The 285,496-nt window shown below is 52.1% G+C and overlaps 1 protein-coding gene across 4 annotated transcripts; it reads left to right on the top strand.

Annotated features, from left to right (window-relative positions):
* The first annotated feature begins 23,464 nt into the window (after positions 1–23,464).
* On the top strand, positions 23,465–191,150 carry ESRRB (estrogen related receptor beta). 4 transcript variants are annotated; one of them, XM_045823474.1, is made up of 8 exons: positions 23,465–23,520; positions 32,295–32,484; positions 139,504–139,913; positions 154,556–154,672; positions 173,721–173,831; positions 174,261–174,422; positions 182,570–182,839; positions 187,842–191,150. In XM_045823474.1, coding segments are annotated over exons 2-8 (1,317 nt in total). In that variant the 5' UTR covers positions 23,465–23,520; positions 32,295–32,482; the 3' UTR covers positions 188,087–191,150. The 4 variants fall into 4 exon arrangements, with proteins under 4 accessions (XP_045679430.1, XP_045679431.1, XP_045679429.1 ...); XM_045823475.1 differs by having other exon boundaries at positions 23,469–23,520; positions 32,336–32,484; XM_045823473.1 differs by lacking the exons at positions 23,465–23,520; positions 32,295–32,484 and adding an exon at positions 86,780–87,094.
* The last annotated feature ends 94,346 nt before the right edge of the window (positions 191,151–285,496 follow it).

Below are 285,496 nucleotides of genomic sequence, written 5' to 3' on the forward strand. Positions count from 1 at the left end.
TTGTGATTCATATAAGGTAGGTATAGTCATACTGGGAGATGTACATTATCCCACATTCAGAAAGTACTCAGGAAATGGTAGCTATTATAATACAATATATATTATATATAATGCATTATATATTATATATACACATTATGTGTTAGATATAAATTATATAATATATATACACATTATATAATGTACACTATATTATATACATTGTATATCATATAATATATACACTATATATTATATATACATTACATGTTATATATATAATGTATTGGGTAGGATTCTTGGTTGCAGGCAACAGAAATCGGCCCTCGCTGTCTTATGGATAAAAGGGAACTTGCTGATGGGACAGTGAGGCCTCCCGAATGTGTCAGGAGGCAGGAGAGCCAGGTTTGGGAATGTTAGGAACCAAGGCCAAGGGGCTGTTTTGAGGACAAAACAGCAGGAACTTGAGCCAAAGACCCTGGGGCAGGCACTGGCTGTCCTGTGCCCGGCAGCGGCTGCTGAGACGGACACGGCCTCCAACTGTCCCACATCCTCATCTCACTCGCTCCAGGGAGAGAGTGTCTGATTGGCCAACTCGGACTCAGGCTCTCCCTCACTGTGGGTGCACAGGCCAGAAGGCTCAGGACTGACTTCTGGCTTCCTGATGATGGGCAGGACCGCCTTACCCCCAAGATGTCACCCTGTGCGAGATTCCCCATGCGATAGGCAGGTGCCCTCTTTCCCAAGATTCCCCATAATGATGAGCACGTACTCTCTACCTCCAAGAGGACACCCAGTGTGGATTTCCCCTATTGGAATAGTAACAGGAAGGGGGGTTACATGCCAGACAGCCAACAGAGTGGCCCATCCACTACTCAGGTCAGTTTTGAGGAATGGAAGATGTTTTATTGCTGGAAGTCCGCTTCACTTGATAAGCCAATCCTTACACCTGCAGGAGCCCAGTAAGCCCATTGCTCTCTGAAGCTGACGAGGAAGCAGAGACCCTCACACAGGGCAGGGCACGATGCCTCAGCCCTTTCCTCTTTGGTCTTTGCAGCAATACCCATTCATTGCTATGAAACAGTGCAGAATCACCTGAAGACATACCGCTGGTGCTCCGGGAGAGCTGCCTGCTGTCTTCTAGAAGACTTGCTCTTCACATTAGCGACTGTTAGCACAGTAGAGCGAGATGGGCCAGAGAAGCCGTGAGAATAGTGATGATCATGGCGGTGACTGCGCATGCTTTGGGGAGAGCTGAAGTTTCGATTTACAGCTCCTGCATCACAGAGTCACAGGCGTCGCTGTCGGGAGCCACGCCGGCCCGATACTGACCATGGAGGCAGATGGGGTTCCGAGAGGATGCAAGATGACTGAGTTTTCGGAGGGGTACAGATGCCAGGGAGAACACATTTTATGTTCTATGGTGGGGTGACAATGGGGAGGGGTGGGGGGGTAGGGGTCGAGCAAGTGTCAAGGTCGCAGTTCCTGGAGAAAGGAGGTCAGCCTCGTGGAACAAGGGAAGGAGAGGAGCTAACGCTAGCTGGGATTTGTTGTGCCTGTGACCTATGTCAACTCATTCAACCCCCACAACAGCTGGTGTAGTGGTATTGTTCCCGTGACACACAGGAACAGACTGAGACTCCAAGAGGCCATATAAATTGCAACATGGTCTTACTCAAATGGAGTGGTAGGCGGATAGACATCCTAAAGGAATTCTCAGGACACTGCCACACGCTTCAGATCTGGAATCAGTGGGAAGAAAGGAGACTCTAAACTGCCACATTAGCCAAAAGGTAAGAAACCCTCATCATGCCTGTGTTTTGATGACTCTTCATGATCATGGACATGACCCAGCGGCCATCAGCTGGCAGGTTCTCAAAGCAGATCTTCTCTGCTGGCAGGAGAGGGCACAGAACCACTGCCCCCCCCCCGACCACCCACGCTGATGGCCGCTCCTACACATGGTCCAGGAGCCGCTGCTTGTCAAGGAGGGAGGGAGGAAAGGGGAGAGCTGGTAGGTGCTCAAACCACGGAGCGCCCTTTCTGTAACAAAAACAGCCCAGCAGAGCTGCAGAGAGACCTGGATTTCGGTCGTGCCCCAGGCTGCACTCCTGTCTTTGCCTTAGGGGCTGTGAACAGAAGTGACTGATGCGCCCACATCACGCTTCCCACATTTTGTGTGTTCCGAGAGACACCCCATCCCGAAGCTAGGATTCCCCAACTAACTGCAGAGTGACTGTGGTTATCTGGTTAGTAACCACTTCCTCTGTCGAACCTCCTCACACTTGCCTCTGTTGAGGTCATCCAAAGCATCATCACTGGTTCCCTCACCCACTCCGTCGTCCCAGCACCTCCTGCGTGCTGGGTGCTGTGTGGCCCCCCAGGGGAGGCGAGCCATTCTTGTCCTCAAGAAGCTTCCAGTCTGGTGGGGAGGACAAGCTTTTCTCTTCTTTCAACAGCCCTGCTGCTCTGTCTCACACACTCAAGTGCACACAGCCCTTGGGTCCTCCCTTCGGGGCCAGATGCCTCGATGACAAATGCTTTGATGGGCAGACAATGGACTCCTGAATCAGTAAATCCTAGTGATGCCACTGACTGGCTGGCAGACCTGGGGCAGGTTACTTAACTACTGAGGACCCCCCTCTGTAAAACAGGGGTAATGGGCCCTGCTTCCCAGACTCACTGTAAACATTGGGGCCTGATTCGTCGTGAGCACTCAATAAATGATAGCAATTACTGCTATTTATCTCTCTCTCTCTCTTTCTCTCTCTCCCTTCCTTTCCTTTCCTTTCCTTTCCTTTCCTTTCCTTTCCTTTCCTTTCCTTTCCTTTCCTTTCCTTTTTCTTTCCTTTTTAATAGAAGCAACTTGATTATTTTAAAAAGAGAGATACCAAGAATCATGGGTAGGAATGAAAGTATGGGGTTTGGTGGCTTTTGAGATATCCCTTCCTCTCCTTGTACCATGTAGATTTTTTTTTTGGTGGTCTGCCTGCCTTCGTATTCATCCCTGACTGCCTCTCTGAATATCAAGGAGTCCAGTTAAAAAAAAAACAAAACACCTCACGCCAGGCAGAAGCATCTTGGAGGTACAGGTTGTGTGTAGGTATTGAAGAGCAAGGGAAGTGAATTATGCTGAAGGGAAAGAGAGGGAAATCGCTGAGGTCCAAACAGTGTCCAATATCTTTAGTTTCTTTCTTCCTACTCCAGCTCTCCATGTTTATTTATGGACCCGGCAATTTCTCTGGAGTTTAGAATGAGACACAGGTGGCCTGAAAGGTCTTTCTATGAGTCAAGACCCTTCCTATTGCACGTATGAAAACACAGCCCAGACCAGCGAAGGCAAAAAAGGAAACGGCCCCCAAATCTAGACACAGAATGGGCCTCAGGTTTGTCTAAATCCAGGAGCTCAAATGAGGTGGATTCTGTCCCCTCCATCTCTTGTCTCTGCTCTCCTCTAGGTTAGATTCATTTCCAGGGAGCTGTTCCCCTCAAGGTAACAGCAGGGTTTGCAGCAAAACCAAGCTCATGTTCATTCAGCTTAACAATCCCAGGGGAAATAACATTTCTTTCCCCCCCGTAGTTGCTGCAAAGTCCCCAGGTTTATGCCCTCAAGGGTACCTAGATCTCATGCTTGCCCTGATCTGATCACCATGGCCTAGAAAACACAGCATGCTGATTGGCCAGACTGGGTCACATGTTATGAGTGGGCGAGACCAGCCCTACCTAACCCACACTGATGGGAAGAGAAGGAGGAGAGGTCCCGCTGAGGAGAACACCCTCCCTCCCAGGGAAAGAGGGAATAACAGATGAGCAGACAAAACACAGATGCCTACTGAGCCCATCTGTCCTGGGGCCCCACAGTCCTGGTGCCGCTCTCGGAGGAATTCTAGAACTGTCTGATGGATTCCCTTAGCCTGCTGGTTTCTAGAGAACTCGGAGCTGGCCTAGTGAGGCATGAGTACTGGTTAGCAATTTGACTTCCAGAAGAGGGTGTTAATCCCGCCTCCCATCTGGCTCCTTTGCAAAGCTTATATGTCAACACTCAACTGGGAACGCAGTGTCTGCGTGACACATCCTTGATATGGCATATAACCTCAATGATCAAACTGCCCAGCTCTTAGGAAATTTTGTATTTCAAAAACTCATGATCATGGAGATCTGCCCGGAGCATCTGTAGCCTGGCTGTGTCTCCTGTTGTTCCACCCGCTGTTCCTGGGCCCAGCAGAACCATGGGAGAGCTGTGTACTTAGACTGGATGGCTTTGGCCCCCTGTGCAAACATCTCTTGGGAATATGTGCTCTTGGCTTTTACTGAAGTGTGCTATAAAAAGCAGCTGTATTAGTCAGGATACTCCAGGCCATGATGCAACAACAAATAAACCCTGAGTTCTCAGGGGTTTAACACCATGAAGGTTGACACTGTGTGCACCTCACGGCCTGGTGTGGGTCAGGTGGTCTTTCCCCCAGAAGAGGCTCCAGCATCCAGGCTGCTCCCACCTGGCTCCTCAGCGATCTCTAACTTCTTTTCTTTCATTCATGAGGATGAAGGGGTTCGGGGGGAGGGAACAAGAGAGCAAAATTCACTGACACGTTTTCGGCCCAGTGGTATCTTAGCATACCTCCTCCCACGGGTGGTCAGGCATGGAGGAAGCATGGCGTGGAAGGGCAGCTTTTGGAAGTGTGTGCCTCTTCCCGGAGGGGCCCCCTCCTGCACTGAATCTAAATAAGGGAGAGACAGAGGAATAAGCTCTTTCTCGTAGTTCTCAGGTATCTCTCGGAAGAGGCTTTACTCTGGATTGATGCCCCGAGGTGCCTGAGGAACCCTGCAAGGCCACAGTGTTGTGAAAAAAATCGGCAGCCAGCTCCAGGAACTCCAGCGTGGGTCCAGGTACTGCTTCTCTCCAAGGCAGGTCTTTGCTACCACGAGGGATCTCACTGCCCTGACCCCCCTGCCGTCACCCCTTTCTGGCTGGGTGAGGCTGGGGCGTGCAGAACACAGGCGACCTGCCTCTGGAATGTGTGTGCCCAGGTCCAGAGGGGCCTGAAGATGCATCTTACCGCAGAGCAGTGTGAGCAGGGTGGCCCTCGATGCCCATGCGGGCACGCACCTGCTCACGAGTGTGCACACCCCGCAGGGAGGTTAATAGAGATCTACAGCCCTCGTTACCACTGGCTTTCCTAAGTAAGTGTACTAAATAGGTAAACCAAATTTATTTCTGGCAACAGCTTGCTGTGCGCACCTCCCCCTCTTAGTCACGGTTCCCACAGCAACTCTAGCCTCTTCCACCCCACCCCCAGGCGTGCCTTTCTCTCTTAAAATTTTATTTTTAATTTGTTGTGATGAATGAGTGACACCTCTGACAGCCGATTCGCCGAGATTAATAGAAACGACACAATATTTACGTCGGCGCTACGAACAATTATCCTGCCATCCATCTCCGAGATTATCTTCCTGATTGAAAACTACTCATCCGTGTAATCGGAATTATTTGGAATTAGAAGGGAATTTATAGCCCCCCTGGAACCCATTCGCTTCCCTCACATCTCCACCTCGGTCTCCATCACTGTCTGGTCCCTCCTGTGGGCCTTGCACCTTCTCTCCCATCTCGGTGCTGGGCGCCGGGGCGGCGAAAACCCTCCTCTGCTCCGGGAGAGCCGCGGGTCGGGGCAGGGGGCATCTCTGGCGTGGCACAGGGGTGCGTGATACGGGTTGTGCATGTACGGGGCGGTGGGAGGGGCGGTCTCAGTGATTTTCAGAGAATTAGAGGTCAGCAAGGCCAGACCCCTAATGATAAAATAATCCGCAGAGAGAGGTTTAATGGGAGGGTGGAGAAGAAAGGTGACTTTGGAAAGCATGCGGAGTCTGTTCCAACTCTGAGCAACGCGAAGGAGCAGAATGAGGTCGTAATAACAGTGAGAGTTTGCTGTTAAGACAGAGTGGTGTGTGGGGCCGAGGAGGCTGAGCCAGGTGGGTCACAATGGGCCGTATCAGGAGCCACACTAGGGCTAAGGAGGTGAGTGAGGGGAGGCGGGGTCACGACATCCGCGGATCCGGAGAGGCCAGGGAAACTGCCTGTCACACTCGGGAGGCCGGCAGTGGGATTCAGCATGGGACATGATGCAGATGCTGTGAGTGTGTCGCCTGCTCTCTGCCAGCTCCTGCCTGGGAGCCCAGGGGACACTGAATCAGGCGTACCTCGATCTGATTCCACACTCTGCCACGTCAGAGTTGTGCGACCCAGGCAGGTTTTTTAACCCCTCTGAGCTTTAATTTTCAATCTCTAGACCTTCTCTTTACAATCCCGCCCCCCCCCATGACAGTATGTACAACCTGTAAATTGAGGGTAGTGTTAGTAGCGACTTTACAGGGATGCTATGGACATGAAATGAAATAACGCTCGTAGGGGACTTCGCACAGTCCCCAGTACGTACGTACACAGGAAAGGCTCAGATGTGTGGCTGCCACAGATGAGATAGACCTCAACTCCGGGCCCCGGGCCCTTGGGACACAAAGACCCGGGCTCCAGGAATAGCTCAGCTTGCCAGGTTCCTCTCCCACCCTCGGCAGGGCTCACCCACAGCCTTTCCATCCCCTCCCCTCTGAGTGCCGCAATGTCGTCTGCAGCAGCCGCAAGGCAGGCAGGCACCTAGTTTAATGGGTGTGTGTTAGGATCTCAAAGCCACTCTGTTATTTCTCATGTCCTCTAATACTTGTAACTGCCAGCGTTGAACACACACTCTTCCCAGGCAATGCTCTAAGTTCTTTACCTGCATCCATATGTTTAATCCGCACTACACCCCCCAGAGGCTAAGTGTTGGTCATTGTTAAATGCCCACTTTACAGATGAGGAGGCTGAGGCCCTGAGAGGTGGGATGAGTTGCCACACTCAGATGTCTAGTGTGGCGGGCCGCCTCTGAGCTGCCCTCACGGATCTCTGCCTCTGGCGTTTACACCACGTGCACCCAGGCGTGGGGGCTGGACCTAGTGACTTGCGTCTCATGAGCAGAACATCACAGAAGTGATGGGCTGCCACTTCAGAGATTAGATTGCAGAAGACTGTGACATTTGTCTTGCTCACACTCTCTCTTCCTACCTCTGCTCAGGTCACTCGCTCTGATGAAGCAAGCCGCCATACTGTAAGCTGCACTATGGAGGAACCTCAGGGTATGGAGGATGGTCTCTGGTCAACAGCCCAGTAGGAACAGAAACCTGCCAACAGCCAGGGGAGTGACGATGCGGGTGGACCATTCCCCAGTGAGACCTTGAGATGACTGTGACACCTGGTCAGACACCTTGATGGAAACCTGGGGGAGAAGCTGAGTCAGAGGACCCAGCTAGGCAGTGCCCAGACCCGCAGGAACTACGAGGCAATAAGTGTGTTTTAAGTCCCTGAGTTCGGGGATAATTTGTTACGCAGCAATGGATGACTCATGCAATAGCCAAGAGCTGGGCCAGGATTGGGACTGAGGCTGTTGGACTCTGGAGCCCACGCTTGACCGCTCTGCCTCACAGCAGCTGAGGGGCCCTTCGGGACTGAGCCACTCAGGTGGTTAAGGCCTGTCTGAGAGGGGCGAGTGAGCTTGGATGACTTTCTCAGGTTGTCACCTTACACATGGATTGAGACTGAGATTAAAGTAATGTCCTGGTGAAAAGAGATTTGCCATGGACACCTGGAAAGTGTCTCATCTCCCTTAGGATTCATTTAGCCCTGTCCTAGAGAACGGTAAGAAATATACATTACTTAGGTCTGGGGGAGCTTTATTCCTTAGTTATCTGGTAGGCAAGAAAGAGCCCTCCTTTTGTAAGAAAGGGGGTGTCATCAGGGCGGCCTCGGACCCAGAACAGGAGGGAATAATCCCTGACAGTGTCCTCAAGGAACACTTCTAAGCCGAGGAAGCCTCATGCGGTGTGTGATACGGCTCTGCCTCCAGAGCTGGAGGACCTTGTCTACGACCAGGAAACAATCCGGACTTGATCTCACTAACCCTGGGGACAAATGGAACTGATCCGAATTTATGTATTAGTGTGCTCTTTAAATAGTGGAATCCTGCCATTTCTCTCCTGGAAGTAGGGACAAGACAAACTGGTCATTGAGACATTCTTTCCCCTTCTTGTGAATGACTTCCTTCAGCTCTGGAAGAACTGGCAAAGTCTCTCAGAGGGAGACTGGAAACTCCAGAATTTAGCGGAGTCCAGAGCTCATCCTTGAGTGACAAAGAAAACCAATGTGAAGGACAATGTAGTGCATTCATTTTACAGGTGGGACCTGTGTGGAGCAAGAGAGAAGAGAGATGCTACGTACTAATCATAGGAAAGCACTCTCTGAGGCAAAGATGCCTTGGTCACTGAAAAAACATGACCATTTCAAGTTGAGTTTACACTGTGTTATCCCACCAGACTAATGTCTTTTGGGGAGCTGTGTATGTGCCTAGTTTAGTGGGCCAGTTAGATGAAGCAACTGGCCTCTCTGAAGTGTGCACTGACTCAGCTACTGACGGATAGCTCCACCCAGAAGGACCCACATCCACCACGGGGCCCAGAGAACCTTTTCCACCCAGCTTGGGGAGATTCCACGTGGGTGGAGGCAGCTCCATCCTGACCATCTGGTCAACCTGGTCTACAATTGAAGCATAATAGGCTTAGACTAGGAGGGAGACAGGAAGGACGGAGCCACACGGAGCCCCTGCTGCATTAGTGGTGGTTCTCACAGGAGATGGAGAAGTTTCTGAGAAGGAACATGGGAACACAATAAAGAATGCAGAACATTAACCTCTAATCTCCTGTGTTGTAATTTCATTCTAAAATCACGCACCCCCTGAATAAGGAGAATTCCCACAGACCTGATCATAGGAGGGAAGAGGAAGGGAAAGGTTAGACTGGTCGGTGTACCTCATCAGCAGCCCCACTGTAGTCTGGTTGTAAGCGGCAGAGACTGGCCGAGCTAACTTGAACAAAATGGCAGTGCCCTGGAAGGATGGACAAGGCCAAGCCTCAGTGAGTCCAAGGGTCAGGGCACAGGAGCCTGGGGATGCTTGGCCATTTTCAGCCCTTGGGACACCTGGCTCAAGACTCACCATCCACAGAGAAAGCATTTGACTGGCCCAGCTTGGGTCGCGTGATTGACAGTACCACCAAGGCTGCAAGAAATGGGTGTGGGACAGCTCCCCAAAACAAAATTGAATTGAAGGTGCCAGGAAAAGGGTACACTGGGGAAATAAAAACAAAAGGCCATCTACTACTTTACAACTAATTACACACATGCACACACACTCATGAACTCTTCATGTTTGTCTATTAAGTTAGCATTAGGCAAAGACAGCTTTCTCTCCGCTGACCCTGGGCCCGTCCAGCAGAAACGAGACCTGCACCACCTCGTTGTGGATGGCCCTCTTTCCCTTCACAGACTCCCATCAGCACCAAGGCCGCCCTCCCTGCCGCCCTTGTCAAGTGTGTGTACTGGAGACATACTCATAAGCAGGCCCGGGCAGGAACTACGAAAAGCGTGTGAAATAATGTGTACAGTTGCCCCTTTCTGAGGAACCTCTTTGGATGCAAATAGACGATTCTACAGAGGACCAGGGCAGGGCCCAGGGACAGAAGCTGAACCTTATTTAAAAACGACAGTGAGATGTCTGTATTTGTTTGGGAGTGTGGATTGCGGGGGCAGGGGGCACGGCGGTGAGGTGTGGGCCAGTCTGATGGGGACTGGGAGTGGAGCAGACAAGGCCATTAGTGTCTCCTCCACCCCGAGCCGAGGGATGTGCACTCGCCTATCCTTGGGAAGCACCTGGTGCTGGAGGAAAATGAACCCAAAGCCAGTCCTCCGAGAGAGGCTTCTTCACGAGTAGGGCCACAGGGGGCACGCGGGAAAATCATCAGGGTAACCAGCCTTAATAAAGGTAGATGAGATGTGAGAGGGGTGGGTAGGTGCAGGGGGAGTCAGAGGGAAGGAAATGATTGCAGGAGAAACAGATGCAATTGAACAAGACTCATGGAGATGGATTTCCCTGCCTTGGTCCAAACTCAAATCCCTGTGCTCAGATTAATTAGCAAGGAAATATTTTTCTGTCTGCAGAAAAAGGCTGCTGGATTGCCAGTGGGACATGAGGGTGGGCAGTCTATCAAATAACTACTAATTAGGTTACTTCCCACTGCTGTTGACATGCTGGGGACACGTTCCTGGGCCAAAATAAAGGGGGAAGGTGGGGGGAGAGGAACGGAGACAGACACAGGTGCGGGCCAGGATCCTCTCTGCTCGTTTTAGAAAATTACTGGCTGGGATCAGGAAGGAGAACCCGGTCCAAAGCCCAAAGAGGGGATGGCAGGGGGGAAGCAAGGCGCTGATTAGCAGACAGCCCAGAGCTGAGACCTGCACGGGGGCTTGTATTTCACAGCGTTCTGCACAGGCTCTAAGGACATACACAGGACAGCCACTCACTGGTAAGTCCAAGCCCTGGGTGGGGTGGGCACAGATGGGGTAGGAATCCGGACGACAATAAGCACAGTGGGTGCTGACTGTTTACTGCCCGTCAGGTAGTCCTTCATTTGTTCATTCACTGAACAAGTGTGAGGGGTGGGGCGGGGGCAGGAGATTAATGTACACGTCTCATTGGTTCTCACAACTGTGGGACAGGTATTTGAGTCCCTTTTTATAGATGAGGAAATTGGGGCTCAGAGAGGTTTAATAACTTACCCATAGTCACACAGCCAGTAAGAAGTGGTGAAGCTGAGTTTTGAACCCAAGGTTGGCCTGATTCAACCCTTAAGCACTGCTCAAGGGATAATGCACACCTGGCCATATATATTCTTTTCTTCTGTGTTCCTTTGTCTAAGTTCCCCAATTCTGCCCTGAAGTTCTCAAGGCACATTCTTTAGTATGTCACATGCCAGGACCTTTAGTGTACTTCAGGAGGGACCCCCCCCCCCACCCGCCACTGCTGCCAGCTCCATTTTTCCTGAGGTCTGAGACTTGGAGGCCATCACCTAGTTCCATATTTTGGAAACCCCCCAAAAAGGGTTGGACGACACATTCCACTAATGATACCACCAAGCCGTCTACATGTGCGCCACGTGGCATTGGCCTTCTTCCTTATGTCCTGTCTTCACTGGAGACAGGGCAGTGAATCGGCTGCTACTGCCAGTGGCCCTGGGCCCCGTCTCCTGGGCTGGCCCATCCTCCTCCTTTCACCCTTTCCTGGTAAGCAGGGTGGGCCCACGGGGTGCCCCACTGCTCTCTGGGTGAGGAGCCTCACGCCTAACGTGTCTGGCTCTTCACCGCTGTTTCTTCCTTTCTTTCCTCAGAGCTCTCTCTTTCGAGTTCCTTCTGCGGTTCAAGCAGCTGTTTGTAGCCCATGCACCAGCTTGTGAGTTTCTGGAGACCAAGGGCTATGTCTTGTGCGCTTTTGTGTCCCCTTCACTTATTGTTGTACCAGGGACCCCTGACTGTGCCGTGAATGTTTGCTGAATGAAGGAGCAAATGCCAGAACGACTCTATCTGGCTCACATCCGGCCTGCTTCTAAATGTTTCCCTAATTTTCTGTGCTGCAACAGACACCCCTCTGTAGTGGTACTGGGGTGTCTAAGTATTTCCTGCTAAGTATGACAGAAAGATGACAGTGTCCCCAAGACGCCATTTTACCCCACATATATCCAAGTTCCTTCTTAATGTTCAATGAGTGGAGACCTCATGCAGGTGCTGCTACTGTTGCAGACAGAGATTGGCGTTCACGTGCTGCTGCTCCTGGTCTCTAGCCTCTGAGAGCCGGATGCAGCCCTGGGGGCCTGGGTGTGCCAGGGTCCGGGTGGGGAGCCACACAGAGTGGCTGGGAATGAAAGAGTGTCCGGAAAACCTGCTTCCTCGGAGCTAGTCCTGCGTGAGCACATGGAATCCATCCACAGAGGGGCGAGATAGCAGAGCAAGTGGGTTACCTAAAAATAGCAGCGCTGGTTTCCCACATTTAGAGATGGGTCCTCTGCGACTCGTCTTGGCTGGTTTGCACAAGTTTGCTTATTTATTGAGAGTCAGAGAAAAGGATCAAATCATTCCCTCAAAGATGGGATTCTGTCACTCCTACAAGGAGCAACCGGACAGGTGAGTCGAGCGAGGAGCTCTGGAAGCCCCGGAGGTCTAGGGCTGGCTGTGAGGGAGGGGGATAGGCCGAGGAGCCGCCCCTCAGCCGCCCCCCCTGCACAGCATGGTTGGCAGTGGGCTGACCGAACCTCAGCCCAGTCGCTGGGATGCTGGGCGCACGCATCCATTCGTGCCAGTGCAGGGGCCGGTATGTATCCCTCCGAGGGAATAGACGATGTGCAGAAATCACCTCGCTCAGCATGAGGCACACATCCTAGGAGCTCAATCAATGTTAATTAGGGAGTTGATGAGGTGGCCTCTGCAGTCAGGGCAGGAGGGGACAGGGGACAAGGAATCCAATGTAAAACAGCCGGGTGTTTTGAAAAAAGCCAGGAAGCTGTCGGTTCAAATCCTAACTCTGGAGAAGGTATTTTAATATTGTAACTTCAGGCAGGTGACTTTACCTCTCAGAATCTGAGTCCTCATCTATAAATATTAAAAATGGGGGTAATAATACCTGTCTCATTTTGGTTGCTGGGATTATTAAGTGAAATAATATAGGGAGAGTGTCTCTACAAGGCTGAATTCAATAAACTATAGATATTTTTCTCTTTATCATCATTTGTTATGAGTATCATCAGCGGTGAGGATCCTCAGATTGTTAACAGTTAGAATATTACTTTAAAAAAGGACTGAAATTTAAGCTGCCAATTTTCCTGAAAGTGACGTATGGATTTAATGCAATTCCAATCAAAATGCCAGCAGGCTTTTAAAAAGTAGAAACTGACAAATATATTCTAAAATTTATGTGGAACGTCAAAGGCCTCATGATAAACCAAAACAATTTGGAAAAAGAAAAAGTTGCAAAATGTATACTACCAGACTACAAGACGTAACTATAAAGCTACGACAATAAGTGATTGGTATGAGGACCGGCACACTGGTGAGTGGAACAGGAGGGAGAGTTCAAATGTAGACCCAAATAGTCAGACACCCAGGTATGTGGTCAAGTATTATTCTGAGTGTTTCTATGAGGATGTTTGTTGATGAGGTTAACATTTACATCAGCAGATCGAAGAAAGCAGATGGCTCTCCCTAATGTGGGTGGGCCTCATCCAAGCAGTGGACGGGCTGACTAGAACAAAAAGGCTGACACTCCCTTGAGTAAGAGATGATTCCACCTAAGCAGGTGGACTGCCTTTGAACAGGGACGCTACATTTTTTTTGCCTTTGGACTTGAACTTACACATCAGCTATTCCTGGGTCTTAAACCTGACAGATTCCAGGCAGGAACTGTGCCGCTGGCTCCTCTGTACCTCCGGCTCGCCAGCTTGCCCGGCGTATCTTCAGGCTTGTTGGCCTATAACCACATCAGCAAATTCCTTATAAATATCCTATATACATAAAGATCTATCTACTTATCTATCTATTCAACTTCCTACTCATTTACTTATCTATCTATCTATCTATCCATCCATCTACTCTCCTATTGGTTCTGTTTCTCAGGAGAACCCTGACAAATAGAGACGTAAACTTTTGCTCAGTAAAAGACACTGTGGTAGACTGAATGATGGCTTCCCAAGGTGTCCATGCCCCAATCCTGGGATCCGTGACTATGTTCACGTGAACATAGTCAGTTACCATGTGGCTGTGTCTCTGTTACACGGTAACAGAGACTTTGCAGATGTAATTAAATGAAGGATTTGAGACAGGGATGATTTCTTGGATTGTCCACTGGGCCTAATATAATCATAAAGGGTCCCTTTAAAATGAGGCAGGAGTAAGAGAGAAGGTGTGAGGATGGAAGCAGCAGGTGAAATGTAGGCTCTCTCTGCAAACCAGGAAAGCCTGGGAAACTCATTGTCCTCGAGAGCCTCCAGCAGCAGCCCTGCTGCCCGGCCAACACCTGGATTCCAGCTCAGTGAAACTGGCTCCTGCCTGACCTCCAGAACCATCACATAATGAAATTGTATTGTTTTGAGCTGCTCAGTTTGTGACAGTTAGTTATGGCATCAATAGGAAACTAATGCAGACACTACTGAGCAGATGTGTGCACGCACGCACACTCACAGGACTTGTACTAAGAATACATAAAGAAGTCTCACAGCTCACTGATAAGGTAAACGACCCAGTTTAAAAATTGGCAAAAGATTTTCATGGATAAAAAAAGAAAGAAGATATGCAACTGGCCAATAAGTACACGAAAAGATGCATGTTATTATGAGCAAGACACAAATTAAAACTACAACAACATACTATTGCATGCCCATTAGAATGGCTAACATTGAAAAGATTGCCAATACCAAGTACTGATGAGGAATTGGACTGATTGGAATTCTCATACACTGCTGGCCAAATGCGGAATGGTCATCCACTTTGGAAAATTGTTTGCTAGTTTATGATAAAGTTAAACGTACATTTCCTATACAACCCAGGATTCAACTTTGAGTTATTTACCCAAGATAATGAAAACATGTTCATGAAAATACTTTATTTGTAAAACTAAAAACAACCCCACATGTCCATCAATTAGAGAATAAATTATGGTATAATAATATAGTGGAACACTTCTCAGCAATAAAAAGAACTACAGATACACACACCACCATGGATGAATCTCAAAAACCTTCACAATAAATGGACCAAGTCAGATACAGAGAAGTACATACTCTGTGATTCCACTTATACAAAACTCTAGGAAAGGCAAAATGAACTGAAGGTATCAGAAAGCAGATCAATGGTTGTCCAGGGCCAGGGGTGAGGTGGGCAAAAGGCAGGAGAAAGCTTTTGTGGAATGATGGAAATATTTTATATTCCGATTGTGGTTGTTGCTAGAGGTCAGCAGAATTTTTTTCTTATAAAGAGCGTAGATAATAAATATTTTTAGCTGTGAGGACCATATGGTCTCTGTTACAACTACTGGGTTTTGCCACGGCAGCATGAAACCGGACGTAAACAATGTGTAAACAAATGGGTGTGGTTGGATTTAGCTCCCAGGCCCTACCTGCTAACCGCTAGGGTAGACTCATCCAGCTATTACCTTAGAATGAGTGTATATTATTGCATATAAATTCAATCTCAACATGCTTGTTAAAAAAGCACAAATCGAGAATAACGTGTAGCTAATTTTGGAGTTATTTTTGACATCTACATACAGAAAATACACAAATCAATGTGTACAGCTCGATTGTAGCCATTCGGTGCGGAGCGGCATCCGACTGCAGTTAATTGGCGTGTCCTGATAACAGCCGCTGTGGAGCGCATTTCTAAATGCTTGTTGGCCATTTGGACGTTTTCTGGTGAATCTTTACCTATGAAGCCATTTCAGCCTGGAAAGTACAGATTTAAATTTTTTAATATATAAAGAGAACTATTTAGATTTTCTCATTTTTCTTATCAGTTTTCAGTTTATTTTATTTTTTATTTTTTTAAGATTTTATTTATTTATTTTTGGAGAGGGAAGGGAGGGAGAGAGAGAGAAACATCAATGTGTGGCTGCTGGAGGCCATGGCCTGCAACCCAGGCATGTGTCCTGACTGGGAATTGAACCTGCGATGCTTTGGTTCGCAGCCCGTGCTTAATCCACTGAGCTATGCCAGCCAGGGCAGTTTTCAGTTTATTTTTAAAGGAATTTGTCCATGTCATTAAAATTGCTACTGTATCAGTACAAAGTTGTAATATTCTTATCTTTTTAAAGTCAGTAGCATCCACAATGGTGTCCCCTTTTTCCTTTTGTGTCTCTGTGTGAATCTTGTTGAGGGTTTAATAGTTTTTTAGTCTTTTCCAATAACTAATTCTTTGGCTTTGTTGACTTTTCTCTTATATACATTTATTTTCTTTTTAAATAATTTCTGCTCTAATCTCTATTGTTTCCTGTTTTGTTTCTTTCTTAGGACTTAATTCACTGTTGATTTTTAAATTCTTGAGATGAATTCTTAGGTCATTTGCTTTCAGCATTTCTTGTTTTGTTTTATATTTTATATATATGTATATGTATATATATGTATATGTATATATATATGTGTGTGTGTGTATAATTAGGGGTATAAATTTTCCTCTAAACACAGTTTTAAATACCCCTCAAAAATTTTAATATGCCACATTTTTATTATCATTCAATTAGGAATATTTTCTAATTTCCATCACAATTTCTTCTTTTGCTAACTAGTTGTTTAGTAGTATTTCACTTAATTCCTAAACATTTGGGGATCATCTAGTTATCCTTGGGTTAATTATATCTGGCTTAATTACTTTGTGATCAGAAAAATTACTTTGGTTTATTTTGGTCTTTTAGAATTTGCTGAGAGTTGCTTTGTAGCTGAGCATAAGGCCAATTTTGTTGGCCATCACTTATGCACATTTAAAAAATGTATTTTCTAAAGTTGTTGAATGAAGTGCCCAATAGGTATCAATTAGTTCAAGTTCATCAATCATGTTGACAGAGCTTCTATATTCATACTGATTTTTTGTGTCCTTGTTCTATTACAGCTGCTGTTTTTTAATATTTAATACTTTTTAGATTTACCCACAATATATGCCCTTTTCATTTTTCACTCTATTTCCACGTTGACACACGGGGCAGTTTGCCCCTTCCTGGGGAGAACTGCCCTTCGTGGTTGACTGCGGGTCTGACGGCAACAAAATAGTTATTTTTGTTTGCCTGAAAATGTCTTTATTTTGCCTTCACTTTTGAAGGATTTCCACGGAGTACCTTAGGTCTACATGCACTTACTTCAAAGACGTCACTCCTCGTCTTCTAGCTTCCATTGTTCACGTTAGGAAGTCTGCCGTTTGAGTTATCGCCAGTCCTTCGAGTGCAACGTATCTTTTTACTGTGGCTGCTTTTGAGGTTTTCTCTTTGTCTTTAATTTTCAGAACTTTGAGTAGGATGTGCTTGGCTGTAACTTCCTTTGTATTTATTCTGCTTGGGATTTGTAGTGCTTGTTGAACATTTGGTTTGATTTCATTAATCAATTTTGAAAATTCTAGGTCTTTATTTCTTTAGATACTGCTTTCACTAACTGCCTCTCTTCTCAGCCTCTGGGACCACAGATCTACATATTTTAGAACTTTTCACCATACTAATGCCTGTTTGCTCTTCACCCTCCCCTACATTTTTCTCTGTGTTTCAGCCTGATTTTTTCCTACTGACCCATCTTACAGTAAAATAATGCTTTCTTTATTTTTGTCCATTATGCTGTTATTCATATATTGAGTTTTTAAAGTTGATACTGCAGTTTTTTTCAGTGGTAGAATTTCCAATGTTTTCAACACATTCCAATTCTTAGATGAATTCCTCCATTTTGTCAGTTATATATATTTTTGAACATTTCATCACATTTATTTTGAAGTCTATGTCTAATAATGCTAATATCTGGCTCATCTGTAGCCTTGTTTCTTTTAAAAAAGATTTAAAAATTATTTATTTTAAATTGTTTATTTACTTTTAGAGAGAGGGGAGGGGAGGGAGAAAGAGAGAGGGAAAAACATCGATGTGTGAGAGATACACCGAACAGTTGCCTCTCACACACCCCGACTGGGGACCTGGCCCACAATCCAGGCGTGTGCTCAGGCTGGGAATACAACTGGCCACCTTTTGGTTCTCAGGCTGGCACTCCATCCCCTGAACCACACCAACCAGGGCATAGCCTTGTTTCTATTGTTCTGCCCTCTACTTTTGTGTGCCGGGAAATTTTATTCAACCCCAGGTTGGTGTAAGAGCGGTAGTAGAGGCTCTGGATAAAGTCAACTTCCTCCAGAAAGGTTTTACTCTCTCCACTGGAAGGCAGTGAGGGCAGGGCCACTCACCAAATGGAGACTGAGGTGACTCAAAGCTGGGTCTAGACGTGTTAAGTCTTACTCTTCCCCTGACGTTCCTCACTCTCAGGGTATGGCTCTCCAGAGGTTCTGACTGGGAGCTCAGGATGGTTTCAAGTCATCTTATCTCCTTGACATCCCACTGTTTGGAAACTCTCCAATGCCCCCCGACTTTTCTGTTTGTTCTTGGTGGGACTACTGGTGTAATACAGGTGCTCTCCTATACTGAGAAACAGCATTTAGGAAACATTCTTCTTACAGTCCCTAGAACTGTCATTTAGGCTCTGATCTAGGACTAGAATTCATACATTTTCTGAACAATACTTATTGAGTTCCTACTTACAATTTCAAGCACTGTTTCGGTGCTGAAGCCATAGCAATAAACAAAGAGCAAAAGTCCCTGTGTGTGTGGTACTTGTATTTCAATGGGAAAGATGGAAAAGTGGCAAAATAATTAAGTAAAATATATAGTGTGTTAAATAATGGAAAGTGTGAGGGAAAACACATAAAGAAAGAGGAATAGAAATGTTTAGGGGAGTGAGTTATAGTTTTATGTAGGACAGCCAGCTGAGGTCTCACTGGAAATGGGACCTAAACACCTGAAGGAGGAGAGAGAGCAAGTCATGTGGCATCTGGGGGAAGAGCACTCCAGGCAGATGGAGCAGCACCTGCCGGACCACGAGGCAGGGCACACCCAGGGTGTTTAAGGAAGAGGGAGGAGGCCAGTGTGGCTGGCGCAGATGAGTGATGGGAGAGTAGCAGAAGGTGAGGTCCAAGTGGGGGCCACTTATGGAGGACCTTGGAGATCTTCAGAAAGACCTCAGCTTTTACTGTGAATAAGATGGGAAGCCATGGGAGGGTTTAAGCTTAAGAGTGACATGACTGTCTTATGATTTAACAGGTTTACTCTGGTTACAGTGTAGTGAATTCATAGAAGAAGGGCAACAGAGGAAGCAAGAAGACTTGTTAGAAAGCAGTAGTCTAGGGAGGAAAGGTCTCAGATTGGGGTATAAAAGAGAAAGTGCTAGGATGAAATCCAAAGGATCCAATATGGGTTGAGAAAGAGGAGGGTCAAGATGCTCCAAGGATTTTGGCCTCAGCAATTAGAAGAACAGAAAAATCATTTACTATGAGGAGAACATATTTGTAGGGGTAGAGAGGGGGATTGTAGAAACTCAACATTTGACAGGCTAATTGGCGATGCCTACTAGACATTCAAGTGGAATGAGATGTTTGGGCATAAAAGTATGAGATTCAAGGGGGAGGGCTTGGCTGGAAACGTAAATGCAGGAGGCATTGTGAATAGCCAGCATTATGTTGGAAGTTAGGAGACCCGAGGATATCATGAAGAGAGAAGTAGGTAGAGAAGAGGTGAGGCCCAGGACTGATCCCCAGCTACCCCAGCATTTAGAGGTCCAAGACATGAGAAAAAAGCAGCAAAGTAGACGAGGAAGGAATATCCAGAGACATAGCAGGAAAAGGCAAAGTGTGTGATGTCCAGGAGGGAGTGACCAGCTATGTCACGTGTGTCACAGAGAGGTCCAATTAGGTGATGATGGGCAGTTGGCCACCGGATTTAGTGATGTGGAGGCGGTTGGTTACTCTGAGAAGGGTCCTTGGTGTCATGGTAGGAAAGAAAGCCTTTTATATATGGGTTCAAGAGAGACTGGCAGAAGATAAATTTTAGACAGAAAGTATGGATGACTCTTTCAAGGAACTTTGCGATAAAGTTCCCTGACAAAGAGGAAGGGTAGAAGCTATGTTGGGAAGACAAGTCAGAGAGAGTTTTTCCAAACTGGATAAACAGTAGCCTATTTGCAATGATGGATGAATAGTCCAGCAGAGGGCAAATACGGGTGATGCAAGAGAAAGGGCAGAATATCTGGAATCATGTCCTTGAGTGGGTGAGAGGGACTGGGGTCCCGTGCACACGAGGGGGTCGCCTCTGTGAGGAGCACAGACAGTTCAACAACAGCTATGCAGAGCCAGCCAAACTGCTTCAGGCCACAGATGTCCCAGAGGAGCTAAGGTTCTGACCTGTCTGCCCTCAGACTTCTGTATCTTAACTTGTATTTCAATACGGAAGAGCCAACGAAGATTCAGCAAGAGGGGAAAATTAGTACAAGGAAGGGGGCTCCTTTGGGAACAGAGGAAGTGGGTTCCTTCTCTCAGCTCCTGGCCTTTGGTTCAGGCTACTTCCCAGGAGCTGCAGGGTAGCCTGAGGGGAGGCCAAAGTCTACAGGTGTGCCTGGACCTGAAGGTCAGGCCGTCACTCCCCCTCACTACAGGGACGCACACATCTCTGCCTTGTTTCAGGTTCTCATCATTCGCCAGGGCCCCAGGACAGGCTCCCACAACTACGTTACCTCTTCCCCCTTGCTCCTCTCCACTAAGGAGTCAGTTATCAATCTTATAAATTGTTTCAGAAATGTTTCCCCGAAATCCTCATTTCTCTCCCTTCCCTAGTGCTGCCTAAATCTCCACCTGCATTCTCTGTCTCTGGTCTTATCTCAAGACCTTCTTCTGGTCTGCCTGCCTCCCGCTCCCTTCTCCTCCACCGTTCTATGACCACTTGAGTCAGCTTCATAAAAAACCAAGCCGGGTTTGTCACGTGTCTGTTTTAAAGCCTTTCTAGCTTGCACATGGCTAGAAGCAGGAGTTTTGAACCCGGGGGTCTATATGCTCCCTCAAATCACACATATAATTTTGGGTGTATCATTATGTGTGCTTTTTGTGGGGAGAAGGCAGTAGCTCATTCTCAGAGATACCCATGTCCTCCGTAGCTGAAGAATCACGGGCTTGAAGGTGAACATGCAAACTCCCTTTTTTGAAATGCAAGGTTCTCCATTATTTGGCCTCCCCGTGCCTGCCGTCACTCTTCCACACTTAACAGAAGGTTTGTTGAGCATCTACGGAGCGCCAGGCACTGTTGTAAGCTCTGGGGAGACAGAGACAGACAAGACCCTGAGTTTACCTTTCATCAAGGCTGGGGTTGCAGAGAGTATGGACACAGGAAACAAACAACAGGTAAATAAAAAGAATAATATTTTAAAAACACAGTAAGGACCATTTGGGGAATTAAAGTAAGATTACGTGAATGCACATAGGTGACTACTGTAGGTGGTATTGTAAACTGAACTAGCCAATCGGGTCAGTGACATCTTTTAGATTCTTTTTGGACATAATGGGAATGGTTCAAGAAGTTTGAAGAGGATGAGTGTCAGTGACCCCCGCAATTTTACAACTGTGTTAGAGGAGGAGCAATTACAGACCGAATTACACTATCATAAAGACTTTTGTGGACTAAACTTCTACTGGAAGGCAAGCACAAAACCAGTTCATATACTCGTTCTGTGGGCTCAAGGGAATCCTAGCTCTCTGTCCTTCCAGGCACTCCAAAAACCACCAAGACTCCAGAGACAGAACTCTTATTACCCTGGTAGCCCAGCAGCAACCAGAATCTCCCAGAATTCATGGCTAGCTGCTGAGGGAACCACTGGGGATTTGGCTTACAGCATCACCCCAATGGGTAAAAACCTGCAGACTCCACTGGACTCTTATATTCTGTCATGCGAGGGAGGAGAATGCTTCCAAAGCATGTTAGCTAGACCTTGGGCACAGCTGTTTGACTGGGGAGGTGCTTTCAGGAGGTGCCAGTGAGGGACTAGGGAACTAAAGCAGGAACGGAGAGAAGGCAGCAAAGGGTATAATAAGGAGAGAGGCTTGGCTATGAACAGGTGGACCTTAATCCATCTGAGGACCCCCAAGACACCATGCAGAGCGAACGTGGGAATCTTCCCACCAAAGGACTGGGAGACGGGTGTACCTCCTATTGGTTGAGAATTGGACGCGAGCACTAACTCTCCTGGATGGATCTGCTTTCAGCAGAGCAAGCTCCAGTGGTGGTGGAAAATACAGGCAAAAAAGAGAAAAAATACTGGTACTTGCAGTGGGAGGTCGCCGGGACACCAGCTGCCCAGACGCAAGTGAAACCAGATGGGCAGGGCTGGGGCGCCCACAGTACCCTCTCCCAGAGAACTTCAAACTTCCTAGGAGAGCCCATTCCTAATTTACCAGTAAAAACCCCCTTGCTGACACTCACTTATGCTGCTTAGCCAAGAGTGGTTTATTCATCTGGACACAAATACCAGATGCTCCGACCGTGGGCCTCCTGGGTGACCTCCAACCCTCGCCCTGCACTGTGCGTTCCTGGTGGAGACGCTAGCAACCCCGGGATTACAGCTTAACCTAAGTCACACACACCGCGTATCCCACTTCCACGCCAGGGTCTTTTAAGGTAAATTACAGACACTCTGACCGGAGGGTGGCCAGGGAAGTCCTCTCGGAGGAGTGACCATGAAGCTGAGATCTGAATGACAAGAAGGAGCCCACCTGGCAAGACTGAGCGTTTTAGGCACGGGGGCCAGTTCCTGCCCCATCTCCCCTTTTTTCCTCCAGGTGCGCCAGGACCTTCTATGCCTTTTGTTTGTCTGCCTGGAATACAGCACTCGTCTGCCTCTAATTCCTGGCAAGCTCCTCTTCAGGCTGCAAAACCCAGCCCAAATATCTCACTTCTTCATAAACTTTTTCCAACACCTTGAGGCAAGTCCTCTGAGCACTTGGTTCTACTTCTGCCTTAGGATTTAGTCTGTTGTATTATACTTTGTCCTTTCACGTGTTCACCTTCTTAAGAAGGCTTGTTCATCTCCTTGTCCTGGTCCTCAGCCCAGTGCCTGGCCCCAGGCCGGTGCTCAGCAAACACCTATTCGGTGAATGGTATCAGTGGGCTGGGCGGGGAAGGGCAGTTAGTTAGGATAAGGGGCCAGCGTTGGCTCCTCTTCCTAAGCCACTTGCTACCAAGTCCTCCTACGCCCAGCCCAGAGCCTCACGCCCAGCGGTACCTGGAAGGGAAATGCTAATGATGTCCGGAAGGGAGGGGCTTTCTTCTGTGTGAGCACAAAGTTGGGTCTTTAGGGATATGCTGTGGGGCAGGTCCAGCCCTCTCCCATTCCACGGTTTAATGTGTAACTTGTCACCTTTCCTCAATGTCGATGTCCTTTATGTGCCTGTCACACTTTCACCTTGCTCAGTCTCCTTGGTTACCACGTGCAGCCTAGTCCCGCTGCAGACCTGCCACAGGCCCAGCCACCTCTGCTCCAGGATGACTGACTGACAAGGCCCCGGTACCCTTGTCTCCAGCCCTAGGGGCCTGACCCTGGCTGGATTTCTCACACCCACCGGACAGGCCCCAAACCACCCCCACCCTGGGGCCTGCTCCCAGGGACACGGGGTATTCCTGGAGGGTAGGTCCTCGGGGGCAGGGCCTGTCCTGTGCCTCCCCTGGGGCCTTGCACATTGGAGGCGTTCCAGAAGTATCTGTGGAGTTAAACCGAACTGCTGTCCCTTCTCCTGGTATGGTCCCTTCATTGGAAGACTGTTTCTGTCTCTGAAAAGCTGCACCAACCCACAAGCCCTCCCTCCCTCCCTGCTACCTTCTCTCTCTTCCCTCCCTCCTTTCCTATCTTTCTTCGACAAATATTTGTGGAACACCTCGTATAAGTCAGGCACGGAGGGTCCCGTGGTAAGTAAGACATTCCTGCTACCTCTCGTACAGAGATGACCTTACATGGGAGCCGAGTGAACAGGCCCACAAGGTGAGCTCAGACTGTCAGGGAACCGAGCAGAGGCCCCCGGCGGAGAAAGGAGAGGTGTCTGCCTGGAGAGGGTGGTGAGGGGCGGGGCCACTGGAGGAGGCGACGGGACACCTGACGGACAGGGTCAGTGTCTTGATATAAATGCTGTTTCTTAAAAAAAAAAACCCCTGTAGCTAATGACATAAGGTTAACATTTGTTCTTTTGAGTGGCAAGTATTTGGGTATTTATTACCTTTGGCACTTTTCTGTATTAAGAGGATTCCTAGATTTAAAGTGTTTTCTGCATTAAATCGTCTATTTGAAAACTTCTACTTGAACAATTCACCATTTGTGACGCCTGAATGCTGAGTTGCCCACTGGAGCACCACCGCCAGGCCCCTGGTCCACCCTTGCCTTTTCTTTCCTGGCAGACTCTTACTCATCCTTCAGAACCCAGCTCCAACATCCCCTTCCCAGGGAAGCCTTCTTTCACCTCCTCGTAGGGAGAGTCGGTCGTTCCGTGGATTGTGGTCACTCAGCACGTTGCTTACGTATTTCTGATAAATCTTAGCCCAGTGTATCATCGTTCGTTTGCTTGCATGCGTAGATGCTTCCAGGGCAGCCCCTGAACCCCATCCGTCCATCCCTTCACCTTCGGCTGCCTGCGCAGAGTGCGCAGGAGCCCGCTGTGGGCTCTCAGCGCTGGTTCCCCTGCACGCCTGCCGGGCAGACAAGTGCATGTTTAACCTTCAAACAGCAAGTTCTCCAAAGAGCATTAACAGAAGATATCTGTATACAAGGAATATGCTAATTAAAATTAGTTTTATTTATTCATTCACACAAACTCAGCAAGAACTCCATTTGGCTGCTATTAATGTTTGCTGTGATTTACTATAAGTACTCGAAATGTGAAAAATTTGTTTTCTTTTAAAAGGAAAGCCACAGTTCTTTTCAGTTTTCCCTCATCCTTCCCCTCGTTTGTCTGAATTGGTAATTAGTAAGGCTTTACTTTAGCGCGGGGCCTTTCCTGAGGTTTGCAGGCTGGTTGCATGGTGGTTTAATTACTTCTGAACCTACCGAAGGCAAATACCAAGCGATCTACAGGGAAAGATTGTGGAGTTCCAGGTTATTTATTAAGTAAGCCTCATGCAGTCCTCATGGAGGCGACAGGACCCTTCCCCACCCCCACAACCCATGGGTGTCAGCCCTGGGAGGGAAGTCCGGTGAGAAGAAGTCGGATCCTGGAGTTAGCAGCAGGAGGACAGGACGGCAGAGCCCCTGTGAGAGGCTAGCGGAGCTGGCGGGCTGCTCAGCTCCTGCCAGGGCTCTGGGCTTCCTCCTGGAGGCACACGGTTCATAAGCACAGAACCACTTTCTCTTCTTTCCAGAAAGGCTTGTGGAGGGGAGTGTAGGTCTGGGACTGACGTGGTTTGCAACCCAGCTCTGCCTCTTTCAAGGTGGGACTGCCACAGGGCTTCCCCTGCCTCAGTTTCCTTGTCTGTACAATGCGGACGAGAACCGCATCTCCACTTCAGAGGGTTGCTGGGAGGAGCGGAGGAGTTAACCCAGGTAATGTGCTCAGCACAGTGCCTGGCACAGATAGGCGCTCAGGTGCAAAAGGAGCCCTTCTGGAAACTTCTTTCCGTGGCCCGACTGATTTAGAGCCAGACAGTGACCTCATTGCTGCCGCCTGTGCCTTGGCCACTCTCATACCTTGTCCCACCTGCGTGGGGGCTACTGTGATTTAACTAATGGAAAATCATTTTGTGAAGTGCTACCAGGATGTGCAGGGTGTTATTTCTGGCCCAAGACTAATCCTTTGGTGGGGGGTAGTGGATTGAAACTAAGGGGAGACGGTGCCAACTTATCATATTTAAAGTCCGAGAGAAATGGAATCACCAAAAATATGAAACCAAACTCACACCATTAGCATTATTGTACTAATGTTTGCACTTAGGGATTCTTAGCCTGTGAGGGCTCGGGCCTGTTGTACTCATTTACATCCGGTTGACATTAATTGGCTGGCTCCCCAAAGGCACTGCCTTTTTTAGCATGGCCCCGCCCCCCGCCCCGCCCCGCGCATCAGTTAGAATGCTTTGGGATGTAAGTAACAGAAAAATAAGTACTAGTGATCTAAGCAATGAAAACATGCGTCACCTCCTGTCACCAGGGCACGTGCTCCAGGGGTGGTTTGTGTGCTGGGTCCCCGAGGCCACTGAGCCTCAGCCTTTTTCCCGTGCCCGTCATCCTCTGCACACTGACTGGCTTTGCTTCTCCAAGCTTCTTCCTCCAGGGCTGCAAGATGAGTTCCGCAGCTCCTTCCCCGTCTCTCCCTCTCTCTTTTGACCATGGAGGAAAATCTTGCCCAAATGCCCTTCTCCCCCAACAGACTCCCCTTTAAGTCTCGTCTGACGGGGGCACATGACAACCTCTACCTGTAGCGGGGCCTGGGAAAACAGGTGGCACACTGTCCCCCGTCAGAGTTCGTGAGGGGCCCAGCCAGCCAGCCAGCGGGGAGGACCCCAGTCACACGTCTGCAGCCAAACTGGCTCGGCTCCTCTTCCATAGCTATCATCCACGTCCTCTTTTCCCAAAGTCCCTTTCAACTCATATCGATTGGCCGGTTCTTTTTTTCCCCACCGGAAGAGGGTCTCTGCCTTCCTAAGTGTGTTCTGTTTGGGGGCTGCTGCCAGGGTGCGACCTGTGTGATCTGGGAGCTGCAGGTGACGGCGCCCCCTGCAGGTGGGTCGTGTTCAACGCTCTCACCCAGCAGCCCCAGGGATCCTTCATTCCTCACTCACCCCTCCTGATCTCCTGCCTCACTCGTCACTGTCTTACTCTGTATTTCCTAATTCATTCGCTTTCGTTTGTTCATTCAATAAACATTTATTGGTCACTGTAATGCCAGGACCTACGATAGGCATTGAGTGGCGGTGGGATGGAGAATGATATAAACATGAGAAAAGCAAGTCCTTGCCCTCCAGGGGCTATGCTCCAAGGCTGGAGACCGACTCGAGGACACGTGTCGACAACGCCCTGTGCAGAGTGCTGCAGCGTGTTGTGTCACAGGCCCTACAGGGGTGCAGCGAAGGTGTGGCCGAGATGGGGAAAGGCTCCCAGGGGGGCGACCTTGGAGCTGGGTTTGGAAGGCCGAACGGTGTGTTCCCGGCAGAGGAACGCAACGTTGCAGAGGGAAAAGCTCCACGTTGCAGGACATGGTGAGACGTGAGACCAGCACTGCAGGCTGGGGCAGGATTACAGGTTAGAGCCAGGCAAAGCACTTGGGTTTTACCCCCTGGCATGGGCAGAGCCACGTGGGGAGGGGGCTGTAGCAGAGAGGGTCAAACAGCGGTCAGGAGCACCAGCCTTCCAGTGAGGCGGAGGTGGATGCAAACCTTGACTCCACCACGTACCCCCTGTGCGACCTCGGGCAAACCACTGGCACCACTCCTCTGACTGTGTTTCCTGGATGATGATGATAAGTTGGGGGAATCACCCCTGTCTATTAGGGCTGCTGTCAGGACTACATAAGGCAGTGTGGAGCAGGTGTTTTATACAGACCCTGGCACGCAGTAGGTGCTCAGTGCATGGTGACTTATTCCCATTTTACTGCTTTGTTGTGCTGTGAGGCGCATGCACCTGAGAAGACAGCACACGACTCAAGGCAAACTGGGAGGCGGCATCAACAATGGTCAGATGTGTTGTTTGTGGGGTGGGGAGACCAGCAGTCAGGACCCCAGAGGGCACAGAGTGGACAGGTGGGGCATCACATGTGAGCTGGATGGCAAAGAATGAATAGGAACTAAGTAAGAGAGACTGGGAAGGCAGCAGAGCCAGGAATGCACCCAGCAGGGACGGCTTGTTTATGGGATGCAGTGCAGGCTGGTCAGCAGCAGGGGAGGGTCGGTCTCTTGGGGTAAAGAATGGAAAAAACATCGGGCCTGGGGGTCCGGGGGCCTGGAGGCCTTTGATGTGTTGACCTGGTTCTGCCTTAGGTCCCTGTTATTCCCCTATTCTGACACCTCCCCTCACTCTGAAAACAGTACAGGGTCCCCACAGGGCATTGTGGACACGTGTGGAACTGCTGGGCCTGGCAGTTCCCTGGCAAACTGAGTTCCTGGTTCCAAGGTGCTTTGCACCCAGTGCTGGTGGTGGTGGGAGGGGGGGTATTTGCTCCAGTGAGAGCACCTCCTTCCAGGCCTGACCCCCTAGGACGGGGTCAGGCTGCCCCGCCCATCTCCTCCTCCCAAGTAAGGTGCCGTTGGCCTGGCGCCGTGTTACTGCTGCTCCGTCCCTGTGGAATGCCCTCCAGAAGCAGGAGCAGGCAGCGTCCCCGGCTCCTCCACCTGGCCCCTGTGTGTGAAGCCAGCGCTCACAATGGCTGCGCCCTGGTCTCCCGTGTCCTGGTGGAGGATGATTAATGGCCTAGCTGCACCGATGTGTTGTATTTAGGTCTATTCCCAAGCAGATAGATTTTTCTTTCCAGATAACATGAACGCAGGCCCTTCCTGGGCTGCGGGTCCCTGCCCACCCCTCCCGGTGGCAGCCTGTTAGGGAGCTCTGAAAGGTAAATGAGTTGATAAGCTGGTGGGGGCAGGATGACTGTACCTTCAGTGGCCCTTGTAAACAGTGTAAAGTCACCTTGATGTGCTGGGACTAATGACGCTGGAGCAAGCCAAAGGGAGGCCAGTGGCAACGAGCCAGGGCAGGAGCCAGCGTCCAATGGCACGAAGAGGGGCTGTCAAGGTCTCCCCTCCCTGCATCCGTGTCTTTTTCCCGGTGACACGCACTCAGCTCTGTCTCCTACTGAGTGCAAACCTCCTGAACTTTCAGTTGCTTCCTCTGTAAAAAGGGGATGTTATGGGGTGAATGGTGTCCCCCTAAAATGACACTGATACCCCAACCCCCAGGACCTAAGGATGTGACCTTATTTGGAAATAGGGTCTTTGAAAATGATTGACTTAAGAAGAGGTCACGAGGGTGGGTCCGAATCCAGGGGATTTTGGACGCAGGCCAGCATGCACACAGGGGAAACACCAGGTGAGTGTGAAGGCAGAGATCGGGGGTATGCTTCTCTGAGCCAAGGGACCCCAGAGTTTCCTAGCAAATCAGCAGAAGCCAGGAGGAAGGACTGGAAATGATCCTCCCTCACAGCCCTGGGAAGGAGCAGATCCTGCCCACCCCTGGGTCTTGGACGTCTAGCTTCCAGAATCGTGCATGAAGCAATACATGTCTGTTGTCGTAAGCCCCTGTGTGTGGAGTTTGGGAAACTGAACAGTCCTCCCCTTGGGTGGGCAGTGAGGGTGCCACAAGGAAGCCCAGGGGAAACCACACAGTGGGTGGGTGCCCATAAACAGTCATCCAATCTTTAGGCCAGGGGCTCACGCCAAGACACGGGGGCAAGTACAGGGGTGGGCCAGACAGATGGAGAGCCGGTGAGCCTCGGAAAACCAGGGCTGCGAAATGGTCAGGCTCTTTGTTTCTACAGGACAGACACGGGGGGTTGAGAGGGCTGATTCCATCCGTGTGAAGTGTCCGGACTAGGCAGGTCCGCGGAGACAGAAGGCGGATCGGTGCTCTCCAGGGCTGGGGAGCAGGAGAAATAGGAAGTAGCTGCTTAATGGGCACACTTTCTCCTCCGGGGGGGGTGGGGGTGGACACGTTCTGGAACTAAACAGTGGGGATGGTCGTACAACATTGTGAGTATTTTAAATGCCGCTGAATTGTACACTGTAAAATAGTTAAAATGGTGAACTTGATGGTATGAGTATTTTACAATAAAAAGAAACAGTTTATACTGCATGCATGCTAAAAAAAAAAAAAAGAGTTAGTACAGAAAACTCAAGAAGTCCCAGAGTTGAAATCACCTTTGAAGGAGGAGGCAGTGCTCATAATCCAGGGAATAATGGGTTAAATAATTGTGGTCACAGCGACACCTTCCTCACTTTCTTAAAGCCACGTTCTGGGAAGCTGCAGAAGGGTAGGCTCAAGGTGCGGTACTCACGTGTTCTGGAATACTCAGAATACTCGGGGCGGGCAGAGTGTCTCTGTGGGGTATGGAGGGAGGGCTGAGCTTGTTATGAACCTGGCTCTTTGGGCAGCCAGGGGAGAGATTCAGGGTCCTCTAGGCCTTCCTGTCCTGCCCTACTTGCCCCTAAATCCCCACATACTAAATCCCCAAAAGTCTCCACACAGTGTTCTCTTTCTGACCTTTGACCTCTGGCCAAGCTCTGCAGGCCAGAGCACTTCTTAGAGGCAGGGACTTACCCTGCCAGGACTACCTGTAGCTTTCAGGCAGGAACAAAAGCAAGCCCAAGTACCATGGCTAAGATAGGCAGGGGCCACCTCCAGAAGGGGCACAGGTCGCATGCCTGCGGGCTGGTAATACGGCCTGGAGCACCTGGGGGTCATGTCTCAGGTGCCGGGTGCGTCTCCTCGCATTGACTCATTTTGTCATCGTGACAGTCCTAGGAGGCAGATGCTTCTTAGAAGCCAGGGGTTGCAGAGAGGGAAACGGAAGCACAGAGAGCTTAAGGGCTCGCACCCGTTCCCCAGTACCGAGCGGAAGAGGCGAGATTCCCACCCAGGGAGTCCTGATCCAACATCAGAGCTTTAACTGTGAGGGGGGCGTCTGTCGTGCCTCTGCTGGAGGGCTTTAAGGTGAGCAAGTGAAGCTATGAAGAGCCTCCTAAATGCGCAGGGCTGTGGACGCCAAGGCTTGGTTCAGCTGGGAGGGTTGAAGCTGAAACTGTGAATGATTTAGAGGCCCGCCTGGAGGTAAAAAGCCTAAATCAGGGTCCCACAGGGCTTTCTAAGGAGGATGCCTTCTAGGGGGAGTGGCGTGGTTCAACCCATTCACCCAGAGGTCTTCCTGCAGATAAGACACTGTGCTAGTAGAGGCTGGGGTGGCCCTAGGAGGGGCTGCAGCCACGGGGAGGGAAAGACTGGTGCCTGATTTCTGGCCGAAACCAGGGAGGGCTCAGGGAGACTCCCAGTGGGCACAGCTGGAGAATTTTAAAAGAAAGCAAATAATGAAGGGAAGTCCTCGGTTTGCATGAGAAAAGTGTTCCCCTGAGAAGGAGCCTGGTGGTGGACGGTGAATGCGTGCAGAAGGCCTTACAGCCTCAGTCTCCAGCATGGGAAATCGAGAGCCCTCTCGGCGGGGCTGTCTGCCTTCCCGGCAGCAAAACTCACCGAGGACCCTGTGTGTGCTCAGGCCAGAGTAGGGGCAGGGCTCAGTGGCCGCACTGGCCTGCTACCCAGAGCACAGCGGCTCTCAGAGGAAGCTATGGGCAAGTGATGGGTCAGCCAGACTAAATCTGCCTGAAGTCCCACTCCCTATTCTCTCTTTTTCTGTGGGCCACACTCAGGATACACACGGTTCTAGAGAGAATATGACTCCAGAAAGGAATGATTCAAATGGCGCATGCCTTAGGCATTACTCATTCATTCACTCACTCACTCATTCATTTAATCGGTTAGTCAGCCAATCCACATTCAGGAAAGTCTCACTATGTGTCAAGTATCACGGTAGCACTGGGGATGCAATGGTGAATAAGACAAATACAGGGTCTTTCCTCTCCTGGAGGCTGTATCCCAACCTCCACTGCTCGTGGAAACGTTCACTGGTCTTCGTGTTAACTTACGAAGTTAATGTACTAAAAGCACATTGACTTCGATGGCCTGGGTGCCGCCCCATTCTCCCAGTTTCTATTAACCCGGAGAGTGAAGAATTAGATCTAACATGAAGAAGAAATTCAACTTTAGGGGCTGGTCCCACGACCCCTCCAGAAGGGGGAACATCACCGGAAATCCCACCTAAATCTGTGTGCACGTGTACCCAGATCATCAACACAGATGGCCCTTGTGTGATCAAAGCAAATGGGTCTCCAGATGATGGACGGGGGGCCCAGGGGTGATTGGGAGCTCGCCTGGTCAGCTGGGGGCAGCCCATACTTCCGTTGTTTCTCTGCAGCTCTTCCATCTTCTGGAAACCTGGTGCCATGGCTCAGCTCTCAGAGAGCTGGGCCGGCCTGCCCAGGGAAGCGGTCCCACCTTTGCAGAAACCGGGGCAGGCAGCATTTCTTACAGACTCTTCACACCCCAAAGACCGGGGCTCCTTTCCCCAAGAAGACACTTTTTCAGGCAATTTAGTCTCTTAGGTAATCGTTCTGGAAAAAGTGGAGACACCAACGCCCCGAAGGCCTTTCCATCTTGGGCCACTCTTCTGTCACTAATGTCACCCCTGAGCCTTTTAAAACCCCTCTACATGCTGCGATGGGTCCCCCGAGAAGCCTGCCTGGCCCCCCACGCTAGGAAGGCTCTGCCCGCGCCCTCCCTTCCTCCTGATCTGGCAGGAGGAGTGGAAACTTTCGTGGAAAGCACTTGTGCTGACGAAAGCCCCCAAGTCAGGGCTTTGACTCCAGCCTGACGGAGCCACAGGCTCGGGATCTGGGGGCCACTCCTTGGCGGGGTCAGGGCCTCCTGCCCCCGCTCCTCCCCTTGCCCTCTCAGCCCACCATCAGCCATCGGCTCTCTGGTGACCCCGATGACTGGTCCACCACTAGAGAAGTAACCGTCTTCCACTCTTTCCCTCCCTGGTTTTGTCCTCCCCCCAGGCCCTCCTCCCCCTGACTGTGTATTTTGCTGCCCCCTTCCCAGCACCCATCAGTGGCTTTGTCATCTGCATGGGTCTCGGTGGAGTTGAGAGTCTAGAGCTTTTTGCTGTTTCGTTTAAGACCTGGTTATGGTTGTGGGAATTTTCTTTCTTTTTTTTTTTTTTTTTTTTTTGTCAGCTGCCTGTTATATCAATCACGGAGTCGGGATCTATTTATAGGTTGGGAGTACTGTGTCCTTAGTCACAAAGAGACACAGACAGGGGACTGTCAGCTGGTGCCGGAGGAGCCGAGCAGCAGGTCATCAGCAACTGGAAACACCTGAGGGGCAGCCAGTCCACCGGCCCCGTCCTCTCCCGGCCTCAAGCATGTGAGTACCACAACTCTCCCCTTCTCTGCCCAGAACCCGCCCTGCTCCTTCCTGTCCTTTCTCCTACACGCACCCCACCCCTTCTCTCTTTGGCGTGCGTGCTCTCTCTCTCTGTCTGTTTTAAAGGGATAAAAATATCTCCCCATGCCTGCTCTTTCATCCCGGTTTCCGACACTGCACAGCATCTCTGGGTGGCTGAGAGGGAAACGGTGCCTTCTGCAGACTGTCATGGGAAGGTCAGAGGGACGGGGAATGGCTGGTGGGACAGTTTCACAAACTCATTTGGAATCAGTGGGTTCCCTTTTATTTTGTTTGTTTTCGCTGAGAAAAAGTAAGTAAATCAAAAGGGCAACGGAAAGTTTACACGCGGCTCAGCGGGGTGGGTATGTCTCCCAGCGTGAAAACTTTTATTTGCTGGCAGCTCAGGCTCTGGGTGAGCCGGGAAGGTTACAGAGGGACACTCGGTGCACGCATGCAGGACAGGTGATGATGGAGGGCTGCCGGCAGGTCTGGGCTCAGCCTGGGAGCTTCCAGGTTCGGGGGGTTCATGGCAGTCCCTGCAGCCAGCTTTTCTATAGTGCCTCAAAGGAAAATGACGCCCCCCCCCGCTCCCCCCGCCCCCCAGTGAGTTTGCTTTGAGAAGTCCAGACAAGACCGAGGATTTGTCTCACCTTACAGGCTTCCATTGGCTCACTCATTAGGTGTATTTTCTTCACCCTGAAAGGGGGCCTTGGGAGGGGGCTGGGCGGGGGCTGGGGGGAGGAAGAGGCTCTGAAAGCGGGAAGCCAGGTGCCGGAATGTTGCTCGTGCATCTCTGCATCCTTCCTGAGGGAAGAAACTTAATATCGCAATTCTTGTCACAGCCGAGCTTGTTTCAGGGGGTCAGAGTGCAGGCTCCTGTGAGCACATTGGTGGCTCCCAGCAACGGCAGCCCCCAGGCGCTGTCTGGTGGTCACACACCTGACACACCACAAGCCTCCTGTGGGACATCTGGGCTTTTAGTTTCTGGAGAATGCATAGTGTTACAACAACCCTGCACTCGAGGAGGTTTGCTGTGTTATTTACAAAGCAATGGTAGCCCTGAATTTTGAAAAAGAAAATGCGATGATGCCTAACGTATATTATATACAACTTTTAAAATGTACCTCATTCTTTTTACAAGTCTAATAATGGCCTGGGTTTCTGTTCACTAACACGGTGCTTGCCACGTACTATATCATTGCTAAGGACTATGTCTTGATGTTTTTTGGAAAACAATATCCTAACACAGAAGTATTTCAGAAATTTAAAAACATTAAACAAAACAGGTATGTCTGGATTGTTTTTGATTCAAGACAAAATAGCTCAGCAGCAAATCCAGCTCGGTGAAAGCTGAACAGCGGGGGCCCACATGTTTAGAGGCAATGGGATCTCGCTTTAACTCTGACCTTTGTAAATGTCAGCTTTCCTTCCCTTGGTTCTTTGTGTTCACTAGTATTTTATTTAGGGCTGTTGTTGTCTTGGCCCCATTCATTTACTATTTTGGAGGGGAGACTGGGCATCAGGAAGGAGTAAGAAATTAGAAGGTAAACTTCGCATGTTCAGGTAGGAAGTCCACATTCATTGGTGGAGAAATTCAGAATAAGCGTGTTGGAACGTGGAGGGGGCGGGGGATGTCACTATTTAAAACCTAGTATGGTAAGTAACATCCAAGAAACGAAGGGAAAAAGACACAGGCGCTGAGCCTACCATCCACGCAGCGTTCTCATTTCTCTCTTCCAAGGACTCTGTTTTGCTAAACATGCCCTGCTAAGGTTCCCCATAATAATGCTGAAGTGGGATTTGGTGGGTTATTGTTAATTAAAGCTCAAGTGAATCGAGTGATTGAGACATTGCATTCAGAAATCACAGCAGTCAGCTGTTTGCAAAATTAAACTATCCTAGGACTTTCAGATCTCAGTGGCTTTTTAGAGAAGGCGTGGCATTTTTTAACCTTTTAACACCAGAGCAAAGCATTCCCTCCGCTCCTCAGCACGCACCCTGGAGCCTGCTGGCCCACGGTCAAGTGCAGCGGGAGAGGCTCCTTTTTGAGCAAGTTCTATGTTCCCATTAGTGTTAGCAGTTGAGAGAGAAGAATATTTGTGGGAACATTTAGGCAAGGACTGCTCCCTCCTTTGGCTACCTGTGGATGCTTTTCGGTGGGAGGGGGCTTGTTTGACAGTGTGATGGAGGGCCTGGCTTTCCTCCTGGAGTCAGGGATGTGGTTCCCTGCCTCTTTAGGCTTAGTGATAGAGATGCAATTGGGGGAAACTTCAAGACATTTGCATAAGGCGGCCTCTGATTACTTAGTTTCTGCTTCAATAATGATTAATTTTATGTGGACTGAGCTCCCATCAAACTCATCTTTTTTCCCAACTGATTTTTTAAATGCAATTGGTCATGGGGCTGCCTGTGACTTCATGTCTGCAAAATCTAACCCATTCCATCCCTGTGGTTGTTTATTTCTCCGAATGTCAATGCACGGTTGCTTTATGTGTCCCTCCCTCCAGCCCCAGCCCCAGCCCCGGCCTCCTCCCAAACTGGGGACAGTGGGCGCCAGTGAACAGGTGCTTTGGAATGCAGCAGGCTCAGGTGCAGGACCATCAATCTCGAGGAAGAAGGAATCGCAAATACGTGGAAAGTGCTCCTGTAATTCAAACAATTTGGCATAGCTGGGGTCTCTCCAAACACCCCACAAATAAAAGATGGCAGCTGGCAGGGTTTTTAAACCAAAGACCACGCACAGCCCTTTCTCCCTACCACTTCGTTCGGCCCTGTATCTGTCCATCTTTTTCTTATCTCTATTTTTACATTTCATTATCCTCCTGCTCTCGCCCCCCACCCTTCCCTCCCCCCTTCTCGCCTTTCCTGAAAAAACACATTTCTATCTGGCACAGAAAATAAACTCAGATTGTGGGTAGTTATGTTAATCTAATTCAATCCTCAGCGGGTTAAGAGTGAAATTCTAATAGTGGAGCTGTTGAGGGCTTTTTTGTTAATGGCTTGGGGATTACATTGAGTTAAAGGCTCATTTCCTAATCAAACAGAGAGGGAGAGAGTGACTCCGAATATTTATGAGTCTCCCAGTGAGAGTTTAAACATTCAACTCCAAAAGCAGGGTTTCTGCAGGAGGAAAGAGTTAAAACCCCTCAGGGCTGCTGGGGAAAAAAAATTAAACCAGTTAAGCCATCAGCGTTTTCAGGCTGCTGTACAACTTCGGCAAAGGGGAAGGTGGGGCGGGAGGGGAGCCGGTTCACAAAGCGGAGATGGAAACTGTGGGCTGAGGCTTGGAAGCCAGAGTCAGCTGACAGTGCTCAGAAAAGAGTCCCCCGCAGCAGACTGGGGTCCTCGGTTCACCAAGGGCCTGGAGGGGCTGTGTGCCTGTAACTCCCCAGATTAATTCTCCTCCTCCAGTCTGGAGGTGAGAACGCGGAGACAGGAGTATGGCTCAATTTACCAGCAGCTGGAGAGTTCCCCTTGCCGCCTGGTGGAGCTGGGGGTGGGGCTGGGGGGTTAGGATCCACCCCGCTTGGTCCTGCCTGTGAAATGCGGAGGGCCGGCTTCCCCTTGAAGAGCTCATTCGCAAGCCCCCCTCTGCCCCTTTGATCTGTGACTGGCCGGGTCCCTTGGTCCTCTGCTCTCCCTCTGCTTGGGGCTCTGTGCACACGGGGACCTCAAAGCCCCCCTGGTTCACTGTGCTCAGGAGAGAACGGGTCGAGGACTCCCTGATCTCTCACCAGAGAAGGTGAGGAGTGACTTGGCCACCAAGGTCAAGCAAAGTCAAGGCAAAGTGAGGCCAGGAGTCTGAGCTCTCTGCGTGCTGCACTCTGGCTGCTCTCTCGCCTGGTTCTCTGGGGAGCAGTAGAGGGGAGGGGAGTGTGGGAGCCAGATGGCCCACACAACGCGCCCTGGCTCTCCTGGAGTGCTCTTCCCTTCTCCAGCTTGGAAAGGAAGGGCAGGAATCCCTGAGACGGGAGGATTCGGAATGCCCTGTGGACACCTGGCCTTTTCTCTGCCACTCACTGACTGAGCACTTTCTAGGCTTTTCACTCGGGCCCTTTTTTCCGGCTCCACGGGGTCGGCGGAGGCACCAGACAGCCGACTTTCCATCTCTGGGCCTCTGGCTCGTTTCCCCCGTCCCTGGGCATCTTCCTCTTAGAGCTTCACGCTCGGTGGCCTGTGAGTCCTCGTGCATTTGTCCTTTCTCCTGTCCAGGTGGCACTTATGTCTTCAGCAACTTTTCTCTGCAGCCTTTCTCATGTGGCTGGCCTCCCCCTCTTCCTGGAGCCCCTGGCTGGCCCCCCTTCATTATCGCATCATCTCCATGGTGGGATTCCTTCTGTGGGCCTCCAGCCATGGGCCAAGAGTGTGGACAGCACTTCATCCCCCTTGGCCAGCCCAGATCATGGTCGATCATTCCTGCCCTCTCGCCCTAATGGGTGCCTCCCCATTAGGCACCCATTAGGCACCCATTGACAGCACGGAGCTGCGGGTGAGAGTGTGCACACAGGGGCCAGCAGCTGGGGTTCAAATGCCGGCATCCTATTCTCCCAGCTGTGAGCCCTTAATGGTCTCAATGTTCCCATCTGCTTCCTGGGGATAATTCTAGAACCTTCTGTATAGGGTTGTCAGGAAGATAAAATGCATATAAAGTGCCAGCCCTTTGTCCAATGCGTTAGGCTTTTGTTTGCTCAGCACAGAGCAGTTACTCCTCGTGTCACACCACTAACAGTAGGTCCCACCCTGGTTGGCATGGCTCGGGAGGTTGGGCATCTTCCCACAAAGTGAAAGGTTATCCGGTCGATTCCCTGTCGGGGGCACATGCCTGGGTTGCAGGCCAGGTCCCTTAGTTGGGGGCATGCAGAGGTGGCCAACTGATGCTTTTTTTTTTCGCACATCAATGTCCCTCTTTCTCCCTCTCTCCCCCTCCCTCTAAAAATAAAAATATGTGTATGTAAAAAATAAAAATAGATCCCCACACCTCCCACTAAGGGGCTATGTCGTAGTTAGCTCATGCTGCTATGAGAAAATGCCATAGAGTGGGTGGCATAAACAACGGACATTTATTTTCTCACGGCTCTGGCGGCTGGTCCAAGATCAGGGTGCCAGCGTGGCTGGGTGTGGTGAGGCCGCTCTTTGTATGCAGATGACTTCCTTCTGATTGTGTCCTCACTGGGGTCAGAGCTCAGCTCTGCTGTCCTCCTCTTCTTCTAAGGACCCTGATTCCATCGTGGGGGCTCCACCTGCATGACCTCATCTAAGCCTAATTACCTCCCGAGGTTTCACCCCCAAATACCATCAGCCTGGGGATTAGGGCTGCAGCAGATGGACTTGGGGGGAATGCGAACATTCAGTTCACAACAGGCTGTTTTCCCTAAATGTCGAGAAACGAAGTCCAATGTCAGCGAGACCTCCAGCTTCATCCTCTGAGGGGGGCTATTCCATTCAGAAGCCAGAGATCAGGCATATCCGGAAACCCCCAACCTGAAAAGAACTTGGGGCTTTTCAGCCACTGTGGGAAAGCAGAGGATGTGAGCCAGGCTTCCGTCGGCAGTCCTACGTCCGGGGAAGAAGACCTGGCTTATGACCGCTCTGTAGAAGCAGAGTTCTGTCAGCCCCTGTGGCCCTGGCCCACATTGCAATGGACAGTCTTGTGCTTGGGTCTCCGGGTCACCCCTGTGCTCTTCTCCACCCCATGCTCTCATGGGGGGGCGCCAGTTGGGCTCTGCCCACAGAGCAAGCCAGGACAGTCCTGGCTGGGAAGCCACAGGGGTGTTGTCAAGACAGCCGGTGACAGCTCTGTGCTCCTCTCTCTCATTATGGTCCCTTGACAGATTCATCTGAGAGCCGAGTGGGCCTCACTGGAGTTCCTGAAGAGGCGTCCTCTCGTGGGCGGCCCCCTGTCCCTGTGCCCTCGACCCTTCCTGAGCCTCTGTGTAGGGACTCTGTGTTGCAAAGCACTGAACCCTGTCCTTTGCTTTCCCTGCTAAGAAGCCACTTCTTTCCTGGCTGAGGCAGGGGACAGGAGTGAGAGCCACAGGAGCACCGAACATACCAGGTGCCCCACGTTCCCCTCACTCTCCTCTGTGAGTTGGAGGTACCAACAATAAACACCCCCTCTCGTCCCTCCTGCTTCCACATTGCTCCATCCAGAAAAAGGGAAACGAGGTGCGTCCTTATTCAGATGTGCACAAACCTTCCCAGGAACTTTATTCTGTTCGGTGAAGAGCTTTGTCGAAGTCGATGCCAAATTTCATTGCTAAACTGGTGTTTCTCCTGTGACTATTTCCCTCATGTGTCATGCTCTCCCCTCTCCCTTTCCGGGCTGTCCCTGCCTGCCCTGGCTGTTCCTCCGCTTGCTCCAACCACGCTGGTCCCGGGGGGTGCACATAAGAGGGGGACCTGCCTTCTGAAGTGTTCCAGAGTGTCTGTTTGCATTAGCACAGACAAGGCTTTTGAACGGTGGTGAGATAGAAACACTATCTTCGGTACCGGATTCTCCCCAGGGCAGTATTTCTGCTCTTCTGGAAGATGGGGGGAAAATTCAGGATGTCGAGGGTTAAATGATGCAATGAAAAACCTAGGCATCTCTTGGGGACTGGTGGCCGGCTGAGACAATTGATTGGCTTGGCTTTGTGATCCTAGCAATATTCAGGAGTGAAACCATTGCTGATTAGGCTGTGTGTGTGTGTGTGTGTGTGTGTGTGTGTGTGTGTGTGTATGTGTTTGGGTTTATGGCAGTGAGGGGCATAGGACTAGATCTGAGAGAAAAAGGTCGGGTTGTTTGCCCCTGAGTCGGTCCGTCTCAGCACCCATCACCCCGCGTGTATCTGCGGTCACATTAGAGCGCTGTGTGGACAGGTCAGCTGGGAGGGGCAGGATGAAGGGTGCACGGGACCTCCCTGTCCCTTTGCTCTGCGACTCCCTGTGAACTTAGAATGACGTTGAAATAAAAAGTTAAAAGACAAAGTCACCTGAAGGGAGGCCCAATGTTGAGGGCTGTTTCACCTGTGGCTCAGGGGGACCAAGGGGTAGGCACCAGGCGGGTCCAGCCACCTCCAGGTCAGGGGCGAATGAGGTACACATGCTCTTGGCGGTCAGTCCCCCTGATCGTGACATGAGGGCTCGGAAGAAACCTCTTAGGCCCGCTAGTTCTAAGAGTTCCCACTGCAGAACTTGTTCCAGGGGGACCTGGTACACTGCGTTCCTCCCGTAACTGGTAACCACAGGGCAGCTGCCTGTGTCCCTTTAGTTCAAGACCTCGGGCCCAGACATGGCTTTTCTTGGGCTTCATGCCTTTCTCACCACCCATCAGCCTCTGTTATCTATCGTTTTCCTCAGCTTGTTCTCCCTCCTCCCCTCCCCGCCACACGCATACCTGAGCAGGGAGCAGAAAACTGGTCAGAACGACTTGTTCAGAAACAGCTCTGCTTGTTGACGCTGCATTCTTAATTTTGTTTTTAATTTGTAGAGACCGCCATTTCAGGCCCCTGTGGCCCTCTGATTCTCCCCCTCCCCATTTGCCACCCCACGCATCACATTAGGCCTCTACGCGTCTGGGAGGCCCCAGTGCCAGGGGCCTGTCCTCGGGGTTTGCTCAGAGCCCTTTGGCAGCCACTCAGAGAGGAGCACAGGTGAGACTTGGAGAGATGATTTCCCAGCAGGGCGACCCCAGTGAGTCCTTCACCGTTCCGCACCCCTGCTTCTTCACCCACCGCAGGAGACCGAAACCTGCTCTGCGTGTCTCACGAGGTGGGCGTGGGGCTGAGAATCAGAGCATACGCTTTCCTTTAACGACGGAGTGCTTGCCGGTGTTAGACGGACTCCCCTGCACAGTGATTTCCACAGAGTAGCTTGGGTAGTAGGTGGGCGTCAGAGCCACGCTCCTGGACCCATGTCCACCTTGTGCTAGCCGTGACCCCAAGATGAGGAGACCAAGTTCCCCACACTCAGCTTCCTCACCTGTATGATGGCTGTGATGCGAGCACCTTCCTCGTGGGGTTGTCATGGAGACTACAGGAGACACGCTTACAGGCCCTTGAACTATACCTGCTAGAGCTAGACAGTAAACTCTGGGCCCCAGTGCCAGTAACGATGACCACGGTGATGATGCAGCTGTTGTCATCATTTTCTGGGGCCCCGTGCCAGAAAGGCCGAGAGGGAGGAGGCGTGCAGAGCCCCTACCTTCCTCCAATTACGAATGCAGCAGAAGGTGCTGCTCTAGGGGTGCGGTGCAGGCACACCCTGGTCCTCCACAGTTCCCTGCATCTCCACGTCCTGAAACTGAGTGAGCTTCCTCCCAGGGCCCATCTGGGGCTGGCGGGGGCCCGGCCAAGCCTTTCACCCCTGGTGGGAGTCAGCTCTCCACAGCCTAGCACGGAGGGCTGCTGAGGGCCGGAAGCCCAAGTCCGGGTGGGAAGGTCGGAAATGCTTTCATTGGGTTGTCTCATGTGTCCCTAAGTCGTGGAGTCGCTGGAGTGTATTTTCTACAAAGGGCCAGTTCCTGCTCCCTGTGCAGCATCACTAAGGGGGGATTGCTTGTTCTCCACATCCTGGCTGGTGTATCTGTGGGGAGCACTTAGCAAGGGAGGAGGAATGGGAATGAGTAAGGGCGATTTCTAATGCCTGGGGCGGGGAAGGGGTGATTGCCCGTTTCAAGGGACTTGTAGCACCGGCGTCACGCTCCGAGGGGAGAATTCCCAGCCCAGACCTGGGACCAGCCTGTGCATCTGCGCACCCGTGTGTGCGTTAGGGGCATTGTGGTCAGCCATCCATGACTCTCCTTTTTCCCCGTCTTGGGCTGAGAGTAATCTTGAAGGAAAGTGTAATTACTGTTTACTCTAGGGCGCTCACTTGAGAACACCCTTGTGTAATGACTCTTGAGTTAATTCTGCCTTTAGATGCCCATCTGCTGTTGCTCCTTTGGAAGCCAATGGGAACCAAGCACCACTTACAGCCCAAGGGAAAAAGACCGGGAGATGGATATTAGTCCCTGCAAGTTCAGGCTTTACTCTCGGGCGACAGAAACATGGTGGGGGCTTTTTTTCTCACACGAAATCCTTACCCAGTTCTCTGCCCTCAGCGAGAGAAGGTTCAAAGCAAAGCCAGCGAGCGTAATGTAATGAGCTGTCTTGGTGGATCTGGACAGCCAGCAGCACTGACGAGGGAAGTGTGTTCAGAAAAATTCTAGAGACAGGATCTAAAGCGTGCAGCGGATGCCACTCATCGCCCAGGGGTCAGACGTAAGAGGTGCGTGGGAATGAGGAGCAGCCGCTTCGGGAGGGAGTACACGCCTGCTAGGGGACTCTGCCTGCCCGTCTGCCAAGTGCGCGTGTTTGCCCCGGCTTCCTGGGCTCCTCGCTTGCTTCCTTCCCCATTTATTTTTGGTGGTACATTTGCCTCATCGTTGAAAGTGGGGGATGGGGGCAGAAACAAGGCAGGTGGGCGCATTATAATGAAATTTTTGGAGTCTACCTGCTAAAAGTATCAACAATATTACCTTGAAATAGGACCCTCAGCTGATGTAGTTGGACACGGCTTGTGAATGTAAAACTGGTTTTTACAGCAGCACACTGAGCAAGGCTTTGGGCTAACTTCCCAGAGTCCCCCGCTGCGGTGCGAGCTCTGCCACTGCCTGGTGGCTTTGTCCAAGCTGCCTCATCCCCTGCCTCTGTTTCTTTCCCTGTAAAAGAAATAGTGGGCCAGTGGCTTCCACGTCCTCCTCTGAGTCCAGCCATGAACTTTCTCCGAGCCCCACCCAGGCAGCAATCTGCATGGATCACAGCCGTGTGCTCGATGGTCTCTGGCCCCAACCCCCAGAATAAGACTGTGCATAGTGGCTGGACGTGACGGGCACCCAGCACGCTTTTGTATTACTGTATGTATTAATTTGTATGTATTAATGAAGGAAATGACATGGGTAAATGCCAGCCTCCCCAGCCCAGAGTGAGCTTTTCTCTTTCCAGAAATGCCACAGGCCTGGCTGGGTTTTGACCCTCTGTGTCCACCCTCATGGGTTAGGGGTGGTGGTTCAGGCCTCCGCGGTGTGAACTGGAAAACCATTTCACTATAATATGTAAACTGAGTTGCCTAAACAAACCCACTAAGAACACCTTTGAGGAATGACATTATTTTCCAGCTGCCATGCCTACCTCTCTCCATGACCATTGTACTGTCTATTTCTGTTCTTTCTCTCCTCGCCATCATACTCTATTAATTTAAAAAATATTACATTTGGAGACTTGCTAAATAAAGAGACCTCAGAGCACAAAGTATCCCTTATCCATTTTCTGGGTGTCCCTATGTGATTCCTTGTAAAGATTTTTTTTTTGTTATTTTTGACTAAATGGCCTTGATTTTATCGTTAATCATTATGTGGCAATTCTTTTTACTGTGTCTAACTTATTTCTAAAATATTCTCCCCTAAGTCCCTAAGTCTACTTTTCTCGATTCCTGTGCCCCTTTCCTCGTCTGTCTGCCATTTCATAAGACATAGAAAGTGATGTCTTTCCGTGTCGGGCCCTTGATCTCAGGCCTCTCCGAGTCCTCTACCAGAAGGTCCCAGAAGAACCGTTTCCACAATTGGACTTCCGCCGTTCGGGAGGTCTGGGGTCTCTGTCATTTCCATACTGGGCCTGGGGACACGCTTTGTTCTCTCCCTTAAAACCTCCTATTTCCTCTAACCAGCAGTTTTCACACTGCAGACCCGCCGCATTCTGAGTTTAAAGCCTCCGCCGCATTCTGAGTTTAAAGCCTCCACCGCCCTCCGGGCTCCGTCCTGCGCACCACACCGTGGAGGGGCCCGCTGGTCCCCGGACGACAACGCTCTCACCGCGTGTGCTGGCGCCGCACGGCATCGCCTGGAATCCAAGCACGCCCTTTCCTCGGAGTGTTTCTTTCCCGTTTCCTCACAATGTCGCTTAGTGTTTGCCTGGTTCCTTGGCTTTTCCCTGTGTCTGCCCTCTGCATCTGCCCTTCTCAGTGCGGGAGAAGGAAAGGCGTTGATCGAGGACTGGCTCTGTTTGGGAACTTTACACGTTTTTTTATTTTTGATCTTTGCAGTGACGGAAAGACGTAGGTACTATTGTTATCCCCATTTTATGGAAGAGGAGACAGAGGCACTGAGACGGAGGGGAGGGTTCTTGCTTGAGGTTCCCCGGGGGGTAAGGAGCATGGCCGGCTGTCGCCTTTGACGACGTGCCGCAGGGCTGGGCACAAGCAGGCAACCCCCAAACCACACCAGTACCCCGCTGTGTCGTGTATGTAAGCACCGAGCTCAGACCAACATTTTCAAAAATTTAGTGTTTTTACTAATCTTTGAAAAGTGTCAGGTGTGCCTTTGAACAGACCCATCCGAGAAGGGCTGCAGGGCTCAGTTTTTTATTCCCGGTGTCCTTGCTTCCTTGTGACATTATCCCTGCAACGTGGGCGTTCCCATCCAGCGAGCCCTCCCCCCCCACCCCGTGAAACGCTCTGTGCCCTCCTTCTCGAAACTCACGGTCTTGCTTTCCCTAATCGGTTTTTTAAAAATCTCTCCAGAGGAGCCAGAAACCCTGTTGGTAAAATGTAGACCTAGTCTGTGGCTAAAATGGGCAGCTTTTAAAAGCCACCGTGATGTGGGCTCCTCTTTCGGAAAGCGCATTCCCGTTTTCTCCTGCCACATCGAGGCTGCATCTTCCCTGCACCCCCCTCCCCCCGCCTTCCCCACTCCCGTCAATCACAGATGATGGTTTCGTTCCCTTCGTTCCCAGTTTTGTCTTTTCCCCACCACACTCTTTCCACGCGTCATCATCGTGCTTGCCTTTGTCTTCCAAGAGCTTCGTCTACTTTATGAACTTGACACTGATGCTCCCTGACCCGTCTACCACCAGTAGCTTCCCGTCATCTTGCTGGATGTTGCGTGTCCTTCCCTCCTGCGTGGGCTGCGCCGAGCACGACCCACCACATAGTTTTCTTACGGAAGGAGTGAGGCTGGGGGTGAGGGGTCTCTGCTAGTCACATCCCCGAGGAGTTATCTCCTCTCCTTGGGCGGAGTCCAGCATGCGATAACTGTTCTCGACAAAGTATTTGTCATCTCCCTGCAGGGCGTGGTATCTCCAATTTAGAGCCGAAGGAAGGAACCCAGGCTGCTGCATCAGCCTTCCTGAGGGCATTGCAGACCCACGAAGTGGTAAAGATGACGTTTGCACTCAGGCCTGGTTGCCTCTGCAGTTTGTATCTCAAACCAGTAGGGCATGGCACCCAGTTCTGAGAACACTAGGGTACCTGGAGGCATGCTACCCCATGAGTCTGGGTTGCCCCGCTCACCCCAGTCCCCAGGGGCTCACTGCCTCTCCCCGTGCCCAACCCAGTCCCCTCCTCTCATCCACCCCCTTGTAAGGCACATCCATCCTGCTTCCTCCCGCAGCCCTGCACCATCTTTCAGTTACTGTACGTGGCTTCCTCCCCGAAGTTACCCTCGTGACAGAAAGCCCAGGAGTGAAGTACCCCGTCCCCCGTTCTGCATGGCCAGCATCCTTCACAGACTCTCATGAGGTCTCCGTGTACCCAGAGCACACATGTGTTCATATCTGTGCTCACGGATGCACGCGTTCACACTCTGTGTACAAGCTGCTCAGTGCTTCCTTCCATGCCCGCGTCGGATGCCCCTCAAAAGTCCGTCCTCCGCCCTCGCTGTGTGCTCTGCACTGTCAACGTGAAAAAAGACACTGCAGGGCCCAGTGATGTCCCGATGCCAGTGCAGGGGACGGCAGAAGTCCCGACTTGGGAGTAAAGCAAACCTGGGTTCAAAGTGGGGCTCTGCAGCTTCTTTGCTTTCTGGCTTCAGGCAAGTTAATCTGCCTCTTTGTGCTCAGTGTTCTCACACGTGCAAAGGGGACGACCACATCCAGAATCCTGGGGTCGTTGTGAGGGTTGCATGAGATGAGGCAGGGGGAAGCACGAGCTCGGCGTGGGCTCGGGAGCTGTCCTCTCCGCCTGGCTAGGTGGCCGAAGTTCAAGGACGAGGAGTTGGGTTTTCACGGATACAAACCTACTGCCGTGGAGGGTGTGCTGATACTAACGATGTTAGCCTGGTCTAAAGCCTTGCTGACTCAAGAATTTGATTATAGCCCTGGGAGGAGAGTAGACGTGAGGTTTGCTTTGTAAGATGTTTGAGACCCCGGGATGGCCCGCTCGTCCTCCACCTTCGGGCTGTGCTGTCTGCTCCCCTGGCTGCGCCACGCACGGGCTGGGGGAGAAGGCACCTTCCTGGCCAGCGGCTCTTTCCAGTGCCTGGCACGTCCGTTTCCCTGGGTGTAGGTAAGGTTCTGGGGTGCACAGGCCACCATCTGCTGGAGCCGCCATGCCTGGGGCCAGCACCAGCCCAGCCTCCAGGACCCCTCCCCAGCTTTTGGCAGCTGCCTGGGCCGGGGGAGCCAGGCCTGGGCTGGATGACCTCACAGCTGTGCCTGCAGCCCCTGGGGGGCTTGTGTTTCTGTCCCTCTCGGGGGCCCATCCCGGCTGCCGGGCAGAGGGCCCACTGTCCTTCAGCGCCAGAGGCTCATGCTGCCTGGCCTGTGCCAGCACTTGGCAAAGGCTTTCAACCAAGAGGCCTGTGTGTCTGGCATTCACGGCTGCCTGCCTGTCCCACCCGGGGCAAGGACCTGGAGTCGGGGTGAGGCTCTGCCAGCTTTTCCGTGTCTCTCTGACAGGGCTGGAAACTCCTCAGAAGATTTCTATTCTCACACGAGTCAAAGGGGGGAATCGTACAGGTGGCTGTGAACACAGAGACACTTGTTAAATGACAGCAGAAGGACGCTGATGCTAAGTGAGGCACGGGCTTTCTCACCCAACTCCACGGGAAAGAATGCAGGCCATGCTGCCGGGAGGGGTGGGGCGCGGAGAGACAGTCCCGCTGCTGAGTGCACGCTGTGAAGCAGGCCCCGTGCTCGGCACCCTGTGCTCGCTGCTCATACTCAGCCACCCTGGGAAGTAGGTACTGTTAATTCTCCCCATCTACGGACGGGAAAGATCGGGTCCAGAGGAGCTAAATGATTTGTCCTCGGCCATGCAGCTGCAGAGCGGCAGCGCAGGGATTTGAACCAGGTCTCTCTCTAATATCTGTGCTTTTTTTTTTTGCATACTTTTATATACATTTTAACATTTGAATTAGAAGTATATACTATATATATATTCAAAAACACAAAGAATTTTAAAAATTAAATGGTTGACAGTTTGTGTTGCAGTATTTTTTGTTTTGTTTTGTTTGCCAGTTTTTTTAAAAGACTTTATTTATTTATTTTTAGACAGAAGGGAAGGGAGGGAGAAATAGAGGGAGAGAAACATCAATGTGTGGCTGCCTCTTGCATGCCCCCCACTGGGGACCTGGCCTACAACCCAGGCATGTGCCCTGACTGGCAATCGAACCGGCAACCCTTCGGTTTGCAGACTGGTGCTCAATCCACTGAGCCACACCAACCAGGGCAAGGTGTTGTTTTTTTTAAAATTGTGGTAAAACACATATAACATAAACTTTACCATCCTAACCAGTTTTAAGCATCAGCTCAGTCATTTAAGTTCACTCCTCTGTTGTGCAATCCGTCACAACCATCACCCACCTTCAGGTCACTTCTCACCTTGTAAAACTGAAGCTCTGCGGCCACCCAACAATAGGACCCCCTGCCCCCTCTCCCCAGCCCCCGGAAATCATGGTTCTCCTGCCTCCATGAGTCTGACTGCTCTAGGCTCCTCGGAGAGGTGGAGTCACGCAGGGTTTGTCTTCTGAGGTCTGGCTTATTTCACTTAGCATGGTGTCCTCAGGTTCCATCCATGCAGTAGCATGTGTCAGGACTTCCTTCTTGTTCAGGCTGAATAACGCTCCAGTGTGTGTCTGTACAGAGCACACTTTGCTTATTTATCCACCTGCCAGTGGGCGCCTGGGTTGCTTCTACATTTTGGCTGTTGTGAGTAGTGCTGCTCTGAATGTGGGCGCGCCAGTATCTCTGTGAGGTCCTGCTTTCGGTTCTTTCGGATGCGCCCAGGAACGGAGTTGCTGGGTCGTACAGTAATTCCATTTTCAATTTTGTTCAGAAAATGCCATAATGTTTTCCACAGTGGCTGTACCACCGTACATTCCCACCAACAGAGAATCAAGGTTCTAATTTTTCTACATCCTCTCCAAAATGTATATGCTGAGCATTTTTTGGATAGGACCCATCCTCATGGATGTCGAATGGCATCTCGTCGTGGTTTTGATTTGCATCTCCCCCTAATGATCAGCAATGTCGAGTATCTTTTCACGTGCTTGTTGGCCTTCCACGCATCTTCTTTTTTTGAGAAATATCTGTTCGTATAGTTTGCCCATTTTTAAAAATTTTTTTTGTTAAAGATTTTATTTATTTTATTTTTAGAGAGGGAAGGGAGGGAGAAAGAGAGAGAGAGAGAAACATCAATGTGCGGTTGCTGGGGGCCATGGCCTGCAACCCAGGCATGTGCCCTGACTGGGAATCAAACCTGCGACACTTTGGTTCGCAGCCCGCGCTCAATCCACTGAGCTATGCCAGCCAGGTACTGCTCATGTTTTTTAATCAGGTTGTTTGCTGTGTTGTTGCTGTTGAGTTTTAGGAGTTCCCGTGTATTTTGGATATCAATGACTTCTCAGACATATAATTTGCAAATCGTTTCCCCCCTTTCACTCTGCTGATGGTGTCCTTTGGTGCACAAAAGTTTGTAATTTTTATGAAGTCCCATCTGTCTTCTCTCATCGTCTGTACCTTTGGTGTCAAATTCAAGACATCATTGCCAAAATTAATTTCATGAGGCTTTGCCCTCTGTGTTCTTCTAAGAGTTTTATAGTTTTTAGGCGTTACATTTAGGTCTATGATCCATTCTGATTTTTGTATGTAATGTTAGGTGAGGGTCCAACTTCATTCTTTTGCAAGTGGCTATACCCAGTTTTCTTCCAGCACCATTTGTTGAAAAGACTATTCTTTCCCCATTGAATGGTTTGGCACCCTTGTCAAAAGTCATTTGACCACATACACGAAAGTCTATTCCTGGTAACACCTATACCTTTAGCCACTTCTCACACTGCATCTCAACACTGTGCAATGCTTTCTGGGATCATGGGATATCGAAGCTGGAGGAGACCCCAGCCAAGGGAGGGGCACGTCCCCATTCTTTTGGTGGGCAAATGGAGGCCGGCGGTCAGAGCGCGCTCAGTGCAGTGCTCATGCTGACACAGAGCTCTTTGAGGGTCCTCACTTCCTGGCATGAACTCAGTGGGTGCTGGGATACTTTTCGTGCACTTTAGCCAATGCTCCGTTCTGTAGGCAAATGCACTCATGTGTTTTTGAAACCTGGAATGCAGAAGATGAAGGGCAAAGAGGAAGCTGGAGTGAGGTGTGGATGGGAACCCACTTAAATCCCCTGAGTAGGGATCCGGGACCAGTATCTTCCAGGAGACTCTGGGTGGTACCCTCCCTGACTCCGTGCACAAGGGCAGCAGGCAGCCTTAAAAAGTGTGTGGTGTGCAAATGCCGCCCTTCCTCCGTGGCCAGGGACCCACTGGACCCCCAGCACATGTCCTATGCTCTGCACCCCCCACGTCCCTCCCACCCTGCGCTGCCTGTGAGCCCCCTGTGCTGCCTGTGAGCCCCCTGCTCCTGCCAGGCTGAGACACTCCATTTCCTGATCAAGGGCCAGGCTGGGTTAACTCCTGTGTCCTGGCTCACACAGGCACCTTTACAACTCTGCTAGCTCATAGCTCCTGATGTGGAGGTCCTGGCTCCAGCCCTGGTCCACATTTGCTGTGTCCCCTTCTATGGTCACCCTGGAGTTAGAGTCCCGCATCTGTCTTCCCACCGGGGCTGAGACCTCTTGAGCCAGGAACTGTGTGTGAATATTTAAAAGAAAGCCCTAAAGAGCTGTGTGTGTGTGTGTGTGCGCACTCACGTAATGCTCAGCACACACAACAGTTCCTCGGTACACTTGCATGAATCCTGTTCAGACAGAAGCAATGACTGAAACGTCACGTTGTGCAGGGAGCATGGTCTGGGCATGGCAGAGAGGGACGGGGCCCCTTTGCTAGTATTTCATGGCACTGTTTGGGGAAAAGCAATTGGGGATCTCTTTGGCCACCAAGACCCCCAACTCCAGGGTGAAAACTGGCTTTTCATTTCGGGGCATGGACCACCAATGAGCTTTGTCCCCCAGGGCACGGGAAGGAGTGAAGAAAACGGCACAAGAATAAGTAATCAAGTCAATCTCGGGTTTAATTCCCCTTAGACCTCCAGTCCCTGACTGTCCCTGCCACTAGACAGGCCTGGTGCCAGCAGGTCACCTCTGTGTGCCACTTCCCATCCCTGCCCCCCTGCTGGGAACTAGAGGCTCCATGCACCCCAACACTGGCTGGCCCCGCTGCAAACCTCTGGAAACAGCTGTGCGCAGCACAGGCGCCGAACATCAAAAGCCAGGCCCTGACCTATGCAAACACAAGCAGAATTACAGCCACCCATAAACAAATTAGCATCCTTTAAAAGGTGAAAAGCTCCATAAACTGTCTGGGTTTTGTTTACGGCTTCGAGGAGGGGTGACGAGGAGTTGGGTTAAGTCACTGGGGCGAGAGGCTGGTGCCGGCTCTCCTTCCTTCCTGTTGTCTCCCCCTACCCCGGGACACGCAGACCGGAGTGCAGGGGCAGGAGGCACACGCAGCCCTGCCTGCAGGGCCCCTCGGTTGTCCTGCCGTTGTTCCTGCCAGCCCGGGTCCCAGCAGGTGTTCCCTAATTAGCAATCTCTTCATTTCCAATCAAAGCACAAAGCGGCCCCAAAAGCCTGTCTTTATGAGGGAGCCAGCAGCGGCTAGGGATGTGCGGCAGGGATAATTGTCTTCGCCAGTGGCGGCAGTAAGCGGGCTGGCTAATTCATTATTGTAATAACTTTGCTTGTCCTTGGGGAGGTGGGGTTGGGGGAGGGAAGTACAGGAAGGGGGTGGGGGCTGAGTGAGGGCTGAGGGTGGGGCAGGGTTAGGGTCTGGGGCAAAGGGGTGGGAAAATAGAGTGAATGAATGACGCACCTGCGGCTCCCCTTCTGCCATGGGTGGCTCTGCACCCACCTCCCACTGCGGGTGAGTGACACGCCTTCCGTCTCTGCAGCTGCCCCACACCGAGTGGCAGGGAGCCCAGCATTCCCACAGGGCGGGGAGGAGCCTGGGTTCCAGAGGAGACCCTGGTCTCTGGGAAACATGTGCTCCGTTACCTGCCAGGGCCTGAGGCCTGGCGACCAGAAGTCTCAGGGCCCAGGCTGGGGGTGGGGTCCCTGGAGCCAGGCCTCTGACTCCCAAGGTCTCCAGTCCCTGAACTCCTGGACTTGACCGTCCTCCGGCCTGGGCACAGGGCAGAGAGATGCCGGTTAGAATGCCCCAAAGAGCCTCCTCACACTTTGGTTGGCGGGATGCTGGGTGACAACTCAAAGACCCTCCAAGTCTACAGGGACTGTGGAGGCCAAGCGTGTCCCTAAAATGAGGCTGAGGTGGCTGCTGGCCGGGGTTTTGCCCTTGTGTGGTCCTGGTACACGCCCGGCATCCTTTCTCCCAGTGAGCAGAGCATCCTGGGTAAGAGCTTGGAGAGGCCCTCCCTGGCAGCTGTGGGCTGGGACATCAGGGAGCTTTGTGAAGGGTTGGGGACTCCCGCTGAGCCGCCGTCCAAAGTGAAATACAGGTGTAGAGGCGGGAAGGGAGGGTGTCCCCAGTGGGAACAACAGCATGGGCAAAGGCACAGGGTGAATCCTGGGACAGGGGTGGAGGGGGTGGGGGGGAGTGGAAAGAGGCAGGGCTTGTGGGATGGGTTGGGTGGGGGGGTATGCTGAGGACACGGGAGATTCTGGAAATGGAGGGTGAGGCGGCCCATGGAGGGCCTGACTGTCGGGGTCTGTCTTCATCTCCTGTGCTGCCTCCCTGCCAGGGTCCTGCGGATGGCCTTGCCCTGCCCTGGGGGCAGGCCTGGGGGCAAACCTGACCTCCTGTGTCAGCAGTCCTTGCCCGGGCTGGACCAGCATGGGGGCCTACCCGGGGGCCAAAGGGAAAGGGACCCGCCTGTCCCACAGCTGCCATCTCAAATCCCCCCACCCCTCTCCACGCCTTACGAGCGGTGAGACGGTAGAAGTGGATCGCTGACCAGCCCTTGCCTGACCCCTCACAGCCTGTCCCTGAGCCCAGAACATTCCCCGCTGGCCTTGGTGCATGGTGGAGACCACCAGTGGTTAGGATTGTGGGGTCTAGAACCAGGAGACCTGGGATCCCATTCTGGCTCCATCCGCTCACTTGCCAAGTCCTTGTGCGGGCGGGTGCAGCGGGGATGGTGAGTCCCGCCCTCACCCGAGCGGGTGCGTGTGCAGTGCACGGCACAGGGCTGGCCGGGAGCGCGGCTGGCACCCTGCTCCTGAAGACAGTGACTGGGGAGTGGGCATCAGAGCTTCACGGCTCCTTCTTTCACCTGTGTTTTTCCTCACCTGTGAAGTGGGATGGAGGAGGCTGAACATGGGCCCTCCTAGGTTCTCCATTTGAAGGGCGCTGGGAAGGGTGCTGGGCAGGGTGGGGGGGGTGGGGGTGTGGTGCTGTGCAGAAGCCCGTCCTCCTGTCCGGGGGCGCATCGGAGGCACCTACAGGCCCAGCCCTGTCCCTCTCAGCCCTGCTGCTGTCCATGTGGTTCAGGTGGGGCGTCCCTGCGGCTGGTTCCCGGACCCTGCCCCTGGGTGTATATGTATGTACGGGGTCCGGGGTGGGGGGGTCGCATCCTTGCCTGTGCTGACTGGCAGTCCTCCTGGCCCTAGACGAGGTGTGGCCCATGGAGCAGAGTTTGGGAGGCCCTGTGCGCAGTTCCTAGCCCTCCCAAGGTCACTTCCTTGGGGCACTGTGGCTTTGGCCCCTGCCTCTCACCCTAGCTGAAGAGTCAGAAAAGCCAAAAAGCCAGCCTTCCCCTCCCCGTCACCCCTGATGTACAGGTCATTCTACACCAGCCCTGCAACAAATATTTGGGAAGTGCCTATTTTGTGCCTGGGGAGGAGCCAATGCTACACGGGCAAAGGAGAGGGCGATGGAGGTGGCGCTGTGATAAGGCAGTGACCTTGAAGCTTCAGTCCTTCTGAGCGACAGGCGGAGCTCAGTCAGGGTCCATGTGGGCTATGGCAGTGCTGTCCGGGGGGGTGGGGGGGGGGTGGGGGGCGGGAATGTTATGAACCGCAGGTGGGGGCCAGCTAGGCAGTTTTCAGTTCTCTTGTAGCCACAGCTTTAGAAAGTCAAAAGAAACAGCTAAAATTGGTTTTAATAATCCATTTTAGTTAACCCAGTATGTCCAAATACTATCATTTCAACATGCGGTCAATATAAAAATTATTCCTGAGATGTTTTACTTTGTGTCTTGTGCTCAATCTCTGAACTCTGGTGCCCGTTTTGTGCTCACCGCGCTTCTCAGTTCAGAGCCGCCACAGTTCGAGTGCCCTGTGGCCACGCGTGGCCGGTGGCTGCAGGGTTGGACACCACAAATTGTCAAGGTTAAGGGGGCAAACTCTGGAGCCACTTACTAGCTGTGTGACCTTGGGCAAGTTGCTGAACCACTCTGGGCCTCAGCTTCTTTATCCATAAAATGGGGTAGTAATCGAACCTACCCCTTGGAGTTGTTACAAGAATTAAATAAGCTCATAAACGTAAGAGCTAAATAAAACAGTGCCTGGCAGGCAGAAAGTGCTATCTAAATGTTCGCCATTAATGAGGAGAATTAGAAAAACAAGAATGATAAATCTCTGCGGGAAGAGCGGTCCAGGCAGAAAACAGAGTAGGAGGGATGGCAGGGAGCCCAGGCCCGGGCCGAGGAGATGGGGGCAGAGGAGGCCGCGGGGCAGCGGCCATCACGTCCGTCCTGGAAGAGCTCGGGCTCCTTTTCAGCTCCATGAACAGAGCCTCAGACACAGGGAAGATTCTAGGGGCTGAGACTTCGCCTGACACCTGTTCCCGTCTCAAGGGATGGATGGGGTACGACGAGCCCTGGGTGGGGGGCCTGATGTACCCCTTAGTCTTCCCTATCTTGCTTTCACTGCAAAACTGTTGCGTTCCTCCCACTCCCAGCCGCCTGGGAAGCGCCAGGGCATCAGCTGGAGGGGGAATATTAATGATTCAATTTTCAACCGGGTTCCACTCCAGGGCCTCGCCTGCGACATGCATTTTTAATCATAACAAAACAGAATGACAAAGGGAGTCATTTGCAGCAAGGCAGCCCCTGCTGGCTGGCCCCCTTGAAGGATCTGCTTGGGGGGAGGGGGTGCTGGCTTCTCAGCCCACAAGACATCCCAATTCTGATGCTAAGATTGCTCCCCAACTTCAGAGAGGGTCTCGCCCCTGGCTGTGCCGTGCGCTGCCAGTCCTTCCCTTTGGGCGGTGATTCCCTTCCAGAAGGGGGCTGCTGGGTTGGGGGAACCAGACACACTTGGGTGCCATTGGCTAGGACCAAGAGAAGCCGGGGAGTCAAGACTTGACCATCACCCTACTGGCTCCACGGCAGGAATGAAGAACCGTGGGGGTGACCAGGGGCCGTGTGGGTATGAAGTCTGCAGAGGCACCGAGTGGCCCAATCTCCAAGGCCTGGAGTCGTTCTTCTTTCTCAGAGCCTCTGTCAGGCTTGGGCTTGGGCACACCAGAGCTGGCCAGGTGCCTTCTGAGCTGACCTCCCCTGGGTGGTACCTGGTGATTGGCTGGCCCCTTTCTGGTGGAGGCAGCACTTTAGTTCCCTATTAGACCACCCGCAGGCTGCTGGGTCCTGGCCCATTTGGTCTGGCAACCCGCTCTGTGCTAAGTCCATCTGGAATGCTCTCCTTCACTCTTCCTGATATCCCAGAGGCCCCGGCTCAAATCCCAGCTCCTCTGCGAGCCTTTCCTGACTCTCCAGCCAACCGCTCTCCCTGTCTCCTTTCCACCACATTACCCATTGTCTGTGCCACCCGCTTGGCAATTCTGCTACCCTCTGACCATCCTTCTGCCCACCCCCCAACTCTCTGAGCACCCCGCAGTGCCGGGTGCTGTGCCTGCTCGCTCAGCCTGGTGGGAAAGGCCAGTGTTCAGCCCATAAACCTTTCCACTGTGTGGAAAGTGCTATAGTAGGGGGCACAGTAACACGCACGTGCTATTTATTTCCCCACCATGTATGAAGGACCTACTGTGTGCCAGACGCTGTGCTGGGTACTATAGCTACAGTGGCAACAAGACAGACACAATCTCTGCCTTCGGAGTGCACAGTGAGGCGGGGGAGATGCAGCAAACTGGCAGACACGCCAAGCTTCTTTTTATAGCCTCCCTTGTGTCTTGTACCCAGCAGGTGCTCAATAAATGTTTGCCAGCTGGTTGGTTCAGAGTTAGTTGATTCTCTGACTCTGCCCCTTCCCCTCCTGCTTGCTTCATGTTTGTGAGGCTGGTCCCTGGGCTGGGCCCTCCCCTGCTGCCCCCCCCCGGGAAGTCCCTGTCCTGATTCGGCTAGCTCTAACCTCAGGCGTAATAAATTAATAATAGTGACTACCAACATTTAGCAGGTGCTCCGTATGTGTCAGGTGCTAAGCACTTTGCCAATACAGGTAATACAGTCTAATTGGATCTTCCCAACAGCCCCACAGGATAGGTACTGTTACTCAACCCATTTTCCCAAAGAGGCAAATCAGACGCAGATGGGTGAGCTCGCTTGTCCGAGGTGGCACAGAGCCACCTCGGACAGAGCTGGGACATAAAGTTGGGCAGTCTGGCCCCGAGTCTGGATACTATACCACACTGCGTTACCCCGTGGCTGCCTCCTACCATGTAGAAAACGGGTCAGAAAGGCCCATTTCACCCCATTTGCAGAAACTTGCCTTTTAGTTATAGGGTGTCACTGCTGAATATGCACCTGCACCTCCCAGGAACCATGAGACGGCAACACTGGGGGGCCCTCAGAGGTCCTCTCCTGCACCCCTCTCATGTTCCAGCCGAGGAAGCCGAGGCCCAGGGATGGGAAGGGACTGGGCCAAGGTCCCGAGACCAAGCCTTAGCTGAGCAGTTCTTCTGGCTCAGGCTGTCCACAGCCCCGGGCTGACTTCCTGAGCACTGTTTTACCTTGGTTAGTAGCAGTAGGCTGGTCTCAGACGAAAGCGGTGCAAAGGCCCATGAGCAGCTCCTGGCCTCTTGAGCCTGCAGCTGCCTTTCAGCTGTCCTTGAAACTCTACGGACCCTTATTCCCGGACTCTCGGGTCCACTGTTCCCTGCCCTCCTTGCCCTGTGCCACCCTCTTCACAGTTGGCACCTCCCCCTTCCTTTCCATCGTCTTTCCCCTGGGGTGCCAGACACCAGCAGCTTGTGCACCAGCCTGGGCTGCCCTGGGAAGCAGTGGGAGTGGGGAGAGGCTAGCCCCCGTTGGCTTGGTTGGAACTGCAGCTGCCCTAGCTCAGTTCAGCAGGAGCGTGAGTCTGCCCCAAGGGCTCTCCTCCCTCTCCATTCACTCATTCATTCCAGCACCCACGCTGGCACATTCGGGGTGCAGGGGATGCAGTGGTGAACATGGTGGATCTTACCTTTGTGTGCATGTGGGGAGGGCAGGCAATGGCGTGAGGGAGGCAGACAAAAACCAAAAAGAGATAATGGTGCATTGAGTATATCACACAGGTAAATGCCGTGGAGAAATAATAAAACAAGGGAACCACGGAGACCCTCACTACCCCCGAGGGAGGCCAGGGAGAGAACTCTGCAAAAGTCTGGAGAAAAGCATTTCAATGGAGAGAATGCATAGCAAGTGCAAAGGTCCTGTGATAGAAATGGGCCTGGAGGGTTCAAGGCACAGCACAGAGGCCAGATGCTGGCGTGGAGCCAACGAAAAGTGCAGACGGAGGTTCAGTGAGAGAGGGAGTTCCGAAGGGTGGACGCCCTGTCTTGTGGCTGAGCACAGGCATTGGCGAGAGACAGGAATCACTGGCCCTGGCGCAGACGCTGCTGGGGCTCAGGCTTCCCAGTCCAGGCGACAGGAGGGCCGGCTTGGTGTGCAGCTGGGTGGAAGCAGAGGACTTTCCCCATGGGCTCAGTCCCCCTGAGCTGTCCTGCTTTTCTCAAGAATTCCGGACGGTTTGTGGGGACCACTAGCAGGTAGAAAGGAGGCGTAGAGGTCACTATTTCTGTCCTCTCCAACCCCTGCCTCTTGACAAAGGGAATTATAGAAGAAGACCGGTCCACTCACACCCCTGCCCCCTCTCCCCGTCCACACCACAGTGGGTGGAGTCTGTAGAACTTTCCAGGAATGGGTGCTGGGATGGGGGGTTGGGGTGGGGAGCAGGTGCTTGAGCTTTCATCCAGCCTAAGTGCCACAACCTGGAATTTTTCCTGAGGAAAATGACCTTGCTCTTTGCTCCAGAAAAGGCCTTTGCAAAGCCCTGGTTCCCACAGCCGCCCCAGGAGGCAGGCAGGCCTCACGGGTCACTGACTTTTCCAGGAACTTCTGAGGTCCTGGCCGAGGTTCTGAGGGGCCCATCCTGAGAGGGCAGTCAGTGAGCACAGCCTCGTCTGGACCCCAACCCTGCTTCCCCTGCTTGCCGCCTGGGCTGGGAGTCCCTAACGCCGCGACAGGGGCTCCTGGGGACACAGCCGCGAAGCTGAGGCCATTTTGCCCAGCGGAGCCCGAGGCTTCTGCTTTCTGTGCTTCTGTTGTCTCCTCCTTCCTGCCTGCAGCCGCCTCTCTCTGATTTAAGGGCAGGTTTTATTCCCGAGCTGCCTCCGGGCTCCTCTCTCTGATTGTATTAAAGTCTCCGTAATTCTCCCCTCATTAATGATTGGCATATTTTTACCTCTCACTGAAGGAGCTTCAAGGCGACTCCCGGGGGGCCCCCCGCTCTCCGAATGAAACAATTTCATCCTGCTCCAGAAACGCATTAAAAAGGGTTTGTCAGGATCTTATCACCAGTTAGAGAAAGCTAATCAAATTACTTCTATTTATTAGCTGGTATAGCCGTGTGTCTTTCCATCAAGCCCTGGTCCTGGCTCCAGCCGGGGTGGGTGTACACAGAGCACCCTGGCATCCTGGCACCCTGGCAGCCGGGGGAGGGCAGGGCTGGCTGGCCAGCCATTGTTCAGCCCCCAGCGGGCACATTGTACCAGCCCTACCTGAGCCAGGATGGGGTATGGGTCCCCCCAAATCAAAGCCATCATCAGTGATGGCTCCTTCCAGGACCTGGGAGTCCCCATAGCCGGAGGGTGCATCTCAGCCCCTGACGGCCTGTCCTTGGCAGAGCTGGGAAGGAAACCGCCGTGTTTATGAGAACACGCAGCTTCTCCCCTCCTCTGGGAGACAGGAGTATACACTATTTTTCCTTTGGGGAATAGGTTTTTCTTTCTTTTTTTTTTTTAAAAGAAGACAGCATTTTTAAAAAACTACTCCACCATATACTATGTATCTACCACCCAAAATTGACAATTGATAATATGTTCTATCATATATATATGTATACATATATATTCTTAATAACAGAATTAGCATTTTGAGTAAGTAAAAGGCTTATCTGTGCCCATCCCTCAGATACATTATGTCCCAACCCCTCATGAATGTATTATGTATCTTTCTGGGCCCTTAAACATTCTTTTAAGGAGCAGCTGTGTACCCAGGACGGTGTGGTCCGCTGGGGACGGCTGCTCGCCTCCACTGGGTGACTCCGTGGGTATCGGCAGAGGCTTGCACCAGGTTGCAGCCTGCAGCTCTGTGACCTTGGCAAAGCAACCTGGCTTCCCTATGTCCCAGTTTCCCCACCTCTAAAACAGGGGTCATTACATTACCTACCTTACAGGGTTTGTGAGGATAAAATGCAGCCACTAAAGCACTTAGCAAAGTGCTCCCGAATGCGGGGCATCATCGTTACATCCCCTCTCCCTGCATCCCACCTGCACCTCGTGGGGGGCCCTTGTGGCTTCCAGACTGCACCTCAAAAGTACACGTTCGTGCCCACCCACCTTTAGGCCACTTGAGTGTGTGTGGTGTGCACGGTGTCCAGACTGACCTGCTGTGTGCCGCGTGTGTGCTCTGCAGGGAGTCCTGGGACTCTGCAGTCCACTGTTTGCAGAAGGCGGGCCAGTGGGAAACCCAGCCGGTCTGGCTCCTGGGCCAGCATCCCTGACCAGACCCACGCCGCGGCAGCGCAGCGGCCCCCAGCCCGGCCCACCCGAGGCCAGGGGCTCTCCCAGCTGCACGGCGGCCTCCACGGCCCCAGGAACAGTTCAAAAGGCTATGCCTCGTGCCCCATCACGTCGCACAAAAGGACGTATCGATTGGTTTGTAGGAGCATTTCCCGGGGTCCTTTATATCTCTCTCCCGCGCCGTGGTAATGAAGAGGCTGAGAGCCCCGAGGAGGGGAGAGGCCGGCGCGCATCCGTCCGGGTGGGATTTCTTCATCTTATCAATCAGGACTTTAATTAGACACGTCCGAGAGGGCAGTTCCATCTCGGGGCAGGCGGCAATCTTTATCAAGCATGCCACATCTCTAATTACTGTGTACTGACAGATAACAACGGCGGGGCAGGGCGGGGAGCCCAGGGGGCGGGGAAAGGACAGCAGGGCCCAGGCGGTGGCCGTCCACCCAAGGAGAGTGTCCTTCCTAGACAACCTGGAAGGACTCGCTCAGGCCCTGCGGCCCAGATACCAGCCCTCAGAGCGACAGCAGGAGGCGGCCTGGGGCGTGGCTGGGTCAGAAGATGGACAGATGTAAGGGTTCCCTGCCCTCCACCCCACCCCCACCCCCTATACGCCCACCCTGGCTCGGGTCAGGACACACACTTCTTTCTTCTCTTTAGCTCCGAACTTTCATTTCTGCTCTAACTTTTTAATGACGTGGTAGGAAGAACCAGCAAGGTCTAGGTTTGAACCCCATGCCTTGGCTGCTGGGCTCCATGCCAGCCAGTCTGAGAGACTGCGGAGGTGTGGCTTCACCCCTCTGGGCTCGGTGGCCTTCGCTGCTGACTGGGGACAGTCGCCCCTGCCGGCAGAATCGCTGTGGCCGAGAATTGGGATGAGGAGTGAGCAGTTGCGTGCGTGGTCTTCCTCTTTCCCGTCTTTCCCTCCTGCCATCCGTCTGGCGAACGGCTTCGTTTGGGCAGTGGGGCGGTTTAGACCATCACAGGACAAAGACAAAGGCTCCTGGCTTTCCGGGGTGAGTTTTCCGCTCAGCCGCGTGGACAGGTCCTCAGGGGCGATGGATCTGGGGGAGGCAACCACGGCATGGAGCAGCGCGCCGGCAAATTCTGTCTTGGAGGCGGAAGACGCCACGTGAGTTTGCATGCTGGACCGGAGTGGGGCTGTTTGGACTCGCTGTGAACCGATTTCAGTCGCCCATTCTCTCTGAGCTTCAGTTCCCTCACGGGCTGGTTGGGTGTGGCCGTTCCTCCCTCTCAGGGTCGAGAGGGGCCATAGAAGGACCTAGAAGAGGCCCAGGCTGCACCCAAGGTTAATCAAAACGGGGTTGGCCCAGCCACCAGTGTGACCCAGGTGCGGCAGCTCCTGTCGGGGGTCCCCTTCTCCTCGGGGCCTCCAGGGACTGGGCCCCCTGGCCCTCGAGCCCCCTGCCCCCCCACCCACCCCCAGTCCCGAGACTGAGCATTGCTCAGGGGAGAAGCTCACGCAGCACTTACCCCGTCCAGACACCACCCAGCTCTTTGTTCACTGGTTCCCTAGCCCGGGACCGTGTCCTACTGTCCCCTCGGTGGCCCCCACATTCTGGCCTCTCTCAGAAATGCCCCCAAGTTCATACCTCTTTGGCTGAGCCTCCTAAGCAGTTCCCGTGGTCACTCCCTGTGGCCCCCTGTCCCCTGAGGCGTGTGTGGTCCCCTCTGGCCCTCCTGACACCATCCCCTAGGGCCCTCGTTCCCAGACCCTGGGGACCAGTATTTCTGTCTCTCAGGAGAGACTTGGCTTCAAGTGTCGGGCTGTGGAAGCAAAGGGCCCTGGAGTTCCTGGGGCAGTGTGGGGGAAGGGGGCTCCTAGGGCTTTACGGACTATTTAATTTATTAAAATAGCTTTGCTAGATGGAGATCTTAATTTCTGCTCAGACGTAAATAAACCCCATCCATTGTCTCTCAGAGCCAGAATTTGAACCTAGTTCTGGTGGTCAAACTGGTATTTTTTAAACTGCTCAGACAGGGAAGTCAGACATTTAAACCATAGGTTCGGGGGTGTCTGAGAATGTCCTGGGATGAGAAATCTGTGGGACACTTGGACGAACCCTGACTCCCTCTTCTCCAAGCTGACAGCAAAAAAGTCTGTTAGAGACGGTGGTGTGGGAGGCTGGTGCTCCGGGGGCAGAGTCCACGTGTCGCTGAGAACGCCCCACAGAGCCACTGACCTGGTTGAGCCTGGACTTGGTCTGATGGGGGCCCCAGGGCGGAGTGTCAGAATGCCAGGCTGCTGGGGCATGCGAGGACAGGTGGCGGAGGTGGAGGCGAGGGGCACAGATGATGAGACACAATCCCACCTTAGAGACGTCAGGATGGGCGGAGCTCACACAAGCCCCTCCCAGAGAGCGCTGGAGGGCCAGGCTTCCCAGGAGGCCATCTCAGGTGTGAGCTGTCTTCTTCCCTCTGCCTCTCTAGATGACACACCTTTCAGAAGAGGTGACACTCCTTCTAGCAGGGACCAAGGAATACCACCAGCAAAGGCACCAGGCCAGCAGGGAGCTTGGAGAGAGCCCCAAGCAAGCCTACAGGCAGAGCCTGCCGAGCTCCTGGGCCTTCCCAAGGCCTGGGAAATACTGCTGGTCCCAGGAAGGGTATTCCTGCACCTGACACACGGCATGTTACAAATACTGCCACTTGCATTCTTCCCCAGTGGCCAGCCACCCGCTGGGGAAGATGAGAGGCAGGTGGTGAGATCATCTCCATTCATCTCAATGAGCAAACTGAGGCAAAAGAAGAGACGCATGCAGGGCATACTGATGGTTGAGAACATGGCTCTGGAACCAGAGTTCTGGTTCAAGTTCAGTCCACTGGGCTTTGATTGTCTGTCTCATCTGTAGAGTGGGAATAGTAACGCTCATGCCGTGGAGAGATTGGGTGGCCACCATGTAGCATATTTCCTGGCACAGAGTAAGGACTTAGTAAATGGTAACTGCCTGGATTCTTCCTTCCTTCCTTCCTTCCTTCCTTCCTTCCTTCCTTCTTCCTTCCTTCCTTCCTTCCTTCCTTCCTTCCCACATTCACTTATTCATTCATTGAGAAAGTACTTGTAGAATACCTACTTTGTGTCAGGCACAGTGCCAGGTCCTGGGATCACACCAATGAACTAGGCAGCCAAGTTCTTACTCTCAAAAAAAATTAGTTTTAGAGAGAGGGGGAGGGAGGGATAAAGGGAGAGATAAACACTGATTGTTTGCCTCTTACATGTGCCCTGACCGGAGACCAAACCCGCAACCCAGGCACATGCCCTGATGAGGAATAGAACTGGCAACCTTGTGCTTGGAGGGAAGACACCTAGCCAACTGAGCCACACCGGTCAGGGCCTAAGTCCCTAGTCTGGAGGCATTTATGTACTAGTGGGGAGATGGGCAATCAACAATGGATGAGAGCTTTACAAAGTGGGCTACGCGGTGATGACGGAGGTAAACAGAGTGGGGGAGAGACCGTGGCTGGGGGAGACGAGGGGTCTTCCAGGCAGGGTGTTAGGGAAAGCCTCTCAGACATGTCTGACCTCAGGCCTGAAGCATGTGGGGGGCCAACCACCATGCCCCCCACTCCTTCCCACAGCCTAGGCGGCCCCACTCCGCCCACGCACCTCCGCTGGGCTGCTGCCTCTGAGGCCCGCGGTCCACAGGGCTACACCCTGGAGGCGTCTGCCCACCTGCTCCTGCCGGGCTGCCCCAGCCAGGCTGAGCCCAGGCCCTGCAAGGTCTGAGCAGCGTGCCCAGAATCAGCCAGGGTTTTGTAATTGGACTGTTGTTCTTTCCTTTTGCCACGTCGTAGGGTGCAGATTATAGACACCACATGCTATAGATTTCCTGTCAGACCTCATGAATCAAGCCCCACTGTCTTATTTACTGTCGGCCAGCAACTGTGAATAACATTGCCCCAACACATGCTCCCGGGCGCGTGCTGGTGCAAACCCCGCCCGCAGAGCTGGGACCGTGCGTGCGGGATCTCCAGACAATGCTGCTGGGAGGTAGCAGGGAGTGAGGCTCCCCACCCGCCCCTCTGGCCCTGGCCTCTGGGGAATCGGCAAGGGGCTTGGTGGTCCGGGCACCAGCCTCACTCTGCAGGGAAACTGCTCCATTCAGACTTTATTTTTCTTCATCCAATTTGGGGCTTACTCTCTGTGGGCTTCAAGAAGAACCAGACCCCAAACCAGCCTGCTGCCAGTCTGTGCCTGTGTGTGCTGGTGGCGAGAAAGGGTTAATGTGTGCACGGGCTCTGGGGCCAGAGGGATGCAGCTCCAATCCCAGCGAGGTCTCATACTACCTGCAGACTTGGGTTCATTCTGGGGCCCCGAGTTCTAGTTGTCTCTTCTGTAAAGTGAAGTAATGCCAGCATTTGTTTGTGTGTGTGTGTCTGAGAGAGAGAGAATATCATAGATTCTGAGCCAACTCACTAATCTGCCCAGCGACTCTTCCATGTGGGTATGGCTGCATTAAGAACCCAAGGCTCAGAGGAGTTAAGTAATTTGTCCAAACAGCACAACTATTAAATGACAGAGCCAGGGCTCAAATCCAGCTCTGTCCAGCCCTAAGTCCCAGGGCGTCTTCATTAGGCCCCCTTGGAGGTCGAAGGACTCCAAGCATACAATTCAGAAGGAGCCTCTTCTCCCAACAAAGCCACCAACCAATCCAATGGCCAAGGCAGCACCCCTGTCCCTCCTTTCCCCTGACCACACGGGGACTGGGAGGATGGACTTTTACCTTCCTGTGGAGCTGAACCCCTGATCCTACTCAGGGCTGCTGCAGGGGCAGGGGTGGAGCTTACTAGATTTTGTCTTTTGCTGTAGAGTGTCTTTATCACTTACAGTGTGTGCATCAGGCTGTGAGCTTCTGAGGGCATGCATGTCTAGTTCACTGTCCTGTCTGCACCTGATAACTGGACAGGAAGTATCTGAATGGTTGGATGGGTGGGTGGATGGGTGGATGGATATGTCCCTACCAGCTTCATATGAAAAGTATCTGAATGCATTTTAAATAAAATACACATTTCGCATGGAATCTCTCTTGCCCAGTATCCTCAATAACAGCCCCTTCAAGGTGGCACAAACCTGGGAAATCATTGAAGTGAAAATTCCTCGGCTTCATTTTAAACAGAGATGCCGGCTCCCAGCAAAGAAAACACGGATGACCCCGCTGGCCCCAGAGGCTCACAGGGGCTGTACTTAGAGAGCAACAGGACTTTTCCTGCCTGTGTACTATTCCATCTCGGCCACAACAGGCTGATTTCTTGCTTTTCTCTCCTTGAATCTTCAAGGCACAAGTCAGGGAAGGAGACTGGGCCTTCGTTTTCTTTTCTGGGTTTTTCCCCAGTCACCTGTGCTAGAACTCAGAAGTGTTTTTGACTAATTGCATCCTCAAAGGCAGTGCGGTTCCAGAGAAAGCAGGTCACCCAGCGTCTCCGAGCCTTCATTTCCTGATCCACAGAGTGGGGCTAGGGATGCTGGCCTCACAGGGATGTTACGGAGCATGGAGCTTGGTTCTTTCCCCGAGTCCAGGATGGAGGATCATGTTTCATTGCCCCTGTGTCCCGGCAGGCACAGAGGTAGACCGTGTTGATAAATCTGGGTAATTGATTGCGAGGCTTCGGGTTGCCACCAGGAGCTTCAGGAATTCTAAGCACAGGTGCTCTGGCCAGGGCCTGGGAAGGGAGACACACTTTGTTTCCCTGCCCCCGCCCCCAGGAAGAGGAGCTTGCCTGGGGCAGGAAGGCCCGCCAGGCAGATGCTGTCTGAGTGAGACACGCTGCCCTTTTGGGGAACCGCTAACCTCAAGGCCGGTTCTGTTCCGTGAGTCATCTCCAAGCCGGCCCTCCCTCCCGCTTCCCCAGAAGAGCTTTCACCGGCGTGCCCCGTGCCCAGAGGAAATGCTTCACCCTCAAACGTAATTGTGTCTGAGGAGGTGTCCTCTGCGACCGGGCAGGTCACGGAGCCCACGAGTGAGTCAGCGCGTCCGGGCTGAGTTAATTACCGCGGCGAGGGCTGGCAGGGGCAGTGTGCGGAGTGCAGCGCTGCTGCTGCTGCTGCTGCTGCGGGGAGGCGGCTCGCACCAGGAACACCACTCGGGGCGGACCTGGGCTCCCCTCTGTGGTCTGCTGGGCTCCAGAGGGGGCAAGGGGGCCGTGGGCACGACAGGGGTGGCCACCGAGGTGGAAACAGGGAGGCAGGTGGAGGCCTCAGTGGCTCTTCAACTAGCTCAACCTAGTAGCTTAAGATTGGCTCTTTCGACTTTCCTTTGGATTCTGTACACAATAGTCACAGATAGTCAAGAGTTTCCTGTGACTTCTGTGCTCCGAATGGGCTGGTCTGGGGGGGGGGGGCAATGTTCTTAGATGGCTGTTCAACGGCAAGTGTGGCCTTGTGGTAGATGCCCAGGATGTCTGGAGACTCGCGTGGTGCCTGGCACCCTGTGGGCACTTCATCGACAGCTTTGGGTGAGTGGATGAGATCCAGGCTCTCCAGTTGGAGGTTATCTTGGTCACCAAAGGCCAGGCGGGTAGTAGGAGCAGAATGGAAAGAAATGAGTTATTAAAGGGAACGAGAGATGCATGCACTAGAATGCAGATTCTACAAAGGCAGGACTTTTTGTCTGTGTTCTCACTGCTGGGTCCATGTCCCTAGCACCTGGAGCAATGCCTGGCACAGAGTAATGTGTGTTAAAGATGCGTTAAATGGTGAGTAGATGGAGATGGGAGGGAGGAAGGGAAGGAGGGAGGAAGGACCCATGCAGCTGGGGTGGGTCTTACAAAAATTAGGCAAGCTTGATGAGAGTGGGATTCTTCTCTGTACCATCCTTCCCTTCTCAGCCCATTTCTCAGCACCTGCTCACAGGGAAGGCAAAAATTCTCTCAGTGAGTGATGTTGGAGGTTTCTTTTCTCTTCCACACCCTTGCTGCCACCCTCCAACCTGCTCTGATTTCTGAAATATCCACCCCAGGGGAGTCTCCAGCCAAGAGCTGTCTCTAGTCCCACCTAGGACATCTAAATGTAATCCCTGCTCCTTTCTCTCCCCCCTAAGCTGGGCCAGATAATCCAGAAGGGACTTCTTCAGGACATCCCCCATCGAGCCAGCAGGGGCTGTGGGTAGGGCAGGCCACGTGCCCAGATTCTTTTGACTGTGGAAGGTACTGCGCTAGCTAGACGAGCTCATTCAAAATAGCTGCTGCCCGCACAAAGTGTGCTGTCTTCTGCAGAGACAGGGCGCCTGCGTGTGGAAGCCCCTATGCCCAGAGTGATTCAGCAAGCTGAGGGATCGCAGAGACGCTGCCCAGGATATCGCAGCAGCCCCAGCCTCCAGGAGGGTAGAAGCCACTGGGTCCACATGCATCTGCAGCTTCACAGGGAGGGTCTAGGTCACCCCACAGTTTTCGATGTGGCACTTTGCACATTTCCAAACCAGAATCTCCTAAGCCACGTGAATCAGCATCTGCCTCCCAGAATCAGGCTTGGTGACAGCTGGATTGAGGCTCTTCGTGGGGTGGCTGTTGAGGTAGAGGGATGGGGCCATGGGTGACTCCCCATAGCTCTGATGGCCTCTGTCTGCCACTGTTGTGGGCCACCTGGACACAGCTGGTTGGACTCGTATGGCTTGGCCTCCCCCTCTGTCCCTCCCCTCTCTGGGAATCAACAAGCAGTACATCACCAACATGGGGCATTGGCACTTCCGAGCGAGGCAGGCAGGTGAGGGGAGGGGGCCTGGGCGCACCTGCCAGCTGTCTGCCCTGACTCTGCCAGCTGGATACACCTCTATCGTCCTGGATGCGGGCCACAGGCTGGTTCGGACAGGTAGAGGATGGCGAGGCTGAGACCATGGCTCAGCTGTGGCCAGGGAGCTTTGCAGCAACGCACGGCCAGTCACACCCCCGCCCCGACCACTGTGGGGAGGAGGTGAAAAGAACACTGTCTGGGTAAGCCAGGCTCCTCCCTGTTCGTGGGAACACAATGAAAGTTAATGCCATTACAGGGGCTTCCAAGGGCACCAGTGACAAAGTACCACTCACCGCGTGGCTTAAAACAACGGAACCGTATTATCTCAGAGTTCGGGAGCATGGAAGTCTGAAATCAAGGCGTCAGCGGCACCGTGCTCTCTCTGAGGCCTCCAGGAGGGAGCCCCTCCTTGCCTCTTCACCCCGTCGGTGGGGGCCGGCGGCCCTTGGAGTTCTTTGGCTGACAGGGGCAGCACTTCCATCTCTGCCTGCGCTGTCACGTGGCGTTCTCCCCTCGTGTGTGAGCGTGTGCGAGTGTGCGAGTGTGTGTTTTCTCCAAGGACATTAGCCATATTGCGTTAGGCCCACCTGACTCCAGGACGACCTCATCAGATGACAACGTCATCTTAACTTGATGACGCCGGCAAAGGCTGTATTTCCCAATGAGGTCACCTCCCCAGGTACGGACGATTAGGGCTTTACGTGCCATTTGGGGGGATACAATTCTGCCCACAGCAACCACCAGCTCCCTGCCTTCCAGGGGAAGGCCAGGGATACTGTCTCAGAGGGCACCATGTGAAAAAAGCTTGTTTTCCTTTCTGCTCAGTACACATGGCCATCTAGAAACAAGGACTGGGTTAACACCCTGGGGGACTCCCTGTGGCTGATGAAGAATGCAAACTCCAGGCAAGCAAGGGGTTTTATGTGTCCTGTTGACTGCGGAGTCCCCAGCCCCTAAACAGTGCTGGGCACAGCGTGGGTGTTCAATGAAAGTTTGCTAAATGGATAGATAGATGGATGGATGGCCATCGTGGTGGGACTCCTCCCCCCCCCTCCCCGTTTTCATTGTGTCATTGAGAATCACTCACCTGCCTGGCTTTCTTTCCTTAGACATAAACTAGAGATAAGATGGAGCCCACATAATTCACACACCATCGGGAGCATCGCATGAGAACTGGTATAAACACATCAGCTCAGCTCCTGGCACATAGTAAGTGTTCAATAAATGTCCATTAAGTCAGAATCTGTTGGAGCCCGTGGCTTGGTGGTTGAGTCTGGCAGCTGGAGCCAGGCCAAGCGGCTGCGTGGAAATGTAGCTACACACCTTCCTTCCTGCAGGGAGGGGCTGGGCGGCTGTAACCAGTGATCTGCGAGTGGAAGGAGGGGAAGGGATTGCTGGAGAGGGGTTATCATAGCGTGTTGCACAAGGGCCCAGGCTCTGGGGCCACATTGAGGTTTCATTTATCCAGTTGTAAAGTGAGGCAATGATGGCACCTATCTCCTGGGGTGGTAGTGAGGGTAGAGTTACAGCGTCTGGCACAGGGTGGGAAATGTGTAAGATTAATATGATTAGTGTTCCTTTTCTAAGTGCTCTGCCCTGACTGTTCCGAGCTAGGTCACTGGAAAACCTAGCCCTCGAGTTCTGGGATGAATTCCGGGAAGCAGACTTTCCCTCCCTTGGTCCCCAACGCACGTGCCGGCCTGCACTGGTCCACTGGTGTCTGCGCGCAGGTGCCTACCGGCCAGCCAGCCGGCCAGCTCTGCAGCACTCTGAGATCCAGAGCGCCCTCTGGTGGCGCTCGGCCTGAGCTGGGCCGCTCGAGGCCCCTCCTGCTCACACTGCCCGGTGGAAAGTCACCCACTGGACGTGCCCTGGGGCCTGTGACACTTCCACCTCTGAGGCACCCGTGACTGTGGCTTTCTGCCCTTTACGGGGTTTGCAGGTAAAGCTGCTTTGCTCTGTGGCTTCTCTCAATGCTTGCCGCACTCCTGGAGACTCCAGAGTCAAACCCGCTGGAGAGTGGTGAGAGGAAGGGCGGGAAGGTATCAGGGTCTGCCCACCCCACCCTGGACAAAAGCGGGGAGCAGAGCTGAGGAGCCACGCTTTTGCCTTCCTCCACCCCACTATTCTTATCCTCACTATTCTATTGACACCGTCTGGGCTGCTAAAAGGGCCTCGTATCTGCAACTTTGCCTGTCTGAAGCTTTACCTGATGTATCTTGGATTCATGGCCATTCCCAACCCCTAAGAATGGGAGTTGGAGTTCCCACCCTGCCTGCCGTATTTCGGCATTTCAACCTCAGGATTTCAGCAGCACCGTCTCTGACTTTTATTTAGATTAAGTCCATGTCAGGCAAGGTTTTCAGAGTTTTATGTGTATAACTCATCATATCCAGTAGCGCCCATGAGGAAACAGCTCAGAGAGGTTAGTGACTTGTGGAAGATCACACAGAGCCAGCATTGGGACCCTGCCTCCAAACTGATGTCACTACTACTGTGTCTTGCTGCCCCCCTGCTGAGTTCTGTGTAGTTGGTCCTGCCCCATCCCCCTGTATACGTGTACCCTGACCATGACCTTGTATACGTAAACCCTCAGCCACAGGGTATCTGCTCAGCAAACTTCTGTGAGTTCTTCCCTGCCACTCTGTGGCCCCAAGGACCCCCTCCCACTTTCAGGGACTGGTGGGAAAGGGCAGGGGACCCAATGGGCTCCAGCAAAGGAGCTCTGGTCCTGGCTGTTCCTCCATTGCCCAGCCGGAGCCCTGTGGAGCCCGAGGGGCAGGTGCAGGTGGGACTGTCATTGACTTCGCCTTCCCCAGAGCCTCTTCCCGCCTTCATCATGCATCATGGACTGAGGAATGGGTGGGTGGAGGGGTAGGGGCCAGGGCCAGGCTAGGATTTCTCAAGGGGCACTTGCTGTGTTCGTGAGTGACGGGGCAAAGGTCAGGAGTAGACGTATCTGAAAACCGTTCTCCTCCGGCTCCGTCTTGCAGCCAAATCACTGGCTCCTGCAGCGTTTACAGGAGGAGGTTTGCTTGCTCACTGACCTCTTCCAGTGACCTACGAGCTAGGCGCTGCATTTCCCACATTTTGCACATAAGGACCAGGAGAATTTAGCTCTGGAAGCTGTGCGGTCTACTGTTATACCGTCTCCATGATGACAGAGCGAACGTTCTCATTCAGACCCGCAGCCTGATTTCTTCTGGTCCCAGCCTGCCTTTCCTGCCCATCGCCCCGGGCTCGTGGGAGAGCTCTCTACACAGACCTCCCAGCCCTGAGCTCCCTCCAGACGCCTCCTACCCTCTTGGCGTGGCCCAGTTTTCAAGGGGTAGAGGGACGTCCCGTGGGAATGGGGACCGAGCAGCACACGAGTCAATAATCCCCCCTGTCCGGCCCCATCAGCGCCCGGCCCTGTGATTGCTCCGGGAGGCTGGACTCTTTCTGTGGGTTTTAACCCACTCTCCCCCTCTTGTCCAACCTCATGCTCTCTCACTGCGCTGTGTCCGCAGTGATTCTCCTCTCCTCTCCTCTCCTCTCCTCTCCTCTCCTCTCCTCTCCTCTCCTCTCCTCGGGAGACAGGAGGCCTTTGCTGGACCTTGGATGGCCATGAGGAGCTTTCTGTTGGGGACCCTTGGGAAGGTTTATGCTCAAACCACCCCCACCCTCTGTAGAGGGCTGGCCTGGCTCCTGCGGCTTGTTGGGGCCAAGCTACAGCCTGTGTCATGGGGGGTGTGAGGGGGTAATTCATTACCATCCTCTACTCCCACCCAATATCACCAAAAATGTTTTCCTGAGTTCACAGGAGGGTGGGACAGAAGAATCTGTATCCAGGTTTCTAAGATGCTGGGAGGAGCTCAGCAATGCACAAAGTACCACCCAAACGAGTTGGGGTTTGCATAAAAACAAAAAACAAAACAAAACAAAAAACTAGTGCACACGATGAAGAGCCCTAGTACAATGTCAGGGCCTTTGCTCAGTGATCTCACTTCTGAGAGCTGACTCTGAGGGAACCGTTCTGAGTGGAAGGAGGCGCCAGGGCAGAGAGGCGTGTTGCAGAGGGAGAGTTGGAATAGCCTGAGTGCGAGGCGCACCGACGCGACCGGCCCTTCGATGGGGCGGTGCAGCGTGGGGTCCCTTTAAAGGATGCTGAGGAAGAGCCTGTCGTAGCAGGGAGCGTGAATATGTTACAACAACAGGACGCACGAAACTACATGAAAGGTGTGCAGAAGGGAACGAGCAAAGTTGAAATAATGTTGGTATAAGTGGTGAGGGTGGTAACTCTCCATCTTTAATTTTCCTTATTTTAAATATTCCTACAATTAAAAAAAACAACAAGAAATAAATGGGGGTGGGGCAGTGGTTAAAGGGGGACCCTGGGGTGCTGGCTGTGTCCCGAGTCTTGATCTGGGTGCCAGGCACACATGTGCATGTGTTTCTTTTCTTTTTTTAAAAATATATTTTATTGATTATGCTATTCCCATTTCCCCCTTCACTCCCACGCTGCTCACCCTCTCCCACCCACATTCCCCCCCTTAGTTCCTGTCCATGTGTCGTAAGTTCTTCAGCTTCTACATTTCCCATACTATTCTTGCCCTCCCCCTGTCTGTTTTCTACCTACCGCCTATGCTACTTATTCTCCGTACCTTTTCCCCCTCTCTCCTCCTCCCACTCCCCTGTTGCTAACCCTCCATGTGATCTCCATTTCTGTGGTTCTGTTCCTGTTCTAGTTGTTTGCTTACTCTGTTTTTGTTTTTGTTTTAGGTGTGGTTGTTAATAATTGTGAGTTGGCTGTCATTTTACTGTACACATTTTTATCTTCTTTTTCTTAGATAAGTCCCTTTAACACTTCATAAAATAAGGGCTTGGTGATGATGAACTTCTTTAACTTGCCCTTATCTGAGAAGCACTTTATTTGCCCTTCCATTCTAAATGAAAGCTTTGCTGGATATAGTGATCTGGGATGTAGGTCCTTGCCTTTCAATGACTTGGGATACTTCTTCTCAGTCCCTTCTTGCCTGCAAGGTCTCTTTTGAGAAATCAGCTGACAATCTGATGGGAACTCCTCTGTAGGTGACTGTTTCCTTATCTCTTCCTGCTTCTAGGATTCTCTCCTTCGTTGTTACCTTGGCTAAAGTAATTATGATGTGCCTTGGTGTGTTCCTCCTTGGGTCCAACTTCTTTGGGACTCTCTGAGCTTCCTGGACTTCCTGGAAGTCTATTTCCTTTGCCAGAATGGGGAAGTTCTCCTTTATTATTCGGTGAAATAACTTTTTCACTTGTTGCTCTTCCTCTTCTCTTTCTAGTACCCCTATAATTCAGGTGTTGGAAAGTTTAAAGAGGTCCTGAAGGTTCCTAAGTGTTTCTTTCATGAAAACCTGGTGAACCGCATGCCCTTGGCCGTGTGAGCATTTCTATATGCATGTTACCTTCACGGGAGGTTGGACAAGGGAAGAAAATGTGAGATAAGGAAAACGGAAAGGGTGGTCACCTCACGTTTGATCAGACATGCTGTGAAGTACACACCACGCAATTAGTGAGGGTTTGTTTTCCCCCTAAAATGTCCTCTTATTAAAAATTAGTAATGACTGTGTTAAAAAGTCCTTTTCTCTGGGGTTGTTTGAAGCTGACAACATGGGCTTCAAGGAGATAGACTTCAAAACTTATCATACTTCATATTCATGAAAACTTTTTTAAAGATTTTATTTATTTGTTTAGAGAGAGGGGAAGGGAAGGAGAAAGAGAGGGAGAGAAACATCAATGTGTGGTTGCCCCTCATGCACCCCCTACTGGGGACCTGGCCTGCAACCCAGGCACGTGCCCTGACTGGGAATCGAACCAGCAACCCTTTGGTTCGTAGGCCCACACTCAGTCCACTGAGCCACACCAGCCAGGTCGTGAAACCTTTAAATTAGTGGTTTCCACACCTGAGTGTGCACCCAGCTCCCCTGGGGGACCTGACTGCTTGTTAAAATACAGATCTCGGGGCCCCACCCAGGTCTGGAGTGGGGCCCTGGACCTAGCATTTCTAATAGACATCCAGGTGGTACCCGTGCTGCTGGTCTGTGGAACCCACTTTGAGAACTGCTACCCTAAAATAACCCTCTGGAATCCCAGGCATGATGGTGCAGGGGGACCATTGCTGAGGAATACTGAGCCGTATTCTTCCTTCCACAAAAGCAGAACGGATCTGGCTGATAATTCTGTTGTAACATTCCAAAAGATGTGAGTGCCCCTGCTTGCCTGACACTCTGCTCCTGGTGGAATGAACTGATTTTGACTGGCCCTCTGGATGCCTTCCAAAACCCTAGTTGAAGTGGGTACAGGTGCCACCAGGCGTGAGAGGGTCCTAGAGACAAAATCATTCAGGGATGGGGAATATACAAATTAAAACTCTTGGCATTGTGTCTTTAAACACAAGTGAGTACCATTGTAGGGGTGAAGCACCAACAAATGTTTATTTAGCAGTTACTCTGGGGCAGGCACTATGCTCAGAGCCTTGTACCCTGGCCACAGTTCAGGGCCGCCCTCCGAGGTCACTATGGTCATTATCCCTTCGGCCCAGAGAGTAAGCAGCTGCCTGAAACCCTGTGTCTTACACGGGCCGGAGCCAGGAGGGAAGCCCTGGCCCAGAGCCTGCGGCCGCGCCAAACAGAGGCGATGGGCACACAGTGACCCACTCCTGGGGCCCCCTGCACACGTGGCCAGGGGAAGGGACACCAGGGCTGTCTGTGTGGACATGCCAGGGGAAGGCTGGGTTTTGTGGGAAGGGATGGTGTGGAGGTGGGCTTGGGGATGGTAGCCAGGAGAAGGGAGGGGGAGGAAACGGTGTGTGGGGAAAGGTCCAGAAAGCAAGGTAACCTGGGCTTTGTTTGCCATGGGCACCCCCACCCACCGTTGGTCATCATGAAGGACACATCTGAGAAGCCACACCTGGGTTTTCACTGCTCTCAGCCTGTTCCAGGTGACTTGCCTGCCCCGTGCCCAGACAGGTGGCATCAGGGGCCCACATGCCTCTCCATCTGGGCCCCTCCAAGGTGGCTGCATTGAGAGGTCCCTTGAGACAGGATGCGGGGGTGTGAGGGAGTCCTCAGGGCAGTCCACTCCTGCTCCGCCTCAGCAGTGAGTGGAGGTGAGTTCGGCTGCAGGAAGTTAAATAACTCTGTTTCTCCATTACCTCCGAAAGGTCCTTTGGAGAAGAAATGGCCAGCACGTGGGTTTTTACATACTGATGACTCTTCAAGAGTAAGGGACGGGAGTAATATAAACACTTCTGAGGGTTGTCTGGGCAACTCCTGGTGTTATTAACAGGTGTGTAGAAGAAAGGAGGATCCCCAAGGATGGAATAAGCCTCAGAGGCTGCAAGAATGGCAATTTTTTCAATCCCTGTTGAAGGACTCAGATCCCAGTGAGGTGTTAGGTTGGCATGAGATTTCATGTTTGAATCACAATGAAGATTCAAAGCAAACTCAAGGGAACTCTAATGGGTGGACCTGACTGGCTTTCACCCTGGTATTCAATGAGAGTCTACAGCTCACCATGATGGGCCAGGCGTTCAACACTTGGGCTATGTGGTTGGGGGGCTTTTGGTGAGAAGGGCAGAGGTGGGGCGGGGCTTTGAGGAACCGCGCCCCAATTACAGCTGAGAAGGTGCTGCTCCAGATCCTCAGGGCTCTGGAAATGAGTTGGGACAGAGAGGGGAACATGTGAATTGCACTGTCACAGTGAATAAAGTCAGCCACTGGCGACTGTCTCGGGCGTTCTCTGCTCCAGGGGCGAGTGCAGTACGGATGATGGGTCTGTTACGGGGAAGAGCACTGTGAGAGGCAGGCTGGAGCTGAGGCCAGGGCCTCTGTTTAGGGGAGGGTGGAGAGAAACTAGTGTCTGTTGATCACCTACTGTGTGCCAGGCATTGTGCAAAGTGCTTTAGATACACTACCCTGCAATGAAACATTTTAAAGATTGAGAGCACATGGCCAGGAGGCTACACACTGCCTCTGAGCCATAGCTAACGAGGGGCAGAGCAAGGGTTGAACCGAAATCTGCCAGACTCCAAAGCCTGTGCCCTTTTCACTCTGCCAGTGCAGAAAGCCATCACCTGGGGACACTCCCACCGTCCTACAGAGCGTTGCTTGTAATTCACAAAGCGTCAGGTGTCTCTTGATGCATGCCTCACGTTCCCACTCCAGAGAGCACACCCCATCCAAGTAAACAGAAGTGACATCATTAAGTACTAAGTGAGAAAGTACTGTGCTTGCCAGTATTAGCACGTTACCCATATTACCAATATTTCTAGTAACTGACTTCAAGCCTGATTTGAAATCCACCTGTACATCCCGGTGCTGGTTGAGAACCACAGAGATGTCCTGACCATGGCAACGAGTCTGTTCCTTGCTCCCAAGGATGCTGCGAGGCAAGCCGCCTGAATGGGCTGGGCCTCATTCTCAACGGCAGAGGATACTGATGCAAACAACAAGGGTGTTTGGGCAGGCTGCTGCCTCTTACCCTTGGCCTTCTCTGACATGGCCCTGGGGCCTCCACAGAGGTTGTTGTTCCAGGCTCCAGTTTGTGGTGGCAGTGCTTCTTGTTTTATTTATCGGTTGATTGGTTCAATGTTATTTAGAGAACACTGGTTTCAGAGATTCCATTTTGTTTTCAAAGTGTGCTTCCAGGGGACCTAGGGTTCTATAGAGGCAGATTGTGGCGGCCCCCCACCCCCGGGGGTGGGAATGAGGGACCGAGAGTGGGACCCACTTGTCTAAACCAGAAGGGCCACTTTTTTGCTGCTTTATATGACAGAGTTCTTTGGACAGTTCTACCTGAAGGAAGACTATTCTTTTTAAAAAAATTGAAAACCATTGCTTTAAAATAATGCTTTGCAATCCCATAGGCAAAAAACAAAATAAAACAAAACAAAACAACTCACACCTCGTGGGAGAGCCTCCCTCCCGTGAACCAGCCGGTTGGCTGTCATTGGAGAGTTAAGGAACTGCGTCTCTGTAGAGACCCATCCTCAGCCCGTCCTTTGATACCGGGGCAGGAAGCGAATCTCCTTAGTGGAACGGGTAGGTAAGTTAGCATCCAAGGAACCAAGGGAAGTGGCAATGGGTTGATGTTGGAAGAAAGAGGAAAACGAAACCACTTATTTGGTCTTGTGGTGGCCTTACGAACCGAGAGGGGGAAGACCGTGGAGTAACGAGCCCTCCTCATTTTATTCGGGAGTTTTCCTACCTCCAGAGGGGACCTCCGAATTTCTTGGGTGTGTTGGCAGAAACCGCTCAAGCACTTCCTGCTGGGTTCAGAATTGCTGCCCATTTGAACCTGCTCCAACCAAGCAAATTGGCCCTAATGGGGGAATTCCGCTTGGCAGTAGGACATCTTCCCTTTCATCACCTTGTCCTTCTCCTTCCGGTTGCCCTTCACCTTCGCCAAGCCACAGAAAGCTAAAAGGCACCCTTTGGCATCGTTCCATAAAATCAGTTCATTTCTCCCCAGCGTTACACTCCTTTCCTCGTCTTCCCCCCTCAGCGCTGAGAGCATGCCTCGCTCTGACTTTGAAGAGCCTCCCTGTTAGGAATGAACCTGTCTTGCTAAATACCTGCACCGTGGGGATAGGTCTGACCCTTACTGGCTTCCCGGAGGCTATGTTCTTAAAGTCCCTCGCATATTGAATAAATCGGTTGCTTGTATCTAAGCACAGATACTGCCAGTTCTTCCGTCATGGTAAGTAAGGTTCCCGGACGAGCCTGCGAAAGCCTCTTCGTTAGTCAGACACAGCGCTGGTGTGGACTCTGTGAAGGTGACATGGCGGACTGGGCAGGGGTTCGGGGCAAGCTAGGATTGCAGTCAAGTTCCAGATTGTCTTCTGGCCTTGGGCCACTTACCCTCACTGCTTTAATTTTCTCCTCAATGGATGGAATGAGAGTGACGATGGCTGCCTCACATGGAAAGTGGGCTTGACTTCCCTGTGAGGGGCTCCCCGGCGGAACAGTGTGGGCGCCCAGCACAGAGCGGGTGGGTGCTCAGTGAGTGGTGCACCCCACCCGCCTTTCCAGCCCTCGTCACTGGGTCTGAAGAGTCAGTCGTGTTAGAGTTAGCGTTCTCCGATGAACAATGCGAAAGGATGAGAAAAAGAAAACACAGAACCAACCACATCATGAATAAAAAATAGTTGCTGTCTTTATGGATGGCACTTAATAAAGGGTAGAACTATTCAATGAAAAGAAAATAAAGACATGATGAGGGTGCTGAGGGGATTTCCGGACACTTTGGGGCTCAAAGTGGCTGCTACTGATCTATCTGGGGATGAGTTCCCTTAGAAACATCCGAGGGCAATGTGGGCAGTCGCCTCTCTGCCTCTGAGGACCACCGGCCCAGCTCAGGGTGGGAAGAGAACAAGAAAACTGGAGGGAGGGTGGGCAAAACTTGAAGATTTGGCCAGCTGGACCCGCCCTCCTCTGCACAACAAAATCACACTTAGTAATAATCATATAATTAATAATGATCATGATTAGATTATTACTAAAATTAAATTGCTATTAAAATTGGCCCTGGCCTTGTAGTTCATTTGGTTAGAGCATCATCCCAATACACCAAGGTTGCTGGTTTGGTCCCTGGGCGGGGCACATACAAGAATCAACCAGTGAGTGCACAAATAAGTGGAACAGCAAGTTGATGCTTCTCTCTCTCTCTTTCTCTCTCAAATCAATCAATATATTTTTTTAATTATTAAAAGTATGTTCCTGATGTGTCGATTAACTTAGAAACAAACCATAATTCAAAATGAAGAATACATTTCTATGCTAAAGTATTACTCCAATTCAATAGAACTTGCCATGTAGGAACCAATATTTGAAGTTACAAGCATCACATCTCACAGTCTGCTGTTTCCCTGTTTTAAAAGTTAAATGCAAATAAAGCCTCCACGTGGTCACATAGAAGAACACAACGGAAGAACCTCAAGTTCTTTCTCTCTCTGCAGAATCGCTGTGCAGTCATCGCTTTGGGGCCCCCACTTGCACCCACGGGTACATCGTGCCCGGGGGCAGAGACACGCACTGCGCCATCAGCGAGCTCGAAGGTTTCCGCCCCATCGTGGATTTACTCCTAGAACACCGTGTAGCTAAGTTGGCGTGTGTGTGGCTGACTTTATAACTTCCCCATGGAATGCCATTTGTATTCAAATCTAGGTAATAAGAACATGCTAATTTGAAGCTTACATGCATTATTAAAACTCAACGGCAACTGCAACAGTTGTGCAGAACTTGGAGCAGCCAGAGGTTTTCTTAGGGAGGACGGCTGATCACTGCCGCTGTTTCGACTTGCAGGAGCAAGGGGACCACACAAAGCGGCTGGAGTTTTGTTGTTGGCTTTTGTCTGTGCAGACGACGGCCCTTGTACTGCTCGCGTCCGTGGTGTCCTTTCTCCGTCGCCCCCTCCGTGGCCCTCCACTGGGCGTGGCAGACGCTGCTGGTGGCCAAACCGGCAGCCGTTCCCACCGCCTTCTCTGACAGGCGTGGACGTGTGTGCCCTGGAACACCGGTGTTCTCAGGAACAGCGAGCCTCTCCCCCACTCCGAGGAGCAAACGCATCTTAGACCAGCCGTGGCGATCCATTTCTCCTCTGATGGCGATTGGTTTGGGTCGAGTGTGTGACTGGATGCTGGCCAAGAAGATGTGAGGATAAGCCTGCTGGGGTGGGGGGGGCAGACACCCCATCCCGGGGAAGGTTCTCCTCTGGACTGAAGTCAAATCCAAGCCAACAACCGAACGACCAGCGGGAGTCGTAAGGAAAAACTTTCCCCCAACATAAATTCACATCTGCCTACACGCCCTTCCTGGATGTGTGCACGGCGGGGGCGGCAGCGATGCCCAGGCCCAGAGAACCATCCTTCAGCCGTGGGGCGGGGCGGGGAGGAGGGGACAAACTGAAGGTGACAGCGGATATGCTAGGGACCGCAGACCAGAAGGGTGAAACTGCTTGCTGCTGGAGTGTCCGCCGCCGTGTGAGCACACAGACTTCTGCTCCCGAAGCTGCTGGATTCTCCTGGCGTTGGAAGCCCGTGGCTGGGTGGGCGGGCACGCGGGGAAACGACCGGGGAGAGGGAGAGCACACAGCACAGGGGAGCCATGACCAACACCCTTGACCCTGCGCCAACCCCTCCCACAGTCAGAAACCCACAGGTATCTTTTGACTCCCCCCAAACTTAACTATCAATAGCCTACTGTTAAGAGGAAGCCTTACCGATAACATAAAGAGTAGATTAGCATGTATTTTGCATGTTATATGTATTATGTACTATATATGTATATGTACTCTTGCAATAATGTAAGCTAGAGAAAAGAAAATGCTATTAAGAAAATCATAAGAAAGAGAAAATATATGTACAATATTTATTGAAAAAATCCACATAGAAATGGCCCTGCATAGTGTAAACCCTCGTTGTTCAAGAGTCAGCTCCATGCCCTCGGCCTCCTGGGTGTGGCAGGCAAAGGAAAAAAGGCGAGTGGTGAAGGGATACTGGGCCAGGTGGTGCTGTCAGCTGGCTTCCAATGACACCCTTGACCTTCTTGGCACTTGAACCAGGACCAGAGTGTCCGAGTGGAAGGGAGAGTGGGCAGGTGGGGCAGGGTCCTGTGGGCCTTCGTAAAACAGCCAGTCTGTAACTCACGTGGGCCCTACCCCCATGGTCTGCCAGTCATTGCCCTCATCATGCCCCCCTCCCCTAACCAAGGGAGGGGGAAGTAAGTAATGACACAGTTAAAACTGAGAACAAGTCAGTGGCCCTCATCTCTTTGCTGATTCGGTCTGTATATCAGCCCTGGTCCCTTAGAAAACAGAGCCTGAGACAGGCATTAAAAATGCTGACACCTCATTTGGGAGGTGGGAGACCAGGGGGCTGAGGGTGATACAAAGGGACTGAGGTGAGGACAGGTGCGGAGCAACCCGGAGCGATGTGTCATGGTGCTGGTCACCACTTCCTGTCCAGCCCCGAGGAGACTTACAGGTGGCTCTGGCGTGCATGTTCTTTCCAGAAGGGTTGTAACAAATACATCACCATGAACATAGTGCACAGAGGGCAGAAAGGGGAGGAATTCGGGGAGCTACCCTCCTACGCTCCTGGGCCGGCCATCGGGCCCCTCAGAAGCCAGGTCTCATGCCCTGGATGTGGAGGTGAGACCGGGCCTTGGTGGGGTGCTGACCAAGAGACAGAACAAAGAGGCAGTCAGAGGAACCTGAGATGACACTTACAGTGTGTGTGTGACACAGGCTGGGACCCAAGTCCCATGGGTGTGCAGGCACAACCCACCCCACCTTGTCCCACACCTGTCCCTCTGTCCTGGGGCTCAGGCAGCTCGGACCATTTCAGGAGGCCTGCAATGCCTTCTCCACCTCTCTTCCAGACCTCTCCTCTTCACCCCTCCACTTCGCTTTCAAATCCAGTTCCTCGGGGCCGAGCGTAAAATTCCATCTGCACCTTCTGTAAGGGAGAGTAAAGAGGAATTATGGCTGCTCCTTGCTCGGCTGGGTTTTGCAGAATTACCCCAAAGCAGTGTTTATCATGCCACGAGCCGGAGGCCCGCGCTCAGTGTGCTCTCCGCTCTGACCCCAGATGTCTCTCTGCTCCGCTGCTCTCCCGCCAGCTCCGCTCCCGCCGGCTCCTTCGAGGGTCATTGCTGACACGCGTATTACCGGTGTTTATCCACATTAAATCTTGTATCATCGACGGCCTCTTACCCATTTTTCTAAACTCACTTTTGTTCTGCAGTTTTCCTTCCTGCCTTGTCTTGTCCTTCGAGGAAAGGCAAACCCTTCTGAGTTGGGAATCCTCCTAAAGCTTCACGTTCCCAGTTGTTTATGAGGAATAAAGATGTTTGTGACAGCCTGCTGCAGAGCCCAAGACTCCATCTGGAACTGGCGGTGACCATCCGCAGCCGTGGCGGTCAGAGCGGAGGGCAGCGTGCCGCCGTCGGCTGCACTCGTTGCGTTGCATCGGGCTGGCCAAAAAGTTAATGTATGTTTTTTCTGTAAGATGGCTCTAGAAGCGCTTAGTTGTCTTTGACTTCATCTGGAACAATTTTATTAGACCGTATGGTGATGGCTGTCATATCAGTGTGCATTAAAAAAAAAACTTACCAAATTGGTGAATTTTTGTGTAGCCATTTTAATATGGAAGATGGAAGAAGGTATGCAACATTTTTGGCGTATGTGCTTTATTATTTCAAGAAAGGTAAAACTACAACTGAAATGCAAAAAAAAAAATGTGTGCAGTGTGCAGAGAAGCTACTGTGATTGATTGAACATGTCAAAAGTGATTTATGAAGTTCTGTGCTAGAAATTTCTCTCCGGACAGTGCTCCATGGTCAGGTGGACCAGTTGAAGTTGATAGCGATCAAATTGAGACATTAATTGAAAACAATCAACATTAGCCTACGTGTGCAAAATATCCAAATCAATAAAGTTATTGGTGAAAATGAAAAATGCGCTTTTTATTTTATGGAAAAAACCACATGAACTTTTTGGCCAACCCAACACTACGCATTCACTCAGCCAGTGGTGAGAACACAGTCAAAAGTGGTCATCAGAACTGAGATTTATAAAGGAACAGCACGTTACAGTTTACAAAACACTTGATTTTTCCCAAAACCTAAAAGCATTTGCTATTTTTTTCCTGTTTGTGAAACATTTTACTAGAGAAAGAAAAGCATTTTATTCTGAAAGATAATGAAATAAGTTCTACTCTAACTGAGCCGTTAGGAACCACAAATTTTTTCGAATGCTCCCCGTCTTGAATCTTACGTTGTGAGTGCCAGGGAGACGGGCTCCATTTCCACTGTTTCTTCATTCCCACTTAATAACACTTTACACGTGTGTTACCTTAGGATTAATTTTCCGGACATTCCATGTATTTTGTGCTTTCTCTAAGATAATTATCCTGGAGAACAGAAATGTTTGCGGAGGCATCAGGCATGAGCTTGCAAAGCAACCCGTGCATTCTTTCCATGGCCAGTGTCGACCGTGAGATGCTTGCAGTAGTTTTATCGTCAAAGAGAAGCTTTCCTTTTACCAACGATGAGACCCGAGAGATAAACTGCATAGCTACTTGGAACCAACTATGTTTTATGCTTAACCGGATGCAAAAGTCACAAGAAATTGGATGATAAATTAACATGTGACGCAGGATGAAATAAAGTCAAATTTCTTTGTTATAAGGAAAAACCCATAATCCAGTCTCGCTGAGAATCTCTATTAGGTACCAGGTACTATCAGGGCACAGAGCTCTTTTCCCCTCCCCTCCTCCCACTTCCTCCTCCTCCCTCTTCCTCTCTTTACACTTCTCCTGTTCCCTCTCCCTGCCACCCAGAAAGTTGGCTGGGGACAAGGCTGTCGCTGTCATCATGTGTTCCTGTTCTCCTGAAGATGAGGAGGGAGAAAGGTCTTGTTTCTACGGAGAGACATGTCCCACAGGCACGACCTGCCGCCTGCCCGGTCACACAGTGGCCGCCTCGCGCTGTGCCTGCAGAACCGAGGTCTTTTCGGCAAACAGAGAACCGTCATATCCTATTCAGCCATGCTGGTGAGAATAGGATCTTGAGGCTCAGAAAAAAAGAACACAGTAGATCTTTGAAATATCTGGAATTTATTCCAAGACCTCTGGTAGGGATTTCAGACAAGGGAAGGGATGATGGGGATGGTGGGAGGGAACCCGAGCACTGACCCACTCAAGACGCTGTCCCCTTCACACTGCATTGTGGTGTCACGTGGCCGTGCTAACAGCACGTGGCCCTTCCTGCCCCAGTAATGGCCCATTACGGCTTCAGGAAAAGCCATCGTGTTTCCGCAGCATTTATCTGTCAGCAGGAGACTATTATGGGAGTACAAACTCGCATTGTATCAGTGTTATCAGTTAATTATGATCCTTGGGACGTGTGCCAGCCAATGGGCTGCCAGTCTGCTGACCACCACTCGGGGATATAACTCTACACCCTCAGCTCAGGTAGGTGAGAAGAGAGCGAGCGGGACCGCAGATGCGTGTGGCCAGGGACACCTGCCCGAGCCTGGAGACCATGGAGCCCTGGCCTGATCTGCACTGTTCCCAGGGACGCACAGGTTAGGCTTGCCGTCGAGGCCAGGCCCTCCTTGGTCCTCTTGGACGAAGTGCGGTGGATGTACTTTCCATGCTCCTCCGCCAGCGCTAACCCCAGGGTGGAGGAAAAACAAGCCTGGCGTGCGATCCAGACAGTTCCACGGAGTCCTCCTGCTCTTCCTGGGCTGGTGGTAAGAAGCAGCTCCCCCACCTGGGTGTTTCCCAAGGCATCATTCCCACCTGGGAACTCGGGCTCAGGGAGTGTGGGTGAGGGTGAGGGACAGGGCTGGTGTGACAGAGCACGTAGTGTCCCACGTTCACTGGACTTACGGAGCCTGTGGCCGGCTCTTCAACCATTCCTGGTGGGTCTCACCTTTTCATGGTGAAGCCGTCTAGTCCTTTGCCCTGTTGGAGCCCCTGTTGAGTCCACCAGCTCCTACTAAGTTGCCTGTCTTGAAAGATGAGAAAAAACCGCTGTGGGGCTGTGAGCGTCGCATCACAGGGAGGGGAGTCAGGACCCCAAAGGACCCTGCATGCTGCTGCCTTGTGTGTGCGGACACGGCAGGTGTCAGGGGAAGCTGTCTGAAGAGAGGGAAGATGCACCCCAAGCCTGGACCCTGAATGGTGGGGGTTTTCACCAGGTCCGTGGCAAGGAGTGCTGTGCTGGGGTCAGCTGCTTGGATCATCGCAAGGCCGCTCGGCTGGCCCTCCAGATCCCAGCACGGGCACTGGGGCAGCCCATTCTAGAGACTTAGAAAGGGAGGGAGGAGTGTTTAGTGTGGACCCGAGTCCCACAGCCCACTGTACGATGAAAGCCTTTGTACCTAGAGAAACACAGTTTTGGGGACCAGAGTGGGCAGCAGCCTGGGTCCCTGCCCTCTCCCAGGTGACGTGTGGGTGTTCCCAGTGGCTTGGCTTCGCATTCCTTGGGAAAGGGCTTAAACTTGGGGAAGGGAAGAGGGAGGAAATGGAGGAGAAGTGTGTACAAAGATGTGGGGGTTGCATAAGTCAGACTCCACAGACGGCATGTTTTGCTAGTTGCTCTCCGTGTGACCTTGGGTGGGTCACTTCACCACATAGAGAAACTCACAGACTTCCTTAATTGTAAAGTCTTACAGTGGTTCTAAATGATCCCTGAGCCCTCTTGCCTATAGGGTTCTGTGAATGGAATAAATATCTATTTAAGGGAGTTTGTCATGAAAACAACGTGAGCGGCTTTCCCCTTGTACTCTGTGCAATGACTGTGCTAATAACTGCTGTTCCGTTTCCTTTTGGCTGGCTTGCCCAGCGGGGGGTGCCAGTATTGGAGGTGCCATAGGACAGTGAAGGGGGTGGCTTAGAGTATTTCGTTGGAGTGGATCACAAATAGCCCCTGCTCTAAGTGAGCAGTGAAGATGGGAAGTGATGATTGGTTGAATGAAGTTCAGGTGTGAAGGAACACAAGCGTCCTGCCCGTCCCACTCCACCCCCTGTACCACTTCGGTTTCCTGGAGGTGATGACTTTGGCAAGGTCACACGGAGTAGTCAGGCCTAGATCCAGGCGTCCTCTGACTCTCCCACACTGCCGCCTCTCCAGCTAGCAGCGTGGAAGCTGACCTTGGCTTTGGGAAGTAATCCTGTCCCGCATGAACTGGCTGCGGACAGAGTGGGGAAAAGGCTCTCCCGTGGGCTCTGAGTGACCCAGCCATGTTTGCCTGGGACTGCCCGGGGACCCGATGCCTGGGGTGTCTCTGCCGGTGGGCCCTCGTCTCCCCTGTAGCAGGGTCTGCAGGCTCAAGCTTGCCGGGGAGGCAGAGGAGAAAGAACTCTGCCCCAGGGCTGAGGAGGCTGGACCGGCACAGCGGAGGAGGGCGGCCCCGGGCAGGACTGGGTCTCCGGCCTCGTTCTGGCCCTCAGGGACGATCAGTTAAAGCCCTGAAGCGAGGCGGTGCAGACAGTGACTGTATGCAGGCATCGGCCAGCCTCCCCGCCGACACAGACCTCCCAGTTCCCCGTTTGTCCCCAGTGGCTGTGCCTCCACGGCTCCGGCTCCAGGCCGTGACGCTTTCTTTTCACGCTCCACCGAATGTGCTGTCTCCCGTTAAAAGTGGTGCACCCACGCCAAGCAAGGAGTCAGCTGATCCCATGCCACCTGCCAGGCAGGGCCTTAGCCCCTCTGGGGCAGCAGGCTCTGGCACCCCACCCCAAATGGCTACAGTTTACCAATTTACTCAACAAAATCTTTACCAAGCAGTTGCTGTGTGCCAGGCTCCGCTAAGCACCGGAGGTTCTCCGATGAACCAAAACAGACATGGTCCCAGCCTTCACAGAGCTTCCGGCCTAGTGAGTGTGTGTATGTGTGTGTGTGCACGCACGTGTCGTGAGGGGGGGGAGTATCGCTCATACCGATACACATATATGTCACTGCCAACTGATAAACTACTGGAAGCTAAGTGAACGGCAGAAGGTTCTGCTGTGATCTGGAAGGGGGGACATTCTAGGTGGCAGACTCGAGGACTGAGGGGAGCATGGTGTGGGGCAGGGAGGAGTGCGGAGGGACATACGTGGACCTGTCACGTGGGGCCTTCCCCATAGGGCACGGGAAGGACTAGGGCCTCTTTCTGAACTGCAACAAGAGCACATTGTGTGTGTGTGTGTGTGTGTGTGTGTGTGTGTGTGTGTTTTACAAAGTGGTCCCTGGCTGCTGTGCTCGTGGAGAAGGGATTTCCAGGGTCAGAAAGGATGCAGCAAAACGGGTACTGAGGTCTTGGCAAGATAGGGTGGTAGCGCAGAAGCTCCAGGAGAGTGTCTCTGCACCCTCTCCGTCTCTAAGGGGACCAAGGACTTAGGTGGTTAAAAAAAACCCAAACCCGGAGCTGCTGGGGTTCTGCTGACAGAGCAGACGTCTTCATCCATCTCTCTGAGATACCTGCCTGAGCCCCGCGCGTGGAGAATCCCGCGTTCCTGCGCTTCGGCACTTATGAAAAATCTCAGCTGTGTCCCAGCCCGCACGCGCTTCCATTTATCCAAGTCAAGTATCATCTGCCGACTCGCTGCCCAGTCCCCAGCGCCCCCCCACCCAGAGGCTGGCCCCTCCCGAGAGGCCAGCCCCTTCTGGGGCTTCTCACAACCCTCCTGCTTTCTTCCTGAAGTGCTTGAACACTGCCTGGAGTTACTCTCCATTTAGACGTTATTTTGATGAAAAAATTATGTCTTGCCCCCCTACTGCTCATTGTCTTCTGTAGAATATAGGAGACTAAGGTGGTGGTCTCTCCTGAGGGCTTTTTTCCCCTTTTAAATAATTCTATACCTGCCTCCCTCCCCACACTCATTTGAGTCATCAAATTGATTACTATCCCTGTGGCTGGCACATCTCAAAAGATGACAAGCCCCAGAAGAAGAATTGGGGCATGACTTAGAGCTTGCACTGGTGCCGTAGCAGCCCATAACAATCCGGTTCGCGGAGGGAGCAGCAGGCAGGGATGCAGGTGTGTTCGTAGCTGGGGATTCAGGTGTGTACATTGAAGTGCCTACTTGTGTGCCTCCATGTGCATGTGACAGGTTGGTTGTTTTAACCGCTATTGTATTTTTCTAAGCGGACAGGGATTTATTGGCCTGTGTCTGTGTGCTGGGTACCTCTCTGAAAGTTGCCAATGAAGAGAGCATCGTTTTATGCATCCAGACAGCACTTTATAGATGCATGCCCTGCATCCAGCCACAGGAAAGTGGTTCAGAACCAGCTGGCCCAGGTGAGGGGAGCTGGGCAGGGAAGTGTTTCTCTGCTGCTCTCTCTCTCTCTGCGCCTCACCTTTGGCCCGGCTCTTTGCACTTCTGCACCCCACACACAGGTAGGAGGCTGCGGATGTCTCCAACGCTGGCCTCTTCTTGGTGTGAGAGTGGAGACATGGGGCTCATTTTTAACCTAGCAAACAGACCCATTCCAAAGGGCTGAGAGGTGAGTTTGCTAGGCCAGCCAGCTGAAAAGAGAGGATGGAGGGTGACAGGGATACAAGCAGCAGATCTTCCAACCTCCCTCTCCCCTCCGCAGTGCCACAAGCCAGCTGGACAAAAATTGTTTTTCTATAATGGTGAGAGGGCAGGTCTTGCGACTCTTAAGCCCAGTCCTCCTGCTCCTCAGGAGGTGGGGACCTCGCCAGCCCGCGCGCCTGATTCCATTGAAGTCTCTCAGGCTCACCCCCCTCCCCCTCCCCCAGCTTGATTCTGTCACTTTAAGTCCAGCCCCTGAGAGATAGCCAATAGGAGCCAAACCATACATCAGTCTCCCAGCCTTAAAGCTACAGTAGGGTTAGTGGGCTCCAAGTCTCTGGTGCCCGAGCCTCCTCCGCGGCTCCCCGTCCCCTCTGCCCGCCAGGAGAGCGTGCAGAAGTGGGAGCACCGGGCTGTGCGCGCACGGCTCTCTGCTTCCTTCTCGCCCCGCCACAGCGCTTGCTCCCACTCTGCCTTCTCCCGCTCACTGTGCCCCAGCCCGGACTCGCACCTCGCCTGTGCCCTTCACTCGCTCTTCCGCGTGATTTCCCCGCGGTCTTTCTCTACCAACTGGGAATGCTAAAACAGGCCTGATGGACGTGTCAGAACTCTGCATCCCGGACCCCCTCGGCTACCACAACCAGTAGGTGCTCTGCTTTTCCGTTGGTCTCTCTGCCTGTCCTTCTGCCTCTCGGGCGGTCTCTGTCCTGGGTGTCGCAGGTCTTCTAGGCATTCTTGAAGTGGCCAGGACCAAGGAGGCACTTGGGCAGTGTCGGTGGGGGAAAGCCACACGCTTCCTGCGGCTCCGTGTTGGGGGCAACCTGCGTCTAACTTTTCCCGAACCCCCCTTTACAAACTCTGACTTCTAGAGCAGCGCTTTCTCATTCACTCTTTCTTTCTCTCACGCAGAGAAAATATTTGAGTTTCTGTGGAATGGGGAGGAGCAAGCCCAGAACAGGTGCGGGAAAGTCGCAGAGATGTCGTGTCCTGAGAAAGCTTCCCCACTGACCCTTTGCCTTTAATATCTATTCCCACACTGGAGATAAAAAAATGATCGGCAAGGAAGCGAAATCGTAGATGTTGCGCGGGTTTGGAAACTGCAGGCAGTCCTGGTGAGGCGACCCGAGGGCGCGCACACAGCGAGGTCCGGGAGCCGAGGCGCGCGCAGGAGTGCTGGCCGCACTGCCCGGGCGCACTGTGCCTCGCATGCCGGGAGAGGGGAGCCCGCATCCCCCCCAGAAGTCGGGGCACCGGCCCCGCGCTGCGCGCTGCGGCGCAGGCAAAGTTGGTTCTGGGTTTTGGCAGAAGCTGCGCCCCGCGGAACAGACAGGCGAGATTTCTGTGCCCCGGGCTGCGCTGCGCTCACCTAGAGGGAACCCCGGGTGGTCCCAGCCGCGTGGGTGTAAGTGGCGGCCAGGGCTGCGGAACTGGACTCCCAAGAACTGGGGGCCACTGGGCTTGGGCAGCACGCCGCGTGCGCAGATTGGGAAAGTAAAGAACTGAACCCCCCCCCCCCGCCTCCAACGGCGGGGGCCGCCCGGAGCACCCAAACCTGGGCTCGTAGGGGCCGGGCTCTGGACACCCGCCGTTTCCCTCCCAGGGCCCTCCGCGTCGAAGCCCGTCCGCTCCGCTACCTGCCCGGGTCTCCCTCTGGCGCTCCGCATCGCGCTGCGTCGGGGCTGGTGTCCCAGCGCCTGGGTGTGGGAGCACGCAGAGCGGTCCCTCAGAATGCTTAAAAAATAATAAAATGAGAACTCTAGGTTTTCGCGGACCTGTGCAACTTCGTGCTCTTCCTCTTTTTTTTCGAAGCTAACTAAACTACCAAAGTCACTGCTCCTCCCACCATCCTTTCATTTTCATACCCCTCCCCCCAGGACCCAGGCCATCCCTAAAACAAATACTCCGGATAATGAACGTGGGGGTCCAGGAAGTGTATTTACCCGCACCCCTTGCTGCGCAGACTCCCTCCACCCCGGGCGGCCCGTGCGCAGACGAGGAGGCGAACTTCCCGGCCGCGGCCGCATCTCGTGTGGATGACCCGACTGTCCCGGCCTCCGCGCTGACCTTTTTGGTTCTAGTTTTAGGAGTTCCCTGGGCGAGGGTCCTCTCGGTCCTGCCAGAATGTAGACGGGAGCGAGCATCGGAAGGTGGTGAGTGGGTCGGGAGATCAGGGGAATCTTTCATTATAATGGGTTCAAATTTCCATCAGCTTGAAAGTGGCTTTTCATCCTGGTTAAAGGTTACACCGATCCCAGCCTGTACTGCTGGCGGGGTGGGGGTGGGGTAGTGCCGCGAGATGCTCGCACTTCAAGCGCTTGTTAGTGGCAGCCTCGAAAGAATACCTCGGGGTGGGCAAGTGAGGTTGTGAACAGCGTCTGAGGCTGGTGGGGCATTTTCTCGCATAAAACTACCAAGTGGGACAAAGAGTGGACATTTAGGTTATTTACTGTCCCTCTCGCCAAGGGTGACTTCTTCAGTTGAGCTCGAAATATCTATGTATGTGTCCCTGGCCTAAGTCATAGATAATGCATGTGAAAATTCAAATGGGGGAAATACAGCCTTTGGTTATGTTGACCAGAAAGCAAGGAGAGATGGAGGGTTAAGCAGCTGGGTAACTCATCTAGTGGAGGGCAACCCTGGCTTGAGTTCGAGGAGAAGTGCGGGCCAAGAGGGAATGTCAGGGGAGCCGCACAGGGGAAGGAGGGAGCCGAGTCCTGTGTGTCTGGGAAGGATTTGAAATCATTTATGAAGTCGGTCTGGCTGTGGGGGGGGATTCCCTACCCTTCCTGGTTTCTTTGCAAAGAATTAGCTTCTCACTCCATGGGGCACAGGCAAACCCATGGATACACCTGCCGTGTCCACCGAGGAGCTAAGCGTCCCTGTGCAATGTCCCCTGCATTGGGGAGCTGGCCGGGTGTGCAGATGTGTGCCTCCTGGTGACGCGTTACACCTGCCGTGGTTCAGGGGCACACGGCCTCCAAGGACGAGCTTGCTGCGGGGACCAGAGGCTGGTGTGGCAGGGAGGCCGCTTTCCCACCTCAACCCCGGTGCTTCGTGACAAGTAGCTTTAGGGCCATTGGTAGCAAAGTAACAAAACAGGGCAGCGTTTTTTGATTTGTTGGAAGGACAGTAGGATAAACATTCATTCCAGTGCTGGTGTTTCTCGGGGAACATATACATGAGTGGGTTTGTGTGCTCTGTACATGCAGTTTCTATGCAGTTGTGTGCTCTGTACATGCAGTGGCTTAATTGGCATGCTTGGAATTGAGAAAACCCAGGGGTGTGGGACCACAGGTCAGCCCTCCTCACCTGCCAACGAGCAGAGGGCATTTTCTAAAAAGGTTTTATTTGTTTATTTTTAGACAGAAGAGAAGGGAGGGAGACAGACAGGTAACCAATGTGTGTTTGCCTCTTTCATGCCCCACACCTGGGAACCCAGCCCACAACTCGGCATGTGCCCTGACTGGGAATCGAACCAGCAACTCTTTGGTTCACAGGCTGGTACTCAGTCCATTGAGCCACACCAGCCAGGGCAGAAGGGGCATTTTTTAATGCTTCAGTGTTACTCTCACTGTCCCAGGTGAGAAATTCTCTCCCTCTCTCTCTCTCTCACACACACGCACACACGCACACACACATTCATACCTTTCTATCCTTCATTTTCATTTTCCTGTAGCCAATCCTGTAGGTGACTCCATTACCATTTCTAATCAATATTTTATGTACATATATAATCAGCTGCAGTGGGAGCGAGTGCACCGCTGGCCTGCGTTTGCCTGTGTACAAATGTCTCCTGGACCTGCCTGGCTGGAGACCCCCTCGGCACAAAAACTGGGGGGGTGGGGGCGGGGGCTGCCAGTGACCACTTTTTGCTATTAAAGAAACAAAGAACAAATTGTTCCAAAGGTAAAATATGTGGCTTCACACGTAGGAAAAATGCCACATGGTAATTCAGAATCAGTGACCCAGAGAAAAACAAAGGGGGAAATTAATTTTTAATGGTACATTTAAAAATAAATCAGAGTGAGGACACTCGTCTTGGTTTTCCAAGGGAGGGGCTCTAGGAAGTAAACCTCTGAGCCTGCCACCCTTCTGGAGGTGCCGGCTGCCGTGGAGGAGGGTGGGTGCCCGGAGGCCGGACGTGCCCAGGCCTGAGGGCGATCAACTGGGAGGAGACAGTGGGTGGATGGGGAGGCCCCAGTCCCGGGTAAGGCCCTTTCCAGCTCAGTGAGATCCTGACACCAGCTGGAAATTTCCTCCCAGAGCGTATCATTTCCCCCATTCCCTTTGCTTTAGAAACAGTCCTTTATTTTACCAGTAACCGGGGCATATGGAAAGACGTTTCTTAAAAATATGTGTATGCAAGGAAACAACCCGGCCCGCCAGTAAATACTACATTCAGCCTGAGATGGGAGGGACAGAGGGGACTTCTCGGGGGAAGAGAAGGGCTGCAAGGGAAGTGGCTGTGATAGAGATTTCACGTCACAGCCCTGCCTTTTCAGAGTGCCCCCAACCCTGGTTCGGGGGGGCGGGGGGGGGGGCCTTGTAACTGTGTCCTGCATACTCTATTCACGTTCTTAATAATTGGACATGTTGCCAAAGGGTTTTTAAATAGAATCTAAACTCATTGAAAAAGTTTGTGTGCTTCCTCCGTCCTCTGCAAAATGCCGTGTTTCTTTTGAGCGCTTGGAACTGGAAAGATCTGCGCACGTGTCGGAGCCCACAGGGGGCGAGGCGGGAGAGGGAGAGCCCCGGAGGAGAGGTGCCCTCGGGGGCGGGTGGTGGAGCCCTCTGTGAATGAGCAGGACGCCCAAGGTGGAACTCGGAGGACAAAGGGACAAGGAGCAGGATGCTCTGATGCTGTTCTGCTGTGCCCGTCTCTGGGACTCGTCTTCCCAGATGCTTTAGTGGCCGCCTCCACATGATTAAAATGACTTGTGGTTCTAATTCAAGGGGAAGGGATAGCAGGTATTGAGACCACAATCTGTTCCTTCCAAGTGAAATCCAAGCCACACCCCGAACACCCCAGGCGCATGCCTTCTCAGACCTACCGGCTGTCACGGGGCTCCTGCCATTCTTCCGAAAGGGAGGACCTCCAACAGCTGGTCCAGCTTGACCAGGAGGTCTGCCCTGCATTAGCCAGAACTTCCCACAGCTCTGCTGGGTGCTTCTGTCCTGACCAAATATTCCCCGGGGACCCCAGCACGGCTTAGTGTTTGACCTTCGGTGTCCTCCACAGAAGAACTGACCTTCGCCGCTCAGTTCTTAGGGGGGCTGTGGGCTCAGCAGGGGGCTTCAAGTCAGGGGTCCACAGACCAGCCAGCAAGCCGGGGAGGGCCAGGCTTGGGGGTGGGCTGGAAGCAGACATATCTGCGTCCACGTCCTACCTGCTTGCCCTTGAGGCCATTTGCTAATCTCGAGGGATAAATCAAAGACCTCGAGTGCTGGTGGCCCCTGACAGGCCCTCATCTCTGGGGGCCCCTCTTTTCCCGTTCCAACAGCCTCAGACCACCAGGATCCATCCTGATACACAAGGTTGCCCCTCAGAGCTGCGGCCCACAGGCTTCTTCTGGCCCGGTGTCCCCTGGCATGGCCAGTGTGGCCAGGGCCCAGCACAGGGAGAAGATGGTGTTTGTAATTGCAAATGTAATTAACAGACCAGCTTTGGGGGCCCGGGAAGCTCAACTTCTCTGCGCATCACGGTGACCCTGTGATCGCTGGCTGGGCAGATCAACTCTCGCCAGGCCAGCCTGCCCCCTGCCTCTGGTAAGGCCACTGACCTTTCATGGATAATGGCAGAGCTGTCCTGGGTACAGGGTGATGGGACCAGACTTCTTCCTCAGAGGGGATGTCAGGGCAGTGTCTGGGAGGGGTGAGTGGCTGGGGAGTCATTTCTTCCCTAGGCCGCTGGACAAGTGACCCCTGCCTCTCGTAGCAGTGCAACCCCGAGAGGCAGGCTGCTGAGGGGCATTTCCTCCCTTGCTTCCCCGGCACACTGCAAGGATGTGACAGGAGGACCTTGGGCACGTGCTGGCGCCCTGCTTGGAAGAAGGCAGGCTGTAAAGGGGACATGACTTCCAGCAAGTGCTCCCGAGGCTCAGCGGGCAGGGGGATGTGACTGCCCCCTGGCCCCTGGGTTCTGCAGAGCTGGAGGGCCACAGCGGTCCCCACTCTGGGAAGGGACTCGTGAGGAGGCCAGCCACAGGGGAGCACAGGCTCAATTTGTCCCTGGGAGCAGAGCACCCCCAACAAAAGACACCGACAAACCAGACAAGTGGGGAACCATGGAGCCGCTGGGTCTTTATTTTTTCCCCTGCCTACGGGTGTACTGGTATCTGCCTATCTGCAGCATCTTTCTGCACTGATCAGGATTAAAATAGTAAGGATCTTAAAGCACCTTTATTTATAGGCAGTGGCTTGAGGGAGTGGCGAGCCCTGTCTTGTTGCTGTTGTGGAGGACACCTCTGAACCCCGCCACACCAAAAGCTGCTCCCGTTCCTAGGAGAGTCCCCACCTGGAGGGTCTGTGTGCACACGAGTGCGAGAGTGAGAGTGCGAGCGTGAGAGCGTGTGACGGCGCTACCCCCCTTTAGAATGGGAGAGAGAGGGGGCAAGGGGCCCTGCTCTTTAAACACAGCCCCTGCTGCCTGCAGGCCTGGGCTGACGTCAGGCTGTGGCCACATTCCAGTGCAGGGTGGGGGGGGGGGGTCCCATGGCGTGAAAGGGACACAGAGGGGCCGGAGGACAGCCAGTCCCCGCAGCCCCAGGAGTTTAGTCTTTCTTGGGAGCTTCTCCAGTGTTCCGGCCTGCGCAGGACTGGGCAGGGCCCGAGAAAGTGAGAGGGCCATCCTGCCCCTCTCTGGGGTGACAGGTGGCCGCGCTCCAAGGTGCCCGCGGGCAGTTCTGGTCCCGGCTCCCGGCTTCCCCTTCTCTCCCTGGAGGAAGCCATTGGCAGTCTGCAGCTAGAAGGGTCGAATGTTTTCTTAAATCGAGGAAAAGCATACTGGTTAGTCTGCCTGTGGGACTTTCGGTATGGAATCAGACGGAGTAGGAAAAAAATCTATTGGCCGGATGTCTTAAATTCAAATTTGTATGAGCTGGGGTTAAAATAAGCCCCACATGAAAGTTTTCACAGGGGTTAGAGGAGTCATTTTTGTTCATTGCTTTAATCTGTACACATTTTAGTCCCAAAGAAGTTCTCTCTTTCCCTCTCCCCTCTTCCCCCCCTCAGGACTTTAAAATATTCTATTCAATATTGTCATTCAGCATCTCCAGGACTGAGCCTTTTCTGGGAATGGTTTTCTGGATAATGTTATTTTATTTCTCAATGTCATTTCACCCAGAGGTCAAAAGGCAGTTAAACAAACTCCAACAAGGTTTTGTTTTTATCTTCTGGCTTCAAATGTGATCAATTTTCATTTAAAACTGTATCAGGGTCCTCTCCTGCCAATTACAGCCACAGCCAGCCTCACGCCGGACCGGACGGTCAGTGTTTACGAAACACTGCATGTAAAACTGTAGGAATGCAAAGTGCGAGAGTCTCAAGCTTTTTCATCTGGGAAACTAGGAGTTTCAAATCCCCGAATACTGAGTGTTATTTAAATTTGGCTGTTTTTTTTTAATTGCTTGAATTAACTTGAATTTATAAGTTAGCTTTTTGTCTTCCTCTTGTTGTTAATTTAAAAACAATTTTGATATGTACTTAGATTTATAGTTTTAGTATTTTTTTTACCTGGCATATACATTTTTAAAAGATACCTGGAAAATGGCTTTTGAGCATCCCTGCCCTTTCCGTGTGCTCTTGGTTTCCAAAGGGCAAACGAAACGCACTCGTAGGGAAATGCCGTGGGAAGTGGGGGGCGAGAGGGGTGATCTCCTGTCTCAGGAGTTAACGTTTTCCTTTGTCTTTGTTTTTTCCCTCTGTCTTCATTTCAAGTTGCTCTGGTTTGCCCTTGTCCTTGTCCCTCTTGGATTGTAGTGTGTTTACGAGGACAGAGCATAGAGTGTGTGGGTCTGTGTGTGCCTACCTGTACGTGCGTGAGCATGCATGTGCGTGTATGAGTGTGTTCGAGCCGTGTTGAGGGGCTGAGCACGCTCAGCCGGGTGAAGTCCCAAAGCAGCACGCCCGGGGTTTGGCGCCTGGTCCGATTCGGCTGTCCGTTACCCTGATGCACTGCCAACGGTCTGCTCACGTGCGTGCTGGGAACGGGAAGGAACAGACCCCTGCTCACAGGCAGACTCCGGGCTTGCTGCGTCTGCTACCCGAGGAGGAAAGTGACAGGGACTGGAGGGGTGGGTGAGGCCACTGGGAAGCACAAAACTTCATTCACACCCAGCTTTTAAATCTCTCCTCTCGCCTCACTTCCTGGCACTTGGCGCTCCTGTCTGGGGCCTGGGCGGCCGCGGAGTGAGCAAGCTGGTGTGCCCTTCTGTTTCCCCTTCCCAGTGGATGAGCAGAAAGCATTCCCTCCAGCACCCATGCAGAGTGCAGCGTGCATCCTTTTCCTTTCAGCCTCGCTCTGTCGTTTGTCTCTTGGGTGTGTTGACATTGTCTGCCTAAGCAATCGAGCTAACAAGTTTTGGCAGAAAGAACACCGGTTTTACAGAAATAATAGCAATCGTGCGAAGGTTGTAATAATTATGATAACGGTAATAACAGCTTGCAGATTTTTCCTCCCCGAAAGTGCAAAGCAATTCTCGTAACCAGTTTCTCATAGTAAGTGGAGAAGGATCGCTGTGTCTTCCCCCCCCCCGAACAGAAATGTTTTTCTGCAAACATAAACACGCATGTTTGAATTCCTCCAGGAGCTGAAACTACCTGGTCTCCGACACAGGAACAGACGGGTAGAGGAGAGTGCGGTGTTGGCCACATGCCCCCCATGCCCCTGAGAAATGCTGGGTGTGTTGCCTTTGAACTATGAAGAGAGGAGTGTGTCTTGTAAAGGATGCCGTGTCAGGTCTGAACCCACCACCGTGAGCTTCCGAGGCCCCGTGCCATGCTCTGCCCCTCGATCCCCCCCCAAATTCCTTGGTTCCTCCGGCTGCAATCTCAGGCACGGTTTGCAGACCAAAGGCACACGGAGGACGAGGGGGAGGGGGTTATAGCTTGGCGCATGTGAATAGCTGGGAAAAGAACTGTGTGACGAGAGAGGCAAAGTCACCTCGCCACCCTTGATTGCCTTTTTGGCCGTTTAGCTTCTCTGAGGCCGTTTGCTCCTCCTGAGCACCTCAACCTGCCCTCTGGAGGCAGCGCTTAGAGGGAGGGAACCAGGGAGCTGCCCCTCTGGGTCCTGCGATCCTTCACGCTGACTCCCAGACTCGAATCTGCTCATCTGCACATTACTTTTGAAATCGGGGCTGCCTTTGTTATTTCCTCTCCTTCCTTATCGCCCCCCCCCACCTTTTTTTTTTATAAGTGTCTGGGAAATAGGAGGCAGCCTACTATAATATAGAAGCCACTTAATATCCTGGGATCCCTCAGGGGTCTTTATTTTTTCTACTTTAATTTTTTTACTTATGCTCTTATTCAATTTTTTTTCTGGAAAAAAAAAAACAAAACAGCCCAAAGCTTTGGGTTATTAATTGATTATTAACTGATTTAACAAACAAAACAGCCTGCCCCTGAGGACCCCAGCGAGAGCCTGGCCGCGGTGCTCAGGTCAGATCTGCTTTTTCCCTCAACCGGTGAGAGACGCCGGAGCTTCAATCCCCTTGTTGGATGCTGAGTAAAAAAATTAATTCATGAATAATAAAAACCAATCAGTCTTGTTGAGTTTAAGAAGGATTAGGAGAAAGGGTGTTTTTTTCTCACAGAGAACATTTGGAACCTGCACGTCATTGTCACCGAGTGTTGGGATGGCTTGATCGTGCCTTTATTCACAGCAAGTGAGCTGTTTATTATGTGGGTGGGGGGAAACACATCTCCGTCAGTTGTGAGGCCAACTTACTGAAGACGGTTCCGGGTTGCCCAGTCACTTCTCTCCCACAATCCCATAGCCCAAGCCAGTGATGATTTATTGAAATGAAAACTGTTTCCCGTGTAAGTGGCCCATAACCAAATAGCAACAGACCCGGCGCTGCATTATGAATGAGCAGGTTTGTTGATGGGATGCGGTCCTTCTTGGTTTCCCTCCCCTTTCTTTCTCTGGGAAGTAATTGACCAGAAATTTACGTGCCTTTGCAAGAACTACAGAAATTAGACCTGTAGATACTATTTTTAGTTTCCACTAACAGTGTCTACCTCCCAGGGTTGTTGTGGAGATTGAGCTGAGTTAATTCACAAATGGCAGGACATAGTGGGGGTACAGTAAGTGTTTCACATACTTACTAATTTTTTTGCTGCTGTCTTTTGGAAGTCGCTTTTTATTCCTTTGACATAACCTCACAAGGAGAGTCCTCAGCAGTTAAGATTGGGGTGCTTGAACTGATTACTTTGTTTAATGCGATCAATGTAGCTTGGCTTTCCATATGTAACACAGGGGATTAGAGAAGGAATTATGATTTGGGGCGGGGGTGATGAATAGGAAATATCCTCTGAATGAATCCCTGTGTCCTCAGCCTTGTGGGCAGAGTTGCCTCATAAAATTCACAACACCCAGTTAAACTTGGATTTTAGATAAATACTTTTTTTTAGCATGAGTATGTCCCATGCAATATTTGCTAACCCTGGCAACCCTGCCCATGGGTGTTTTCCTTAAATTGTTCTGATTAAGAAACACATTTACTTTATTTTTTTTTCTGTTTTTGATGAAGCCCGAAAGAACGATGATGTGTTTTGTGTTTTTGAATTGTTTTTTTCAAATGACTGTATTTAACTTTTTGCTGATATGAAGTTGTTTGGTTGACCATATCCTCAGAAGTTAGTGGGTCAAGTGATTTCTCTCATCCAGACATATCGATAGAGTTGCAATTAGGTAAGTAAATCTGCCAAATGAGGTCTCCTCACACAGGACCCAGAGCTATTGAATTTTGCCTAAGGGAGGAACAGGGTAAGCCCAGCCTTTCCAGGAAACTGTCTCTGCATGATGCTTCCCTGACAAGCAGGCTGGGGACTGGACTGCTAGGAGCTGAGACCCCAGCTGTTGGAAGCTACCCTTGCTGCACTTTGGAAGCCAAGGCAGTGGCCTGTCCCTGCCTTCCCACCCAAGGACAGGAGGCCGACCCTTTGGAGGCATCCCCTAGGTTGCTGCAGGGAAACTGCCCCAATCAGGGTTAGATGGTGGAGTAGGGAGGACAAGGGGCTAAACCTGAGACAGCCAGTTGGGAGCATGGATGCACCGGGGCTCACTAATAGGGGACCAGCAAACCCCAGCTTCTCTTTCCAGCCAGGGTAAGTAAACACAACCATTGTTTTAAGCTGTACCTTCACAGCCCAGAGTATGGGGAATGGAAGAGCTCTAGAGCCCCCTACAGGCCCTCTATGGCACTGCACCTCATGGCCACTATGGAGCCTTCGCATGATGGGAAGGAGTGCGGAGGATCCCAGTGGGTGAGCCTGCAGAAATGCAGGATCCTGGAGGAGTGAGCGCATGACTCCTGCTCCAGAAAGCAACTCTGGTTTGGGAGCCGCCTTTCAGAGCCATGCTCCATGCGTGCTCTTTAGCACGCATACATGCACACGGGTGCACACACTCTCACCACGAGCTCATGGGTCCATGGCCTGCCTGACCTCCAGGAAAGCACTCAGGCCCCCTTCCCTCTGAGGAAACCCGCCAGCCGCTGCACATGTGGAAGCGATGCAGCCGGCGACGTTTTCAGAGCCCGGTGCTTGTGTTTAGAGTCTCTCCTCCGAGATACCTGGCTCCCTGGGGATCATTGTAGGGTTTGCTGGAAGGGAAGTTTTGGGGGAGAACAGAAAGCTAAAAATAAGGTACAGTGTCAGAGGGGGCAGTTGTAATAGCGGTAAAAGTAGCAATCATTGACATTTATTGAGCACTTACTACGTGCCAGGTTTTGCTCTAAGCGCGTGTCACGTATTAACTTCTTTCTTCCTCACGACAATTCCGTGAAGTAGCTCCTATTGCCATGCCCATTTGACAGGTAAGGAAACTGAGGTACAGAGACAGGAAGTCACTTGCCCCAGGTCGCACAGCTGGGATTTGCTCAATGCCAGTAGGGTGGCAAGCCTGCTCTCCTAACCACCAGGTTCAGTGTCACTCATGGCGTCTGGAATGTCGGTTTTCTAACTCCAGCTTGTGGAACACCCCTTCTCAGCTGTGTGGACTGGACACATAGGTGAAGTTTAGGGTGCAGGTGGAAGGGAAATTGGGCCCCATGTCTCGTTTTTGGAACGGCAGATGGAAGAATTGCCCCTTAGCCTGTGTCACTGGCACAGAGGAAGGTGGAGAAAGGAGCTTTTGGTCTTCCTGATGTCGCCCTCCAGAGGCACCCGGATGGGCTGCCGCGCCTCGTGTCTCCCTGCGAGTCTGTCATCAACGTATTTCGAAGTGGAATCCCTCTCTCTTCTCAGCCTGCACTTCCTCCCATCTCGTGCTGCCACCTTGTTCTCTCACCACACCACCTGCTCTCAACGACCCCTGAGTCTGAATCTCCGTGTCCAGCTCTGTGACCGACTCAGGGTACCTCACATGAGCCCACACAAAACAGAATTGCAGCACCACACTCCAAGTCTGCTTCTCCCCATGTCTTCCTTGCCTCTCCCTCCCCCACTGTGGAACCCAGCCAGGACATGGGGTGCATCTTATTCTTCCTTCCCTCTCTTCATTGTCCAATCCCCTCCGCAGTCTGGGCAACTTTTATCCAAATATACACCTCAGATCTATTTCTTTCCTTTTGTACTATTGCATACCCCCCAAACCCCAGTCTGCTTGGTGAGCTTCTATTTATCCTTTAAAACCCTACTCACATGTGCCCCTCTGGGTGAAGTCACCCCTGACTCCTCCCAAGGGGAATCGATCTCTCTCTCCTTGCAGCTTCAATCTGGCCCATGCCCCTGACTCGCTGCAAATCTGTTGGACTTGAATATGTATTTCTCTTTTCTCAGTGGACTATGAGTTTCTAGAGTATAAACTCGTCTCTGTGTCCCCAGTGCCCAGAACAGCCCCTGGCACAGAGTAGGTGCCGGATGCATAACAGTGGAGTTAAGGGAGATGGGAAGTGGGTGAGGGGAAATTCCAAGGGCACAGAGGGAGGTCAAAGCCATGGACAAAGTGGCCAGGAGGGACCTGGTTCTGCAGAGTCTGTTGCCTTGTTGGTCAGCAGGGACAAAGGTGGCTGGCTAGGTGGGCGTCAGTCCTTCTCAGGGGCAGAATATGGAGAGGTGGGAGGAAACCTGTGGCTCCGGATGGACGGAGTTTGAATCCTGGCCCCGGTGGAGTGCTGGAAGCAGCTCAGATGGGCTCAGGAGAGCTGGCTATTAAATTTTCAGGAATTTTGCGAGCCGATGGTTAAATATAAACATTGTCAAAAATGAAATTCTACACACTTACAATTAAGTACATTGTATTAAAAACAGTGGTAAGAAGGACTCGATACTCATTACTTCCTAATATTTTACTACCCTTAGCTCTACATTTGTGAAGCAAATTTGCATCTAATGTGTCTGTAGGTGGGGATACTACAGGGAATACGTCTGTCAGAAGTAAGGCCTGCATGAGTGTGGTTGGTAGGGTAATAACATGGGTGTAATAGTTTATAGTTTCAATGCGAACTTTTCACCTAAAATGTCATGCGGTGTGCTTGAGCGTGATATTGTTATGTTACAGAATTACATGCTTATGATTTTGTAAGAAAAGAGTTTGTAATAAGTGGGGGCGTTATTTGTGCCGTGCCCTGTATATGGTGGTGTGTTGGGGGCCACCTCTTCACAGGGGTGCGATGTCAGTGATGTCACACCGGCAGCTGGAAACCAGCCACGATGGGAGTATTTACGCCATGGAGATGGGCAAATGCTTCCAGTCAGTCCCCTCGTCCAGCCCGTTGTTAAACCTGTACCACCGCCCCACTGCCTGGCTGCGTGACATCCCAGCTCTGTGACCCTGGATACGTGACTTAATCTCTCTGTGCCTCAGATTCTCTCCTGGGCAGTGATTCCCTGGTTGTTTTAAAGATTAAACGTGGATCACCACCAAGCACTTAAAGCAGAGGTTGGGACATAGTAAGTACTCAGTAAACTCGGGCTCCTTTGAGTACTTCTTCCTCAGGGCCCCAGGCATGGCCCTACCCAAAGTCTATCAGGATGGAGAGCCTTCCCAGGGTGGAGTGTGAGTTTCATGCCTAGGGTGGACAGTTACCACTTTTCCCTGCTGCACTCTCGCCTGTGGGGTTTAACTGTCGGAACTAAAAACAGGAAACAAAACACTAGTTTTTCAAGGGGAGAGGCGGAGGGGTACGCTCAACCCCTTGGCCAGTAGAGGGTGGCCTCCAGGCCCTGTGAGGAATTGGGACCACCACAGCAGCCAATCTGGCTGAGCAGGTGAGACCCACACAACGGAGGTCAAAGCAAATGCTGAGAATATCCAAGCTTCAGGCTGAAGGGAGGCTCTGCAGGTGTCTGTGGTGGGTCCCTAAGATCACGTGAGGGGGTAGCTCCTCTCCCTGAAAATGCTTGGGGGTGGGGGTGCAACATGCACCCAAAGGCAAGGGGCCCTCTGGCTTTGGGAGATGAGGTAATATTCCAGACCCTTCCCAAGTTAGTGCACATGCAGCAGACAGCTTGTGTTGGGGTTGCCCTGGCCGGGCTGCAGTTGCTGCGGCTGCCAGCGGAAGGGGGTGTTGAGAGAGAGCATCTGGTCTGCAGCGCCCAGGGCGGCGGAGCCCCGGGGATGGCCAGAGTGTGCTAGGCCCCTGGAGGAGGGCTTTGCACTGGCAGGGAGTTAGCTCAGATCAGTGGAAACCGCTTCAGGCTCAGACCTGTGACATCAGGCGGCCCAGCTTGGTTGTTACACCCAGCCGCTGGCCAGCCCGCCCTACTTCCAGTGGTTAGTGAACTGCAAGCCCACAGACCCCAGGTAATGGCTGGGTCTACCAGCTGTACATGCCAGAAAGTGAATCTCAGCGGTGAGGGCTCATTTCATTCTTTGAATCCCTGGTCTGTCGAGAAATGCCCTTGAAAATGGCCTTGCCAGGAGGGGGCAGCCTTGAGAATTAAACTGCCCCTCCCACCTCTCTGGAAGAGTCCTTCCTTTACCCTGAGCCCCTCCAGGGCCTGGATCTGATTCATTTGTGACTCGGCAGCCCAGGGCTAGGCATGCAGGAGCCTTCAGTGGACATGGGGTGAAAGCTCGGACACATTTTGAGGAAATGTGTGAATTGGCTGAATTGCCTGTGGGCCACCTGTACAGGTTGTTCCCTGGCCAACAGGCCTGGTCTAGCGGGTGTGGGAGGTCTCAACTTAGAGTTTCTAACTCACCCCAAGGCATACCTGGCAGCAAGGTGAGAATCCAAGGGGTTCGGGGCCTAGAAGGGGGCTGAGGAGTCCCAGGCCCTGACTCCTGCCCTGGGAGCAGCCCCCTAACAGTGGCCTGGTTCTCTGAGCCATCCTGGTTCTCCTGGTTCTCCTGGTTCTCAGTGCCATCCCTGCAGCCAGAATGGAGAGCTCGATAACTCTGCACTCAGAGCACTTGCTGCAGTTCTTAGCGGGCCCGGAGCAGGAAGGGCACCCAGGCCCTGCTCTTGCTGCCGCTGCTGATTCAGGCTGCCCATGGGGCAGAGACGTGCTGGGACCCTGGGTTCCCAGACCCCAGGTGCCAGGTGGGGTGTGGGTGTGGGGATGCAGGGGTACGTGGGAGGCACTGTGGCCAGTACCTAGCCGACCTGCCCTAGTGTTTGAGGTTTTACTGCTCATGTTCCCTGATCGCTTTGCCCACCAGCCCCTCCATACCCCCCACCCCGCCCAGCTCCATGCCAGGCAAGCTGGGCAGCCTCAGGAGAGACCCTGTAGGCTTCTTGACTTGGGGCAACAGTAAGGGTTCCGACATGCCCTCCTTTAGGGACGGGCACCCCTCAGTGGAAAGGCTCTCATCGCTCCGGGAAGTGTCCCTGTCATGGCTCTGTTACACGCCCCCGGGTGTGAGTGAGGCCATCAGCCTTACTGGTCCCCCCCACCCCTCGAAACCTTCTGAGCCTTGACCCCCAGGAGCTTCCCTGTGGTAATAGTAATAAAAATAGTTAACACGTAGTCTAGCGATGGATCATTTTGTGAGGTCTGCAAATGTAGTTATCTAAAAACTTTTCTATTTTATGGCTTGAAATATCCTTATTGCAAAGACAAAAAGTTATGTGGGCTCAGAATGGTCCAATAAAAAGGGACACCCCACCCCCCGCCCTGCCCCACAGCCAAGCCTCGCCCACAGGGAGAGCAGAGGGGAGGCCTGGAGGTGGGTCCACAGGTCACAGCCCCTGTCGAGTGTGTGGCCAGGTATGGGCTGCAGGTAGGGGAGTCTGTAGTGTTTCCAGGCAGGGGCTGGACCAGCAGCAGGTGCCCACACACAGCAGACACCTGCAGGGTCTGAATCAGAGACCTCTCCACAGTGGCAGGGGGGCCTGGGGGGCCCAGGAGGGCATAGGCAAGGGTCTCCATGGCTGCGGTCTTCTCGGGCAACACTTCAGATTCCGGTTTATACCGTCCGCCCAGGTGAGACCAGAGGTGGTGCCCATGACAGGTTGATTTAAGCACTCCAGGCTAAATTAGTTTCTCTCTGATTCTGCTGCTCTTGGCTTTCTCTCCACCATACTAGCCCTGTATTTCTGCCTCTGTCATCCTAGGCCAGTGTCCCTGCATTTTTCTCTTCTGTTGCTAGTGACAACAATAATCATTGCTAACATCTGCTGAATGCCTCCTATGAGCCAGGCACTGTGCAAAGTGCTTTTTTCAGCTATTCACACCTTTGGCCTCCTCTCTGGGCCTTCTGTTCTAAAGGTGCACCCCTGGGAACCCCTGAGGGTCCTGCATGACTTCCCGGAGGGAGAAGGCAGGATGTAGAGGCTGGGGAACTCCCAAGAGGCTCATCGGCCAATGTACAGATGGGGAAACGGAGGCCCTGAACAGGTGGGGCCTTGTCTGCAGTCCTGGAGCTCACCTGCAGAGCTAAGCCCAGGCCCCACCTCTGAACTTGGGCAGCTGTCTTTCTGAACAGAAACTCCATTTGCCCTCAGCTTCAGTAAGCACCCCCATGGTCTCGTGGCCTGAGGATTTGAACCGTGAGCCTCAGGGCTGGGAAGTGCAGATGAAAGACTCCACGTGCCCCTGCCACAGCGGCCCCAGGCCAGGCCAGACCACGGGACGGACTGCGGGAGCCAGACAGAACCAGAGGGGTGCTGGACAGACTGACACAAACAATTCCAGTTCAAAAAATAATAATACATCAAAGGATTGAAAGAGTTCCAATAGACAGAAGCTGGTAGGATGCAGGATGAGCTGATCCTCCTGGCAAGGTGGCAACCTTCTCTTCCGATGGTTCCTCTGTCACTGTCCCTTGGTGCAGGCCTTTGACCCCCTCAGGCTTGCCTCCCCAGACCATCTCTGTACGCTCTCTCTGTAGTTGGTGATGGGAGGGGAGGCACAGCCAGGAGCTCCTCTTCCCGTGGACGTGGGGAAGTGGCGACGAGAGACTCCAGCTGCGTGACAGTGAACACCATACCCTCTGCCTGGCTCACTCTGGCTTCCTGGTGTCTCACCTCACCGCCAGTGTGAGGGTGGGAACGCAGCACCCTGCTGCCAGCCCTGTGGGTGCTTCCAGGCAGCACCTGCTGACTGCAGGCCGTGTCCAAGGTCAGCCCCCAACCGGCCGTCCTGGAGCCATGGTAAGCGTCAGGGTCTGGCAGAGCTCCCGCGCCCACAGGCACGGCTGGCCCAGCTGGCGAGGCTGGAGAAGGGCTCCCTGAGGAAGGAGAGGGTGGGGCCTTGGACGCCGGACAGGTCTGAATACACCTGGCCACTCTGCCCCCCCACCCTTGCTGCGTGGCCTTAGGCAAGTCACCTAGCCTCCCCGTGTCACACTGGCCTTGTCCGGAAAACTGAAATAATAATCATTCCTGTAATCCTTCCAGGGTTACAGGAAGATGCTGTAAAATCATACTTGTAAAATGCCCCCACAGGGGCATTGTTGGGACTTCACAGAGTCGGCCGTGCCCCCATGTTCTCGGTGGCCGCGGCTGGGGCCATGCCTGAATGCGTTTTCCAGTATTTCTGGATTGGGAGTTCTGCATGTTCTTTCCAACTAGTGAAGAATAAAGGCACCAACATTATGATACAGGGGATCGAGAAATATTGTGGCATTAAGAAGAGACCCTCATAGATCCATCTGGACTGACACCAAAGTATAAGCAACGTCGAGTTAAGTGGAAACAGTGGGTGGATGAACAGTCGTCCAGGGCGGGCCATAGTAGGTTTTCAGTTGTTCGTATGGAAAATAATACAACAATGAATAAACAGTAATACAAGCATAGACTCTGTGTCACGTACTCCTGACTATAAACCCACTTCTGCCCCACCCTGTATAAAAGAAGATTACACTGATGGTGTTTAAGTTTTAATTGCTAAGCTTTGGAAACTTCTGGAAGGGGCATTTGAGTCGCCTCTGGGGAATCTACCTGAGAAACCTGGGGTTGGGCGAGATTGTTACTTTTGACTTTACCCTTTTTGATCGTATGCGAGTGTGTATTCCTAATGAAAATTATTTTCTTTTTTTTAAAGATTTTATTTATTTTTAGAGAGGGAAGGGAGGGAGATAGAGAGATAGAGATAGATAGATAGAGAGAGAGAGAGAGAGAGAGAGAGAGAGAGAGAGAGAAACATCAATGTGTGGTTGCTGGGGGTTATGGCCTGCAACCCAGGCATGTGCCCTGGCTGGGAATCGAACCTGCAACACTTTGGTTCGCAGCCCACGCTCAATCCACTGAGCTGCGCCAGCCAGGGCATGAAAATGATTTTCACTGAGAAGTTAAGGAAGTCAGAGCACACAAGCAGACTGACAGGCTCTCCTAAGAAAAGCATCGGAATAAAAAAAGGTCCTTCTACAAACCCAGAAGGCGGCGTCTGGCCAGAACAACTTCTGGAAACAGAGTCCCGTCCTCACCCTGGCTCCTGCTGCCTGCTCTCCCCCGTCCCATGCCACGCATTTCTCCCCAACCTCAGGGCACCTCTGCTAGTCACCCCGACAGACACAGACCCAGGAGGGGGCCTGGCCCGCAGGGGCTCCCAGTGGCCGCCCTGACGGCCGACGAGGCAGCCCAGCCTGGCTCTGCCCAGGTTGGCAAGGGCTGGCCTCTCCAGCTCCTTTCTACACGTCACGCCTCGTGGAGCCAGGCCCCAGGAGTCACTGGAGGGTCCCCCCTGCCTAGGAAGCCATTAATCTTGTGTCTCCCAGCCTCCCGTGCTCCCACCTGGCCACCCTGACAGAGACTGACTCGGGAAAGGACGTGAAAAGGGGCCCCGGGCTTCTCTCCACGGAGGCCTGTGACCCTAGAAAATACCATCTGGCTTTTCTGTGTGTGTTCTGACACCCATTTCCCAGGTCGGAACATGTCAAAGGGAGCTGTGGCTGGTGACATTTCTCATTGTTATTCCTTTGGCAGGGCCTTCAGATTCAAGGTCACAGGTAGACTCATGCCTCCAGAGGCTGCCTGTTGGACCTGGAGCCTCCTGTGCTAGAGACGCCTTGGGAGGGGCTTGTAGAGGGTGACCAGGGCCACGCAGAGGGCAAGACTGTGTTCCCTGCACCGGACGGGCCGTTCCCGCGGGGCCCAGCCAGGCAGCAGAGCTTCCTGGCACGACCAGCTCTGCCTTTCCTTCCCTGCAGTCTGACTCTTCCCACGCAAGATAGCCGGTGTGCCAGGCACCGGTCTGGGCTGCCAGCAAATGTGCACCGTTCGACCTTGGCCCCAGGAATCTCGGCTGTGCTCTCAGATCAGTATTTCTCTTTAAGAAGGCGAGGCTGCTGGCGCTAGAGTAATTCCAGAATGGAATTACTTGGTGTAAGGTCAATTGGTGTAGGGGTCTTTGATTAACCTGGATGTCTGGTACTCAGGGGTGGACCACCCACTGAGCACTGAGTGCTCCATCACTAGAGGCATGTAAGCGATAAGGGCCCTGTCTGGCAGGATGTTGAGCACTCTGTGGCGCTCTTTCCCCCTTTAGAATAGATGTCTTCACTGCACATCAGTGGGGAACACTCAGGGAGCCTGTGCGGGGCCTCACTGGACATCTCGCTTTTTTTTTACGTTATCTTACTTATCTTTCCAATGGGGGGCAGCGCCCCCCGAGCCAGCCTGCGCTGTTGGAAAGTCGGTTCCACAGTCCTCATCGCTAACGCATATAATGTGTTTACTGTGTCGGGCACAGCGCTGCTTTTACCTACGTTTTGTTGTGAAGCTCAGTTGTACTGCAAAGTGCGCACATGCGTTCCCGTCATTTTAAAGGTCAGAATGTGGGGGCTCAGAGAGGTTGTAGAGCCTCCCCAAAGTCACAGAGCTAGTAAAAGGCAAAGCTGGGGTTTAAACCCAGGTCCTCCTCCAGAGTCCACTCTGCTGGGCACCCCTGTGGATGCCAAGTGATTCCCACTGTGTTCGTTCCTCTCTGTTGGAAATCGTTTGGTTCCCCTTTTCTCACTCTTCCTGCCTGCAGGGTTCAGAGGCGGTCAGGAACCTGGGTGGTCTCTGCTGGGCTGCTTCCCGCCTGGGCAGATCCAGCGGGTGGGGGGAGGGGCCGGCACCCCCCTCAGCAATAAGGAGGCATTCATGGGTGGGAGCCGTTCGTGGGGCGTGAGCCTCTCAGCACCAGAGGCACAGGCTCATCGAGTCCTCGACAACAGCCCTCCGAGGCGGGGGCTCTCGTCATCGTGCGGATGTTGGAGCCGAGGCCCAGAGAGGCTGCGCGGTCATTCAGCCGGTGGGCCGTGGAATCCGATTCAAGTCAGGGTCTACTCGACTGCTAAACGCCATGTCACCACCGCCACCCTGCGCTTGATACAGTCCGGCCCCTGCTGCTGGTTGAGGGGATGTCCGGGGAACAGGCAGGGTGCCGTTGCACAGGAAGGGTAGGGGTTGTTTTAGCCCTCATTTTCCAGACGGACACCTGAAGCCCCAGAGTGTCTTGCTGAAGTCAGAGGTTGGGGACCGAAGTTACCCCCAGGCCCCTCCGAGTCCCCTGGCTCCAGGCTGCCTGCTTCACGTACAGACGGGTCCAAACCGCAGACGCGGACGGACCGTGTGGGAGGAAAGGGTCGTGTGGCCGTGTGCGCTAGGGCTGGAGGGAGGGGGACTGGGTCACGTGGTGGCTGGCTGAGTGTCTTTCACAATCAGCACACACACCTATCTGAACAGAGTGCTCTCACCAGTCCCACAGGAGGCCCTAAAGCAGCCCCTTTGGTAGATCTGGGACCTTAGACAAGTCATGTAGCCCCTGAGTTTCCGTGTCTCAGCTGCGTAAGGGGAACGAGTAATAGCACCCAGCTCAGTCGGTGCTTGTGAGGGTCCGGTCTCCAACCACGCTGAGGTCTGGCTCCCTGGGCAGTGGGCTCTGGCAGCTGCTCCGTCCTCACTCCTCCTGGGGAGGCCGTCAGAGGCTGCATCCTCTTCTCCGCACATGCTCGCTGGTGGCTCATCTTCTTTCTTTCATTTAATTTTTAATGCTCCCAAGGTCGTTTGGAGGCAAGTGGAGGGAGTTCACTGGGTGACGAGCTGAGCAAAGCGATTTTTGATTACAAAGAAAAGTGAGGGTGTGACTGTGTTTCTCAGGTACTCTGGCTGGAAAGGCAGTTCCCAAGAGGAACTCCGAAAATGCTTTGACCAAAGACAGCGTGGCCAGGAACTGGGAGGAGATGCCCAAGGTGACCACGCTGAAGGGGACAGCACTCACCGGGGTGTATAAATATCAGTTGGTCACAGTTGGTCTCCTGACTTCACAGTCACACCCTGCTGCTCCTGACCAGCTGCCACCGCGTCGTGGAGCAAATTCGGTGGGGACTCTGCGGGTATCCAGGGGGAATGTGGGGAACCGTGGCAGCCGGGGGTCAGGCCCAGCCCCTGCTCCATGCAGAATGAGGAATGGCCTGGCAAGGTGCCTATAACACTCTCATCCTACCAGCCGAATCTGCAAACTCCCCAGCAGAACCCACACCGCTTTGGCCAGGAGGGCCCAGTGAGCTGGAGTAGTCCAGGGTCTGGCTGGAGGCAAAAGGAGGGAAGGAAACCCCTCCCACCCCATCCCCAGTACATCATCTTCTCTTGAGAATCAGCCTGGTAGTAGGAGCCCTAGACGTGGGCACTGATTCCCCTTGTCTTGTACTGTCCTCCTCTGGCATTTTGCATCTGAGAAAACTTCTGGAGAGACCATTCTGGGAAAGGTAGATATATGGAATAAGCCTCTTTTTTTTTAGGGTTTATTTATTTCTTTTTAGAGAGAGGGAAAAGGAGGGAGGCAAAAGGGGAGAGAAACACCAATTGGTTGCCTTTCTCACCGTGCCCTAGCCGGAGACCAAACCTGCAACCCAGGCTCTGAGTGGGAATCGAACCAGTGATCTCTTGCCTTGTGGGATGATGCCCCGCCATCTGAGCCACGTTGGTCAGGGCTAGAATAAGCTCTGAATACAACGATTGAAAGCCAAGAATAATTTGGGAGAAAGGTAGAGCATGGGGGCAGAGAACTCTGGACGGTGGCAGAGGGACCTCAAATGCCAGTCTGAAGCATGATAGAGACTAGAACAAAATGGGAGGGTCCGAGCCGTGCCGTGCACCTTCCAGAAGCACTCATGTCAAGTGGAAGGTTGTCCTTTATTCTGAGATTGTAGCCTTCCTCATTTGGACTGTGAAAATGGCTTTGCTTTTCTGAAATGATGATTATACTAGATCCCTTTATTCCTTAATGCTTTCATTTGATAGAATAGTCAACTTTGTACTGGTCCTCAAATTTGGGGATAGAGGAGTGGGGTTTAGCCTGTGGGTTGGAGAATGGGGAGCACTGGCCTAGAACCCAGAACCCAGAACCCAGGACCCAGGACCCAGGTCTCCTCAGGCTGGACCACAGGCTCTGTAGAGAGCTGCTGGGGTTCTGTCTCCTCCTCCACAGAGCTCTGTTCTTTGTGCCCCTCCAAGGGCCACTGGTCCCAAGTCACAGAGATGGGAGACTTCTCCTCCGCTTTGACCGAGCATCTCAGAGAGCACCGTCCTCCCTCTTCCTGGATCCTGCCAGCTCTACTGCCTGGCCCTCCTGCAGGGAGCTGTGTGTCTGAGAAGAAAGGCTCCTGTGCCCCTTTGTCATGAATGAAGGTCAGGGCCAGGCCACTGCTGAGGCTAGCACAGCCCTAGGCATTCACGTGGGAGGATGGAGGGGGGAAAAAGCACTGAACTCCTTGTGTCAAAGAAGGGAACAAAGGGAGAAATCGGAAACAGACTGGGAATTGTCATTCATGAAAGAGCCTGCCTGCTTAATCCCGGTCTTTTCAGCCTGGAAGACTGAAGATTAAAGAGATCGTGATGAATGGGGACCGTAGTGATACCTTACTTCAGAGAGCACCCCACTGTAGGCTGAGGGTAGCCCCAGAGCAGAGGCCTATGGGCCTCTTAGAGTCTGACCCTCAACCGCAGCATGCCTTGAAGACTTTATGGGACTTAATTACTGCAAGATGCTCTTGGAGGGAAGAAAGGTTTCTGTGGCTGCATTAGGCAGGGTTCTCCAGAGAAACAGAACAAAAAAGTGTGTGTGCGTCTGTATGTATGAACACACACACACACACACACACACACACACACACAGATTTATATATATAAAGAGATTTTAAAGAATTAGCTCATGCAGTTGTGGCTATAGTCAAGTCCTAAAATCGACAGGATGAGTTAGCCAGTCCAAAGGCCTGGGACCTGGGAGGGCCAGTACGGTAGTGTAGATCCAGTCCAAAGGCCCGCGGGCTTGAGACCTACGAAGAGCTGATGTTTCAGTGTGAGTCCAAGGGCAGGAAAAGGCCGATGTCCCAATTTGAAAGCAGCCAGGCAGGACCAATCCTCTGTGACCTGGGAAAGGGGCAATCGGTGTGTGCTGTGCGGGCCTTAAACCGATGGGATGGGGCCCACCCACTTTAGGGAGGGCAATCTGCTTTATTCCATCTTCCCATTTAAACGTGAACCTCAGCCACAGCCAGCACGGTGTCTGACCAAATATCTGGGCCCTTGGCGGCCCAGTCGAGTTGACACATGAAATTCACCATCACCGTGGTCAAAGGAGTCTGGGAGATTCTGTGTACCGTCGCTCTGTGTCAGACCCGCCAGCATGTTAGTGCGCTGAAGGTTCTGAGTTTCCCAGCAACGCAATCCGTCTGACTGGTTCACCCAAGTGTTTGCCCTGGTTTTGGACAAGGGCACTTTCTTTCTGGCAGAAAGGGTGTGGGGAAGAGGCAAGATACCCCATGCAACTGGGTTCACACTGCCCTGGAGATGGCAGGTGAGACCTCGCTGGTCCCCAGAACTTCCTCTGCCGTGACCGCTGTCCCCAAAGATACTGGATTTGGGCTCCTCAGGCCTCCCCTGCCTGCTCCCTGCTGTGCCGGGCAGGCTGTGAGGAGGTGGCCTGTCCCCGACTGGCACCATTTGCACGCTGAAGCCCCCTTGCACTGTCATGGGCAAACGGCGTCCCACAGGGAAAGGGCTCGGGAGAGGACTTTGAGAGCCACCCATTAGGCCGCATTTACAGGGCTTACTCGAGTGGTGCTTGCTTGTTGCCGAGCACTTTCTGTACCTGAGCGTGTTTGATCCGAGTCAGGAGCTGGTGTCTCGTTTTACAGATCCAGAAACAGGCCCACAGTGTCTCCAGGACCTTCCAGCACGTGGGAAGGAAGGATCTGGACCCGGGCCTGTTACCGCCCTGCCACCCTGATTCCCACTGTGTGACTAGGGAGCCTTTAGGAGCAAAGGAAGCAGAGGCCCCACCCAGCGTGTAGTTTGAAATCGAACAGTTTATCTGAAAGCCCTTAACTGACAAGATGCCTTTTGATGGTGGAAGAGAAAATTGGAGAGATTAGGGAACGGGAGGAAGCATAATGACAGTTAGGGACGAGAGACTTAGCATGTTTACGAAATATGCTCCCATTCCAGAGGGAAAGGCAAAAGGACATCGGCTTAGGATGTCCTGGGCCATCATCCCCTTGCTGGTGGTAGGGAGACCCTGCCCAGCTCTGTGTTTCTCTTGGTGCAGGAATGGCCTGGTGCCCAGGCAGGTGAGCCCTGGGAGCGCCAGAGGGATGGAGGTGGTGACGGGCAGCAGGACTCCGCTCACCGGGAGCAGGACTTCCGGCCAGTAGTGGTGTGACCCGGACAGGTGTGGGTGCTCTCAAGTGTCCGGCATGAGTCTGCCTGTCTGCTCAGTGAGCAAGGCAGCTGCACACCGTGTTGCACGGGGGTGTTCCACAGAGGAAGAGCAGTGTGTACACACGTGGGTGGAAGTGTCTGTCTTCAGCAGCCGCTGCTCATCAGGGGCCCAGCCCCGGCCACAGAGGTGCCTGAGGGCAGTGTGTCTGCACGTGTGTGTGCACACATATCACCTGAAATGTGTGCCTGCCTCACATAGTGCGTGGACACTATTTATACTCTATTACATTGTAGTTGTATCTAATATGATATGATATATGATGATATGAATGAAATGATATTCTTGTTAACCGTCTGTCTCTCCAACTAGAATAAAACTGACTGAGGTCAGCGACCTTATGTTCATTGTCTGACAGTGTCCGGATCATCACCCAGTAAATATTGCGAGTAAAGGAATGAATGGGCAGACTGCTAGGGCATTGTAGTAAGTGCCCCACATCTCACGCCTTCCTGTGCACTGCGCCCCACCCACAGCGTCCTCAGGAAACTGCAGTCAGCTGTCTGAGCGTCCTTCACCGCCCCTTCCCCCTTCCCCCTCTTCTCCCCTTCCCCCTCTTCTCCCTTTCTCCTTCCTTCTCTTTCTCCCTCCTCCCTCCCCTCCTCCGCCCCCCTCTCCCCCTCCTTCTCCTATGCTTTTTCCTTCTTCCCTTTCCGCTCCTCCCCTGGTCTCCCCTACCCCTTCCCCCCCCCCCTCCCCTCCTGCTCTCTCAGTGTCCCCTCCACCCTCCTCTCAGCACTGTGCTCAGAGTCATCTCTGGCTCCGCCCAGCCTCTTGAATATCCTTAAGGACGATTTTGACTTTTTTCCCCTAAGAGACAAAGTCACCTGAAGCCCAAGCATATGAGCTGGTTTGTTGGCCAAGTTAGTCACTAACCCAGAGATGATAAATGAGGTGTGGTGATCAGATGAGCATTTCTGAATGCTCGTCACAGGAAGGTTTTTTGAAGAGGGCCCAGTGCCCGGAGGCCTCCTGGTGAGGGAGTTTGGGAGCACCTCCTCAGGCTCGGAGTTCACGGGTGCCATCAGAAGAGGGCAGAGGGAGGGCCGGGCAGTTTCTCCTGGTGAACCTGGGGGCGGACATCGGCAAATGTCCACGAACAGATCAGAGAGGGAAATGGACAAAGCCTAGGACCTTCTGGCGCCTGCTGTGGTCAGGTCCGCCAACCGCCCTTCGGAGGCTCCTCTGCTACGGCTTCTCTTGGCGGCCCCTTCTCTTCCCTCCGCGTCACTGTCACTGTGGGGCCTCCGCAGGGAGCCCTCCCCTCCCCCTTCTGCGCTCAAGCCCCGCCCCACCCTCAGGAGGGCATCTTATTCCACTGTGCTGCCTGCTGCCTGCTGCCTGCTGCCTGGGGGAGCGGCTCTTCAGGGGGCCCGGCCCTTCCCCTGTGACCAGGGACTGGCCTCTGCAGGGGCTGGCCCTGCTCCTGGGGTGGTGGAGGGGGACGGAGCGGCTGTGCCCTGCCTCCCTGGTTACCTTGCAGGGCAGGCTCCTCACACTGTCCCGAGCTTCAGAGGCCCCGATCCTGGGATCCCAGGCGCTGAGTTGGGCTTTGGAGCTGCTGCCCCTGCTGCTGCTCTCACCGCCTCACACAGGGACAGCACATGTCCACGTCGTGGCACACACATTCCGTGCCTCCTTGGTGCAACTTCTGTGCACAAACCACCTGGAATGTTTTGGATGTCAATAACTCATTGAATTTAAAATGGGCTGTGATTTCTTGGAAATCATCAAGGCAACTTAGAAATTCTTACCAACAAAATCTAACCTACCAGCTATTTTCAGATGTGATAAAATGTTTATGAATATGCCATAAATAAAGTTGACCTGTTACGATTCGTGGACATTTAAGTAAACATTAACATGTTAACATTGCTTTTTATGTTTGTAGATTAATATTTTGTGTATGTCCAACACATGAAGGTTTTTGGGAAAAGTCACAGGCCAGAGGCTCTGTGTACATAGAGCTTCATGGACAAGGCACCCCAGTTCCAGCCGTGGTAGTGACCAGGTAGGGAGGGTGCAGGAGGGAGAGGGGAGAAGAAGGAGGTGTCGGCTGGTGACGGCCAGGGTCTCGGAGAGCCAGCTGCTGTGGGGGGCAGGGCCAGGGGTAGGAGTGCCGGCCACTCTTCGTGATGATGTCCTTAACTTAATTGGTAAAAGGGCTTCCGAACCCTGTTCTGTTGCCTGGGGCGCCTCTCCCCTAACTCTCCAGATACCCACTTAGCCCCCGCCCCGCCAACCTTCATTCAAGACTCAAATACCATCTTAATGAAAACGGTGCCCCAGCCTCTTCTAACACAAGATGTAGCATTAAGAAGCCAACCCCGGCCAGTGTGGCTCAGTTGGTCAGGCGTCGTCCCACAAAGCGAAGAGTCACCAGTTCAATTCCTGGCCAGGGCACATGCCTGGGTTGTGGGTTCCATCCCCCGTCAGGGTTCGGGGCTCATAGAAGAGGCAACTGATCGGTGTATCTCTCTCACATCGATGTTTCTCTCCCTATCTTTCTCCCTCCCTTCTCTTCTCTCTGAAAATAAATAAATGAAATCTTTTTTTTTAAAGGAGCCATGAAAGCTATGAAAACAAACAACGCAGGGTAAGGGGGTGGGGAGTGTCCTTAGACCTGCTAGTTTGTTGATGGGCACGTGGTCTGGCTGGACCGCCCGCCCCCTGAGGGCTGGGATTGCGTTGTTCACCACGCCGTCTCCAGCACCTCGGACAGTGTTGGCACCTGTATGTGACGTTGGCTCCGTGAACGAGTGGATGAAGGGATCTTTGCCCCGCCCGCCTCCAGTGGCTATTGGGAGAATCTGGTGAGGAGATGCCTGCCTTGATGTGCCAGTGGCCCGGGAGTCAGACACATTTCCTGCTTGCAAAGGGCTTTCCAGATGTTTGCTGCACGGCTCACGGGACAGCGGTTCTCAAACTTCCATCGGGGGAACAGTCGCTAGGAGAGCATGTCCTAGTGCAGGTTGGAGCCCAGAGACTCTGACTGGGCAGGTCTGGGATACAGCCGGGCATCTGAAGTCACAAACCCTCTGGGTGGTACTGATGCGGCTGGTCCCCAGACTGCCCTGGGAGAGGCCCTTGCCGAGAACTAGTAACTTTCACTTCTTGTTGCAGACAGGACATAAACCTGGAGTCCATGGGCTGTCTCAAGCTGGAATGCGGTGCGACCCAGGAGTCCATGGTTCCAAAGCTGGTGAAAGGGTGGGGACTGGGGCCACCCCTCTCTGTGTTTGAGGGCCCGGGAGCCAGCATGGCACAGAGCCACCACCTTGACTCTGGTTTGGGCACCCTTAGGTGCAGGACTTCTGGTTTACTCATTTCTTCTTATTTGGAGCTTCGGGCCACACAGACTGCCCAGTGCACACGTCAGGTCCTGCAGAACCATGCAGCCTGGTTCACACTCAGCCTGAAGCCCCTGTTGCTGAGCATCGATAGGGGCAGGAGTGGGTCTGGATGCCTCCAGGAGGGCAGGGCTACCACACTGCTGCCCGAAGACCTTGGAACAGGACACAGAGGTGCTGGCGTTGGAGGCGGGGCACCTGAAGCCAGTGAGGCCAGCATGGCTGGAGGCCTCCAGTTTGCTACTTCCCTGAAGTGGGACAGAGACTCACAGCCGGATCTGCTTAAACCGAGCTGCCTGGGAATTCCCCCGGTGCGGCCCCGGGGTCAGTGCCTGTTGGTGCCGGACGACGGGCCCTGGCCCCCCAGCCCTCTGGCAGACGCCAAGCAGCCCTCAGTGTGCAGGTCACACACACACACTGGCCACCTGCGAGGACAGTGTATCAGGCTCACATCTCAGAGCAGACTCAGGACCCTGAGTCACCAGGCTGGCTGGCAGTGAGTCATCTGGCCCCACTCATTGGTTCATTCCTTCGTCCATCCCCCAGAAATGGATTTTGCACCTTCTATGAGGGCACAACAATGAATAAGACAGTCCCTGTGCTCAAGGAACTTAACTGATAAGTGATACCCTAAGGCACAAGGAGCATAGAGCGCCGAGAGCTCCCCCGGTGCCCAGTGCCTGGCGCTCAGCAGGCAATACTCTCCGTCAGTCTCTGTGAATGAGCAGGTGCTGGGGGAGCATCAGGACACGGTGAGAGTGGCCAGGGAAGGCTTCTCCGTGAAGGAAGAGGGGAACCAGAGAGAAAGCGGAGGTCATCAAATATTTGCAGAACGACACAAAATTTGGTGTGAGTGGCGGTGTGTTTACTGAGCACATAGTTCTAATCCAGCAAGGCTCCGAACACAGCTCACACACCACCTCTTCAACCCTTTGAGACGGGTCCCGTGGCTGTCACTCCTGTCTTACAGGTGTGTGGCCCGAGGCCCAGAGAGGGCAGCTCATGCTCCAGGCCATGCAGGGAGCAGGGGCGGAGCCAGGTGTCCAGCTACTCCCTGGCTGGCACTTGACCCATCTGGGCCTCAATCGCTGTGTCTGTGAAATGGGACTCCCAGGCTTCCCTTGCAGCTTTCTTGGAGGGATGAGGAAAGCTGTGCATGAATGCATGTGGGAAACCTGTGCAAAGATTACACAGTTCACAAAATCTTGGTTACTTTGAGGAGTCTGTCTAGGGGACTGAGGGTCAGAGGAGAAAGAACAGCATACCAGTCACGGGCTCACTTATTGGGCCTGTAATGCAGGAAGGTTAACCGACAAGGAACCTCAAGGAAAGGAGCTGGTGGGGGTTCAGTTTGAAAAGGGAAGGAGAAGTGGAGGCTGGTGTTCTTGGAGTAGGGGTACCATCTGTCTGTGGTGGACACTCCCCCTGCACCCCGCTCCTCTCGGGGGAGAAGGACACTGTGGCGACAGGCTTCCTGCTTAATACAGCATGTTCCTTTTATCTCTGCAGGCTTCTTGCGGACTCGGTTTAAAGATCTCAGCTCAATACCATTAGTGTATCTCTGCAGAGGGCCCTTTGTAAAATTGATTAGGAAGGGGGCTTTGCATGTGGGGTGGGGGGTGGAGGTGGGACCTAATCGCATTTGAGCACTAGATGCTATCTCAATCCCTGCATCTGCCCACTGGCATGGGGACCTCCTTGGGAGCCAGGGCCCCTAATTTGGTTTGCGAATACATTAGCCAAACGAGCTGAGGGGGCTCCTTTAGGGAGTGAGTTTTGGGGGGATGGGGCAGGGAGGCGGTGGGAAGGCTGAGGGAATGAAGAAGGGATACTTTCTGCACCGACCCTGGGTGAGAGCTGGACCCTAGATCACTGGGGTGTGCCTTTCTGATGGTTTGCCCCATCTAGGAGAATGAAGCAGGCTTTTAAGGGGACATGCTGTTGTACAACCTGTCATTTACGAGTGCCTATATGTATACTTTTCATGCTTCAGTCTTAAAATAAGTGATACTCACATGTATAATAGAAAATCAGGCAGTACCAGAATGTAGGCAAGGGCTGTATGTTAGTCTTTCCTTCGCCCCTAACCCCTGGTCCCGTGAACAGACTCCCCAGAGTCACCACCGTACAAGATTTCTGTGACTCTCGTGTCTTTGCACAGGTTTTCCATTCACGTTCACACACAGAAACCCGCAAGGCCAGCCTGGGCATCCCCTTTCACAGAGGGAGACGCTGCGGTTTAGATCGGCTGAGCCAGCTGGTGTGCGGCAGGGCCGGGCCCCAGCCTGTCCACGGTCTGGCCTATACCCTGGGGTCTTCCCCCGGACGCACGCGCCCTACCTGAAGAGGGGGGACTGCTCAAAGCTGCGCACGAGGCACTTGGGCTCTGACGTCCCCAGCTCCTTTCTTGGGTCCGTTGACGTGCTATCATTTTGTCTGCTTATACCGAAGCATCCTCAAAACACAATGGGAGCTTCCGAGGGCATTTTTGTGCAGAGCCTCCTTCAGTTCAACAGCTCTCGTGAGTGGAGTCCTCGACTGCTTTAGTAGAACCTTGCAGGCGGCTCCTTCCGCCCTCTTCCTGACCAGGCACCGGTGGGGGTCGGGGTGGGGTGGGTGCCGGGGGCTATGCACGCTGCAAAGTAAGGGTGGCATCAGAACCCGGGGTCAGTGCCCAGCTTCACTACAGAGAATAACAGCACCATCCTCATGAGGCTCTTGGGAGGTCTGAATGAGGTGATGTCACGGCAACTGGCCCGGGGTAAGGTCTCAGTTAATATTAGCAATTATTGGTATTACCAGCTAATAAACTAGTAGTTCATTATTCATCCATTCTGTGTAAGTTAGGTCAACCAGAATATAGGAATAATACTATTCTTAAATTATTGTAGTACTTTTAAATGGCTAATATTTTTACAAATATAATTGTATGTGCATAATGAAATAGTATTCTTTGAAGTAGAATTAGTGCAATGCCAGGCATACAAGAGATGCTCAATATATGTGATTTCTCATTCTTGTTCCTTTCCCTTTACCAGCTTCACCTCAGGTCTTGGTTCTTTTTTATCCACGTGCTGAGTTTAATTTCTATAAAGTGAGCCAGTGTTAATTCCCACTCAACACATTTATTGGGCACCTGCTGTCTGCTCCGCACTGCGCCAGGTGCCTAGGCAGGCCACAGAGGCCAATATAGGCCACAGACCCTGCCATTTTAGAACAGGGGGATCCCTTACAGTCCAAGCTGTTTGGGGGTCTGGGGGGTGCCAGTCGGGTAAAGGGATAGACGTGACCTAATAAGGCTCTCCACTGCCTCAGTTTCCCCTTGTGAGCTGGGCTACCTCCCTCTTTGTTGCTTGGTGTTTAGAAGATGTGGGACAACCTGGCTGAGGTGGTTTAAGTCTTGGGGAGTCCGGAAGGGCCTACACCCTTCTTCTTCCCACCACCTCTCCCCATCACTGAATGCTCTGCACCCCTCTGTGCCCACTGCTGGGGGCCGGCACGCAGGGCTGCAGGCACCGGGCTGCGGGTCTGGGGACCTCCATCCTTCCAGCCCTCCTGCTCCGAACCACAGCCTGTCCCCGTACCTGTCCCCGAGCCTGTCCCTGAACAAGCTGCACATTCCAACAGTTCTTTATCCCGACCCCATCCTCTCCCCACAAGGAAGGTTTTGTTGGGACCAGAAGACCTCAGCCCCAGTACTGCAGGAAAACCAGGATTATGTAACAGCTGGATTATAGGGGGATTACTAACTTTGCTTAAAGATTTTCCGTTTGCGCAAGGATTAGGTGCGGGGTTCCTTTAAATAGCTAGCTTTGCTAATGCATTTGTGCTGCAAAGAAAGGGAGGATGGGAAAAAGGGAGGTGGACAGGACTGGGAAACAGACTGCTATGTGAAGGGCATTTTACCCCTTGGGGCCTCAGGTTCCTTGTGGATGACAGTGAAAAGTGGCTACCCCGTCCAGCCCCTGCGTTTCCGACAGCTCGAACCCAGAACGCAGGGTGTAACAGCCCTGTAGATCAAAGGCGGCAGGGGCTCCAACTGCAGGGCCTTTGCGCATCAGGTGGGGTGGTGTGACCGACCAGCCAGCCTCCTGCGTGCTCCAGGATCACTGGAGCCGGGGCCGCGGGGTTCCAGTTCCAAACCCCTCGCTGTAGCACCCAAAGGATTTTCCAATTGGTCCTGGATCACCTCCCCATCTGGACCATCTGCCCTGTCCTCACCTGATGTCTTCCTGGCCCAGCCCCCTGCCACACACCTCTGGTCCCAGAATACCTTGGCACTTCCCTGGGTGTGTATCTCCAAGATTTATATCTTCTGGTCCTGGCTTCCTGGAAAACCATTCCACACCCACTCCCCGTATTGGCCTAAGCCCCTGGCTTGTTCTTACTTGTCCTTCAAGACAGCCCAGCCCCTGGCTGGGTAGCTCAGTTGATTAGAGCGTGTCTGCGTAGGCTAAGATCGCGGGTTCCACCCCCAGTCAAGCTCATCCAAGAGTCAGCCAATGAATGTGTAGCTAAGTGGCTCAACGAATCAAAGCTTCTCTCTCTCTCAAATCAGTAAATAAAAAAAGTTTTTTAAAAGACAGCCCACACTCCTCCTCTTCCAGGAAGTCTTCCCTGACCTTCTTCTCCTAAGGAGGGTTAGATACCCCTCTCTCTGCTTCAGAAGTTCCTGTGAATACGTGTCTGTGACTCCATCATCACACTTCGGCCACGTTGTTGTGATGACCACTCGTTTGTATCTGCCGTGAGCTGCCGAGCGGAGGGGCAAGGTCCCCGTTGTGTTGAGCTCAGTGAATGTGTGGTGAATGCAGTGAAATGGGAGGATCTGCTTTTTATGTGAGATGACTGTGCTTCCTGCCCGGGCACACAGAGCACCCCACCTCTCAGGAAGCACATGGCGTGTCCTTAAGCGCAGAACCTTAGTGCCAGACCCCAGGCGTCCAAGTAAATCTTGGCTGTACCCTAGCTGCGGGACCAAATGTCTTTGCCCCTCGGTTTCCCCACCTGTAAAATGGGATCTTAGTTCTCTGATCTCTTAGGGTTGCTGTGAAGACGAAATGAGTTAATCTGTGTGTTGCACTTAGAACAGTGCCTGGACGTAGTCCTGTGTTTGGTCATAGATTTTTTTTTGAGGGCCCTGGATCCCCAGGCCCCCCGGCGTCCCCTCCCAGGCCCCCAGGGTCCCCAGCTTGCTGAGCTGGCTGTTTCTCTCTCCTCCCTCTCTCCAGCAAACTTTCTCACTTCCCTCCCCTCCCCAACCAGTCAGCACAGAAATAATCCAATTTTACTTGATTATTAGTCATTACTTTCTGCTGCTGTTTTTGTTTATTACTTGTTTTTAAGCATTCTAGATTTAATTGAGTCGATTGATTCGCACAACTGCTGATTGGAAGGATATACTCTGTAGCCCGCTCCTCCCCCCGCCTGTGCCCTCCCCCGGAGACACCTGGGGCTGACTGCAGGGGCCAGGGCTCCTGTCCCAGGGTGCAGTGGTGCAGTGGGAGGGCTGGGAGCCCGGCACCTGGCCCTGGCTGCCTCAGGGAGCTGGGACCAGCCCCTTACCCTCCCTGAGCCTGAGGTCTTCACCTGTAAAAAGAAGGTTGAACTAAATGAGTCTTCCAATCTCTTCCAGCCCTAAAATTCTATGAAAACTCTACATCTAAGCACCCCTGCTATCCCCTAGTTTTTTTTTTAATTCTATTTTAGTGATTATGGTATTACAGTTATCCCAATTTTCCCCCTTGGCCCCCCTTCACCCAACACAACCCACTCCCTGAGGCCATCCCCACACCATCATGCGTCATGAATATATATGTTCTTTGTCTACTCCATTTCCTATGCGGTACTATACATGCCCATGGCTGTTCTGTGACTACCCATTTGTACTTCTTAATCCCCTCTCCTCTTCACTCTTTTCCCCACATGCCCCACCCATCTGGCAACCATCAAAACCTCCATATCCATGATTCTGTCTCTGTTCGGCTAGTTTGCTTAGTTTGTTTTACACATTCAATTTTCCATAGGTATGTATTTATTGCCATTGTATTGTTAATAGTTTCATTGTTCTTCTTTTTATTAAATAAGTCCCTCTAACATTTCATAGAATATGCTTTGGTAATGATGAACTCTTTTACTTTTTTCTTGTCTGGGAAGCTCTTTATTTGCCCTTCGATTCTAAATGATATCTTTGCTGGGTAAAGCAAACTTGACTGTAGGTCCCTGCTTTTCATTACTTTGAATATTGCCCATCCCTTCTAGCCTGCAAAGTTTCTTTTGAGAAATCAGCTGACAGTCTTATGGGAACTCCTTTGTAGGTAGCTCTCTCCTTTTCTCTTGCTGCTTTTAAGATTCTCTCTTTATCTTTAACCTTTGGCACTTTAATTATGATGTGTCTTGGAGTCGGCCTCTTTGCATCCATCTGGTTTGGGACTCTCTGTGCTTCCTGGACTTGCATGTCTTTTCCTTCACCAAATTAGGGAACTTTTCTTTCATTATTTTTCATATAGATTTTCAACTTCTTGTCCTTTTTTTCCCTTCTGGTGCCCTATGATGTGAATGTTGAAAAGCATGAGGTTGTCTCATAGGCTGCTTACACTCTCCTTATTTTTTGGATTTGTTTTCCTCTTGTTTTTCCAATAGCATGATTTTTTCTTCTTTATGTTCCAAATCATTGACTTGATTCTCAGCTTCATCCACTCTACTGCTGTTTTCCTACAAATTATTCTTTATTTCAATTAGCGAATTCTTCGTTTCTGACTACATCTTTTTTATGTTGCTTTTTTATGTTATGTAAGGATCCTCACTGAGCATCCTTAAGTCCCTTGAGCATCCTTATGACCAGTGTTTTGAACTCTGCATCTGATAGATTGTTTACCTCTGTTTTGTTTAGTTTAGGAGTTTTGATCTGCTTTTTCATTTGGGCCATGTTTCTTTGTCTCCTCATTTTGGCAGCCCCCCTGCATTGTTTCTATATATTAGGTAGAGCTGCTATGACTCCCTGTCTTAGTAGTATGGCCTAATGTAGTAGGTGTCCTATACAGTCCAGTGGCACAGCCTCCCCTGTCACCCAAGCTGAGTACTTGAAGTGTACCCTTGGTGTGGCCTGAGTACTCCCTCCTCTTGTAGTTGAGCCTTCATTGTTGTTGTAAGGTCAATGGGAGGGATTTACCCAGGCCAATCAGCTGCAAGGACTGGCTGTGATCACTGACCACCAACCTCTGCCTTCCGTGGAGTACCAGCTGTGGAAGGGCAGGGTTGTGGTGCTCCAATGGGGTCTGTAGTTATCCACTGGGTCCATAGGCTCTGGAGTTTCCCATATGGTGAAGGCCAAGGTCAGCCCTGACCTGTGTTTTACCCAGGGCCACCCTGCCCAGGCTATAAAGCCATCTGAGATGGCTATTACTTGTGTTGGGCTTGGCAACTCCCAGGCAAAGCTAAACTCTGAATCTAGGCTGGCTGCTGCTAGTGCCATGCCTGGGGCTACTTAGCAAGTGTTGGGGCCTGGGGCCTCACTGAGGGGGGCTACTGTTTGTTTGAGAGGATTTAGGAAGTTATAAAGCATGAACCAACATCAGCCATTCACATGGAAAAGTCTCTGTTATCAGCTTGGGTGGATCCATAAGTTGGATGGGACAGAGTCTCAGGGGATCTCCAGGGTGGAGCAAACAGTCTTAGCCAGGTTGATGGAAACTCAAATATGGCACCTGCCTGCCAGCTCTGTGGCTCTGTTGTGGGAGCGGGTTCAGAAAAGGGGCAATGGCCTCTGCCCACCTTTCTGTCTGGGAGAAAGCTGTCTTCCAGCTCTTGCCTCGATGCCAGACACCTCAGTTCCTTCCCATATGTCACTGGTATCTTTCAAGCTGCTACCCCAGTGCTGGAGCTCAGAAGGAGTGAGTCTGGGTAAGTCTGTGTGTGGGTTCTTGAAGAGAAACTGCTTGGGACTCCAGAGGTTTATTCTATTGACTTAATCCCCTCTGGTTTTTGCAGCCAGAAGTTATGGAGGCTTATCATCCTGTCACTGGAACCCTGAGCTGGGGGCGGGGGCACCTGGTGTGGGGCTGGGATGCCTTGCTCCCGAGATATCCCTCCCGAATTTTTATCCACCACACTTGGGTGTGGGACCAGCCCGTCCATGTCTCCTCCCCTACTACCAGTCTGGATGGATGTAGTTTCTTTAACTCCATAGTTGTCAGACTTCCATTCAACTCAATTTCTGATGGTTCTGAGTGATAGTTGTTCTATAATTTAGTTGTAATTTTGATGTGATTGTGTGAGGAGGTGAGCCGTGTTTACCTATGCTGCCATCTTGACCGGAAGTCCCATTTTGCAAATCATTCATTCATTCAGCACCACTGAGAGCTCTCTCTGTGCCCATCACTTAACCAGGTTTTGTGGGATCCAGATGTCAGTAAGACAAGGACCCTGCCTTCCAGGAGCTAGTAGGGGAAGGCTGATAACAGCAAAGTCCAGTGTGTATAAGTTATGTGTGTTCTAAGTTCAGCAGGAGTCCCTAACTCTGGGAAGTTGTAGAGAGAGTGACATTTTGTTTTGGTCCAAAACTGTAGACTGTGGGGTGGGGGGCAGAGACCTTTGTGAAGGCCACCCCGTCCATGCTAAGTACTGTGCTAAGCACTTTCTTCTCATTTTCTCATTAATCCTCTTGCAGCCCTCTGACTAAGGGAATGTGATATCAATTTTATAAATGAAACACTTGCAGCTTGGAGAAACTAAGTGGCTTGCTTAAGTGAACAGGAGAGATAGATGTTGAAATGAGGTCTGAACAATATCCAAGCATGTCTTCTTTATACCATATCATGTCATGTTACAGTACTAACTCATTGGAGAAATGTATTTTAAAAGTTCAGTTAATTTCCTAAGTATCACTTCTCTTTTCATTTTTGCACATTATCTTCCATACATACTCTTTTTATACTGTGTATGTACGTAGCTAGTGCAAAGGCCCTGGGGTAGTAATGCCCTTGTTGTATTTGGGTCAGAGCAAGGGGGCTAGTGTGCCTGGACATGGGGAGAAGGGTCAAAGGTGAAGTTGGAAAGGTAGCCAGGGCTGGTTGCAAAGGTCTTAGCAGCCCATGGAAGAGACTGGATTTTATTTCCGATATGTTTTTCCACTTTCTTCCAATTTCCAGTGTTTCAACAATTGCGCAATCCAACCCAGCAGATATGCCATTATAAACCAACATTAAGGTTGTTTTCAGCAGTATTCGTGTGTGCTTGTGGGTGTGGGGACAGGTGTGTGTTTGAAGTGAACACTACAGGTCACATTTCCAGCATGTGCCTATCTGCTTCTGATGAACTACCTCAGGCTAACCTGATAGGTGTGAGATGACCGGTTCACAGTGTCTGGTCGTCTGTGTGGCTCCAGACCACTCCGGCCACAGCATGACTGCTGGTGGAGAGGGGAGAGGGCATTCCCAGCGACGCTCAGCCTGTGCAGAGGAGCAGGGCCAAGGCGGAGCTAGGTGAACCGGAGGCCTCTGGCCTGCAGGGGGAGCTGGTGGTCAGGAAGAAGATGCCTCCTGAGGACAGCACAGGAGTCACATGGCTCTTCACCTTCTCTTTGAGGAGCAACGTTGGAGCTTCTAAAATTTTTCTAGTTAGAAAAGAAAACAACCTTTTTATTAGAATCATTTTGCATTTACAGGAAAATTACAAAGACAGTGCAGTCTCATATACCAGTGCCCGTTTTCCCTCTCGTGAACTTCTTACACTGCTGTCGTATGTGGTCACAACGGTGACATGGGTATTGGTGGGTTACTACGAACTAAGCCCCACACTCTACTCCGATTTCATTTATTTTTCCACTGAGGCCTTTTTCTCTTCCAGGATCCACAACCCCACATAGCACTCAGTTGTCCTGTCCCTTTAATCTCCTTTGGTCTGTGACGGTTTTTCAGCCTTTCCTTATTTCATGACCTTGAAATTTTGGAGGCAGCTAGCCAGGTAGTTTGCTTTTGCATATTTAAACTATTTCCATTTGGAACTGTGAGCTTCAGAGGCTGTGAAATGTGGAGGTCAGGCTCAGAACTCAGGCATCGGAGGGGCCTGGGTTCAAATCTTGGTTCTGTCCCCAGCCCACAAAAGGACATTGGACAAGGACCCCTTCCATCCTCAGCTTCTCCACCCTCACCACGGCAGTGGGACTCTTCACCCCGGGTACCTGGACAGACGTGTAAGCACTCAGCCACCTGGGTTCACTTTGGGTTTCCTTTGTGAGTGGATACCACCTGGTGGGACTGGTCACCCTGAAACCTTGTTCGCGTCCTCTCCAGGAGCCAGGGCTGTGAAATGCCAGCGTGTGGGTGGGGAGGGCGTGACAGCATTGCGGGAGACTGACAGTTTGCCAAGCTTTTGGAAAATAGTGTCCTAATCAGATCCTCACGGTAACTCCATGAGGTCGCAGGATGGGTTATCACTGTTGTAGAGATGGAGAAACTGAAGCGCAGAGGTCAAGAGCCTGCTGAAGGTCATGGAGGAAGGAAGGGGCAGAAGCCAAGACTTGAACCTGGACTGGGAGAGCCCAGATTTGGGTGACTCCTCCTCGCCGTGTATCCTGTCCCTAGCTGGCTGGTGGATGGGGCGGGCAGCTCTGGGGTGGGTGTGGGTGGAGAAGCCCTGCTCCTCTGATGCTGGGCTGGAGTCGCCATGGGGGGTCTGCCATGGGGGGCAGGAGGACCGGTGTTTCGCTGGGCAGACACATCAGGGTGGGAGACTAGGGAGTTATGGATTCCTAGTCTTTACACGTCATATTGATCTCAGGTCATTGTATTACAGGGAGCGTTTCATTTTGTAATGTGGATTTTTTTTTTCTTTAGGTGATTTCATTTTTAACCCTTGAGTTACCTGTGAAATCAACGTGAACTAAAAGCTTGTGACAGGTGCCCAGCTTCCCAGGTTAACCTCGGGACTAATGGTCCCGTTTGCCTCCCGAGGGCCCTGTGTCACCTCCTGTAGACCTCTGGCGGAGGTCTAAGGGCTGTCTCCATTTTCCAGAGAGGGCAGTAGAGGGACTGAGGCCAGACAGGACAAGTACCTGTCTCAAGGACACACAGCCTCAGCACTGGGGCAGAAGCCAAATCAGTTAGTCTCTGGGCTCTTTCGACCGGGCGTAATAAGAACTCAGAAGACCTTGTACTGTTTGTTATTTCTTTAAAAACTGGAAATGTAAACTAGAAGATTGCAATTCTGCCCTTCAAATGGGAGCTGGAAGGGTGTGTGTGTGAGAGAGAGCGAGAGAAAGGGAGAAAAACATTAGATGAGTGTGTTATGTGGACAAAGCAAAGAGCCAACATTTACCTTCAGTCCCACCAAGATGCAGAGTCTGGAGGCGTGGACAGTCCTTGTCAAAGGGCCCCTGGGACCTGTGGCTGCCATTCCCTGGCCATTGGGAGTCCCCACTCCATCTACTTTGAACTTTCTCCATGCAGGGCTCACAGGCCACCTGCACCCCCATAGCTCTGCACACCGATGACACAGCCCTGGCAGTTCCTCTGGTTCCGAGTGACATGTCGTGTGCCTGCCCCCGACACCGAGGTGTGTCCAGTCTCCGGACAGCCTCCTGTCTCACTGAGCAGGCTGTGTTTACCCCACCCTTCCATCCTTTTAGCCCTGGTGGCTGGGCCTGGGCCACAGGTGTGTGCTCCAGAGGACAGCTTCTGTTCAGGCCTGCTGCTGTCTTTGTCCATTTGGATGACTACAGCACAATTCCATAAACCGGATGGCTTATAAACAACACAAATTTATTTCTCCCAGTTCTGGGGTCTGGGAAGTCCAAGATCATGGCCCCAGCAGATTCCGTGTCTGATGAGGACCCAACTCCTGGTTCATAGATAGCGGTCTTCTCACTCTGTCCTCACGTGGTGCAAGGTGGTGAGGAGGCTCTCCGGACCTTTTTTACCAGGGCATTGATCCCGTTCACAAGGGCTCTACCCTCGTGACCTAATCACACCAGGAAGGCCCCACCTCCTAACACTGTCACCTGGGCCAGGGACAGGTTGCAACACATGACCTTTGCGTGGACACATTGGGTTCATGGCACCTGCCATCCTCTTTCTGGTTGTTGGCAGCCCCTGCCCCTCCTTCGAGCCCAGAGCCACCAGGAGGTGGACAGAGGCCATTTCTCTTCTGCCACCTTTAAAAGCCAATCTGTCCAAAAAAGGGGAGAAGCAACCTTTAGGAGTTATCACACTTCTCCAGAGTTAGTCCTTGATCTTCCTGTGGGTGGGGCTGGGGGGAGCCCCGAGGGGCTGAACCCCCAGACGTGGGTGTCAGAATGGATTAGAGTTCAACACTTTGCCCTTTAACACACCCGAGACACTGTGCGACCCACGACACTCAACATCCTTATGCCTCAATGGATTTTCCCATCTGTAACATAGGACTGAAAATCCAGAGTTATCGTGAGGGTTAACAAAGCCTGTATATGTAAAGCACTTTGCACACAGTTAAGTGCTTAACAAGAAAGGAAATTTCACATTATTATTCCATTAAATAATACAGTTGCATTAATGTCTTTTTTCCTCCAAAGGGCTTGCTTCCATGTCTGTGTTCTCCTTACAACAAGCCAGCGCAGTGGGGTGGTGGCTCTGGGGTCCAGTTCGCCCATGCAGCCTCTGAGATGCAGCGAAGGGCAGCAAGGCCACCAAGGCCATGCGACAAAGCAGTGGGGCTGCTGAGGCCTGACTCTGGGGCCCAGGGCCCCCGGCCGGGTCAGGTGTGTGCCCAGTCCGGCACACCTGCAGCCGCGAGGGCGCGGCAGCAGCCCCTGCCTCCCAGTTCTCACTTGTGCTCCTCCCTCCCCTCCTCAGGAGCAGCTGTCCTCCCACCACCCAGCCCCGCTCTGACTTCCCGGGGAGGGGGACCCCCAATTCTACTTGGCACTGGTAGGGGGTGACTCTACCTCTCAAGCCAGTGGCAGGGCTGGTGTCACTGCCAGCAGCATCCCTTCGGTGAGATGAAGGTTGCATTAGTGAACAGTAATTGAAATGCAAAATAACATTTTGATCGAGCCAGCAGGCTGTTTATTTATCAGATCAATAGTCAAAATGCTCCATCTGGAGAAGTCAGCTTGATAAGTGACGGCTTTTCCAAGGACAAGCCCAGTGAATCCACTGCCCCATCCCCAACAGCCAGGGCAGGGCCAGGCGCCTGGGACTGCCCCCCTTCCTCTGCTCCCCCCTTTCCACATTTTCTTCTTAGACCCAGTTCCTAGAAGGAGACAACAGACCGAGACCCAAACTGCCAGGCCCTCCTTGCTATGGCTGGAAGGACCTGCACTTCCGAGAGCTCAGGAATCATAGTTGCCAGCTCGTGTTTATCAAGCACTTACGATGTGCAGGTGCTGCTGGGGGCGCTTCCCATTCATGGTGTCATTTAATCCTTGACAAATTCTGTGAGGATTGGGAACTTTACATTACACATTCCGCAGGTGAAGACACCGAGGCGTGGAGAGGTTACCAAGGAGTAAGTGACAAAGACAGGGTTCGAGTCCACGGGATTGGGGCCCAGACCCCTTGTGCCTGGACCCTCTCCTGACCCCTTTCCAGAGAGCAGGGAACAGTGGTGGACCCTTCCACTTACACGGAGTCGGGTTCTGGCTCTGTTTTTCCAACCCCACTGTTTTTCCAAACTCCACGGATTTTCATGAATGACATTGATTCTTGTGCTAAGCAGGGGTGTCCAACGTTTGGGAGTCTCTGGGCCACACTGGAAGAAGAAGAGCTGTCTTGGGCCACACCTTAAAGACACAGACACTAGCGAAGACTGATGAGCAGAAAGAAAAAAAGGGTTTTAAGTAAATTTACAATTTTGTGTTGGGCCGCACTCACAGCCATCCTGGGCCGTGTGCAGCGCACAGGCCACAGGTTGGACGCCCCTGTCCCTTAAAGTGTCTTTTGTAACATTTCAAAACCAGATTTCTTGATGTGTGGGTCTCAGACTCCAGCCTCTATACATTGCTTCCAAACACATCACATGGTTTCGGATTCACACATCTTCTGTAACATCTCACGCCAGCATGAGCAGGATTCAGTGGGAGCTGGTGGCGAGGCTGACCCTTAGGTCCTTCAGGGGAGACTGTGGGACTCAGGCCTCTGGGCTCTGCTCCTTCGGCACTGGCCGGGCCCCTTGCTCTGACACTGGTCCTGTCCGATGGCTCAGGCCGTGACTGTCACATCCTGAGTGGATGTTGGGCTTGGGGACTCTTATCCCATCCAACTCTCAGGCCTCCTCATTCATTTGTTCACATATTTACTGGGCACCTACTGGGGCCTGGAAGTGCTCCGGACCAGGGACAGCAGCAGAAAACAGAGCAGACGCAGCCCTGCCCTCGTCTCAGGGACAGAGGCCTCAAGGTGGGAGCTACCGCCAAGAAACAGCCCCGGGGCCATGGAGCTGGCACAGAGTACCAGGGGGACAGCGGGCAGAGGACAGCACCGTAGAGGCAGGGGCCAGGCCCCCAAGGCCTTCCCAGCTGCAGTCAGGACGCCTGCTTTCTGATGGGAAGCCCTGGCTATTTTGAGCAGAGGAGTGTTGTGACTAAGTCCGCCTTTGCTTTGTAACTCACTCCTGCACTTTTTGGCTCTGTGACCCCTGCCAAGATGTTTAGGCCCTCTGGGCCTCAGTTTCCTAATCTGTAAAATGGGGAAAATGTTGAAGTACCCACTTCAACAGGTCGTTGCAAGGAATCAGTGACTGAGTGCATATAGTTCTGTGCCCAGCATACAGTGAGGCCTTTATCGCCACACTGTCATCCACATTGCCAAGATCAGAAGCAGGTTCCCAGGTGGCTGCGGCACCAGGCCCTCACCTGTCCGCCCAAGTTCAGAGGTCTCCTTGTCATCCGCCCAGAGACCAAAAATCTGATTCGGGAAGAGGAATGGATGCCTCGGGCTTCCTGTGTCATCTCTGCTGTGCATAAGGCCACACAGACAGGGCCACAGCCATGACCAGGTGGTGGATGGAAGGGCTGTCCCCCTCATTGGTTCTGTCCTGCACACTGGCCCGTGGGAACACACACAGGGAGGTGGTGGTAAGGCCCACCAAATCGCTGATTCCGTCTCGGGTGGCATCAACAGAAGTGTAGTGTCAGAACTTGGGTGTCAGAACTCACCTGAAGAGCTGTGCTCAGTTCTTATGCTCTTCTGTAGGAGCGATGGACAGAGCAGATGGCTGTTCTCAAAGGAGGGTGAGCGTCGGCCCTGGTGAGGAGAGGCGCCCCCCTCCAGCAATCTAGTGGGCTTAGCATTGCTGTGTAGGCCCCGAGGGAGAGAGTAGGATAAACTGCACTGGAAGCTCCAGAGGGAAGAAATATTTGGCTCTTGACAAGAGTTTTTTTTTTATTTGTTTGTTTGGTCTTGTTTCGTGTTTAAACAATGTGAGTGGTCTGAAGATGGGAACAACTTCTTCCTGAACTAGTGATCTCCCTGTCACTGGGGTCTTCAACAAAGGCAGGCAGCCACTTGGCGACAGGGACAGACCAGAGGCCCTCTGGGTCCTGGACTGGTCTGAGAGCCCCTGGCAGGAGGAGGGCGCTGCCCGCCCTGCCCGGTCTCTGCTGTTCTCCAACCCAGCACTGTCCCTACCTGCCACCCTCTCTGCCTTCAGGCCTCTGTTTCAATGTCTCCTCCTCAGAGAGGCCTTCTCTGGCCACCACATTTGGACGCTCCACCTACCACCTGTCCCCTTCCTTGTCCTTCCTTCGCAGTGCCCATCATTAACTGAACCGATACCCTTTGGCGAGTACCACTAGCTATCATTACTAGCCACTGGGTGTCAGTGACTTGACCCAGCAGGCGTTCACCTCCTGCCCACTCAACACTCTGGCGAGCGTGTTCAGCAGGCAGCCTTGCAAGATATTCTCCAGGGGTGTGGGCTCCTTCCAGTTTGTGGCTCTGCCACCCCCCAGGGCTTCAGAGCCCCCTGCTGGATCCTCCGCCTGCAGCCACTGGAGCCTTTGCCCAGATCCTGTGTGGCCTGCAGGGTGGAAAGAGACAGAGGGGGAGAGGGGAGAGGGGGCAGGAGTGTCAGGGGAGATTTTTATGGGCCAGAAAGGGGGAGTGGCTTACATCACTTTGTCCACATTCCATTGGCCAGCACGAGTTGGTGGCCACAGCTAACCGAAAGGGAAACTGGGAAGTGTACTATTTATGATGTCTACAAGAAAATGAAATTGCTTTGGGTGAACTCCTAACAGTCTCAGCTATCGTTACCATATTTCATTGAATCTATGACATCATCTATTGTTAAAGACACCATTATTTTTGGAACCACTAATTAAATTAAACTATGGCATGCTATCAATTCAGGATGCATTCTGATTGCCAAGATCTTAAAACATGAAAAAAAACATGGTATAGCTTAGAGTCAGTGAAACAGGGACTCATCACTCCTTGAGGACAATAACCATCCACAGGGCAGGGAAAGTGTCTGCCCCACCCCCACAGATACTCAAGAATTGGCCATGAAATGAATGAGAGAGGGAGGGGTGAATGAATGAGATTCTGTATGAGTTGTTCTTTTGGTCACGTGTCAGAACCCGCTGTGTGTGGGCTATGGAGTCAAGGGATCACGGTCTTCTCACTCACCTGAGCAGAGGTGCTGCTGGGCTTGTGAATACCCACCAACCATGACGAAGCCTTGCTCCCAGGAATCTGCCCCTGGCCTGCACCCTTCTCTGCTGCCAGCTTCCGTAGTCTTCTCCCTCGCTGCACATGGGGGTGAGGTATGACCCTGTTCACACTTGAGCTGTCCATCTTACTGCTTCTGTCTCTAGAGAGGCAGACATGACACCACAGGTCTCATGGGAGAGACTCATTGTTGGGTCCGGTGCACACCCCGGGGTCAGTGCGCTGGGCCATTGGCATGGAGATCTATAAGAACTTGGCAGTTCTTGTAGGAACCCGTGTGTGTGTGAGACAGAGAGAGCGAGAGAGAGAGAATGAATGCTGGAGTGGAATGTCCCCTCCTGGGAGAGAGGCTAGTTAGTAGTTCTAATAGTTGTTTCTAAGTAGTGCCTGAATGAGGAGCCCCTTTGCCTGAACAGGGACTGTCTTGGTGGAAGTTCCGGCATGCAGGGGGGCGGGCAAATGCATGATTAAATGGGTGGTGAGGTAGATGCTCAGATGGGCGAATGACAGAAAGAGAGAGGGAGTAAGACAGTCGTGCTTGTGATGGGATTGGACTTTTTAGAAGCTGTGAATGGAAGCCATCTCCTCATTGCCAAAAAGGAGTGCCAACTGCTAACATTTATTTATTGAGCACTTACTGTATACCAGGCACTGTTCCAAGCTCTTTTCTGTATTAAGTCAGTAGTCCTCAAGACGACCCTATGAGGTGATAACAATCACCCCCATTTTACAGATGAGGAAACTGAGGCACAGAAAGGTTAACTAACTTGTAAGGGACAGAACTGGAATTCAAACCCAGGCAGTCCAGCTGCAGCCCCAAGGCTCCAAGGCCCAGCAGCTGGATCACATGTCATCTGGACACTGCCAGATCTGGTCAACGACAGCAGGTGGGATGCTTATGCCACATCAGTACTTGGGAGAAGAGTTAAGTTCAAAGACATCAGCCCTCCAATAGCTCTTGAAAGGAAGGCTGCTAGAGGTGTGTCTGGGGCGTATTCTGAATGTGTGAAGCTGCCCTTCCTCCGAACACACCCTGTGTGGCGGTCCGAGGCCAGAGTCGGCCAACTGGCCAGAGTGAGAGCCTCCAGGTACTTTGGGCTCCTACCTAAGGACACTCAACGGAGAGGACCAAGGTGGAACTGGCCTCCCTGGTGGGGGCTGGGGGCCCTAATTGGCAGCAGCTTCTGTCTGAGCCGGCCGAGCTGTCCTCTGCAGGCCCTCCCTGCCATCCCAAGGTGGCCGCCTCCACGTCGAGTTGTCGCCTCCTCCTTTGGCAGAGCCACTTTCTTCTCATCGTGATGGATGCAGCCTGGAAAGTCACGGGTAAAAAGCCCCAATTGAAGGCACTAATTACCCATCATTATTTTCCATTCCGTAATTTGTGTGGAACGAGATTTCCATCAGTTGTCCGGGATCAGCCTGGTTTTGACTAATCCTTCTAACGACAAGATGCTTAATTACAGATTTTTGCCTGAGCTCCAGCGCACAGTGGGAGGCAGGTTCTCACTGAAGCCAGTTTGCTATTGGGTCATTTTGCAGTCCCGGGTCCCAGAGGGGCTCCCGAGGGGAAAAGAGGAAGAGTGCTAGGCAAGTGTCACTGAGGAGACCAGGTAACACAGAACACCGCAGGAACAGTGTGGCGGTAGCCCTGTGCTGATGGAGGCTGGCAGGCGGGCCCCTGCCCGAGTTGGCTCCTTCTCTGGGGCAGGCCATGGACTCGCTGTGTCTCCAAACCCCCAACCAGCCCCCAACCAGCCTGGCTCTCTGGTTAGTAACTTTGAGCAAGGCACAACTTCTTGGGGCTTCAGCTCCTCACCTGAAAGTCACAGGGTAGGCGGGAGGATCTCTGGGAACCTACCGTTCACTGACTCCAGCTGTGCTCGTGTGTCCATCCAGAAAAATGGGTCTACTACTGAAAGATACACATACACTCTAAGATTTCAATCACACAGTAGTGATAAAGCCCCATTCATTAAAATATGTGATTCAGGCTACTCAGGGAAGGTCAGTTTGAATTAAAGAAACATCTGGGTTTAAGAAAAAAAATATATATAACATTATATATAATTATATATATAATTAATGGATCTCAGATGCACAGAATTTAATTAACTATAATCCTTGGTTCATAATACTACTTATTGGCCTCCCCACCCTCCCTTCCTCCCTTCCCCCTCCCTCCCCTCCCTTCCTCCCTCCCTCCCTCCCTCCCTCCTTTCCCTCCTCTGTCCCTTCCCTTCCTTCCTTCCTCCCCTCCCTCCCTCCCTCCCTTCCTTTCTTCCTCCCCTTCCTTCCCTCCCTTCCATGTAATAAGAGCCCATGTATTCATGTCCCAACAGGAATGTTGGGCCTTGACAATGAACTCACATTTAGCCACGTGGTCCTCCCCTTCCTAACCCCCATTAAAGGCTCATTCTGCATTCTTGAATCATATATTTTGTATTTATTGTTGTCCAGTTTCAGTTGTCCCACTTTTCCCCCTTGCTCACCCCAACCCCGTCACCCCCACTCCCACAGTCCCCCACATTGTCTGTGCCTATGAGTCTTCTACTCATGTTCCTCTGCTTGTCCCTTCTGCTTCTTTCCCCTGTTATCCGCCCCCCGCTCTGGTCACTGTCAGTTTGTTCTTTATTTCAGTGTCTCCAGTTCTATTTTGCTCATGTATTTGTTTTGTTGATTAGGTTTCACTTATAGGTGAGATCCTATGGTATTTGTCTTTCGCCACCTGGCTTATTCCACTTAGCATAATGCTCTCCAGTTCCACCCATGCTGTGGCAAAGAGCAGGAGTTACCTCTTTCTTTCTGCTGCATAGTATTCCATTGTGTAAATGTACCCCAGTTTTTTTCAGATATCCCATGCAGCAATATTTTCACTGATACATGCTCTAGGGCAGGGGTTATAAAGGAAAGAATAAACAAATGGAATCTTATCAGACTAAAGAGCTTCTGTACGGCTAAAGAAAACACCAACAAAATGGAAAGGGAACCAACCATGTGGGAACACACATTTGCCAACGATACCTCAGACAGGTTTGATCTCCGAAGTACATAAAGAACTCACACAACTCCACACCAGGAAGACAAGCCATCCAATTAAAGAATGGGCAAAGGACCTGAACAGACACTTCTCCGAGGAGGATATCCAGAGGGCGCACAGACACATGAAGAAATGCTCAGCATCACTAGCCACCAGAGAGATGCAAACTGAATAACATTTTTGAAGGAAGTTCAGCTGCGTTCCTTCCAGGAGCCTGGCTGCATGGCCAGAGGGCCGGCTGCCTTGAACTGTTCAGGTGGCCCCGCTTAGCAGACACATTACAGAAATGCACGTAAGAGCCTCTCAAGTGTTCAGAAGCCATTTTTCTTCTGTAGAATGATGCCCCTTTCAGGCTTATGTATCCTCTTAATTTGCCTAACCAACTGCGTTCCCTCCTGATACACGGCAAGTTCAATGTGGAATGAGCTCTTCTAGATCTGGGGACTTGGTGGGGAAAGAGCGTTGCCGGGTTTAACCGCAGGCCCCCAGTGGCTGGGTTTTCTAGGAGGGGTTTCCTGGGAGACCACAGCAGCAGCGGGCGTCCTCTGAGGGCTTGCTGCGTTAGTTACCTCGTGCTCACCCAGAACAAGCCCGTTTTACAGATGAGGACCTTGAGGCCCAGAGAGGACGACCTGCTGACTCCCAGGAACAGCTGCCGCATGATGGGACTGGCGCATCTGGTGCTGGAGTGCAGGCTCGTAACTGGCAAGGGGCTCGGCTGCTTGTTTCTGCCCGGAGAGGGGTGGTCCCGGCACGGAGCCAGAGGAGGGCCCTGAGGGCAGCCCCTCCGCAGGCGACCTGGATCTCTGCGTGGGGTGGGGTGGACGCTGCCCAGCAGAGGAGAGCAAGCCAGGCGCTGGTAACCCGGCCGGGCCATCCCTCCTCTCTCCAGGAGTTTGTGTCATGAAGGCCACAGATGCCTGGGGTGACAGCTTAAAACTGTAGGATTGTTTCGTGGTGATAACCTCTGCAGGTCCGTGGAAGAACTTCTCAACTGCTGGGTTTCACTCAGAACTCCCAAGATTCTGTTGGTCTCCATGTTAGGAAAATCTTCAGCCCATTGTGTTGTCCAGCAGAGGCAGAGAGCCCCCGAATAAGCTCAGGCGCCCCTGGAGCTCAGGCTGCTCTGGGGTATAGGGCCCCATCCCTGGTTCCTGGGAGTGCCAGGGGCAGCACTGGGTGGGGGTGGAAGGGGCCGTGTTTAATCATACGGTGGCCAGTGAGGCCAAGGCAGCTCTGGCTGTGCTCCTGTTCTGGACAGATCACCAGAAAAACGATGCCTTGAGGGGCGTCGACTGCTGACCCCCACTCTTCCAAAGGCTGCCTAGATGCAGCATCTGGCCCTTCCAAGGAAAGCCAATAGTCATTGACCCAGCTGGGACCTGCGCCCTGACCAACCGAGAGGGGGGCTCAACATGGCTCCCTCCTTCCCCGAGCACAGCGTCAGCCCACTCCCCTGACTCCGGTCCCGAGGCTGCACTCCCCTCTCGAACCCTCACAGCCTCGCACCCGCAGCCACCCCCTCCTGGACCTGCACCAAGGCTTCACCGCCCCCCCCCACTCTTCCCCTGCCCCCCAATCTCCCATCCTTCCCATTTTCTCACTCCTTCTTCCTGCCGTACCTTAGCCTCTACCCTGGAAACCACCACGCTCTAGGCCTGGGCTTCTCCCACTTCCGCCCTTTCTGACCTCACGCCCCTCTGTCCTGAAATTGCACCACTCGCTTGCCCAGCCCTCAGTTCCTGCACCCCTTGTCCACCCTCTTCCCTCGTGCATCCAAGTCAGTGGTTTTCTTCAGCTGGGGGCGATCTTGCACCCTCCAGCCCCGGAACATTTGGCAACATGTGGAGAAGGTTTCAGTCATCCCATCCGCATGAATGGAGTCAGACCAGCGGGGCCTGCCGGGGGGCCCTGTCGGTGTTGTACCCACCTGCCCCTTTCCGGAGCTCCGCACGCTTGTGTTCGTTAGTGTCTGGCCTTCCTCGAGGGCTTCTGAGATCTCGGGCTGTGCCTGGCATGTCCCCCTGATCCGGCCAGCACTTAGCACGTAGTAGGTGCCCGAAATACAGGTTGACCGTTCCTGGAAAAGACATTCTAGTGGGACCAAAATAATGGTCACAGATGAGAGAAAGCTGCCAGAATGAAATCATTAGAATTGCTCCCGCCCTGAGCTGGGACTCAGGCATCCAACTGGCCTTCGCTTCCTTCTCAGCCCCAGGGTCTCTGACCTGGGCCTGGGGGCGGGGCCTGGAGTGGAGTGGGCGTGTGTTGGCTGCCCAGCCCACTGCAGGAAGCTCTGTGCCCTCCCCAACCCAGAAAGAGAGGGGCAGAAGGGGAAATGAGAATCTTAGGGGACCGCCCACCCTGGTGTCCTTTGGGGCTGTCTGAGCCGTGAAGCTGGGGGAAGACAGCGGGGACGCTTGTGGCCTGCTGTCCACTGGGAATGGCTGCAGAGCTCTCTCCCTCTTCTCCCCTCAGGACACATGCTTCTCCTACATCCCAGGGACTGATCTGAAGCCGCGGCACAAAATTCATGCTCACTAAGTAGTAGCTGCTCTAGTTACTGTTTGTGTCCAGTGTATCTCCTGGATCTCCTGGGCTGGGTTGGGGGGAGGGGCGAGGACGGAGGGCTGGGCTGGGAGCTGTCTCACCCAGCGGGGTTTGTCACGGCCAGCCTGGGACGTTCCTGCGAACTGTAGAGCCTGCCGCAGCGGGCAGGAGGGGGCTACACAGGAAAGAGCACCGGGTCGGCCCTCCCTGCCTGCCCGCCCCACGCAAGGGTGTTGTGGGGAGGGACCCAAAGGTGCACTTGTGTTTGCTCTGGCAGGTTTTCGGGTGGCTGTGGGGAGCCCAGGGAGATGACAGATCACCAGCCAGTCATGTGAAAGGACTCAGGGGAGACCCTCCCCTGGGCCAGTGTGAGCAAAACCTACGGCTTGTGGGAGAGGTGTCTCCCAGGACTCGAGGACTCAGAATGCTCAATTCGGAACACAAGGAACCTGGGAGCCTCTATCTCCAAACACCATGTTCCAGTAAACAATAAACTTGTTAAGAGTAGGAGCCCTACCCTGATCTTTTGTCTGGGAATCTGCAGCATCCAGTTGAGAACTGTTTCCGGGCAGCGATTCCCTATCTCCAGGCATCTTCAAGTGCAGATGAGCGGGACGGCCCCTTGGGGCCACATTAACTGTAAACTCAGTAGTGGACCAGGGACAATGAAGGCCCCCCCGCCCATCACGAGGTTGCATTTGGTGACTTGGGTGTGTGACCTAGGTTGTGTGGTGGCGGTGGGCTTTGCGGGGGTGAGGAGGCCGCCCCTTCCCAAGGTGGTGCCCAGTGCTTCCCTCAGGAGGCCGCTCAGAACACAGGGGCTCCCTGCGAAGGACACGAGCAGGACTGTGGCTGCTTCGCCAGGGGAGCCCCCAGCACTGAGACCCTCCTTCTCAGCCCAGAGCCCTCTTGCCACTCATGGGCTGCACCTCGGACCTCTCCAGCTCTTTTCCATCTCCAGGGCCTTCCCTCTTTCCTTTCACCTGCTCCCCAGGCGCAAGCCTCGGCCTCCCCTTCACCTCCACGCAGCCAGACCAGGCCAGGCCAGGCCAGGGACTAATGGGCCCGACCCGCCTCCTGACTCCAGGCCCCTGCCTGCTGGCCCCAGAGGGCTGGGGCTGGGCAGCAGCTGGGCTTCCCTAACGGTGTTCCTCATCTCCCTGCTGTGAGCTCCTCCAGCTCATTCCAGAGCGGCCCTTCCCGTCACCCAGGGAGCCGGGACTGGGAGGGTCACACCCTGCTGCCCACCTACCCACCGGGGTTCTGAGAAGAGGGACTTTCCTTACGGGAAAGCATGTGATGCTTCTCAGGGACCCTGTCACGTGGATGTTGTTGAAGCTCCGGTGAGGCAATCCGCTGGGACGGTTGAAATTTCAGGTTAAGAGAAACAGCTGAGGAAGCGAGGAGTCGGGGCTGGAAGCCTCCCTCCCGCTGTCTCTGCGGGGAAGAGCTGGGCGGAAGGCGGCCCGCTCAGAGGCCTGGCAGGGAGGTGGGCGAGGGGTCCTGCGGCCACCCTCCAGAAGTGCCCGGGGCCAGTGGCGAAGCCCAGAGGGCAGCCAGTTCAGTGGGACCTTAGCCACCAGCCCTGCTTCTGGCCCTGGCCGACTCCTCCGGCACCTCTGGCTCCAGTCTCAGCGATGGTGGTGTGGGGAGGGGGCAGCTCCAAGCTCCCCCTCCAGGTTCCAAGCTCTGAGCTCCATGGCCCAGAGGAACGGGGCAAAATTGGTTTACCGGGTCACTGTCCAGAGGGTAAGTGGTCCAGGGCCTGGCACGCCCAGACTTCTTCAAGTGTAGCCACCATGGATTCTATTCTGGTGCAGGAAGCTTGGCCAGATATTTTGGCCACATTGTTTACCAACACTGTTTGTCACCCTCAGGTCGGTAATTTGCAAAGGGCTAGGTGCCTAGTCTGACGTATAGTGATCAAACAGCTTTTCTTTGAAGACTTAGAAGGTGCTGGGAGAAGAAGGGTGTAATGCCAGAAACTTGCTGGAGGCGGTGCCCAATGGACCTTCTCTGCTGAATTGTATCTCCTTAGCAGAGAGCCCCTCCCGCCGCCCCACCCAAGGGTGCCCAGAGCCTGGGGCTAATTCCTGGGGATGGTGATACACCTCAGCCTCCTCAGACCTGACTTCCCCTCGCTCTGTGTCTCCAGGCTGCTGAACAGGATGTCCGCAGACGACCGGCACCTGACCTCCAGCTGCGGCTCCTTCATCAAGACGGAGCCGTCCAGCCCGTGCTCGGGCATCGACGCCCTCAGCCACCACAGCCCCAGCAGCTCGTCGGACACCAGCGGCGCCTTTGGCCTGGCCCTGGGCGCCCACGCCAACGGTCTGGACTCGCCGCCCATGTTTGCCAGCGCCGGGCTGGGAGGCACCCCGTGTCGTAAGAGCTACGAGGACTGTGCCAGCGGCATCATGGAGGACTCGGCCATCAAGTGCGAGTACATGCTGAACGCCATCCCCAAGCGCCTGTGCCTCGTGTGTGGGGACATTGCCTCTGGCTACCACTACGGCGTGGCCTCCTGCGAGGCCTGCAAGGCCTTCTTCAAGAGGACCATCCAAGGTGCGTGGCAGCCGAGCGGGGCCCTGCATGGGTGCGGGAGGGGGCGCCCGGGCCTGCGGCCCAACAGGCAACCGCGTGATCCCCCGAGCTGCCAGGTCAGGCCTGGGTGCCGGGAGCAGAGACTCAAGGTCCCCCTTTTCTGTCTCACAGATTGCCTCATCACGGCTGCGCCCCTCACTGGGGTGGGGGACACAGTCAAATGTGTGCCCCTCAGAAAGCCGATTCGGGGGGAATAGCATTTTTTGCCTTGCAATTGCAAATCTCTCGAAATATAAAGGGCCTCTCTCTCCCCCACCCCCCTTATTACACAAGTGAAACATGACTTTTTCACGTGGGCTCAGGCTGGCTGAGCAAGGAGACGTTCCCCAGACCACTCACCCCATCCAGGGCCCAGTGTGGCCTGTGTTCTAGGGTTTTTCCGATGCGTCTGTGTGTCAGCTGAGTCGTGTCCCAGTGGCTAGGGGGTGGCTGCCTCTTTCAATGGGTAATGGAGCCAATCATCCTGATGAAGGCGTGCCAGCTCCCTGATGGGTCCCCTCTGGAAAGTGACCCCTAGTTCAACTGGGGATGATGATGAGCTGTTACAAAGTTCAAGGCACAGGCCCAGCCCAGAGAGACGGCCGGGCCCGCGAAGCTGAGCTTCCTCCTGCAGCAGCAGGCGTGGGTAGAACACAGGCAGCCCCCGTTCAGCCAGGCATCTGCCGAGCGCTGCTCCAGGTGCTGGCAACAGAGGAGACCGAGGGCCCAGCTCCCGCAGATCGCTGAGACGGGCAGTGCTGCTGAGACGGGCAGTGCCACTGGGGTGGGCAGTGCCAACCAGCCTGGGGAAAACCAGGGGCACCTGCCCTGCCCCGGGCCCTGATGCCTCCTCCAGGACTGGCCTGCCTGTCCCCAGGCGGTCCTCACCATCCCCCCCCCCCCAACCCCCGCTTCCCTTTTGGAAGAGGCAGGCCGAGCGTCCCCGGGATGGTTCTCAGGGTACTCACTCAACAAATATTGATTTGTTGAGATCTTTTCAGATGACTGTTTATTTGTTAAACCTGTCACGGGCATTAAGACCGGACATGTTTCTGATTCTGCGTATCGGTTGAGATGGTGCGGTGCAGCGGCCGGCCCCCGGGCTCCCGGGTCGGACGGCTCCCCTCGCTACCTTATGGCCGGATGCCATGGGCCGCACTTCCTCGCTCACCCTCAGGGAGAGGACATGGCCCTGCCCTGCAGGGAGCGGTAGAACAGGGTCGGGGTAATATGTATCAAGCACTTAGAAGAGGCACTGGCACCTAGTGAGTATAGAACAAGTGTTTGTAATAATTACTTTCACTTTTATAATGTCCCTTAAGACATCGCTAAGACAATGGATATACAATTTGTGTTATCTGACAGAGCAGGCTTTTCTAATTGCATATATTTAACTAAAACTATAATTATTTTGACTTAACAGGATTTAAATTATCTTAGCTATTTTAGTTATAGATAGTATTTTGTTTCTTTTTTTGTTTTTTTTTAAGATTTTATTTACTTATTTTTAGAGAGGGGAGGGAGGTAGAGAGAGAGAGAGAAACATCAATGCGCAGTTGCTGGGGGTCATGGCCTGCAACCCAGGCATGTGCTCTGACTGGGAATCGAACCTGCGACATTTTGGTTCGCAGCCCGCGCTCAATCCACTGAGCTACGCCAGCCAGGGGATAGTATTTTGTTTAAAAAAGGAACTCTTTAAAAAAATAAAAACATGGCAAAAATTCAAGCAGATCGAAAGAGCAAACCAGTAGAAAGTAAGTTTTCTGAAAACCCCAGACTCTGGTTCCCTGAACCTTCCCCAGATGGAACCATGGTAACGATTTCTTTCAGCCAATAGGAGTCGAGCACTTGCGCACCAGGCACCGCGCTAGCCTCCAGCACCGTGAGCAAATGTGTCTGGTCCCTGCCGGCCTTGAACCCCAAGTCTGGGGAGAGGCCCCGGTGTCTCTAGATTTGAAAAGCATCGCATGGTGGTTCTGGCTCCTGCCTCAGCCAGGGTGGAAAACCTCCAGTCCGATTTCTAATCCATATCATCAGATATTTGACAAATAGACATGAGATGTTTAAACCAATGAAAGTTACTGAAACCGCACGTTTTTTCCTTCACAAACTGGGAAGTGATCTTGGTAGGGTTGACTCCGAAGGCAGTTTTGAAAAACTTTTTTAGGACACCATTACTTTTCCTTCTCCCAAACATGTTCTTAAATGAGCCGGAGCGTTCTGGGTCACGTGTGTGGAAGGCAGGGGCAGGTGCAGACGCAGAAACCCCCCACTTACGCCCTCAACAGAGGCCCGGTGCTGAGAACGTCCTCAGCAAATCAGGAGGAGGCTTTGTAAACAGTCTTAATTATTTGCTACCACGAATAGGATAATGATCTCTTCCTAGAAGTCAAACGACAAACAGCAGCGTTTTAGCGCCGGCAGAACTGAACTGGTCTCTCTTCTTTCTCACGAGGAGAGTTTCGCGTTTCTACCCGATAGGAGGTTTCTATCTAGAACAGGGAAGAGTAAACTTGGCTTATTTTATTAACTCTTTGGTTTTGTTCTAACAAAGATTCTAACTCTGTTGTTTCTGAATGCAATCACTATAGAAAAATTGGACAAAATAAGTCAAGTATAGAAGAGGGGAGGAAATGGACTGTGATTCATGGGACCGTCGCAGAGCCAAGCTAAGCACTGAGTGAGCATTTGTGGAGCTGCCGCTGAGTGAGGGGCTGCAGGGGGCGCTAGAGAGGAGTGGGGCCTGCCCTCCCGAAGCCTAGGGAGCCTCAGTCTGCAGGCGTAGCCTTGAGTAGCTTCCTTAGCACCTACCCAATTAGGAAGGATATTTTCAAAAGTTCACCAACTCTCCCTGAGGGCCTTTCATCATGGAATGATCCATTCAATTTGTGAATGGAGAGCTCTGAAAATCACGCTCACTCACACCAGCCTCCCTCCTTGGGTCACGTTAGTCTGCTCAACTCAGTGGTTGCACTGACGGGGAAAAAGAAGCTTTGCAGAGCAAGGAGGTCACGACAGCTTTAGGGAGAGAGGCCTCAGTCATTCCTTCTCTACAGGTACTTACTGAGCACTGACTGTGTGCTGGTCTGTGCTAGGGCTGGCTGGAGGGGGTAGGGGAGGTGGGGGAAGGAGAGCCCGCAGGCTGGCCACCTGCTTTTGTTAATCAAGTTTGTTGGGACCAGCCACACCCACTGGTTTTCGTATAGTCGATGGCTGCTTGGATGATCCAACTGCAGCACTGAGTAGCTACGACGTAGACCTCCTGGCCACAAAGCCTGACACGTTTACTGTGGCCCCTACAGAAAACATGGGCACGCCCTTGCACTACAGCATCAAGCAGGTAGACTCGGCGCCCCTGCCTGTTACGTGTTCATTACAACTTTTGCCAGATTCTTTGCTGTGGAGAGGAGTTCCTTGTCCTTGCTGGGGGTTGTGGTGACAGTCCCCCAAGGTAGACGAGCTCAGAATTAGATAAAAAAGGCACCTCCCTGAGCTCCAAAGTCTCCAAAGGAGCTAATCCTCCACCTGATTGAATTTACTAGCTTATCTAAAGGCAAAGATGCGCCCATCAAAAGCATGGATCTGCCCCAGGGGCATAGAACACAGGGAGGGCCTTGGCTAAGGCACCACTTCCAGGAAAGGGAGTCGGCCTGGGACGGCAGATGTGATCTAGTTCTCCCATAGGTAGGTCTTCTGCTTGCGGTGAACTGGATTAGGCCGGTCAGTGTCTCCCTATCCTTGAGTGTGCGAACCTCTCTGGGCCTCTACGTCAACTGTCTCCGTTAGAGCAGTGTGAGCCTGCCCCTAGGACATGGAGTCCCTTCCTGTGGCTTCTGGATCCTAGGGCTGAGTGCCAGGTTCCGGACCGTGACACTGACCCCCAGAGGGACAGAAAGCTGTGTAGCGAGTACCGAAGCAATGAGGAGAATTTTGCAGAAGCTGCCCTGGGGCCTTTTCCAAGCCCTACTCCTTGGTGTGGTCCTCTCTCGTTCTCAGCATTGATCCTGCCTCCTGTTCCATTGAGAAACTAGAAGCTTTGTCTGGGAACGCCCTCAGCTTGTTGCCACCAAAACGACACACTCCCACACCTGCAGCAGCTGGCACTCATTGGTTGCGTAGTTACTTGGAGCCACCCAGTCTCTGCTGGAAGGTGTCCCCTCCCCCAGGCCCAGCGCTGCCAGGCTTTGAATCTGTCTCCTCCCTGCTTCGCCAGGACCCTCCTACCCACTGTCTCCTCCTCCTTATCTTCTTACTCTCTACTTCCTCCTTCTCTCTTTCAGCATTTAAATGCTTATCTCCAGTTAAGAAAGAAAGAAACCTCCCCTCACACCTCAGCTTCTAGTACGACCCTTCTCTTCCTCTTTTCAGTTCTTGACTCACCTTCTAAATCTCTCCTTATGAGCTTAAACTTTCCTCCCACCCACAGCTCCAGCTGCCCCTGGAATCAGGACGACAGTCCCAGTTCCATGGCTCTTGCCCTCCACTTCTCCTTGAGCTCCAGCTCCTTGCGCATCCGATGAACATTTCCACGCCGGCGTCCCAGGAGCACCCCAAAGGCAACGAGCGCTGACCGTCAGACGTTTCTCCTTGCAGTCCCACTTCGGCCCCAGTCACTCCTCCAGCATTTAAGCCAGAAATGGGTCTGTTCTCTAACTTGGCTTCCTGCCCTTCGCGCCCCCTCCTTTCCAACCCAACGGTTTCTCTCCACCGCCCTGGTCTCCGCTGCCAGGCTCACCCCTTCCAGTCTGTGGCCTTCGGTACTGCCGGAGAGACCTTTCTGAACGAACGGGTGAACGTGTCACTCTTCTGTCTCCTTGTAGGTAGAATCAAAGCTCCCGCACGTGGTTGTCAGTGTGCTTTGCGGTCACCCCACGATGACGTCGTGGCCTCATCTTGTGCCCTATCTCTTGCAGGCTAAAGGGCGGCCAGACTGCTCTGTTTTCTCGTTCCCACAACTCGTCCCATGCTTTCAGTCTCTGGACTTCCCATCGCAACCTCCAGTCCCTACTTTTGTCCATTAGATAGTAAGTTAGCTGCCATTTCCTCCAGGGAGCCTTCTTGGGCTTCCTCTTCTCATTTGCCATGTGTAGTGCCCCCACTGGGTGCTCCTGTAAATCTCGCAGCACACCGGCAAGACTGGCCACACTGCGCGGTTGTTGCAATTACTTGTCCAATTCCCCAGGAAGACCGTAAGCGCTTAGGGAACAGCATTGCACACACCTTGGTTTTTCACTGAGCCCCACATGCACCCACAGTACCTGGCACGTAGGGAATTCTCAAGGTGTCTGAATGGAAGGCGATCCCCAAAGTGATCCCCAGTGAGGCCAAACCAAAGGTTGTACATATAAACTTTTAGGGACCTAGATAAAATAGTCCAATGTCTACTTACAACACCATGTTAATTTTTATTAGATTGAATTTTGAGTCATATTGTATAAAACAATGCATTTTTTTGAAAGTCTTTTTCTACTCGCATTTTGCAAAGCAAGGCTTATCAAGTTTCTCCCGGAAATCTTTGATAACAGCGCCTGTGGCTGCCCCAGGGCTGCTTTTCGAGTCCTTTACACAGGACTTTACAGCACACGCCCTTTGCTTCCACTTCCGTTACTTGAGATTTTAGGATTATGTCTGGGCTTCTATCCCTAAAGATTCTACTTTAAGCCTTAAGTGCAGATTCTAGGCCATCAGGACAGCTCTTGTCATCTGCGCCAGCTCGCAGTTAAGGTTTCCGTGGCGTGCCTGGTCTGGACTGCTTCTGACACTGAACGCCCATCATGGTGAGCTCCTGTTCTCAGGAGTAGCTGTTTTTTTGTGAAATTTCTTGATCCCCTTTGTCAGTTCATTCGGGTGACTCGCGTCGATTGTGGTCTTCTCAAATGGCAGTTGTTCAATGTGAAGTGATTGACACAGCACCTCTGATATGAGGCTTCTCAAAGACTCAAATATGCAGCAACTTCTTTTTCTGAAGAACAACGTCTGGGGAAAGCACCTGCCTTACGTGTGAGCTTATGAAGCAGTGGTTCAGTCCCAGCCACTGTCCCAGGGGCTGAACTGGAACAATGGCCCTCCCTTGGTGGCCTTGTCTTCTAGCAAGGAAGGCAGACAGGAAATATGGTAACAAATGAAGCAGCACAATGACAGATTGAGGCTAGTGTTGTGAGGGAAAGAACCGGAGACTCAAGGTGATTGGCAGAGGGGACTGCACACAGGCAGAAGGTGAGGGCAGGCCATGCTTGCAAGGTAAGGGGAAGTACGTGAAAGCCTCTTGGGACTAGCACTTCGGGCAGAGGAAAGAGCACTGTGTTTTGGGGCCAGGAGGAAGGCCAGCGTGCGAGTGAGGGCAGAGTGGGAGGAGACGGGTGGGAGGGGTTGGCGAAGTCTCGGGGGCCATGGCGAGTGCCGCACTTGGATTGGCTTCTAGGTGGAACAAAGGCTAGTAATGGATAAACGAACACAGGATGCACGACCCAGGGGCTGTGCAGAGGGTAAAGCCACCCTGGACCCCTCCTTAAGTTCCCAGGGCGTGTGGCCAACTTGGCAGACCACTGGGAGGCCCCTTGAGCGGCTCCTGGGTCTGGGAGTTAAGACGAGGAACAGCAAGTGAGCAAGAGGCCCTGGCACAGTGCTTCCTCCTTTCACCTGGGGCCCAGGTGCGGCTCGGAGGGAAACTCCCTGTGGAGAGGGGCAGGGGCATGATTGATGGGTTATTCCGTCTTGGACCACCTCCAGGCCTTTTGTCCTGGAGAACAAGGCTGGAGGACCCCTGGGGACACGAGACAATGGGGGTGCAGAGACAAAGCCAGCAGTGGGTGAAAGTCAGGAGTGGGATACCACAGGCCAGGCGGTTGACCTTGGGCAGGGATGTGGGTCCTCTGGCCTCAGTTTCCTCCTCCATACAAGAGTCAACAAGCCCACAAACAGGTCGCTGTCTGGAGGGCACTGAAGGAATGAGAGGGGGCACAAGTCACAGTTTCCCTCCTCAGAGGCACAGCTGGCGAGTAAGCCAGGTGGGACACGGCAGCCAGGCAGGGCAGGCAGGGCTCCCCAGAGGACGGGCGTGCCAGCAGGAGTGAAGGGTGAACGTGGGGGGCAGGAAGCGCAGCGTGGTGAGAGCAGGGCCCGGAGGAGAGGAACGTGTTCTGCTGGATGTCAGATGCTTCCAGCCTGTGGGAGGGACAGGAGCAGAGTGGTCGTCCTGCGTGAGGGCTGCTTCGCCCGGCCCAGACTCCCAGCTTCCCCATCAGTTGTGACAACCTGGGCAAGTTCCTTAGTTCCTCTGGGCCTTCATGTCCTTGTCGAGAATGGGACTAATGGGGTTAATAAAGAGTTCCTGCTCCCGGAATGTTATGGCAGAAATTAAATGAGACGTACTTGTAACGGGTCTAGCTTATTGCCTGGCATATGAGAACCATGAAATGAATAGTAATTGTTTTTGTTGTTTAATGCGCGACAGCAGGAAGCCGTTGGAGTTTTCTGAGCAGGGAAGGAGCCACATCGCCTTCGAGCTCGATGATCCCGGGAGTGACAGGGAAGAGGATCTGGATTTGGCGGAGTCCGGGGCAGGCAGACCCGCTGGGACGGGGTTTTAACAGTCCAGGGACGAGGTCTGGTTAGAGGCCTTCAAACCAGGACAGCGGCAGAGAGGCCAAAGGACAGGCTGGGCCTGAGAAACGTCTGAAAGGGGGAGTCAGGGTCGAAAGAATAATGGACACGAGGCTGACTCTTACTGTAGGTTACTGATTTCGGAGATAGTGAGGCTGTTGGGGAAAAGACACCCGGAGAGAAGGATTTTCCTGGTGGAGGTGGGGGACAGGCAGTGAGGAAAGGGTTGGGATAACGGGTAAAGTTTGATACATGTTGAGTTTGAGCAGTTCACAGGACTTACCCCGGAGACTTGGAAATCAGGGCTTGGGGGCTGAGAGCAGAATCTGAGTGGGGGTTGGGGTCTAATGAGATCTCTTAGGGTCGTGGTGCTCAGAGCGTGGTCCGCAGGCCCAAAGCACACGCTTCACTTGGGACCTCGGGAGAAATGCAGGTTCCTGGCCCCACCCCAGACCTGCTGTGTCTGAGAGGCTGTGGGGCGGGCCCAGTACCCTGATTTAACACGCACTCCTGGAGAGCTGATCCTGGGGAAACGGTTCCGGTTCCAGAGCAGAGGGGAACGGGAGGGAGAGGGAAGAAAGGGCCCTGAAGGTGACCAAGAAGTGCCAGAACACATCAGTTTCAAGAGGCACACCTTCTGCATGTCCCATCCCTGAGTCGGACTGTGTGCCAGTCACTGACCGCTAGGTGACAGCTGTGTGTGACTGTCACTGCCCTCACCAGCAAGTTAAAGCTTGCAGAAAGGGCCTGGTGACCTGGGAGGAAACCCTCAGACACAAAGGACCCACTTAAGAAGCACCCACCAACCCCTGGTCAGCAGAGAGAAAGATTCTGTGGGAAAACACGCAAACAATGACCCTGGTCAAAAGTGATTCCGGGGAATCACACTCCGGGAAGTGTCCCCCCCAGTTTTCTCTTTCACGTGTGCACAAGGATGCTAGTGATCAAGTCTGTATCTCAGTAAATGTCAAGGAGCTCTTCTAATAAGAAAGAAATGAAAATGCTAGCAGCAAGGAAGCAGGGTCCCAGTTGGATTGGCAGCGTCTCCCCTTTCTGTCTTGGTGGGACATAAAATAACGCTGCAGCCTCGGCCTCTGAAGCATCTGGGATTCGGTGGGAGGGATCCGGAGGTGGTCAGAGGTGTTGTAAGTCCCCGCAGAGAGAAGGGAGGGGCAGTCTCTCAGAGGAGCCGGCTTTAAGAGGTGTGAGCAATGTCTGTGGCTTCAGGAGGGCCCGGATGGGAGGACCCAGGGGAAGTCATTGCATTGACAACTGAGAGGTTACTTTTGAACTCTAGGATTCTGAGGGTGAGGATCCTTGCTTTCAATTCATTTGCTTTAATCAACAAGTTTCAGGCACTGTACTCAAAATACAGAAAGGAAAGACCTAACAACCTCTGTCTCCAGTAAGCACACAGTTCAGAAGAGAGGGCAATAGGTGGAACCGTGATTATGAAACACTAAGCTAGTTGTGTTAAGTGTGTGGGGGGAGGTCGGGGGGATGAGTGATGGATGAGGCCTGTAGGGCAAACCTGAAGGAGCATGTGAGCCCACCTGGGGCAGAAGGGGAGACAGCATCACCAAGAAGGCATGTGAGACCCAGGCTGCAAGGATGTAGAAGGTTTGCCAGGAGGAGTTTCCAGTAGAGGGAGGGATGAAGCTGCTTTGTCTCCGAGCTTCTAGTGCTTCTGTCAAGAGATTTAATTTAGCCCTGGCCAGGTGGCTCAGTTGGTTGGAGTGTTGTCTGTACCCCCAAAAGGTTGCCGGTTCAATTCCCAGTCGGGGCACATATGTAGGTTGCAGGTTCGATCCCCAGTTAGGGCATATATGGGAGGCAACTGTTCGATGTTTCTCTCTCACATCGATGTCCCTCTCTCTCTCTCTCTCCCCCCTCCCTCTTTCCCCCTCTTCCCCCCCACTTCTTTCCCCCTCCCCCTCTCTCCCTCCCTCCCTTCCTTTCTAAAAATTTAGAAAAACATATTGGGTGAAGATTAAAAAAAATTTTGATTCACTCAACTGGAAAATGTATGTAGAGGCCTCACTCCTTTCCAGACATGGTTCTAGGTGCAGAGAAACTGCTGAGAATGAAGCAGACAAGAGTGATAGATGAATGAAGTCGGGGGAGTGTGCCACGTAGCACTAAAGAGCAGTGCGTACGTGCACACTGTGTGTGTGTGTGTGTGTGTGTGTGTGCGCGCGCGCATGCGCTCGGAGAGCTGTTCCCTTGTGGCCTGCGATGTGGTGGCCGACCTCACTCCTGGCCCCGTGCACTCGACTTCTTTCTTGCTCCCTCTGCAAGTTCTTAGGGTCTTTTTTGTCCTCATGGTTGAAATTTTATGATAAAAAAATCTCTGTTGTGTGTTTTAGGCCTTTTTAATGATTTATTATTAATTTCATGGTTTTGTTTTGGTGTGATTGTAGGTCCCCAGGTGGTTGGAAGAAATAGTACAGAGAAATCCCACATATGCAAATTCCACACCTTTCCCTTGCCTCCCCATCTCATGTAAGGACAGCGTATTGTCTCAGCCAGGACATTGGCGTTGATAGAATCCACCCGCTTACTCAGAGTTCACCAGCTGTGCAGGCTTGTGTGTGTGTGTGTGTGTTTCTACGCAGTTTCACCACTGAGATTCCCGTGACCACCAACCACCACAGCGAAGACCCACAGCAGGCCCATAACCTGGGCCCCCGGGCACCGCTCTTTAACAGCCGCACCGCCGCCCTCTCCCCCTCCCCGAGCGGGCAGCTAATTTGTTCTCCACCTCTACAATGTTGTCCAGGTCTTTTCTCATTTATTCCTCTGGGCTCTCCTCAGCAGGCCCGTTGGTCCGGACACTCATATTCTTTAGAAATTTTCATCTTTCCTCCCTCCCTGCCTTCCCTTCTCCCTTTGTGATAACTTCCTCTCCAGCATTTTCTCTTTCGGAAACTCCTGATGGTTGGGTGTGGAGCTTCCCGGATCCATCTTCTGATTCTTACGTCTTTTCCAGCCTATTGTCCATCTCTTTGGTTTTTGGTCTTTTCTAGAGAAAGTAGCTCCTTAGACAATTCTTCTGACTTTTTTGTGGCTTTCATACTTTTAATTCCTATGAGCCCCACTTTATACTTTCTTTATTTTGCTCACTGTTCTTGTCTTATGGACGCAGTGTCTGGTCTTCTCAGGCCAATAGCGTGCTGATCGCTGTTCCTGGAGGTGTGTTTCCACTTCCCGGTCTGCCCTGTTTCCTCCGCACGCTTCTCCCCCATTTGTTTTGGTTGGGCTTTCACATTAAGGCTTTCCATAGATGCACTTGAAATCCTGACGGTCTGAAATGGCAACAGGGGTAAAAACCGTACAAGGCACAGCCCCTTGGCTATCTTTCCCAGCTGGGCTGTTCATTCTCCCAGAGGAGAATCCTATAAACTCCGATCTTCAGGTTGGGGGCGGGTGGAGTGTGCCTCTGGCTGCTAGAAATCTGGGAGTGGGCTTGGGGGTGGGCTGGGTGGTCTCTCTGTTTGGTGTGCAATATTCAGTCTCCCTCTCTTCAGCTTCGACTCCCCTTCTGCCCTCTGCTGGGGTCCCTGGGTCCAGACTTCGCTTGCATCTATTCTCCAGGGACAAGGCTGGCTTCTCCTGCGCCGGTCGTGGGGAGACACATGCTGGCCACATGGACTGGCAGATAAGCACTGCTTAAGTACAGACTTCCAGCAAACTCTCGTTTCCCGCCCCACACCTCACTCCATCTTCTGCTGAGTCTTGAGTATTCAATGCCTGAGGCTCTCTGAAGTTCTGCAGAACCAAGGGCTCACTTCTCGTCTGAAGCCGCCTTGTTAGCGACTTTGGTTTCTGCTCCCTCCCTTTTTCTGTGAGAGTTCTCACCCCTGGTCTGCCCTTTAGTGGGCTTCTGGGAAGGTCCACAGACATGTGTGTTCAGTGTGCCATGATGAACTGGAGGTCCATGGAGGGATTTTGCACAGGGAAGTTATTAATGACCCCCCGAGGCAGGGTAGGAGCGGGGGTGGGGCAGAGGAGTCTAGCACGTTAGAGGCGAGGCAAGAGATGCTGAGACTGGAAACTAGCTGAGGCAGAAGGGGAGGAGGGAGGAAATATCAGGGATGTGGGATAAAAAGGACCTTAGAAGTGTTCAGGGTGCCACCTCAGTGTCTGGCCTAGGCGGTGCGGTGGCCAGTGGCCCCTTTGCGAGGTCAGGAACACAGTAAGTCGTCCAGGCTTGATGAGGATGGGTTCAGTTTGAGGAAGCGTGAGAAAGCAGCGGTAGGTGTATATGAGGGTGTGAAGCACAGGCAGTGAGTCTGGCTGCCCATCCTTGCCAACTCCGTGACAGCTGCAGCCAGGGGCAGGAATGAGCTCATCCGGCGAGTGGGGAAGCTGGAGGGGAGGGAGGTGAGCCGAGGGCAGTGGGCCGGCAGGGAAGGAAGGCACAGTCTCCGTCCTCCAGGAGTGACATGAAGCAGGGAGCGGAGCCGAGGGACCACCAGCCCAGCCCACAGAGGCTCTGCCGTCAGCCTGCAGCCCCCTCCCGGAGCCCCGAGAGAGGACCCCTGTTCCTTGCTGTAGTTCAAGGACAGCGAACTGGTGGGGGCGCCCTTCTCCTGGGGCACAGGGTCAAAGAGGGTTGAGGGTAGGGATTTGCCCTCTGCCTCAAGGTCATACAGAAGTCCAGGTCAGGTTCTGGATGTTCCTGCCTCCCTCCCACGGCACGCACGGCATCCACTCTGAGAGGGAGTTCTGGAAGGCCCATCTTAATGTCCTTAAGGGTCTGCAGGGGTGGCTAGATTTCCCCAGGAGTCTTGTCTTCTGGCTCGTTGTGCCCTGGCAGCGCTGCCTAGACGTAAAAATAAGCATAGTAGCCTGGGCTGCGTGTGTGCCAGTACACCCACGGCACTAAGCCCTTTATGTGCTGTCACCGAATCCACACGATTCTGTGGCACAGGAGCATACTGTGCCCATTTAACAGATGTGGAGACTGGGGCCCAGGGAGGTCAGGTGACTTGCCTGAGGTGGAGTCCGCACATGTCTGTCCTGGGCACACTTCCAGGGTAGAACCCTGAACTTATGCTGGCCGTTGACCACGTGCCCATCCTAGGAGAGCCCGCCCCCTAACCTGCCACTCCTGAGCTTGGGGTGGTGGTGATGGTGTGTGTGTGTGAGAGAGAGAGAGACAGATGCCTCTCCGCACTCCTGAGCTCCCAGGGGACCCCAGGAATTCTGATGAATTAATCTCATCGCTTTATCGAGAAGGCTCTTACAGAAATTACAAGGCTACCAGCCTGGCTTTGCTGGCAGTCAGCCTCGGGGGCCATAAAACAAATTGAAAGGAACAAAGAAATAAATAAATAAAATTAGAAATATGGTATCTCTCCATCTCCCTCTTTCTCTCTCTCCTCCTCCTCCACACACACACACACGCACACACACACACACACAGAGGGTCGAGACTATGGCTTGTTCTTGTGTACACTCTGTCCTCTCCTCCTGAGAGGACACCGGTGTCAGATCGGCAGACGCTGACTGACCCTCCGCTGGGACAGCGGGCCTGAGAAACCTGGACCCACCCTCCTTCGAGGCATGACAGCCTGGCTGCGCCGCCGTGACCAGAGAACGTGGGAAGTTAGCGGCGTGTGTGTGGCATCCCGAGGTGGCAGAGTTGCCCAGGGCCGCAGTGGGCGGGCCCTGGGAGCTGCCTGCAGTGGTTCAGAGCAGACACCGAACCAAACCGCTTGGGTTCAAGTCCTTGCTCTGCCTCCTAGACTCGACTCACCTTGCTCATCTGTAAGATGGAGAGAAAGACATTTACTTCCAGGGTTGTTGGGAAAATGAAAGTTTCCGGGTACGGAAAGCAGAACTGTGGCTGCTTCGTAGAAAGGACTGGTTAGTGTTAGCTCCCAGGGCGCACTGAGCACCTGCCGTGTGCCAGGCGCTTGAACTGCGGAGAGGAGCTGGTGTAGGAGGAGACAGTTGCACACAGGTGATGGCGTGGAGAAGGAACGCCTGCCTATGTGGGGCCTGGAGGTGCACACAGACCAGGCGAAGAGGTGCAGGGAGCGGAATGGTGCTTGTTCCGAGCAGTGGGGACCGAGGCCTGGGAGCCCAGATGGCTGAGTTCCAGGCGCTGACACTTGTTCGGAGCAACAGGGATGCTGAGGTGGAGACAGGGCCGAGGTGAGGCACGGGCAGGGCCAGCCTCCAAGAGCTTCTAAGCCAGGGTAGACTGGCATAAATCGGTGTATGTATGGCTTTTCTTCTTTTCCATTGATCTTTTAAATGTTACCATGCTTATGTGAGTGTTGCAATTATTTCCCAAGAGGCCACGCAAGCCCGAGTGACCTAAGACATGGTTAGGGGTAGGTGACAGAGGAGAGGAGCACACAGAATCGTCATACCTTCCCTCCTGTCCCCTCCCAGCCTCCATCCAGCACGGAGGTTGACCTCCAGCCCTGCTCTCTGCAGGAGAAGTGGTGGGGAAAGGTTTGGGCCACCTGGACTTGAGAGAGAGAGAGAGGGGGAGATCTAAGGCATCCTGGGCACATCAGCCTCTTTGAGCCTCAGTTTCCTCACCAGTACAACATGGGGACGCGAGCACTCACCGCGCCATTGCGAGTACGCAGCACACAGTCAGGCGCTTCGTCACGGGGGCTCAGTGGCTCCAATGCTGTGAAGCACTTCATCAGAGGTGGAACCTGGCTCCTGCATGTTCTCAGAAAATCCCATACAAAATGGTCCCCCTGTGCCACATGGGGAGACTGAGGCCCAGTGAAGCCTGGGGACAGCCCCTCCATGAGTTTTGATGTCCGAGCCCAGTGGCTGATCCTTCTTCAAAGCTCTGGCTGCCCGACCCACCCAGACCTCGGGAACCAGGGTCTTTACATTTGAGAGTGCTGGGAACATTTTGACAAGTGCCTCCTTTGAGAGCTGCTGCCCTGCTGGAACCTCAGCGTGGGGGCAGCGCAGGTCTTTGGCCAGCGGGGGTAGGGGTGGGGGCCTGGCTGGCACTTGGCGACCCTGTCTGTGTCTGGTTGCAGGGAACATCGAGTACAGCTGCCCGGCCACCAACGAGTGCGAGATCACGAAACGGAGGCGCAAGTCCTGCCAGGCCTGCCGCTTCATGAAATGCCTCAAAGTGGGGATGCTGAAGGAAGGTAAGACGCCCTGGAGGCTCTGAGGAGGGAGTTCCGGCGAGGCCTTTCCCACTGGGCGTCTCAGACCCCTGGGGAGGTGCCTGCACACACACTGCGGACTTCCCCAGGCCAGGGCACGCGCACATGATTCCATGGGGGCCCGGACTCTGGGAGTCCTCCTGGGCATGCGAGGCTAAGCCGCCGCCCCCGGGAGTGCCTGCGCATCCTCTCTCACAAGCCCTGCAAGCAGGTTGCAGCCTCCAGCTCCTGCTTAGCTCTCTACTCCTGCAGGAGACATGGGGTATCGAGAAGGCAGAAGTTGGAAGTTCTCCATTAGGGACCCCATGTGGGTCCTGGGAAACTGGCCTGGTGCTCAGCAGAAGGTCCTCCTTTTGGGGCAAGCTCCCTGCACCCTGGGAGAGGGGGGCAGGCTTGAGAGGCTCTCTTACCTCTCAGGAGCCATGGAGCTCGGGGGCGCCAAGGTCGGAGACATTAGGGTCCGGAGTGACAGGTGGTGAGCTCTTCACCTGCTTCCCAGTGGGTGGGCGGGCAGGCGGCACACTGCTATCACCTTGCGGATGTTTTGCCCCTTCCAGGTCCCCGTCTCACCGTCCTCTCACTCCCCTTTCCTTTCTCTTCCCTTGGCCTTTCTCTCTCCTCTAGAGCTGCGCTGTCCCTCGTGGCAGCGTGAGCCTCGGGTTCTGCGTGTGAAATACACGTCTGACTGCAAAGGCTTGCTAGGATTATAACAGGAGTGTGAACTCATGTAGGAACAGGTTTTGAATAATGACTGCATGTTGAGATGGTAACATTTTGGATGTATGGGGTTAAACAGAACATATCACATTCTTCTTTTTACCTTCTGTACTGTGGCCACTGGGACATTTAAAATGCCGCGTGCCTCTCAGGATGTGGATGGCGCTGTTCCAGCTAGGTCTCCTGGTCCTCACCGTCCCTGTGGATCCGCTCAGGCCGACGACTCCTCCGCGCACCACTTTTGGGGATGGGTGTTGTGTGTGTGCTGGGTGTTTCTTCCCTTCCCTAGCTTTCCCGGGGAGTGAGCGGAAATTGTTACAGATCAGCTTTTATGATCCTGGACCCCGGGATCCTCCCAGAAGCGGAAGGAGGCAGGAAGGGAGGTGTGGGCTGGTGGAGGGGTGATGGGGGGAGGGAGGGGCTGGGAGAGAAGAGGCAGGGCAGGACTGGAATGCAGCTCCTTACTAGTGAAGAGTTTCTGGAAGCCTAGTCCGGCCACAGGGGCACCCTCCCATTCTCCTCTCCGGCACCAGCTGGGGAAGAGGATCCACATTTAAGGTGCTTTGTCAGTGGGTGACTTGGACCTTCTTGTGCTCTGGAAATGGGGGCCCCCCTCTTCGCTTCAGCTCAGCCCAGTGTCTACACCCGTAAAACAGAAGCTCTGGAAACAGTTCCTGAATTACCCTGTGTCTACACAGCACACAGCCCTTTAAAGGCGTTTCTCATGAGTCACTTCTTTTAACCTCTTTGAGATGGAAAAGTCAACCCCTTTTAACTCCATTGGGGGATCAAGTGGGGAAACAGCCCTCTTCTCTAGATGAAAAATGGGCTGTATTAAACCCGAAAGACTGTGTTGGTTCATTTGGACTCGACACAAATCCCCTGCGTAGAGTGTGACCCAAGTGAGTGCCTGAACAGCGCCCCCTGCCTCCAACACCAGGCATTTTCTGCTCCTCCAGAGCATCCTGGGGTTCACAGGTGAGGACACTGAGGCACAGAAGCCCTCAGAAGTGTGCTTCAGTGCTGGTCTGCCGACTCCCCCTCTGTGTGCTGTTGGGAACCAACCTCAGGGTATCCGAGCCTCAAAGAGGCTCCTTGCTCTTAAGGCTGGGAGGCTGGGATCTGCCACCTTGTTCTGGGGAGCTGGCTGAGAGGGCACAGGGTCAGGCCGGGGACCCACTGTCCGGTGGCCTCTTTGCTTACTTTACGGCATCTGAGGGACTTAGAGCAGAAGGACGCTGCATCGCTCTCAGTGTACCCCTGAATTTTAAGGGTGACCAAGTTGAGTTCCGTAGGGTTGGGGAGAGAGGACTGTCCCACCCTCAGCCACACAGCTGGTTTGGGGGTTGTGGGGCCACAGCCTGGAGCTCCCCTGTGTCTGCCCCACAGGGGTGGGTCAGGAAGAGGGGAGGCTTCACACCCCAGGCCCCCTGCCCGGTGGGTAGGCGGGGCAGCGTGCACGGTGGGCACCAACCTTGACCGCTCTGCTGTAAAGAGCCCTGTGGTTGGTCCAGGACGTACGCCGGACACAGAACAGGGTACGTGATGGCTTCTAATTAGGGTGGCAGCTCGGGGCATCTGGGGCTCTTGTCAGGAGCAGGCAGGGAATCCTGCAGGGTGCAGCCTGGAGGGGACTGGAGTTGGGGCTCTACCTGTAGGAGGAAGGGGCGGCCACCAGCACACTCCCCCCCCCGCCCCCCCCCGCCCCCCCGTGCCCACACACACCATGCCCGGTGCTGGCAGCCCTAAACCCAGCGGGGACGGTGCCACAAAGGCTCCCGGCGTGGACAAAGCAGAGCGCCTGCACTTAGTCTTCATCCCGCAGCACAGAGCTGGGGCCTGGAGCTCTGTGGGGACCGGCCCCCTTAGGAGGCATGGGCCTCGTTGCGGAGCCTGTGTCCCTGCCAGGCAGGGGCTCTTGGCAGCTGCCCCGGCTCCTGCTTTTGTTTGGGTGGCCCCCCTTCATGTGCAGGAGCTCAGGCTCCTGGGAGCAGCGCGGCTCCCTGCCTCCTCCTGTCTTCACTCTGGCTCTGACCTGCCTGTGAGCATCAAACTCCAGCCTTCCCCAGGGCTGCCCCCCCCATTTAAGGTTCCACAGTGGGCCTCAGGCCTGGGAGGGGGGTTATAGGGGCGGGGTTCTGGGTCTTGGGGGGAGCTGGGAAAGAGAATACGGATGCCAGCCCCACCCCGTTCCTCCCCATGTCCCCCACACACCTGAACACTGTTTCCCCGCTTCTGTGCGGCAGCTCCCGAGGCCTTTCACAGCTTTACGTTTCTCAAGCAGAGTAACCGGAGAGGCCGCTGTGTGATTCGGGGGTCTAGCAAATGTGGGGGAGAGGTCAGGCATGGCTTCCATCGGCTCAGCCTCCACCTGGAAGCTGCCGAGGGCTCTGGAATCAATGAGGGTGGGACGTCCAGGGGTCCGTCTTGCTTTAAGCAAGCCCGTATATGAAAATCTGTATTTGGGGGGAGGGGGGAGTGATTATTGTCTTTATGAAGAATTGAATACAAAACCTGCACCGGTGAGGAGTTGTGCCTGTGTCCTCCCCCTGGCTCTGGGGGATTCCTGCTGTGGATTCTTATGCTCCTGGGTCGCCGTTTCCTCTCCTGTAGAGCACAGGTGTCAAAAGGGGCTCTCCATCAGCAGGTCCAGGTGGGGACCACAAGGGACAACCCTTTGGTGAAATCCACCATGCAGTTGCTTTAAAGATGTCAGCTCTCTGGGTGTATTGTTAAGAGTATTTGACTCCAAGACGGTCCTGTTAGTGCTCAACTTTTCAGCGGCCCACCCACTGCACAGATTCGCTGGTGGGAAACTTGGAGGTGGCATCTGTCTTGGGTTAGACCCCAGGGTCTAAATCCAGGATGAGGGTTCCCCTAGGAAGCCAGTGGAGAAGCCCTCCCCTTTCGGCGGGCTTCCCAGCCTAGCTAGGGCATGGGCTGGCAAGTTCTAAGCCAGCAGAGCCTGGAAAAACATGCGCCGCATTTCACAGCCCCTCTGCCCCCAAGACCCTAGTCCAGCTCCGGGTTTGTAGCAACTCTCCCTGGATAGCTTGCCCCTGCAAACTTCTCCTCACCTCACTTCACCTCCCTGCAGCCACCAGCCTCTCAGTCCCACTCCATTCCCTCCTCCCCACGGCCCCTGCCTGTCTTTCCCCAAGTGTTTTCTAAAAGATATTTGATTTCAGTGAAAGCTAGGCTGACATCCGTGCAATACACTCTCCCTCTCTTTGTGCTCATTGGGAAGGCAGAGGGCTCCTCCGGGGATTCTGGGTAATTGGGTTAGTGGCCAGCTCATGTCAGGAAATTAAAAGGAGGCTCCGATCAGGTTCCCACTGCATGGGATTTAATGGCTTTGTATTTATAGAGTTCTGCCTCTAACCCATGCCAGAAATACCACTTTTCTGACCCTTCGAATGAAGAAAGAGGATGAGAGATGGCTTACCTTTAAAATTTCTTTATCTTCTCCAAAATACGTTAGTGTTCTGAGACAAACCGACTCCCCTGCACTTCAGAGAATGGCTTTGAACTAGAGCCCGGGGAATTCTGATGCATGTTTGCGCCACTTTCCGTCCTGCATGCGCACACAGACACAGGCGCATGCACGCACGCACACACATGTCTGATGGCTCACAAGGTCATCCTCCCATGTGGCCTGAAGCCTCTGGGCCGATCAGGCGCGGTGACCTAGTGACCTCTGGCTGGGCAAGTGTTGATGGAAAGAAGTGTAGGAAGTGATCTCACCTGTGCTGAGTCCTTATTGCTGCTCATTCAGGGCTTCCGGGGTTCCAGAGCGTGGCTACCAGGTTTGGTGGGCACACAGACCCAGCAAAACCTGGCATCACCACTTCTCAGCACCCCAGGGTGGCGGGGGCGGGGGGGGGAGGGGCATTGCTTAGGCCTTTTTAGGCCTCCTCTGTAAAACGGGAATAATCACGGTGGCCGTTTTCACCTCGCTCCCACTTTGCAGGGAAAGCCTCTAGCGCTGTACCACAAAGTGGGATCTGGACATTGATTTGACATAGATACTCTTTATCACCTCATAAAACTGGGCTTCCTCTGTGGTCCAGAAGGCACTCCTGAATTTCCCATAGCCTTTCTCCCCACTCCTTGAATGATGACCTTGTTTGACAGTGTCCTGAAAAAACAGAAGCAGTCAAGTGCAGAATTTCCTACTCTCCTGCTATTAAGTCCATAAACCCAGCCGCCTGTTCTCTGCATCCACTCCCATTAGAGAGAGCTCTGCCCCTATCCGTCCGCCCTCCCGTGCTCCAACTCACTCTTCTGTACTGAGGACTTCACTCCTATAGCATCGTCCCTGCTTCTGGCATCGTCAGACTCTTCCTCACTGCAGGCTCATTTTCATCAGCACACTAACCTCCTTCTGCCCTCCCATGATAAAAACAAAATTAAAATGCACAACTGTATTTTGACTCTTTATCTCCACCCAGCTACTGCTACCTCACTCTGCTCCCTTTCTCAATGAAACTTCCCCCAAAAGGGTTGATAGCACTGACTATATCTGGTTCCTCACCCCCATCCATTTAAAAAAAGAGTTCCTTACAAAGTAAACATTAAGTAAATCCAGAAAAGTATTTATTGTACTGCATATTATATCAGAGTAAGGCTAAGCTTCTATTTAAAAGAAGGAGACTCCTTCCCTTCCCTCCCAACAAAAAAACTAAACAAAACGAAACCCCCAGAAGCTGAAGCGGGATAGAAGTTTAGTTCTCTCTCGTCTCTCACACCAGGACAGTCAAAGGTGTTCTGGGACGGGTTGGCAGCTTGGCCATTCTTAGCAGGTGGCTTCCATTGGTGGACCTAGTTCTCCAGACTCAGAGGAAGGAAAGTCTATTCCAGATCATCTGAAGGGCAAGACCCAGAAGTGGTACATGGCCCTTTCGTTCACAATCCATTGGTGGAAACTGGTCACATGGACATACAGTGCTGCAAGGAATTCTGGGAATTGTCATTAGCTAGAATACCATGTGCCCAGTAAAAATTCTTGACATGGAAGAAGGAATAACATATTGTAGAGGACAAGCATTGTTATTTGCCAAAAACATATATGTAGAGTATAAAGAATACTCATACCTTCCATCCAGAGTAAGAAGAAAATTATCCTTACTTTTGAGGTTCCCTTTCTGTTCTTCCTCATTTTCATTACCCTCAGAGGTAACTATTATCCTGATTTTGTATTATTTTCCCTTGGCTTTCTTTATAGTGTTAGCACATGTTGGTACCTCTAATGATTACTTTTTAGTTGTAAATGAAATATACTATACATGTTCTTCTGCATCTTGATATTGTAGGCAATATTTCTGAGATAAGTGATCCTTGTAGCATGGTGCTATTATTCATTTATTTTCATTTCTGGATTGTGAAGTTAACCAGATAGTAAATATTTTAGGCTTTGTGGGCCAAAGAGTCTCCGTCCGAACTCCTCAGCTCTGATGACGTGAAAGCAGCCGCACACGACACGTGAATGAATGGACGGGGATGGCTCTGTTCAAACAGGCAGAGGGCTGGGTTTGGCTCGCGGTCTGTTGTCGCAAACTCCTGCTGCTCAGTATCATTGTACGAGTTTGGTAGAGTCTATTTAGCCTTTCTACTGCTGATGGACATCTGGGCTTCTGGGTTTTTGCTAATTACGGATAGTTCTGAGCACGTTTCCTGTTGCACGTATTTCAAGATTGCAGGCCTGGCTATAGAAGTGCCGGAGACGTACACCTTCAGCTTTAAGAGATGACGGTAAACTGATTTTGATTTGGTTGTACTGATTTACCACCTGTGTTCAAATGTTCTGCTTGCTCCATATCCTCACCACTTTTAAATTCTTGCTGGTGTGTGCAAGTGGTGTCTTCCCACTGCTTTGATATGTGTTTTCTCAACTATGAGAAAAGCCTATTTTACATATTTATTAGCCACTTGGGATTCCTTTTCTGTGAGGCGCTTTTCTGAGTCTTTCCCTACTTTTCCAGGGCTTTTTTGATCATTGGTTATAGAAATCTTGATATATTCTGGTCATTTTGTTAGTCATTTTCCAGTGGTTGGTCTTGTAAAAATCTCATTTGTCACTTCCTTCTCTTTATGGAGCCCTTTGATAACAGAAGTTAGTAATTTTAATGAATTGAATTTATCCATCTTTTTCTTTATGGCTTGGACTTTCATGTCACTAAAAAAAATCTTTTTCTAACCTGCTACTCTAAAGATGTTTCCTTTATCTGCCTTATCTGTTTGGGTCTTTGATCCTGCTGGAGCTGAGTTTGGAGTCCCCCTCACCCCTGACCGCACCCTGAACCTGCCCTCCACAGCTCCTGTTTGCCAAACCTGGGGCTTCTCTGGCTTCCCCTGACTCAGCCTCTGGGCGGTATTCCATCCAGTCCGCCAGCTGTCCTTGCACCCCTTTTCTCTTTGTCTTGCTGACACCCTGCTGGCCTTACCTCTCTGACCACAATTTTCGGTCCTCTTTGCAAACTCCTGCTCTTTCCTGCAGACCTGTTTGGCGTTGTTCCGGATGAGGAAGCAGGCACTCTTCTCCTCCACCCTGCGGGTGATCTCTCCTAGATCCAAGACTAGATACCAGATGACTCTCCATCTTAGACCTCCAGTCCCAACTCCTTCCCTGCACTTAAGACTCCAGAATCTTAATTGCATCTCCACTTGGGTCCCTTACAAGGCATCACAGATTCAACACGTCTAGAGAAGAACTCTAGGTTTTTCCTACCCCTCCGCCCACCGCTCTCCGACTTCCCCATTTCTGGAATGGCACACCTTTATGACCATTGCGCAAGAAAAGCTTAGAAGCCATCCTGGACTCCTCCAGAGTCGATGTCCTATTTCAGATCTGCCTACTTACCTTCCTCTCTGTGGCCATGACCCTGGTCCTGGGAAGCAACAATTTCCAAACTGGACTTCTGGTTTTACTGTTGGTCCTATTAATCTAACTCCCCCAGCAGCAGGGTGGTCTTTGAAAACACTAATATGACTCTGTTGCTTTGCTGTACATTATCCAGGGACATCCTACTGCACCTAGAATAAAAACTACTTTACCCTGGTCTTCAAGACCCTGCATAGTCTGGCCCCTCCTGCCTCTTCAGTATCGTATCGCACCATCCCTTCCCTGCCCCTCGCTCCTGCTGGCCCTGCTGCAGCCTCACCAGCTTCCTTCTGATTCTCAAGGATGACACATCTTAGACTCTCCAGGCTGCCTCCTCCTCTGTGTGGAATGTGCTCCCGTGGCTGACTCCTCATGCTCCAGACTCAGCTCACATGTCGTCTCAGAAAGGTCTTTCTTCCCACTTCATTACTTTGCATTGTATCTCGTTGTGTCCTTTCTCTGAATTTCTCCCAGTCTGAAATGATCTTATTTAGTCTCTTGTTTGTTTGTGTACTTGATCACTCTGACAGCCTCTTACACAATTGTTCTTGATTTAGGAACTCACAATCTATTGAAAATCCAGTGAAACTCTATCATAAAACATACGCAAGTACTGACACATAAGATTTTGCTGACAACTTGAAAGCTTCACAGAACCCCTGAAGGAGTTTCCTGGAGCCAGATTGAGACCTATTGTTGCAAGATCAGACCGTTAGAGGTAGAAAGGACCTGAGGAACGTTCCAGACTCCAGGATGGCAAAGTGCCTGAGTTGGGCTGTCAGCTCTAGGGTGGAGAGCGGCTGCCTAGAGTGCATGATTGAAAAGCTCCTTAGGCAGTGTCTGGGATCAGTAGGCAAGAGTGCCGTGATTGATTAGCAATGTCTGCCACAGACTGGAAAACGGAGGGCGGTGGCAGTGCCCACAGCTATTTGCCCGGTCTGATCTGATGCATCTGAGTTTAAGCAATTTGCCCAGGGCCACACAGTTAGTAAATACCAAAGCTGGGTGGAATCTAGTCTCCTGGGTAATGCAAAGGTCCTTCTAAGAAGTCTTTTTCTACTCAATGTAGATGACTTGGCCAGTAGCAGAGCACACAGTCCTTCCTCAAAAGGGGAAAAAGAGGAAGGGAAACAAAGGAGGGGCTGGGCTGAAATAATTTTCCCTCGGGACAAGGGAGGGTGTGTCGTTTTGGGGACTTCCTGGCCCTGGGAATGCAGATGTAGCACAGGCTTGCCAGAGTGTCCCTGGGGATAAGGTTCCCAGAGTAAGAAGCATCCCCAGGAGAGAGCAGCACGAGATGGACACTTCGCTAACAGGCAGGAGGCCAGGGGCCTGCCCCTCGGTGCCATTTCTCCCAGCCCGGAGCAGCTGGCACCAGCCCGGAACAGCAGGAGGCACATGTGTTTCTCCACCTCTCGGCTTTCCGGAGTCCGGCATGAGGCCCTGTTCACCATGATGACAGGGCACCGGGGTAAAAGGCAGCCCCAAATAACGGTCCTGCCCAGGGCTACCAGGTGAGCTCACCTGTCACACAGAAAGCCTCGCAGGACAGGTGGCTGAGGGTTGTCTCACACACACAGGGGTGCCCATCAGCCTGCCCACCTGACCCATGGCCTCTGGGCCCTCGGGAGCCCAGGGCACCCACACCACACCTGGGTGGTTTTCTCTGCCTGGAGATAGGTCGGCTGTTGTTTGGTAGAAGATAGAGGCAAAAAGTCAACTGCCAAGACCCCTGGGAAGAACATGGGTCAGATAAAATTTTTTAAAAAAAGAAAAAAGGTTTGGCACGGTGCTGCCCAAACCCGATAGATAATCAAAACCATTAGAGGAGCTTTGAAAAATTACCCGTTCCTGGACATCACCCCAGAGCTGCTGACACAGGGGAAGTCCTCCAGGCCCGTTTCGCTCAAAGGCTTTCCAGGGCATTCTATGATCCTACGGGACGGTGCTCTCAAGTTCAGGGCAAGGGAGGTGGGACTGGGAGATCAAGGTTCAGATTCCCCCCTCTGACATTTCCTGGCTGTGTGACCCGGGGCGATCACCTGACCTTGCTGAGCCTCGATTTCCACAAGGGAAAATAGTAATCATGTGGTCTGCGTCCCTGAACACTGCTGTGCAGATAAAAGGAGATACAGAATCACTTTGTAACCTGGGAAGCAATGCATTCTCGGGAACCTGCTTCATCATTAAAATGCCAAGGACGTTGACTTTGAGGGAGGGGAGTGGGATCTCTGGGGAAGGGGAAGGAAAGGGCCTTGACCACGAAAACTTTGCAATGTCAGGAGAGAGACCCTGCCCTTCGACATGGATGGCAGCTCCACAGAGGTGGCGGGATGAGGACAAGGGCTCCGAGGTCTTGTCGGAGCCTTTCCTGGGGGAGCAGAGCTGTGACAGGGGCAGCGCCTGGGCCGGGCTCCGGGCCAGCGGCGAGGCCACGCACTTCAGAGCTCCCGCCAGTTATTTTTAGCGCCTGGGTAAAATGAAAGAAATTTAAACTGCCCCCCGTTGCCGCCTCCCCTGCACACTCGGCTATTTTTACCTCCCAAAGACTGGGCTCTTCTCCAGCTTAGGAAGGGACACCGAGAAGATGGAGGTGGGGGTGGGGGAGAATTGGAATTCTTTTACTTCCATTAAGAAAAAAGTCAGAAGCCCGACCTTATCAAGTCAGCAAGCAGACATCTGACCCAGGACGTGCATGGTAGCCGCCCACACTCTGGTTGCTCTGATGCTCCCGCCGTGGGTTGGAGGGGTCAGCAGATGGGGTTCGGGGTGTGGAGAGGTGTGGGGAGCCCCGCCCCCTCCTCCCAAGGAGTTTCTGCCCCACAGGGGGCCTGCAACTTTCTCCGGTGCTCTACGTGGGATGGGACATGGGGACAGCAGCCCGGTGGGGACGCTGGCGGAGGGTCTGGGGGCCTTATGACTGAAGCAAGGGCGGAGCCCCGCCCTCAGGTTGGGCAGAGGCGGCCCCTCTGCCCAGTGGGCAGCTCATCAGACTGCCTGTGGGGGAGCTCCGTGTGACCTCTCCCGGCGCACCCTCTCTGACCCTCCGTTTCCTGTGGGTTTCGTTGAACATGTCTGACTCGTGGCAGCTATAACCAGGGAGGCTGCAGTCTCTCTCTTCCCGGGAAAAAAACTGGCCGTCCAAGCCGGACCCCATCACCCTCAGGAAGCAGGCGAAAGGAAAGACATGACTATCAGTTGCCTACTATGTTCCAAGAACTTGGGTCTGTTTCACACACTTACATTGTTTAATTACACCAACCTGAGCAAGGGAGAATATTTTTAAAAATGTTTTAACAGCTTTATTGAGACAAAATTCACCCATTTAAAGTGAACAGGTCAGTGGGTTTAGGTCTAATATATTTTAATGTTTTTTAATTGTGGCAAAACGTATAGGACACAATTCCCATTGCAAAACTGATTGTAAGTGCGCAGTTTGGTGGCAGTAAGTACATCCATGACGTTTTGCAGCTCTCAGCACCACCTGCTTCCCGAACGTTTCCATTGCCCCGAGCAGAAACCCTGCTCGTTAAACAGTGACTCCCCATCCTCCTGCTCCTCCAGCCACTGGCCGCCGCCCGTCTGCTTTCTGCCCGTTCTGGGTAGTTCTTATAAGGGAAATCATACAACGTCTCTTATTTTGTGTCTGACTTATTTCACTTAGCATAATGTTTCCGAAGTCCACCCATGTATCAGAACTAGATTCATTTTAACCAGTGAATAATATTCTATTGCATGTATAGCACTGCATTTTTTTTTTATCCATTCATCTGTCAGTAGGTATGTGGGCCGCCTCACCTTTTGGACGTTGTGAATAATGCTGCAGTGAAGTACCTGTCTGAGTTCCTGATTTCAATTCTTGGGGGTAAACACCTAGAAGGGGAATTCCTAGGTCCTATGATAATTCAGTTTAGCTTTTTGGGGAACCACTGAGCCTATATAACAGCTTAGTGGTTAAACAATTTTAATTAACCTTTTTATTATGGGTTCACATGAAGTCGTAAGAACACATACAGAGAGGTTTCATGTGCCCTTTCCCCAGCTTCTCCCAATGGTAACATCTTGTAAAACTATAGGACCGTATCACAGCAGACTATTGACTTGACTACCAATCAGGCTACAGAACAGTTTCAAGGGCAAAGTATTTTTAATGTTAATAACATTCGCTAACATTTCCTTAGCACTGAAGGAAATGGTATGGATGTGCCATCCATACTATTTTAAGTGCTTTACATGTATTAACTCATTTAATCGTCGCAACAATCCTACAGGGTAAGTACTATTATGATCCCCATTTTATGCACGCAGAAACTGAGGGACAGAAGTGAACATGTAGTAAGGGGTAGACCCTGGGCCTAGTGCTTGGTTCTTCTGCCTTAGAGGTGCAGACGCCTCTGGGCCTCCACACAGTGGCTGCTCCCGAAATAAGCACAGTCACTGGGTAAGCATAGGAAGCCACAGTCGGGCCGCTGGGCACTCGCATCCAGGTGTGATGATGGAGCACCTCAGTGTGGACGTGACACTCCCTTGTTCACCTTGTCTTTCCCCCTGTTCTTTGCCAGGGTGACCAAGCCCATCCCACCTCCCTGCTCTCTTGGTCAGGGCTGGGCAGGAACAGATGTGAGAACTGTGGCTGCATTTACAGGTCAAAGTCTTGGCCACACTGTGGACCAGCAGGAAGGGAGGGAAATGGTGGGAGTTGGGAATAAATACCTCAAGTTCCCTCCTCCCTCACCTTCTGTGGTGCCTCGAGGAAGCACGCCTCGTTGGCAGCTGGAGGACGAGAGACCCCAGGCGACAGAACAGGGCAGGTAAGAGTAGAGTGTGGAACTGGCAGAGCGAAGGAGGCACAGCCCGCCCCCCAGCACGGAAAGCTGCTCACAGGGAGCGGTCACTGGCTCTGCCTGCGTGCATGCAGCAGCAGGGTCCTCTGCAGATTATACATGTGTGATTGGCAGGTGGCCTCTGGGCAGGGTCGGCCACCAGCGGGGAGGAGGCGGCTCTCAGCTGAGGCAACGCTGGCTTCCACGTGTCATCAGGGGCATCTCTGGGGGCCATACTCAGACCGAATTCTAGTGAATGGTGCCCCAGGAGGTGTGTGTTGTGGTCCTGGCCCAGGGTCTCTCTGCTGCTTGTCTTCCAACGTGAAGACTCTCGGCGCGTTGAGAGGTGCAGACTGCCAGAGTGGTTGAGAGCCTGGGCTCCGGAGTCAGACTGCACCCCTACCTGTGCGGCGCTGGTGTGTTCCTCAGCCTCTCTTAGCCCCCCTTCCCCAGATGTAAAGTGGGATGATAATGGAAGCTCCCTCACAGGGTTGTTGCAGTCCCTAAGTGAAAAGATGCCCATACAGTGCTCAGAGCAGAGGCCGGCACCCGGCAGCCACTGGTCAGTAGACGTGAGCGTGTGCTTATACCATGTCTACAAGACTTAGGGGGCTAGCCTGTTGCCCAGAAGGGGGACAGCTCCTACCCAGTTTTGGGATCAAGTAAAAGACCCTGTCTGCACAGGGGCACGGGTCCAGTGGTTATCATTCTTTTTCGTGATCATGGGACCCTCACAGATGCTTCAGTTCCGGCCTGCACATGCGAGGAGATTAAACCACGTGGAACTGTGGTTACAACAAAGGCTTTGTTTATTACAGCATTTGGAGATCTGGTACACTTTACAGATGGGTATTATTAATGCCTGTTTAAATTCAGAAAGTATCTATCGATGAGATGATGCAATCCAATAATCCCAGGCAGTAATTGTAAATTAATTAGTACTTTGACATGCTCTATGAGCCTACTTTTTAGATATTTGGCTAATATAAGAATACAAACAATAAAGCGACTCATTTCAAGGTCAAGTTCTCCTTTTCTTTCAATTTGGTATTTGTAAGACGTAAGCATCCTAACTTCAAAGGAATCGCCCATTGTATCGGTGGAAATGGCCCTCTGCTGCGAGTTACAGAGTGCTGCACTGCTGGTGGCTTAAGCACTGATGAATGAGATAGATTCCCCCCTCATAAGGAGTCCAGAGACGGGAGATTGCTGGCATTGCACAGGCTTCTCAGACACAGCATCAGAGGCTCAGGCTTGCTCTTCGGGTGTTCTTCGCTATCCTCGCAAGGCTGCCTCATGGTTGCAAGGTGGTTGCCATAGCTCTCAGCTTTACTTTCCAGGTCAGGGTGGGAGAAAGACAAAAACAGCCACATCACTGTATTTGTCTCTCATCAGAAAAGCAAAACCATCCCCAGAAACCTCCACCATGGACTTCCCCTTACATCCTGTTGGCCAGAAGCAGGTCATATGACCAGCTCCGGTTATCAGGGAAACTGGGAAAGCGGGGAGCAGGATTGCTGGGACTTGCTAGGATACCTTGTCTCCACTACACAATCCTGGTTCTGTTAGCATGGAAGAGGGGGGATGGAATGAAAACTGGAGAGACAGCTAATGTCTGCCAGGCCCGACTGTTAGAATTTGGTGCTCCACTTCTAGAAGATTCACGATCCAACATCTTGCTCTCGGGATAAGAAACCAGTTGGGGAGGTTTTACTTACTCACTAAAATTATGAGCCGCATACTTGAGAAAATATAAAAACACATTGACTGACAATAAGGATAAACATGGTTGAGCAATGTCTGTTTAGGTAGAGAGCAGAGGAACTCAGACCCCTGTCCACTGTCTCTGCCCTTGAGGGACTGACCCTTCTCGGTTCTGAGCAGATCACATCAGTAAAGAAAAATGCTTGGAAGGCCGGGAGGTGACTGGCTTGAAAACACTCTATGAATGTAGAAAGTAAGGGTGTTTGGCCATGTAAGGAGGGTGCCCAAGAAAGTTCAAGTCCATACAGGGTTGTCTCGTGGAAGGGTATAGTCTTCATGGGTGGGGTGAAGGGTAAAAAGTGATTTGGGGACAGAATTTAGCTCGATCTGAGGGGGGAATTTCACGAGGAACGGGCTGCCTTGAGGGAGCAAGTGTCTGGAGGCTGGAGGGACACGTGGAAACCAGAGAAAAGACCAGACCCTGCGGTTCCTCTGTTTCCTAAGTCCGTGGGGCTTCATTTCGGCTGGCCCATCATTTTACTCAGACACTTGCGTGGGCTGCAAAATGAATGAAAGCCCTCGCCCAGGAGGTTCCCACCATCCGCCAGGGAGATGCATTCAGGGTACTGTGAAGAGCTGTTGTTTCAGCTGTAGTTCCTGTAACAGCAGATGAGCAAAAGGAGCCCAGGGAGGGCATGGCCGGCTCTGCCAGCCGCAGTCTGGAATGACTTCTCAGCAGAGACAGTACTTGAACTGGGCCTTCAGACACTCAGGCCGTGAATTGCCTTTGGGGACAGTGTGGGCAGGAGGGGTAAGGTCACTTCCCTTAGGTGGGGGCCCATCTGCCCCAACCTCAGCGCAGGAGAATGGGGGTCCCCGGGTTGGGAAGCACACATTCAGGGCCCTTGATCACTGGATCCCCCCTCCACCCCTCAATGGGCGGTTCCAGCTCCTGCGGAGGGAGAAGCAGACAGGAAGCCAGGGGAGCAAGTACATCTCACACCAGGTGTCAGTTTGCACACAATCAAAGCCCGCAGTTTGTTTTTTTAAACAAAATATTCTGGTAATTGATCCGTTTATTGACTGGAGCCATCGACCACTTTGCTGTAAAGATCTGGGGGAGGACATTCGGAGCAGAGTTTACGCTTGCTGTGCCCCGGGAGGTCAGACCCTGGATGGCAGAGAGCGTGGATGCTGGCTCTTTCCTTGGGCAAATTACTAAATCTCTCTGAAAAAAGTAGGGATAATAGAGCTAAAATAGGGATGATAGCACCTGCTTTACATGCTGTGGATTAAATAGGGAATACAGAGAGGAAGTCCTTTGTAAATTAGGCTGTTCCCTTTATCATTATTAACGTGATTTTCCGGAGAGATGTACACAGTGCTGGGGAAGAAAAGTGATGATGATGATGGTGATGATGGTGATGATGATGATACAATAGGAACAGGTACAATTCCTTGAGCATCCACTGCATGTAGGGTGCCGTGGCAGACGCTGGAGTAGGACGGAGTCCTTGGGTGTAAGAGGCTCCTCGTTGGTAGGGGAAGCCCAGTGCGTTATCCGAGCCCTGGAAGAGGAACCCGGCTGGTGTGGGGGGAGGAAGGAGGCGCACCCATTGCTGAATTCATCAAGACTTTCCAGAACACCCACTGAGGGAAAGGTCTTGTATCAGGACAGAGAACATTCCAGATGGAAGCAGCAACAAGATGTGGCAACTGCCCATCGCCTTGCCTGGCTAAGGGATACGTGCCTCTTTTCACCTCTTGTTGAGAAGTTTCCACTCTTGTCGACAGCTGCCTGGGTCGGGCAGGCTGGGTGCGGGGTGCAGAGCTCGTGAGTCGGCCCTTCTAGGAGAGAAAGTCGGTGCAATGGGGAAGGGCCTCCTCCTGGACTCCATGACGGGCCCTAGCACATAGTAGGTGCTCCGGAAATGGGGCCCTCAGGTCCTTCGTGAGTGGAGCTTGGCATTGTCACTCTTGGTCTCACCAGCTCTCCAAGAGGAAGCAGAGCTGGGTGGAGGGTTAGCTCCCCTTGGGCGCAGGGGCAGTGGGAGCTGCTTTGGGGCCGTGTCCCAGGATGGGGGCAGGAACACTCTGCCAAACAGAGCTTTTCCCCAGATACCTTGAGACCTTCAAGGGAGGACTCATGCTACCTGCCTGCCTTCGTGTGCTTGCTCCTTCTGGCCTCTCTGAAGGGCTGGGAGGGGTGAGGGGGCAAATGTGAGCTGAAGGTGTACCAGCTCGTGTGTTTAGGTTTTGTGCCAGATAGGACTCAGCAGTCCCCTTCAAGGTCCTTCCAGGGAGTGATGGGAGTTGATTGACAGCCGCATCTGCTAGGATGCTGGAGGGCAGCACTTCTCAAACTCTCGCGTGCATGTGCATCACCTTGTTAAAGTGCTGACTCTGATTCCTTGGGGTCCAGGCCTGAGATTTTTGCGTTTCTAGCAAGCTCCTAGATGCTGCTGATGCTGCTGGCTCTGGACCACACTTGGAGAAGGACGGCAGCCCTCGGTGCCCCACCCCCATCTACTCAGGCCCTTATGGCGTGCTCTCCTGCCGGCCTGCTGCCCTGTGACTGCAGCTCTGCCCGAGGCTTCTCTGGCCACCAGAGCCAGCTCAGCCAGGACCTAGGTAGTGCCAGTGACTGGGGCAGAGGTGGCCAGATGCCCCAAGGCCTTCATCTGCAAAGCTGAGGCCTGTTCTGCACTGTGTCCTAGGGTCCTCAGTTGCCCGACAGCAGTAGCCTATTCAGGAGCACACTCATCACAGCCTGTCTTCCTGAGAGGCTCCCCCCAAATCAGCTGCCTGCCTTGCATCCTTGTCTCAGGGTCTGCTCCTGGAGAACCCACTACAGAGGTGGTCACTTGTAACCCACTCTGACCCTTGAAGCAAGAGGGGAGTTCACTGGAAGCCTATCAGGAGGCCCGGGGACCACCCTCAGAAGCCAGAGGAGGACTGGGGGAGGCCCGGACTGCCCAGGCGCAGGACATACAGGAACCAGGAGAGTCTGACCCAGGGCTGCCCACTCCCCTGCTCCTGAGGCCACCACTGCTGCCCTCACCCATCTTCACCCTCCCTCTGTCTTTGTGCCATTTGATCCTGATTCAAAGCCACGTGGCTCTGCCTGTGTCAGCAGTCCATGCTTCCATCTCCAGGGGGTGGAGAGAAGGAGGACCTGGGCACTGTGATATCCATAGTGCGGGGTGGGCCAGGCCCTCCAGCGGGATGACCCACAACAGGAGAGTCCCTTTAATTAGGAAGTAGGGTGGGACAGGAAGCTGCAGATGAAGATGCTGAGCAGTGACTGGCTCCCCAAATAGACAAGTCCCCTGGGCCGTCTGCTGGGCTTGGTGTGCTCAGAGCTTCCTCCTTGCCCTCCGGAGGAGGCTGTGGGTGGAGCCCTTGCCTGGAAGCCCGAAGATGGGCACCTCCCCCTGGAAGTTCCTTTAGGGCCATTAGCGTTTGAAGAGCCATCCCGCCCATTCCCTAAACAGCAGCTTTACTTTCAGTTGTTCTCTGGCCCCAGGACACTTCTCTTCCTATCCTGGACTTGAATTGAGGAGCTGTACACCCTAACTGAGAAGCAGCCAGACAATCACCCCTGGCAGGAACGGATGAATGGGGCCTAACTCCTCCTGTTACGCTATTCCTGCCTCTCTCTTCCCTCTCTCCAAGGGAGGCCGGGGCTGATGGGCCTTGCCGGTCCTGCCTGCCAGGAGCGGGGAGGAAACTAGACCAGCAGGAGGAGGTGCTGGGGGGAGACAGGGCCCTGAGATCATCCACTGACTGGGAAACAGGAAACGTGGCCTTTGGGGAAAGGACCGGAGGTCGAAGGTAGCTGGTCAGGGCAGAGGCTGAGGAGGCCACTGAGCTGTGTTCCTGTCAGGACGCTGGCTCCTGACTCTTCCTGTGTTTCAGTCAAGGCCCACTCCATGGCAGGGGAAGGAGAGCCATTCTGTCTTCTGTGTTAGTTTCCACCGTGGAGCTGATCTGATGGGTCCTAGCCATCTCTTCCAGTCAGGCCACACAGGTCGGTGGCCAGCATGAGCTTGCATGCCCTTGGGTGAGGAGCCCAGCCCAGGTCCTGTCCGTTCTGCTTGCTGGCGGGGGTGTCAGATGGTACAATGCACCTGTGTAGACAGCAGGAGCTGGGGGTGGGACCAGTTGCTTGAAGGTGGTAGGGACCCAGGAACAATACAGATCTCAAGGACTGGGCCTCACTCCTGGAAATGGGTGTCGCTGTGGAGCAGCCACAGTGCTTTTGCACCTGCTGCTGAGATACCTCCAGGCATTGGTTTTCCAGATGCGGCCAGGGCCCCCTGCATCCCCATCCTCTGGGACTTCGTGTGCCTGACCTACTCTAGGTCTCCATCCTAGAGTCTCAGAGCGTAGGACCCAGGAACTGACATTTGTAATGAGTGCCCACCCAGGTGCTTCTCAGGTGAAAGGTTTGGAAATCCTTGTTTTAAGTCTTCTGGGGCACCTGCCAGTAGCAGGCGTTCCTTCGCTCTCTCGGCCCGCTGACGCAGCCCTCCCCGGTGGAGTCACAGCAGATCGGACATAACGTGCCTCCTTTCCCCAGCACGAGGAGGAGTGCTTCTGTTGCCCCTTCCCTTTGAGAGACAGAAGGACTCAGGAGCTGAAGGTTGCTCGGGATGGATTTCAGGGGGATGCTGAATCCAGAGGGCAGGACCAGGCCCGGGGCCACTGAGATGGGCCATTATTGTAGACAAGTGTTTTAGGAATGTCCAACCACCTGGCCTGAGGCTGGCCATGGGGCAGCTGTAAAAGGCCATCTGGGTGTGGCCTGGAAGGACTCAGCCAGTGCTGAAGTCCCAAAGTCATTGCTAATATCCCTGGTGATGTTGAACAGCTCTTGAGACCTCCTCCCTTTCCTCCCCAACAGGTGTGCGCCTTGACCGAGTGCGTGGAGGCCGCCAGAAATACAAGCGACGGCTGGACTCGGAGAACAGCCCGTACCTGAGCTTACAGATTTCCCCACCTGCTAAAAAGCCCTGTGAGTGCCAGAGCAGTCCATGCCCCTGTCGCCGGCACCTGTACTGGAATGGCTGGCCCCCCTTGGGGAAATGCCATCTTCCCAGTGCTGGGTTACGGGACAATGTGGATCCTGGGGAGGTGGCATCAGTGCCTGGCATTGTGGTCGGGTACTTCAGAATGATACCTTTCCATGTGGGACACCCGAGTATGTGGTTCCAAATGAAGCACGGTCCTAAGAGGGCCTGGGCTCCAGCACCTGGAACATGCCCTCTAGCCACCCACTCAAAGCAGGTTCCTCTTGGGAGAATTCACCAGGGAGGGGAGATGACAGCTAAGTTTGACCTTCCTGGGTTCCTCCGTACCCGACTCTGCTTCCTGACCCACCCCAGGCTCTGCTCCAGCCCCTCCCTCTTTCCCGGCATTTACTTTCCCACTTTGGTCTTCGCAGTGACCAAGATCGTCTCCTACCTGCTGGTGGCTGAGCCAGACAAGCTGTATGCCATGCCTCCCGCCGGCATGCCTGAGGGTGACATCAAGTCCCTGGCCACTCTCTGTGACCTGGCGGACAGAGAGCTCGTGGTCATCATTGGCTGGGCCAAGCACATCCCAGGTGAGTCGCACAGGACCAGGGAGAAAGCGTAGCCAGGGACTCCCAGCCGCTGTCCCCACAGCCGGCTGCGGCTCTGATGCATGCAGCCTGGAGCTCAGGAACCCTGCAAAATCTTGGCAAACCCGCTTCCCTCTGGTTTCCTTTTGTCTCCTTGTGGGGTTGGAGGTGAGCAGGTGTTTGGAAGGTCCGGCAATGTTCCTCAACTGCTGGGGCCTCCAGAACTGGTTGTCATTCTAAGGGGTCACGACTGCATCTGCAATAGGTGATATTCAAACAGCATGTTCTTTATCCTTGAAGACCAAGAAGTAGAGTTTTTCATGTCGACCTTAGTGGAAATACACTGGAAAGCAACATGGAAGGTGGGGCCTTCTCCTCTAGCTCCCTGTTAGAGGCAGGTGGAGTGGAACAGTCAAGAACATGGCTTGGGAATCAGATTGGGATTCAACACTTGCAACTTGCTAGCTGTGTTCTGGGCCTGCAACTTGCTAGCCGTGTAACCCTGGACAGGTCCGCCCACTTCTGGCGGGCTGTGCCGGGAGGGTGAAATGCGGGCACACATGTGAGCAGTAGGCGTGTCTGACGTCGGTTGCATGCTCACTGTTGCCATGTGCCTGATCTCTAGGGGAGGCCTGTCTCCTTACATGGGTTCTGTGATTTTACAATCGTTTCTGGCATGCAAAGTGTGTGTAGTGAACATGTTTCAGGTGATAGGACTTTTCTGCATTGCATGCGGCCCCCAACTCTCTTTTAGCTTTTGTTGTTCTGGATAAATGGTGGGAACCGATATTTTATTTTGTTTTTGTAGACACTGATACCCATATATTTTATATTACATACATGTTGGGGACCTTTCTAAAGTCTGTGCTGTTTATTCCTGTAAGGTTCTAACGAACTTGGCTTGTAGCGTGGTGGAGACATCCTATAGTCCTCTGGCAATGGTTGACCGTGGACTTGGAGTCTTACTAGCTGTGTGGCATGGGGCACTCTATCTTCTTGTCTGCAGATCATCTTTTGGTTTGTGTGTGTGTTTGTCATGAGCTCCGAACGATAAGCACAGCATCCATGGTTACGTACCGAGGGCGTCCTAGACTTAAATGCTAAGACCCACGGTGAGGAAAAAGCCCTTATGTAGGACCTGTGCACAGCTCACAGGGAGGAGCCTTCGCCCCGACAGGCTTGTAGACAGAGCCCGCTTGGTCAGAGGTGGTGCTGGTGTGGCTTAGCTGGTGGGGTGCCCAGAATTCCCACACAGGGCTGGGCTCCCGGGGATCTGGGCTGCAGAGCCCTCACTAAGGAGCTCAGCCTCTTGGGATTACACACTCAGTAGTTTCCGAATCTGTCCTGTGCTGGTTCAGCACAGATGTGGGGTCAGGCCACTGCTTAAGACACCTCAGCCTGGATTGCTCCACTAACCCAGGGCCAAATTAGGCACAGCTCCCCTGCACCCCCGCCCCTCATCACACTCTTTTCTTCAGGGTTAGCAGATACTGTGTCCAAGCAATGGCTCAGGAGTGGCTCCTGGTGGTCTCCCCAGGTCACTGCTTTCCCCTTCTGCCACCCCACCCCTGCCACACCTCCAAGACGACAGAGTAGACCCAGGAGGCACCGTCTCCCCTGCCACCCATCCCCTCTCCCGTCTGACTTCCCAGCTCCAACCCAGAGGGCAGAGCAGAACGGTTCCTGGGGACACAGACCCTGGATTCGCGCAGCCCTGGGTTCTGAGCCCAGCTGTCCTTTCCAGTATTATGAGACATCTCATTTCTCTGAGCTTCAGTGTCCTCTCTTGTGAAATGGGACTCAGAGTAGAGTCCCCTTACCGGGGTGCAGGGAGGAGGTGGCACACTTAGCCCGGGCCCTGCCTGTGTCAGGGACCGTGTGACCATTGTCACTGTTGCCGACAGCAGTAAACGCCTCCTTTCGCATTGCCATTTCTCCTTGTCCCAAGCTGAATTCTTCTCTATTAAAAAATAAACATAGGAGCTCACCCGTCTGCCTCAAACACTAATCTGCCTATTTTGCATAAATGTGCATGCCGAATTATTGGGGCCTGACCTTCTAGTGTTTAAGGTAAAATTAATTAATAGAGTCTCCTGCCCCTGCCTGTAAACCTCCTATGAAGGGTGATGACACATCAAGGGCCTGATATATTTAAACTAATCGATTTAATCCCATCTGAGACTGGATGGAAAACTCACCTGAGGCCCGCTCTCCAGCCCTTAGAAAGAGGAGAGTGCAAGGAAGAGAATGGGTTGAGTCAGAAGGATGCACACCTGGGTCCCACCCTGGGACTTGTGCTGGTTCCCGTCTGTCCTGGTTCCTGGGCAGACAGAAGGACGGGCTCCCTGTGACTGCTCAAGAATAGAGCGTTGAAGGGAGCCCAGGCCTTTGTCCTTCAGCAAAGGAAACCACACCTCAGGCGCGGTATCCCCTAACCTCTAGCCCAGAGCCCCTGGCACACAGAGGGGGCTTCACAGTTGCCTCTGCGTGCATTTATTGAGCATTAACTGTATGTGAGATCTCTTGCTAGTTGCAGCTGATACAAAGAATTTGATTTCTCTCCAAAGAATCCTATTTGGGAATAAGGTGGATAATTTAAAAAAAAAACTTGGTCATAGAAAACTTTGAACAAAGGTAGGTCAACAAGCATAATGCACCTGTGGGTATCCATCACCCTGTGTCAACAGGTGATGACTGTTTCAGCCCTACCCCCTGTGTCCCTCCCGTCTCTCATCCGTGAGACAGACACTTGGCACACAGCGAGAGGAACCCTGGGACAGAGTGTGGAGGCAGGAGGGATGCCCTGGGCTGGCTGCCAGGGGGGAGAGCAGAACCTGAGCTGGGCCTTCTGGGTTGGAGGGCAGAGGCCATGGAGGGAAGTTCGGAAGGGCGGTGGATGCTGTGAACACACGCTTTCACACACGCACAGAAGCTGGAGTACTCGTGCGAGCACCCAGCGGCCCGCTCAGCCAGAGGAAGGACCCTTGCAGCACAAACCCACTGCCCGCACTCTGCTCCCTTTCCCCACAGTGTTGAACACACGGGGTGAGTCCCGTGGGGAGCTGGGCCTGACTGGAGTTTGCTCGCTCAGAACAACAGCCACTCTTTTGCTTCCGTCAGTCGAAAGTCCCGCTCGCCCAGTTGTTGATTTCCCAAGTGTTGGGCTGCCCAGAAAACAAACCCACGTCTTTAGATTGTCTGCCTCTTGTTTCCGGAGAGTGAGAGCTTAGACCAGGAGCCCTCAGCCTTTCGTAGACAGTGGGTGTCACTTGATGAATTACAGCCTCCAGATGTCATCAGCCCGTCATCCTTAGCCCAGGCCATCTCGACGCTGTCCCAGCCAGGGGCGCCTTCTCCTGCAGGCCCGTGGGGAGTGGCCAGCGCCCCTGCCTGCTCCAGCTGACAGGCGCATGGCCTCTGCAGGGGACCCCCAAAGGCCTCCTCACGCAGGGGCCCCCAGTGGCCCTGCGCCCAGGTAGCCACCGGCGGGCTCACACCGGGGAGAGAAGGATGCCAGCGGCCGATGAATTATGGGCTGCCGAGTGACAGCAGCTGTGTCTGGAGTGGCCTCAGATCCTATAATTACATCTCCCTTTATTACCTCTGCTAATGGCCCTCCAGGTCGACAGAAACGATAATAAATTAACAGATTATGAACTCCACTTGCCACAAATTATGTGCTCTTTTTTTTTTTTTTTTAACTCTAGGAGCTTGTGCTGTCAAGTCACTGGGGGAGGGGGAGCTGGGGAAGAGCCTGAATGGTATTAGATCAGGAAGTGCAGATAAAGCAACTTTCTGGGAGCAGCAGAGCTCAGGGTGGGAGACCTGGGGGGAGAGGCCCAGGGGGCAGCCAGCTTTCACAGCACCGGAAGGGGCTGGTGCCGTGGGGGCTCAGCCAGCACAGGGACAGGGACAGCGCTGCGCTCCCGGGGCTCGAGCCATACCCAGCCTGTCCCAGCAGCCGGCTGGGTCCCAGAGTTGCTAATTACTTGATGGAGGAGGAGAAGATCCCAGTTCGAAAAAGGAGTGAAGGGAGCTTTGTAAAGGGCAGGGAGGAATGGCTCAGCCCCTTAGTTTGGTTTTAATAAGAGAAGGAACGCGAGCTTCTGGTAAAGTCTGAGGGTGTGGCAGAGGGGTAGAAGTTACGAGTTCCAAACCTCTCGTGCTCCTCGTGCACCCCTCTGGGAGTTTCCCCGGACACAACAGTAGCACTTACCACGCGAGGAGCAGTGTTCTGAGTGTTCCACACCTCAGCTCATTTAATTCAAACGACCCCGTGAGGCCAGTACTATTCCTGCTCCTCATTTACTGGTGAAGAAACTGAGGCACTGAGAGCTGGGCCTCTCGCAGGCAGTGGGCTCCGGCCTCTGTGGGCTTCAGACCCGCCCCCCGCGGCCCCCCCGTGCTCCCCAGCGCCTTCCGCGTCCACACTCATTCCACCCCATCCTTCCCAGCAGCCTCCACGATGCCCTGCTGTTCATTTGTCTAACAATCGCATTTGTATAACAATGGCGTGCATTACACTCCTTACATTTTGGTTGTTTCCTGCTTTGGGGCATTTCAAACGGAGCCAGCACACACCTTTGCACATTTATCTTTGCATATTTAAGCATACTTTTCTTTCTAGGAGAAATTCTCAGCTGTGGAATTGCTGGGTTAAAGGGAGCATAACTTTCATTGTGGGCCTGATTTAATTTTATCTTTGAACACCTTCAACACGGACAGGTTCAAAAGCCGAAAATAGACATAAATGTATATACATGGAAGTCTCATCTCCGTCCCCCTCCCCCTCCCTCCTCCCAGAGGCAACAGTTTTTAGTTGTCATTGTTCCTCTTAGTGTTTCTTGTGTCAAACATTAGAAAAGGTCAGACAGTTCTCCCTTCCTCGCACCAGTGGGAGCCGCCTACGAGCGCTGTCCAGCATGATGCAGTGCACGTTTGGATTTTCAAAGCCATTTCCAGCTCCCCTGGAAGATGCTCTAGGGGGAAGACAGAGGGCAGGGGCCGGATCCGCTGCTCAGATCAGCCTGGCAGGGAGGCCTGGACGCGGACCTCAGGGTATATCCCCCAGTGGTGGCACAAAGCTCTCCGAGGAGCCGTCTCCCTCCTCCCACCAGCCCTGCCCCTCCCCACAGAGGGCAGGCCTGTCTCTGACCCAAAGGCAGCTGAATCCACAGTCTTATCTAAAGGATCAGGAGGGACTAACCAAGTTCTTTTGACATGTTTTCTCATCACCTAGGAGTCAAGGCCCGGTGGCAATTGTCTGTTCTCTCCTCTGTGACCTGAATGTTTGTGGGGCACCTCCTTTGCACCAAGACAGGGACTCAGCAGTGGGGGTGGGAAGAGGACAGGGAGCTCGGCACACAGGGCAGGAGACACGCAGGTGCGTGCCATCAGAGGCGCCTCGTCCCCCTTCAGAGCTCAGCCCCAAAGTCTCCTCCTCTGTGCAGCTGTCCCAGACTCTCCTCTGGGCCACATCCCCCCACCGTGTCTTTTCAGGGCCCTCCACCTTCCTCAGGTCGTAACTTCATGGCAACACGTGGTACCTGGTGTGTCTTTCCCTGCTGCCTGTGAGCCCTTGCAGGGAGGCCTCAGTTCTGGTTTGAGCTCACCACCTGTCCCCTGTGCCTTGCCCAGGGCCTGGCACTTAGTCAGTGCTCAGTGAATGGTTGTTGAATGAATGGAGGGGCCGAAGCACGCTATTCACCTTCTTCCAGCGACCGCGCCTGCGTGGTTAGCCTCACAGCGCCTTTTCTCCTCTGTTTGCAGAAGCCTGGATCTTACCTCACCCCTGCTCTCTGCCACTCCAGTTCAACTGTCTACTAATTTCCCCTGTCCACCCCCGTCATCTTCCCCCCCACTCCGTCTGCTCTCAGACCGCCCCCCTCCCACAGTGCCATCCCACACTCCCCTACACACACACACACACACACACACACACACACACACACACACACGGGCTGGCTGATTGGTATCTGTTAATTAATGTCGCCCAAGGCCTCTTGTGCTCAAAAGCCCGATAAGGGAAATTGGATGTCCATTTCTATCTATCTTTTATTACCTCCCGGCTCTCCCCGCCACCACGGCAGCCACACGCGGTCTCCCACTCTGGGATCTGGACAGCACGCGTGTTGTCCATGCGGCCCTCTGTGCCATGGCCTGTCCCCTCAGAAGGTGTGTCAGTCCAGGCTCGCCCCTATTGTCCGTGTCATCGATCCAGCTCTTTCATCCATCCCCACCAGATGCTGGCGGCCAGGTATCTCTCCAAGGCCTGGGCTGTGCAGGTTGGGCCCGGGAACAGCAGTGATTGGACGGACAGGGAAAGGGCAGCCTGCCAGGAAAGGGGGCTCCAGCCCCAGGGGTGGCCCCTGCAGACGGGCACTCAACTACCGGTTGGAAGACAGGGAGGGACAGCGGTTTTTAGAGATGGAGGGCAGCGGACAAGGGTGGGAGAGAGTCTCTCTCCATGGAAGCCCAGAGCGATGGGCCAGTCCTGAAGCTCAGGACCACCCCAGGCCTCCAGTCCAAAGGGGCAAAGAGAGCCATACCAGTAACATGCTAACCACATCAGTAATGGCAGCAACCACCACCACCACCACCACCGTCTGGCCCAGCTTTGCTGAGCTCCCGCTGTGAGCGGGGATCAGCACTCAGTGCTTCCACTCACCCTCGTCTGCATCCTCACCCCGCCCGCTGCACCCAGGAGGGCTTAGGGTCCAGGTCGGCAATGAGCGACGAGTCCTACGTAAGCAAAACGGCTTTTCCTTCGTTCAGGAAGTCCCTGAATTCCCATTGCCATGACACACGGTGCACATGGCTTTGCAAACACTTTTCCTTCTTTCTACATATCCGGCACGGTCAGTGCTGGAACTGAGCACTGAAGTCGCCACCTGCGTTTAGTGACCAGCTGTTTGAACATGGTTTTCTCCCTCCCTCCCTCTCTCTCTCTCTTCCTGCCTCCTTTCTCCCCCTCTCCCTCTTTCTTGTTTATCAAGATGTTAATTGACTTTGCACAGAGCACAGCTCCAATAGATCATCCTCAGTTTGCAGATGTAGGCTCTCATCTCGTCCCTAACAATAACAGTAAGAGCTCCATAACTGGGTTGCATGTTCTATCGCCACTGGCTCATGTAGACCTCACAGCGATGCTCTGAAGCCACTGTAACAATGGCCCCGGTTACAGCCGTTTCACAGATGAGGAAGCTGAGGTTTGGAGAAGCTGCGCAGCTTTCCCAAGGTCAGCCCACAGCTAGGACAAGGGCAGTCGGGATGCAAGCCCGGCCACATTTAGAACACACTGGATAAGACAGTGTCACAGGCCTGGGGCCATCCCTGCACCCAGCCTCCGTTCACTCCTGGAGTCAGCCTCCTTGCCTGCAGGGAGGGGGCCTCCCGTGAGTCCAGGCTCACGGGATGCAGGACTGCTGGGTCATCATTAAATGGAGAGTAATGAATGGCCCGGGCAGCAGGGGTCTGACCCCAGGGAGGACAGGCTGCCCGGTGACAAAGTGCCCCCTGACCCCGGGGTCTCCTGAGCATTTTGGAGCCCCAGGCTGTGGCCACAGGAGGTCACTGGCCAGGAACAGCTGAGTCCTCGTTCCCGGTTGGGCCCCTGGGTTTCCGCACAGCTGAGACTCTGCACCGAGGATCGAGCACCACTCCACAACACCCAAACCTGCCCTGGCTTGAGCAGGGAGGGGAGCCTGGAAACTCCCCAGGCTGGAGGGGACCCTGGGCTGCCACCTCCTAATTCTGCTATGAACTCAGTAACTCCTGAAATTACGAATGCATCTAACTAATCACAAAGCCTCTTTCTGACCTTCGAAAAACACCGCAGAACAGTGATAGCGATAATAACAAGTCAAACAGCCTCTGCAGAACTTTGAAAAACACCAGAGCACTAACAGTCATAACGGTAATAACAAGTGTCAGCATCGACTGAGCTTTCGTTATGTCAGTCTTTCCCATGGAATCCACATCCGACTCATTCTCCAAGGGAAGGACGATGAGTCCCGAAAATATGGGGTGACGGGCAGGGTCCGGAGGGGTCTGGACACCCCCCACCCTCATCCCGCCCTCCACCTGGTCCCCGGGGGGGCCCTGGCCCACCACGTGGCCCTGGCTGCCCTCCTCGCCCCCTCTTCCCACAGGCTTCTCGAACCTCTCGCTGGGGGACCAGATGAGCCTGCTGCAGAGCGCCTGGATGGAGATCCTCATCCTGGGCATCGTGTACCGCTCGCTGCCCTACGACGACAAGCTGGTGTACGCGGAGGACTACATCATGGACGAGGAGCACTCCCGCCTCACGGGGCTCCTGGAGCTCTACCGGGCCATCCTGCAGCTAGTGCGCAGGTACAAGAAGCTCAAGGTGGAGAAGGAGGAGTTTGTGACGCTCAAGGCCCTGGCCCTGGCCAACTCAGGTAACGGGGGCGTGAGGCCTGTTGGGGGGGGGGGCTGCTTTGAGACGTCTTCTCAGCCTGTCAGAGGGACGGTGTGAAGATGCCAGGGCTCCTTGTCACCAGAGATTGTACAAGAGGGGGCCTGGGGTTAAAAGGACGGTGATGAAGGCCAGCACAAATTGAGCATTTCCTAAGCCCCGACTTGCAGGGCGCCCTGCTAGGCCCTTGAGCTCCAGGCCGGCACACTGGTTAAGGACCCAGATTTCAGAGCCGGGTTCCTGAAAGTCAGATCCTGCTTTCTCTCGGGCAGGATGCTTCACCCTCTGCCTCAGTTTCTTCATCAGTTAAATGGGAACGACAAGCAGTTCTCTACCCCACAAGACTGTGGAAGGGGTTTATTGGTATAGAATTATATTGTGCTGACAACATTTCTGGCCCATAATAAGTACTTAACCTGTCCAATAAATTTAGCTGTGAAGTTATTTCGTTCTCACAGCTACGCTAGGAGCAAAGTTCTTATCATTTTAAACCCATCTTACAGATGTGGAAACTGAGGCTTAGAATGATGAAGCAAATTGTCCAGGGCCGCACAGAACGAGGAGTGAAACCAAGGTTATGTGATTCCAAAATCGCCCCAAGTTTATGCCCACTCCTTGCATCTCACAACCAAATTGCGGGGGTCCAAGATAGAAAACCTTCCTCACAGAGTTGTTTAGAGACTGGCATTCAGAAGGAGACCTCACTCCATTTCTTGAGCTCTCAGCAGCTCCTGGGGGAGGGGCTGGCACAGGGGAATGAGCTTAAATCTGACCTAATCTGTGTCTGCACTTGGCGGCTGCCTTGTGCAGGGTTCCCTGCGGGGATGCAGAAGGAAGAGACAGGCACCGTCCTTGTCCCAAAGACAGTGTCAGCCCGCACACACGGGTTCTGCTGCAAGACGGCACATTGACCTAACTGTTCAAGTCTGAGCCAGATCGACCCAAGTTCAAATTCCAGCTCTGATCCGTGGTAGCAGGGTGACTGTGGACAATGTGGCCGTCTTCCGTAGCTCTGTCCTTGAGTGTGACATGGGGCTATCCCTGTACCTCCTCTGAGCGCTTTTGTATCAAATGATCAACCCAAGATAAGGTGCTTAGCCAGTGCCTGGCCTAGAGGAAATGTCCCATAAATATTCGTTATTATCATTAGTAGTAGTGTGGGGGGAAACTAAGTGTTGCCAGTGCAAGGAAGAGGGAGGGCTGGCTCCCAGACGGAGGCCGTACGAATGGAGCAGCCAGCTGGTGTGCTTGACACGGCTGTACTTTTCCTGACAGTCCCCTACCCCAGGGCACCCTGGCTCACCGAGTTAGTCGGTCCCTCTAACAGAGGGCTTTGTAGAGCTCGCAGAGGCGCTGCTGATGCCCATCAGACCCCCCTTCCTGGGCCAGCTGCTAAGTTTTTCGGCTGACAGCTCACAGTTGCCCCCTTCACCAGAGACCCCCCTCACCTGCCTGGCCAGAAGGGTCATCTGCTCCAGCCCCTGGCACCTTCAGCCTGTGGGGGCCCACACAGGGGAACGAAGGGCAGGATTCCCTGCAGGGAGGGGTCGGCTGGAAGGCAAGGCTGCATCCTTACCTCGCAGGCACCCGCCCTTGCCCCACCCCATCCACCTCTCTTCTGTTCTCCCGAAGCGTGCCCTTGCAAACCCCATGGCCCCAACCCCTGTCTCAGCCCCTGCTTCTAGGGAAGCAGTTAGTAATGAACTACTGCAAAATAATAACTAACATGTTGCCGTGTTGTATCCATACCCTGAGACGCCCACAGTGCGATGCTTGTTTTGTTGGAGAATGCTCGTGCTGTTGGGGCTTCTAGTGCAGTTTGAGGGGATGCAATAAGCCAGTGGCACGTAGAGCTCCATGTACCGCTCCACCCCTGCGTGGCTTCACCTGTGATGAACGTCTTGCATTTGTGTGGTAATGTGCTACAATTAATGGGCCAATATTGATATGTTATTATTAACAAAAGTCCACAGTTGCCATCAGGGCTTTTACTCTGTGCGGTGTACGCGTCTAGAGGTTTTGACAAATGGGTGACGACAGCGCTCCGTCGAGACACACCACACGGAGCAGCTGCACTGCCCTCACGGGCCCCTCCGCTCACCTTGTCAGACAGCAGCACCTGAAGCGGCATGGCAGAGGGGCTGGGAGTTTGGAGGGGCACGACAGGAAAGGGGGCGCAGTGAAAGCGGAGGGCCCCGGGTGGCCAGGTGAGACAGCGGGGCTGGCAGCCTTGGCGGGCCCGTGCTCGATGCTGGCTTCTCCCGGCCTCTCCACACCAGACCCTGAGCTCGAGCTCACCCCCCGGGAGGAAAGAGTGACGGAAGGGAAGCCACTCCACTGCCACCTTCATCCCACCCCTCAACACCTTTCAGAAGGCTCTTCAGCCAGGCCGGCTGCTCTTGCCTTGGTCTCTGCACATACAGACACATACAGACAAGCACACACACACACAGATACTCACACATGCACACACGTACTAATATACACATACGCTCACAGATAGGTGCACACGCCACCTGGAGACCGACGGTGGCTTGGTGACACGAGCCCATCAGGACCTTCTGCTATCATCAAGCTTTGCCTAAAAAACGTGCTTGGTTGTATGAGACAAGTTCTAGGAGCCCGGACTTTTGCCCCAGTGGCATCTTCCAAGCCGTCCTGCCTCTCGTGCGCAGGTTCAGGCGGCTCAGGGAGGGCAGAGAAGGAGTTCGTGGTGCTCGAGGCCTGGGCTGCACAGGGGAGCGGCCGGCTGCAGGCAGAAGCGGGGAAAGGACAGGCCTGCTCGGGGGTTAGGCTAGGAAAGCAGTGTGGGGTCCCAGAGGCTCCCAGGCTGTGAAGGGATCGGCTTGTCACAGGGTCAGTATAGGGAACCATGAAGGATAGGGCAGGGGCAGGTGGTGACCTGTCCCCAGCGGTAAGGTGGGAGAGTCACCCAGGCAGACAGAGTGCATCAGGGGCTAGGGGGTCATTGCCGTGGTCCTGGTGGCTGCCCCAGGGCCCCTGTGAGCACCACTGCTGAGGCTGAGTGGACGGGATGGGCTCACTCGGATGCGGCTCAGGGGGCTAACAACGGGCAGACGGGTGAAGCCCGTCAGAGACAGGCCGTGGCCCCAAAGCCTGCCCCTGGGGAGTCTGCGGCCGACATTCACCCCTTGCCCCTTTCCAAGGCTCCCTGAGAGCAGGGGAAAAATCATAGCCATTGATTTTGTAATTAACAGTTTATCAATGCCATCGATACAGACGCGCTGATGGATTGCAAAGAAATTAATCTTGCAATGTTATTTTATTTCATTTTTGGTCGAAAGTAGCTGCCAATTTCAGCCTCCTTGGGGAGGTGGGTGGGGGGCAGGGGAAAGGACGCTGGCAGGAGGCAGGGAGTCTGGGTAGCCAGGCTCCCGCCTTAAAGGAACCCCCACACCTTAGATTCACACTCTGCGAACAGTTGGGAGAGCAGGAATGGAGCCAGGCTCCCCTGCAGCTGGCAAAGAAGGAGTCCCCGCTACCTCAGCAGCCAGGAGCCAAAATGCGGGGAGGGGTCCTGTGTATGGGGGCAGCAACATCCCAGCCCTGCAAGCGCTCCCGCCCCCAGTGGGAGCCCTCTCAACAATGGTCATGATAACGCTCATTCGGTGCCTACTTACTGCCTGGTGCTGTGCTCTTTCGTCCAACCCTCACCTGCACTCAGGTGTGCACTCGTATTGGCTCCATCCCGAAGACCTAGAGCCCAAGTCACGTGGCCAAAGGCGCTCCGCAGCTGAGACCCCAGCTACCTCATCTACCTCCTCCCACTGCTGTCCTCCCAGGAGAGAGAGGCAGGGTTCCCGAAGGCACAGGCTGAGAGTCAACCCAGGAGGTCAGGGGGTGGTCATCGGTGCAGCTGCCCTTAGCAGTCCGGTATCTAAACCACCCAACTGCCCTGCTCTTTTGAGTGATTCGGGAAACGTGCCCAGCCTTCCTTGGAGACCCACTCAGAGCTTCAAGCTGACGTAACTCACCTGCGCCCTCCCCTCTCACCTTTGGCAGGCGCTGGACGCTGCAGTCCAGGGTGGCACTTTAGGGAATGTCAGGAGAGGGCTGGTTACCCTCCTTGAGGCCAGGGAATGGGGTCCGGGAGATTCCCTTTGCTTCAGCTCAGACCCGACCGTAACCCAGCTGTCAGCGCCTCCTGCCCTGCTGAGATTTTGGTAAATTTTGTTTGAACCCCCAATTCATGGCCTGAGTCCAAAGCCCTCCCCAGGATTTTAGATCACAAGGGTCCCTGCCAAAAGCTACCCTTGTCACCATGCCCCATGTGTCCAGCCATGCTGTCTCAGTACCCCCATGTTCCCCACCACGGGGCACTCTGTGTCTGTACTCTCTGGCCAGCATTTTGTGGGGTTAGCGCTTGCAGTGAAGGCCTGAGCTGGTGCCTGGTGGCAGCAGCAACGGTAGTGATGCTGCTGATGGTGGTGGTGGTGGTGGCAGTGGCGGTGGTGATACCACTAGCTGGGCCTTTACTTTGTGCTGGTTTAAGCCCTTGATCTGTATTAATTCATTTAAACTCTCGAGGTAGGTACGGCTATTATCTCATTTCACAAATGAGGAAACTGGGACTCAGGGAAGCTAAATAATTTGCCTAACAGCAAGCGAGGGATGCAGGATGCTACCTCCACCAGTCTGGCCCTGGAGCCCACCCCAGTCCTGCAGGGCACTTACAGGACTCCTCATGTTCAAACCCTCCAGGGTTTCCACTTCTGTCTCTTAGCGGTTCCTCGAGAAATGTCCTCCGGAGAGAGAGACCTCTCACTCCCTGGGTCCAACCCCCAGCTGTGTCATTGGCCTCTGTGACCTCAGACTAGCAGCCCAGGCTCTCTGAGCCTTGGGTTCCCTCTCTCTAAAGTGAGGACTTGGACAGCCCCAAAGCAGAGCCAAGGACCCTGGCGGCCCCCAGCCCCATGGCAGCGCTCTCCGCCCAGGGCCCCTGATGCTCCCCCTTGTGCCCACAGATTCCATGTACATCGAAGACCTGGAGGCAGTCCAGAAGCTGCAGGACCTGCTGCATGAGGCACTGCAGGACTATGAGCTCAGCCAGCGCCACGCGGAGCCGCGGAGGACGGGCCAGCTGCTGCTGACGCTGCCCCTGCTGAGGCAGACGGCCGCCAAGGCTGTGCAGCACTTCTACAGCATCAAACTGCAGGGCAAGGTGCCCATGCACAAACTCTTCCTGGAGATGCTGGAGGCCAAGGTCTGACGGCCTAGGACGCAGACAGACTCCCACCTGTGGACAGACAAATGGATGGCCCAATGCAGAGACCTCCACAGCCACCAGCCTCGCCCTTCCAGCCCTGTGTCATGGCCTTGGGCAGTCCCAGAAGAAGGGGCTTCTTGCCTCCAGGCTGTGTGCAGAGTCCTGGGTGCTGTGAGACAGGGGAATGGGGGTGGGGGGTGGGGCGTGGGGCTCATCTGAAACTGGCTTTTTCTTGGGTATGTTTTTCCTTCTCCATGGGCAGTGCTGACGCCTGGGCCAGGGCTGACTTCCCTGAGACTGGAGACCGCTGAGGAAGGGCCCCCTCTCCCCACTGGACCACCGAGAGGTAGCTTGAACAGTTCCTGGCCCCACCCCCTCCCCCACCCCCGGCCTGGTGGGCAGTGCTAGGGCCCAGAGCTCAGGCACACTCAGGTTGGATACCACCTGGTGGCGTTCCTTCTCAGAGGGCAGGTACTCCCTCCCAGAAGCCCTGCCTACTCTGTGGGTCCCTCGGTCTCTCAAGGGGCCCCGTGCCTTCGACAGTCCAGCCGCCCCTCCTTCCACACTTTGCCTCAGCTGTGCACACGCCCAGCTCCTGGGAGACTCACCATCGGGAGAGTAGCTGCAAGAACTGGCACATTTTCATGGGCACCCCAGCGCTCAGTGCCCCCCGTCTGCCTGTCCTCCTCCTCCTCTTCACCCCCAGGAGCCCCCCTGCTACTTCCTGGCCCTCCCTCAGAGCTTGCTCAGACTGTGCTTCCGCCAGCCACCATGGCCAGGGGCTATAGCGGGAATAGTGCTGGCCCCCAGAGGAGCTCCCCAGAGCCCCCCTTTCTCCTTGCTCCTTGCCCTCCCCCTCCCTCTGTCAGCCTTTGGGGCAGGTCCAGAGCACATGGTCTGCGGGAAGTGGAGATGCGGAGGGCCCTGACCCCATCTGGGGCGCCTGGGCACTAAGATTCCAGGCTGGGAGGATCTGGGCAGAATGGGGGGAGGCCCAAACCAATCTCTGCTGAGCGCAGAAAAGCCCAGAAGCAGATAAGCAGACGGGGGAAACCTGAAGACAGGGAGCTCAGTGGGAGCCACCAGCCTCTCTGACCCACCCTGCTTCCATGCACAGTGGACACCTGGACACCCCGTCCCCGCATGGTGTGCACGGGTGGCCCAGGGCAGCTTGGAGGCTCTCCCAAGAATGGAAGATGCCTTTCCCAGCAGCCAACTTCTAAAGCAAGTATCAGAGCCACCCCATCTGGGACACTTTTCACCTGGGACATGCACACCCTTTCTAACCCAACCTCCCGTCACCTGGAGAGGCAAGCAGATCCCCACCACCCCTCGCTAGGACACCAGGAGGCCAGGGGCCCTCATCCACAGCCCCCTGGGCTTTCCAAGGCTGGCGGCTGTTGCTGGTTCCGCCTCCCCGTCTTTCTGGACAGACACCAGCTCTCCAGACAGCAGGGCTGGCTAAGACCCAGCAGCTGCAGAGTGGCCGGCTGACGTCCTCGCATAGGAAATATCAAGGGTCCCAGTGACATGTGCCCCCCTCCACTCCCCGTTGGCTCTGGGGAAACCAAGCCCACAGTCACTTGACAGTCACCATTGGAATTACAACTGATCCAGGATGCTCTATCCCTAGCTCCGTGTGGGTCCCCATTGTCCTTCATCTGGGAGGGCACCTCCTCAGCATCAAGGAACTGGGGCAAAGCCCAAATCCAACCTAACCATGAGTGGCCGTGCCCGGGGTCTGAACTGGAAAACTCTCAGTGAGAGAACCGGGGCCTGCCTCTCCCTGGGCTGCATGCTGCAGGCCGTGGGGCAGTCGGTGGCATCTCATACCTGGGTGCCCTGCTCGGTGCAGCGTCACTTTCTGCTCAAGCATGAGGACCACATGGCGGGGCTTGTGTCCGCTGGCATTTGCAGTCCATCTTTTCCGAGAACAGCCTCTCCAGCTACCGGTGCAGCAACCGGCCTGGAGCGGGCGGGTGCTCTGTAGGTGGCGCAGCTTTGCCTCGCTGTACCTGGCAGCAGAGCCCCTTTCTAGCAGCGGGCGCAGAGGGCCTGAGGCCTTGGTGCCAATGAGGTGGATGCTGCTGATGCTCTTACTCTAAAAAAAGCTTAGAGCAACAGGAAGCATATCGGTAACAACGGGAACGCCACTCGGCGGGAGAGGTCCGGGCCCGTGTCGATGGAGCCCCGATATTCAGGGAGCCCGTGTAGGGGCCAACTCCTTGGTCAGAAGCCCCTCCAGCTCTGGGGCCTCCCTGGGAGGAGGGGGGCCCTGGCTTAGTGGGGAGATGGTGAAGTGAGGAGAGGTTAGGATACCCCCCCACACACACACAAAAACAGGACAGAACTCAAGTTTTACCCCCAAATCTGCTGTTCCTGGAAAACCTGTAAAGCGGAAATAGCCCTTCGCAGTTGTATCCTCATGACACAGGCCGTTGAAACAAACCAAGAAATAAAGTGTACAAATCCGACGGTGGAGAAGGTGGTTGTGGCTGGGTTTTGTTTGGCCCCCGTGTCCTCACCCTTGCTAAAGCTTCCAGACTGGTTTTATCCCACTGGGACCTTGGAAAGAGGTGCCCAGGTTTTGTGCACGGGAAACCTCGGCTGCCTCCCAGGGCACAGGGGCGGAGCCCCGTAGGAGGCTCTCACAACCGGGGTGGGGTGCGGGGTGGAAGGCCATGGCGAGGACTCAGAGGAGCTGGAATCTGCATGCACCCCTGTGTCGGGGCTGCCCTCCCCTCCAGCTGCGCCCCTCCCCTCCCCTGTGCAGATGGGAGAAGTGCCAGCGGGGGTGGAGGCGGCCCCCCTAGAGCAGGAAGACAGGGGGCCCTGCCCATGGAACAGCACCAAAGTAAAGCACTATGTGGAGAGATTGTTTTATTTTCTAATAATGATAATGTGGCTGGAATGGCTTCTTAAATGTATATATTTTTAAAAATGGCAGCCCCTCATTGCATCACCCACCTGTACGGATTTCCTCCTCTGCCTGTGTCTCCCAGAGACCCCCATGTAAGTGCACCACCCGAGGATTCTCCGGTCCCGGTCCCGTGTATCTGGAATCCAATAAATAAGGAAAGGCCGGTTGGAGAATTCCTTCGCACATGCTCTCTCAGGCTGGCTGCCCCCTGGTCTTGGGCCCACGCTAGGAGAGGCCGTGGGGAGAGCCAGCTCAGCCCCCGTTCTCTGGGATTGAGGCGTGTTCAGCAGCAAAACTCAGGCATGCGACTCGAGAAGTAGGATCCCCGTCTGAGAAACCCTGTCCTGCCTTTTCTACGTGGAAGAAGAACAGTGAGGCGCTCTGTTCTCTTCATTGCCGTCAGGGACACGGAACATCAATTGCATGAGAACCTAAAGCACTTCATTAGCCATTCCAGCTCCAGCGCCTGGCAGTCGGAAGCCTGCCTTCTTTTTTACAGGCGATGTGGGGAGGGGGAGTGGTCTGTAGAGGCCTTTTTTCCTACTTACTTTTTCCAGGAAATCGGTCTCACTTCTGCAGACATCCCTCCCTCGCCAGCCCAAATGCCCAGTCCATCTGTGCAAAGATCCCTTTGGCAGCTGTCACAAGGCAAAGCTAAGGCACTGGGGCTCTCGCTTGGGTACTGCAGAGTCTCTCCCACCTCCCCTGTGGAGAAAAAGGACAACCAGAGCCTCCCATCCCCTCCTCCCACTGACAGACGGGACAATCCCCCGTGATGGAGCTGGGAACAAGGCTAAGACGGGGCCAACGTAAAGGAGGGGCCAGCCTGCCCCCGTTCACAAGGCCCCTCATTAAATACATGTCCCCAAGAAAGCCCCAATTTCACAGTCGATGCCCAGACACTCACTTCCAAAGACACAACAGTCCAGCAAAGCACAAAAGGACTAAAAGCGACCCAAGCCCTCACCCTGCGCACTGTCGATATCACCAGCAGGCTGTTGCATTATTAATGCACAGCCAGGCTTCATCGGAAACCTCTTTCTTCGTCCCTCTCTCCCACGTGGCCACGGCTGTTGGAAACCCCTCTCTCTGGCATCTCTGCACCGCCCCCAGCTCTCCCTAACTCAGTCTCCACGGGCACCCCTTCTCGGCCCTCCTCACCCAGATCCAGCTCGTGGTTATCCAGCTCAGCTCAGCCTGTTAGCCTCTTTCCGTTTTTCTGCACAAGCTGAAGAGTCAGAAGCTGATCCCATAGGCCAAGTCTTTTCTCTAGCGAAGGCTGCGGCGTGGGGGTGGTGAACAAGCCCTCGCCACCCCATGTATTTATTTCCTGTTGCCTCTGTCCAAATTCACTTGGCCCCCAAAGCACAGACACCACCTGGAACCCCAGACAGCTGACCCTCCCCTGGCCTGAGGCTTCGTCGTGCGAAAGGACCATAGTTCCACAGAGCAAGGACGTGCCCCTCCAGGAGTTCACCTCCGGCCTCAAAGGCCGGCCCTAGTTTTAAGCCGTATTTCAGCCAACGCCCAGAAAGGCCAATCTTTTCTGATCCAGGGTGTGCTCTGTCTCCTTAGCCCTCGCTTTCCTGCCCGACCCCAGTCACTCTGGCCCACTCCTTACTCTCTCATTCCTCACCTGGCATGGGGCTAGGTTTGGGGGCACAGTGGGTGCTCCCAGCTGAGCCGAGAAGACAGACATCGAACTGGCGATTTATGAGCGTGTCTTAAATGGGAGACTCTCAGCGGCATGTGGGGGTGCGTAACAAAGGAACCAACCTGGCCTTTAGGTGGGGCCGGCTGTGCGAGAAAACCGTCCTGTGGATGCAGGTGGAGGCTGAGACCTGCAGGGGTGGAGGAAGCCAGGTGGTGCTGGGAGACGGCACTGCAGGGAGAGAGAGAGCTGTTGAGGAGCAGAGAGAAGGAGAGATGGGGAGGCTGGTGTGCTCTGGCTTGCTCCAGAAACTGGAAAAAGACTGCTGATTGGTTGATTGACGGCAGAAGGGAGGAAGAGGAGGCTGGAAGCCAGAGGGGTCCAATGGCACAGGGCTTGGTTGGCCTCGATGAGGACATTGCTCTCTATCCCAGAACAAGTGGGAAGCCCTGGCAGAGTTTCAAGCAGGGGAGGGACACGGTCAGATCTGTCCCTCCCACCTGGAGACAGTGTGGGTCAAGCTCTCCATACCCCATGGCTCTGCTGTTGGCAGTGGCATGAGCTGTGGATTCAGACTGGCCTGGGCTCAGAAATCCTGCTCTGCCCTCACTGGCGCTGCGGCCCGGGGCCAGGCTCCTCCCTCCCCACCAGCACAAGGCAGCCAACCACGCCCTGAAAAGATGCTAAAAGGTTGTAACAGGTGGCTGCCAGCCACCTCCTAGACAGTTCACGGACTGTCCCATTCATTCCTCTCACTGAGTGTTCGATGGAAACGCTACTGCCTTAGGTCACAGAGCCCAGGCTGGCGTCCGCGTCTGTAGGCATCCAGTTCCAGTCTTTTAACTGCCGTGCCGTGTTCCAGACTGGCCATCTAAAAGGCCAGACACATAGTAGGCACTCAACAAAGTCCAGTCCTTTCCGCACCCGCCTCCCACTGCACAGAACCACATGGCCTCACAGCAGCCACCCCCAGCCACAGATGTCTGCTCCCACCCCTCTAGGGCCAGCTTGTGGCCCATCTGGCCGGACGGGGGAGAAGACGGGAGCATGGACAAACGCTGCGGTGTCCCACCGTGGACGTGTGCTATTGCAGAGGAGCCTCGGGAGGGCGAGGCTCCTCTGCAATAGTGAGTGCTGTGATGCAGTTTGGTGGCTAAGCGACTTGAACCAAAGTCATGCCCCTTGTCGGGACCTGAGTTGGGACGACGCTACGGGCCCTCAGGAGCCAGCAGCTACTCTAGTGGGAGCCACATTAGTGGGAGCAAAATTCCAGGGACTGCCTACTTTATTCCTGCCTGCTTGTCTTTGCAGAAAATGAATCATCCTAACATTATGGGTCGATGTTCTGGTGACATTTTTATCATATTCCTAAGGTCCCTGGCGGGGAAGTCTTAGACTCATTAAGAGGAAATTCTCCACTGTATGTTATCAGAGGTCAGAGGTTAGAAGAAAATCCTATGTCCCCAGACAAGTCATGGAGGATCTAAGGGGCATCCTGGGCTTGTGTCTTGGGAGGGGGAGGGGACAAGGATGTCCAAAGCAGGTATTTTGGGTCCCTCCAACCACGTCTCATGGGTGGCTGGTTTTGGCTAATGCTGCTCTCCTGGTCACAGGTCTCCTGCCGGGTGCGCGTGGAGAGGGGCACCCATGTCAGGCACAGAAGATGGGGCTGAGTGACCCCTGCCTGGCCCTGGGCAAACTGGGGTTACTACCATGGAGGTGGGGTGGGGTGGGGAGTGAGCAGGAGGCCAGTAGAGGAGAGGGGTCTGGGACAGGTGTGGTGGGAAGTGCCAAAAAGAAAGAGAAGCCAACTCAGAGGAAACGTCCCTGGAAGGAGACAAAGCTCCCTCCAGCTTCCTCTGGAAATTGCTTTGTTTAAAATGCAAAGTGCAGATGTGTTTAGATGACATCTCAGCATCCATCACCCTATGCAAATGCCGACCCTGGGGAAGAGCAGCCCCTGTAAGTCACTCGGATCCCCCTAATCGAGTGTGTGTGGTGATGGCAGGCCAAGGGAACGGGCAGGGGTGGTGACAGCTCCCCACCCCGGAGAGGGGCTTGACAAGGGGAGGTGGGGGAGGGAGCCCGGCCCTGGGGGTTGGGCTGTTGGGTCCACATCTGTGCCAGCGGCAGGGATGAGGGCAGCCCCCTGCACCACCACCCTGCCCAGGCTTGCTGCTCTCAGATGGATGGGGCTGCGGGCTTTGGGCTCTGACCACTGAAGGATGGAGCTCTATAAACAAGGGCTTGCGGCTGTTTGGCTCAGGACCGTGAATTAAATCCTTCTGGGGAGCGGCAGGATGCCCCTTGCCCCAACGCCACCCTGGGGAACTGGGGGAGTTGAATACCTGGTTGGGATGGGCTGGGGTGCTTAAACTCAAGCCTTCCATCAGATACTTCAGCCAATCACCAAGCCGTAGCCCTCCACCTGGTGTCCCAGACTGGGCCAGTGTACCTTCAGTGACAAAAACTTAACATCCTGGTAGGATTTCCAGATAAAATCCAAGATGCCCAGTTAAATTTGAATTTCAGATAAATGAGGAATAATGTTTAGTGTAAGTGTGTCCCAAATATTGCTTAGGGTTATTCCTTGTTTATCTGAAATTCAAACCTAACTAGGTGTCCTAATCTCCATTTGCTAAATCTGGCAACCCCACGGCCCGGACAGTCCATTGCATTTTTCGGGGAGCATTCCCATCACTGGTCACTGCACTGGGGATGGAGCCGCCTCTGCCTTCCTCTCAGTTTCACCCACCCCGCCTCCATCCTAGCTCTGCCTCTGGGCCGCATGGGGAGGTTCTGCTGCCCTCCCTTTATCTTCCCCAGGTTACTCCCTACCACCCACCACCCATAAACCTCTTGCACCGCCAGCTCTGTCTTAGCCTCAGTCTGCGATCCTGGACCCTGGGGACGCCGGCTCAGCCTTGCTGTTCGCTGCACTACAGATGTACCTTCTTCCTCACTCGTTCCTGCACTCAGCAGGTGTCTGTCCAGCTCCTGCTATGTGTCTGACAAGACAGGTGTGGTCCCTGGTCACCTGGGGCTTACACACTGGTTGGGTTAGACAGATTTTTCTTTAAACAGCTAATAAAGTAATTGCAAATGTGAGGAGTAAGGAAGCTGAGATGGGGACTCATGGGATGGGGAGGGAACCTACTCCAGCTGGGATTACTGGGGAGAGGCACCCTGAAGAAGTGGCATGTAAGCCATGGTCTAAAAGATGGGAAAATGCTAACTGTGCAAATAGAGGAACCAGCATGTGCAAAGGTCCTGGGTTGAGGCTGACTCTCAGCAGGGGCCTTAATGCTAGACAGCTCTTTATTCCTCAGAAATTTTATATTTTAATGTATGCCTTTCTTTCACCCTTGGTGGAGAGTCCAAATCCCAGTATTCTTAAGGTCCCGAGCCAGTTCCAGCCTGTAGCAGGTGACCTTACCTCCTGATTCTCTAAGAAGATGGAACCATCACAGCTTCCTTTTTTCACCAAGTCTCCCCGCATGGGTGCTCAGTGCCTTCCTTTCCACTGCCCTTGCAATTAGCCATGCTCTGACTTCCCTCCGCTGTCAGACGTTCCCGTTCCCCGTCCTGACTGCCCCACCAGCCCCCTTTGGGCCTTCGCTTCAGCAACTATTTCCTCTCTCCTGTACCTTCAACCTTCCCGTCTCATTGGCTCCTCCCCTTTCCCCTTCAAGCCAGCTCAGAGGTGATGGCTTCTCTTCCAGCGATGACTTCATCTCTTTCTCCTCATTCTCAGCCACTTTTTGTCTCCAGATGTTTGCTGTTCTCATTATCACCCTCACCACCCGCTGTTTAACCCTGCCCTCGGTCTCCCACCCTGTGCTCCCCAGCCAGCGCTGCCTTTCCCAGACTCTACAAACGTGTGGTTCTTCTGCCTCACCCTCTGAGCATGCCTGTGTCTGGCTATCTAAGACTTCACGGCTATTTCCTTGCTAGAATACAAGGAACTTGTCTTATGTTTTAACACCCAAAGCTCTAAGCACATTACCTCATTGAGTTCTTTTTCAGCAAATGCTTCATTCAACTGGGGCATCCCTTTGGGGTTCTGGGAACCAATACGGGAGAGTCTCCCCTGGGGGAAATACGAGAGGGCTCCCCTCAGTGGCAGGGGTGGGGACAGGCAGGATGTGAAGGTTGGGGCGGAGGTGGGGGTTGGGAGAGAGTGAGAAGGAAGGGGAACAGGAGGAGGGTGCCAGCTTCTACAAGAGGATGATGAATGATAACAGCGCTGGGAACAAAACCAAACATCCTTCATGCTGTCAGAGCAGTGCAGCCAGCACACGCGAAGGCACGGGCACCAGGCAGTGCCTCGCTCTCTGAAGAGCCATAGGCTCTCAGATCCCTTCTGCTCAGAGTCAACAGCCCAATCCATCTTCCTTGGGGTACCTCCTGACACTGGGGAGAGACGGGTATTCTGGGGTTGGTGAAAGGGAGGGAAGTCAGCTGAGCCAACTGCCCTTCTCACCTCCCCCTTTCTGGGGCAGCAGTGGTCTCCTTTGACCTTGCGGTCGCTTCTATGCCCAGGGTCAGCCAGATAGTGTTGGCTTCCATTTGTGTTGTGGGGTTTTTTCCCTCCCTCTTGTGTGGATCTGCACCCTGCTCCATAAAATATTAAAGTAAATGTGCTCTAAGAATAAGCCAATGGAAACACTGGGGTGATGGGAAGATCCTATAGACTCAGCTGTTGCTCATTCCAACCCCCCCCCCTTCCATGGATGGCTGTGAAGCGTAGAATCCCAGCTTTGAGGGTTAAGGAACCTGCCTGGACTGGGGACACAGCTTTGCCACAGAAGAGTCAGTGACCTCAAGCAAGTTAATTAAACTCTCTGAGTCTTGATTTCCTAACCCCTAAGTTGTTGGGTTGAGTAAGTGAACTCCGTTACCTTCCCATTTACTCATTCTGTTATTCCTCGTGCAGCTCAGCAGTGGACATGGGGTGCTCTCAAGCCTACGATCCCTTTCTCTCTTTGTGATAACAGTAACCCCCTTCTCTGTTCCCTTTCCATGTGGTACTGGTGCGGCTTCAGTTATACTGCCCTCCCCAGTGTGGGGTGGGGCCAGGGTCTGAGTTTGGCCACTCAGACTCTGGGACAGGTCACATGATGGTAGTTCCCTAAGGCACCTGCTGTGGTTCAGGCTACACAGCTGCCCAGATTCCTGCTCTTCTTGACGTTGGATTGTCCATCTTCTCCTTCATTCTGCAAACTCTCCACTGTTGCTCTAATAAAACCCCCTTTTTTCCAGGGTCTGATGCTTGCCATCAAAGACCTTGGTGATCCTGTTAGAATCCTGAATCTAGGAAGAAAGTGACTATAGATGACACAGTTTGACTTGTTGAAGTTGCTGCCCAGCTGGGGAGACTTTTAATAGATAACAGGGAGTGAGCTTTGTTGCCTGCTTTCTGAGAGAAAAAGGTATATGTCCAGCAGGTGGAGATCCCCCTGAGAAATGCCATATACATCAACGATCCTTTGCATTTTACACCAAGTGAGTTCCTCTAGCCTGTGCCCAGACACAGGTACACCTGTGTCCTGAATGATGCCTCCCAGCCTAAGCAGGTGGAGGGGGTCATGTAATTAGCAGTTCACATAACCTCAGCAACTGCCCTTGACCCAACACTGTCTAGCAGCATTTAACAAATCAGCAAGGAAGTAGTCATGGGTGCCCTCCACGGGCTTCTAAAGAGAGCCTTGCTCGCAAGAAACCCTTAACAAATGTATCGTTGAATGTCTGAACCCTTGGGTAGCTGGAAAGAAAAGAACACGCACAAAAACAGAGGTCAGGGGCTACATCTGCTAAAAGAATCTGAATATAAAAAATCATGAGGGCAGGTCACTCAGCCACCTAGGGAGCAGACCTGAAAAGAAACATAATTTTGGACTTGCCTAGTCCTTCCTTATAGGACAGTGTTTCTCAAAGTGTGGTTGCAAGATGTTTTCTGGTGGCACTTGGCCATCTTTTACATTTCATTTTCCTTTGTTTTATTTTAATGTGTATTCAAGAAATATCACTAACGTATCCAAATATATGGTCCATATATATTTTGCTTAGGAAGAAGCTAAAATAAATACATAAGACTTAAAGTGAGTTGGTTTAAATAAAGATATTAGGAGTGAGGTGCGGATTTGGTGAACTTTGTGAAGCTGGAGCAAGAATGAGTGAAGTTGGGGAGCACTGTGTAAGAGGAGTCTGGAGCCCCACGCTCTCCTGCCTCCAGCTGGCCCTCAGCCCAAGCAAGCCTGGATGAAAAACCTATCTTGAGACTGTGAGCTCTTCCATGCACGGGCTGGGCTTTGCTCACATTGAATCCTCTGTGTCTAGTTCATGGCCATCAAATAGAAGTACTGACAGGTAGTTTTGTGCCCTGCCTTCTTCTAGAAAATAATTAAAGCAAACATCATAGAGCAGACTTGCACAAAAACAAAGCATAACACAAATTCTGGCCCTCCTTTCACACCATGCTCAGCCTGTCAACTGGTCAACCACTCCAATGAGATGAGTATTAGCTTGAAACAATACACTTCTGTCTACTGTCATCCATCCCATTGCTACTATCCGGGTCAGGCCAAAGATATCTCTCCTCACTCCTATCCCTGACTTTAGTCTCGTGACTCCATCTTAGTGATTTTTTTTCCATATAACAGCCAATAAGTTGTTTTGAAAATGTAGCCAAGCCCCTGATGGTCTGTTTTTGCCCATAGAATGAAGTTCACAGTCTTTAGAATGGCAGACAAGGCCTTTGTGACCTGGCCTCTGCCTATCTCTCCAACATCATCTCTTACCAATTGTATTCCATACCACACACACCAGGGCATATTTTATTTTTCTCTGAAAGCACCTTGTTTCTGGGCCTTTGTGTATCCCATTCTCTCTACTTGAAATGTCCTTCCCTTTCTTCTCCTCCCTCCCTCCCTCCTAATCCTCAGGCTCCACAAGCAGCACCTCCTTTACCACAGCCCAGACTTCTCGGTCCCAGTCATATGTTCCCACAGCACCTGCAATTATTTATCAGAGCACTTACAATGATGAGCCCTGATTGCTTATTTACTTGTCTGCCTGCCACATAAGTCCTTAAGGTCTTTGAAGGCAGGGGCCATGGCATGTTCATCTTTGTACCCCCAAAATGCAGCCCAAGCATCCACTGAGAACAGGCCATCAGCAAATATTTGACAATTGAGTAGCTGATGGCCATGAGCCTGGAAAAGTTCATGACAAGTAGGCTTGGGACCATGGAGCCTCTCAAACTCATTAGTGCTATTAACCAAGTATTTAAACCTGTTTGGCACACAGTAGGATTGCATTCCCTGGCCTGCTTGTGGTTGGGTTGGGGGCATGGTATCATTCTGGTCAATGAGTTATGTGTGGAATTATCAAGTGTCATGTTTAAGCTGGAGGATTTAGTTGCTAGAGCTCTCTTTCCCTTTGCTTTGAAAACCTGCAATAATCCAGATGATGGCTTCTCCATCAGTCAGGGTCCTGGAGTGATGACAACATTGAGGACAGTCCCTAGGATAAATGGGAAGAAGCCTTTGTTACATCAAGTCTCTGATTTTTTTTAACCAGCACGACCTAGACTGTCCCAACTAATCCACCCACAGAACCCATAGGGCTTGGAGGACTTAATTGAAATTATATTCTATCCTTCCATCGTCATTCTGGTCCACTTTACTGCCCATGCTGACCCTAGTCCACCCAACCCCTCTCACCCAGAAACAAGGAGGGAGGGAGGGAGGGAGGGAAGAAGGGAGGAAGGAAGGGAGGGAGGGAGGGAGGGAGGAAAGTGAAGAAAAAAAAGAAGAACAAAAGAGAGGAAGAAAGAGAGGAAGGGAGGAAGGAGGGTCATCATGTCAGTAACCAGGAACACAGCTGAGCAACCACAAGAGAGACGTGGCCTCAAGAGCTATAAAGTCCATGGTGAGTTCACCACCATGAAGGTAGACAAGTCCTCCCTCAAACAGCAAAGAGAGAGATGAGTAGTTTTCCTTTTTGTGTTCTATGTAGTTAGTGATTTAGGGATGCTTAAAACTCAAAGGAAATTTACCCCCCAAATCTGGCCTTGTCCCTTTCCTAGCTCATGTGTATCCTGAGATGCCATTTATAAGTAGGTATACATGCCCATGTGGGAGGGACTCACAACTCATAATGTCACACTCATGCCACCTACCAGCTTGCTTTCCACAATAAAAGTCCACGTCACTCACAGCTCACAAAATGTCCCTCTGCCTCTCCCCATCCCTTACCTGCCAAGTGTTATCTGTTCTTCGCACACTGAATAAACATGGCTCCCAGACACTAACCCTATCAACCATACATGCCAGGAGTTTGGCTGGACACCAGCTGGCCCACATTGCATCAAGCGCTAGCCTCCAAGCCCTGGGGTCCTGAATGGGGTCCTGTGCTTCCTTGCAGGGGGAGAGGGTACAGACACTATATAAAACTATATGTTCCAGGCCTCTCTCACGCCCATTACTCTTCATTAAGCCTAATTAGAACGCCACTCAATAATCATATTATTATAATGCACCATGTAATGATTAAGAATAATGGGGATTTCCACTTCTCTTCCCCTCCCCCCACCTTCTTTTTCTCCACTGCTACAGAAAAGCTACATGTTTGCTTTTTTATGTTTTTTTTTCCTCTAATTTTATTCCTTCCACTTGGAACTTAGAAGATGCTCGCTGGGTAATGACCATCATGGTCATCCCTCTGGCATTTTGTCACTGGATTCTCAGTGCCAGTTACAGAACATGGTATCAAGTGTTGCTGATGGGAATGGGGACCAAGCAGAGTAGTAGAGAACAACTCTGATGGGGTGTACACATAGTGGGGAGCCCTACTGGGTGTTTGCTCACTGAGCATTCAAGACAACCATGCAAGATAGATGATATTATAACTATCTAGGACGGACTGTCCAAGCTAGAGAATATTGGACTGCAAGGTGAGGCAAAGCAAAGGAGAGAAAAGGGAGAAGGATGACACCTGACTGTACTTCTCAGAACCCTCCCACAAGGCATCTGATGGAACATCACCACATGTAGGAAGTTCTTCCTCCCAAGCTCTGATCACTTGTTTGCACAGACTTACTGAGTGGAAATGGTAAACTCTGGGGATCAGGGACTTTGGAGCTCCCTCTCCTCAAATAGGTAGCCTCCTGCATTCAAAATATCCACACTGAATCCAGCTTTGAAATAGAAGAATCCTGGAAAGTCCACTGTCAATCTAAGACGTATCTCCTTAGTGTATGGACTCTGGGATCAGAAGGGACTGGACAAATCTCTTAGCCTCTTTGGAACTCAGTTTTCCACATATAACATAGGAATGGCCATGCTTACTTCATCAGACTGTAATGGTTCTTACAGAGTGCCTAGCACATAGTAGGCACTTAATAAAATATTAATGTGAGGTAAACTCAGCCTTTATTCATATGAAAATGTATTACTAATCTTTAGACCCTAAAAGATACTTTGCTGGGTATAAATTTTAGGTTGGCATATTGAAGATAACACTATCTCTGTCTTCTAGTTTCCATCATTACTATTGATTAGTGAGCCATCGCCTAATTGCTCTTTTGTTTTCGGGGAGGGTTCTGTTGTTGTTGTTGTTTTAAGTGATTTGTCTTTTACTTGAGCTGTTTTAAAACTCTGTTTTTTCTTTAATGTTTTATAATTTTACTGTGATGTATTTGGAATGAATTTCTTTTAATGTATTATACTTAGTGTTTGTTGGACATCCAGGACATTAGTATTGATGTCTTTCAACAACTCTTGGAAATCCTCAGGCAAAACCTTTCCAAATATTGGCTCCTTTCCATTCTCCTTCTCTCCTTCTGGGGCTGCAGTTAGACCTTTTGTGAGAAATTCTCGCTCTACCCTTCATTCCTCTTTAATGTGTCTTTCTTATTTTCCATGTCTTTGTCTCTTTGAACTAAATTCTGGAAAATGTTTCAATTTATTTTTTATTAGTATTTTTCTCTTCGTTTGTGTCTAATCTTCTGTTTAATCTTTCCATGAGACTTTACTATGTTTCCCATTTCTTAATTTCCATTTGTTTTACTTCCACCTTCTTGTTGTTCTTTATACTCATGTTCCTCACTCTTGCTTCAAAATTTTATTTTTTTAGATATATTTGTGGTAGGCAGAATAATAGTCCAGGGCCCAGTCCCAGAGCCTGGAACATGTTAGGTTACATAACAATGGGGAATTAAGGTTGGGCATATTTGTGGGAGATCTTTTTCTGTTTGTTTTTTTTTTTAATTCTGTTCTATTGATTTAAGTGTCTATTCATTTGCCAATTCCACAGTTTGATACTATAGAATTACTATAGAATTCGCGCTAATTCTTCCTCAAACAATTGGTAGAATTCTCCAGTGAAACTATTTGGGCCTGGAGATGTCTATTTTGGAAGTTTTAAAGTTACAAATTTAATTTTCTCAAAAGATACAAGGCTATTCAGATTACCTATTTGTTATTGGGTGAGTTGTGGTAACTGGTGTGTTTTTTGAGGAATGGGTTCATTTCATGGAAGTTGTCAAATTATGTGTGTAGAATTGTTTGCAGTATTTTCTTTTGATTCTTTTGATATTTGTAGCATCTATAGTAATATCCATTGTTTCATTCCTGATATTGCTTATTTGCCTTTTCTCTGTTTTACTTTGTAAGTCTTGCTAGAGGGCTGTCTATTTTATGGATATTTTTCAAAGTACCAACTCTCTTCCTCATTGACTTCAATTTTTTCTGTTTTTAATTTCACTGATTTCTGTTCTTATCTTTCTTATTTCCTTGCTTCTCTTTGCTTTTCACTTCTATTTATTTATTTATTTATTTATTTATTTAGAGATCTTGAGGTGAACGCTTAGAATATTGTTTTAAGATTTTTCCCTTTTCTGGTATAAGCATTTGTTGCTGCACATTTACCTCACAGCATGGCTTTAGCTACAAACCCACAAATACTAATATGCTGTATGTTCATTTTCAGTCAACCTTGTTTATTTTTTTGTTTCCCTTAAGACTTTCTGCTTCGATCCATGGATTATGTAGAAATTTATTATTTTGTTTCCAGCAAGTTGGAGATGTTTCTGTTATTGATCAAGTTTGATTCCGCTTCTGTCAGATAACACCCTCCGAAAGGTTCCAGCTCTTTCCAATGTGCTGAGATTTATTTTATGGCCCAGAACGGGATCTGTCTGGGCACATGTCCCATCGGCACTTGAAAGGAATGTGTATTCTGCTTTGTGGAGTAGATTGTTCTATAAATATTGATTGGAATCTGTTAGTGTACGCTGTTGTTGAGTTCTTCTGCATCCTTGTGGGTTTTCTGTTTAGCTATACTAATTGTTGAGAGAGGGGTATTGAAGTCCCCAACCATAATTATGGATTCCCCTATTCTTCCTTCAGTTTTATCAGCTTTTGCCTTCATATGTCACAACTTTGTTGTTTGGTGCGTTCACACTCAGGATTATTATGTCTTCTTGGTGGATGGACCTTTTTATCATGATGCAATGGACCTCTTTGTGTCTGGCAATTGTCTTTGCTCTGAAATCATTTTATATTAGTACAGACACTTCTGTTTTCTACAGATTATTATTTGCAAGAGATATTTTTCCATTCTTTTACTTTCAAACTACCTACATTGTCACAGTATATAAGTGAATTTCTTATGGATGGTATATAGTTGCTGTTATGGATTAAATGTTTGTGTCTCCAGCCCCCAAATTCATATGGGCTTTCTACAGTCTGTGCTTATTGGTGTTTCTAGGTCGCCTGCTTCAGCTTCAAGTCGGGGGCACAGGGAACAAAAAGGAAACACGCTGAACTCATCATCATGTTGTTCTTCAGGCTTCACCATCCCTGCCTGGCCTGCCTTCTTCTCCCCACCCTTCAGTCTTTTTATGTTTTGGGTATAATAACCAGGGTTTTTAGTTATACTTAGTGGAAGTAACAGAGAAATGTATGTCAATTCCATCTTCCCAGAAGCAGAAGTCCTACTATGTAACTTTTTAAAAAAAGATTTCATGTATTTATTTTTAGAACAAGAGAAAAAGAAGGAGAAAGAGAGGGAGAGAAACATTAATGTGTGGTGTCTCTTGCAAGCCTCCTAATGGGGACCTGGCCTGCAACCCAGCCATGTGCCCTGACTGGGAATTGAACCAGCAACCCTTTGGTTCGCAGGCTGGCACTCAGTCCACTGAGCCATACCGGCCAGGGTACCTACTATGTAACTTTTATAATTAGAAGAAATTATGTATATATATGGTTGTTTGTGTGTTTGGGAACATTAGACACAGGCACATCATGTCTCATTGTTGGCCTTTGGTGAGATGCTAGGCACTGTACTGGCCCTGCTGGGGCAGAACAAAATACAGCACAACTCCAGCCTCGAGGAGCCTGTGGAGGTGAAGCAGGCACATGGGTAAGTGAGTGCAATTATACTTATCTTACTTGTTGCACCTGCTGTGATGCAAATAGGTCCAGGTAAGGAGGCCTGGTCAAATGCTCCTGGGGCCTGGCTTCATGAAGGAGGTGCTTGAGCTAAGTCCACTGCAGCTGCTAATCCATCCCCAGAAAAGGTCCCTTTTTGGCAGGTCAAGGCAGGGACACCAAGGTGGGGAGCAGAAGAGAGAGGCTATAGTGTGGTGGTTTAGGGCAGCGACTCTTACACTACTGATGTGATGTGCACATAAATCAGCTGGCAATCTTGTTAAAATGCAGATTCTTAAAAAAATTTGTTTCTTTTATTGGTTCAGGGGTGGGGGAGGAAGTGAGAATGAGAGGGAAAGAATCATCAGTGTGAGAGAGAAATATCGATAGGTTGCCTCCTACGCGTGCACCAACTGAGGACCAAACCCGCACAACCCAGGCCTGTGCCCAGACCTCGCATTGAACTGCTGACCTTTCAGTACGCGGATGACACCCAACCCACGGAGCCACAGCAGCCGGGGCAAAATGCAGATGCTGATTCAGTAGGTCTGAGAAAGAGCCCAAGATGCTGTATTTCCAACAAGCTCCCAGCTGATGCCCATGATGCTACTGGTCCGTGGACCACACAGTTTAAGTAGCAAAGGTAGAGCATGGACTTTAAAGCCAGACAGTGTTCAAACCCCAGCTCAGGCACCAACTAACTGGGCAAGTCATTTAACCTCCCCTCTTCGGGTTCTGCACTTGTGAAATGAGGGCGATAACAGGGGGCAGAGAGGACTGAAGGGCCCCTGTCTGAACAGTGTCCGGCACCTGTCAGCACGAAGCCAAGTCGACAGGTCCAGCCAGGCTCACATCCCTGCTGCTCCCCAGCTGCCCCTGCCCTGCTCCCTGGCTGCCCGTAGCTGCTGGGACTACTGGGGGCTGACGATGGCACACGCAGGGTTAATGCTCCTGCTCTTGCCCAGAGACAAATGTTTTGTGTTGAGGAGTTGCTGCTGGGAAGGAAAGGGAGGGGGGGAAAGAAGCCCCCTTTTTTATTATTCTGAGGTGCATTTTAATTTGCACAAGCGACGTTGTGTCTGTGATGGATGACACAGAGGGAAAAATTACAGCCCAGGAAGCCCAGCAAAGGGGGAAAAAAATAAAAGAGATCTAGCAAGGATTAAAAACAGCCCATTGTGATGCCGCATCCTGATCAGGGGCTGGGGCTGGGGCTGGGGCGGCCGGGGAGGGGCACCTGGGAAGGAAGGTGCCAGGCAGGCAGGGCCAGTCCTTGGCAAACTGAGAAGCTGTGGGAAGTTTGCTTTCCCTGCTCTGGCCTCCCCTTTCCGCATCTGATTCCCTCCTCTGTGGCATCACTGGCTGTCTCTGGGTCACCCGACCGACCGCTAATGTTTTGGGTGGCCTCTTTGATCTCTTCTCTCATTAACAAAACTCAGGACCCCTGGAGCCTCCACCATCCATGGGGCATTGTATATCGTAGCAATCCACGCGAGGGCAGAGCCAGAACAGCCGAGAGCCAGGGGTCCCAATGAGGCAGCTCGAGTCCTGACTGCCCAGGACCACACCACTGAAGGCCGCAAGGGAGCTGCAGATGTTCTTTGGCTGCTGGTTAGCGGCCGTTCAGGGCGGGGGCTCTGGAGTCGGATGCACCCACCGGGGTTTGCGGCCTGACTTTTCTACGTAATAGCTGTGTGGCCTGGAGCAAGTTACTTAACTTCTTTGTGCTTTTGTTTCTTCAACTCTAGAAAAGAGATAAAATAGTACCTAGCTCATGGGCGTCCGTGGAAGATCAAATAAAACAGTGAGGTCCTTCTTCTGAAGGGAGACACACTGAGCGAGGCTCAGGAGGAGGAGTGGAGCTAAGAAGGGCGGTGATCCGGGCAACATCTCCGGCCAACATCTCGGGCTGTCTCCCTGCGCAGTGGGGCAGCCTCCTCACTCGTCTTCTAGACTCTCAGGGAAGGAGACCTCAGAGCAGGCCTGACCCAAGAGCTGACTCGAGTCCTGACCGCAGCCCTGGGCGGCTTCCTCTTACTGAGTTCTTGGCAGGGAGGGAGCAGCTGGCCCCCATTTTCTGCCAAATGAGCCCAGCTGAGCCAAGGGAGGCGGCCCACCCTCTTGCCTTCTACGAGCGAGATTTAAGAAGATCTACAGCTTCTCTACGCAAGACACTCGCTCCACAGCCTGGCGTCTCTTAGCCACAGCTGGGCCGGAAAACAGCAATGGAATGATGTTTCCTTGCAGTCCGTTGACCAAATGTTGACGGCGCAGGAATGAAAACACCCGAGAAGCCTTAAGAAACCCGCGTGGGACACCCTCCCTGCAACGAGCAGCTCCCTTGAGGAGCGAGGCATCTTTCACATACTCGTCAGTAATCCAAATAGCCAGCATCTACGGAATACTTCCTATGGCCAGTTTTAAGCACTCTGTACACATTCATTCATTTCCTCCTCAAAACAATCCAAGAGGAGGCACTATCATGGTCTGCTTTTACAGATGAGAAGACAAAGGCACGAGGGAGCTTAAGAATCTTTCCCCAGATCACAGAGTTGGAAGCACCGGGTCAGGATTCACGTGCACTGGGGTCCCTGCTCAACACCCAGAGGCAGACGAGACGACTGTAGATCAGTGGTTCTCCTGAGGTGTGCCTGCACACTGAATGCGGGCGCCGGAGAACCGAGGGGGCTGTCTCCGTGGGGTGGTTCAGGGTGGGGCACAGTCTTCTTCCGTGAGTGCCCAGAGGTGCAGCTGTTACCCAGGCAGACCCTGTTTCCTGGGACTGGTGGGCGCTCTGCCGGCTGCATGTCTGAGAGGGCACGGACAGGGCAGAAGTGTTCGATCAAGTGACTACAAAATCAGTAATTGGACACTATGGAGACTCTGTGAGACATTTGTCCTCCTGTCTCCCTCGTGACTGGTTGCTACAATTATCCTACAGTGTTCTTTGAGTCCCCCGCACTTGGCCCCTGGGGTCCCTATGCTGTCCTTCCACTCTGCCCCTTGCTGTTCTGACGGCTGCCCCCATGGAGGGTCTGGATTTGGGGGAGGGCCTAGAGCGGTGGGGAAATGTTCCAGGAATGTGCTCCTCGTTGGGGAGGTGACGTCACACAAGCAAGAACTTTCCTGTCAGTGCCTTTGTCCCAGGTGGGGCAGCAATGGGGCGTCTGATCGGAGTTAGATAAGCGCGTTAGAGTCTTATCCGCTGTGTGACCCCTGAGCCTCTGTTTCCTCTTCTCTAAAGTGGGATGATGCTTATTCTTCCTGCCTCACAGATTAATAAAAGATCAAACAAGATTAGCAATGACTATTATCAGCTATAGTCCTATCATCTTATATCTACTTAGTGACAGAGGTGACTCCCTGTGGGGCATCAGTGCAAGGGAAGGGCCCTCTTCCCAAGAACCTCTCCCTGAGAACGGCTCTTGTGGGGCCAAACTCTACCGTTAGTGGTGCACTTGTTTGGGTCTGTCATCATCCTTTGTCAGTCTGAATCCTTTGGGAGGGATGAGACCTTCAGTTTTAACGGGTGATCCTTAGACGAATGATCCTTCATGCTTCTGGAATTAAGAACGGACCCTGTTTGAAAGTCAATGGGATCTATAGACGGTCTGTCCAGACACACACACAAATCTGGGGGTGGGGGGCAGGGGGTTGAAAATCAGCTTCCCTGTCGTGTCCAGGGTACATTCTATCTTTGCAGCTCGGCTGCAAGAGACATCAGCGATTTGTGCCTGCCCTGTGTTCCTGTCCCCTGCTTTGGGGAATCGCCCCTTCTTTTCCCTTGGGGACAGTCTACAGCACAGTGTCAATGGCCTTCCCATGTTCCCTGAGCAATCACAGCTTCCAGACACATTGGTGCCTAGCTGCTGGGAGCACCTGCCAGAGGGCTCTCTCTGGCCACAGAAGCATGCCCAGTCCCCATGCCTGGAGAAGGTGGGGCGGTGCAGGAGAGTTCATGTCCCCAGAAGCAGTCCTCAACCAAAGGTGAATTGTGCTTTGGTGGTGAACAACTCCAAGGCTGCCTCTGTACAGTCGCCCAGGGGGCCTGCGTGGAGCTGGGCCCCAGCTGCCCATAATATAACCTGCTCGTAAATGTATCTTCTATTGTTTCTCCCCTTTCCTGTCTCACTTCCCTCTCTCCCTAATGATGCTTTTTGGGACCACCTTCCAAATAAACTACTTGCACGCAAGCCTTTGTCTCAGGGTCTGTCTTTGGGGCCACCCAGCTAAGATACCTCCCTAACGCCATCCTTAGTTCATGTGCTTTAGATGCAGCTGGTCCCACCATTGGCCCTGAGCTGGGCACCTGACCCAAGCTGTGCTAGTGAGGGTCTCTCTGGGATTTTTGCTGAAACCACTGGGAAAGGGGTGCAATCTTTTTCACTAGGATCCTTGGCCGCAAAGACCATGAAGGCCTGAAGCAACCAGTGTCAGCCTTGCCACCAAGTAGAGAGAGACCGAAGCCAAGGGGGCTGAGAGAGGGCAGGAGGGCTGGATTCCTGACACCCCGAAAGCACCCAGATCCTACCTAGTCCACCCAAAGCCACACCTACCCGTGGATCTTTCAATAATATGAACCTGTCAAGCCCTTAGTTTGCTTATAACTTTATGCCTCGCATGGGAACCGCCCATTCTCTCCCCAAGGAAAATAATGTCCTTTGAAGGATACCCAGGAGCCTCCCATGCTATCTCCCCAGGCCTGCCACTTCCAAGGTGCCTCAGCACGAAAACCATGACTGCTCATCAGCCCCCCTGAGAGGGAAGTGTAATCTTCATCGTCACCTCTGAGCAGTTCATCTCTGATCGGGACAGAGGAGGGCTGACTTCCCTGGATTGTGACCCTGTGACCATGGGCATGCTTCCCCCTGGGCCAACCTCCTCCCCACTGGGTCACCAGCTGAGAGAACATGCTCACCAGAGCCCAGGGCAAATCTCTTCCACAGGCCAGGCCTTGCAAGGGGAGCTCTAGGGAGGCAAAGTGGAGGTGCCCCAGACCAGGGCTCGGGGCTGGCCTTTTGGTGCTAACCCTCGTGGCATCTTCATTCGCCCCTCTGTCTTAGCCCTAGCCCCGCTTTCCACCAGGAAATGAAGTCAGAGCCCTCAGCCCAGGCCCAGCACACAGGAGGCTTTGGTGAATGGTCGCAACACAGTTAGTTACCATTGCTGTTACTATGATAATTTTTTTCACTGTTCTTCTTTGGGTAAGGTCCTCAACACGCTTACTTGGATTTTGGCAGCAGCTTCCTAAACTTAGCGTGTCCCCTGTATTCCTCTTCCTCACACCCCAGCTCAGTGCGGCCAAGCCTTTGCTCCCCCGACCCGCTCTGGTTGGGCGCCACTCTTCCTTTCTGGTGTTGGTTTTCCCAGCCACCGCCGTTCCCTGAACACACCCACCCTGCATCCCTGGCTCATGCATTCTGCCCGTCTGGACTGCATCTTCCTGTCCAAAGCCTGCCAGTCCTTCCAACAGACGTCAGTGACCTCACCTCTGTATTAGTCAGGGAGGCCTCAGTAACAAACAGACCCCAGATCTCAGTGGTGCAGAGGAAAGGGTCCTTCCTCACTCATGTTGCATGTCTGTCATGGAGGCTGGTCATCTCTGCTCCACTTCACCCTCACAGGTAGCCAGTAGTTGTCACCTGTTCCACTAGGTCATGAGTAGAAGCCATGCAATATGGTCCCAACCGCCTTGCCCAGGACTGGTTCAGGGTTAGCTCACACAGCTAATCTGCTTAAGAGCAAGAAAGCGCCCAGCTTCCTAATAGGCATTGCATTAGCTTCCTGAGACTTCTGTAACAAATTACCACACACTGGCTGCTTCAAAGAACAGGTATTTATTCTATTATAGTTTGGAGGCCAACAGTCCAAACTCGAGGTGCCGGCAGGGCTCTGCAGTCTCTGCAGGCCCTAGGGGAGACCCTTCCCTGCTTCTTCCGGCCCCCGGCGGCTCCGGGCACTGCTTGGCCGGAGGCTTCGAGACTCCACTCTCTGCTTCTGCCTTCACGTGGCCTTCCCCTCCATGCCCGTGTTTTCTCTTCTGCTGCTTTTTATGAGCACACTTGTCATTGGCTTCAGGGTCCCCCCAGCCAGTGCCCCCAGGATGATCTCTTCTCTTAACTTAGTTACATCTGAAAAGACACTTTTTCCAAATAAGGTCTGTTTCGGGGCATAGATACCTGTTTTTGGAGCAGCCATCCACCCCGCCATAGCCATCTTGCAATCCTGAAAAAAGCCAGCCTGAGGACAGCATTCCCATGTGGGAGAGAGCAGAGCCAACAATGGCAGAGCTGCTAGGCCAGACCGCTGATCATTCTGTCCCCGAAGCTAACCCTACCTCTGCCATGCCCGTCTGTGAGATGTTTCTTTGTTGCTTAAGGTGGGTTTTCCGTGACTTGCACCCCTCCCGGCTTTGACAACCTGTGTGCACCCCCCACCCTTTGGGGATCTTGCTAGCCACCTACCTGGACTCCAGTTTCTCCTGCCAGCTGGACCTTGGCTCTTCAGCTCTCAGGTTCCTGCTGCACGGCCCACACTGTTTCCTGGGAATGATTCAGTCCTTTCCATGTCTCCCAGGTAGGCTGCCCTCCTGTTTGTGTCCCTCTGGCTGAGTTATACATGCGGATTTCACGGATCAGTCATTAACCTCACCTTCGCGGAGACCGTCGGTGTGGTCAGGCCCCTGCTTCCGCTCAGTCCACCCTCAGAGCAGCGGCCCCGGCCGCCCCCTCGCCCCTCCAGTTTGTGACTCTCGTTCATCACACCTTGGTTTACAGCCTTGCTGCTGAGGCCGATCCCCGAGGTGGCCCCTGTCCATGCCAATTTAAATTAATTTTGCCAGTCAGATTTCATGAGACACTGAATCAAAGGCTTTTCTAAAAATCAAAAAGCACTAAATCTCCAGCGGACCCTCTTCCCACTAATCTCGCAAATTAGTCGGAATAGAAAAGCGTTACGGTTTCCCGGCATGACTTCTGCGTAAACCTGCCAGCTCAGTTTATGGCTCAGGCCTCCGTTGCCCTCCAGCTGCTTACTGGATTTTTTGCTCATAAAATTTATCGTAAATTTTTCATCATAAAATTTGTTCTTTGGCTTGCCTGCAGACGGAACTTATGGCTTCCCTGGGGAAGGATTTGCTGGGGTGGGCTTCTTCTTGCTTTTCAAGTCTAGTCCCAGGGTTTTTCTCCCTGCACCATCTCTTGTGGCTCACTCTCACTTGCTGAAAGAAGTCAAGGGTTCCTCAAGTTCATTAGCTAATTCTGGCCAGACTCTTCAGTGTGCAGGCCACAGGGCCCCCTGATTTATGTATCTCCCCAGCATTTAATTTTTCTAAGTGACCCTCTACCTGTTTGTTTATTATGACTTACTAATTGCACCCATTTCCTAACTTTATTTTTCTTATTAAAGACAGGTTTTAATAGGCGGTTTATTTCTCAGCCACTTAAGGACCCTGATCAATTTCGCTCCCCTACTAGTCACTCGGGAACGGGTCGCCTTTCTCCCTAATATTTCTTTATCCCTGACCTGACAGGCCTGGCGGTGGCGCTTGACAGGCAGATACACGCCTGGGGAAAGGCAGGGGCTCTGGTTTAAGTCTTGCCTCCACCGCTTCTTAGCTGCATGATGTTACTTTGGCTCCTTGTGCCTCGGTTTCCATCTGTGGAAGGAAGATGATGCAGCATCCTCTGAAACCTCCTGGGGAGACTCAGCGAGACAGTGCAAGTAGCCTGGGTGCTGGCACACAGCAGGCACTGTGCTTTGGGGTAGAGGCTCTTTCCAGAAGTATTTTCTTTTTTTAAGGTTTTATTTACTTATTTTTAGAGAGGGGAAGGAAGAGAGAAAGAGAGGGAGAGAAACATCAATGTGTGGTTGCCTCTCATGTGGCAACTGCTGGGGACCTGACCCACAACCCTGGCATATGCCCTGACAGGGAATTGAACTGGTGACCCTGTGGTTTGCAGCCCGCACTCAGTCCACTGAGCTACACCAACCAGGGCTAATTCATTATTTTCTAAGCAACTTTTACGTCTGTAGCATTGAGGCAGTTTGAAGAGGGGTTGGTTACAGAGCTGAATCCACTTACGTGGTCCGCCCCTCATGGAACTCTGTCCTGGTGGAAGACAGCCAAGCTAACAACTGCCTGTGATTCCAGGCAGACGGAAAGAAAGGGAGAAATGGCTGAAAGCTAAATGCTGGTGACTCAGTGGAAAGAATATTTACTCTCAGGAGGAGTTGGAGAACAGGGTATGGAGAGGAAGGCTGAGCTTTAAAAGAGGAGTGAGCGTTTGGTTGCAGAAAAGTGAAAAGAAAGGGCATTGTAAGAGGAAGGACCAACCTGGGCAAAGGCTCGGAAGTGTGAGCCTGGCGGGTGTTTGGGAAATTCCCCAGTTTTGTGCGGCTGGAGACTAGGGTGGTTGGGGGACCGGGAGGTGGGGAGCCAGGGACAGGGCCAGAGGACCAGTTAGGACCAGACCGTCAAGGGCCCTGAAGCAGTAGCTGCAGCCCAATTCTGCAGGGCAGAGGTTCTCAAAGTGCGGCACCCGCACCTCAGCATCAGCCTCACCTGGGAACCTCTTAGACACACAAATACAAATCCCCAGGCCCCGCCAGTCCTACTGAATCAGGGTGGGGCTCAAGAGCCATGCTTTTACAAGTCTTAGGGTGATTCTGGTCAAGTTTGAGGACACTGCGGTGGGTCATGTTGAACTATTGGGGCTGACCACGAAGGCACACCTTTAAGGACACATGAGCCCCTTTGTTTATTAGGCGTGACAACTGTCTGCATATAATAGAAGCCCAAATGCAGTTACCCAATTAGGGCTTTATTTTCCTCTTGTAACAAGAGGTCCAGAGGAGTGTAGTCCCTGACTTGCACAACCACTTGAGCAAGTCGTCAAAACCAAGGCCCTTTCTAACTCCGATAACACGCGACCACCAGCCTCATGGTTGTAAGCTGGCTGCTGCATCTCCAGATTTCCCTCCCGTGCTCCAGGCGTGAAGAATGAGGGAAGAGCAAAGGAGAAAGTCTTGTGCCAGCTGACTCTTCCTTGCAGTCTTCCTGGAGCCCTATCCCGTAGTTTATTTCTCCTTACTTAGAACCAGGCCACATGATCACTCTGGCTGCAAAGGAGTCTGGGGAAATGAGTCTTTTCAATGGGATAAGTTGCAGCCCTAAGTGGCAAACAGGGCAGGCAGGGGGCAACGTGAAGGAGGCCCTCGCTCTCAGGATTGTGCAAGTGCAGGGTCAGCACCTGAGAGGAAGGGCCCCTTCAAATGTCGCCCTGTAAGGACTTTGCTTGCAGCACCATTGTCCCCACCCGGGGCTTCTGGGTGACTCCTTATATCTCCACACCCCATACACAACCGTATTTAAACGACCATCATGAAACTGGCTGGAAATCCACTTTTGGGGGTCCTCAACCCTACAGGAATCTGTAGTTTTCAAATCCATTCAAAACCGCAGCCTCTGATGATGCAAGGCCAGCACACGAATGCCAGCGGGCAGGTGAGGCTGAGTTCCTGCCCCTGTGAAGGGGCGCAGAAGCTGAAGGAAGCAAGCCGTGCCTCCCCAACCCACCCGAACAGAGCTGGTCTCCTTTTCAAACCCATCCCGTACTAGCTTGTCAAGTTGGACCCTCCTGTGACCTCCACTGAGCTAGCAAAGTTTAAGCAACTAAGAGAGAGAGAAATAAGTGGTTTTTGTAAGGTCATACAACAAATTAGTTTTTGATACACAGGCTAGCCCAGGCTTTCTCAAAGCAGGGTCAGGGACCCCAGGGATGCTTGTCCAGCTACAGATTTCTGGCCATGTCCCAGACCTCCTGAATCAGAATCTGACTGTCTGGAGGTGGGGCTGGGGTGGGCAGTGAAGTTCTCAGAGATCCACATGCTCTGACTGCAGTGTCTCGGATCCATGCCGGCCGTCACACAACATCTCTGGGTGCACAGGAGGGAGCGGTGCTTTAACCAATGTGTGGCCTACATGCAGCAGGTGCTGCTGAGTATAAAGTGAAGTTCACTGATACAGCAGCTAAGCATTTACTCTTGCAGGTATTGGGAAACACAGGTATCACTTCAAACACACGAGTTCATGCATTTTTGCTTAGGACAAAGTTAAATTTTGAAAGATAAATGAATTTAAAGCTGATTTAAAGAAAATGTGGTACACAGTACTCAAATGTGGCAAAAAATTGTGCGAGTGATGTAGCAGTGCATGAAGTTTTGGACCCACAGCTTTGCATGGTTCTGTGTCAGGAGCAGAAGCTGGGCCGGAAGGCAGGGCTTCTTCTGAAGGGGTGGTTAGAACCCTGCCTGCAGAGACTCCCTCCCTTGTGCAGCAAACACTGCCAGCCGCCCATCCGTGTCAAGACAAACACAGCCGTGTGCTGCTTAACTACGGGGGTGCATCCCAAGAAACGTGTCGTTAGGCGATCTCGCCGTTGAACGAACGTCACAGAGTGCACTTACACAAACCTAGACTTCACGGTGCACCACCGCTGGGCATGAGGTCTGCTGGTGACCAAAATGTGGTCACGCTGCGCATGACTGCATCCACAACCATCGCCGTCATGCCGGGTGCCCGAGGAAATGCAAAGCTCTCCACGCAGGAACAATCCACAGCCCTTTCCGACAGGCTGTCGGAACCCTAGACTCAAACTCTACCCAGGTCTTCGGACTGAGAAGCAGGCTGGGGATGGATGTCTGTGGGGGCAAGTTTGAGAAGAGCCTTCCCCAGGCCTTCCAGGTGCCACCACTACCCAAGGTGGCTTTGATCTCCCCTTCCCAACGAACAACTGTGGACGGCCAGGGTGACAGGGGCCTGGGGGAGGAACTTTGTGCATGTAAGGAGAGGAAGAGGAGAGCATGAGAGAACGAGAGGCTGGGGGAGGGGAGAGACTGGAGGAGAAAGAAGCAAAGTGGAGAAAAAAGGCATTTGTAAAATTAAAAGGCAGGGCCCCATCAGATGGTGTTGGGCAAGGAAAGCGTGTTACAGGCAGAAGTAATTGGTAATCGGAGCTGATGTGAAGAAGGGATGATTTATGGGAGCGTGCAGACAGGGGTGGAATAATTTTTGGAGCAGAACGGGGAACTTACTGAACGCCTGAAACTCAGCTACTTATCCACTCGTTCTCGTGATGAATTAGCTCTTGTTTAAAGTAACCGCGGCTCCATTTTTCATTCTGATTACTACACTTGATATCTTTCTCTCCCTCTGTTTCCCTCTGACCACTGCCCCCTTACCAGGTTCTGGGTGCAGAGGCACCGGGTTTGTAGAAACCCATCGCCCTCCTCCTTCCCTCTCTCTCCTGATGCCCCACCCCCACCCCCACCAACTTGAACTCTACAGAGCCAAGTCTAAAACCCGGCAGTCTGAAACAGTGCAAAGGTGAGGAACGGGCAGAATTAGCTTAGACAGTAGATGCAAGACTGGCCGGCTTACGCATCCCGAGGGACCGTGATCCCTTTGCTGACCGGAGGTGGAGGCCTCCGCAGCCCTGACAGCGCACCCCGGAAACACAGCCCCTGCCTGCCCACAGCACTCCTCTCGGGACTGGAGAAGCCTCCGAGGACCCCAGCGAGCCCTAATGAGAGGTGAATTCAAGGTAAATGTGTTCGAAGCTGTGTGCCCCTCTTTACCAACATTTAAAAAACACATTCTAAAATTATCCTGGACAGAAAGGGGAGGAGTTCTAGGCACAGGTGTAGTGGATATACAAGTATCTCATCCTTTTATTATTTCTTAAAAAATGTTTCTTGATTCGAAATGCAACCCTCAAAAACTCAAGCTCCCGTGTGGTCCATTCTCAACACAAATTTCCATTAAAAGACAATCTTACGAAAAACTCATTAAACCAAGTCTTTATAGCAGTTACTTGTGAAAATAACAAAGAGAAATATATTTATCTGATGCTCAGAAAAAAACCTCTGAGATGCTCTTGGCATCTTTTCCCTCCCCCAAGCATCTACTCCAAACCAAGAAGCCCTCCCAGCCCCCACCCGGGACTCTGGGTCAGGTCGCCGTCTCCACCCCAGCAGGCTGTGCAACGCAGGGATCCCGGCTTTTCACTGCTTGCCACTGCCTCCCATCCCTTGACCTTGGCTGCCTCTTTATCTTCTGTCACTACTTACAACACTCACCTTCTTCTCACCACTGGGTCTCTCTGCCTTTGCCCGTTGCCGGCACTTTCTTGCGTCCCTTCGGTGGCTCTCTGTCTCAAGCCCTTGGGGTCCTTCCTGCCTCAGCAGATCCCTGGGTCTGCCAGCTCCCGTCTCCGAGCATCCTCCACACTGGGGCCCGTGGCTGCTGTCTTCACCGATCTCTTGAATCCTGACCCGCCTGGGCCCATAGGGAGCTGCACACTCCGTTCCTCCAGCTGCTCTTCTGGTTGCTGACCCCAGCGTCCACCTTGAACGCTAGCGTCTTTAGATCTCCCCTGGACGCAAGCCCACGCCCGCTGGTTTGTGTGGCGCTGCTTTGCTCATAGCTTAATCCCAGCTCTCCTGGCTCCAGGTTCCGCCTCTGCCTTTGTGCTCTCCCTCAGCCTTGGAGGGCCAGGGGAGAGGACGGGAGAGCTCTGTTCCTAGTGGACAGTGCGGTGCAGTAGAGAAAAGCTTCGGCTTTGGACTTAGGACACTTAGGACCCAGTTCCAGCTCTGCCACTAATTCCAGGCAATGGGTTTCCCTCTCCAGGCCTTAGTTTCCTCGTGTGAAAATGACGAGATGGAGGGGCTCGTCTTGAAGGTCCTTCCCAGTGTGATGGTTAAGAGAATGTGGTCTAGGGTCAGGTTCAGAGTGAAATCCCATTTCCGCCCCTCACTAGTGATCTCTCTGAGCCCCTGTAACGCCAGCTTCCTGAGGGTTTATGAGGATTAAAGAGAGACTGAACACAAAAGGCTTATCACAGTGCCCGGCATAGGGTGAACACTCCGTAAGTGTTAGCTGTTCACGTTGTTGTTATTATTGTTAGGTATCATTGAACTAATCTCATTGAGCTAATCTCAGAAGGCTTTCCCTTTCATTTTGGTTTGTACAATTGGCTTTTTAGAGCACGGTTTCAGCCTTTATTCTGCTTCGTCACACTTGTTGACTGAGACCTACTCTCAGCAGTAAACAGCAGTGACCGAGTTTAGCCAGTAGAGTGTAACAGAATTTCACAGGGAAGTGGAGAAAACAGCCCACAGCAGCAGTGGAGATTTTAGACTCCTGCTTCCCCTAATAAGAAAAAGGCCATTAAGAAGGGGCTGGTTCAGCCCAGCTGAATCTCAGCATGGTCAGGCAGGCACCTGTTCCCTTGGAGATGCCCGAGTTCATCCATGACCGGGGTCCAGGCATCCTCCCTGGGCTTCGGGAAGCTCGGTTGGATGCGGGGCAGGCTGGGGCTGGTCCTGATGGGCAGAGACTGGAATCCAATGATTGGAAAGATGGCAGGCAGGCTGAAGCCAAAATTGAGAGGCAGTCAGTTGGCCCTGCCAAAGCTTCCGAGGGCTGGCCAGAGAGGGAGAGGTGGGCACTGAAGAGGCACTGGCCGGGCTTGTAGCGCATGGCTGCACTGATGACCCTCCTTCAGGCCTCCTCCGGCAGCCACCTGTCCTGCACACTGAATGTGCGCCGGGCCCAGAGAGAGTGTGTGTCCTAGTGCAATCTTCCTCTCCTCCCACAGTTGGAGGGCTCCACAGATGTCTGGTCCTTAGGTAGAAATTCCAGAAAGAGGACAGTCACTCTGGCTCTGCTGACAGCCAGAGGACCTCAGTGCTTGCCTTATATCCAGCAACAACGGGCCCTGTCCTTTATGCTGTGGGTCATCTCGCCTGCCTGGGGCTCAGGGACGGGCGGTTCCCCTGAGCTGAGCCAGCAGCCTCTGTTCGCTAGAGAGCAGGACTGACTCTACCTGGGCCCGGGGAGACTCAAAGAGGTTACTCCTGCCCACCCGTGACTCAACATTCATCGCTTCAGTCATCCATTCCTCCATTCCAAGGATGGTTATTGACCGCTGATTCTGCGCCAGGCACATGATGGGAGCTGGAGCTGACGTGGATCCAGGAACCAAAGGCCGCTGAGCTAACCTATCCCTGGGGACCAAAGTCATTGGAGCACTTGCCTCTCTCCTCTGGGGGACGTAGGCCAATCCCATCAGATGTGAGCAGCTAGAGAGCAGAACCCGGTCCGTTGCGTTCATTACTGTGTAGTCAGCACTTACCACGGTGCCTAGAAAACAGAAGACATTCAGGAAACACTTCTGTAAGGGATGCTTCTTCCGAAAGGGGTTGTGGACCGAGTCTCAGCCCCCCAAACCTAAATGCCCACATCGGCAGGTGCTCCTCTCCGTGGCATCGCATCCACGCATGTGTCAGTCAGTCCACGTGCTCACACACGCACCATCCCCGAGGATCCACACGGGGGGGCCAGCCGTCCCCGATGTGACCCCTCATCACAGCGGCCCTGAGAGACGGGTGGGGTGTCGTGATGCTCCTACTACAACGGAGGAAACTGAGACTCGGAGTTCAAATGACGGGCCTACAATTCAACCCAGGTCCCAAAGGCTGCCTTTGCTTTAAACTGTCAGCACCGAGGACACTGTCAAGGAGTTTTGAGGAGGACGTGGAGGTTGGACAGGGAGAGGGAAAGACAGCAGGAGGGGCAGATGCTACAGTGTGGGGACTCAGCAGCAGGTGGCAGTGGCTAGCAGCCTGGACTCTCTGTACCTTTGGCTGGAGGGGGGCGTGCATGTGGGTGTGTGTTGTTGTTGTTGTTGTTGTTGTTGTTGTTGTTAGGGGCCAGCATGTTAAACACCCCCCAGCCCTTTTCCTCTGCAGAACGTCCAGCAACTCTGATTAGCTGCGGCCTGAGGGACGGGAGGGGAGGGCAGGGAGCGGGGGCACCAGCTGAGCGGACATCACCCCAGGTGTAGTGAGTGGGATGAGGATGGGCGCAGAGGTGGCTGCAGCTTCCCCTGGTGGGACCAGGATGGGTCCAGGGGCCCAGGCTGTGATGGTCCAATAACTAAATGTCCCTCTTCCCCAGGAGCCCCTGTCCCTTTTAAGGTGAATTGCCTATCTTTAGTTAATAATTAGCTTGTCAGAAGCTCATCAAGGGAGTGACAGAGGAAGAGGGAGGGCAGGTGGGCAAGGGGAAGGAGGCCCAGCCCAACACCCCCGCGGCCACAGCCCCACGCTCACCTGGCCTGTAATAAATAGGATGAAAGGCACTCCTGATAAATGCCCGCGTCAGGGAGAGATTTTACCTTCACTCAGAAACAATGTAATATCTCGGCTATTACCCAAAATAATTTATCAATGTGTAATAGCTTTGTGCAGACCTCAGATAGGAGGGGAGCCACGCTATCAGAGATGGATGTAGCCTACCTTCGGCTTTTAATTTTTAATGTTCGCAGCCAGCTTTGCATTAAAGGCCAGGTGTCATATAAAGACTTAATGTAAGAGGGGAGTTCATGAATTCTAATCAAGGGAGGAGCGCTCCCCGGCTGGCTGCTGTCACCTCCCCTACCGTTCTTATTGATCTTTTGTTTTCTCCCCTCCTGCTCTCCCTGCTCTCCCATCTCCTCTCCACCCCCTCGCTCTCCCCCATCCCACCTCACCCTCTTTGCGCTGCCCCCCCACCCCATCCACTGGCTCCCCCTTTCCCGAGTCTCATCCTTTTCTTCTGGCCCTTAGAGGGAGGGCTCCCTGGCTGGATAACATCTGGACCAGCCGCCCAACTCGCATGGGAGGACGGCAGGACATTTTTACCTTTATTCGTTCCATTTTTGTTCATTCATTCATTTCCTTTCCATCCACTCTTCCAAAAAGTATTTTTGAATCCCCGTAAGGGGCCCAACCCTGTGCTAGGCCCCGTGAGCGAGGCAGTTTCTACCCCGGAGGAGTTACAATCTTGCTGACAAATGACGCACTCGAGGGTAACATGTAAACGTGAGGTTTCAAAGAAACCCTCAGCGGTCCCATTCGCAGTGAGACCGTCCCGGAAAGCCTTCGAAGGTCTGTGCACCTAAGCACGTGTGTACACATGCACATGTGCAGCACCCTGCACTCAGTGACCCAACTGTGCTATATTTTCCTTGGACGTGCTAACCACCTTCTGCTACACTGTGCACATTGCCTGTTTGTCTTGCTTATGACCTGTCTCCTCCTACAAGAAGGAAAGCTCCATGAGGGCAGGAATTCGGTCTGCCTGCTCACGGGCATGGCTCTGAGGCACAGAACAGCACTGTGCACGGAGGAGGTGGTCAGTACACGTGTGTGGGAGAATTAAGGACCGAGAGTCAAGCTCCAAGGACAGGACAAGGGCAGTGGTGTTGCTGTGCAGGGGGAAGGGGAGGAGCAAATGCAGCCTCCTGCAGCAGCACACTCTTCTTCCCGTGGTCTTCTCTCTGGGAGCCTCTTTAAAATGCCAGCGTAGGGCCCCAGGCAACCTGCCGCCCCCGCAGAGTGCAGGCAAGTGCTGGCATACGGTGCTGAATTCCAGGCAGGCCAGTTTTTATGTGAGAGAGGTATTCCTGAGACCTCTCCTACTTTCACACGCATGAAATATAGGAAACACGCAAGACTAGTTTCCTCATGGAGAAAGACAGAAAGCAGGACCTGCACTATTTCGGTGTTGGACAAAGGCACTTCGCTCACGTTGTCTGTGTTGCCCGGTTCAGACTTGCTTGAAAACAGAGCCAACCCAGACATTGGGTTACGAGAAGGAAGTTTCTTCCATTCTCCTTTTGGTCCCGAGGCCTACTCTGCCAAGGGGCCTCCTACTGTTTCTACACCATTTCCTCCCTACAGTTTCATCCTCATCCTTTAAGACCCAATTCAAAAGTCAGCCTCCTCCAAGAAGCCCTCAGGCACTGTGGGACACTCCCTCCCTCCTCAGTTCTCTCCGAGAATTTTGCTCCGCCTTTGTCGCAGGCAGTTGAGTTGTTCATGACTTGGACTTGCTGAAAGATCTGGTTTTCTTAAACCCTAGCACCATGAATTTGAATGAAGGAATCAACAAATGAATGAATCAGTGAATGAATGAGTACCAGGTAACTCCCACAGATATCTCCCCATCCCTGATGTAAAGTTTTAAGATGTTTTCTGTCAGGATGGGCAGGGTAGGACAAAACGGCGGCTGGACTACAATCAAAATGGCGGCTGGACTACAGTCAATCATGGCGGCCGAACTACAACCCGGAAGAGATGGCTGATGTCACCAGGGCACGAGGGGAACCACCAATGATATGTTGCTGCTTTGTTCACAAGGGACCAATCCCCAGCTTCCACGGAGAGCCACTCAAAATAAAACCCCGCCATTTTTCCTGCTCAGGGCGACTTCTCTGGACCAGAGAACCTTGCCCAGAAGCACAAACTCCAATAAAAAGCTTTCTACTGCCTAACTTTGTGGCTGATTAGGATTTATTCCTCGGCAGAGCCTAAGAAAACCTTTCAGTTTCATCAGAATTACTGGTACTTTTGGAACATAAACAACAAAACCTCCCAGATTCCTGGACCCTACCCCAAAGCTTGCTTAGAAAGCTCCAGGGAATCCTGATGGACCCCGCTGTCACCTGGGTTTTCATTAGACTCACCTAGGGCACTGGTTAGAGGCAGGATTCCTGGGTCCCACCTTGAATCTACAGGAGTGCACGTGAGCACTGAACAGATGCCTGGAGTGGTCTGAGCAGTTTGGAAACACCCCAGGTGCTCTGTCCCGCCCTCCTCCACGGCTCCCACCAAGGTGAAGACTGCTTCTCCAGCCAAGCCAGTCAATGAGTCCCTCCAGAAGCCCCCAGTAATTTTCAGGGCAGGAAGGGACCTCAAGGGTCCTTCTCTTCCAGGGTTTCTCAGCCTCAGCATTACTGACATTTTCAGAAAATTCTCTGCTGTGGGGGCTGGTCTGCGTGTGGTGGGATGTTTAGTAGCATCTACCAACCAGATGCCTCAGCAACCGCTCCGTCCTGCAGGGGTGTCCACCAGAAATGCCCAGAGACATCTCGGATGTGCCCTGGGAACAGGATTGCCTCACACAGATCCATAGTCAGAAACGGAGGAGTAATTTCCAGATGATTGTTGATATTCTGGGACAACACACCGAAACGCAACAGGTGGTAGTTTCTTAGATCAGTTGCGGTGTGAAATCTGAAACCCTGTCAGTGAACTTTTTATATTCCTACATGAAACCGCACTGGTCTGTCTTGTACTCTGAATGGATATTTCACTCTTGATTTTTCTAACACCAAACCCTGATCATCTGTAAAACGCTGGTTCACAACCCTGTAGTCTTCTCCATGTTAGTACACGCATGATACAATACCAAAAAATCGGTACTTGCTAATATCATCTCTGATTTTATCAGAACAGTCTTTAAGTGTCAGGACGCTGTCACGCTCATGGGGGCAGATATGTTTCCTAAAATTTGAAAGTTTAAACTTTATCATTGGCAACAAGAATGATCAGTTGCTTTCCCTCATCCAACAGGTTCACTTCTCTTTGGGGGGAAAAAATCTGCTAAATACCCAAACCTGAATAGCTATAGTCCATAGTTGTTTTTCGAGGAAAACAGTGTTCTGTGAAACTGTGGCTAATTCACCCTTCATCTCCAGCAGTTGCGCATGTGCTGTCCCTGCAGGCAACTGTCCTCAGGTATTCGGCGGACGGCTTCGTGTTAAACTCCCATTTCTTCACACAGGGTACAGAAAAGGTAGGGACTCTGGGCCCTAGACTTGTAAAGACTGACGTCTGCACTGCTGCATCAGGAATATTCTTCAGTGAATCTGTTTTGCTCCCTCCAAAGTGCTCGGCAGTGTGGAATGCAATGACGACTGGTACGGTTTGGGGCCCCTGCCTCGATTCACGCTCAGGTGCCGGGGGTCTGACTCACTGTTGCTTTTACACCACCGATGCAAACCTCAACAAGCGGAAAAGACACGTGACATCTTAGTTTATCGTGAAAACAGTTGTGACTTTGCAGGTCCCCTGGAAGCACCTCAGGGGTCCCCCAAGTTCTGGGACCACACCGTGAGAACTGTGCCCTCGGGTGTGTAACCCGAGGCCAAATTGCTGGGTGGTGGTGCGTGTGCATCTTACCTGTACTAGTCCTCACATCACCCCTCAAAGTGGGCTTGTTAATTTTACTCCCATAAGCAATGCATAAGCTTTCTCCACTCCCCACATCCTGGTCATGGCCAGGCCAGTGGGTATGAGATAGTGTCTCATCGCTGTATCAATCAGAGCACAGATAGCATTTCAAACGTGTTTAAAATGGTCTTTCCGATCCGTTTTTTAACCACTCGTAGTTAGATGGTATTTTTTGCATTGAGGTAATTTACAAGGATATAGATATAAAATATAAAGTCTCTTTCAACATATGTCTAAGAGGGGTTTTTTTCTTTAGCTTTTATGTTGGTAAAACACTTTCCACCTTTCTTCAATTTCCTTTTGCAATTTTCCAAATGAGAGAGCTTCTGGGGATGCTATTCTGGGGTTTTAATCATCGATTCCCTGTAAACAGCGCCAGCCATATGTGATCTGGTTTCAGAGTGACACGTGACCGCGCTGCCTCTCTGAGGCGCTGCTCTCGGGGCTGGCGGTGCGGCCCCACGCGCCCCACGTGCGTGCGCTGACAGAATGTGCAGCGTGGATTTGTGGACGCTGGTAAAACTGCATGTGCCGGACTTAGAAATAGTGTATCAGTCTCCGACACGGCGATTTTCAGGACGCTGTCCAGGGTAGGTTTGATTGTGTGGGACTTTTGCTTTCTGCACTGACTTCCACTGTCAGAGGTGAGGCCACTCTAAGTAATCACTGCGCGAGCCTGAATGACTAGGCATCGACTTTCTCGTTTATTTCAGTAACGTTTAGCTCCCCTTGTTAGTTCGGGTTCTCAGCATCTCTTCACCTAGACTAGGGCTTGCCAAACTTTTTCTGTAAAAATCCACATAATAAATATTTTAGGCTTCGTGGGCCACACAGCCTCCGTTGCAACTGTTCCACTCTGGAAGATGGTGGAAGCAGCCACAGATAACTGGTAAACATACAGGCGTGGCTGCGTTCCAGTAAAACTATTTACAAGGACAGGAGTGGGCTGTAGCTCAAGGGCCCCTGGACTGCTGCTTCCTGTGGCTCTCTGGAGAAAGCCTTTGCTAACCCTATAGCGCCTGTTCTTCCAGGATCACGGCTCGTCGTGTATATTTCACATAACTGGGTGTGTGTCGTTCATGGAAAAAAAAGTAAGTGCAAGAAGTCAAAAATAAAAATAATGTGGCTAATAAATAAGATCACTATTACTGTAACTTATTAGATCACACAAATCTGAGAGAACTTAATAAAACATCCCAATTGGACCATGATGACAATGACATAGGCCTGGCAGCTGTCCTCTGACGCCCCCCACTGCTCAGGAGATGAGGGAGGTCAAACTGGGCCCGGGAGGCTCCTTGCAGAAAAGCGGCGTCCAGGTCTGGGGCCAGGGAGGTCCAGGAGGAGTCGAATACCTGGTGGTGCCGTCGGGAAGCTGCACTCAGAGGACAGCGAAGACACGGGGACCACCTTGGAAGGATTCCTCTGGACAAATCTGGGACAATTCGACCACCAAAATAAATCACAATAGCAATACATTATAATCCAATGAATAAACAGATAAATAAGTAAATGATTAAAAAAGGATAATTCTGCCTTGTAGTAGAATGCCAAGTAATAACTATAGAAGGGCTGTGGAGTTAGAAAATTATCAATGGATGCAAACGCTGGTGGGTGAAATTTTGATGAGAAACAGAACAGTTTCACAGCCAGATGCCCCCTTCCATCCCCAACCCAGGGGGCAGCCCTGGAGAGAGGTTAATGGGCTGCATGGTCCTGAGCTCAGTGAAGGTCCCCAGTGTTCCTCTGATCTGCTGCCCAGGTCAGACCCACAGGAGAAACACCTCCCAGGTCCCTGCTGATGCCCAACGGTCCCAGCTCCTTTAATCAGGGTGCCTGGCTGTCGGGTCCACTGCTAACACAGTGACTCTAACTGCCGTGTACTACAAATTAATTCATTCCTTTAGGCCTTGCTGTTCGGTAACTGGCTGTCACAGCGATCGCCCTGGGAGCTAATTGAGAGTTGCGATCCGTGGCAGTATTTCCATTAGCGGCATAATGACAGCAGCCACCGTGCACACACAAATACACATGGAAGCAAAAAACATAGGTTCCCTCTCTCTCTCTCCCTCCCTCCCTGCCCCACCCCAGCTGACTAGCCCCAGTCGTGGTGAACACAGAGACAACTTAAGATTATGCTGCCAGGGGTGCTCCTTGAGGAGGATGAAGTCCCTGTGGACATGGGACATGAGGTTGGACCTGCAGGTCACTGCCAAGAACACGGAGCCTTGCTCCACAGGCCCTAGCTATGTGGGGTGCAAAGGCATGGGGCCCTGTGGGGTGCCAGTGGGCATGGGGCCCTGGGTTCTGCAGCTGGCTGCCTTTGACCAGGGGGAGGGACAGGCCGGTGACCGTGGCAGAGACTCGGAGTATGTGTGTACACAGGTCGGGGGGGTAAGTGACAAGTTCAAGGGTTCTCATTCCAACCAAAGTTCATTGAGCTGCCTCTTTGTGCCAGGGAGTGCAGATGTGTGAATCCATTCATTCATTATCTGGCTCTGATTTCAGGCACCATTCTGGCACTTAGTGCTTGCCCTAGGCTGGACACCTCCCAAAGCCGAGCCTGAGACAGGACGTGAGTGAGGCAGTTTGTTGGGACATGACCCCAGGAAGCTCCGTAGGGAAGTGGGAGACTGAAGCTGGGAAGGGAAGGAAGGCAATGCAGGCGGTCAATTCGAGAGTCACCACTGTGGGCACCTGGGGCTCAGTCGTGCTGGGCACTGGGAGAGGGAGTGTACAGCCAGTCCCAGAGTCTTCCTACCCCTCTGCAGGCAGAGCAGCTGGGCATTTACCCTCGGCTCCCAGGAATCACCACTGAGGAGCTATGTACAGTGTATTTATGCATAGCTCCTTGGTACTTCGAGCCTAACCCTTGTGCAGACAAAGCATGCTTCCCCAGCCAATCAAGTTCAAAGTGAAGGGTACTTTCAGGGAGTACCTGCAGGGTAAGTGCAAAGGGGGTGCAAATCAGAGGGGAGACTGCAGAGGGGGGGTGAGTGGAAAAGGGAAGTCAGTACCAAAGGGAGTGAGCTGCACCAGCAGCCTTTTCCTCAGTGATGTACAAGACAGTTCCAGTCCCTTCCACTAAGAAGCTTATTTCAGATGAACAAGGCCAGGGAGTCCAGTTAAGGAGCCGGGGGGACAGCCACTCAGGGCCAGGCTCTGGTGTGCAGCGGAGCAGGGCAGAGGATGGCCCTGGCTGCGAGCTCCTCCTCCTGCTGCTGCTCCTCAAGGCTCCCTCCGGGGCCCTCAGTGTCTCACCCTGCACTAGGCCACCTCCTTCAGCAAGAAGCCAGGAAAGATTCTTCCCTAGAGCTTCCAGGGAGAACGTAGCCCTGCTGACACCTTGACTTTGGACTTCTGGCTTCCAGAACTGTAACAAAATGCATTTCTGTCGTTACGAGCCACACTTTGTGGCGGTTTGTTGTAACAGGCCTGGGAAACTCATACACATGGGCTGGCCTTGTCCCACACAACTTCATTTCCTTAGTACCCACCCTCACAAAAACCAGACACAAACCAGCACAGACACAGGGCATTTGTGTGTGTAACCAACAAGATTCAAAGTTTGGAGGAGTTTTATTTGGTCACATCAGCAACCCACCCCCTTAAGATATTCTGATGCCCTCTTCTCCAGCCCCCTAGAAACTCAGCTTCCCCACCTTGTTACGATCCGGGCCCTGTGTGGTCCTCTGTCTGGTCTCCCTTGATCCTTCGAAGACCACTCACTACTCTGCTCTGCAGAGACCAGTTGCTACAGGATTCACCCTTCTGCAACAGAAAACGTGACAGGTATTTGGACCTTTCTTTCTCCTTTCCCTCTCATAAGGCTCAACTAGAGGAAGAAGGCAACAGAGAGGTGTATTTCGTACTTATTTGACTTACTCTCTCCTCAGAAAGCAGAAACAGGTACATTTTCTTTTGGTTTTAAGAAGCATTTTTTTTAAATCACCAAGTCTGGAGAGGCCATGTCTGCTGCCCTTGGTGCAGGGAGCCATCACTGACCTTCAATTAGTTTTTGTGACTCTTTCCTCAGGTAGACCCACTGCCTTGGTTCAAAATCCTCCCAGTTCCCAACTGCCATGGGAAGGTGGGCCATCTTTCCAGCTCTCGCTCCCCAACCCATGGCTATTTTGATGGTCAGCACTAATGGACACAAGGAGGGACCTCCGAGTTTATCCAGGGAAGAAGTGCAGGCTCAGAGAGGAGAGGGACCAGCCTGGGGTCCCCCAGCAGGCGGTGCAGCCACTGAGACCGAAGCACGGCCTCTGGCTTCCTGCTTCCTGCGGTGGTGATATGGGCCCTGCTTACGCAGCGCAGACCACTGTCCAGCTGTTCAAAAGCACCTTTTCCCACCAGTTTGCTAGGGCTTTCTCAAAATCCCCATTTAACCTTGCTCTCAGATGGTCTCCGCAGGGCTCCAGTTAAAACAGACACGCACTGCCCCGGAGGCAATGTGGCATCGGCGCTTGGCAGCACAATAATAAAAATTCATTACAAGGATGTTATCTTACACATGTAGGCTTACCGAGTGCTTTCCCATAGATCTCAATCAGAGGCGATTTCGTCCCCCAGAGGACAAGTGTCTGGAAACATTTTTGGTTGTTGCAACTGGGCGTTGCTACTGGCATGTAGTGGGTGGAGGCCAGAGATGATGCTACGAGCGACAAAGTACAGAATGATACAACAAGGAATCATCTTGCTGACGACGTCAGTAGTGGAGTGGCTGAGAAACACTGCCATGGACCATGTCACTGAGTCCTCCTGACGGCCTCCCAAGGCAGAACTTTCCAGTTCGAGTGCCAGGAGCACAGACGGGTGACACATGGCAGGCAGGTAGTGTTCTTCACCCTGAGGCAGCCGGTAGGGCCCGGGGCTTCAGGGCCCACTTGCCTCTGGCTGCTTCCAGCCTCCTCCTGCTCTGGAACAAGTGGCCAGAGCAGAGCATGCAAGTGCTTAGCAAGCATTCTTTTCATCTCCGAGATGGGCTGTATTATCCCCCTCACAAAGGAAAGGAAACAGAGACTCAGGAAGCCTTAGTTCCAGTCACACAATTACGTGCTGGTTCCAGGACTAGGGGAAAATCACAGCATATTTTTTTTGGATGCTCACCATGTAAGGTAGAGAATTAATAGTGACTCCTATTTTATGAATGATGAAATTATCATAGAGATTAATTTTCCCAGGGTCATATAGTTAGTAAGCAGAAGAACTGGATTCAAACTCAAGTCCGTCCTGCTCAAAACCTTGTGCCTCTTTTCCCCATCATGTGGCACACCCCTTCCATGAGTTTCTCCTCCGAGTGAGTGCAGGGTCTTATCCTCCTCTGGCTGAGCTCAGCACAGCGCAGGAGACACTCAGTTAATGCCTGTGAGTGGAACGGAACTGTCGCTCCTTCCCTCCTTGCCGTGGGCATCTGGATCCGGGACTATCAGAAACCTCCCAGGGAACTGACATTTCCCAACTGCTCCTCTTGCTGGAACTCTGCTGCCACCAAGCTCTGCCCTCCTGCTCCTGCCAGGCTCCTCTCACATCTCACCTCTTTCAGGACAGCTCCCCAGGTGAACCCTAGGTACAAGTGCCGGGGGCGGGGGGAGGGGTAGGGTGGAAAGAGCATGAGACTGCGTGCCAGGGGGCCTCTTTGGACCTCTGTTTCTTTTTCTATAATGTTAATAAACTTAAAAAGATTTTTTATAAGCCCACTAACAGCTAGTTATTGAGCTCCCACCACGGCTGGCTCCAATCTAGACCCAGAGGACTGGCGGTGAACAACATAAAATAAACCCTGGGGAGACTGTGCCCTGGTGTGGGGGTGGCATCGGTCCTGTTGACAACTGTGCAAACGTAAGTATGTCTGCACAGGCTTTATGGTCTGCAGAGTCCCTCGACAGCCACAGGTAGCAGGCCGCCCCGCCTACTCCACAGGGAGGATGCTGAGGCCCGGGCGGGGGCTGCCCACTCCCTCACTGTGCTCCCTGGCTCCATGGGCCAGGCCCCCCTCTGGAGGAGCACGACCTCTGTCCGATCCGTGGAGGATCTCCACACACAAAGTCGCACTGAAGATGAGCTCACAACCCAAAGTTACACGACGTGCAAGGAAATAACCCACCATGAGTGATAGTTGGCAGATATAAGAGACAAAAGATCAGATCCTTAAGAAATTCAGATAAAAAGACTAGAGGCACAACTCCGTGACTCCACTAAAATCCACTGAACTGTATTCTTTAAAGGGGCAAGTTTTATGGCATGTGAATGGTATGTCCATAAAGTTGCTATTGAAGAAAAAGACCACAGGATGAAGACCAAAATATGTATCTTTAAAATGATTCAGGTTCCATTATCTTCTTGTAGGATTATTTAAGAATTAGAGAAAACATCTAACTGGCATAAAAATAAGCACTCAGTAAGCAGTAATGTGATTATTCAGTAATGATTAATTTATCCCCATTTCCACATTTCCTAAGCTCCTTATCATTAATCAAAATGTATCTGTGCCATGTCCTATTGTATTAGAGGCTCAATACCATTTCCCTCCATTGTAAGATGCCACTGATTGTAACACATACCATCACTTCAATAAAAGTGTGTTTTAATGAAGCAGTCTACCAAATGTACTTATACCTATGAGTTGCACCTTGATTTTGGAAAGATTACAATGAAAAAAGCACATGTACACTTATAGCACCTGGGGAAATTATTTGGGGCGATGTGATCACGGGTGCTACTGACCAGTTGACTTAATGTTTATGACTCTAACTTCTAGATCCTCCGGGGGCCGGCAGCTGGAGATTGGTCCTGCTGGAGGCTGGAGCTGAGACGAGCGTCACGGCCATGCCCGTCTGCCCCCAAGGCCGTGGAGGGAGGGACCACACACACGCTGGCTCAACAAGGGAAACTGGTATCAGGCCCAGAGCTGCACCTTCCTACCAAGGACCTGCTACGTCTGTGCTGGTGTCCTCAGGCTACATGGGGCTTCTCTTCCCCCTGGGCCTCAATTTACCTAGCTGTAAAATGGGACTGAAGGAACAGGACTCTGTTTTTCGAGGGACCACAACATGGAAAGACTCGTTTAGCTCAAAGTTAAGAAGGATGGAGTTCTCTTTCTTCTCCACCCGCTTTGTTCTTCCCACAACAGGAGATTAACTCTTTGAGAGAAGAGTGTCGAGGCCGAGGACAGTGCCCCATCTGAAGATTTCGAGGATCCACTACTCACCAGGACTACAAGGCCGGGAGCTGTAGGGAGGGCAGAGGGGGAGAAAGGAAAGGGGCAGGCAGACAAAGGGAGAAGGATTTGCGGGTGCCCAGCCATGGCTGATTCAGACTGCTCCCAAGACCATCTAATGGTGGTGACGTAACAGCGGGATTTAATGACACAGGGCATGAAGCACCACGACAGGACCAGGTGGGAAGTGCAACCTCTTTCACTGTGAGGACCAAGTGGGGCAGCCTGGGCCATCCAGACAAAGGGTCTCACGTATATGCCAATATCTCTCAAATTTCAGCCTGGACATGGAGAGCACAGAGGAGCCCAGGGGACGCAGATTCTGACTCAGGAGGTCCGGGCTGTGCCCGCAGTCCTGACAGGCTCCCAGTGATGCCATGCTGCTGGTCTAGGAACCCCATGCCTTAGCAGCCAGTCTTCCACCGTTGTGGATGGGACCAGTATTTGTTTGTTCACTCAGCCGTTCAGCAAATATTTACTGAATACCCATTACGTGCCAGACGGTGTTCTTAATGCTATAGATACTGAATAATAATAATAAAAAGCAGAACATTCAGCTTACATTCTAAATGAAAAACATATGATTAAATTAATGGTGAAAGCGTGTGGTTTAGTGCAGCAGAGTAATGAAGATGCAACGAAATCAAAGTTCTCCCGTGACCATGTATCCTGCAAGCCCAAACGCCAGTATTTATTTGTTGAAGAGGAGGGCAGGGCGGGATGGGAGGAGAGAGGAAATTCTGAGCCTCAAACCAGCAGTGTGGCCTTGGGCGTTTCTTGACCTCTCTGGCCTTCAGGTTCCTTTGAAGGAGAAGCCTATTCTAACTTTACATGGTCGTCGTGAGGATCGAATTGGAAAATGCACTAAAACCACCCGGTTGGCACATAGTAGGCACGTGATATATGGACACTGTGGTCATTTTATTGTTACTGACCAAAGTGAAAAAGTGCAGCTGCGTGGACCTGTGTCTCCCCGCCCCCCGCCGCCTCGCCACCCCTACCTGGAGCTCTCCATCCCCCACCACCCTTGCCTCCTGGAGCCACAAGGCTGCCCTGATGAGCTGTGCAGCTCACTGTGAAATGCGCTGCATTTTCTCCCCAGCTGCCTCCTGATTGCAGTATTTACTTTTAATCTCCTGTGCCTCAATGCCCGATAAAAACTTTGTCACATTAGATGGTGACAGATGGGGGAGCGAAGGGGGGGCGGCTCTGCGAGGGAGCGTCTGGTAGCTCGACAATCCTTCACCACGCCAATTACGTCCTTCGGTGCTCCCCGGCGTGGGCACCCATGTCTGCGCGGAGGGAAATGGAAAAGCATAAATAAAGACAAAACCAGGCTCGGCGAGGCTTTAATCTGCAGAATAACATTTCTCATTTGTGTGAAATATCACTGGATTCTCTCCCTGCGCTCCAGGGGCACACTCGAGTGCACACGCGCACGGCGGAGGGAGACAGGGGTTCCCAGCCCCCTGCAGGCAAAGGCGACTGCGTGCCTTGGAGGTGGGTGAACCCACCCCGTGGCCCTTCCGGCTGTCAGGGACGCCTGCTTCTTCATGTGTGGGGGGCACTGAAGGGGAAGAAGGGAGACGGGAACGGACAGAAAGAGGAATGCGAAAGGTTAAGAAATGGCCGGATGTGTGTACAAGGGAGAAGAGAGGCTGGTGATCAGAACTGGTTCTGCTTTCACAATAATGGAATAATTATTTCAGAATAATTTATGCGATTGGTGCTTGACACTTTCCAACCCTCCCCCTTTCACAGGTAGACTTCTGAACCTGAAGAGTTCTGTGAAGCAATCAAAAACACACCTTCCTATAGGTGGAGAGCTTTTCCACTTTCAAAATATGTCTATTACCTATTACCTCTCTAGATGAGGTGTAGCGTGGAAGTGTATTAGTGCTAGGACAAAGTGCCACAAACGAGGCGGCCCAAGGCTACAGAAATTCCTCCTTTCACAGTTCTAAAGGCCGGAAGCCCGCGTTCGAGAAGCCGGCAGGGCCTGGCTCCCTCCGCGGGCCCTGGAGAACGCCCTCGCTGGGTTCCTTCAGCCCCCGGGCCGGGCATTCTTCGACTTGCATCAGACTAGCTCCAGTTTCTGTCTCCGTCCCGTCCGGACACGGCCGTCTTTCTGCATCCGAGTCCAAATTTCCTTCTTGTATAAGGACACCAGTCATATTGGAGTTAAGGCCCACCTTAATGACCTTTACACTTGGAAAAAAGGTCACGTGCATAGGTACAAGATTTAGGACTTAAACGTATCTTTTTAGGAAACACGGTTCAACCCATAACGTACTGCTGCAGTGATGGAAAAGCACCTGTTTTCAGATCAGACGAGTCTTGCATTTGACATCAGCCCTAGGGACAGCTGTCGCATTCCCGGAGTAAAGGGTCGGGCCCTCTGGACCACACTTTTCTGTCCTGGGGCCGTGGGGTCCACCAATGCCTTTCGCGCAGCTGCAGTTGGAAGGCTTCACCAGGGAGCTCTTGCGCATGCTCAGGAGCTCCCACCAGATTGCCCGTCTTGTGCGTCTCTGCCTTACACATCTACAACATCAGAGGGCAAGAGCAGGGGCCTGAATGTGACCAGAGGAGTCCACAGGGTCCAGAGATGAAAGCAGGGGCTGTGTCTGAGAGACCCCGTGAGGGCAGAGGCAGAGGCAAAGGCAGGGGCTGAGGGTGCTCTGAGAATAGTTAGCGCATCCTTAGGGCGGGAAATGCCCCCCTGTACCAGAGCCTGGCGGACGCCACCTGAAGTAGAACTGATGACGGAGAGCCAGAGGATGAAATCAAAACAAATACAATTCTGGCCACTCCTGGCTACAGATGTCACCAAAGCCCTAGCAGGACAGAATTGGTCGTTAACCCTGAACCTTCTGGCTTTGTTCTCAACTACGCTGGCTGGAGACTCGCTCAAGGTGAAGGAAAGGTGGCCACTGAGGCTTGGCCACTGAAAGGGCGGGAGTGGGTGGCAGGGAACAGGCAATTACAGGGAGCCTGGTGGAGAAATCCCCAGAAGCAGAATTCTTTGCAACACCTTATAGCCACGTGAGCAGTCAAGGGGCAAGCCAAGGGAGGGTATGGGTGGGGTCATCCCCAAACTGTAAAGCAAGCCCTTGACAACGCCGTGGCCCTCACAGATGGAGGGTGGGGTGCAGGGAGGCTGCCACGTGGCCCTGTGACAAGACTCATATATCTCGCATTGCTATGTAATCACATAACATAAAAACTAACCGTTTGAAGGTATGCGATTCAGTGGCTTTTAGTACATTCATAGTTTTGTGCAACCATCTCCTCTGCCTAGTTCCAAATATTTTCATTACTTCCAGGAGAGACTCCATACCCATTAGGAAGTCATTCACCTATTGCTCCCTCCTCCCCGCACACACCCCCCTCCCCGCTGGTAACCACTCATCTGCCTTCTATCTGTATGGGTTTGCCTATTCTGGGTATTTTCTATAAAGGGAATATGAAATAGATGACCTTTTGTGTTTGGCTTCCTTCACTCGGCATTTTGAGGCTCATCCATGTTGTAGTATATATCAGCATGCCGTTCCTTTTTTACGGCTAAATAATATTCCCTTGTACGGGTATACCACATTTCGTTTATCCATCACACGTTGATGGGCATTTGAATTTTTTCCAACGTTTAGCTATTGGGCACGCAATGTGATTTTCTTAGGAAGTTTGTTAAAATAGCTGTTTATTCTATCCAAGAGGAAGTTGAAAGAAGAGTTATTATGGTTATTATGCTTGTATTCTAAGTGGACATTTATAATGGTTATTGTGTGGGGGGAAAAAAATGGAATAAAACCCTTCTCTAAATCTCATGCCCTCACTGCCAAAGGCAGGAAAGGAGACCATGAGCGAGACCTTTACCCCTTCTCCCTTCTCCCCTTCTCCTTCTCCCTCTCTGTTCTCATCCATTCATTTACTCAACAGATATTTCCGAGCACCCCCTGTGGGGGGTCCTGGGCAGTGTTGCTAACTCTCAGCTCTAGGTCTCAGGAGATCACAGGGTGGCTGCACACCACAGATGCTGCTCAAGCCTCTGGTGGCAACTTCCCGTTTGCCCTTCAGAACAGGACAGAGTGGCTGGCACCTGCATGGGACCTGGGTCCAAGGGGAGGAGAAGGTCCGCTTCAAACGGCACGGAACCCTGGGGCTCTTCCGAAGGCCCAAGTGCTCGCGCCCAGGCCTCTCCAGCGAAGACAGGACGCCGGTCGTCAGGCTCCCAGGATCAGCTTGGCCCTGGTCATCCATGGGAATTTTCACTTGTTCTGAGGTTGGTGGGGGGGGGCAAGTAGGGTTCCTTGGACTGAGCCCCTCTTTCTTCTCTGTAACTTGTGTGTCTGCATGAAAAGTTGAGAAACGCACAAGCAGAGAGAGACAGAGAGACAGAGAGCCTGACTATTTAGCAAGTTGACAAGACCTCAGTGAGAGAGTAAACTGGAAAAAATTGGGGTGACTCCAAAATATTATTTTCTTTTTTTTAAGATTTTATTTATTTATTTTTAGAGAGAGAAGGGAGGGAGAAAGAGAGAGAGAGAGAAACATCAATGTGCAGTTGCTAGGGGCTGTGGCTTGCAACCCAGGCATGTGTCCTGACTGGGAATCCAACCTGCGATGCTTTGATTCGCAGCCCGCGCTCAATCCACTGAGCTATGCCAGCCAGGGCCAAAATATTATTTTCAATTAACTCTATAATTTTATGTTTAACAAAACCACCCACAGTTCATTCTTATGTAGGCTCAAGTCTTTTCAAATAATCCTTTTCTTGCTTTCACAAGATCCTGAGTTAAAAGCCACATTCGGGATTGGTATTTGAGTCCACGTTTGTGAGGTTCAGGCTGAGATTCCAGATGAATGACGCTTGTGCAGAGTTTCTCCAAGTGTGACCAGTGGAACATGCCACACAATAAGCTGGATACTTGTTCAAAATTCATATGCCCAGGTCTCTGATGAGAAGTGCACTTCCTTCTCGCCGGTTGCCCTCCCACAAAGTCCAAGAATTGGATCTCATTGGTTCCAGTCTTCCTGGCTTGAGTCATGTGCCATCCTGAACCAATTTTCTGTGACCAGGTAGGGGCAGGGAGGGACCGCCTTGTCAGCCCAGAGGACTGGAGATCAAGGGAGGGTGTTTCCCAAGGAGAAATGGGAAGTTTTAGGAAATAGGATTTTTGAGCCCCAGAGGAAGCTTCTCCCAACGGTGACAGCTGACCACTGTCAGGTAGGCCGCGCCCTAAGCATTGAGTTCCCTGTACCGGAAGTCCTAGGCTGGAGGTTGGATGACCGGATATCAGGTTTGCTGCACAGGGGTTTGAAGCTGGAATAGCTGAGGGGCCTGCCTGCATTAGTTATCTGTGGCTGCTGCAACAAATTTCCACAAATTTATGGGCTTAAAGCACAGATGTATTATTTCATAGCTCTGGAGGCTAGAAATCCAACACAAATCTCACCAGACTCAAGTCCAGGTGTCTACAGGGTTGCGTTTCTTTCCGGAAGCTCGAGGAGAACCTGTTCCCTGGCCTTTTCGGCTGCCGGAGGCCTCCCTGCTCCCTTGGCCTGTGGTTCCCTTCCTCCGTGTTTCACCCCAGCAGTGGCAGGTAGATTCCTCCCCTCTCCCCCATCCCGCCACTCTGACCTTCTCTTCTGCCTCTAGCTTCCAGTCTTGAGGACCCTTGAGATTATACTGGGTGCATACAGATAATCCAGGGGAATCTCCCCATTTTAAGGCCAGCTGATCAGCAAACTTCCTTCCGTCCACAACCTTCATTCCCTTGTGCCACACATTGTAACATACCCTCAGGTCCAGGGGTTTGGACGTGGACATGTTTGGGAGCCACTGTCTGCTTATCGCAGAACCGCAATGTCCCTTCCCAGCCGGAGACTCCATGGTCTTATTATTGATTGACCATTGGGTCCTTCTGAGCAGGGCAGAGACTGGGGCACAATGAGGCACAACAGTCACACTCTTCAGATCCCCCAAGAGCACAGTGCGTGTGATTGTTTGCTTTGGAACCAGAAGGCCGGTTACACTGTATTTACCTCTTTGTCTATTAGCAGCAACTACACTCCAGTCGGTAGGAGGTCTGGGATGACCACGGACTCAAACACTTTCTCAGAAACTTCTATTAAGTGTCCGTATAACTAAGAAATCATTACAGGGCACTTGAAATTATAGTGTTAACTGCTTTAGAAAAATCCCTTCCATCCCCCAGGGAGGGGGAAGGATGGAGCAGCAGGCAGGCAGTGGGGGAGAAGAGTCTTCCTCCCCGTGTATGCTCGTGGCCCCAGCAAGTCAGCGGGCAGGAAGTTGGTGAGAAGCAATAATAGCAGTTCCGTGTTGCTATTTCCTGGGCCACAGGCATGGGGCTGGGCTCTGCATAGCCCAGGGCCCAGGTCCTGAATGAGCCTCACTGCTTCAGGGTCTTCCGAGGCCGAGAACAGGAGTGCACAGGTCCCCTGTTTCAAGGATAGAGAGGCTGAGGCCCCCTGGGGTGAGGCTATGAGGTCCGAGTGTGAGCTGGGAAAGGAGTTCCGGTCTCATCCTCCCAGAACCATCCCAAAGCAGCCCGTGTCCTTGGCAAAAGCACGTAGTGAGAAACACCCCTGAGCAAGGGAACTGCGGGAAAGAAGCTTGTTTTCTCAAGCCTGCAGTTTGAGGCAAAAGGGTGAGGCTGGCTGGGCAAGCTGAAGCAAGGTCCTGGGGGCCTCGCCTTCCGCGTGAAAGCTTTCATTTACTCTGTCACCAGCAGGAACCATGGAAGGGGTGGGTAGGGACTGGGTCGTGGCCTTCAGACAGATCCTCCTGTGGACTGCATAGCCCAGGCCTCGGCAAACTTTTTCTGTAAAAGACCAAAGAACAAATATCTGAGGCTTCGTAGGCCATTCTGCTCTCTGTCACAACTGTTCCACTCCACTGTGGTCATGCAAAAACAGCTCAAGACGGTACATAACAAAATCACCATGGCTCTGTTCCAATAAAACTTTATTCATGAAAGCAGGCTGTGGGCCAGGTTTTCCCACAGGCCCGTTTGTCAAGCCCTGTACTAGGTGATGGATTCAAAGGGGGTGTGTATTCTAGGTCCCTGTAAGTCAAGATTTCCACCCACTTCTCTTCTATTCATTGGCATATTTAAATGAATCAGGGGACGAGCCTAAGTAACAGTTAACAGTGACAGCAATTATATTAATGTAAAAGTTTAGAGTTTACAGAGTTGCTTCATATAAACTATTTCACATGATCCTTACCTAATTTGAGGACATAGAGACTCAGAGAGGTTAAGTGACTTGCTCAGGGTTGCACAGCTCATACGTATTTTTGGTTCTGTTTGAGATCGCTTTTGCCAGGGGTCACATTTCTTCCCCAGCTCTATGTTTTCCTTTTATTGCTAGGAAACTGTGAAGGCTGACCAGGCAGTTTGTTCTCTGAGGATGTATCAGCACACACGCAGTAGGATGTCAGGAATTCCTACCCAGGTTCCAAATCCCAGAGAGCTGGCTGGATAGCGGTGCTGTGGCGCAGGGCCTGGGCTCGGGTGGGGCGGGGCTGTGTGGGGGAGGGTCTTTGGGACTGTGGATAGAAGCCATTCCTCTCCCTGCACCAACCTGAGAGATGAGTCTTCTCTCAGCGGGACTGTGGCAGCATCCAGGAGTTCAGCTCTGGCACCCGGCTTCAGATGGCACACTCGTCAGATGATGCTGATGAGGACCAGGCTAAAGGAATACAGAGATGCAGAAAGGCATGTGAGGAGAAGGATGGGAGAGCTTTCCTGGAGAGGTCAGGGCAAGGGAAGCCTGGCATCATAGGCCCAAATTCAAGACAGTGAGTGTTAAATGAGTCTCCCACAGTGTTGGGACCACGGTTCGGTTCGTGACAATACCTCTCAGCATGTGGGGGCAGGCACTGGCTATTCCAATGATTGGGCTACCCTCCTGGCATTTAATGGGTGAGTCCCAGAAAACCGACATCCACAAACACAGAGGCTAATCCTGTGCAGCAGAGTCCCCCTGGAAATCTCAGATATTCCACCCAACATTCACATAGGTGAAAATTCAATTTGAGTGCTCTGAGTCTGGTATAAGGCAAGTTTTTGCAAAGTTTTAATACCACCCATTTTCCAGCAATTCCACTCTTATAAACCAAGGTGAAACCGGACTTCGTGTTGTTCAGGAATTGCTTGTTATTTCATAAAATGAAATCACAACGTGGGGATACGGCCCACCGTTGGCGCACTGGGCAGGACGTACCAGGGTGTATTTGGAGCTGCCAAATTTGCAGGGAATCTGCATATGTGCGAGCTTCCACCTCTTTTTAAAAAAAAATGTTAACTCATTTTGAAATAATTATAGACTCAAGAAATTGCAAAGATAGTACCGAGAGATGCCACGTACCCATCACCCAACTTCCCCCAATGGAAACACCTTACCTAACTATAAGTTCATTATCAAAGTCAGAACATTGACTGGCATGAGACAATTGACTACACCACCGACTCTTCCATTGTGTCTTCTAGTATCATTGTGCCTGATCACTCGTGGATTAAAATATAAATGGCAGCCCTGGCTGGTGTAGCTCAGTGGATTGAGTGTGGGCTGTGAACCAAAGTGTCGCAGGTTCAATTCCCAGTCAGGATACATGCCTGGGTTGCAGGCCACGACCCCCAGCAACCACACACTGATGTTTCTCTCTCTCTCTTTCTCCCTCCCTTCCCTCTCTAAAAATAAATAAATAAAATCTTAAAAAAAATACAAATGGCTTTGTTATAAATTACTTGTATTTTACTTTATATTATACTTAAAGTCACATTATTTTAAAAATAAGTTACTTTTATTTGATTTCTTCTTTTATTACACTTTGGGCCTATAATATTATTTTTAAATTATTCATTTAGGTAGGTTATATTACTTTTGGATTTCATTTTAGAGTGGCAAAGAAAGCATGGAAATATCTGGTAGAAGGGGGGAGGGGTTGAAGAGCTGATGGGGTTAATGCCGACCACAGCGCATGTAACCATTCCTGTCGTGTCGCCTTCCTGTTGGGGACCTCATCACCGTCCCTGCCTGGGTGCTACCCATTTTTACGCAGGAGTATTTGAGCCCTTCGCCTCTTCCTCCCTGTCTTAGCCAGCTTGGCTGCTAGCACAACTTCCACACGCCGGTGGCTTAAACAACAGGCCCTTGCTCCTCATGGTTCCAGAGCCTGAAAGTCCAAGATCTGGGTTGGGTTCTGAGAAGGGGCCTCTTCCTGGCTTGAAGATGGCCACCTCGTCATTGCATCTTCACATAGCAAAGACTGAGAAAGTTCTGGTCTCCTCCTCTTCCTACAAGGACACTAATCCCATCATGGGGGTTACACTCTCAGGAGCGCATCCAAATCTAGTCAGCTCCCAAAGGCCCCACCTTCAAACGCCAGCACACTGAGGGCTGGGGCTCCAACATGGGGATTAGATGGGGGTGGGGTGGGGTGGGCACGTAAACATTCAGTCTATCGCACTCTCATACTCCAGTTTAGATTAATATATTCGACAGCAGAGGGGCCACGTTCATTGTAAGACAGTGTGGTTCTGCCTGTGGGAAGCACAGAAATGAATGAAGTATGGTCCCTGCCCTCTAGGAGTTCACAGCCTGGCTGGGGTGCTCAGAATCTGAGGATCAGAATATAGTTGCTTTAATAGCAGAGCCTCTTTGGCTCGCCTCTCCAGCCAGTACTGGCCAAGTCCATGCTGGTGGCTTCTGGGAGTTCCCACTGGATGTGTCCCGTGTCTCATTAACCAGCCTTGGAGCTGGCAGGAGGCAATGGCTTTCTGCACCTGTGGCTGGGTGCAGCCCCGATACCACTGAGGGCACTCACCCTCACCTCTGGGAAGGTGCCACCTGGGCACAGGCACCAGTATGGCTGCCTTTGTCAGAATTCACCTTTATAGAGACTGGCATTGCGGTAGGTACCACCCAGGCCTCCCAAAGCACCCAGCACCCTCCCTACACCAGCAGCTCCCACCACTGCTATTGCTAACATGACCTACCCCAGACACCCCCTCCTGTCGTGAACAGACACACTGTGCCCTGGAGACTCCCCTGGCTATAGTCAGCTCTGCTGCATGGGGAAGGAGGGAGGGAGAACTGCTCTCTTAGCCTCTGCCCACAACAGTGCTGGCTTGTTCCCACAGCACTGTTCGGAGGGGGCTGGTAATGATGAATCCCAAATACTGAGATGGAGTCATAGATGCGTACGAGATAATAACAGACTCCGCTAAGTGCTCACCCTGTGCTAAATCCTTAGCATGCACTGTTTCATTTAATTGGCATAACATCCTATGTATAAGACGGATTTTGCCATCTCTATTTTGCAAATGAGAAAACCAAGGCACAGCGAGGTTATGTGGTTTGCCTGAGATTGCACAGCAAGCGATGGGTAGAGGCAGTGAAGTCTGCAACATCAGTCATGAGTCTGGATGTTTCCAAAGCACTATCATTGGGTCTCCTAAGGATACTGCCATTAATACAGTAATGACCACTGCCATTAATTGAATCCCTATGGTGTGTCAGAGTGGGCACTATGCATTACCTAGGTGATCTAACTCTCAACAGTCCTATGAGAAAACAATTTCATCCTCATCCTAAAAGAAGGGCACTGAGACCAGAGAGGTTATGTAATGTGTCCATAGCTGCACAGCCAGGGAGTAGTAGAGTCAGGATTCCAACCAGGAGGTCCTGCTTCAAAGCCTCCCCCAAGCACCATGCTGCCTGCTTGGCTTCACCCTGTCTTCCTCTGATTTCAAATTGTGTTTCCACCATAATCTCATGAGATCTGCCTTTATACCCAGGTCACAGGCTCCCTCCCCCGCTCCCCCATCACTCTTCTCTAGCTATGTTCCTCCCCACCGGACAAGGAGTTCCAGAACCACACCTCTGCCCCTTCATTGACCACACTCTCCATCCTCAGTATCCCCTGTCCCCGTGGCCCTCAGTGGCTTCCAGCATCTCTCTATGTAGGCCTCCTTCCTGGGTCTACCTTTGAGAGGTGGGCCAGGCCACCAACAGGGCCACCCCAGTCCTGACGGCTGGCCAAGAGGCAGCCAGCTGTGCAGCACAGAGGGTCAAAACTTGGAGAGGGGACTGGGGTGTCCTGTGGGAAGAGAAGTGGGAGAGAGTCAGGTTGGGGCCCCCTTGCACCCTCTTGCCTCCCCCTCCCCATGTGCAGGTAAGGGGTGGGCCTGGTCTTCAGCTCTGTCCTCCAGCTCTGTCCTGCAGAGAAGTCCTATCTCCATACTTGGCACTGAAGTTCCTGGTTGAGGGGCAACTTGTCTTAAGTTCCTCTTGGCCGCCAGCACCCTGGGGCTCAGCAAGGAGTTGTGCCCTCGGTAAGTGCATTGAGCCAACAGAAAGCCAAGGCTCCTGTTGATTTAACCCTAGCTTCATCGTGATCATAAACAGGGTGGGCGACAAGGACATCCCCGGTCGGCCACAGGCCCCCAGTCCCAGCAGGGAGATGGACCCGGGCTGAGGCGCACCGAGGCCACACTGAGGCCGGCCAGCCCTGGGCCCCCAGGCTCCCTGGCTCGGTGGGAGGGAGGCGAGGGCACAGCTTGTCGTCCGGATGTGTGAACAATGCCGGGTGGGCACGGTGTGGGTTGTGGGGGGGGGGGGCACTCAGAAAGATTATCTCACAGTTCAAACTCGTTAATGAAAGAAATAAATTAACCAAGCTCATTTTTCAGGGAATTCTTGTGTAAACTGGAAATTTTCCAGTCTGTGAGCCCTGTGCCAGGTCCTCCCATAAATCACAGCAAGTAGGCTGTCGACTGGGCAGAGGGGGAAGGGGCCTAGGGGGAGAGCAGCCGAACGGAGGAGGGGCCAGCCACCTGCCGGGAGGCTGGGCAGGGAGGACCACGCTCTCCTCTCCGGTGCCTTCTCCCCAAGTGTGAAGCACCGGGATGTGAAGCACCGGGAGAAGAGGGAGGAGAAGGCAGAGCAGCCGCAGCCGCAGGGCTTCCGCCAGCATGTCTGCAAATACCCGCAGGCCCCCCAACCCCAACCTGGGAGAGGCCCCCCAAACAGGTCATTTTTTAATTGAATACGGTATTAATTACCGTGTGCACCATTAACAGTTTGTGGGATTTGACTAATTAATGTAATAGTTTTTGAGTCACGCTCATTAAATATGAAAATTACGCTGGTGAAAGATATTGGTTTCATTATCAATCTTGTATGGACAGGATGGGGGCAGGGACTAGCAGAAGAGACAGACCCCTCCTGTCTGTCTCTCTTGGCTGTGAAGAGCTGTATTAGGTCCCACAACCGAGGGGGGCCTGCAAGGCGGGGGAAGATGGGCCTGAGAGAAAGTTAGGAGCCAACTCTCATCAGGCCTGACCCAGTGACCACACAGGACTCTGAAAGCCAGATTCCTTTTGATTCCAGACTTGTCCAGGTGGGAGCCCTCTCGTAGATTCATTCACACATGCACACTGCATTCATGCATTCATTCAGGCATAGCACAGTGGACCCTGGTGGCTGGTTGTCTTGTACAATTGACTGCCCAGCCCCAGCCCCAGCGTAGCATGTGGCCAGGGAGCCTCAAAGACAGCAGTCAGCAAATGGCCAGCATCCTGGAGTGGTCGTTGTAAATCCTGCAGAGGAAGAACTTCTCAAGGGAGTGACGGACCACCCCTGAGTGGGGCGGGCTTAGAACCCAAGACAGGCAGGACCAAAACAGGCCTAGAGGCTCCAGTCTGCAGCCGCCCCATTCTCCCGCTCCTACCAGTACCAGAGGTGAATGAAAGTCCAGAGGGGTAAAGTGATATTCCCAAGTGAAAGTTAGGTGTGCCTTGGGCTGCAAGTACCTGAAAAACACACACATACACACATGACCTGAATTAACAGTGGCTGTATTCATTTCCTATTACTACTATAACAAACTACCATAAGCTCAGTGGCTTGAAACATTTATCATCTTACAGTTCTACAGGTCAGAAGTCCCAAATGGCTTTTATTACGCTGAAATCAGGGTGTCAGCAAGTCCATGATGCTTTCTAGGGTTCTGGAGGAGAACTCCTTTCGTTGCCCTTTCCAGGGGCTAGAGGCTGCCCTCATGCCTGGGCATACTCCCCGGGAGGGCTCACGGCCCCTTTCCTCTAGGCCAGGGACGGCCAGCCAGGTCTTTCTCACATGTGACTGCTCTGACCCTCACTCTTCCGCCTTTCTCTTCTGCAATCTAAGGAACCTCATGATCTCTGTGATGCTTAACTTGATGTGTCAGCTTGGCCAGGCTCTGATGCCCAGGTCTTTCGTCAAACACCAGTGTAGGTATTGCTGCGAAGGTCCTTTTGGGATGTGATTAACACTGAAATCAGCAGACTGTGCGTAAAGCAGATTGCACTCCATGATGTGGGTAGCGCTCATCCAATCAGTGGAAGGCCTTAAGGGCAAAGACTGAGATTTCCCAAAGAAGAAGCAATTGCACCTCAAGACTGCAATGTGAAACCCTGCCTGAGGCTCCAGCCTAAAGATTTCAAACTATCCACTGTTCTCTGAATTTCCAGCCTGCTGGCCTGCTCTATATATTTAGAACTGGCCAGTTCCCACAATGCTCCCATGAGCAGATTCCTTATAAGTGTCCTACATGATTCAATTTCTTTGAAAAACCCCGACTAATACAATGATATTGCACCCACCCAGGTAATCCAGGATAATCTCTCTATTTTAAGTTCTCATGATTAGCAACCTTAATTTCATCTGCTACTTGATTCCCTATTGCCATATAAACGAACGTATTCACAGGTTCTGGGGATAAGACATGAACATCTCTGGGGGTGAGGGACATTATTCTGCCTGTGGCAACAACAGAAGCAAACAGGTTTATTTTTCTCCCATAGTAAGTGTGGAGTTGGGGTTTGGGGACAGTGCTCTATGGCTCAGGCTGTTTATATCCTTCAGTATGTTGGCTTTGTTCCTTACACTTGTTACTTCATGCTTACAAAATGGCTGCCTCAGCTCCTAACATTATATCAAGCAAAGGGAGAAAATAGGCAGAAAAACCTTTTGCTTCTATGAAGATGGACCAAACTTCCCTGGAACTTCTTAAAAACTTTCTTTGCATGAACTGGTGGGACCTGTTACATGGTCATCTCTAGCTGCAAAGGACACTGGAAAGGTGGGTATGTGGCTTTCTATCTTGTACAAAGACAGGCAGGTGAAACAGAGGCGGCTTTGAAGTGGCTTTGGGTAGCCAGGCAGTAGTATTTGCCAGGCAAGGTCACACAGCGTTGCTTGGCAGAGCTGGAACTGAATATGGTCCCGCATGTGGCTGGTGGTCTCTATGCTCCGCCCTGGTCCTACTGAGACAAGCAGACGTCTGCACCAATCAGAGTAGCCCTGTGGTAGGAGTATGGCTCTCACTGCTGTGTGGACTTGGGCACTGAAGCGGGGTTGCTCTGAGGATGAATGAGATGAGTGACGTGCCAGAGCAGGTCACTTAAAGCCAGAACTCACAGCCTCCGGGTCGGAGGAGGTGCAGGGGGAAGACGAAGACCCACCCGGGGCTGCAGCCCACCCATCGCAAAATGTGCAGCCCTCCATCCCCCAAATGCCGTCTCCACCCCGCAGACAGGCCTGGTGAGCTCTTCATTGGAACTACTGATTATTATTATCAATTAATTAGTGTTTGCCAAGCGAAGGAGAGAGACCCATTTGGGCCAAAAACTCTTTCAAGCCGCCAGCAGGCCTGGAGTAGTGTGGGGGAGGAACTGCAGCAGGAACACGGAGGGAAAGCTCCCTTGGGGGGGGATCAAAGTCCCTTTCACTCGGGGCTCTCTCCTCGCTGGCACTGTGAAGGGAGCTGGGGACGTGGCCTGTTGGCGCTAGTGACTAACTGCCTTCCGAGCCCTGGGGAGGGGCCTGTGCCAGCCCCATTATGTTTATGGCCCTGGCTTGGTGGGCTCTAGGCCTGCTCCCTGTGGTGAGCTCAGGGGGTGGCTGGGGGCCAGGTGGGGGGCTGGGGAGTTAGCGTTCATGGGGGGAATGAAGGGAAAGTGGGAGGGAGGAGAAAATGGGGAAGGAAGGAGTAGGAGGAGGGTGAAAGTGTACTAAAACCAAGCCCTGGCCAAAAGACCGTTTCTTTTACTTCAAGAAAGGATTAAAGGATGTTGTTGGAGAAAAACAGAGAGGGAACACTGAAAGAGACGGGACGACAGAACAACGGGAAGAGGGGCAGGTACGGACAGGAGGGGACAGGGTAGAGGACCAGGAATTACTGAGACTAGGCCGTGAAGAGGGAGAGGCAGTGAGCCTCAGAGGTGAGGAAGCACACCCAAGTCTCAAAGAATGGCTTTGAACTTGGCCTTTCTGATCCCCAAAGGCTAAGCTCTTCCACCAGGGCCATAGACTTTGACTTGGAGATTGTGGAGGTGGGGGTTGCTGAGGGCCCAAGTGGAAAACAGCCTAATTTGGGAAGAAACTCAGTAACCAAGGATTATCCTTCATCAAGCAGTCTCAGGGGGCTTGCTCTGGTGTTGTGGCAGCCACTGCTGCCCCCTATGGAGCTGGGCTGCCGCCCTGCTCCCCTGAGGCGTGGCACTGCCTAGTGCTGAAGAAGGGGTGCAGCTGGGAGGACACGCTGTCTGGGTCCAAGTCCTGGCTCTGCATTTGACAAAATTACTTAAATCCTTATGCCTCAGTTTCCCCTATGGAAAACTAAGGTGTTAATAATAGTTTCCATCTTACAGAGTTGTTATGAGTGTTCCATGAAGCAGTGCATGTGAAGTGCTCACACCAGCATCAAATAAGTACTCAGTGAGGGTGAAGTGTTGTTAGCTAAGTCTTTACTAACAAAATCCTTACAGTGTTGAGGATGGCAAGGTGCCCAGCTAAGAAACAACATTTTCTAGCTTCCTACACAGCTGGAACAGCCATGAGGTGTTAGAGGAAGTCATTGTGTAGGACTTCCGGGAAATCTCTTCGAAAGGGGCCGACCCTCCTGGCCAGCTAGTCCTCTCCCCTCTGTGTGTGTCGGTGAGTTTGAAGGCAGGACGCCAGACTGGAAAGAAGTAGCCCCGGAGCTTCCCTAGGGGCCTGAGCCAAGGAGAGACCAGTGCTGGGTGAGGACAGAGGGAAGGCCTCCAGAAGCTGGGTCAGGGAGGTTCCGGGCTCCCAGGGAGTGCACGTGCAGACTCGGAGAACCGCATCTCCCGGGATCTGGGACTTCTGGTGTGAAGGGGTCTCTCACACAAGGACAAAACAAAGATGGGATGATCTCTGCAGACAGCACCAAGGAGAGATCGAAACCAAGCTGGCCAGGGTGAAGCTATAGACCAAGCTCCTCAGAAGTATAGGTGTGGGGATGCTCACAGAATTGGTTGAATTTGGTCATGAATTAGATGAAAAAAATGAAGGCTACACTAAGTGAAATAAAGGAACATGTACAGGAAACCAAGAGTGATAGGAAGGAAACTAGGATTAAAATCAATGGAGTGGACCAGAAGGAAGAACGAAACAACCAAACAGAAAAGAAGAAACAAGAATTCAAAAAAATGAGGAGAGGCTTAGGAACTTCCAGGACATCTTTAAATGTTCCAACATCCAAATTATACAGGTACCAGAAGGAGAAGAGGAAGAGCAACAAATGGAAAAGTTATTTCAACAAATAATAAAGGAGAACTCCCCCAATCTGGCAAAGGAAATAGACTTCCAGGAAGTCCAAGAAGCTCAGAGAGTCCCAAAGTAGTTGGACCCAAGAAGGAACTCACCAAGGCACATCAGAATGACATTAGCCAAGATTAAAATGAAGGAGAGAATCCTAGAAGCAGTAAGAGACAAGGAGACAATAACCTACAAAGGAGTTCCCATCAGACTGTCAGCTGATTTCTCAAAAGAGACTTTACAGGCAAGAAGGGGCTGGAAAGAAGCATCCCAAGTCATGAAAGGCAAGGACCTACATCTGAGATTGCTCTGTCCAGCAAAGCTTTCATTTAGAATGGAAGGGCAGATAAAGTGCTTCTCAGATAAGGGCAAGTTCATCACCACCAAGCCCTTATTATATGAAATGTTGAAGGGACTTAGAAAAAGAAGATAAAAAACATGTACAGTAAAATGACAGCAAACTCACAATTATTAACAACCACACCTAAAACAAAAACAAAAACACATTAAGCAAACAACTAGAACAGGAACAGAACCACAGAAATGGAGATCACATGAAGGGTTAGCAACAGAGGAGTGGGAGGAGGAGAGAGGGGAAAAAGGTGCAGAGAATAAGTAGCATAGATGGTGGGTATAAAATAGAAAGGGGGAGGGTAAGAATAGTATGGGAAATGTAGAAGCTAAAGAACTTATAAGATGACACATGGACATGAACCACAGGGGGGAATGTGGGTGGCAGGGGGTGTGCAGGATGGAGGGGAGTGAAAGGGGGAAATGGGACAACTGTAATAGCATAATCAATAAAATATATTTTTTAAAAAAGAAGAAGCACAGGTGTGGAGATGATGGGGTCAATGCCCAGCAGAGCTCCTGTGAGACTGTTTCTACTCAGAAGAGCAACCTGAGAACTCTGGTACCAGGGTGCTAGAGCCCCATCAGCACGTTCACTCACAGTCTGCCTCCTCAAGTCTTCCGTTCACTCAGTCATTCGTTTATTAAGTGCACAGTATGGTTGCTGTGCCGTGCCCATGACAACTATTTCAGTCTAAGCTGTACCTTTCGCTTTCCGTCAGTGCTCAATTCTAAATTCGCTGCCTCCTTCCCTTTGCTGAGGGTCCCTTGATCAGCATGCTGAGGGGTCGTTGCTCTTCTGCTTGTTGATCTGTGTACAGCTGGCCCAAGGGCAGCACAGAACCAGCAGCGTCAGCCCCCTTGCCCTGCTTCAAAGTCTCGGACGACACGCCGGGCTGGCCACAAAATCATCACCGCACAGGAAGGCCGTCTTTGCCATCCCTGCTCAGGGCCCAGCATTTCTGCTACACTATTAGAATCTGATGCAGTGTTACAGTGGGCCTGGTGGTGAAGAGCCTTCAATTCATTTAACACATTTTTTTCTTCCTTTTTTCTCTTTTTTTCCCACCTAAAACTAATATAATGTTTATTTCATAAACACATATTTTTTATGTGCTTCCCACATTCCAAGCACTTCACTACCTGTGGCTTTTCTTGCTGGGGGTTAAACACCAGCAAATTCACAAGAATGGTGATGCTTCCGAGATACGCACACAGGCAAGGTCTTCAAAATAAAAATGGCACAAGGGCAGCTGTGTCAGCATAAGCCTGAATCTTCCCGAACTCTCCCAGGAACTAGACAAAGGAGCTAGGATAGAAATACATAAAATCTGTAGGCAACATCTACCACAAAATTGGTGAGAAGAAGTCCCGTGAACCCCCAAATCTAAGTGGCTGAGAACAAGCACCCAATGGCGGGAATGAGACCTGCATGGTGTCAGCAACTGTGCCAGAGGAAACAGAGACAAGGTCAAGTTGCTGCTGATGGCTGTGAGAACAAGAGGCCCTCCAACCCGCCGGCAGGTGCTGGCTGATGTGAAGAGGGCAGCTAAGCTAGAAGCGATCTCAGCAGGACCCAAACTGCCGGTGAGGGCAGCCTGGAGCGGTCTGGACCTGATAATTGTTCAAACCAACAAAGTAGAGCCCCCTTTCAAATCAGAACCCCGCACAGAGGAGGGTTGTGGGTGAAGACTTCCAAATGAGGAGGGCTGGGACAGCAGGACAAAGATGAGAGAATATCTACATTCTGCTCCATCCACTGGAAGCCACTCACTACATATGGCTCTTGGTATTTAAGAGAATGAAAATTAAATTTTATTATCTGCATTCATCACATTCCAAATTCTCGATGGCCACATGTGGCTGGTGGATTGCACTGTGCCTCCACTGTCGTGGACAGAGTAGATATAGAATGTTTCCGCCATCATAGACAGTCCTACCAGACGGCTCTGGAGATCAGAATGGGGGAGGGAAGCAGAGGTCTCAGAAAGAAAGGGGGCCTATTTTTCATCACTGCAACAGAACAATGAGAGAGCAATGCCTAGAGCAGAACACGAGGCTAGTTGTCTTGCCCGTGTCCCCTCCCTGACAGTCCAGCGATCTCCCTTAAACAAGAGCGAGGCAACAGGACTACATTCAAATGCCCCACCGCCCAACAAAAAGAGGCCAAGTCACATGTAAGGGGAATAAAATCAAATTGAATATAGGGGGGGAAATGAAAAGCATTTGAAAACTAAAATAAGTTTTCTCGTTGTTACCTTAAAGGTATTAATCAGGAGTAAAAGACTATTGTAAGAAATGACCCTGCCCTCCCTAATGTGTGACCTTGACCATGTAACTCAGTAATCCCAACCGGGAGATGGTGGATGGGTCAGGGAATGAAACTTTCCTCACCTACCCTAGAGGGTATGTAAAAGTGGTTGGCGATCTATATATAAACATCATTTTTTTTATTCTGGGACTTGGAACAACATCCCACTTTATTTTATTTTTTTAAAGATTTTACTTATTTATTTTTAGAGAGAGGGGAAGGAAAGGGGAAAGAGAGGGAGAGAAACATCACCATGTGGTTGCTTCTCTCGCACGCCCTACTGGGGACCTGGCCTACAACCCAGGCATGTGCCCTGACCAGGAATTGAACCAGCGACCCTATGGTTTGCAGTCCAGTGCTCAACCCACTGAGCAACACCAGCCAGGGTAACGTCCCATTTGAGAGCTGAAGAGGCTTGAGGTGTTAGCCCAGGCATGGAAGCAAGAGGAGGTGGAGATGCAACAGCTACTCGAACCTCTGCTTCTCTTCAGAAAAGGTGAGCTCTGAATGCTCCTTAGGCTGGGCTGGGAAGCGGGATGTAACCACACTACACATGAAATGCACAACTACACATTAGGGAAGCGAGTCCCCCAGGAACTTCCAAGGAAGCGTGCTGCTCTGGAGGGACAGGAAACCAGGCAAGCTGGGGGCTGAGGAGGGGGAAAGAGAGCAAGCCAAAGTCGGAAAGATGGAGACCCAGCCAGCAGGCTTCACACCAGGGGCTGGAAAAGCTTGTCTGGAAAAGGAAAAATCAAGTAGGGGGTAGTCATTTATTGGGAGGCATGCCCAGGCATTACAAGGTCAAGCAGCCCCCACAGGGACAGAGGAGTCAAAGCTAGCTTTGTGCACATCTCTGAGTCAACCCTCCTTCCTCCCTAACAGGAGGAGAGGGTGACTCATACAGTCACCAGCTAGGTCACATTTGCCAAATCCACACCGAAGACATCCAGAGAAGGTTGAAAGCTGTAGCTGTCCTCATCCTCAGGGGCCATGTGAATTCTGGGAACGCTGGGACTGAGCTGATCCCTGACACTTGGTCAAATAAAGTTTGCAAATGGTCCCATCACTGCGGCTGTGTCCCCGACTCCTTCTCCTAGGAACCCTGCTCTCCATTTGTCAATTTTAAGTGATAATTTCTATTCAATCTGATACATATTATAAGAATATAAACAAATGCCTCTCCCCCTATCGGTGCCATAATCACTTTCCTTTATAGCTATCATTTATTACCAGACGACAGATGGCCAGTTCACGGAATTCCAAAGAGGCTACCCTCCGGCCAGTCACCTGGGAACACAGGCGCATTTACATTTCTCCAAAACAGATGGGAGAGGGAGGGGGAAGGAGGCAGATTCCTGTCAAAACTTTGGCGCTTCCAAAATGTGTTTCTTTTGCTTCTCCCTCTATCCCCTCTGCCTTTCTTGCAGATGGCGCTTGTATCATCTGCCCCCTTCCAAACCTCCTCACTACCCTCCCATTCATCCACTCCCTGTCAGTGGAAACTGCACCCACCAATATGGCGGTCTGATGGGTGGAGACTGGAAGGGCTCTGGGCAGGCCACCTTCTGGGTACTTGTCGCGCCTGAAGTTTGGTATGCCAGCACTCCCTCCTGACTTGTTATCTGGGCCCGGGGCTGAGGTCAGAGGCCAGAAGAGCGTGAGAAGTGGGGTCTGCTTCACAGAGGGCAGATGCTGGGACTGCCTTTTTTTACAAAACTACAGAGCAATGGTTTGAAAACCCCGACAGCACATGGAGTTATTGGAAGAGCTTTTTTAAAAAACACTAATGCCGGCCCCACCCGGAATGGCTAAATCAGAAAGCCTGGTGAGGAGCCCAGCAAGGCGTGCAGGTGTAGTTAAGAATGCACTGCTTCAGAGTCAAAGAAAACAGAGTTGGTAAGAAGACAAAAAATGAAGAGCGTGTAGAGAGAGTGTGCCAAGCATTATGGAAGTTGCAAAGTTAGAACCCAATGACATTGGGTTGGCAAGAAAGTCCATTTAGTTTTTTCCATAAAATAAAAGACACATTTTTCCATTTTCAGCAATAACTTTATTGATTTGGATATTTTAAGTATGAGGGCTACCTCCCATGTGGGGGGTAGCCCACATACTTAAAAAATTAATGCTGATAGTTTTTTAATTAATGTCTCAATTTGATCGCTATCAACTTCAACTAGTCCACCTGACCATGGAGCATCGTTGAGCGAGAAATCTCCACAACAAAACTTCGCAAACCACTTCTGACACGCTCAATCAGTCACAGTACTTTCTCCATACATGGCACAAATCCTTTTTTTTTTTTTGCATTTCAGTTTCATTTTTACCTTTCTTGAAAAAATAAGGCATAATAGGCTGAAATGTTGCTTATTTTCTTCCATCTTCAATGTTAAAATGGCTACACAAAAACTCACCAATTTTGATACGTTTTTTTTAAAGTGCACACTAATGTCACAGCTGTCACAGTATAACCTAACAAAAGTGCTTCAGATGAAGTTAAAGACAACTAAGCGCTACCAGAGCTATCTCATGGAAAACACCAAACGGACTTTTCGGTCAACCGTGTATAAAGGCCTGCTCATGGCCCAGTGGGGTGAATGAAGTAAGTGATCGCTGCAGTAGAGAAGGTTAAGAGCTATGGAGGAGGTATGTTCAGCTCAAGATGGGACGATGGGACAGGACCCACTGGTGGGAGCCTCCAGGATGGCTTCCTACAAGAAGTTGACATCCTGAGTGAAGAAAGTAGAGGAAATAAGAGACTATCCATAGGCCTCCAAGGAAGGGAATGACTTCCGTAGACAAAGGAGTGTAAACCTTACAGACAATGATTGTTCTCTTTGCCTACATGAAAATCAGGATCTTTTGTTCACCAACAGAAACCATCATGAGAAAGAAAGGACGAGCCACAAACCAGAAGATATTGGTAACACAGGGAACTCACAGAGGATTAGTATCTAGAATACATAAAGAAAGCATATGATCAATAAACAATTGGGCAAAGCATATGAAAATGAAACTGGCACTTAATGAAATAAAAATAGCCAATAAGTGTAATAGCCCTTAAATCACTTGTAATCAGTAAAATGCCAGTTAAAACTATGATGAGACACCATTTCACACCCACTAAACTCACAAAGCCTCAAGTCTGACAACATCAAGTGTTATGAGTAAGTCTATGCTAGTGGGTGTGTACATTGGTACAACCACTTTGGAAAAGCCATTCAGTGATAATTACTAAGGTGAACACATACCCACCCAGCATTCCTTTCTTGGTACATACTGTAAAAAACTTGCACATCACCCCAGAGATGCATGCAATAAGAATTTGCAGAGCAACATTGATCATAATGGCACAAATTAGAAACAATCCAAATGCCCGTCAATGCCAACCTAAGCAAATGTTGGTATAATGATACAATGGGAAACCAGGCAGCTGTGACATCACACAAGCAATAGCTACACACATTGACAAGAATAAAACTCAAAGGCACGATGTTGAGTGGACACAGCAAATTGCAGAATACACTGAATATAATTCTATCTACAGAAAGTTCAAAAACATGTACAGTTAAACAACGCAGTGTTTGAGGAATGCATACACATGTGGTAAAACTGTAAATAAAGGCAAGAAGTAATTCACAGGAACTTCCACAAGGTGGGCGCTGTGGACTAAATGTTTGCAGGCCCCACACCGAGGTGATGGGATTAGGAGGCAGGGCATCTGGAAGGTGATTGGGTCGTGAGGACAGATCCCCCTGAATGGGATTAGTGTCCTTATAAAAGGGACCCCAGAGAGATCCCTCACCTCTTCTGCCAGGTGAGGACACAGAGAACCGGGAAACGAGATCTCACCAGACACTGAACCCCTCAGTTCCTTGATCTTGGACCTGCCAGTCTCCAGAACCATGAGAAATAAATGTCTGTCGTGTGTAAGCCCCGCAGCCTGCGGTGTTTTGCTACAGCGTCCCGGATGAAGGAGGGGAGCAGGGGCAGTCACACAGCATTGGGGACTCCATGTGTTCATGGCAGTTACAAGGACAACTGTCACCCTGTTTGTTAAGATGGGTGGACAGGTGTCTGTGTTGTTATTACTCCTTAAACACTTCCATGTGTATGATATATTTCATAAGAAAAATTTCTAATGAACACAAAGGGAGTGTCACATGCAAAAACCTGTATTATAAATATATTCATTCTTTATCCCAAAGTTTATCCAAGAAAGTGTCCCAGTTCGATCTATTTTTCTTCCAGAAGAAACACCCATCCTTCCTTAGTGTATTAAAACAGCTCCATGGACCCATAGCCAACACCGAATGGACACTGTGGCCAACTTCCTGCTGAGGGGCAGGGCTCTGGGACTGGGGAAAGGCCCCCTGGACCATCTATGCATCAGTTGGAGGGCCAGGCAGCACCTGTCCTCTGAAAACCCCTTGTCTGGGTGCCCCGGAGGGAAGAGTCAGCGGCCGGCCCTGCCCCGGCACCTTCACCACCTGCTGATGAGTCAGGACAGGTGACCGTCGAAATAGCCGTGAAAGCAAACGCCAGTGGGAGGCAGATACGGCACGGTCTGCTGCTGTGTGGGAGTGTGTGCGGGCTGGGAGGGGTGTCCGCCGGCCGACGATCTAGAAGTTGCATCCCAGGGAAGAAGTCCTATGGGATGATGACTGTGGGCACAGTGGGCACTGTTCTCCTCTCCCTGGGCCTCCATTTGTCAAGTACGCAGCACAGACAAGGGCCACCCCTAATGTCCCTTCCAACTTCAGGCTTTCCACAAATATACATCTAGAAAAAAATTATATTAAATCATTTTTTATTGTTATTCTATTATAGTTGTTCCAATTTGTTCCCCTTTGCCCTCCTCCGCCCATCCCAGTTAATTCCCGCACTGTTGTCCACGTCCGTGGGTCATTCATACAGGTTCTTCGCTTAGTCTCTTCCTCTTCTTTCTATCATTGTCCTCCTCCCTCCCCCCTCTGGTCACTTTCAGTCTGTTCCATGTCTCCGTGCCTGTGGTTCTATTTTGTTTGTTAGTTTATTTTGTTCATGAGATTCCTCTTGTAGGTGAGATCATACGGTATTTGTCTTTCACGACCTCACTTATTTCATTAGTATAGTATTCTCCAGTTCCAGCCATGCTGTCGCAAAAGGTATGAGTCCCTTCTTTCTTTCTGCTGTGTAGTATTCCAGTGTGTAAATGGACCATATAGTCTTTAGATCGACTCGTTTCCTGATGGGCACTGAGGCTGTTTCCAGCACTTGGCTATTACAAATAATGCAGTATGAACATAGGGGTGCACAGAATCCCAGCAGCAGAATCACTCTGGGAAAAGGGCAGTTCAATGTTTAGTTTTTAAGGAAACTCCATACTGTTTTCCACAGCGGCTGCACCAGTCTGCATTCCCACCAGCAGTGCAGTCCCCTTTTCTCCACATCCTCTCCAGCGCTTGTTGTTTGTTGATTAGTTTATGGTGGCCATTCTGACAGGTATGAAGCGATATCTCGTTGTGGTTTTAATTTGCATCTCTCTAATGGCGGGTGATGTTGAGCATCTTTTCATATGAGACATATGTTTCATATGTCTCTGTCTGTCCTCCTTGGAGGAAAAAAATTTTTTACACTCAGGCTGCTAGCTGGATTCTCAACCTAACTGCAGGCCATTTGCATGACTTTGAATGCACAGAAATGCAAGGAGAGAGTGCACATGCCCCCATCTGTTCGCATCCGAGATGGGTATGGCCAAGACTAGAGCTCTGGCCTTGACGTCAACACGTGCGCAGAGGAGAGCCCGTTGGGGGTGGCAGTGTTTGAGGTGATGAAGTTTTCCAGAGACGGCCTGGGAAGCCCCGCAGACGCAGGCAGCTGGTAGGGCAGGCGGGCTGTGGGTCTCCTCGCTGACGTGAGGGCATGAAGACGGTTCGCCAAGGCGGGACGTGCAGTGTTTAGCAAACGGGAAACTCCTTGACGGAGGGTCCCTCCCACTCCTGAGCAGGCCTCCAGTTCCAGGGGTATTGACGCACGAGCTCCCAAGGCGTGCTTTGAGAGGGGGGCTGGGTCTTAAGGAAGGTGGTCCCTGCTGTCGAGCACAGGAGAGAGCTAAGCAGAAGGATGGAAGATGACAGCTGCACCGAGGGTGGGGGTGGCTGACCCGGCAGCCGCCTCACACACGGCCCCAGCCTGGCCTGAGGTCAGTGCTCAACAAACAGCTACTGAACAAATGAAACAATGACAACGGCTAACGTATATTGAGAGTTTACTCTCAGACACCAGGCTGAGAGCCCTGTGCACGCATCACCCTCACTGTGTCTTGAAAGTGCAGTGCTGTTCTCACGACCATTTTGCAGAGGAGACTCTTGAAGCACCCGACGTGGCTGGAGGCGAGGCTGGCTGCCACCTGGCGGTCTGACTCCAGAACCTACTCACCTAGCCTGCTCGGTTCTCACTGGGATCCCCATGATGGCTCTGGAGTACCCTCGTAAGATGAGGACACATGCTACTCACCATTTGACAGATGAAGAAGCTGAGGCACAAGCCAAGTGACTGGCGTATGTCCACACAGCTAGTCAGGGACAGAGGGGAGAACCACCCACAAGATTTTCGACTCCTCTTTTCATGTTCTGCTGGGTTGCTGGGTGGGGGATGCGCCTAGTGGTCTCAGGCAACTGTCAGGAAAGCCCAGAGATACCATGTACAAGGTCATTGCCCTGACGGCATCTATAGTGAGAGAGGGAAGGGCAAGGAACCAGCTCCGGCTCTGTGCTCTGCAGTGGGTTAGGCCCTTTGTGGCTCATTTAAAACCTCCCATAGCTCCAGAATCATGCATTCTCACCCCCCTTTACAAGGGAAGAACCTGAGGCTCACACCTGGTTTGGGCACTGGCCGCCGGGTCTGACGTTGGAGCCTGTGTCCTTGGTGGCACGAGGGCTCCTTCTGCAGGTTCCACAGAGTGCGAGGGAGGCGAGGCTGCGGGAGGGGGAGCTGGCAGGCCTCCCTCGTACACCTGCAACAGGTGCCATTTTCCCAGTTTTACATGGTGCCTTTGGTTTTGGACAGGCACAACTTGCGGAGAGAGGCGCAGGAGGAAGTCATGCGCCCCAGACCAGTGGTGTAGACTTGGCAGCGACCCCCCTGCTGCCCCAGCCCCTCCAGACAGGGCCTAGAGGGTGGGAGGTGAGTAGTGAGACAGTTGCTCTGCATCCACTCTGCTCAAGGCTGGGAGGTAGCCCTGCCCTGGGCAGAACTGAGTTCTCTGGCTATTTTCCTCCGACTTTTCCATCCGCATTTCTAAGCCCGTTTTCTTCCTCTGGCCCATCTCTCTCATCCCTACCTGCCAACTTAACAGATTTGTCCTACTCCGCTGTCTCGGCCCTGTCCTCAGAAATAACGAACGTTAGTCTTCACATTGATACATGGAGGGGTTTCGGGCCCAGTCTGGCTCTGACTTGCTGTGCCCCAGCGCAGCCCCCCTTTGAAAGGTGACTTCCACGAGGTTCTCAGGGGACCTTGGGGCCCATTGCCATGCAGCTTCAGACCTCCGTAGTCAGGAGCAGAGAGAAAAGCTCGGGGGGGGAGCACAAAGCCCCTCTCCCCGGTCCAAAGCCAAGTACCGGACTCCCTTCCATCAGCAACATCTGGCATCCGCCTCTCCTCCTCTCTTCCATCCTCCCGGTCAAAGGCCCTACTGGGTCCTCTCTCCTAGAGATTGAACAGGAGCTTAAGAAAGAAGGAAAAAATATGGCAAGCCAGGGTGACAGCAGCCCAGGGCCAGAGGAGGGTAGGGGCTGGGGGCAGAGAGAGAGAGAGATGACAGGTGGGAGATGGGAGAGGGCCATCTAATTTTTAATAGACTGAGACATAAATGCAACATGATTCACTCGGAACAGGCCACCTGGATTAGATGGAAGTTAATTAAAACAATCCCTCATTTCTCAGCATTGAAAACTTCTTAAGTCTCACTTGGGAAAGGGTGCGGCAAGACTTTTTATTACTCTTAGATGGTGTTCAGAAAGCCCATAAATACATCTCCTCTTCCTGTGATCCCATTAATCTTGCCGCCTCTCCGGCTCCTCTCTGCCAACAATCAGATCCCAGTAAACAACCTCAAGTGAAATTTGCAACTGTCAGATAAACATTAAAAATGCTTCTCTTGTCCTTTCCCATTGATAGTCCCATTAATATTGTAATGGAACAAAAAGTTATGAAAATGAATGCATGCTGGTTTTGGAAATGAATGATACCGACGGCTGCTGGGATGTAGGCACCCATGCATATGGATGGGCCCAGAGGGGCGCGGGTGCCGTCCACGTCGACGGCGGGCTGTGTGTCCCACCGGGCCTGGCCACGCGCACGCCGGGGACCGAGGACGGCCGCACGCAATGCTGGGTCCACGTGTGTACACGTGTGTCAGGGTGGGGAGGGCTTGCACATGGGAAAAAGAATTCCACCCCAGAAAGTATGGTAGACACACACTCACCACGCAGCTCTATACAGAGTAAAATATTACATGGGTTCCCACTGTATCACTGCTTCTCTCCCCCTTATCGGTTTGCAGTCAGTGGTGGGGATTCTCTCCATAGATACTCAGATACTCCAGCCGATAAGACTCTCTTGGCACCTCTTCCTCATTTATTTTCCATGCAGAGGCCTCTTTAATGCACAGGCAGGCTCCTGTGTGTGTGTGTTTATCTAGCTGACGAATGAGGCCTTAAAATCCGAAGGTATAATACATGGGAACTTCCTAGGAAGAAACTTCCTAAGGAGTATTTTAGGTCAAAGATTCATATTTGATGCAGGAAAGGAGTACAAAGCTTATGATATTTAAATTCACCAGGAGAGTATACAATACAATCCCCAAACTAACAAAAAAACTCTTGCACGGAGACTGTGGGGGATAACCACCTCGCCGAGGCCTGGCCGTGGGCCCCCAGTGGACAAAGACTCCTTTGGTTTCTGCTCGTCATTGCACCCCGGCCCCCAGGCTGGTGTCCGGCACTTGGTGACGCTCAGGGAAGGTGATGGCCTGGAAAGAGGAAGGGGAAAGGAAGGAAGGGAGGCAAGATGGCCACTTTGCTTTTCCTCTGTGGGGAAGTCTGGCCGTACCTGCCAGGCACAGGCAGAAGGTGGGTTCGGCATTTTCACATCTGGGAAAGTCAGCCTGAGGCGGAGGGGTGGGGGGCAGGACCCTGCCCGTCTTTGGCAGGGGAGGGGGGGCACTAAAAAGAACTCACCCTTCAACTAGCTTCTCTCCGTGTGCTTGGTTCTCACACCCTTTCTCCTAACACTTCCTTACTGTGATCTTAACTGTCAGACCAACATGTGACCTCAACAGTAGAAAAGCATCATTGGGAACAAAGCAACGGAGCTCCCACAGACCTCCCCTCGTCCATTCCGGGGATGCTCTGACCCCCCTCCTTTGGCCCAGCAAATTCGGACCCTCCCCCAGGGCCGCTCTGGGAGGCGCTCTTGGCCCTTCAGCTCCGGGTGAGTCGTCTCCCTCTAACTCCCTGGAGCACCTTCGCTTACCCTTCCCCGGCAGCCAACGTGGGTTCCCCCAGACTACAAACTGCCGTGGCCGGACCCTGGCTCGTAGCACAAGCTTAATAAATATTTGCTGATTGACAATGTTGCTATTTTTAAATGAGTAATGGAAACTCTCTACCCTAACTCATGAGCGCCTAACTTATGTGGTTTGCAATGTGGCAATAGAGAGACCAGCAGCGTCTGAGTCCACAGACCCAATCCTGACCGTTTCCCTGATTCGTAGAGAGACCTACAGGGGTTCCTTTAAGCTTTCTGTGCCTCGATTTCCCTGTCTATGTCAATACAGTGACCTCACACAATGTAGCTGCAAGACAGATGAAACCAAGTGAGATGCCCAAAACACCCAACATCCAACCCAATATGATGTTAATACACATAACAGCTGTGTGCACATTAAAGAGGTAAGAAAGATATAAAAAGAACGCAGAACTTCACCAAGTTCTTGCCTAAAAGGAAAACTTATACAAAACTTGAGAGAGAGAGAGGAAAAAAAAGATGTAATCCTGTAATCCTGTAACACCTCATTGGAGCTGCTGGCTTTCTGAAATATGTGTAATATGAATATAAGGGTGTCTGGGTACCAGACTCCAGCTCTTGAACTGTGAAGCCATCAACTTTAGAGCAACCCTGAATAAGATTTAGTGTGTCCCAAAGGGGGCATGAACCAAAATTCAGCGGGGTCCTGGAAAAATCTCAAGTATCAGTAACCTCAGTTAACTGGATGTCACCCCTTTCCAAGGGGCAAATTTCATTCAACTCCCAGAAAATTGACAAGTGGAGAAACATTTAAGGAAATCAAATTAATTTTTAATATTTTTGAATTAGTGCATCTGTAAAAATCTGATATCCTATACATTTGCAAAGGTTAAGTGTTTTTGGCCTTTGGCCTAACAACTTTCTGGTCTGATTTAAAATGTGTAATTACATAATTGATTTAAGACCTGGAATTTTACATTGTATGGTGTTGAGAACCACTTAAGAGACACATACTTGCTTTATTAGTTGAATTTCCTAGATTTCTGAGAATTATTTAAGTACTTGGGAAGATTTTATTAAGCCTGGAAATGGAAATCTTTAAGAAGGAAATAAAACATACCACATTTACAAATGCAGCGAAAATACACAAAAGTATTAATGAACTAGGTTTGAAAATGGGGCAAAATAGATCTTAGGGGGGCCTTAAAATGATTGGGAAAATAAGGATGACAAGGCTTGGAAACAGACTTATAAACGGAACGATAAGGTGTGTAAGCTGATCTTAAAGCCTCGGGGGAAATCCCGGCGCCTGCTACCATGTGGCTGAACCGCGAGGACATCATGTTAAGTGAAACGAGCCAGCCACAAAAAGACAAACACGGTATCACTCCTCTAATGTAAGGTGCCTAGAGCAGCCAGCCTCACAGAAAACAGAAACAGAGGGTAGAATGGCGGTTACCGGGGCTGGGGAGAGGTGGGGAAGGCGGGTGTTTAATGGGAACAGAGTTTCAGATTCGCACAGTGAGAAAGTCAGTGCGTCTGTTTCACAGCAACGTGAGTCTACTTAACGCTAACTAACTGTACACTTTAAAGTGATGAATTTTATGTTTGTGCTCTTTTTATCACAATAAAAACAACGGGGAGAAAATCTAGGGAGAAACTGGGGCTTGTAATGTATCATTTTAGCTTATTGCACATTAATGTTTAAAACCCTAAATAACTATTTCCTGCATAGAAAACCCACCCTCAAAGATGTAAAAACCTCAACTCAATAGTCCATACAATGGGGAAAATCATGCATAATGAAATCACTCTGAGGAGCGAGGGAGATGACATTCAGAACGCAGGACAAGAGAGGTTCTTTTCCCTCTTTCTTTTCTGAGAGAGGTCCCTATGAACCAAACCAAGCAGGGCCAAAGCAAACCAAAGTGAGTCTCTCGGATGCACCTGAGTCACACGCCCATCCCTGAGCCAGTCACTGATGGCCGGGGAAACATGCCTGTTGCCAACTGTGATCCATTCAGCTCTCCTTCCACTGGAGCTGGGGTGGGCAGGGGCGCTGTCGCCAGAAGAATGGAGGAAGTTTGCAGAGAAGACAAATGTCACTGATCCCAGGACCACGCCAGTCCCTCTTTACTCAGCCTTTCTAACACAAGGCTCCTCAGAAACCGCACCCCCACGCCACCTCCCGCAACCTCCCTGGTGTCTTTTAGGTAATTCCTTCTTTTCTGTCCCATGGGATCCCTCTCCAACGTCACGCACATAAAAGAGGAAACGAAAAGGTGCATTTCCTGGGGAGTGGCAGCGCCCGTGCCTCGGCTCACAGGCTGTTAGCTTACCACTTTGCACCATCCAAGCAAAAAGAACAAGATTCTGAGCACATGTGGCCCTGCAAGGCCAACCGAGCAAACATTTCCTTACCCACACATTTGTGTTTGGAAATATACACTAACTGCCTGTTTGCACAATTGGGCAAATAAAAGCTTGGCGCCCAGAGCCAGGAAACGCTCTTTATTGGGGAACAGAGAGGGGGAGATGGCCCCAGGCAACTCTAGCAGGAATGGGGAGAACTGTGACTGAGGGGCTGGCACGGGCCATGTGACAGCTGCTGCTCTCAGTGCTTTACCTGCAGGGACCTACTTAATCCGCACAAGAGCCCATGCGTGTTATTGCCCCTGCAGTGCAGAGGAGAAAGCTCCATCTCCGAAGCTCAGCTAAGGGACCTATCCGGTTCCATGCCCTCAAGTGGCAGAGCAGCCTGGCTCCAGGATCCACACACTCTCACCAATATTGGGGTAGACCACTGTGCTGCTGCTCCTTCATGTGATGCTAAAAAAAAAAAAGAAAGTCTTACAGAGATTAAGTGACTTGACCAGGCTACCCAGCTGACGAATGAAAAGCTGAGACTTCATTCAACTCAGGCCCAGGTCCCCCCCATGCCAAGCTCTGGGCAAGAATGAACACCTGGGAGCATTGAGTTCTCAGGGAGGACCAGCCATCACGACGCCTTCTTTCCATTCACTCTTGGTCTGGAAGTCACGCTGCTCCATTCATGAGCCCACATTTTCCCCCTAGGGTTTAGCTGGGGCCGATCTGCAGAGCCCACAGCGACACAAAGGGAAACTAATTACTCTTTAGTGCAGTGATTCTTGGTAGCGGCTACACTAAGAATCGCCTGGAGTGTTTTATACACTAGTGATCCTTAGGTTCCGTCGCAGATCAATAAATCAGAATATCTGGGGGCATCGGTATGTCATCAAGATTAACCAGGGGAATTTAATCTATACTCAGGGCCTAGAATGACTGATTCAGCCAATCCCAAAGACACAGGGGACCCAGAGGGTGCCGCCAAATGTTTCTTCACTTTCTGGACACAAACCCAGCCCTAGAAAGGGCCCTGGGAGTCTCTCATTCCGGGCTGGTCCTCTTCTCTTCCCCACCCCACCTCCTCCCTGCCCACCAGAGCTCCAGGCCCCACCCTGGGAGATTAAAGTGGATCCTCCCCAAAGGTGTTGCATTCACCTTTGCGAGTCTTCAGTGTGAAGCAGCTGTAAGATGGAAGAGCCTTCCCCTTGCCAGTCCTGGCAGGTGAGGGTGGGCAGGGACGGTGAGGTTCAGTCGAGGCAAAGAACCCCACCCGCTCCACTCACCAGCAGAGCAGGGCTGGGAAGGAAAAGTGGGCAGCATTGTGGGCAACGGCCGCGGGACCACTGGGGGCCAAAGGGCCTGCAGCCCTTTCCTCGGTGTATATTTCTACCCATTAACCCGGGCGGCAACGCCGGGCTGTGCGTCCCAACCTGGCAGACGCTGCTGGAGTCCCTGAAAATGTCACCAGCTCCCCTCCTCCACCCGATCCGTTCGTTCACATGCTCCTCGCCAGGCGTTGGTGCTGCTGGTTCTCCCGACTGCGGGGAACTTTCCGCACAACCTATAGAAGGCTGTGGTTTGGGGAAAGGGTTTTAGAATGGAGTCATCTTGAAGGCAAGCGGGTAAATAGAAACAGACTCAGGGATGCGGAGAACAAACCGCTGGTCCCAGAGGAGAGGGGAGCCAGGGGCTGAGTGAGAAGTTTTGGGGATTAGGAAGCACAGGCTGGCAGTTACAAAATGGTCCTGGGAAAGGAAGGGCAGCACGGGGAGTGTGGTCAACAGTATTACAGTATCTGTGTGTGGTACCGGGTGGGTGCTTGAATCTCAGGGGATCGCTTTGTAGATTATCAAACTGTCTAACCTGAAACTAATATAAAATAATATTGAATGTCAACTGTAACTGAAAAATAAAAGGTTTTAAAACGTAAAGGAGACAAGAGTCACACAAGGGTATGACCGTTGGGAGAGACGGAGAAAATGATCCAACGTGCATTTTCTAAGTCTTCCCTCAGGGTCGGGCACCATGAGAGAAGAAAGACTCTGGGTGGACGCCCCAGAACACATCCCATAGAACGGTCGTTCTCCAATACTGGCTGGGGGGCTGCCGTGATCCAGGAGGGTCTCCCAGGTAGCCTTGTCCCCTGAAGCAGCAAGGACTACACTTCTGCCTCTGGCGTGGGCGACAACGTGGCGTTTCCCGGGAAACAGTGCCTGCCCCCCATTTCTCCGGGGAAGCTCCTTGGGCAGGAACTGGAAGTCTGCATAGAGCGGACAGCCGGGCAACACCTGCCCACCGGAGCAGCGCTGGAGAGACATGTCCGCATCACATCCTCAGCCCGGCCTCCACGGGTCTTCGTGGAGACTACCGTGGCTTCTGCCGCGTTGCCAGGCTCTCACTCCCAGCCTTTCCAAAGGTCACGCTGGAGAAGAGGCGGGGCTGACCTTGGACAGCGCAGGAAGTCAGGAGGTTAGATAAGGGGCATCCACGTTGTGGGGGAAAAGACTGAAACCCCTACTCCAGGATCTGCAGCTTCTTGTAGGTCGTGGGAAACTCAGGGAGTTGCTGAGACCCTGGTAGGAATGAATTTACAAGCTATGAGGAGTTCGTTTACATCCCAAAGGTCTGAGAGCAAAGCGCACAGGACAGATGCCCTGGACTTACTGACCCGGGAGCAGACCCAGGTTTGGGAGCCAGGCGTCCCAGCAGTCCCAGCGAGGGCTGCCCCAGCAAGCTAGGATCAAGGTCACATCCCGAGTCAGTTCCATTTGTCCTGTGGGACTCCAAGAAGTGCCACGCATCACACTCTCCTTCCAATTATCCATAAAGGACAGATGGCAGCTTAAAAAAACATTTTCCGAATTTTAACAGGGACCAAAATCTTAAGCTGAGCAAGAATCAGCCAGCAAGTAAAAGAGGTTCAGACCCGGCCAGGTTTTTGCGGTGTGTTAGCTTCCCAGGGTTGCCGCACCAAATTCCCACAAATGGAGCGGCTGAAACATCAGAAATTCATTCTCTCAGTTCTGGCGTCTGAAAGCCCAAAACCGAGGTATCAGCTGGGCCAGGCTCCCTCTGAAACCTCGAGGGGATGGTCCTCCCTTGTCGCCTCCAGCCTTTGGCAGCCCCCAGGCATTCCTCGGCCTGCAGCAGCCTCGCTCCAGTCGCCACCTCCGCCGTCACGTGGCCTTCTTCCCGGCGTCTGTGTCTGCCTCCTGCCCCTCTTCTCAGAAGGACCGGTCCCAGTGGACGGGAGCTCACCCTGACTCAGTGTGGCCTCAACCTTATCATCACACCTGCCAAGACCCTACCTCCGAATGAGGTCTATTCACAGGTGCCGGGGGCTGGGACCGCAGCTTAACTTTCTGGCGCCCACACTTCTCCGCCCAGGGACATCTCACAAGATGAGAAGAGACGCACTGGTCAGCTGAGGTGACGCCAACTCGGGAGACCTCAACCTGCCAAGAATGGTGCTCCCTGTGACCTGCCCCCTCCCCTTTCTCTTTTCTTCTCATGAAGAGCCTCTCCAAAGGGCCTGGGCCAGGATGTCCCAGCTCCTCTCTAGACCTGAGTCATCGGGACCAGACAGAGGCAACCCCTGAGCCCAGAACATTCTCCTCGTAGCTGTGAATTACACTGGGAGGGAAACAACTCATGCTCCTTCTGAGCGTCACTGGCATGGGAGTCAGGGGTCTCGTGGGAACCTGGGATCCGTGGCTCTCGAGCTGTGAAACGCTGGACAAGTGACCAAACACCTCTGAGCCTGAGCAGTCCCCTCTGCAAAAGGGGACCTCACCTCATTGCTACAAGGCATAGAGAGAAAGGTGCGTTGAAGTGAGCACAGAGTCTGGAATAAAGCAGGTGCATTTATTGTTCCTTAGAGCGTCCGAGTGAGGCCCTGGGCTCATCCATCTGCTTCTTCCACGCCAAGTCAAGAGCCCAGAAATGGCACAGCTTTGCAGGGGATGTGCCCTGTTTCATCCCCACCACTAGGGAGAAAAGGGAAGACAAGTACAATGGCCATTGTAACTTATATCCTTGGCATTAATTTTCGCAGTTAACTGCTGAACTGACTAAATTCTTTTCTTTTCTTAAGGACCTGTATAAATTCCATCATTAATAAAATCAGACATTCAATTAGCAGGGAACTCTGATTGGGAACTGATCGTGTCCGCGATACCTCGCTCCCCTCCCTCTTCACAGACTGGCTGGCCTGTCCCGGGCCGGGCCCTGCTGGTGCTCCCCTTCCCACTCTCCCCCTGCTTCCCCAGGCCTGTCGGGCCCCCCAACAAAAGCCAGAGAAGAACAGGGCCTGATTCCATTAACCCCTGTCAGTGCTTAAACCTCTCTCTTAATTAACATGAGTTAATATGATTAATCAAAATAATGAGACAAACCTATTAAATTAGGGAGGTTTAAATGGCAGAACTCGGCAGAAAAAGTAAAAGCAAGAGGAGGCATGACAAGGGCCCAGAGTGAGGTGGTGCATCCAGAGGTGAGGAGGGCAGGCAGCTGGCGGCCGGCCCAGGCCAACCCGGGGCTGGGGGCAGCAAAGAGGGCTTGGAGAAATTGCTTCTGGAAGCACGTTCCGTGTTTGTGCCCATCGCAGCTAATTACAACTAGTCCCTGTACTTCCCTGGGGCCCGTCCAGCTCCTTCTCAGCCGACCCGGTTTCAGGATTCTTGGTGGCCCCAGGCGGGAGTTAAATGTTCCCTGATATCCACAACCTCCCCGCCCTGAGACCAGGTTCTGAGACACAGCTGTTTTTTAAGGCAGAAGAACTCACAACGCAGCTCTGCCCCTCACACGGTATGAGACTTGCGGGGAGTTCTGTGACCTCCCCGAGACCCAGCGAACCCACTTACAGGAACGGGAACTACATTCCTGAGCTGACACGGCTGCTGTAAGAATTTAGGCAGAGGCCACGTGAAAACGCCTGGGGTGGTGCCGAGTCCAGGGCAGCCACCCACCCTCCCCATGGAAGTTCTTTCCTTCCTCCCCCCACCTGCTATGACTATGATAAACCCTTGACATTCTAACGTGCTTTTCAATTCTAAACATATCTCCATGCACGATGTTCTACCTGAAATTTAGGGGATAAGCAGGACAGGTGAGGTTCAGGCAGCATCACCGAGCAGCTTCTGGGTGTCAGACCCTATGCGAGGCTACTCAGACCCCACAAGGTACAGCGACTTACCGGGGACGTCTAGAACCTGGACCCCTAACTCCTACATCCCAGTGGGATTTCCATTCTCCTAACTCCGAGTTCCCAGGAACACCCACAGCGCCCTCGGGAGCTCCTTTCTCCCGGCCACCCCGTGCTGGGACAGAGCCCACCACAGGCCTGTGGCTCCGCGCATGGCCTCCAGCGGCCCAGCTGCTCGGAGGGACAAGTCTGTTCGGAAGAGAACAGCGGCTCTCCAATCTGACGGACGGCTCGGCTCGACATCAGAATTTCTCATTCCGGTGAAACGATCCCTTTGGTGCCAAAGAGGACTGCAGATACTCTTTGCTATCCAGATATTTGCTATTTTAACTTAGAAATTGAAAAAAATTTTTAATTTTTTTTTTAAAAAATAGGACTAATATCTCTCACTCTCTGAGTTCTTAGTACTTGTTATCCAAAAGGCAGGCCATCACCACCTATCGCACTGCATGGATCTGGGGGCTGTGCGGAGTTGGACGGTGAGGGACACTAGTTTATCTTAGGTTGACGAAAACAGAGAGTGACTCATTTAATATGTGAATGGCACGTTCATCTAAGGAAAGGTCAAATCATGTATACCTGGACTGTGTCCAAACGCAGACGTCACAGAAACTGGAGTGGGAGGGGGATGGGACAGCGGACTGATTACGGCGCACACACAGAGAAACAGGCATGGTGAGTTCGCGGGATCCTTCCAGGCAGCGGTGCTGGGACCAGCCTGTGTGGGCTCATAAGGGCCCATTGTTCACTTCTCAGGTATTCTGAAAGCCAGTTGCTCGACAGAGCAATTATGATAGGAGCCACACTAAGAATATGTACACCGTGGGGCCCTGGCTGGCATAGTTCAGTGGATTGAGTGTGGGCTGCGAACCAAAGCATCGCAGGTTCAATTCCCAGTCAGGGCATATGCCTGGGTTGCAGGCCACGGCCCCCAGCAACCACACATTGATGTTTCTCTCTCTCTCTTTCTCCCTCCCTTCCCTCTCTAAAAATAAATAAATAAAATCTTAAAAAAAAAAAAAAGAATAGTACACCATGGAAATCTGCAAATGCTATGGAACAGCTTTCTTTTTTCCTGGAGAGCCACGGTGTCAGCCCGCCGCTCTCAGTAATGGTCAATGCCATCTTATCCTGGTGAGTGGCAATTTAGTTTCAGCAAATAGTATCATCTAGTCCACTTAATGTGCAATTTTATTAGTGTTATGCCTTTTTGGATTTAATTAAGTTTGGTTTTGTGATTCATATAAGAGATATAAGCATAAGGAGTGTACACTTAGTTTTGTGCCTGTTTATATTTCTGTTATTATATAATAATAATTTTAAGTCGCTCTGGCTGGTGTGGCTCAGTGGATTGAGTGCTGGCCTGTGAACTGGAGGGTCCTGGGTTCTGTTCCTGGTCAGAGCTTGGGTTATGGGCCCGGCCCCCAATAGAGGGCGCACAAGAGGCAACCACACATTGATGTTTCTCGTCTCTTTCTCCCTCCTTTCCCCTCTCTCTAAAAATAAATAAATAAAATCTTTTAAAAAAATTTTTAAGTCAAAATTGGATGTTAGCAAGAATTTTGTTTTATTTACTCAAGTCTGAGAAACGCTGATCCAAGCCGATTAAAGTTAATACTCCCAGCCTGGCACGTAAGTCCCTATAGGGTCTGACCTCCACCTGACCGTCTCCATCTTGAACTCCCTGCTGCAGCCCAACTGGCCTCCCCCGTCCTTTCAAGACGTTTCTCAGGGATGTGGCATTTAAGTGAGATAACAGAAATGGAAGTTCAGTGCTTACACTGTACTCCCCTACACTCGACCACAATTAAATCCATCCTCCGAGGCTGACTCGGGTTCCTCCCTGCTGTGGATCACTCCAGGGGCAGGGGTCCTTCTCTGCACGAACCACCTGGCAAGTCTGGTTTTACCAATTGATGCCCCTCACCTCCTTGACTAGAAGGGGAGCAGATGCAGGCAGGAGAGTTCTAAGGGTCCTTATAGATCACCTGTCAACTTGTCTGCACCTCCAAATTTACTTGTATTCTCATACCCCTTTCCCATCTGAACATGGGAAAGACGTTTGCTATTTCTTTCCAAGCCAGCTCTTCCACCAATGGCCTTGACCACAAGCATTCCTGCTTCTCCTGGGAATTTGACACATCAACTCTCTCCTTTCTCTCTCTTATGTCTTTAGTTTCCTTTCTTCTTGTAACTTTCCCTCTTAACCCTGTGTATCCTCCATCCCTAAAATCAAATAAAATCCACCGATAACCATCAATGATGTTTTCAGTGGCATGTAACAGAAAGCCTAATTAAATGGTTTGAACAATCATTAAATGTATTATCTCACAGTAATGAGAAGCCTGGACGTAGGGCAGTCTCCAGGTACCATGACAATCAGAGTCCAGCTCTCTGTATTCAGACTGGCTGCTCGCGTGCTGGGCTGCCAGCAGCCCACACCTGACTGGTCTGATTGGGCCAGAAAGTCAAGTGCCCTGGACAGTGAATAACCAGTGCCAGGAGGATGCCCTGCACTTTTGGACTTAGCTTATGCTCTTCAGCTGATCAGTGACAAAGGAATGGGATCACTATGGTTGGTTTAGATTATTAATTGAATCTCTGGGACTCAAAGGGTTTCACCACAGTGGGTAGAAACCTTAACAAAATTGGGATTCTATTAGGAGTAAGAAGCGGGGCAACAGGAGCTTGGAAGACAGCCATTAACTCCACTATTCCACTTTCCCCACTCCTGGCTACCACTGTCTCTCCTATTTTTAAGCCCCTGGTCTCCTTTGAGAAGCAATGGCTTATTTGTCATCTTCACTACTCAACGCACTGCAGCTCAGTTCCCAACCCTGCCGCCCCTGCCAAGGTCACTGGCATCCTCTGTTGGCCCCTCTGTGGGCTCTGACACCTCCACCACCTCCCTTCCTTACGCTCTTTCACCGGCTGCCAGGCACATAACCTTCAGACGATCAGTCTATCCTCTCCAGCTTGCTCCCCATCACTCACGTTTATTCCACAAACATTTTCTGAGCACCTACCATGTACCAATTCAATATATCCAGCACATAATACAGTGTAAATTATCCTGAATGTATAGTTTAGCCTCATGTTTCATCTATACACTTGCAGTAACTCCCCAACTGGTCCCTCTGCCTCCAGTAGCTCCCCTCAGCAATTGTCCTCCTTGCTCACAGACATGATGTTACTAAATGCGAGTCTGACCATCGTATCCCCCTGTTTTTATTTCTCCTGCTAGAGAAAGCTCCCAATCCCTAGCATGGCATTCAAGGCCTTGGCAATCAGGTCCCTCCAGCCTCTCCTAGTCTGTAGCCCATTCCTTCCCCTCTTATGTTTCAAATTGTGGGCATAATGTACTATTACTTCCCAAACACATCATGAGATTTCTAAATTTTAACTTTTGTTCATATTTTCTCTCTCTCTCTCTCTTTTTTAACTAAAATGCCCCCTTCTGATTTTTTGGCTAGGAAAAAAACTTACTTATTTTTCAAGACCCAGTTTCCATGTCACCCCCTCAGTGAAGTCCTCTCCAAGGCCGAGTCAGGCACATCCTCTGTGGCCCCAGGGCACTCTGCCCATACCAATAGTAAGCCCTTCACAGAACGTATTGTGGCTAGGTTTATACTTGTGAGTTCTTGCAGGGAAGGACTAGATCTAAATCATCATTCTGTGCTTAGCACAAACACTTAGCAATACAGACTCACTGTGTATCTGGAGAATTAACTGAACTAATTCTTCCAGCCACCACAGGTTACAGATGGGAAAACCGAAGGCTAGGGAAGAAGTGGCTTGCAATGGTCATTCTTTGAATTTCATCAGCATTCTTTTGCTGCAAGTAGGAAAAAATGGCTTAAACCAAAAAGGGAAAGTTTTTGACTCACTGAATTGAAAATTCTCTCTTCAAGCATAACTTTTGTCCAAGGATTCAAAAAGTACCATCCAGACCTGACTTTTCAGCTCCACTTCCCTCTCTGCGGGCTTACCGCTCTGGGTCTGCGGCATCCTAAACCACTCCACACACAGGTTCAGATCAGTGGAGAAGAGAATGCCTTTGGCGGTCAGTTAAGCACAAGTCCCATCGTTTGTTCTGATTACAACTTGAGTCACATGCAGTACTGTAGCTGGAGTTCAGCATTACATGTTCACCCATGAGGCTGTGGCTGGAGTCAGTTCCACCAAAGCATGTGGACTGGGAGTGGGAGAGGAATATTCTCTCTCGAGGAACTCTGTCCAGTAGAGTACTTGTACCTGTGTTGCCCAGGATGGCAGCCATTGACCACATTGGTGGTGGAGCCCTTGAAACATGGTTAGTGTGACTGAAGAACTGAATTTTTAATTTTATTTAATGTAAAGTAATTTGGATTTAAATTGAAACAATAACATGGCTGGTAGCTACTGTACTGGACAGCACAGCTGTAGGAGAGAGAAGGCTAGACCTCTACGCTGTCCAATATGGATGTCATTAGCCACATGGGACTGTTGAGTCACGAGGAATGTGTACACCCAGATTGCTGTGATGTGAATTTCTCCAAAGCCCTCCAAGGATGGGCTGCATTGGGATGGCCTAGATGTTTTTAAATCCAGATTTCCAAGTTTACTCCAGTCTCTCATATTCTGATTATTGTAGATTTGGTGCTATTTGGAATGGGAGTTTATTGAAGCACAAGGACATCAGTGGGTGATATTTCATTATTCTGAGCCTTAGAGCTCCCAAAGCTGGAGAGCACAGAGCCCTCTCTCTTCCCTACCTCTCTCCCTGCTCCCTCCCCCCTCCTTCTCCCCTTCCTCCCTCCCTCCCTCCCTCCCTCCCTCCCTCCCTTCCTCCCTTCCTTCCTTCCTCCCTTCCTCCCTTCCCTCCATTAGCCATATCCTGATCATCTCCTAGGTGTAATTTTCTATGCTAGATACCCTTATATCATCATTGATTCATTCATTCACACATTCATTAAATACCTTCTATATGCCAAGCGCTCAGCTCAGGGATTAAAAAGTTGAACAAGAAAGACAGGGTCCCTATCCCATCTGGAAAGTAAGACAACACTCATGAACTATCTACCGGTACGATGGGCACTCAGAAAGGGAGAGCATGAAGCAGAGGCTCCAGCATGCCCGGAGGAGACCTCGCTGACACAGCCTGAGACTGGAGGATGCGGAAGAGCCAGGGGTTCTGGGTGAAATTCTCTCAAATCATTGAGCAGGCAAAAAACGAGAACCAGACCTCCTCACACACACTCCAGCTTTGTTTTCTGACTGCGGGAAGGAAAGTCTTTCAGAAGAACAAAGTTGGAGAAGTAACACTCTTATTTCAAGACCCATCAAAAAAGGAAGAAAAATAAGATTCGTCATAAAGCTACGTTAATCAAGACAGTGTGATGTTGGCACCAATACAGACAAATACAGATCAATAAAGAAGAGTAAAGAATCCATAAATAGATATACACACACAAGAGCAGCTAGTTTTTATGAAAGTGTAAATGCAATTCAGTGGAGAGAATATAGTCTTTGCAACAAATAGTGCTGGAACAATTGAATATTCATATCGAAAAATTGAACTTCAATCCATACCTCACATCATATTTTACAAAATTAATTCAAAAAAGATCATAGCCCTAAATGTAAAACCTGTCCATAAAATTCCTAAAAGAAAACATAGGTGTAAAACCTCTGGGATCTTGGGTTGGCAAAGAATTTTTTAATAAGACACCAAAAGCATGATCTATTGAAAAAAAAAGGCAAGTTTGACTTTGTCAAAATTTTAAAAACTTCCAGTCTTTGAAAGACTGTCAAGGGAATAAAAATGCAAGCCACAGATGAGGAGAAAATATTTGTAATTATACCTCTGATAAACGACATGTATTCAGAATAAAGATTTTTCAAAACTCCATAATTAAAAAGTAAAGACTACAATAAAAAATGAGCAAAATATTTGAACAGACACTTTAGCAAAGAAGATATACAGACGGCACATAAGCACAAGAAAAGATGTTCCACTGTCTTCGGTTGAAAAACAAACTATCATTATTCACTAACGATAATTAACGAAGCCTAAACTATCATCAGTCAACTAGGAAAGTGCAAAGCCTAAGCTATCATTAGTTATTCGGGAAACACAAGTTAAAACCGTACACCTATTAGGATATCTAAATGTAAAGGAGTGACTGTAGCAAACGTTGGCAAAGATGTGAAGCAAATGGAATTCTCAACCGGTTTGGAAAACAGTTTGGCAGTTCTAAAGTTTAAAAAAAAAACAACCAACAAACAGAACAAACCATATACCTATTACAAGGTACTTACACAAGAGAAATGAAAACATACGTTTATATAAAGACTTGTACGTGAATGATCATAGAAACCTTATTTCTGATAACCCAAAACTGGAAACAACCCAAACGTCTCCAACAGGTAAATGGACAAAGAAATGCTGGTATGTCCATACAAGGAAACTACTCGGCAATGAAAAGGAATGGAATTGTTATACAAACTAGAATGAATCACAGGACAATGACACTGAGTAAAAAAAGTAAGACAAAAAATGTGTACTGTATGGCTCAATTTACATAGAATTCTAGAAAGTGCAAGCTAATTCACAGTTGCAAAAAGCAGAGGAGCGGTTGCCTGGAGACGGGTAGGGAGAAGAGGAGTGGGAAGGAGCGACCACGAAAGGGCACGAGGAACCTTGGGGAAGGGGACAATGGACATGCCCCTCATCTTGACCAGGGGTGTATAAACACAGTGAAACACCAAACTGTGTCATAAATACGTGCCATTTTTGTGTGTCAAGTACACCTCAATAAAGGCATTTTTGGAAAGAAGAATTCAAGGGAAAGCGAACCAAGGCTTCCTCCCTGTGGGCTCCCTGTCACTCCATCCCCCCATCACAGAGCTTCCTGCTCCTGGAAAGTGGGGGCCGTGTGGTCTGCCCCTACAAGCCAGCCAGTCACTTACAATCAAACAGCGTGGGTGCGTGAAAGAGCACGGGCCAAGGATTCTTTATCAAAGTCAAGGCAACCCTTAGCAAAGACACTGTTCAAACGTGCCCTGAGAAATAGGAAAGGACTACAAATTATAATGCAGAGGGCAGGTCCTTGGAATCAGACAGACCTGGTATAACTTCTGGCTCCATGACCCAGCAGTTCATTGCTAGCCTCTCTAAAGCTCTGTTCCCTGTCCTTAAAAAATGGGACCATGGCATCACTGAGCAGGGTTCTGTATATACCCACATCAGGCCTGGCGCAGGGAAAGCCTGCCTCCACCCGGGGAGGCAGCATCTAGAGAGGAGAAGACGCAGAGTGTGTGGCTGGAAAACGTGGGTTCTTGTCCTACCTCTGCCCCCACACGGCCTTGCTGCTGGTCTGTGAAGCCCTCCACACTGCGGCTGGGGAGGGGGACCAACGGACCCAATGCATCAGTCCTCCACTCCCTCGGGCTCTCTGAGCTCTGGCTGAGGGTCCAGTTGGCTAGAGTAGGAGCCAGCAAGCTACCACCCACAGGCCCAATCTAGCTCACCACCCATTTGTGTGCAGCCCACGAGCTTAAAATGATGTGTACATTTCTAAATGGTTGGAAAAAATTCCAAAAACAATTTTTTAAGCTGTGAAAGTTACATGAATTTTAAATTTCATTGATTCTGGTGATAAAAAGTCAGAATAGAGTAGTCGCAACTGAGACCACACAGTCCGCAAAGCCTAAACCCTTCACCTCCTGGCCCTTGAACTCAGAAAGTCTGTGGAATCCTGAGTTAGAGCATCAGAAACAACATGACTGACTTGGTATTTGCTTAGCTCCCCGCAGAAAAGTACTCAGTGTACTAAGATTTAATGCTATGCCCTTAATTTTACAGCATTTGTAAGAAACATCCATTTGAATGGAATTTGTGTCTTTCTCGATAAACACTGTCTTGAATTTTATGCCAGAAAAGACGTTTGCTCTCAATTGACCTTATGTATGTCACTTTATTACCCCAGCATAGCTGGCATATTATAAGTGTCTCAAAATTTTAGATTATTTTAAATTATATTGATAGGCAATTCTTTACATTAATGATTATGCATTTAAGTCTGTGTTTATCCTCAATTTATGGTTAGTGATGGTGGTTCTCCATTTATGAAAATATCAAGCTTCCTTTTTAATTTATTTAAACAAAATAATTGCAATGATTTTTTTAAAAATGTCAAGTAAGTAACAATTTGGGTAGATCTACGAGAAAGGCAAAATAAGTTGCAGTTGTTCAAGAATACCATACTGAACAATAAGAACAACATGTTTTCCTTTTCACCATGGTTGCTGGGAAGCTCAGGGTTAAAGGTCGGGCCCATTTGCAGTAATATCGAAGGTTCTGTAATCTGCGTCATTCCACTTCTTTGTATCTGTCTTCATGAGAGCACTCGCCACACCGTAGAGTTTCTGCTACCTCACATGTCTGTCTTCCCAGTGAAACGGGAGCTTTGTATCCATCGTGCCTGTCTACCCAGTTCTGGCCACACGAGGTGCACAGGAGGGGGTGTGCTGACAAACAGAAGAATGGAGAGATGAAAGGCTGCATAAATGGTAGTGTTCGCTTCCCTATGCTTTTTATCAACTAAATAGGAGGGATTCCAGAGAACAGGTGGGAGAGAGGGTGACAGGCCCAGCGGACCCTGGGGAGAGGATATTTGTGAAGTTCTGACTGCCTGTCCTCCTCTGAACGGGGGGGTGGGGGGATCCGCTGACAGTGTGGGGGAGGTAGGGGTCAGTGTCGGGGGGCTAATTGATAGCTAGGGTGTTAGTAGATCTCAGACACTGGGCCTGCAGCATCCCAATTACTCTACACAACGATCCTGCCCAAGTGCACACTGTGATTACCCCCACTGGGGATGAAAGTCAGACTTTTGGATCCCATGGATCAATGAGATATCCAAAAAATCAAGGCGGGCATCCATAGAAGTGCTGCCAAAGTTCATTTTCCTAAGTAAGGTCAGTAGGAAAAACTACCGTCTACCATCATCATTATTTCATAGGAGAAAGGTCATTTTAACAATTAAAAAATGTTGGAGAGGAAATGTCCTCTGAATAAAGAACAATTCTTGACATTAAAAAAAAAGTTAGCTTCAAAAGAAATTATCACATTGTCCTTAATTTTCTCATTTCTCCAGCCACCAAAAAGACGTGCAATGGGGTGGAATGGTTCAGGGAGTGCCTGCAGCAGACCACCGGGAGGATCACTCAGGGGTGCTGGGCAAAGCCTCGGGGTGGGGCAGAGGTGGGCATGCCTGCTGCTCAGAGCCCCGGGGACACACCTGGCCGGCGCTCAGGACAGAACCTGGGGAGACCCTCCCGGACAAGACATTGGACAGGCCAGATACTGGTACCCCCTCAAGGCCATGGCCCAGACATCCTGAGAAATGGGGTTTCAAACCTGGAACGTACGTACCTATGAGATCGTCCTGTCCACCCCCTCCTGCTGCTGAGAAAGAAATTCAGCCTCCAAGGTTAAAAACTCTTCGGTAGAAACTCGAGGCTGCCGGTTGCAGAGTCAGGATCCCGACTCCAGTCTCTCCCTCCCAACCAGCACACTTTCCCCGCCTCAGTGGTACTGGACTGAAGACAGACACCCTGGAATCCACTTCCAAGGGCAGGGCGTGGTCGTTTGCCCGTTTCCAAGGCATTCGAAGGAGGCATTGACTGGAAAAAGGACAACCCCTTCTCCACAAACATGCTTAAGGGTGCTAAGGACCAGTGTAGTGAGAAGAACAGGCCCCCCTCCACACCCCAGAGGTCCCCGGGGAGCTGTCCTCACACCGGGCAAAAGCACGCAGGGCTGGGGAGACGCTGCGCACCCCCTGAGCTCTGCCTCCGAGAAGAGTGCTCACCGCACTGGGCAGCCAGAACTCGGGGACACGGCGGGCCACACTCTTCCTTCTCCCGTCTCCCCGCTGCTCTGGAGCCCACAGACACCTGGCTCCCACTTGGTTCCTAAACCTTTCCCCATAAAGGCTCACAACCTCTGAATAACCAAATGCAGTGACCCCTTTTCGGTCCTCAGTCCATGGGACCGCTGCCCGGCATTTGGCTGTGCTTAAATATATGTTACTTACATATATGTTACCACAAACCGTGAGCTAATGACACCCCCCCCTGCCCAAGAGCGTGGGCCACACAATTCGGTTTCCCTTGACTCCGTGTTCTGCCCCCTCTCCCTGTCCCAGCTCCTGTCCCTTCTTCCGGTCATGTGTTTCTTAACATTCTCACCCTCTCCAGGAGCTCCCCAGCCCTAACCCAGACCTTCTTGCTGTTCCTCCAGATGTGACGTTTGCTTCCCTTTCTTTTTATTTTTACTATTTTTTTTTTGAGGGTCTGTTCCTTGAAGCTGGAGACAGTGAAACAAGGAAGGGCTCAGCATAGAAGAAGCAACAGCAGAGAGCCTAGGTGGGGCTGCTTGGGCTCACTGGGAAGTCAGGGAAAAGGGGGCCTTGGGGACAGGTTGGGGGGTTAGCCCGGGGGAGCTGCTGCTGCCACTGCTGCCCTGGTTGCAAGTTTCCCGGGGTCCCTGAGAGTTTAGCCGATGCACGCCTGTGGGGGAAGGAGAGAGGGGAGGGAAGGGTGCAGGCGTGCTGCCTGGAGGGAGCGTGCACCCAGGGTCCGCTCTCCACTCCCACCTGTGCCTGTCCTTCTCTCTGCGCTGCTGGTTCATGTTCTGAACAGGAGCCAGCGGAGAAAGGTCAAAAACTAAGGTGGGCCGAGCCTTCCCACCACCTGCTTCTATGTCTTTAAATGGTTACATAAGTACTTACCTGGTATCCTCAATTTCCCTCTTAGCTTAAAATATTTACTCTCTTGCCCTTCCCAGAAAAAGTTCATTGACCCGTTTCTCCGCACCTGCACAAAACTCCGGTGCACGTCAGAGCCCCCAGAGGCACCGGCCGGAATGCAGCTCTCTGGGCCCCAGCAGCTAAAGATTCTGGTTCTGTGGGCCCGGAATCTATACCCTAACAAACATTCACTGCACACACCCGGCTGTCCTCACGTGGATGGTCCAAGGTCCACGCCTTGTGGAATTCTGTTCTAACCACAGAGACCACCAGAGTTCCTCAGACGGCCCAGACGGCCCACACCTTTGTGCACAGTGTGTGTCTGCCTGCAAAGCCTCGACAAACGCCTTTCTCTCCCAAGGCTCCACACAAAGGCCACACCTCCTTCCAGACCCCAGCCCTACCCCAGACCAGCGTGGTCACCCCCTCCTCTGTCCTGCTCCAAAAAGCGCCTGCCCCTCTGTTACCCAGATCATGTACTGACGTATCTTTCTCAATAGCCACACGTGAGCAGTTCATGAAAGACATCACTTCATCGTGTCCCCAGCCCTTGCAGAGAAGGCACTTGATCAATATTCAATGATTCAATGAATGAACAGATGGACTTGCTCCAAACTGCCACATAATGCAACGGCTCCAAAGTCAGGACTGGAGTCCAGACACCGGATCCCGGTTGGGTGACCCCCGTGCCCAGCCATCTGCTGCTGGAGCAGAGCGGTTCAGAGCAAGTGCTGGCCTGGGTGTGAATCCAGCTCTGCACCTTGCCAGGTCTGTGACCTTGGGCTACTTGGACGAGTTCTCCGAGCCTCATTACATCATCTCTAAAATGAGAAAGATGATACTAATAGCACTTACCTCATGGAGCTGCTCTGAGGCTTAAATGAAATAATCCACGGAAAGCCCTTCAGCCCATAGGAAGCATTCGATCCTGTTAATTATGGTTGTTATTCCATCATCTTCCTTTGTCCACACCGGGCATTATCCCAAGGGGAGCCTGACAGGGAGCCACGGCCTTGCTGTAGGGAGGGAACCGTGGGGCCTGTACAGAGTTGAGTCTCAGGTCAGCCAATGCCATCCCTCTGGTCTTCGGGATCTCATGGGGAATCACCAACTAGGGTAAGCCCTGTCAAGCACCCCAAGACCCTAGGGACAGGCAGACCCTGGAGCTCCCAGCCAAACTCAAGACACCCACCCACCAGTATCGGGCTCCCTGGAGGTGGAAGGCAGAGTCGTTTCAGGAAGCAGAGGACACTCGGCAGGCTGGCGGGAGTGGCGAGGGCTGGCGTACTCGGAGGATGTTGGCAGCATCCGCACCCAGGGCAGCAGGAGGCAACATTGCATGTTTGTTGAGTCCTCGTCAATAAGCACACACATAGGACAAACACCACCTATGCAGGGAGAGGAAGAGGCAGCAGGAGTTCGATTGCCCACAACACAGACCCGCTGGGCTCAGAGAGCAATGTAGCACAGCCTCATGTGGCAAATCCAGGACGGGGGTCTCCTGCAGCAGGATAACCTCTGGGGATGAGGAGACGGACTACGGGCCCGTCTGCAGCCTCTGGAGTGACAGACACCATCACAGAGCTCACAGGGCTACAGAACCAGGAGGACTTGAGTCAAGTTTACCCTACTGCCCTCTTAAAACTCTTCTTCAGTGCACAGACCAGAAACCCAGGAGCTGACCTTGACACCTCTCTCCCCCACCTAGTCCCCCAGCACAGAACGTCATCATTTTGGCCTCCTAATAGTCTCTGCCATCAGCCATCCCCACTCCCAATCTCGCCCACTCTGACGTCTTTTTCTTTTTGCATTGCATGTAATGTTTCCGACTCTCTAGCTTACTCATTTGCTACATTTACTGTCCCCCCCTCAGCTCTAGAGGATAGAGATCTTTGCCTGTTTTGCTCACTGACAAGTACCTGGCACATAGTAGGTGCTCAGAAATATTCACAGCCTGATTCTCCATGACTGTCTCCTGTCTGAACGACTACACTAGCTTCTGGCCTGGCCCACTGATGCCCACACTCTGGTCCATTTCCAGTCCATCTCCCAATGTGCTGTCTTCTCCAAATGCGGAGCTGACCAAGTGTCTGCTTGCTCTCCGCTGCTCACACCTGCACTCACAGACTTCAGACACAGCAGTGACTTCCCACGGCTCTCGGTGTAACGTCCAATGTCCCCAAGATGGCCCGCAAGGTTCCGCGTGCCCTGCTCCTGCCTTCTCTGGCCTCTGTGCTCCCCGTCTTCCTCACCCTCCTTTCTCTGGCCCCACCTGCTCTCTTCAGCTGCACCCATTTGCCAGGGTCGCCCCCACCACAGGGCCTGCGCCTGAGGAGATTCCCGTGCTTGGAACAGTTTCTGCCTTCCTACTGGGCCTTCAGACCCCTGCTCTGGGCTGCCTCCTCTGACAGGGCCCACAGCCTCGCTAGGACGGACCCCCACCGCAGCGTCTCCCACACCATCCGGACTCCCCTCCACAGTGCCGCCAGGCACGTACGCGTGCGTTTTTATACTCGTCTGTGGGTTGCTTATTAACATTTCACTTCTTTTTTTTGAAGATTTTATTTATTTATTTATTTTTAGAGAGAGGGGGAAGGGAAGGAGAAAGAGAGGGAGAGAAATATCAATGTATGGTTACTTATCACATGCCCCCTATTGGGGACCTGGCCTGCAACCCAGGCATGTGCCCTGACTGGGAATCAAACCGGTGACCCTGTGGTTCACAGCCCACTCTCAATCCACTGAGCTACACCAGCCAGGGCCCACTTCTTGACTACACTGTGAACTCCAGGAGGGCAGGGCTGCCTTTGTTGCTCACCATTTTACCTGCAATGCCTAGCAGAGTGCCAGGCAACTGATAGGCACTCTGTAAACATTTGGTGAATGAGTGAAGCCAAGGCCCAAAGAACAGAAGTGACTCGCTAACACTGGAACGGCCTGGAGATGCCGCGCCGGGCTCAGGGCACAGAACCCAGGGCTCTGCCCAGAATTCATTCGCTTGCCTTTGGCCGGGCAGCAACAAGGGTCCCCCAGCCACTAGAGAACACAGCTGGTTGGCACAACCAGACAGGCAGGTGGAACCTGGGTGTGCCTTAGGCCCTTTCTGGAACAACAGCTCGAGGCCGTCAAGATAGAAGGTCAACGTTTTGGAGAATATTACATGCTAAATTCCCCTCTGAGAGATCACAATGTATGTCTGCAGACTGAAAGCTCTCAAAAGTCCCAGGTGCAAAAGAAACAGTTACCAACAAGCAGAAGACTTTCTTTTCCCAGAGAAAAGCAGAGAAAAGCATTTTTGCATGAGACCCGTCAACAGCTCCTGGGCGCAGCTCCCCCTGAAGGTCAGCTCCCAGGACAACCAGGTGGACACTCAATCTTTCAAAGGACATTTATCAAAGACTTACCTGGTGTGGGGTGTGGGCCGAGTGCCAGGGCAGCTGCAGAGGGGAAGACACACTAGGCCCTACCTGCAGAGGGCTTCCACTCCAGGAGGGACAATGCCAAACACAAAGCCGAGTAAACAATGAAACAGCCAGTGGCCATGAGCTAAGTCACATAAGTTCAGTAAAAGGAGGGCGGGCCATGGCTGCCCGTTGGGCTGAGCTCTGAGGGCGTGACCACACAGCTGACAGCTTGGGGCACAGGGCCGTGTGACAGGAAGGCCAGGGCCAGACATTCCAGGCTCCCGTTAATCCAGCCCTTTAATTGTGAACCCTCTGGAGACACATTCTAATCCCCCAGATGCCCTTCCACACGTTTCTCAGCAACTGCCCAGGGAAGGAGCCCAGGTCTCTCAGGGAGTGTTGGCGTGGGGGCTCGCTGTTGTCAGACTTCAAACACATCCATGCTGAGTGGAAAACCACACACGGCAAAGCGTGTGCCCCTTCCTAGGCATAATCTGGAACTCCAAGCAAGATTAACTTGTAATATCTCACTGAATGTGCTAAAAATGTTCCCGGAGAGCAAAGGGATTGCTGAAATGGAAAATAACTGTTGAGGGGCCTCCAGATGTGCCGGATGACACTGAGGTGCTCCACTTAAAGCACTGTCATTACTACCATCATTTAGCGAATGTAAAAACAAGAGCTCATCCAATGACCCCAGTGCCCACACCTTTCTCCCATAATGCCTTGTGACCATCCACCTGGAATTCTCCAACCTTGGGAGTTTTCAAGAGCATAACCCTCATCGCCGAGGAAGGAAATGCTGTCACCACCCGGATCCTCAGTGGGGCTGAGGTCATCCAAATGTCAGGGGGCTTTCCCCAGTGGTTTGGCAGAGGGAGCTGCACCCACGGAGGTGAGGCTCATCGCGTGCTCTCTTAGTGCACGAACCCCTATTTTGCGTGGGACAATGGGCTGAAAAGTGGCTGCTGGGTCTGGGACCCCTGCCCAGCTGCTTGCCCTGGTCCACCCTCAGTGGAGTGTAGAGTGTTTCCCGGCCTTAGGTTCCTGGGTGCTGCAGGGAACTAGCAGCAGAAAAGCAAGGCTTGCCTGACCCCTTGTGGTGCCTGGCACTCAAAGCCTGCTCTTGGCTGCATGGACCAGGCAGGCCAAAGACCGGGTTCCACATGAATGTGGGTGCCTGAAGTGGGTTGAATAGTGCCCCCCCAAAACACCACGTGGGAGAACACCCACAGTCACCCCATTAGGAAAAAGGGTCTTTGCAGATGGATGAAATTAGGGGTTTTAGGGTGGCATCATCTTGGATTACCTGAGTGGCCCCAAACTCAATGATGTAGAGAAGAGGCAGAAGGCCGGGTGCCAATGGAGGCAGAAGCTGGAGTTGCAGCGCTGAGCACGGAGGACCGCCAAGGACCGCCATCAGAAAGCAGGCGAAGGGTGTGGGGGGTCCGTCCCCAGAGCCTCCAAAAACAGCCAACCCTGCCAGCTACACCTTGGGGTTGGACTTCTGGCTTCTAGCACGGGGAAGAGAATAAATTTCTGTTGTTTGACGCCACCAGATTTGGGGTGATTTGTTCAGGCATCCCTGGGCAATGAGCATGCTCTCTTTCATCTTCACGGTGGGGTTGGGGGACAGAAAGGCTCAAAGCCAGGGGTCTCCAAGCGCTTGTCTATGGAGGGAGGACTCAGAACCACCAGGGCACTTGTTAAAGCTGATTCCCGATTCTGGGCTGGAGTCCCTGCGCTGGCGGGCACGGAGTCTGTACCTTTCCCACGCTGTCCCTATTAATTCCCCCACAGAGCCAGTTCTGGGATCCCGGCTCTGAACAACTCTGGAGTAACCTTGGTGGGTGTTATTAGTGCAATTCACTGAATATTCCTACCTCTTTTCCTTCCAAGCACGGGGTAAGACTACACTTCCTGCCCTGCAACCCAAGGTCAGGTAAAGTCAAGTCACACATTTGGGCCAAGGAACTGTGAGTGGAAGTGCAGTGTGTCACCCCAAGCTGGACATTAGTTGCAAGAGCAAGGCCCTCAGAGCTCTTTTCCCACGATGTCTTGTGTGGAGGCAGCTCCATCAGCCTGATTTCCTGGATGGCTGAGTAGAGCCCCTTGCTCCCCTGTAATGTCCTTGGACCTGTGGGGTTCGACAGCCCCTGAAAGTGCCAGGCCGTTTGTTACTGCAGCACAACCTAGCCTAGCCTAACTGATGGAGAAGCGTTATTTCAACCCCAAGTCACTCTCCCCGCCCGAGGAGTCACTTGGATACAGAAACTTTTTTTGAGCTTTGGGAACAATTTGTTACCATGGATAAGGCTCAGCACAGCGAACGCATATTATGGGGGAAACTGAACCGAACTGACTCAGTTTTAACTCCCAAAACGATTGCTCAAATGTGACTTTCAGGCCAGTATTAAACTTTACTGGGCACATGAATCACCCCGGGATCTCGTCAAAATGCACAGTATTAAAGCTCAGTAGTCTAGGATGAGTTACGTTCTATATGGCTAACAAGATCTCAGGTGATGCCAGTTCCGTGGTTTGTGGCCACACTTTGAGTAGCAGGGTCTTAAACAGTGCTCTTCTACAAAATTATTTATCAATCCAACAGTTAAATTAACCTCCTATCGTCCACAGTTACAACAGCACATGTGTGTACAGCCACCTGTCGTTGCCCATGTGTCCAGTTTCAGCCTCACACGAGCTCTGCCTGCGAGGGAGGCCAAGCGGGTGGTCTCACACCCACCTTGCTGGGGAGAAACGCAAGGGCTGAGAGAGGGCAAGAGGCTTCCTGGGGTGATACAGCTAGAAAATGCCAAAGGTTTGACTAAGAGCACAAGTCACATCGCCTGCATGCTCTTCCAGGGCCTAAATAATCACACTCAAGTTTCATAAGTGTTTAAACACTCAGTAGGACTGTAAACAGAGGTGGGTGGGGGGAGAGGGAGAGAGAGAGAGAATATGAATGCACTTCGGATTTAAATTCTTTGGTGGCTTCAACCTAGGCTCTGAATCCCGTCTACACTTTGGCTTTGGAATGTCCTCTTTCCTGGGGAAAACACTGCCACCTGGTGGGCTACAAGAGCATTAATTTTTAGGACAAAATCTGAGTTACACCCTTGAGACGCTGGCCATCATAGCTCCTTCACGGTTCTTTGCGTCAGCCCCAGCGTTAGGCTCTGTGCAGGAGAACCAGACAGGGCGTAAGCCCTGGTCCGTATCCCCTAGGAGCTCCTGAGGCAGGTGCAGAGACCAGGCTTTTTATATGGAACTATTTGTTCATGCTGCAAAGTCCGTGATCTCTTTGGTCCTCGGCTCTCTTGTCCATAAAGAGAGGGTAAAGATAAGCTGGCCAAGCTAGGGCACTGGATGAAGATGAGATGACTTTTGTCCTAAAAATGAACAGGACTTGGACATGGAGATGATCTAGGGAAAGAGAGTGTCGTGAGGCCAAGTGGACACCAGAATGTTGACCCCCATGGACAGGGAG

The sequence above is a fragment of the Phyllostomus hastatus genome, unplaced genomic scaffold (assembly GCF_019186645.2).
Source record: "Phyllostomus hastatus isolate PE091 unplaced genomic scaffold, TTU_PhHast_1.1 phas_scaffold_501, whole genome shotgun sequence".
NCBI lineage: Eukaryota > Metazoa > Chordata > Mammalia > Chiroptera > Phyllostomidae > Phyllostomus > Phyllostomus hastatus.

Excerpts from the sequence above, each read along its gene's own strand:
- ESRRB (XM_045823473.1), top strand. The coding sequence starts at position 87,045 with ATGGACGTGTCAGAACTCTGCATCCCGGACCCCCTCGGCTACCACAAC. Across the intron at positions 87,095-139,503 it reads CCCCTCGGCTACCACAACCA|GCTGCTGAACAGGATGTCCG; the intron begins GTAGGTGCTCTG and ends CTGTGTCTCCAG. Across the intron at positions 182,840-187,841 it reads CCTGGCCCTGGCCAACTCAG|ATTCCATGTACATCGAAGAC; the intron begins GTAACGGGGGCG and ends TTGTGCCCACAG.